The sequence below is a fragment of the Rhinatrema bivittatum genome, chromosome 8 (assembly GCF_901001135.1).
Source record: "Rhinatrema bivittatum chromosome 8, aRhiBiv1.1, whole genome shotgun sequence".
Taxonomy (NCBI): Eukaryota; Metazoa; Chordata; class Amphibia; order Gymnophiona; family Rhinatrematidae; genus Rhinatrema; species Rhinatrema bivittatum.
The window spans coordinates 256,230,146-256,457,885 of record NC_042622.1 but is presented as its reverse complement, the minus strand read 5'-3'; the positions used below and the strand labels follow the sequence as shown (position 1 = coordinate 256,457,885).

The 227,740-nt window shown below is 48.6% G+C and overlaps 1 protein-coding gene across 2 annotated transcripts; it reads right to left on the bottom strand.

The window, feature by feature from the left end:
- Nucleotides 1–50,487: 50,487 nt before the first annotated feature.
- KLC2 (kinesin light chain 2) lies at nucleotides 50,488–227,072 on the bottom strand. 2 transcript variants are annotated; one of them, XM_029614646.1, is made up of 16 exons: nucleotides 226,980–227,072; nucleotides 203,472–203,732; nucleotides 202,722–202,952; nucleotides 179,728–179,800; nucleotides 169,750–169,972; nucleotides 169,481–169,568; nucleotides 169,188–169,289; nucleotides 166,181–166,354; nucleotides 139,443–139,542; nucleotides 121,826–121,875; nucleotides 96,475–96,542; nucleotides 53,528–53,636; nucleotides 53,241–53,399; nucleotides 52,766–52,890; nucleotides 52,145–52,202; nucleotides 50,488–51,679 (listed from the first exon to the last, which is right to left on the bottom strand). In XM_029614646.1, the coding sequence occupies exons 2-16, from the start codon at nucleotides 203,718–203,720 to the stop codon at nucleotides 51,596–51,598; spliced, it is 1,893 nt and encodes a 630-aa protein (XP_029470506.1). In that variant the 5' UTR covers nucleotides 203,721–203,732; nucleotides 226,980–227,072; the 3' UTR covers nucleotides 50,488–51,595. The 2 variants fall into 2 exon arrangements, with proteins under 2 accessions (XP_029470506.1, XP_029470505.1); XM_029614645.1 differs by having other exon boundaries at nucleotides 226,874–227,066.
- Nucleotides 227,073–227,740: the final 668 nt, after the last annotated feature.

Sequence of the window (227,740 nt, the reverse complement as noted above, 5' to 3'; positions counted from 1 at the left end):
AAAAGGTTCTTGCAGTTACTGTGGACAATATGTTGAAATCAACTCAGTGTGCAGGAATGGTTAAAAAAAAAAAAAAAAAAAAAGTACAGGAACAGCCTCATATGTAGGATGATGTCAGCCGACGGCACCAAGTTTTGGGCAGGATTCTTGAGATGCTCAAACATTTCTAGTTCCTTAGAGAATGAGCAGGTGTTCCTGCTCTTTCGTCACCGGGTTCAATTACTTTAGTTCTTTTCCAAGTTTATGTCAGCTTTCCGGGGAGTTGGGCAGCAGTACATGGCTGTTTGCATTACTGTCTACCGAACACAACTTTGCTTTCTCCATGGACAAGCACCCCACTACAGCTACCCAAGTGGCATTCCAAGCTTAGGGTTGCTTTTAGTCAATTTGTTTGATTCTTGCAATCCTTATTTAGTAGAAAGCTGCTCTTTATTTAATACAGTTAGAAACTTCCAAAGTCACTGCCTACTAGGGATGTGAATCGTTTTAGGACGATTAAAATTATCGTCCGATAATTTTAATATCGTCTTAAACCGTTATGGAACACAATACAATAGAGATTCTAACGATTTATCGTTATAAATCGTTAGAATCGTGAGCCGGCACACTAAAACCCCCTAAAACCCACCCCCGACCCTTTAAATTAAATCCCCCACCCTCCCGAACCCCCCCCAAATGACTTAAATAACCTGCGGGTCCAGCGGCGGTCCGGAACGGCAGCGGTCCGGAACGGGCTCCTGCTCCTGAATCTTGTTGTCTTCAGCCGGCGCCATTTTCCAAAATGGCGCCGAAAAATGGCGGCGGCCATAGACGAACACGATTGGACGGCAGGAGGTCCTTCCGGACCCCCGCTGGACTTTTGGCAAGTCTCGTGGGGGTCAGGAGGCCCCCCACAAGCTGGCCAAAAGTTCCTGGAGGTCCAGCGGGGGTCAGGGAGCGATTTCCCGCCGCGAATCGTTTTCGTACGGAAAATGGCGCCGGCAGGAGATCGACTGCAGGAGGTTGTTCAGCGAGGCGCCGGAACCCTCGCTGAACGACCTCCTGCAGTCGATCTCCTGCCGGCGCCATTTTCCGTACGAAAACGATTCGCGGCGGGAAATCGCTCCCTGACCCCCGCTGGACCTCCAGGAACTTTTGGCCAGCTTGTGGGGGGCCTCCTGACCCCCACGAGACTTGCCAAAAGTCCAGCGGGGGTCCGGAAGGACCTCCTGCCGTCCAATCGTGTTTGTCTATGGCCGCCGCCATTTTTCGGCGCCATTTTGGAAAATGGCGCCGGCTGAAGACAACAAGATTCAGGAGCAGGAGCCCGTTCCGGACCGCTGCCGTTCCGGACCGCCGCTGGACCCGCAGGTTATTTAAGTCATTTGGGGGGGGTTCGGGAGGGTGGGGGATTTAATTTAAAGGGTCGGGGGTGGGTTTTAGGGGGTTTTAATGTGCCGGTTTTGCGATTTTTAGATTTTTCACGATTTTTCACGATTTTTCACGATATTTTACCCCCCCAAACGGCAACAATACGATTCCCTCCCCCTCCCAGCCGAAATCGATCGTTAAAACGATCGAGGACACGATTCACATCCCTACTGCCTACCAGCATCCTTCTCAAAGCAATAGTGTTTAATAAATGTATCTCTGGAAATCCAGGTTGCAGCCTTGCAAATTTCCATAATAGGTACTCTATTCTAATGTACACATTAAAAAAGGTGGAAAGAAGGCAAAACGATTATCGGCATGGTTAAAAGGGGAGGTGAAAGAAACTGTTTTAGCCAAAAGATCGTCATTCAAAAATTGGAAGAAGGATCCAACAGAAGAAAATAGGATAATGCATAAGTGTTGGCAAGTTAAATGTACGAGATTGATAAGACAGGCTAAGAGAGAATTTGAAAAGAAGTTAGCCATAGAGGCAAAAACTCACAGTAAAAACTTTTTAAAATATATCCGAAGCAGAAAGCCTGTGAGGGAGGCAGTTGGACCATTTGATGATCGAGGGGTTAAAGGGGCACTTAGAGAAGATAAGGCCATCGTGGAAAGATTAAATTATTTCTTTGCTTCAGTGTTTACTGAAGAAGATGTTGGGGAGGTATCCGTACTGGAGAAGGTTTTCATGTGATTCAGATGGACTGAACCAAATCACGGTGAACGTAGAAGATGTGGTAGGCCTGATTGAAAAACTGAAGAGGAGTAAATCACCTGGACCGGATGGTATAGACCCCAGAGTTCTGAAGGAACTCAAAAATGAAATTTCAGACCTATTAGTAAAAATTTGTAACCTATCATTAAAATCATCCATTGTACCTGAAGAATTAAGGATAGCTAATATAACCCCAATATTTAAAAAGGGCTCCAGGGGCAATCCGGGAAACTACAGTCCAGTTAGCCTGACTTCAGTGCCAGGAAAAATAGTGTAAAGTGTTCTAAACATCAGAATCACAGAACATATAGAAAGACATAGTTTAATGGAACAAAGTCAGCATGGCTTTACCCAAGGCAAGTCTTGCCTCACAAATCTGCTTCACTTTTTTGAAGGAGTTAATAAACATGTGGATACTTGGATTTTCAGAAGGCGTTTGACAAAGTTCCTCATGAGAAGCTTCTAGGAAAAGTAAAAAGTCATGGGATAGGTGGCGATGTCCTTTCGTGGGATAGGTGGCGATGTCCTTTCGTGGATTACAAATTGGCTAAAAGACAGGAAACAGAGAGCAGGATTAAATGGACAATTTTCTCAGTGGAAGGGAGTGGGTAGGGGAGTGCCTCAGGGATCTGTATTGGACCCTTACTTTTCAATATATTTATAAATGATCTGGAAAGAAATAAGATGAGTGAGGTAATTAAATTTGCAGATGATACAAAATTGTTCAGAGTAGTTAAATCACAAGCAGATTGTGATAAATTGCAGGAAGACCTCGTGAGACTGGAAAATTGGGCATTGAAATGGCAGATGAAATTTAATGTGGATAAATGCAAGATGATGCATATAGGGAAAAATAACCCGTGCTAAAGTTACACAATGTTAGGTTCCATATTAGGTGATACCACCCAAGAAAGAGATCTAGGCGTCATTGAAATCGTCGGTCCAGTGTGCTGCAGCAGTCAAAAAAGCAAACAGAATGTTGGGAATTATTAGAAAGGGAATGGTGAATAAAACGGAAAATGTCATTCCCTGTACGTACCAGGATCAGTCCAGGACACCTGGGTTGTGACTCCGCAACAGTAGATGGAGACTGAGCAAGAGCTCTCGGGCTCAGTCATATATGACAATGTGCCAGCCACAGCCCCTCAGTCTTACTCTGTCTCCAGTAGATGGTGCACGTGCAGTCACAGCCTATGCCTGCCCTGGGTTCTGATAGTCAGTCAGGGTGTAGTTTTGTTTGATTTTGCTTGTAGGTCTGGTTAGTTTAAGTGCTAGGCAGCTATTTTTTTGTGTCCTGATTGAGGAAGGTCCAGTCCGCCCTGCCTTCCAGGGGGGTTGGGAGGTTCTGAGGGGACCATCCCCCCCTGGTTGAGGCCGCTGCTAGGGTTGAGGACCCGGCTTGCCAAGTAGCAGTGTCGGGGGTGACACTGGGGAGCCCGGTTCACTCACCCCCGCTGGAACAGGGCCCCAGGACCGTGGACCACGGCAGGTCCAAAAAAAAAAAAGTGTCTTTGTTTTTCTCTGCCGGCCGGCTCTCCGTTTTCTCGCGTCTCCGACTCGGGCCTCTCGGGGGGGGGGGGGAGCCGCTTGCCGGGGGGTGTTTTTTAATTTGATTTCTGCTTTTTCTGGCCGTGATCGCTCCCGATGCCGCGCGGGTCGGCCTGCCGGGTGTGCGGCTCGGCGTGCGTGCGCCTGTCGAGGGAGGGCCTCTGTGTCTCCTGCGTCCCGGACGGTGAGGGTTCGTCCGGGACGCGTCGGGGGGGCCGTTCTCGGCCGGTGCGTTCGCTGCCGCGTGCGACAGCAGTGCCTGACAGGCCGTCGGATCCATTCCTGCTTAGCGCGGGAGTGGCGGCCATTTTAGGGACTGCCCGCGAAATCGCGTGAGAGCCGGCGGAAAATGGCGCCTTCCCCCCCGCTTTCACCGCAGCAGAGGCCGGCGGGGGGGGGGGGGGGGGGGACCGCCCCGGGGGGGGGGGGGGGCAGTGTCCCCCGGATTGGACAGTGAGGGCGACGATTTGTCGGGCTCCGGATCTTCTTTCTCGGCGGATTTTGCTCTCTTGCTGCGCAAGGTCCTTAAATATAAGGGCCGCAGGCGCAGGCATGAGAAAGCTGCCGTTTTGGGGGCCCACAAATCTGGACCTAAGAAGAAAAAGGCCAGTGGGGCCTCTGATTTTTCACAAGGACCACTCAAGAGGAAAGCGGCCCCCGCGGGGGGGTACCGCGGGGTGTCCCACAGGAATCAGAAAGCGAGTCCACTTCATACGATGAGGCAGATTCCCCCGAGGCGCCCCTGCGGGGGGCCGAGGGGGCGACAGGGGACGGTTCCACCCCGCCCGGGATGGGAAAAGGAGCGCAGGCTGTCGAAGGTGATGACCCAAAGGTGGTCCGCCTTTTTCGCAGGGAGGAACTGTCGTCCCTGATTCCAGCTATTCTCCAAGAGCTGGGGATAGAAGCTCCTCCGGTGGTCGCCAGGCAGGAAGCAAATATGGATCCAGTGCTTTTGGGTCTCACTGGCCCAGCAGTGGCTTTCCCGTTCCATTTTTCGTCGACTGGTATCCTGTTTAAGGAATGGGATACACCAGAGTTAGGGCTGAAGGTGACCAAGGCCATGGATAAGCTCTACCCGCTGCCGGAGGACGCACTGGAGCTATTGAGGATTCCGAAGGTGGAGCCATACTGGGTCAGACCAAGGGTCCATCAAGCCCAGCATCCTGTTTCCAACAGTGGCCAATCCAGGCCATAAGAACCTGGCAAGTACCCAAAAACTAAGTCTATTCCATGTAACCATTGCTAATGGCAGTGGCTATTCTCTAAGTGAACTTAATAGCAGGTAATGGACTTCTCCTCCAAGAACTTATCCAATCCTTTTTTAAACACAGCTATACTAACTGCACTAACCACATCCTCTGGCAACAAATTCCAGAGTTTAATTGAGCGTTGAGTAAAAAAGAACTTTCTCCGATTAGTTTTAAATGTGCCCCATGCTAACTTCATGGAGTGCCCCCTAGTCTTTCTACTATCCGAAAGAGTAAATAACCGATTCACATCTACCCGTTCTAGTCCTCTCATGATTTTAAACACTATCATATCCCCCCTCAGTCGTCTCTTCTCCAAGCTGAAAAGTCCTAACCTCTTTAGTCTTTCCTCATAGGGGAGTTGTTCCATTCCCCTTATCATTTTGGTAGCCCTTCTCTGTACCTTCTCCATCGCAATTATATCTTTTTTGAGATGCGGCGACCAGAATTGTATACAGTATTCAAGGTGCGGTCTCACCATGGAGCGTAAACAGAGGCATTATGACATTTTCCGTTTTATTCACCATTCCCTTTCTAATAATTCCCAACATTCTGTTTGCTTTTTTGACTGCCGCAGCACACTGTACCGACGATTTCAAAGTGTTATCCACTATGACACCTAGATCTCTTTCTTGGGTTGTAGCACCTAATATGGAACCCAACATTGTGTAATTATAGCATGGGTTATTTTTCCCTATATGCATCACCTTGCACTTATCCACATTAAATTTCATCTGCCATTTGGATGCCCAATTTTCCAGTCTCACAAGGTCTTCCTGCAATTTATCACAATCTGCTTGTGATTTAACTACTCTGAACAATTTTGTGTCATCTGCAAATTTGATTATCTCACTCGTCGTATTTCTTTCCAGATCATTTATAAATATATTGAAAAGTAAGGGTCCCAATACAGATCCCTGAGGCACTCCACTGTCCACTCCCTTCCACTGAGAAAATTGTCCATTTAATCCTACTCTCTGTTTCCTGTCTTTTAGCCAGTTTGCAATCCATGAAAGGACATCGCCACCTATCCCATGACTTTTTACTTTTCCTAGAAGCCTCTCCTGAGGAACTTTGTCAAATGCCTTCTGAAAATCCAAGTATACTATATCTACCGGTTCACCTTTATCCACATGTTTATTTACTCCTTCAAAAAAGTGAAGCAGATTTGTGAGGCAAGACTTGCCCTGGGTAAAGCCATGCTGACTTTGTTCCATTAAACCAGAGCTTTCCAAACTTTTCATGTTGGTGACACACTTTTTAGACAAACATAATTTCGGGACACAGTAATTCAGTCTACTAGCAAACCAGAGGTTAAAGGTTAAATGAACAAAATGTATTTCGACAATTTATGTATGTTTCCTTAAATATATACATAATAAAATGATTCACGACACAACCTATCTTGTGAAAACCTTTCATTTATATTAAAAATATATAATATTCCAAGATTAATGTTATTGTTATAATTTATGAACAATAATAAAACAAAGTTATTGTGTTATTCAATTTACCTCTTTAATGAGATATATGAGCTTGATGGGATGAACACAGCTTTTGAATATTTGGTGTTAATAAAAAAGTCCAAAGGGTCTTCTGCGTAATTTTAAAAAGCTGGCCAGTTTCACACTATATAATTATTTGATAGCCTCATTCAACTAATTCAATATGGCTATGAGAGTGAAGTCTGGAATTTATAGGAAGGGACAGAATGTCAATATAAATCCTGCACCTCCAGTTCTGTAATTCTGTGCATCCACTGAAATTCCCCCAAACAATGGAGCTTGGATGTTTCCCTTACAGCTCATAATACTAAAAGATATTTTCAAATTCTGGTGTCACCTCACAGTAACAGCAGCACAAACACCTTCCACTGCCAGGCATATTGTGAACTAATACAAAACCTCGCAAAAAAGACACTCAAAATCTAAACTGCAATCCCATTGTAACACAACAGAAATAACACCAAGGACTCAAACAACAATAACCCTACCTGTGAAAAAGCAAGGGTAAATATTACACTGGGTCCTAGAATACCAATATACCACCTACTGAAGAAACAAAACAAACCAGATTGCTATAGATCCCTATGCTAGCAGAATCTCTCATCATGGTCACACACACAAGGAGCAGAGACAGCCCCTCACCAAATACAGAATACAAAATAAAGGAGCACAAATTAGACAAAAACTAACCAGACTCTGTGTATTACCAATGGAAAAACAGAACCACCATTCCTCATAAGATAAATAAAATCAAGAAACATAAAGCATCAGTTATAATAGTAAAACCATACTAATAAAAGAATATTTTAAAACTACTGGTAAATAGAATTTCTATTAATTAAAATCATATACATTTTTTACAATTTCCCAAACACCAATAAAATATTTCAAAACAGCACATATATCAAATAACACCCAATAATTAAAACTAATAAGGATTTTAAGAAGCCCCTGCTGTCCATACGTGGGAGCTCTTGATTTCCAGTCACCCTGATATTGTCGAGGATTAGGAGGTTATCCTCTCTCTCTCACACATACTCACATGTCCATTCTCTCTCACGCATACACTGTCACATACATACACATTCATGCTCTTATACCCACCATAACCTATCGCTCTCACAGACACTGACACACTCTCAGGCTCTAAGACACTCTCTCCCCCTCCACACACACCCCCCACAAACTCTTACTCCCCTGGATTTTCTCATACACACTCATGCTCTCACACTCTCTCGCTCCCTCACATACACACAAACACACACACCCAGGCAAGTTCCCAATCATTCTCACACAAACACACACACCCAGGCAAGCTCCCAGTCATTCGCACACATTGAAACTGACCCCCAGGCAGGCTCCCATTCATTTTCACACCACTCACTCACTATCCCCCAGGCATGCACACATTCATTCTCACACACACAGACCCCAGGCAGGCACCAATTCATTCTCACACACACACATACACCACACACAGGCAGGCAACCTATTCTCACACATACAAACCCCAGGAAGACACCCATACATTCTCATACACAGACACACCCTCAGGCAGGCACCCATGCATTCACACACATACACCCCCAGGCAGACTCATACACACACTAAAGGCAGACCCCCCCCTCTCTTTCTTTTGCCAACAACCTCGGAGCCTCTCTCATTCCTCTGCTGCCACTGTCACTGCTGCCGCGTGGCTATTGGGGAGGCGCTGATTACTGCTATTGGCACTGAAGCCCATTCTGCTGCCTCCTCTGTGCAGGCCCCATGGGTTTCCACTTCCTACATGTTGATCTTGTATATTGTAAGATCCGCATAGAGAAAGTGCTACTCCTGCACATTACCAAAGATTACATGTGCCAATCAGTAAAAAGTACTTTTTTTTTTCTTTTACCTTTGCTGATCTTAGTTTTATAATCGGTTGGTCACAGGCTTTTTTGTTCCACCTCCCCTTTCTTATTTTTTTGCCAATTCCTTTCATATTGTCTTTTTTTTCTATTTCTTTTCTCTCCATCTATCTTCTTCCCTCAAACATACAGTCAGGTTCTCATTCTCACATGCTTTCTCTCTCTCTCTCTCACACACACACACAGGCTCTCACTCGCACATGCTCTCTCTCATACAATCATTCATACAGTCTCTCTCTTGCACATGCTGTCTGACTCTCACACACCCAGGCTCTCTCTCACTCCCACATGCTGTCTTGCTCAAGCACAGGCTCTCACTGTCACATGCTCTCTCTCATAAAATCATTCATACACACAGGCTCTCACTGTCACATGCTGTCTCTCTCACAGACACACAGGCTCTCACATGCTGTCTCTGCAAACATTCAGGTCCTCACTCCCATACACAATCTCTCAACTCATCTCATACACGCCCACAATCTCTCAACTCATCTCATACACGCACAGACACACAATCTCTCAACTCATCTCATACACTCATTCTACGGGCCCTCAGCCTCTCTCTTACCTCTGGGCCTCCTCTTCACGGGTCGCTGCAGGATGGGCTCTGCAGCGGCTCTGATCTTCACGAGCCGATCCGCGGCAGCGGCAGCCCTGATCTTCATGGGTCGATCCGCGGCAGTGGCGGCCCTGATCTTCGCGTGCCAATCCATGGTGGGGACCCTGCTACCGGGCCTCCTCCTCTTCTCAGTCCGCTGCTCCTCTTCTGCACGCGGCAGATGCTCCACCTCCTTCCTGCCCGTGCGGCTCCGGCAACATTTGTCTTCCGGGGCCGCGTGGGCAGGAAGGAGGAGGAGCACCTGCACGTTTAGACGTGACTTTTTCTTCGGGCCGTGGTGACGTGAGCTTCACCAGGCACTTCCGATCTTCCTGCTGTGCGTCCTCGGCACAGCCCAGCCCAGCCGAGCAAAACTTCACTGCTCAGCCGCCAGTGGGATGAGGTCCACCGGCGGCCGCATTGGCTCCCACTTGCCGGTGTGTCACGTGCACCGGGCTTGCGCGGCACACTGCAGGCGACACACTAAAGTGTCGCGACACACACTTTGGAAAGCTCTGCATTAAACCATGTCATGATTTTAATAAGTTACAAATTTTTACTAGTAGGTCTGAAATTTCATTTTTTAGTTCCTTCAGAACTCTGGGGTGTATACCATCCGGTCCGGGTGATTTACTACTCTTCAGTTTGTCAATCAGGCCTACCACATCTTCTAGGTTCACCGTGATTTGATTCAGTCCATCTGAATCATTACCCATGAAAACCTTCTCCATTACGGGTACCTCCCCAACATCCTCTTGAGTAAACACCGAAGCAAAGAAATCATTTAATCTTTCCGCGATGGCCTTATCTTCTCTAAGTGCCCCTTTAACCCCTCGATCATGTAACAGCTCCCCTATGAGGAAAGGCTGAAGAGGTTAGGGCTGTTCAGCTTGGAGAAGAGACGGCTGAGGGGGGATATGATAGAGGTCTTTTTTTTTTTTAATTTATATTTATTGGTTTTTGAAACATAAATCGTAGAAACAGTAAATTATGTTAGCAATATAATTGTTAAAGAGAAATATCAAATACTGGCAGCAACATGACCTATACAAACATTAGGATCAACATTTGAAAATTTACTAAGGAAAATGCCGGCTAAGAGAAAAGGTCCGTGTCTACCCCTCAGACGTGGACCCTCAAACAGTGCAGCGCTTAATTACATCGTACGTACCCAGGAGAGCAATAGTGCAGGGGGAGGAAGCCCCCACTGCGAAGGTCAATGAAGGAGCAGCGACATCACTGGGGGAGATCACCCTAAGTCCCCCAGATCCTCACTTTCCAATGGTGATTACTTCCCCTGACTTCACACTGGCTGCTACGTCGCGGAGCACTGACGTGGCTCCTGCGACGCTGACGGGAGGGGGCCAGAGAGGAGGAGAAACTGCGACACTTGCATTGCCCATGGGAGCCTCGTAACCATTGGAAGGTGCGGACTTGAGATCGTTGCCGCTCATATCAACCCCGGCCAAGGACCTGGAGGCATATGAAAGAGTCACGGATGAATCAGGGTAGGCTTCGCCGGCTGGAACATCAGTGGTGGGGAAAATGGATGAGTCCCTTCAGGTTTCCCATTTTCAGATGCCCTCAAAGCCAGCAATAGTAACATTGGAAGCAATTTGGATAATACTTTAAAATCGTTGGCTCAGTGTGCTGCAGCAGTCAAAAAAGCAAACAGAATATTAGGAATTATTAAGAAGGGAATGGTTAATAAAATGGAAAATGTCATAATGCCTCTATATTGCTCCATGGTGAGACCGCACCTTGAATACTGTGTACAATTCTGGTCGCCGCAGCTCAAAAAAGATATAGTTGCGATGGAGAAGGTACAGAGAAGGGCAACCAAAATGATAAAGGGGATGGAACAGCTCCCCTATGAGGAAAGGCTGAAGAGGTTAGGGCTGTTCAGCTTGGAGAAGAGATGGCTGAGGGGGGATATGATAGAGGTCTTTTTTTTTTTTTTTGTAATTTATATTTATTGGTTTTTGAAACATAAATCGTACAAACAGTAACTTATGTTAGCAATACAATTGTTAAAGAGAAGCATCAAATACTGGCAGCAACATGACCTATACAAACATTAGTATCAACATTTGAAACCAATAATAGTTACTAATATCCTTTACCTTGTGAGTGACATCAATGACTTTGTAAGATCAATTACCTTGTAAGGAACCTTGTAAGAAATCCCCCCCCCCTTCCCTTATCCCTCCCCTTCCCCTACCACCCTCTACCCTTTGTGTGTATCATATTGAAGACTGGTAACCAGTGGCAGCTTATTCACTAGCTAGTCGTAGGATTCAAGTAATCTTTCAGGGGTTTCCAAATTTTGTCCAGAGCCATCCTTCGTGTCTCGGAGGCATCTTGACTGCAGGTATATTCCAACGTGAACAATTTGATCAACAATCTGAACCACCGGTCATGTTGCGGTATCTCTTCCAACACCCAGCAGGCAAGAATAGTTTTTTTCCCTGTCAGGCTCTCTTTTTGTATGAATTTTAAAACATATTTATCCATACCTGCAAGGGGTACTTGAGCTACTCCAAACAGCCACAACATAGGATTGACCAGCAGGTCGGTAGACAGTAAGTGCTTACAGGTGGAAATAAGTTTCTGCCAAAAGATCATGATTTATACACAGGACCCGAAATTGTGCGTAAAAGAGCCCAGACCTTGCTTGCATTTGAGACACGTGGGGGAGTCAGCTTTGTGAGCCTTATATGCTCTATCGGTCACCATATAAAATTGTCTTAAAAATTTGAACTGCAGCTCCCGATATAATACATTTTCCGACCACGCATGTACTTCCCCAATACAATGCAAATACTCTTGTCTAGTCAACGTAACCTCTGGCCATTTTTGCCAGTTCATCAAGATACAGGACATAGTATCTACTTCAATATTGGCTTGCAGTGCTTTACTATATGCAGCAATAGTGGGTTTTTGGAACTTATGGGCTAGCACTATACAATGCAGGGCCCAGAATTAAGGCATGACTTGCAGAGATTGCCCCTGTGTATGGCAAAAATTCCTCAATTGCAAATATGCAAAGTAATCTGTGGTGGGGAGGAGATATATCTGTTAGAGTTCAGAAAATGTACATGGTTGACCAGTATCATTTGAAAAACACTGATACACCCATATCAACCCCTTAGTTTTCTACCTGTGAAACACCGATGAGACAGCCGCTGGGGGAGAGTTGATGGTCACATATGGTTAAAAACGCCGTGAGCCGCAAAGGTAATTTGACTTGTGAACAAAGAAAGGCCCATGCTGCTTGTATCAGTGGTTGGGATGCTACCCTTGTTGGTAGCATAGCTCTAAGGATCTGAAGTAAAGGATTCAGGGTCTGCATCCCCCACCAAAATTTTAAAAGGTTTTGAGGAGTGTAATGAGTGTAACCACCCAGGAGCTCTTTTACATGTTGGAGGAGACAAGCCAGATTATACCTACGAAGGTTAGGGCAACTCAAACCCCGTTTTGCTGGCGGTTGCATCAATATTGGAAGTGCAATACGGGCCCAGCGCCCATTCCAAATAAATTTCCTGAACAGTGTGCCCACTTCTCGACATTCCTTTCTGGTGAGCCACAGAGGCGTCATTTGCAGAATATAGAGCCATCTTGGTAAGATCATCATTTTTTTGAAATTAATACTTTTATTGAACTTTTAATATGACAGTGCTATTACAATAGCAATATGAACACAGAATACAGAATACATCCCCAAAGTCCCCCCTCCCTCCCCCACCTTCGTCGGATTAGTGGAGCTATAGCTCCTCTGCTACAGAATCCAGGAGCATTAATTACACGTAATGGTTGTTCACTTTCATACCACAAAGTTCACATTCCCAATACTTAATAAAAACACATTGAAATACCAAGGAAAAGAGGACACTCTTGCTCAGATTGTTATAGATCGATGCATTTCCCCAAATGGCACCTAATCTCTTAACCCAATATGAGATTACATTTGAAAAACATATTCCATAAACGGTTTCCAAGATTTAATAAACGAAGGCATTCTCCCATATTTGGTGGCTGTTAGAGAGGCCAGCCGGTAGTATGTATGGAGTTTATCTATGACCTCTGACAATTGCGGTACTTGATCTGTTTTCCACTTTGCTGCTATCAAAGTACGAGCAGCAATAAAAGTATGAGAACAAAAGTGCTGCTGGGACTTATGCAGGGCATCTGGGTAAACATGCAGCAGGGCCATAATAGCAGAAGCCTGAATAGGCACATGAAACAGGGCACTTAACCAGGTGAAAAGAGTCTCCCAAAGGGTCTGGATTTTCGAACAGGTCCACCATATATGAAAGTACATTCCCCTGTTTCCACAGTTGCGCCAGCAAGAGTCCGAGGCAGCTGGATATATCCTATGAATTTTATCAGGGGTGAGATACCATCTATATATCATCTTATAGCAGTTTTCAAGTAATCTAGCTGAAATTGAGCATTTCCTGGCAAAATATAGTATGGCCTCCCAAGTCTGAGGACTCAATTGCTCTCCCAGATCCACTGCCCATTGTCTCTCAAACGTGCTGGCCTCCTGCTTATCTGGGAAGAGAGCATGATAAATTTTAGAAATAGGCCCCTTTATTCTGTCACTATATTGCACTAGAGACTCAAACAACGAGCGACTTGGTCGTAACACTTTAGTGCGTTGTAGAGTCTGAATAAAGTGGACTACTTGAGCATACGCCAGGAAATCTTTTGAACTGAAGGGGGAGATATCCATTAGGCCCTGCATTGAAAGGATAGACCCTTGGGACATCATGTGGCCAACTGTGGTAACACCTGCATTCCTCCAAACAGTTGACTGAGGGACGTGCCTAGTATAGAGAAGGGACGTTTGATAGAAGTATTTATAGGCCCCAACTACTTGCCGACTACTCTGCTTCTAGATATTCAAAGTGACCTGTAGTGACCATGTGATGCCCTGGACTAGCCGCCAGGAGTTCCGTGGTTGCCAAAATATGGCCCGTAAAGCCATTGGGCCTAAAATTACTTGTTCAATAGACACCCATTGCTTAATTTCTGTATTACAATGAATATCCATTAAGGCCCGCAACTGGGCTGCCCTATAGTACCAAAGAAGATTGGGAACCCCCAGTCCTCCCTGCGACTTCGGGAGATATACAACCTGACGTGCTAGGCGGGGAGGGCGTCTACGCAAAATGAAATAAAAAATCAGTTTTTGCCAGCGACGTATCACATGAGAGGAAAAGTCCACTTGCAAGGAGGAAAACAAATAAAGGAATTTAGGCAGAATTGTCATTTTGGTAATTGCTATTCTTCCCAGCCATGAAAAAGTGCACCTGTTCCGGCAACTCATATCCAGGGTTAAACTATTTACCAAGGGAGTGTAATTGAGATTGTAAAGGTCAGGTAATCTTGCTGTTAAAAGGACCCCCAGGTACTTTATGTGGGATTTCGCCCATTTATACGGGAATATACTGCAAATATTTTGCACTTCATCCGGGCGCAAAGTCACATTGAGCAATTCTGACTTAGCGAAATTCACCTTAAGACCTGCGACTTTGCCATAGCTATTTAGTTCTCGGGTAACCCCCTCCAGTGACAAGGCCGGGGTTGTTAATGTTACTAGAATATCATCAGCAAATAAGGATGCCTTGTACTCTTCAGACCCCAACTGAATTCCATGTATATCATTGGCCTTGCGGATCCGAGTCACCAAGGGCTCAAGATACAAGGCAAATAGCAAAGGGGACAGTGGGCACCCTTGTCTAGTGCCCCTTCCTATGGGAAAAACAGGGCCATAGCCGCTATTCACTTTGACCCTGGCTGTGGGCTTATCATACAGCTGTTGTAGCCATTGCAAAAAGAAGGGCCCAAAAGCCATATGCCGTAAAGTGGAGAACAGAAAGGGCCAGTGCACTAGGTCAAAAGCCTTTTCGGCATCAAGGGATTGTAAAACCGCTGGGGTCTGAGTTTTACGTGCCCACCATATGAGGTCAATGACCTTTCTTATGTTATCTGCTGCCATGTGCTGTGGGATGAACCCTACCTGATCAGTATGGACAAGCTGTGAGAGAAATTTATTAAGTCTCTGGCTAGGACCTGAGCCAGGATTTTGAGATCCACATTAATAAGCGAATGGGTCTATAAGAGCCACATTGTGCCGGGTCTCGTCCAGGCTTCGGAATGACAGTTATACCGGCTGTATTATTGTGGGGCCCAATTCCTTTGCCCTCTCTGAGATTGTTAAAATACTGAGCTAGGGGCTCCGCTACTATGGATGCACACTTTTTATAGTATACCCCAGAAAGCCCATCTAATCCAGGAGATTTGCAGGATTTCAGGGATTTAATCACCATCTCAATTTCACTGGGGAGGATCGGTGCATCCAGGTTCTGTCGTTGCTCAACTGTCAAACTAGGTAAATCTAAATCCCGCAAATATGCATTTATGTCGATTTGTTGGATGGATTCGTCAGACTTGTACAGGTTCTGAAAAAACTCTGAAAAAACACTGCGTATTCCCGCCGAGGCGGTGAGCATCTCTCTCGCAGAATTTTTTAAATATTATTTTGGGAAGTCCTTGCCCGAAGTTGACATGCTAAAAAGCGGCCTGCCTTATTCCCCCCTTCATAGTATTTCTGCTTTAGAGAATCCAAAGCATGAAGTATACGTTTATTATCAAGTTGCGCTAACTCATCTTTGAGGGCAAGTAACTTCTAGTAGCATTGCTTAGAATGGGTTCTCATATGTACCTGTGATAAGGCCAAAATTTTGCTCATTAAAGCACTACGGGCCTCCTGTTCCTGGCGTTTGCATGCAGTGGCCCGAGAGATTAAAATCCCCCTTGCCACTGCCTTGGAACATTCCCAAAGTGTGCTAGGGGATACCTCCCCTCCAGAAATCAAACGGAAGTAATCCTGCATCTGGTCACTCAGCAGCTGTACAAAATCTGCATCTTGTAGTAGGGATTCATTCAACTTCCAGAACCGACTTCCCTCGTCCTGGTCATTTAGATCAACTTCAAGTGTAATGGGGGCATGATCAGACCAAGTGATAACGTCTATAGCCAACTCCCGGACCTGGTTTCCCAATAATTTATCAATCAAAAAATAATCTATGCGTAAATAACTGTCATAAGGTGCACAGAAAAAAGTGTATGATCTAGATTTGGGACATCGGCTTCTCCATATATCAACCATATTCCAATCGGACATAAGATTTTGCAGTGACTTCCTGCCAGGCCCAGAAAGCTGAGAGTGCGGTTTAGACGTATCTATGTCCGGTCGAAGTGTAACATTGAGGTCACCCCCTAATATAATTGGCCCTTCCGCATGTGATGCCAGTGCCCCCTGTAATTCTTTCCAGAAGGGCCCTGTGTCTCTATTAGGGGCATAAACTGTCACTAACGTGAATTTCTTCGAGCCCATCTGGATATTTAAGATAAGGTACCTCCCATGTGGATCTGCAGCGTAGGAAAGAGACTCAAATACCAAATGCTTTGATATCAAAATCCCTCTTCCTGAATATTTAGCCTCTAACCCTCGGGCAGCCAAGAATACATGTGGGAATTCTCTATACTGTAAGAGATGCTCATGTTTACGCTTCAGGTGGGTTTCCTGAATGAATGCAATATCTGCTTTTTGATGTAGTAACTCTTTTCTGAGGAGGAAGCGCTTTCTAGGAGTGTTGAGGCCTTTAACATTGAGAGAGATTATCTTAACCATTATCAATTAGTAAGGGAATCATCGCTGTAAGTGTATGGAGATTGTTCTGCAAATTTTTTAATGGACCTTGGGTATGGGATGGAGAGTGAAGATGTATCATCGCCCCAATGTTATGAAAAGAAAATGATCTGGGTCTGCCTAAATTGAAAAGGTTAGTCGGGTATTCTAGCTCCACTATCTCCTGCACTTGAACCAAAAAGGATTCGCTCACCATCGTCTGCAAATCCACCCCCTGGGGGGCGCCTGATGGACACCACCGCCTTCCTAGCCTCCGTCGCCCCCCCCTCGCCAGACCCATGTCCTTCAAAAGTTAGCGTAACATTTGCCAGGTACTTAACGCGGCTACCAATAATACTTTCAAACGTGGTAGAATCATCAACAATGAAACAACATCATGTGACACAGAGAACTGTGGGATCTAAACTTAATATAAACTGCTTTTTGTTGAGCACAGTCCCCAAGGCCCTTGAAAAAATCCAGAAGAGCAATCTGTCACCATCAGCCCTTATCGGTAATAGGGCTCCCGGCACCAGCTGGTTGTCTACGAAGCTTTCCACGGCCCGATCCCTGTCGTCTCCATCGCAGATCTACATCCGACGATACATGTGACGCGGGCCTTGGAGCTGGAGTGAAAGCAAAGCTGATACCGGCTTGGGTGAAGCATTCAGCAGCCTTCTCTAGCATTTTAAACATTTATGAGATGCCTTGATGCTGGAAAATCAGAGCAAATGGGAAGGCCCAGCGATAGCGGATTTCTGCGTGACGCAAGACAGTTGTCGCCTCATGCAATAGGAACCTCTTTTGCAGCGTTGAGGGCGCCAAGTCGTTGTAAATGAAAATATCATGGTTGCGCCATTTCCATTGAGGATGGGCCCGTGCCAGCTTAACAATCTTTTCTTTTTGTTTGTAGTGAAGAAATTTAATTATGATGTCCCTGGGTTGGTTGTTTCGTTTGGGCCCTAGGGCTCGATGTGCTCTGTCCAAGTCCACCTGAAAGATGCAATCATGCTCCTCCGACGGGATCCCGAAACAGGTCCAAAGATCTTGACAAATGGTCATCGCCGTCTGCATGCTATCCGCGTATTGCTCCTCCTCAGGAACCCCTCTAATACGTACGTTAGACCTGCGAGATCGGTTTTCAAGATCTTCTACCTTGTCCCCCAAAGCTTCCAATTCCATCGTGAACTGCTTCGTTTGGGCTGTCAAAGTCTTCATCTGAACACTTTGTCCATCCACTCTCCCGTCTAATTCATCCACACGGGATCCCAGGGAAGCAATATCTTCTTTCATATTCTCTATGCATGCAAGTATTTCTGCTTTATGATTCCGCATTTCCGACCGAAGTTCAATAAACCATCCACGCATTTCTTCCCGCGTGGGGAAATCTGGCACTGGGTCCCCCGGGGCAATCTCCGAGCCTCCTATTCCCGCGTCAGCTGTTTCTTCTCCTGTATTCCTTAGACCTTGAGAAGTAGATGGAATTATCGTAGTCTCATGCACAGTTTCTTCCACTAATTTGCTGAAAGCAAATAGCTTTAAGTCTGCCGCTTTTCTGCATGTAGCCATCCTGACCTCAGGATGCTTGAGGCTGCCTCGAATAAGAATTGGTAGATCTAGAATGTATCTTGAAGAAGATTTATCTGTATAGAAGCTGAATGAAAAAGGCTCAGTAAAGAAATTTCATGGAGCCCGATGAAGACAAAGGAGGGCCCAGAAGGGGGAGGAGATATCATCCGACATTCAGGCGATCACTTCATAGTGGCGTCCACCAGCGTCCCCCTCCCAAACTGCTAATAGCTCATGGTAGTTCGGGGCTTGCTAGACAGGCTCTCTGTCTGATCCACTCCGTCACACACTTCCACAGGTTATTGTAGAGAAGTTTGATTGCAGGGCAGTAGATAATGCCATATGAAAATTCTTCTGTCCCACTCAGCCAAGCGTTAGTGAGGTAAGTCAGTGGCCTAAGTGTGGCTGAAGCCCCTGCCACCTCCCGAGAGATTCCAAGAGACAAAAAGCCCTTCTGAGTTGGGACAGGCACAAAGAAAACAGCTTGATTTAGTTAGCTTTAGTCCATGCAGCATACACTGGCTGTAGTAGTTAGTAGAGGGGGACGGAGTGCTATGTATTTAGGCTCCTCAAATAAGTTTGCCTAGCTGCAGAATCAAACCCAGACACACTGTCCCTGCAGCTCCCCTGTTTGTCTGATGGTTGAGCCAATTGGCAGCTGCTGCCTGTATTCAGTCCGTCCTCTCCCTTTTCCCCAGAGCCCACCGCTAGTACTCTGCAATCGGGGAGCACCGTTCTCTTAACAGGCTATAGCAGGTACTGTAATTTCAAAAGTTCTTACCCAGTGACCCTGAGATAACAACAGATCCGGTCTGGGATGGAGAAATAGAAGGGGGAGAGAGGAGCCAGAAACGAGTTCATTCTCCGTTACCAGGCTGCACGTTCGTCCCGTGGTGTTAGCTAGTGTCAACGTACAGATGCCATCGTTTGTTTAGCGCTTTTAGTGATGCGGATACCGGCTGCTAATCGCTCTCTGTCGAGTAAACCTGAGTGCTGACTGCCGCGTTTGCCTAGCTCCGGGAGCTTAACGCCGGTACACTCAGCAAGATGGCGACCGTGAGGGCTCTGACCCGTGAGCTTCCTTCCTCCGTATCTGCGCTATTTCTTCAGGAGCCAAACTCTGTCTCCGGAGATTTTACTCCCCACCAGTAAGTTAAGCTATTGTGACAGAGCGCCGTTAGAGGCTTAAATTGCGGGGAAGATTAGTTGCACTTACTACTATCGGTGCCAAGCCCCAGAGCTAAGCAGCCATCTTCTAGCGCTGCCTCGATGGGATTTATATTTATTAATTTTTTTTACTTTTACGCCGCGGGTAGCTTCTCAATGCCTTCTGTCTCAGCAAATTGAAATCAAGAGGCTGAGTATTTATGTTTTCTGTCTGTTTTTTCTTTGTTTTTTCTGCGGGTTTTACAGCCAAGATGGCGGCCGGGGAAACAAAGCAGCTAGAGTTGTGCCTAACCCTAAAGTTCCCGATCCTGAGCATTTATCTCGCTTGAAAAGAGGCAAATTTTACCCGTGTCTCGTGTCCAGGCCAATGTGGTGTTCAAAGTCCGATTTCGTTGTTTTTTTCGTGGCAAATTGATGGTTTTAAGTAACGCAGGGCTGGAGCCTCAGACGCCAGCAGCCTTCTGTGGTCGCGGCAAACAGCGCCCCCCTTGTAAGATCATCATTTTAATTAACAGTATCCTACCTGACAGAGACAAAGGCAAGCCCTGCCATTTTTTGAGCTTGTGCACCGTGTCCTGCATCAGAGGGCTAATGTTAAGTCTATGAAAATCTGTTACTTCAGAAGAAATTTTGATACCCAAATATTTCATTGCTGTATCCACCCATTTCAATGGGAAGGGGCCCTGCCATGTCGGTTTCACTCTCCCCCCTACATCTAAAGCCTCAGATTTATTTTTAATTCGAAGGCCCGCGAATTTGCCATATGCCTCCTGAATGTCTAACAGAGGACCTAACGATTTCTGGGGATTCGTAAGATATATTAAAATATCATCCGCAAAGGCTGCGATTTTGAACGTATGAGGTCCGGCCCAAAATCCTTTGATTTCAGGAGTTCTAGCTATTTTCCTGAGGAGGGGATCTATGGCCAAAATATATAAAAGTGGCGAGAGAGGACAGCCTTGGCAGACTCCTCTATTGATACGCAAACCTTCCAATTTGAAACCATTTGCTACTCTATGTGACATAGGATAAGAATAGAGTATATGTATGTAATCTAGAAAATTATCCTCAAAACCATATCTTTGCAGAACCAAAATAAGTAAGGCCAGGACACCCGGTCAAACGCCTTTTCCGAATGAAATCCTATCGTTAGTGCAGGGGATTTTTGAAATAGGGAAGAAGACATAGCGGTCAGCAGTTTGATGAGGTGGGCACATGCCGGACGATTCTTAAAGCCAAGTTAATGTTTTGAAATGAGATGAGGGAACAGTATACGGAGTCTATTAGCCAGTATCTTGGCCAATATCTTAAGATCACAATTAAACAGTGATATGGGACGATATGAGGCAGGGGATACAAGATCCTTCCCCGGCTTGGGAAGCACTGTAATATAGGCTGTGTTAAATTGAGCCGGTAATGATTGCGTTTGGACCGCCTCATTAAAAAAATTAGTAAGTGGTGTGGCTAGATGGTGTGATAAGATTTTATAAAAATCAAAAGAAAAGCCATCCGGCCCTGGAGCCTTCCCCGCCTTACTGGTAGAGATGGTATTAAGAACCTCCAAGGGGAGGATAGGCCTATTCAAATATGACAGTTGGGTCGCCAAGAAGGTGGGAAGAGGCAAAAAAAGCATCTTCCCCCGGAGCGCCCCCCCCCCCCCCCCCCCGTAACATCATTCGTATATAATTGTTCGTAAAAGAGACGAAAGACTTCACAGACGTCCTTACGTGAGGTAACTATATGGCCTGCTGCAGTTCTCATGGAGGGAATAAAAGATTTCCCTCGATGTGACCTAACAAGATTGGCCAGATGTTTCCCTGCCTTGTTCCCATAACGGAAAAAATTCGTCTCTGCCGTTTGAAAGGCTTTTTGTGCTCTTTGATGCAGGACACAGTTGAGATCTTTCAAAACATTAAAGTATTCTTTTTGGGAATTTAAAGTCAGATGTAATGTCAGAGTCTGTTTAATGTTCCCCAATCGTGCTTCCAGATTCAAAATTTGTTTGTTGAGTTTCTTCGCACGTGCCGTTACATACGATATGATTTCCCCCATTAATACTGCTGTGGCTGCCTCCCAATACAATTGTGGATCAGAGAAGTGTTGGTCGTTATGAGCATCATATTCCTCCCACTTTTTTCGAAGGAATGCCTTGAAGGCCACATCTGTGCGGAGGAAACCTGGAAAGCACCAAAACCTTTCCCCGGCTTCCCACTTCTGAAAATGTAACTCCACCCAGATCATTGCATGATCGGAAACACCTTGGGGGCCTATCACTGCCTTGGAGAGTGCATGGAATCCGTCCCTGGGAATAAGTATATAATCTATTCGGGACAGTGATACATGTGCCCTGGAGATATGGGTGTATTCTTTCTCTGCTGGGTGTAAAGTACACCAGGCATCCAGGAGGGAGAACTCTGAGCATAAAAAGGGGACACCCTTCCCCTCTCTGCTAGGAATATATTGTCCAGGGGGAGACTTATCCATGCTTGGATCTGCAGAAAAATTAAAATCCCCAGCCACAATTACATAACCCTTGGCATGGGACACCAACTGCGAAAGGACATAGGTATAAAAAGTGTGAGAATACGCGTTAGGGGCATATATACAACAGATAGTGACTTCCTTACCATTAATATGGCCAATTACCATCACCAGCCTGCCATCGGAATCTTGTAGTGTTGGAAACAGTGAAGGAAGCAGATTTATTTACTAAGATTGCCACCCCACCTTTTTTCCCTGAGGCTGGTGTGTAATGACAGGACCCAACCCAATCCCGTTTTAACTTCTGACTTTCCAGAATGGAAAGATGTGTCTCCTGAATACATGCAATCGTGGGTTTACAGGATTTAAGCTGTTTGAGGACCTGATATCTCTTAATCAGAGATCCCAGCCCATTCACATTCCAAGATATAATTCTAGTATTGTCTCCCATTTTGAGATTCAAAGATTACTGATTTGCGTAAAGACATGTTATATACTTGTATATTAAAGCAAGCCCCCACCTGATATGACTCCCTTCTAGAAAAGGAACACCTCCTCGCTTCCCAGACCTCCCATGAGAAATTCCCCCAGACAAAACATATCCCACACATAGCATATCATACATAGACATGACACCCCTACTGTGATTCTTAAAGGCTATCTTATTCCAGAAACACCTTTGAACTTGCATCTGCAACAAACACACATATCTCCCACCCTCCCTGTCCCCCCTCCCTCCCCCTCCCGTCCTTTGCCTCCTGTTCATTCAGTCCCCCAATCCACATCTCCTCAACCTCTCTTCCTTCCCGTTGCTGAGGTTGAGAGTTCTCCACAATATCTAAGTCCCCTGCTATGGGGTAGAGATCATGCTAGTGTGTGGTCAGGTGCCCCACTCCAACACTCCTCTTGCATGTAAGTTCGATGGGTCCTGAACATACTGCGGACCCTCCTCAAGTCCACAAATATTGAGACCCCGAAGACTTATATACTATATTCCCGTGATGAAAAAAAGAGAAAACAAACTTTAGGCGGAATTCTAACAGAACTTGTACTGACAACAGTAGCTATATCAGAAAGAATCTGTGTGCATTAAAGCAAGTCTCCTGTGCATTCTAAATGACCGCATCAATGTTATATTGTCAGAAGGCCAATACAGCGAATACATACCAAGACAGGTCTGATGTCGGCTCGACACTGAAACTAAAATCCTCCAGCTGCTAGACGCCTCAGCGCTGCTCAAATGCATAAATTCCAACTGGAAAAACTGAAGACTATTTAGGGATAATGACTTGTATGTCGAGCTGCACATTTTACCACTTCCATCTCATAACCCAGCAAAGCCTCTTCGCCCAGCTAGACGCGTGCACAAAATGGCTGCCGTCATCCCTCTGGTTCATCATGTAGTCATAAATTTCTGTGCCTCTTCTGGTGATTCAAAGAAAGAGATCTGATTATCATGCCACATTTTTAGGCGGGCCAGGAACTGAAGGGAGAATTGTATGTGCTTCTCAAATAATGCAGAACATATGGGTGAGAAGCTCCTCCTTAACCCAGAGACCTTAGCAGAATAATCTTGGAAGATTCGAACCTTTTTACCATCATAGGTGAGGTCAGGAATTTTTCGGTACGCTTGGAGAGCTTGCTTATGCACAAAATTTAAAACTTTTGCGAACACCAACCTCTGTAGGGTATCTCCCTCCTTGCACTGTCCCAGCCGGTGAGCTCTTTCAACGCGGAAGGCTGAAGCGATCTCTGGTAAGTGGAGAGCATCTGGAAGCCAGCTCTCTAAGAAATTCCCCAGATTGTTTTCAACCAGCGTTTCTGGAAGGCCCATCAGCCGAATATTAGACCTGCGGGCTTGATTTTCCAGGTCATCTATCTTAGTAAAATGAGATTCGACCTGTTTCTCGAGAGCCAGAATTTTGCTTGTAAGTGCGAGGTTGTCATCTTCTATCAGACCGACCCTCCCTTCCAGCCTTTCAAATCGTGGGTTAATTTCATCTAGAGCCATACGAACGTCTGAAATTTGGGTGGATATAGCCACAAGTTTCATATTGAGAGCTTCCATTAAGGTAACTTTAAAATTCTCTGTCATGGCTAGTGTAAGATCTAAAGTCGTAGTCAGGGCCGAGGTCGCCACCATTTTGGGCTCAGCCAATTTTGTTTTTTCTTTTTCTAGGCTTGTACCGGCATTCCAGGGGGGGGGGGGGGGGGGAGCGGTTCATGTAGGAGGTTATGGACATGTACCTTCTTTTTGTCGAATTTTCTGAGGAGTTTTGTGCAGCTACAATGCTGGGATAATTGAAAGAACGGAGCGAAACACCCAGAGCCCTCCTAAACACGACCTCCTTCGCTCACCACATCACGTGTTCCTCATGATAGAGGTCTTGAACGAGTAGATGTGAATCGGTTACTTACACTTTTGAATAATAGAAGGATTAGGGGGCATTCCATGAAGTTAGCAAGTAGCACATTTAAGACTATTTGGAGAAAATTCTTTTTCATTCAATGCACAATAAAGCTCTGGAATTTGTTGCCAGAGGATGTGGATTGTGCAGTTAGTGTAGCTGGGTTCAAAAAAGGTTTGGATAAGTTCTTGGAGGAGAAATCCATTAACGGCTATTAATCAAGTTTACTTAGGGAATAGCCACTGCATTTAATTGCATCAGTAGCATGGGATCTTCTTAGTGTTTGGGTAATTGCCAGGTTCTTGTGGCCTGGTTTGGCTTTTGTTGGAAACAGGATGCTGGGCTTGATGGACCCTTGGTCTGACCCAGCATTGCAATTTCTTGGGATTACAACACTAAACTGGACTATCTTAATTCTAAAATGGAAACACATGAAGATCAACTAAATGAGATAAAACCACGGTTGGACACAATTGAAACAGGGTGGTAGAGGTCCCAGGACTGTAATGCAAAACTGATCAAGGATCTAAAAATGTCTCCCGATGGTTGGAAAGTTTGGAAAATTATTCAAGACATTTAAACCTACGTTTCCTTATTTTCCTAAGATAGTGGGAGAATCTTCTAATATTACATTAAAAAAGTATTTCCTTGAAATTTTAAAATTTGAAGAAGGATTTGACTCTTAAGGTGGTTTTCTTCGTGGATATTTGTTCCGCCTGGAGGATTTCAGAGCTCTAGCCTTTGTCATGCTGAGATCCGTTTCTGCATATTTCGGAGTCAGGGGTGTCGCTGAGCATGGTGCCCTCTTTTCTGCCAAAGGTGATTTTGCCGTTCATTGTTAACCAGATGGTGGAACCTCCGGCTTTTCTAGATTTGGATTCCTCTGCACCTCTTTCAAGAGAGCTTAGGCTCTTGGACGTAAGGTGTGCCTTATTGAGGTACTTGAAGGCTACTAATGATTTTCGTAGATCAGATCACCTTTTTTGTTCTGTGGAATGGTCCAAAAAAGGGGTGTCAAGCTATCTAAGACGATAATTTTGCATTAGGCTTAAGGATGCGATTGGTTTTGCATATATATCTAAGGGTCGACCGATGTTTGCAGGGTTAAGGGCTCACCCGACGCATTCTCAGGTGATCTCTTAACCCGAGGTTCAGCGAGTGTCTCCGCAAGAGATTTGCAGGGCGGCTACTTGGAAGTCACTGCACACTTTTGCTAGATATTATCAATTGGATATCAGGGATCCGGGCCTCCATAGCTTTTTGAGAGAGTGTTCTCCAAGTGGGACTCTCCCGATTCCACCCAGTTTAGGAGTGCTTAGGTACATCCCAGGAAAGAAAATTTGGTACTTTCCTGTTAATTTTCGTTCCTATAGTAGCACAGATCAGTCCAGAGACCCACCCATTAGGAAGGGGAATAAGGAAGAGTGCCGCTCGTACTGCAAAGTTGTCAAAGTTGCAGAGTAGTCAAAGCTTCAAGGCTGAATGCTTATGTTATTTCTTGTTTAGGAATGAGTTTTCCATTATATTGCAATTTTTCTTTCCACCTGCTCATCGAGGGAACAGGCAGTTAAGGGCTATTATTAGCTATTATTGTTATTGGCTATTATGGTTACAGGGACTACAGGTGGCACACTAGGTTATGTATAGTGTCAGTAAAACTTTCTCTATCTCCAACTGCTGGCAGAGATGCAAAACCCAGAAATCTAGACTGATCTGTGGAACAAAAATTAGCATGTAAGAACCAAATTTCCTATTTTGTTGATGTGAAATTCTGATTTGTCTTCCTTCTAGCAGTGGCACAATATGTGGCACAGTATGATGCATATGAAGAGTTTGGCCTGTGGAATGCCTTTCTGGCATTGACATGATTATTTGACTATTTGGGACCCTTATTTACAAAGATTCCCAGATAGGAGCCACAATGACATCCATAACTACTTGTGAGTTGTTGTTACTTTAATCATCATCTTTTGAGATCAATGTTATGGTTTGCAGCTGCTGCAACGTGTCTCGTACCGCCTCTCATTTGGAGCAAGAAGCATTATGAGACACCACATAGGCTTTACTGATCGGGTGTGAAAATTCTAAGGTGTAGCCATCTCTTATCACTTCCAGAACCCATTGATCAAACTTGATCTTGGTCTACTCCTCATAAAAGAGGGCTAGTCTCCCCCAATGGCTTCCAGGGAAAAGTGAACCAACCTGCCTTCATTCAGAGGTCTTACCTCCTCTGGCCCCCTGGCTGGAATTCTCTAGGGAAGGTCTATGTGACCCCCAAAAAGGATTGCTGCCTTCCTGAACCTTGCTTCTGCGCCGACGCAAGAGAATTCCTATGGAAGCGAAACCTCCTCATCTCTTTAAAGTAGCAGAAAGTTCTTCTTGCTGGTCTTATCATCTTTGGGCAGCTTGTTTCCTTTCGACTCCCCTAAATGCTTCATTAGCTGTTCCAAATCTTCTCTGAACAATAGCTTTCCTTTAAAAGAGAGATTACACAGCTGCACTTTAGACCACATATCCGCTGCCCAATTCCACAACCACAGAAGTCTCTATGCTGCCACTGCAGAGACCATATTCCTGGCCAATGTTCAGACCATGTCATGTAGGGCACATCTGCTTCCAATCGAGCTGCCTGATTGGAATCAGTCGAAGATCCTGACGTCTTCTCCTGTGTTTTCTGCATCCAGCACAAACAAGCTCTTTGCGTCAGGCTAGCACAGACTGCAGCTCGAAGGCTCAAAGCTGAGACCTCAAACAGTCTCAACAGGATCTCCAACTTCCGATCCTGGATATCCTTCAGTGCAGCCGAGCCTGCTACTGGAATGGCCATCTTCTTGGTCACTGCAGATACAGCCACATCTACCTCTGGAAGTCTCCAAAGCTCCAAGGTCTCCTCCGGCAAGGGATATAATTTAGCCATAACCCTGACCACCTTCATGCCTGTCTCAGGAGAATCCCACTCCCGGTCAACCAACTTCTTAACTTTCTTCGACAAAGGAAAAGCCTTTGGTGGCCCACACAGCCCATCCAGGACAGGGTATACCCCTTCATTGTCCAAATCCTACTGCATGACCTTGATCCCCAGTTTCTCCAGCACATGGGGAATGAGAGGACACAGTTCTTCCTTTTGGAATAATCTCACCTCGCCTAGGATTGTCCCCCTTCTGTGATAGGAACCTCCATCACTTCAGGTCCACTACCCACCATGGTGCCCACAGGATCAACGCCTGGATCCCCTTGCAAACCCTCCTGTAGACCTTCAACTTCTGAATCCTCAGAAGTCTCATCTTCACCCGATAGGCTAAGCAGGCCCAGGAGCCGAAAAAGCACCCTCTGACCTTGCCTGCGTAGCTGCTCTAGGCATCATTGCCAAGCTCTGAGACTTCTGGGTGGACGAATGCTTACTCACTGCTTCCCTCTTAGTCAAATAGGCCTTATAGAGTAAAAGGACAAAATCTGTGGAAAAATCCTCAGAATCACTGGGTCCCTTATCCACAGCATCCTCATCTGGCTTTCCTCCAAGGGCCTTGCTTCACTGGAGACAGTTGGGGAGAGGAGTCCCTAGTAGCTGCATGCCTCCTGCCATGTGAAGGCAACATGGCCGCCATCTCTTCTGACCCCCCTGGGGCCTCCTGAATGGGGCTTGAAGAACGCATGCAGAGGCGGCTTCCTGACATCTATGCGAGGTCCCTTCCCCTCCATAGGCACAGGTGGCGCACTACAAGGCCCCACTGAGGCGCAATCGCCTCACTCCACAGGCCCGACACACTTTCCCATGCTTCATGGGAGGCGCCATGCTTTTTTTACGGTCAGTGGTAAAAATAACCTCTCAAGTACCGTGATCGCCGAGTTTCTTCTGCCAACGCTAACCAGACCCTTGGTGCTGCAGCAGAGTTGCATGCGTCCCTTCTCACCCTCACTACTGGCCTTATCATTCTGATACAGACACCTGATCAACCAAGAGAAAGAGAAAGATATATTTCCCTGCTTCTGGCTGTTGGCTGAAGGTGTAAGGCCTTAAAAGGAGCGAGGGAACCAGAATCCCTGGCTTTCCCTCCCTCTGGAAGACAAGGGTCGAGCCAAATCAAGGATCTCCAACCCCTTGCTTGCCCTGCTGTACCCAAGGGATGGCCCAAGAAGGAACCTAACACCTTGGGGAGCACCATTCTTCACTAGCTGTTTGTTTTTTGTTTTTTTTTAATTAAACTCCAGACTGCAGGTTTGCACCTCTACCATCTGCTGGAGACAGAAATACTGAGGGACTGCAGGTGGCACTCTCGGTTATGTAGCACCGAGAGTGGCATTCTCTGCCTCCATCTGCTGGTAGGGATGCAAAACCCACAGTTCTGGACTGATTTAACATATGATTAGAATTTTTGTTTTTAAATGCAACTTTACTGGCACAAACACAAGCCCTAGCCAAAAATTAATAAACAGGATACTTCCCTGCTCCTTAGGGCTGCCAATGCAGAGCCACCAGCAGGATCCAAGGTTGGGTCACAAGGGGCAGAGGATGAGGTATCTGGACCACCCAGTTGTCCAAGTTGCAGAATTAGGACCGAGCAAACCACCTCTGATCAGCGAGGATGGCCCCATCAGGACCTGAGAACTCCACGAGCTGACCATAAATCTTCCTTGTCTATCTTTCTTTTTTTAAAATTTTCTCTTATAGACTGCAGGTTTTGCACCATCTACCAACTGTTAAAGACAGAGAAATACCGAGGGACTGCAGGTAGCACACTAGGTTATGTAGCAGTGTCCGTAAAACTTTCTCTGTCTCCATTTGCTGACAGGGATGCAAAATCCAGGAATCTGGACTAATCTGGGTACATACAGGGAATGGGTTATCTCTATCAATGGATTACGTTACTTTTTCACTCCGTGCACAATCGAACTGGAATCTGTTGCCAGTAGACCTATTAGCCAGGTGGACTTGAGGAAAGCCATTGCTATTCCTGGGAGAGAGCAACAAAGAGCTGGCGAGTACTTCTTAATGATTCAGATTAAGAACATAAGAAATTGCCATGCTGGATCAGACCAAGGGTCCATCAAGCCCAGCATCCTGTTTCCAACAGAGGCCAAACCAGGCCACAAGAACCTGGCAATTACACAAACACTAAGAAGATCCCATGCTACTGATACAATTAATAGCAGTGGCTATTCCCTAAGTAAACTTGATCAATAGAAGTTAATGAACTCCTCCAAGAACTTATCCAAACCTTTTTTGAACCCAGCTACACTAACTGCACTAACCACATCCTCTGGCAACAAATTCCAGAGCTTTATTGTGCGTTGAGTGAAAGGAAAATGAGTTTCTTACCTGATAATTTTCGTTCCTGTAGTACCACGGATGTACCAGAGCTTCCTCACCTGGGATGGGATCTGGAGAGGCCCGCTTGAAGCACTCCCTCTCCAAATCCTCCTCAAACTGGAGCCTGGACATCCAGCTTGTAATGTCTTGCAAAAGTATGCAAGGATTTCCAGGTAGCCACCCTGCAAATCTCCTGCGGTGATACCATCTGACACTCTGCCCAAGACGCCGCTTGCGAACGAGTAGAATGGGCACGCAGACCCATAGGAAAGAATCTACCACGAAGGAGATAGGCCGAACTAATAGCCTCTTTTAGCCAATGAGCTATAGTAGTTTTGGACGCCTGCTGTCCTCGTTTAGGACCGCTCCACAGCACAAAAAGATGGTCAGACACACGAAACTCATTGGTAACCTCTAGGTAACACAGCAAAGCTCTGCGAATGTTGAGCTTCCGCAAGTCGCCAGCCAAAGGATCCGAACGGTCTAACTCCGTGAAGGCCGGCAGATCCACTGATTGGTTAATATGAAAGGAAGAAACCACTTTTGGCAAAAAAGATGGAACTGTCCTTAAAGAAACGCCCAAATCCGAAATCCGCAAAAAGGGTTTCCTACAGGAAAGCACCTGGAGTTCCAACACCCTATGAGCTGATGTAATGGCTCATAGGGTGAAAAATCACCTTCAAGGTAAGATCTTTTAGAGTCGATTTCTTCAAAGGCTCAAAAGGCGCCGAGCAAAGGGCAGTGAGGACTAAATTCATAGAAACATAGAAATGATGGCAGAAGAAGACCAAACGGCCCAATCCAGTCTGCCTAGCAAGCTTCACACTTTTTTTTTCCTCATACTTATCTGTTTCTCTTGGCTCTCTGCTTCTACAGCAGGGGAGAAGTAAAAAAAAACCAACAAGAGCTGTACAACATAGTCTAGGTAAAACAAATAAGCATGGGTGTAGCTTGCTTATCGCGGCAGTTACTGCCCCTACTACCCCTAACTAATCAAGCTAGATATTTCACTTGCATGCAGCTCCATCACTGCTCTCTACATTAATGGTGGGGGTGGAAGGGGAATAGAACAAGGAGCTAAGAGTAACAGATAAGAATGAGAGAAAAAATGTGTGAGGCTTGCTGGGCAGACTGGATGGGCCATTCGGTCTTCTTCTGCCGTCATTTCTATGTTTCTATGTTTCTATGTTTCTTAGTAACCTTTTGGTTCTATTTCCCTTCCACCCCCACCATTAATGTAGAGAGCAGTGTTGGAACTGCATCTAAGTGAAATATCTAGCTTAATTAGTTAGGGGTAGTAACCGCCGCAATAAGCAAGCTACACCCATGCTTATTTGTTTACCCAGACTATGTAATTCAGTCCTTGTTGGTTGTTGTCTGTATATAGATCCACTTTTCTTCATTCCCTCTGCGGTTGAAGCAGAGAGCTATGCTGGATATGCGTGAAGTATCGGTCTTCCTCCCCTGCCGTTGAAGCAGAGAGGTATGCCTGATATGCGTGAAGTATTGGTCTTCCTCCCCTGCCATTGAAGCAGAGAGCTATGCTGGATATGCGTGAAGTATCGGTCTTCCTCCCCTGCTGTTGAAGCAGAGCGCTATGCTGGATATGCATTGAAAGTGAAGTATCAGGCTTATTTGGTTTGGGGTACTAACCGCCGTAACAAGCAAGCTACTCCCCGCTTTTTTGTGAATGCAAATCCTTTTTTCCACATTTCCTCTTGCCGTTGAAGCTTAGAGCAATGTTGGAGTCGCATTAACCGTGTGTATGTTTATTAAATAAGGGTATTATCTCCAGGTAGTAGCCATCATTCCTGCGAGCCACCCACTCTTCATTCACGTCCTCTAGACTTTATGGATCCACAGTGTTTATCCCACGCCCCTTTGAAGTCCTTCACAGTTCTGGTCTTCACCACTTCCTCCGGAAGGGCATTCCAGGCATCCACCACCCTCTCCGTGAAGAAATACTTCAGGAATTGGTTCTGAGTCTCCCCCTGGAGCTTCAAATTGTGACCTCTGGTTCTGTTGATTTTTTTCTGACGGAAAAGGTTTGTCGTTGTCTTTGGATCATTAAAACCTTTCAAGTATCTGAAAGTCTGTATCATATCACCTCTGCTCCTCCTTTCCTCCAGGGTGTACATATTTAGATTCTTCAATCTCTCCTCATAAGACTCCACGACGGATAAGGATGCCGAATCGGAGGACGCAAGTGTTTTGCTCCCTTAAGGAAATGAACTACATCCGGATGTGCTACTAACGCTACGCCCTGGACGGAGCCACGCAAACAACCAAGCGCCGCCACCTGCACTCTGAGGGTACTACATGACAAACCCTTGGAAAGACCAGATTGTAGATAACACAGAATAATTGACACCAAGGCCCGAGTAGGCGTGACCTCTCAGTCCAGTCACCAAGTCTCAAAAACTTTCCATACTCTAACATATGTGAGATTAGTAGAAGTCTTACGCGATTGAAGAAGCGTAGCTACTACAGCCGGAGAATAGCCTTTGCCTTTCAAAAGCTATGCCGCTAGACAGAAGCGATCAACTTCTTCCAAACAAACAGGCCCTTGATGCAGCAGGTCTGGGAGAACTGGAAACCGCAACAGCCCCTCCACCGCGAGATTGAGAAGGTCCGCAAACCAGGGACGTCGTGGCCATTCTGGAGCTACCAGGATGATCTCCGTTGAATGGATCTCTATCTGCCTGTGCACTTTGCTGATCAATGGCCAAGGCAGGAAGACGTACAGCAGAACCTCGGTGGGCCAAGGCAGCACTAGGGCATCTACCTCTTCTGCTCCTGTCTCTCTGCAACGAGTGTAGAACCGCGGCACTTTGGCATTCCGAAAAGTTGCCATTAAGTCCATGCTGGGTGTGCCCAATGCATCGCATATGAGTTGAAAGACGGTCTCCGCCAGCGTCTATTCTCTGGGGTCTAGGCGGTGATGACTGAGGAAGTCTGCCTGCACATTGTCCACGCCGGCGATGTGAGATGCTGCTATGCTTACCAAGTTTTGTTCTGCCCAGCTGATCAATTGGCGAGCTTCCATTGCCACCGGTTGACTTCTGGTTCCTCCTTGGCGATTGATGTACACCACTGTGGTCGCATTGTCTGAGAGAATTCTGACAGACTTGCCCTGGAGGAGAGGATGGAACGTTTGCAACATCAACCATACCGCCCTAGTTTCCAGCCAATTGATCGACCAGAGCATTTCCACAGGAACCATAAGCCTTGCACCGATTTCCCCCAGCATACCGCCCCCCACCCAGAGAGGCTGGCATCCGTGGTGACCACTGTCCAGTCGGGCACTTCCAGGGGAACTCCTCGGCTTAAGTTGTCCATCAGCAACCACCAATCGAGACTGGTACGTGCTGCCTCCGTAAGCGGCAAAGGTAGGTGAAAAAGCTCGGAGACTGGGTTCCATCAGGAAAGCAAAGCGGACTGTAAAGGCCTCATATGAGCAAAGGCCCAGGGTACCAGTTCTAATGTTGAAGTCATTGACCCAAGAACCTGCAAATAATCTCGAACCCTGGGAGGATGCTTGAGCAAGAAGCTCCTGACTCGGCTTTGCAATTTGGCGATGCGGTCTGTGGTGAAAAATACTCTGCCCTGCTGGATGTCGAAGACAGCACCCTTCCGTTTTTCCTCCGGCGCAACGGAAACAATGGCCCCCAGTTGCAGAAGCCGGTACAAGGTTCTCTAGGACCACCTGATGCTTGGTGTCGTAACCAAAAGGAGAAATGAGAATCAGTCTTGAGGGCGCCATGCAAAATATAAAGCGTAGCCTTGTTTTATCACAGTAAGCACCCACTGGTCCATCGTTATCTTGGCCTATTCCTCAAAGAACAGGGACAATCTGCCCCCTACCGCAGGCACCGGGGAATGGGCCGGCACCCCTTCATTGTGAAGACTTGGCTCCTGAAGCAGGCTGGGAGATACCAGGTTTGCCGAACCGGCGGCCGCGAAAAGACTGGGACCAGGACTGTTGCTTGTTTGGGGCCTGCCGAAAAGAAGAAGCGGGCGCTCTAGATGGCCGAAATCTTCAATTTCCACGGAATTTGGCCTGGGACGAAAAAGAGCCTCTGGACTTCAGTCTATCCTCCCGTAACCGATGAACCTTATTCTCTTCCAGAGAATGGATCATATCTTCCAGGTCCTTACCAAAAAGTAATTTGTCCTTGAAAGGCAAGGATCCCAACTGTGACTTGGAGGAGACATCCGCCGACCAGTTTCTCAACCAGAGGAGTCAACAAGCAGAGACCGCCGAAACCATGGATCTGGCCAACGTCCGCAATAGGTCATGTAGTGATTCTGCACTGTAGGCCACTGAAGCTTCTAGTCAGCCTGCTTGAGCTGCCTCCTCTGCTGACAAACTGGCGTTGGCTTGTAACGGTTGAACCCAAATATCCTTTTAAGCTGCAACTCCAACTTCCTGTCTTGCAGGTCCTTGAGTGCTGTAACCCGTCACAAGAATTGTGGTCTTCTTGGTAACTGCGGACACTGCCGCATCTACCTTGGGCACTCGTAGCAGCTCTAAAGCATCCTCGGGCAGAGGATATAGCTTATCCATAGCCTTACTCACCTTTAAGCCCAGGTCCGGGGTATCCCATTCCCGGAAAAGCAAGTCCATAGCTGAGAAATGAAAGGGAAAAGAAGAAGCAGGGCCTCTCAGACCCAGCAATACTGGCTCCATAGATCCCAATTTGGATTCCTCTGGGGGACCTTCAATGCCCAGTTCAGCTAAATTAGAAGGAATAAGAGGACCCAACTCCTCCTTCCTAAAGAGGCAGGCCACCTTAGGGTCATCCCCTTCCGCCCCATGTGCGCCTCCTCAATGCACCTTGTGACTGTAAATCAGAGTCTGCATCCACCCTCTGCAGATGCTTGGGCTGGAGATCAGGGTCATCTGGACCAGTATCCTGCCCAGAAGTATCCGTATCAGGCAGAGAAACTCCTGTGCAATGGAGATGCTTAGGCTGAGAGGGTTCCGCACCCCCCTTGGACCTGGGCCACTTTTTAGCAGTGGGCTTAGAACCGGGAGAAGCAAATATTTTACCAGACTGATGCTTTTCTAACTTCCTCTCCTTGTAAGCCTTATGGAGCAGCAATACAAATTGTGAGGAGAAAGAGGAAGAAGAGGAGGAGTCAGAGGCCCCCTCGAGGCTATCCTCCATATCAGGGGAGTCAGATAGCAAAGGTTCCCTGCCCCTTGGAAAAATCTGCTGAGGAGAAAGAGGAGGTGGTAAAACCCCCTCCCCCTGCACTGTAGTAGTCACAACTCTAAATGACTGTAAAATGGCTTCCATTCCCACTCTGAACGGGAACAGATCAGCCTCAGCTTGACCTGCAGCAGCTGTCCTCACCGGGACTCGGACAGACTTAGTTTTCGCTGATTTAACATTTTTTTCACTCGATACGGCTCCCGATAATCCCTGCCCCCCCCCGCCGGGATGCATGCCGAGCAAAGGCCATCCCGAGAGAGATGTGCGCGGGTGGACCTGCCGCGCGGCAAACTGATGAACGCGGCATCGGGATGTGACTGAAAAAATTACCATATGAAGTAGAAATTAAATTAAAGCTGAAAATAAACAGATAATGCCATGCTGAGACAGGGAGTGAGTGAGAGAGAGAGAGAGAGACGGCACAGCTAAGGAAAACAAAAACGAAACCAAAACGTTGTTTTTTTTTTAAAGTTAGAAAACTTGTCTGGCAGTGGTCCAAGGTGCTGATCCCATCTGGTGGAGTGAACCTGGCTCCCCGGTGTTACATCCAAGCTGCTAAGTAGGTAAAGTAGGGCCCTCGACCCTGTGAAGCAGCTACCTCAGATCAGTGGGGGATGGTTCTCTCAGAACCTCACGACCCCCCTGGGAGGCCACCGACCATTGTGCTGCCACAAAGTTCCTCTTCTTATTTCTCTTTCTTTTTTTTTTTTTTTTTTTTTTTTTTTTAAATTAAAGCTGAAATTAGCCAGAAACTAAAAACAAAAAACACCCCTAAGCCTGACTAACTACAAAAAACCAACTAAGCAACACAGCCCAGACTGTAGGTTTTGCACCTCCACCATCTGCTGGAGACAGAGGAATACTGCTGGACTGTAGGTGGCACCAGCCTATTTACAGGCGAAGTTTGTTTTGATAACTGTTCTGTCTCCATCTGCTAGAGGGGTGTAAAACCCAGGAGTCTGGACTGATCCGGGTATGTACAGGGAAAAATAATCTTCTCCGATTAATCTTAAATGTTACTTGCTAACTTCATAGAATGCCCCCTAGTCCTATTATTCAAGTGTAAATAACCGATTCACATCTACTCGTTCAAGACCTCTCATGATCTTAAAGACCTCTATCATATTCCCCCCTCAGCCATCTCTTCTCCAAGCTGAACAGCCCTAACCTCTTCAGCCTTTCCTCATAGGAGAGCTGTTCCATCCCCTTTATCATTTTGGTTGCCCTTCTCTGTACCTTCTCCATCGCAACTATATCTTTTTTGAGATGCGGTGACCAGAATTGTACATAGAATTCAAGGTGCGGTCTCACCATGGAGTGACATTCTGAGCTGACGATTTTAAAGTATTATCCACTATGATGCCTAGATCTTTTTCCTGGGTGGTAGCTCCCAATATGGAACCCAACATCGTGTAACTACAGCAAGGGTTATTTTTCCCTATATGCAACACCTTGCACTTGCCCACATTAAATTAGGCACTGTCTTGTGGCAAGATGCTGGGCTCGACAGACCTTTGATCTCACACAGTATGGTATATCTTATATTTTTATGTACTTGTACTTACATATTTAAATAGTATTGCAAGGTGTATGCAGCCCTGTGCAGACAGGTAGAAGTTCTGTGGTGCTAACAACCTCATCCAGACAGGATGTTGAGGACAGGAGCTATTTTAGCAGAGATGTGGGTATGGGACTGCATGTAGGACCTTTTACTTTTGAAGTTAATTTCACTATTCTAATAACTGGAGTGAGCTGAATATAAACTTAACTTCTGTAGTCAAGATGTTGGCTCATCCAACTCCTCATCCCTTTTTGCTCTTACTCCTGGCTCTCCTCCCCTTATCCTACCTACTTCCTCCATTCCAGCATCCAGCACACAATAACAGCACAGCAGGCAAGAAAAAAAAAACAGCTTTTAATAATTTATATTTACAGAGGTGCACAGGTACATTATTAAGCACTTAAGTGTTCAGCGATGCAAGATTTCTTTTGCATGTTCACATAATCACCACCACCACCCCCAAAAGAAAAATATCATACACTGTTAAGTACCTCTATCTCCTCCTTGGGTTTATAGGTTGATGAAAGGATATGTGCAGGCCAGTTGAGAAGCATGGCAGTGGGTCACCTTTCCCTAGGGAACAGAGAAAGGGTTAGCATGTAGCTCCATGTCAGTTGGGAAAAGCTGAGCCAATCCTGATTTTCCCACCTTTATTGCATGCAGAGATTTGTACAGTGGGTCCTTGGGTTACGACCAACTTGGGTTACGACCAACATTCAAGGTTTTGGGTTACAAACAAATTTTGAGTTACGACCAAAATTCTGGTTTTGAGTTACGAACAGATCTCGAGTTACAACCATAATGAGAGACAGAGACTAACCATAATGCCCTCACAGTAGATAGGTATTTATGTCTAAGGGAGGCCCACCTAGTAACCCGAGGTGAGGTTTAGGTATTAGTGTAGGGGTTAGGGGCCACTTTGACATTCAAAGTGTGGCGTACAAACAGAATAATGCTCTCTTGTGAAGATTTAATGACTTTTGGAGTGAGGAAACTCAACCAAAGATGAGATTTGTGCAGTGTTCTTTCAACCTAGCTTGATTTTACCCAGGTAGAGAGAATCCATATGCAGATATCGTAAAGGAACTGGTGGAGGAGGTGAAATTGTTTCTGGTAGGCTAGGCACATTTTATAATCTTTTGGTGAGTACACTAGGGAAGTATTGGTGTTTCTGGTAATTAATGACTTTATACAACCATTTTTATTATAGAAATGGTTAGGTAAGGGGTGCTTTTGGGAGGTTCGGAACGCATTATTGGTTTTCCCATTATTTCCTATGGAAAAAATAGTCTTGACTTACAACCAACTTGGGTTACAACCAGCCCTCTGGAACCAATTGAGTTCGTAAGTCAAGGGACCACTGTAGTTCCTATTTCTTAACATATCGAAAGCACAAGTTCATGCATGCAGTAGGGGAGGGAGAATCGAAATTGGCTTGGGCTCTCCCTATAGAAGTATATGATAACCCTCGCACTCCCATCCTCACCAAATTACTATGTACATAGGGTTGCCACCTGACCCAGGGCAACCCTAGTGCGTGGATTCCTAACTGATTTTGCTCCATTGTATTTATGACTGTGTAGTTTTCCTGCCTTTCCTAGAGAAATTGGAACTAGGCGGCCACATATGCAATACATGGATCAGCCTGGTGACCGTATTTACAGTACAGATTTGTCAAACCTGGAGGAACCCACTTGATAGCACTGCACTTACAGATCTTTTGCTCCAGATTGCTGCAGTTCGTTGCTTAAAGGAAAATTGGTTCTTACCTGCTAATTTTCGTTCCTGTAGTACCATGGATCAGTCCAGACTGCTGGTTTTGCCTCCCTTCCAGCAAACGGAGACAGAGAAAAACTTGAAGAGCACCCCCTATTAGACTGGTGTGTCACCTGCATCTCCTCCGTATAAACAGTCTCAAAGCTGATAATTAGTAATAACTGCAGACTAACTTGGCAGATCAACAAGTCAAACAGTTAATATAAAATGTGAATATAGAAAAAAGGTAACTTGTCGTCATTTTCTGATACCTTCTGCTACCAACAGAATAGTAGAGCGGACTCTCATGGAAAAGGAAAAAGAAATGAACCCTCTTTCTGGGAGGGCGTCTGGACTGATCCGTGGTACTACAGGAACGAAAATTAGCAGGTAAGAACCAATTTTCCTTTCCCTGTACGTACCCGGATCAGTCTAGACTTCTGGGATGTACCAAAGCTTCCCTATGCAGGATGGGACCCTGAGAGTCCTGCTCGAATGACCCCGCTGCCAAAATTGTTAATGTCCGGAGTCTGGATGTCCAATCTGTAGTGACGAGCAAAAGTATGCAATGTCTTCCATGTCGCCGTCCTACAAATTTCCTGCAGCAAAACTAACTGACACTCAGCCCATGAAGTGGCTTGAGAACGTAGTGAGTGTGCTTTCAGCCCTACCTTGGGAGACCGAAGAACCTCCAAGACCTCCTCAGGCAGGGGATACAATTTGTCCATTGCCCTCCCCACTCTGAGACCCGCCTCCAGAACCTTCCATTCGTGGGTCATCAACTGCTGAAGCATGGGATGAAAAGGAAAGGTTTTGGAAGGACCCCATAATCCTGCCAGGACCGGGTCCACGGAATCCGGAGGGGTTTCTTTTGGAAGATCCACACCGAGCTCTGCCAGAACCCACGGGATAAGTGGGTCTAGTTCCTCTCGATGAAACAGGTGAACCACCTTTGGATCATCTCCCTCTAATGGCATTCTTTTTTCCGTATCTTCCTCTGGGTCACCTCATGGGAGGGCCGGGGGACCTGACAGCATATCCGAAGCACCAGTGGCCGCTACTGTAGGGCCAGAGGCTCCGTCTCCCTGGAGGGAGGAGCCCCGCAACGTCTTGACCCTGAGCGATCCCTGGGACTCCTGATGACAGGGAGCCTTCCGCAGGGGACCCTCCAGTCTCCCCTGCAGGGTGACTCCCGGCTGCTGGCTCTAAGTAGCCAAAAATGCTTTGTGCATTAAAAGCACAAAGTCTAGAGAAAATGCTGAGGGACCACTCCCCTCTCCCTCCGGGGGATCGGGCCCCTCATCAAAATCATCCAGAGAGGGATCCTGGGTGACCCCCGGGCTGCCGGGAACCGGCGACAGTGTGGGAGGGAGCTCTTCTCCCCCAAAGCTCTTTTCTGCGCAGCAGTGAAGGTTTCCAAGATGGCCGCCGTTCCCACACTAAGCAGGAACGAATCGGCCTGAGTTGAGTGATCGGCTGCTCGTTTGCCCGCTCCCCAGGGCTTGTGCAGCTGCTATGATGGACCTTCATCTCCTGGGAGGCAGCGAACGCAGAAAACAGAGCGAAAGAGTCGCAAAGCAGACTCCCTGCAGGCCACACATTTCGACGGCCGCGGCATTCGGTAGGCAGGGGGAGGGGCCGAGGGAAACCACGCGGCCAGGCAGGGAGGTCTACCCGCAGGACAGACACCGCCTCTAGCGCCCCACAGAATGCTCCATTCCCGGGGCCTTCCGAATCACAGACCTGCTACCTGGTCCTCTGTCCAGCGCCGGCTCTCCGTTGTGTTTTTTGTTTTTTTTCAGTTCGGACTGCGTGATAGCGGGGGGAGGAATCGGACCACCGAAATCCCCACCAACGCCATGCCGACTGGAAGCCCCACAGGGTCACCAACCCCAGCTCCTAACACCCTACAACAGGAGGGATGGGCCCACTGGGACCTGCCAACCCTCCTGGGAGGATTTCTCTTCTTGTTCTTTTTTCTTTTTGTCCTGAAGATCTGCTAGTCTGCCTGAATTTCCTATGTCTTTCTGATTTTAAATTATATTTTCCTGTCCACACCTCCAGACAAAAGGTGAAGACTACAGGTTTTGCACCACCTCCATCTGCTGGAGACAGAGAAATACTGAGGAGATGCAGGTGGGGGTGTTCTTCAAGTTTTTCTCTGTCTCCATCTGCTGGAAGGGAGGCAAAACCAGCAGTCTGGACTGATCTGGGTACATACAAGGAACTAGCTAATTATTTCCTTTTTCTATGATAAACAACCCATTTCCAAGACTCATACAGCAACAACACACAGTGCAACACATTTCAAATCTTGCATTTTCAGGCTTCTCTGTAGTCATTGTACTTTTGCTAAATTGCTAACTGTTTTTGCGTAGGATTTGTACATTTTATTTTTTAATTGATGTAGTATGCTTTTTTTTTAATTTGGCTGGGTCCCCAGGATACACACTTGGATAGGATCCAGGCTCTCTGTGCGAGGCAGACAGGAGATAGAGGGGAAAGTGTAACTGTCCTAGGTGTGAGGTCAGAGTACAGAGATAGGATCCAGGCTCTCTGTGCAAGGCAGACAGGAGATAGAGGGGAAAGTGTAACTGTCCTAGGTGTGAGGTCAGAGTACAGAGATATTCTGAAAGAAATGGACTGAAATCACTAATCAGTGACTTTAACAGCGTAGCGTGGTGGGCGATGAAGCCCTATTTCTCTGGCATGAAAATCCAAACCACTTAGCCTGGGAACAAAACCGCAAGTTTCTGGTACCTGTGCCAGGCCTCAGCCTGCAGATGTCACTTAGATCCCAAGAGATAGCTAGTGTTCACAACTGTGCTATGGGTAGGTGGGAGTGCCAGGAAATCTAAGGATCAGGCCCTGGATCATGCACATGTTCACAGGAACAAAGGTTTTGGTGACAGAGTCTCAATGGTAGTAGCATCCATGCTACCTACTCGCTGTCAAAACTTCCAATGAGAAGGGGAAAGACAAGAGCGAGTACAGTAATCATAAGCCTGAAACTCATTAGCACAATGGTACCTAAGCATTTACACCAGCATGTACTTATAGACATCCACCTGAGATAACCATAAAGTCATGTAAAGTGGGAAAAAAAAGCTTGTAACAAATAAACTGGGGGCAGAGGGGAATGCACACAGAGACCTTAAACTCTACCCCCACAGTGATGAGACTAGGATGGTTTTCGCTTCACCTTGCACTGCAGATGTCCCTAAATTGCACGGGCAAGGAAAGCAGAATTCACATTGTGCAGAAATAGGATTCAGCTATTCTATAGTGCTCCTGCAGGGTTCAGTTACCATTTAGAGCCTATGCACTCTATTATTCTGTATAGACTAGTGCTGAATTATAATTCCTACAGAACACCCACTACTACATGTCCCAGATGGACTCAACTTTCTAAAGACCTTGTAGGGCCCAGATGGCCTTGACATCTACGTTATACAGTCCAGACTAGACAACCTACAGAGCCCAGCTACGCTATACAGAACAATCTGCAGATGTCAGTCACTCTATACAGACCAGGCTATGCACCCTAGAGTTTCCATCCATGTTATATGGAACAATTGTTTACACCTTTCAGATCTCAGCTACTCTATATGGTATCATAGTATTGACGGCAGAAAAAGAGCAAATGTCTATCTAGTCTGCCCAGCAAGTTTCCTATGGTGACAACTGCCACTCTGAGCAGGTTACTCACATGTTTTTATTAAGGGTAGTAACTGCCACTCTGTGCAGTTTACCCCCAAGCCTTATATATTAATAAAGCAACATTGCTACTGGGTGAGGAGCCTTCTTGAAAATTCACATAAAGCTGCTTGATGTGCTTTGCTTTGGCCATAGAAGCAGTTCTGTTTTTTTCCCTCTTATGTCTGGATATCAGAACCCCAGACTATAAAAGTCGGAGCCCATGTTGGTTGTCCTCTGAATCCAATTCCCCTTTCCTCCCCCCCCCACCCCAAAGTGGAGAGCTATTGCGTCAAAAGCATCAAGGCTTATTAGTTAAGTATAGTAATCATGCATATTGTTAAGGATAATAACCAACACTGAGCAGGTTACCCCCATGCAATCTTTTCTTCATTTCCGTCCTTCAGCCTTTAAGGATCCACAGTATTTTGAATTCTTTGACTGTTTTTGTGTTAATCACCTCTTGCGGAAGGGCATTCCAGGACATCTTGATATTGGTTCTGAGTCGTCCCCTTTGGAGTTTCATTTCGTGACCACTAGTTCTACTGTTTCCTTTCCAACAGAAAAGGTTTGAAGCACATGCATCATTAGTGGACCAGACCACATTCTTAACTACTGCATGGCTCACTGCAGGCTTCAGTCCATCCCAGCAACTTAATACATACGTTTTCATGTTCTTTATTTTGAAGTGTTGACCTGCATTGCTGCAAAGACAACACAAAAACTAAAAAAAAAAAAATAATAATGAAGTCTAGATATGGTCCACAGAACCCTTGCCTGCATACCCAACAGTACAAGATGCCCATGCTGGCGGCTCACATAGCAAAGACCTTTTCTGGCAGCTTTTTCTCTGTGGGTAGGGGCATAGAGGGGCCCGTTTCAGCCTTTCGATGTAGCTCTTAGTCCCTGGCTCATGCTAGTCCTGCTGTCTCACCAACAACTGCAGATCCTCCCCGTTTCCAGAGGCACAGGCAAGGTTTGCAGTTTTTCTGGCACATCTCAGGACTACTCGAATACTCCCTGCCATACTCAAACTTAAAGCACAGCAGCAGCAGCAGCTCGCCTACTCAGGTAGAAGGTGTGTATATATTCAGTGGTTTACAAAAGTATTCAACCCCCTAAAAAGTCAGCAGATTTGAAGGGATTACAAATGACACACAGATTGTTCCAGACAGTATGCCGAGTACAAACCAGTATGCTCTTAAAGTAAATTTTCTAAGTCACAATTCATTATTTCTCTGCAGTTTTTATAAAATAAAATTAAAAACTAAAAAATGCTGCTTGCATAAGTATTCAACCCCTTCAGACTAGCACTTGGTAGAACCAGCTCTTGCTGCAATAACAGCTTTAAGTCTTTGGGGTAAGTTTCTACCAGCTTTGCTGGGAGTGATCTTTGCCCAGTCTTACTGACAAATGTTTCAGGTTGGTTGGATGACACTTATGGACTGCAATTTTCAAATCGTGTCACAGATTCTCGCTTGGATTGAGATCTGGACTTTGACTTGGCCATTGTAGAATATTTACCTTTATGTTGTTCAATCACTCCAATGTTGCTTTGGCCTTGGGCTCAATGTCCTCTGAAAGGTGAACTTTCTCCCAAGTTTTAGTTTTTAAGCAGATGGAAGCAGGTTGTCTTGCAGTATAGGAAAATTGGTTCTTACCTGCTAATTTTCGTTCCTGGAATACCCCAGCTCAGTCCAGACAAGTGGGTTTTGCATCCCTAGCAGCAGATGGAGTCAGAGAAGAAAACATTTTTGAAACTGCTATATAAGCTAGAGTGCCACCTGCAGTCCCTCTGTATCGGCCTGTACCAAGCCAAAATGTAGACAAATTCAAAAACTAACTTAACTCCCTCCTCTATGTGAGCAGAGGAATACAGGTAGAGCCCTTCCACAAGAGCCCTTATATCCACAGCAGGGATCAAAATCCCTGAAAAGTTAAACAATAACAAGACTTTTCAGTCTTCTCTATGCTACACATAGCTGAGATATCTATCTTTCAACAGGGTGGAGCTCTGGACTGATCTGTGGTAAGAACCAATTTTCCTTTCCTGTTCATACCCCAGATCAGTCCAGACAAGTCCCAGATCAATACCCAAGCTCCTCTAAACTGGGCAGGAAACTGAAAGACCAATTTGCAACATACGTTCCCCAAACAGCACCTTATCAGGCACTTAAACATCTATTCAGTAATGTCTGGTGAAAATGTGAAGCGACAACTAAGTCGCCACATGGCAGATCTCCTGCAGAGAAACCAACTGACATTCCGCCCAGAAAGCTGGGCCCCTTCAGGAAGCACCCTTCCCTTTCAAATATAATCCGAAATTAGGGCCTCTTTCAGCCAATGTGAAATTGTAACTTTCAAAGCTTTGCACCCCATCTTTGCTCCACTGAACAGCACAAAGAGGTGATCAGACCTTTGAAATCCATTGGTAACCTTCAGACACCAAAGTAAACACCAATGGACATCCAACAAATGTAATTCTCTGGATCCACCAAATCCAGATACCAGAACACAGTAAATTCAACCAGCTGACTCAGACAGAATGACAAAAAATGACCTAGGGCAAAAATGATGGAACCATCTGCCACAAAACCCCATTCACTGAAATTTGAAGAAAGAAAGGGGTCCGTACATGACAAGGCCTGAAGTTCTGAAATTCACCTGGCTAAACAGATAGCTACTAGAAACACCACATTCAGAAAGAGATCCTTCATGGATGTTCCCCGTAACGGCTCAAAAGGTGAACTACAAAGAGCCTTAAGCACCAAATAGAGGGTTCAAGAGGGATACACCCAACTAAACGTTTGTAAATGCTTAGCGCCTGTTAGAAAACCACATTTGGATGGACTGCGAAAGAAACTCCATCCACCTTATCTTGACAAAAACAACCTAAGACTGCCAACTGAATACGAAGAGAGTTATATGCCAACTCCTTCACAAGCCCTTTCTTTTGAGGACTGATACTTATGTCGGGTCAAGCTCTTCTTCAACACACCAGACCTTAAATGCCTTTCACACCCTGACATAAGTCCAGGAAGTGAACAGTCGTCTGGCCTGAAGTAAGGCAGTAATAACTGCTTCTGGGTACCCCTTCAATCATAGCCACCTCCTATCAAAGGTCAGACCAAGAGACAAAAAGCAATCCGTCTGATCTGAAAAGATTGGACCCTGCCCAATCAGCCCTTAAAGATGACCTAACTTCAGAGGACTGCCAACTGCGAGATTTATCAAGTCTGCAAACCAGTGTCAACAGGGCCCCTCTGCCCCACTAGTATATAACAGAACTCTCACTGGCCACAGAAGAACCAACACTTTGATGCCTTCCAAGCTGCACTCTAGACTGTTTGCCTTGGCATTCTTCCTTGTCACCATGAAATCCCACTAAGGAACTCCCCCACCTGGCCTGAATTAGCTCCAATTACCATTTTCCCAGGTCCAACTGCTGCTGGCTGAGATAGTCCACTTGCACACTGTCCACCCTGGCTACATGGGATGCTGCCAGTGCCGGCAAGTATGTTTCTGCTCAAGCAAACAGAGGCTGAGTCCACTGTTACCACAGTGTCTGACGAAACTCGAACCACACAAATGATAGACCATAATGCTTGTATGGATGATCACCGACCCTGAACTGTCTGTCCTTGTCAGGCTGGTGTCGGTAGTCATCACTCCCTTATTTGGGATCTCCAACTCCACTCTTTGTTCTAAATTGGCCCAAGAAAGCCAGTGCGAACTGGACCTGGCTATCCCTTGAAGTGATGTCAGGAGCTTAAATTCCTCAGAGGGCAAATTCGGGAAGACTGTATATGTGCGAATGCCCACGGAACTAAATCCAGTGCAGAAGCCATAGCGCCCAGGACTTGCAAAAAACCCCACGCTTTGGGTATCAAAGCTGCAATAGACCATGGACCTGAGCCTGCAACTTCGTCACCCTCTCCACTGCGAGGAACAATTTTCCCAACCTGGTACTGAATTTTGCCCCCAGATACTCCAGGGAGTGGAAGGGAATAAGACTGCTCTATGCTAGGTTCGCCACCCAGCCCAGAGACCACAACTTCTGTATCACATGTGGCACGGAATGATGTCTTCTGACTTTGCCTCAAGGAACCGTACCAAGAACCCTTCTTTTCGCAGGGCCACAGCTACCTTCATGGCTACCACCACCACCACTTTGGTGAAGGTCCGAGGAGCAGTTGCCAATCCAGTCCCTCATGAGAGGCTTCTAAGAAAATTAAAAAGTCATGGGATAGGAGGCAATGTCCTTTCGTGGATTACAAACTGGTTAAAAGACAGGAAACAGAGAGTAGAATTAAATGGTCAATTTTCTCAATGGAAAAGGGTAAACAGTGGAGTGCCTCAGGGATCTGTGCTTGGACCAGTGCTTTTATATATATATATATATATATATATATATATATATATATATATAAATGATCTGGAAAGGAATAAGACGAGTGAGGTTATCAAATTTGCGGATGATACAGAATTATTCAGAGTAGTTAAATCACAAGTGGATTGTGATACATTACAGGAGGACCTTGCAAGACTGGAAGATTGGGCATCCAAATGGCAGATTAAATTTAATGTTGGCAAGTGCAAGTTGTTGCATATAGGGAAAAATAACCCTTGTTGTTAGAGTTACACGATGTTAGGTTCCATATTAGGAGCTACCACCCAGGAAAAAGATCTAGGCATCATAGTGGATAATGCTTTAAAATCATCTGCTCAGTGTGCTGCAGCAGTAAAAAAGCAAACAGAATGTTAGGAATTATTAGGAAGGGAATGGTTAATAAAATGGAAAATATCATAATGCCTCTATATTGCTCCATGGTGAGACCGCACTTTGAATTCTGTGTACAATTCTGGTCGCTGCATCTCAAAAAAGATATAGTTGCGATGGAGAAGGTACAGAGAAGGGAAACCAAAATGATAAAGGGGATGGAACAGCTCCCCTATGAGGAAAGGCTGAAGAGGTTAGGGCTGTTCAGCTTGGAGAAGAGACGGCTGAGGGGAGATATGATAGAGGTCTTTAAGATCATGAGAGGTCTTGAACGAGTACATGTAAATCGGTTATTTACACTTTTGAATAATAGAAGGACTAGTGGGCATTCCATGAAATTAGCAAGTAGCACATTTAAGACTAATCGGAGAAAATTATTTTTCACTCAATGCACAATAAAGCACTAGGATTTGTTGCCAGAGGATGTGGTTAGTGCAGTTAGTGTAGCTGGGTTCAAAAAAGGTTTGGATAAGTTCTTGGAGGAGAAATCCATTAACTGCTATTAATCAAGTTTACTTAGGGAATAGCCACTGCTATTAATTGCATCAGTAGCATGGGATCTTCTTAGTGTTTGGGTAATTGCCAGGTTCTTGTGGCCTGGTTTGGCCTCTGTTGGAAACAGGATGCTGGGCTTGATGGACCCTTGGTCTGACCCAGCATGGCAATTTCTTATATTCTTAACTGTAGAGTTCCTGGAACTACAAAAATGCTCGCCTAGGGCCAACCGCAGCCTCTGTCAGTCTCTGTCTGAGAAGCCTCTGTCAGTCCAATGCTAGAAACCCCCTTTGCAAACTGATGCTCTTACTGATTTCAATGTTTCCATGCAACAACGAGGTACCCGGAACACCACCTGATCTTCTTCATTTCCAGAATGGGCCGTAAAGTGTCTTCTTTCTTTGACACTCCAAAATTGAATGAATATCTGCCTTTCTCCCATTCCTCCAGAGGCACAGTCACCATCGGCTCCAGATGCTGTAAATGCTTCTAGGTGGTGTGCATGGCGTCTCTCTTTACTCACAACGTGCAATGGGAACTCATGAGTCTTCTCGGACCTGACGAGCAAACTCTTAGGTGAAGCCACCTCTTATCATGCCCAGTACCCATTGGTCCAAAACCTTGGTCCACTCCTTGTAACAAAGGGCCAATCTCCCTCTTTTGAGAAGAGTGGACCAGCCTCCCTTCATTGTGCGGCCTTGCTGCCTCCAACCCCTTAACTGGAGTTATCCTGGGTGGAATTACGCAGACCCTGAAATGACTGCTGCCATCCTGATCCTTGCTTCTGAGATGAGAAAGCCCCCTTGTTGGAGTGATATCCTCTCTTCGGCTTATCTTCAGACAACCTTAGCCCTTTGGACTCCCCCAAAAGGTTTACTAGTTGCTCCAGATCCTAGCCACAAACTAACCTCCCCTTAAAGAGGAGATCACTGAGCTGGGACTTGGACCAGCCATCTTTTGATGAATTGTATAACCAAAGAAAACGTCTAGCTGATACCGCTGACACCATAATCTCAGCTGACATCCGAAACAGATCATAGGGCGCATGTGCCACATAAGCCATGGCTGTCTCCAGACGTGCCACTTGCCTAATGGAGGCTGAGAAAACCTGTCCTTTTGCCTACAAACTTTGCACCCACTACAGCCAGTCCCGCATGTCCAAGGTTGAAACCTTGAACATCGTTTTTAGGTGGATTGGCAACTTCCAATTCTGAGCAACCTTCAGTGTGGCCGAATGCTCCACCCAGGTGGTTTTCTTTGTAACCTCACAGACCAAAGTATCAGCCTCCAGCAGGGGATGAAGCTTAGCCATATATCTCCCCACCTTTAGTCCCGCTTGTGGAGTATCCCACTCCAGAAGAATCAATTTCTTTACTGTTCTATGGAATGGAAAGGCTTTGGGGGGTCCCCACAGTCCTTCCCTGATGGGGTCCTCCCCCCTTTCATGGTTGAACCCCAGCTGAGAAATTTCAACTCCGAACTGTTCCAGCACATGCAGGATCAAAAGCCACAGCTCGTCCTTCCTGAATAACCTTAATTTTGGTTGCCCCCGAAGGGCTCTCTCCAGGGCCATCATCTTGACCCCTGAACCCCTCTGAGGGATCTATGTCATCAGCGTCACCCCTCTGATGACCTTTAAAGTCTATCAGATGGAAAAAAGCACTCGACTCTCCCTGAGAGTTTCACCTATTTATTTATTTTTAACTTTTCTATACCGACGTTCCTGTATGGAATACATATCACATCGGTTTACAATGTAACTGCAACATTCGCTCGGGAGCGATACAAAGAACCAGAGGAGTCAAATTAACAGAGGCGAGGGGGACTACTATCTATACATTTAACCATCTATTCATATAACAGCAGATATAAACTAGAACCAACATTGTAGACTACTGATTAGGCAAGGAGAGAACCGAACTGCTAGCTTGCGAGAGAGATACGGTGGGAGGGGAGGGGATAGATTGAGGCAGGGGGATTGTCAAAACTTAGAGTACAGATCAAAACTTTAAATACATGTCTGAGAAGAAGACAGAGGGTCACCTGTCTTCTTCTTCACCTGCTCACCTTAGCCTATCGCTGGGGCCCCAGTGGGCCACACTTTCCTGCTGCTCCCCCTTTTTGGTTAAATAAGCTTTGTGCCTTAAGAAGGCAAAGTCTGAGGAAATTCTTGCCAAACCGCTGGAATCTTCCCTCATGAGCTCCCCAGCCTCATCAACGCCTCTCTGGGTCAGCAGGGAACTCATACTCGACCGGCAATAAAGGGGGTGGGGAATCCCTCCCTTTCCCCGATTCTGCCTGTTGATTGCCACAAGATGACAAAATGGCCACCATTCCGTGTTTGTCAGCTGAGCCCTCTTGCCTGCTGCAGCCGATTGGGTGACAGTTTTATTCTGCGCTGCCTCAGTGGCTGCCCTACGAGCTTCTCCTCCTGAGGCACATTTTAGGCATGTACACCTCTCTCTGCAGGCCCTGTAGCCCTTGCTGCGGCCCGCAGCCACTGCTATTATGTGTGCACCTGCCATATCATATGCTTACATTTAGGTGCATGCTCTTCTCCCCACCAGTCTTGCAGCACTTGCAATGTCCCACTGCCACTGCCATTTTGCACGCACTTTGCACTCTTCGGAGCCAGATGCACCTCACGCTTGATAGGAAGCTGCCTGCCAATAAGCCACACTGAAGCTCCTTCCAACCTGAGTGCCCAGTGGGCCTTGGCCGCTTGCTCTCCTTCTTCTCCCCCGGCTGTCTCACGACTAGCTGGTCAGCGTCCGCATCCTGCCTTGTCTTTTTTTTTTTTTTTTTTTTAAAGAAGACAGGCTTGCGAAAATAAACCCCAGAAAAAATAGAGAATACTTTCCTGATGGTGATTAGAAGCCAGAGGGCCAGCAAGTCCTAGGGGAAGGAGGGTGCCCGAACCACTGGCTTTCATTCCCCTCATTGACTTCAGGCTGAGCTAAACCAGGGATTCCAAGCCCCTGCTCACCCTGCTCCACCTGAGGGATGGCCCATGAAGCTGCCTAACACCTTAGGGAGCCCACACAAGAATCCTGTTCTCTCTTCTTTTTTTTTTGTAAATCTAATTCTCCAGACTGCAGGATTTTCACCTCTACCATCTGCAGGAGTCAGAGAAATACTGAGGGACTGCAGGTGGCACTCTAGCTTATGCACAGTTTCAGAAAAGATTTTGTTCTCTGACTGCATTTGCTGGTAGGGATGCAAAACTCACTTGTCTGGACTGATCTGGGGTATGAACAGTAACTCCCCTATATGTTGCACCATCCATCTGTCAATTTTAACAAGATGCTCAGTCTCTGCTAAGGAAAAGCATCCCCACAACATGATGATGCCACCATACTTCACTGTTGGGATGGTGTTTGCTGAGGAATGGGCAGTGTTAGGTTTGTGCCACACATAGTGTTTTGAATTTTGGCCAAGAAGCTCCATTTTTGTCTCATCTGACCACAAAATCCTATCCCACATTTTAGCTGGGTCACTGAGATGCTTTCTGGCAATCTCCAGATGTGCGCTGATGTGGGTTTTCTTCAGTAATGGCTTCTTTCTAGCCATCCTCCCATGCAGGCCATTTGTATGCAGAGCTCTTGATATGGTTGACTGGTGCACCTCCACTCCAGTCTCAACCACTGAACTCTGTAACTCTTTCAGAGTGTTGGCCTCTCTCTGGCTTTCCTCATGAGTCTCCTTTGTGCTCTGGTGCTGAGTTTTGAGGGACAACCTTGCCTAGCCAGCGTCTGGGTTGTAATATGCAGCTTCTATTTCTTCACAATTAATTCAACAGTGCTCACTGGGATATCCAAGCACTTGGATGATATTTTTGTAGTCTTTTCCTATCTTGTGCATGTCTTTAATTTCCTCAGAATGCTCTTTGGTCTTCATTTTCACAGCTTTCCTTCATATTCAGTCTGACCAATGGTACTGGAATTAGGGGGTATTTTATCCAGAAAAGCTGACCTTTTTTAATGAGTCACATGTAGAGGCCAATTGTTAGGGCAATATCTTTCACTGTGTAAACTTGGAGCTTTCACAGCACAGGGGTTGAATACTTATGCAAGCAGCATTTTTTCAGTTAATTTTATTTTACAAAAAATGAAGAAAAATAATGAATTGTGACATTGCAAATGTATTTTAAGAGCATACTGGTTTGCAAGAAACATACTATCTGGAACCACCTATTCAAGTGTCATTTGTAATCCACACAAATCTGCTGACTTTTTAGGGGGTCAAATACTTTTGCAAACCCACTGTATACACACATGGGTTACAGACTTGCTGCACTGAATGTGACCTTTAATGCACACAAACATACAAACCAACCAACCCTGACCTTCCCTCTAAACTAATCCCCCCCCGCAAAGGCTTAAAATAATTTCATCTATGATGTGTTTCTATTTCAAAGAGATGTCAGACACATGTCAGTTCATAGTATAGAACAGGACCTCTGTCCCTACGCTCCCCCCTCACCACATCCCCCAGCATTAGGATGAGGAGGGGGACCAGACTCCATCAACCAATCAGGGAGCTCCGTCGCGAGAGGTCCAGGTTGCTGGTGCTGAGTCCCTTCCAGTCGGATAAGCCAGTGCCAGAATGCTGGAGAAGGAAAAGGAGAAGATAGGGAAATAAATGATCCTGTCGAAGGGAAGGAAGAAAAGGAAAAAGATGGAGGGAGGGAGGGTTGAGTGCTTCCCCTCACACCCTTTCCTGCCCCCAAAACCAAATTCAAAAAGAAAAGGATGAGGCAATGGAGGAAACAGAAAGGAAAGAAGGAGTGAATTGCCATTTCCCTCCTTCCCCTGTTGCTACATTAATCTAGTGAAGGGTACATTGGTGAGAGCATATAGATGTGAGTCTAGACAGTCCAGCTCCATTCCCTCTGTCTCCCTAACACATCTCCTAACCTCACATGGCTCTGAAACAACATCAGAGGAAAACAGTTTTTAATAAACGAGAACTGGGTAAAGCAATTCCCGCCCCCACCATCTTCTTACTGACATATTTTCTGTACTGCAAGTCCAACTCACTGCCCCTCCCGACCTCTTCCCCCCCTCCTCTCACCTGAGTGCTTTCTTCCCCACTCTTGTTGATGAAGTTGAGGGAACTAGCCCGTTTCATCCTGAAGAGGAAACAAAACCCACACTAAAAATAAAACCAGTGGAAGGAGTGAAACAGTAACCTAAAAGAGAGACTATCCTGGTGGCTTAGAATGCAAGGCAGTCCTCCATCCAGCAGCCAGGGTCCCAACTTGTGTACAGATACAGTCAGCTCATATTACTACCATCATTAACCCATGGGCATTCTAGGTCTGCCCACACCATGGAATTAATGGCAAAAGGCATGGGACTCAGCACCTCTTTCAAGCCAGCAAAAGTGGTGGATATGTTGAAGGCTTTTGCAAGTGGAAAGCTTGAATTCTATAAGAAATTAGTTGAAATCAGTACCCAGCATTAAATCCCCACCCTTGGGTAAAGAATTAACAGCGCCCCCCCCCCCCCCACCCCCCAAATCCAACCCAAGTCTTTAATGTCCACAGAGCAAGAGGAAAGCTTGGTTTAAGACAAGAGGGTTGCCCCGCTGCTGTCTCCGCAGTAGCATCTTCCGATGCAGGTTCCATTGGGTTCCACTGCATAAAGAGGATAGGGGTTAAGGTGAAGGGAGAGGTGTTTATTAAGGACACACCCGGGGTTCCTTGACTCCTGGGGGCCACCCCCCTGCAGCTTCTTCACCAACATCTCACTGCTGCGCCGCAATGCGTCGCGGAGCTTCCCAAAGGAGCCGCTCCTTTTCAGTGCACCGTTGCCATCCTGGGAATAAGAAGGGGATGGGAAGAAAGCAAGAGCAGAAACAGAGTCAGCTCACTTTTCCCCTGCCTTATAAAGATACAGAGAAGAAGAACTTGAGTGTCTCTGCCGTTCAGCTCACAAGCAATATCTAGGAGAGGGTTATACATGGTATCTCTCACACACACACACACACACCCCTCCGGCATTTGCAGCAGGCAATAAAGAGGCAGAACTGCCTAAGCAGGCTGAAGGGAGACTGCTCCCAACTAGAATTTCACAGAGGGAAAAACTGGCCCAATTTTGCAGCAGTGATGTCTGGCAGGACTAGCAGTGGTTGGCTCGTAAGAAGCAGGGTGCTTTTTTTTTTTTACCCCAGCCCACTCTACTGCAGGCCCATCCTGGCCACCCTCTGTGCTGCTCTCATCCTTTGCTGCAGCCCCACTCAGTGCCTCGCGGCTCCGTCTGCTCTCAGAAGAGCCCCCATCCTTCAGCAGTTCCACCACGCGGCTCTGATTAATGGCATCGATCCCCTGCAGGAGTGGGAGAAATGAGAAATGGATCTGAGTGTTCTGAACACTAGTGAAAAAGCAGAGACAAATACAGAGAAAAAAAGGGACAAGAAAGGGGACAAAGGGCAGCCATAAATGCCTTCCTCTACCTGTTTCCGTGTCCTGGTGGCACACTCTTCCAATGTCTCTGCAGCCTCCAACTTTCCCTGCCGGCGGTATAGTGCTCCCAGACTTTTTAGCGTTGTGTTCACGGTGGGGCTGCAGCACCCAAAGCAAAAAAAAGAAATTATATATATATCTATATATTTACATTTACATTCCAATATATATCTTCAATATTCAATGTATATAAATATATATCTTATATGTTCAATGTAAACCGCTAAATGAAGCGATAGTTACGGTTCCTTGTAAACCGGGGTGATATGTATACTATACAGGAACTTCCGGTATATAAATTTAATAAATAAATAAATAAATAAATATCTCTCTCACCCAATACAAAATTATATTATTGCTAATGAGGGAACAAGTAACACACACATACAAAAGAAATCTATAGTATTATTTTTATTATTTATTTTTATATACCGGTGTTTCTGTATGAAATACAAATCACATCGGTTTAGATTAAAACATTGAAACAGATCGCCCGAAGACGGTACATGGAACAGGGGGTACAAAAACTTGGATTACAAAAACTTGGAAAGTGGGAACTATTCTAGCTTAAATTAAAGATTGGGTCATAAAACTAAAGAATAGTAGAGTATTTTTATTTTATTAAAACAAATTTCACATTAATAAACAATATTCACCCACTAAAATATCCATAACAAAAGTCCCTTATTACAAAACCACTCACAAAATTAATGTCCATATAAATCTCAAAGTTACAGAACAGCGACAAGATGTCTTTTCACATATATCAATGAAAGAATGTATTCCCATATGTAATTAGCGACGAATAGTGCTTCCATACACATCAATCTTTTTATTGATTGAAGAAACAGTTAATTTTCATGGAATAAATTTGTGGTAGCAAAAAACTTTCAGAATTATTTTCTAGCTCCAATAAATTTTGTAATAGCAAAGAACCTTCAAATTAATTTCAATGCCCGACACAAAGGCCTCGATGTTTCGCCGCATAGTGGCTTCATCAGGGGGAGAATGACAATGGTTCAAATGTTAATATAAAAAAACATACATTTCAGCAATATAATATCAGATGTATTATATATTAATTTTACAACAGATGTTAATGTCAGATCGGAGTAGTTACATTGTGACTGCACCATTAGTTGTTCAATAGAGAATTTTAATTTCTAATAATATTTATCAAAATTCAAATCAATTCACATTTCTAAAAATGAAAAATATATTTAAAACACCATAAATATGTCATAAACACTTCCATTTTTCTAAATAAAAAGTATTAAATAAGGAAAGAGATCTATATCCATTCAGAGCTTGAAATGGAGGCAAAACGCTGCCGCTGTGCAGTATTTATTTATTTATTTAAAAGTTTTTTACATACCGCACAAGGGATCACTTATGCAGTAAGGTTTAAATGCCCATTGAACATCCAGGTGATTGACAACTGCGCAATCATAAGGCACATAAACTTGTCTCATCTCAGAATAAAACACATTTTTATATAGCAAAAAAAATGATAAATACAAAACGTGGACATAAATCAAAGAGTAGACAAAAATTGTTCTTTCTTATCCAAAGATATAGAAGGTTTTGATTAGAAAAAACCATCCCACTCAATAACTGTATTTAAACCATATGGTTGAATCGTTTGCCAATTGTAAATAAATTCTTGTTTTTTACGCCTGAGCATCAAAGAAACGTCACCACCCCGAGGTGAATTAATCCGTTGAATTACAAAAAAATGACATCATTAACCGTATGGCTTCGAGATAGCCAATGCTTGACTAAAGGAGATTCCCAGCATTTAGTTCAAATACAGCTCTTGTGCTGGATGATTCTAGTCTTGATAACTAATTTAGTGTGTCCAATGTATAATTTAATCAAAGCAATGGTTAAACTGGTATTATTTATAACACACCCAACTGCCATCAAATTTTGTTGGACCCTCAATCCCAGAGTCAGTATTAGAAGCAGACCCTATATCATAAGAGAGTCTGCTTCTAATACTGATTCTGGGATTGAGGGTCCAACAAAATTTGATGGCAGTTGGGTGTGTTATAAATAAAGGAAAATTAGTTTCTTACCTGATAATTTTCGTTCCTGTAGTACCACGGATCAGTCCAGACACCTGGGTTGTGACTCCGCACCAGCAGATGGAGACAGAGCAAGACCTCTAGGGCATCCCTACATATGGTAAGGCGCCCCCCACAGTCCCTCAGTCTTACGAAATGTCAAAGCCATATCATAGCCAAAAACTGACCAAAAAACTGACCAACTATCTAACTAACACGCCCCAACCAGGGCCGGTTCAACATCAAAAAATCCCCCCATCTGTAACAGAACTGCCAGAACCAGGGGCAAAGCAATGAGACCCAATTTACAAGAAAACCAGGAATCCGCCGAGTGGACTCTCCGTTACTTCAGAATAAACCGTATCGACAGACAAACACTACTTGGGTGAGATCCTGGACTGATCTGTGGTACTACAGGAACAAAAATTATCAGGTAAGAAACTAATTTTCCTTTCCTGTACGTACCCGGATCAGTCCAGACACCTGGGATGTACCAGAGCCAAATCACTGAGGGTGGGAACCAGCCGATAATGTCTAGTAAAGGTGTGCAACGACTTCCAGGTCGCCGCCCTACAGATTTCTTGCGGCGACACATGAGAAGATTCCGCCCACGAAGTAGCGTGTGCTCGCGTCGAGTGTGCCCGAAGGCCCACTGGAACCGGCTTCCCTTTCAACATTTTTGTTGAAAGGGAAGTAATGGCCTCCTTGAGCCAACGCACAATCGTGGTTCGAGAAGGCTGGAGGATAGCAAATGTAACCCCAATATTTAAAAAGGGCTCCAGGGGCGATCCGGGAAACTACAGACCGGTTAGCCTGACTTCAGTGCCAGGAAAAATAGTGGAAAGTGTTCTAAACATCAAAATCACAGAACATATAGAAAGAAATGGTTTAATGGAACAAAGTCAGCATGGCTTTACCCAGGGCAAGTCTTGCCTCACAAATCTGCTTCACTTTTTTGAAGGAGTTAATAAACATGTGGATAAAGGTGAACCGGTAGATATAGTATACTTGGATTTTCAGAAGGCATTTGACAAAGTTCCTCATGAGAGGCTTCTAGGAAAAGTAAAAAGTCATGGTACAGGTGGCGATGTCCTTTCGTGGATTGCAAACTGGCTAAAAGACAGGAAACAGAGAGTAGGATTAAATGGGCAATTTTCTCAGTGGAAGGGAGTGGACAGTGGAGTGCCTCAGGGATCTGTATTGGGACCCTTACTTTTTAATATATTTATAAATGATCTGGAAAGAAATACGACGAGTGAGATAATCAAATTTGCAGATGACACAAAATTGTTCAGAGTAGTTAAATCACAAGCAGATTGTGATAAATTGCAGGAAGACCTTGTGAGACTGGAAAATTGGGCATCCAAATGGCAGATGAAATTTAATGTGGATAAGTGCAAGGTGATGCATATAGGGAAAAATAACCCATGCTATAATTACACAATGTTGGGTTCCATATTAGGTGCTACAACCCAAGAAACAGATCTAGGTGTCATAGTGGATAACACATTGAAATCGTCGGTACAGTGTGCTGCGGCAGTCAAAAAAGCAAACAGAATGTTGGGAATTATTAGAAAGGGAATGGTGAATAAAACGGAAAATGTCATAATGCCTCTGTATCGCTCCATGGTGAGACCGTACCTTGAATATTGTGTACAATTCTGGTCGCCGCATCTAAAAAAAGATATAATTGCGATGGAGAAGGTACAGAGAAGGGTTACCAAAATGATAAGGGGAATGGAACAACTCCCCTATGAGGAAAGACTAAAGAGGTTAGGACTTTTCAGCTTGGAGAAGAGACGACTGAGGGGGGATATGATAGATATGTTTAAAATCATGAGAGGTCTAGAACGGGTAGATGTGAATCGGTTATTTACTCTTTCGGATAGTAGAAAGATTAGGGGGCACTCCATGAAGTTAGCATGGGGCACATTTAAAACTAATCGGAGAAAGTTTTTTTTTACTCAATGCTCAATTAAACTCTGGAATTTGTTGCCAGAGGATGTGGTTAGTGCAGTTAGTATAGCTGTGTTTAAAAAAGGATTGGATAAGTTCTTGGAGGAGAAGTCCATTACCTGCTATTAAGTTCACTTAGAGAATAGCCACTGCCATTAGCAATGGTTACATGGAATAGACTTAGTTTTTGGGTACTTGCCAGGTTCTTATGGCCTGGATTGGCCACTGTTGGAAACAGGATGCTGGGCTTGATGGACCCTTGGTCTGACCCAGTATGGCATTTTCTTATGTTCTTATGAGAAGCCGCACCACCCCTCTTTGGTCCAGAGCACAGAACAAAAAGGTGGTTGGACACCCGAAAAGGGTTAGTAACCTCCAAGTACCGTAGAAGAACTCTGCGGAGGTCGTTTCCGTAATTCCTTCGCCTCCGAGGAGTCCCGCTGCTCTACCGGAAAAGCGGGAAGTTCAATCAGCTGATTCAAATGAAACGCCGATACCACCTTGGGCAAAAAAGGAACTGTCCGTAAAGACACCCCAGAATCCGAGATCCGCAAAAACGGCTCCCTACAAGACAGAGCCTGTAACTCAGAAACCCGTCTCGCCGACGCAATCGCGACGAGAAAAACTGCCTTCAGAGTAAGATCCTTTAGAGTTGTCTGCCTGATTGGCTCAAATGGCGCCGAGCACAAAGCGGAAAGAACCCAATTGAGATTCCAGGACGGACAAGGATGCCTCAACGGAGGACGCAAGTGCCTGGCACCCCGAAGAAAACATGCTACATCCGGATGAAGTGCTAGGGACACCCCTTGCACCTTACCCCGGAGACACCCGAGTGCCGCCACCTGGACCCTAAGGGTACTGCAAGCAAGTCCTTTCGAGAGGCCGGCCTGGAGAAAGGCAAGGATATCAGATACAGACGCTGACATAGGATCCCCTGCATGATCCCTACACCAGCTCTCAAACAACGCCCAGACCCGAGCGTAGGCTAAGGACGTAGACTGCTTCCTAGACCTCAGCAAGGTAGCTATAACTGCCTCCGAATATCCCTTCTTTCTCAGACGTGCCCTCTCAAACGCCATGTCGCGAGACAGAAGTGATCTGCCTCCGCCAAACAAATGGGTCCCTGGTGGAGGAGAGCCGCGGCCCCGTGAAGGCGAAGGGGAGGTTCCACCGCCAAGTGGACAAGGTCCGCGAACCAAGGCCGCCTTGGCCATTCCGGCGCTACCAGAATCACCTCCGACGGATGGTGCTCTATCCGCCTCAACACCTTGCCTATCAGGGGCCAGGGAGGAAACACGTACAGCAACACGCCTGTGGGCCATGGAAGAACCAGTGCATCGACGCCCTCGGCCCCTCGCTCCCTCCGGCGGCTGTAAAACCATGGGGACTTCGTATTCTGAGCGGTGGCCATCAGATCCATGCGTGGCGTCCCCCACCTTTTGCAGATGAGTTGATAGGCGACCTCTGCCAGTTCCCATTCTCCTGGATCGAGATGATGACGGCTGTGGAAGTCCGCCTGAACATTGTCGACCCCGGCGATGTGAGATGCCGCAATGTGGCTGAGATGCTGCTCTGCCCAGTCCATGAGGCGAAGTGCCTCCACCGCCAATAGCCGGCTCCTTGTCCCTCCTTGACGATTGATGTATGCCACGGTAGTTGCATTGTCCGAGAGCACTCTGACCGCCTTCCCCCGAACCAAAGGCAGGAAGGATTGCAGGGCAAAAGCTACCGCCCTGGTCTCCAACCGATTGATGGACCACCGTGTCTGAGCCTTGGTCCATTGGCCCTGCACCAAGCGACCTAGGCAAACAGCCCCCCATCCGTAGAAGCTGGCATCCGTCGTAACTACTGTCCAGCTGTGCGTGAGCAAAGAAACTCCGCACATTAGGTGGTCGGTATTGAGCCACCACTGCAGACTGGATCTCGCTTGGTCCGTGAGCGGGAGTGGGAGATGGAACTCCTCCGAGACCGGCTTCCAGCGGGAGAGCAAAGCTGACTGTAATGGACGTAGATGAGCGAAAGCCCAGGGAATCAAAGCCAGTGTTGAGGCCATAGAGCCGAGTACCATCAGGTAATCGCACACCAGTGGCATTTGCAGAGACAATAAGCGTCGCACTTGACCCTGCAGCTTGCACGCCCGTTCCTTGGACAAAAACACCTTCTGCAGGACCCTGTCGACCGCCTGCCGGCATAGAGCTTCTGACTTTGCTCGAATGAGCCAATCGTCCAAGTAAGGGTGTACGAGGAACCCCTCCCTCCGGAGGTGATCAGCCACCACCACCACCACCTTGGTAAAGGTATGGGGAGCAGTGGCGAGTCCGAAGGGAAGAGCTCTGAACTGGTAGTGTCTGCCCAAAATGCAGAACCTGAGGAATCTCTGATAGAACGGCTGGATGCCTATGTGGAGATATGCCTCTGTGAGATCCAACGACGCCAGAAACTCGCCCGGTCGGACCGAGGCTACCACGGAGCAAATCGTCTCCATTTTGAACCTTGGGATGCGAAGACACCTGTTTACCCCTTTTAAGTCTAAAATGGGCCTGAATGTGCCTTCCTTCTTTGGTACGACGAAGTAAATGGAGTACCGTCCGGACCGCTGTTGCCCCGGAGGTACCAGGAGTATGGCGCCGAGGTCTGTGAGCCTCTGAAGAGTGTCCTTCACCGCCTGAATTTTGACTCGTCCTTTGCAGGGTGACACCAGGAACTTGTCTGCCGGAACCCATGCAAAATCTAAAGCGTAATCTTGATCTATCACGCTGAGGACCCACTGGTCCGAGGTTATTCTGGCCCATTCCTCTGTGAAAAAAGTCAACCTGGCTCCTACATTTGGCACCGCCGCCGGTAGCAGCCGCGAGGAATGGACCGCCTGTCTTTCATTGGGATGCCTTGGACCCCGCTCCAGCCGGGGTCCCACCTTGCCTCCCAAACTTCTTCCCTCGAAAGGACTGAGACCACGAGGCTGACTTGGCTGGACCGGAACGGTAAGAGGAACTTGAAGACCTCTGCGGGCGAGACCTCCTGTTCCCCCGGAAACGTGACCGACCGGTGAAAGGCGTCCGAGTCCTCTGCCTGTCCTCAGGCAACTTAAAAGCCTTGTTCTCCCCGAAAGACTTCATCAATTCATCCAGCTCCTGTCCAAACAGCAACTTTCCCTTAAAAGGTAGCGAACCAAGGTGAGCTTTAGAGGACCCATCCGCCGCCCAGTTTCGGAGCCAGAGGAGGCGCCGCGCCGACACCGCGGAGACCATAGCTCTGGCGGAAGTCCTGAGCAAGTCATACAGTGCATCGGAACTGTAAGCGATCACCGCCTCCAGGTGATCCGCCTGTGCAGCCTCCTCCTCAGACAGGTCCGCATTGGCCTGGAGGACCTGGGCCCACCGGAGTCCCGCCCGCAGCGCAAAGTTACTACAAATCGCTGCGCGGACTCCCAAGGCCAAAACCTCGAACACTTTCTTGAGCTGCATCTCCAGCTTTCTGTCCTGGACATCCTTGAGAGCGGTAGCGCCTGTGACTGGAATCGTCAACCTCTTTGTAACTGCCGAGACCGCTGCGTCCACCCTAGGGAGACGAAGGAGCTCCATTGCCGCTTCCGGCAATGGATATACCTTATCCATGGCCTTGCTCACTTTCAGACCCAGTTCTGGAGTATCCCATTCTCTAAACAAGATGTCCGATGCCGAAAAATGGAATGGGAAAGCCACAGCCGGGCCGGTAAGACCCAACAAAACCGGATCCATATTGGCCCCCGGCCGGGACTCCACCTGCGGTGCCTCCACTCCGAGTTCCTGCAGGATGGCCGGAATAAGCAGAGCTAACTCCTCCTTCCGGAACAGTCGGACTACCCTCGGGTCGTCGCCCTCCACCGTTGTACCTTTGCCTGCACTAGGTGGGCCTGACCCCTCTGCCTCCGGCCCCTCAGCCCCCCCCAGGGGCTCCTCAGCCGGGGCCGCCTCCTCCGATGAGGAAGACTCGGATTCCGACTCCTGCGGCCTGCTGCGTACCGGGCGCCTCTGCTTTGGAGGGTCCTTGGACTTCCCAAGTCCTGCCCCCGCTCTCCTCTTTTGGGATACCCCTATTTGTTTCTTGGACCTCTTGCACTTCAGGACCTTGCGCAAGAGCAACGCGAAATCGGCGGAGAAGGAGGCCTCCGAGCCAGAGGAGGCCTCCTCCTCACTAAACTCAACCGGAGAAGCAGCCCCCCCCGGGGGGCCCCCCCTGGGGCTCGGCTACTACGGGGAAAGCTCCGGAGGAAGGCCGCCATTTTCCACTGCCTTCCTCGTGGCCTCCCGGACCGCACTCAAAATGGCCGCCGTTCCCGCACTAATCGGGAACGGCTCAGCACTGCTCTCCCCTGCCTGCCTGCCCATCGCGCGGCTGCACCTTCGCGGGCCGCGAATGGCCCCCCCCCGCGTTGTCTCAGACGGTCCCTCGCCGCCCGAGACACAATTCGAACAAACGCCGTCTCTCGACAACTGCGCCCATGCCGACCCACACGCGTGGCAAAACGATCCTCGCGGCATCCCCGACGCGACCGAGCCCGCACCAATAAAGACAGCAAAAATCCCCCGGACGGAGCCTGAAGCACGGAGAGCCTGCAAGGCGGAGCCGCCTGAAGACAAAAGCAGAAAACTTTTTTTTTTTTTTTACTTGCGATCGCCACCTCCTGGCCGCTGTCCCTGGTCCTGAGCTGCCTGCTCCAGCGAGAGTGAGTGAACCGGGCTCCCCGGTGTCACCCCGGCGCTGCTGCCAGCAAAGGGCTGGGTCCTCGACCCTCAGCAGCGGCCTCTACCAGGGGGGGATGGTCCCCTCAGAACCTTCCAACCCCCCTGGGAGGCTGTCAGGGCGAGGGAGACTCCTTCTGAAAACTGATGGACCTAAAACTATCTTCTTTTCTTGTTCTTTTTTTTAAACAAACTTAGAACCAAAACCAACAATCCTGACTAACTAACGCTACCCAGGATCCCAGAGACTGTGGGTGAACCTGCCGCATCTGCTGGAGACAGAGAAAGACATTTCGTAAGACTGCGGGACTGTGGGTGGCGCCTTACCATATGTAGGGATGCCCTAGAGGTCTTGCTCTGACTCCATCTGCTGGTGCGGAGTCACAACCCAGGTGTCTGGACTGATCCAGGTACGTACAGGAATACCAGTTTAACCATTGCTTTGATTTTGTTTACAAATAAGAATACTGGAATACACAATTTGTGATTGGTGGGTGTGGTTTGTGATTGACAATGTATAATTTAAGACATGGGCATAAAATTGTATATATTACCTGAACTGACTCACAATCATAATGGGCCTTTAATGATTATTTAATATATGGATCCGAATGGTAAATCAACTTGGATCTGCAGCGTGTTATTGCACACTACACAGTGGCCACATGAAAATTGGCCCGGAGTCTCTGATTAAAACTTCTGTTCCAAGGCATAGTTGACATAAGTTTGTCGCATAAATTAGCACCGCGAATGCATGCAAAAGTTGGAGGTGAAGTGAAAACTGTATATATATCTGTAAAATACGCCAGTGATCCCAAATAATACATTGTATTTGAAAGGAAAATTGGTTCTTACCTGCTAATTTCCATTCCTGAGGTACCATGGATCAGTCCTGGGTTTATTCATCCATGCCAGCAGATGGAGACAGAGAAAGTAAAACTGACACTGCTTCAAATGCCACCTGCAGTTCCTCAGTATTGACCTGTACCCAAGCTAAGTGCCATACCAAAATAGGCAATCCAAAACCTTGTATAACAAAACTTGTATAAAACTAGTATTAAAAAACTTGGTAAAGAACTCTTCTGCTATGTCAAAAATACAACAGCTGAGCGGAAGTCTCTCCACCTCTACAAAACAGGCAGGCTCTGGACTGATCCGTGGTACTACAGGAATGGAAATTATCAGGTAAGAACCAAATTTTCCTTTCCCTGTACGTACCCGGATCAGTCCAGACTCCTGGGATGAACCAAAGCTCCCTAACCAGGGTGGGATCTGGAGAGTCCTGCTCGCAAGACACTCTCACCAAAAGATCAAGCTTCTGGATCCCCCACATCTAGCTGATATTGTCTCACAAAAGTATGCAGCGACTTCCAAGTCATCGCTCTACAAATTTCCTGAGGAGAAACCAACTGAGTTTCTGCCCAAGGGGTTGCCTGCGATTGAGTAGAGTGAGCTCTTAAACCTTCCATAACTTGTCAACCCTTGAGAATGTATGCAGAGCCAATGGCTTCCTTAAGCCACCTTGCAATGGAAGTTTTGGAAGCCTGGGTACCATTCTTCGGACCACTCCACAAAATAAAAAAGGTGATCAGACCTCCTAAAATCATTCGTGACCTTGAGATATTGCAACAAGGCTCTACAGACATCTAACTTCTGAAGTTCCCATGCATTAGGCTCAGAACCACTCAAGTCCAGAGAGGCCGGCAGCTCCACCCTCTGATTGAGATGAAAAAAGGAAACCACTTTCGGAAGAAAAGATGGCACCGTCTGCAATGAAACACCTGCTTCCGAAATCTGAAGAAATAGAACGCGACACAATAAAGCTTGCAACTCAGAAATTCTTCTCGCAGAGCAGGAAAACAACCTTCAAAGTCAAATCCTTGAGGGTCACTCTGCGAAGAGGTTCGAAGGGAGTTTCACACGAAACCCTAAGAACAAGATTGAGATTCCAAGGAGGACAAATCCTCCGCAAAAGGACGCAAATTTTTGACTCCTCAAATAAATCTGACCACATCAGGGTGAGAAGATAGCCAGTACCCATCCACCTTCCCTCGTAAGGAAGCCAAAGCCGGCACTTGCACTCTTAGCGAGTTGAAAGCAAGACCCTTGACCAACCCATCCTGGAGGAACGTCAAGACGTGAGACAGTGAAGAATGCAACGCTTGAACTCCCTTAGACACAAAAACCTCCAGACTCGCATATAGGATAAGGAGGTGGACTTCAGTCTTGCTTGGAGAAGGGTAGTAATCACTGCTTCCGGATACCCCCTGCTCCTCAAACGCTTCCTCTCAAAAGCCAAGCTGCTAGACAAAAACCTGGTCAAAAAATATGGGGCCCTGCCACACAAGATGAGGGAGATGACTGAACTGCAACAGGCCCTCGACTGCTAGCTTGATCAGATCCACGAACCACAACTGGCGAGGCCACTCCGGGGCCACTAGTACTACCTCCCCCGGATGCCTCTCTATGCACCGCAAAACCTTGCCTATCAGCGGCCACGGAGGGAAAACATATAAAAGAACTTACTAAAGCATCTACGCCCTTGTCCCTGTGTTCCCTCCATCTGCTGAAAAAGTGGGGCGCTTTCACATTGTGTTGAATCGCCATCAGATCTACGTGTGGATGTCCCCACTTCCTGCAAATGAGCCGAATTGCCACATCCAACAATTCCCATTCGCCGGGATCAAGAAAACTGCAACTGAGAAAATCTGCTTGGACATGTTCGACCCCTGCAATATGTGAAGCAGCTATCTAAACCAGATGTTGTTCTGCCCAGAAGATCAACACTCTCCTGTGCTATTGCATGACTCTTGGTATCACCTTGTCGGTTGATGTAAGCTACGGTCGTCGCATTGTCCAACAGAACCCATACGCTCCGGCCTTGAACCGAAGGCAGAAAGGCAAGTAAAGCTAAACGTACAGCCTGGTCTCGAAGCGATTGACAGACCAAGAAGCCTCCTTCGTCGACCAGGCGCCCTGGGCCACTTGACCCTGACACAGTGCCCCCCAACCAGACAGACTGGCATCGGTAGTAAGTATGACCCAGTTTGGAACCTCCAACGCGACTCCCCACACCAGGTTGGTAGTGTGAAGCCACCAGGATAGGCTGCCCCTGGCAGGAGGAGTGAGAGACACAGGTTGGTGGAATGCCTCTGAAAATGGGCTCCACTATGCTAGAAGAGCATTCTGAAGTGGCCTCATATGAGCGAAGGCTCACGGCACCAGCTCCAAGGTTGAAGTTATTGAGCCGAGGATCTGCAGGAAGTCCCAGGCTCGGGGTGCACAACCTTGACAAGTGCCAAACCTGAGATTGCAACATGATCACGCTCTCCTCAGTCAGGAACACCCTGCGTGTCGAAACGTGCTCCCAAATACTCTAGAGTTTGAGACGGGATTAAGTGACTCTAGGCTAGATTCACTACCCAGCCTAGAGACTGCAGAGTCTGGAGCACTGTTTGAACGGCGGAGCAACAACTGCTTTCCGACTTCGCTCATATGAGCCAATCGTCAAGTTAAGGATGTACCAGGACTCCATAATGCTGTAAGGTCGCTACCACAACCACCATGACCTTGGTGAAGGTACGGGGCACCGTTGTCAGTCCAAAAGGGAGAGCTTGAAATTGGAAATGCTGCCCTAAGACCATAAACCGCCGATAGTGCTGATGATCTCGCCGAATCGGAATGTGCAGGTATGCTTCCGTCAAGTCCAGAGACACCAGGAACTCCTGAGCACGTATGGCTGCAATCACCGACCGCAAAGTTTCCATGCAAAAACGGGGATCTTCAACACCGCATTCAGTCACTTCAAGTCCAGAATGGGGCGAAAGGTCCCTTCCTTCTTTGGAACAACAAAGTAAATGGAATATCGACCCATGCGGATCTCGTCCTGAGGCACTGGGACCACAGCCCCCAAGCACTGCATCCTGTCTATGGTCTCCCGTACCACCTGGCGCTTTTGCAACGAGCCGCAGGTGGAGACAAGATACAGGTCGCACACAGGACAAGCAAATTCTAATGCGTAACCGTCTCTTATTAGATTGAGGACCCACTGATATTGGGTGACTTTGGTCCACTCCTCCTAAAAGCTAGTCAAATGACCCCCTATAAAAGTAATGACGGAGTGGACCAGCCTTGCCTCATTGTGCAGATTTGGACCCCGAGGATCCACCCACGATGGGGGCTCTAAAGGGCCGACAACCTCCACGAAAGGACTGCTCCCAGGCCTGACCTTGAGGAGAAAAGGGTCTCTACGCCGCTTAAGCCCCCCTCGCCTGGTGAGCTCTCCAATTGTCCCGAAAACACAGATGTGAAGGAAAAGCGAGATCACCCTTAGGTCTGTCTTCAGGCAATTTATGCACTTTATTGTCACTTAACTGCTTCACTAGGTGCTCCAGGTCCTCCCCAAATAAGAGGTGACCCTTAAAAGGCAGAGAAGCTGGCTGGGACTTAGATGAAACGTCCGCGGACCAGTTATGGAGCCACAAGAGACACCATGCGGAAACCGTAGCCCCCATAATATGGGAAGAGGTCAGTACCAAATCATACAAGGCATCTGCCACATAGGCTATTGAAGCTTCCAATCAGTCCACCTGCCAACCTTGGGAATCAACAGTCAGCTTTCCATCCTGGAGAGCACAAGCAAGCTCTCTGCACAAAACTGGAGCAAATGGCTGCCCGGACACTCAGAGCTGCAACCTCAAAAACTCGCTTGAGTGGATCTCCGGCTTATGGTCCTGAACATCCTTCAGAGCTGCCTCTTCTGCCACAAGAATAGTCGTCTTTTTTGTGACCGCCGAGACTGCTGCGTCCACCTTGGGGAGATCAAAGAAGTTCAAAGTGTCTTCCAGCAAGGAGTAAAGCTTTGCCATTGCCCTGCCGACATGCTAACCAGCATCTGGGGCATCCCATTCTTGATCCACCATTTTTTTTAATGGAAGCATGATAGGGAAAACTGGAGGGAGGGCTTTGCATACCCTCCAGTACCAGATCCGCCCCATATTTGATAGCTTCTTCCTGAGGGGGCTGGAGTCCCAGCACCTGGGGGATGAGCGGGGCAAGTTCCTCCCTGCGGAACAAATGGAGGATTTTGGGGTCATCCCCCTCCGGCACCGGGACAAGATCCAAATCATCTCCTTGGCGGTGTCCGTAGCCCCTGGGTCCAACCCTGGCTCTCCTGACATTGCACCCAGGTCCGAGCCCTCGTGCCGTGGAGTGGGACAGGCCGAGCGTACCACCCTGGGACCCGAGGAGTCCTGGGAAGTCCCAGGCCCAACCGGTCCCGTGGCCAGCTCAGGGGACAAAATGGGAGGGATCTGTCCCCCCTGCTGAAAAGGAAGGCCTTCCTGCTGTGCCAAAAAAGCTTGGTGCAACAGCAGGATAAATTCCAGAGAAAAAGGCAGAGGGGCCACAGGAAAAACCTGGTGGGAGACCCTGATCCAGGGTACCCTCTGAGTCCCCCTATCCCCCAACAGGACTCTGTTGGCCTGGGGAAAACGGGGAAGGGAAATCCCCATCTGGCCCTGAAAGCGCGGAAATGCCTGCAGGGGATCCCAAAATGGCTGCCGTTCTCGCGGTTAAAGGTTTGGGAGGCTGAACGTGGCCCACGTCTACAGGCTCTAAAATCGGCCAGGCCATGCTTGCACTGACTCTCCTTCTTTTCGCAGGCAGCGGGCCCCTCCCCCCAAGATACACGCCACACACAGACCGCGGCGATTTAGCCTCCCTGGAGCCGCACCACCTGCATGACAAGCTGATCCGTGCACCATTGCACCAGAGGGAAACGAAAGAAAAAAAAAGAGAACCCCAAAGGAAAGGCAAATCAATGCGCGGGGGGGGGGGGGGGGGGGGGAGAAAGAGAGCCGATCTTACTGCTGCCTTCTGCTGACAACCGTCCCCTGCCCTGATTCCTAACTTTAATAAAGTTTACAGCCGGTCCCCTCTTCTAAAACTGAAGAGAGCTGTCCAGTTCAATTCAGCAAATTAAGGAACGAAGAGGGGAAAAAAAGAACTAACAGAGCCAAAAAAACAAAAGTGACCAAAGTGACCTCGTGAGGAGAGGGATCTGGACCACCAGATGTACACCCCACAGCTACTCTGGGACCCGGCATACAAAAGGGTCACCAACCCCCAGCCTGTTCGCCTCAACCAAACAGGGTAGGGATCCCTGATTAGGAACCCCGACCTCTGGGAGAAAGGCTAAAAAGAAAAAAAAAAAGATAGAAAAAATACTGGGCACACAAAGAAACTGCATGTATATTAACCAGCTGCCATCTGCTGGAGACAGAGAAATACTGAGGAACTGCAGGTGGCACTAGGGTATTTGAAGCAGTGTCAGTTTTACTTTCTCTGTCTCCATCTGCTGGCACGGATGAATAAACCCAGGAGTTTGGACTGATCTGGGTACGTATAGGGAACGGAGAGTTTAGAAAAAGGAAGTGTGCAAACAACACATTGAGTTTCCTGTTATGGTTGGTTCACCAAAAGTAAATCACGGTTCGCAAACAGACCTCTTTTAGATGCCCGGCTAATAATTTTACGTGGATACCACGATCAGAACATTTTTTACTCATCTGCTCAGATTTTATTATATAGACCTGTGTAGTACTGCAGATGTGTCTCAGTCGCAGAAATTGGCCAGTTGGTATATTATTCCATAGGTTAACAGAATGTCTGGAGATTTATTATAAATGGTAGTAATAAGTCTCACACCATCTCTTTTTACTAAAAGATCCAAAAAAGTAACTTGTTGAGCATATTTAAAAGAAAATTCTAAGTGCTCATTTTGAGTATTCAGCAATTCCATGAATGACTGTAAGGCAGAAACAGTTCCCTTCCATAAAACATAAGAACATGCCATACTGGGTCAGACCAAGGGTCCGTCAAGCCCAGCATCCTGTCTCCAACAGTGGCCAATCCAGGCCATAAGAACCTGGCAAGTACCCAAAAACTAAGTCTATCCCATGTTACTGTTGCTAGTAATAGAAGTGGCTATTTTCTAAGTCAACTTAATTAATAGCAGGTAATGGACTTCTCCTCCAAGAACTTATCCAATCCTGCACTAACCACATCCCCTGGCAACAAATTCTAGAGTTTAATGGTACGTTGAGTGAAAAAGAACTTTCTCTGATTAGTTTTAAATGTGCCACATGCTAACTTCATGGAGTGCCCCCTAGTCCTTCTACTATCCAAAAGAGTAAATAACCGATTCACATTTACCCATTCTAGACCTCTCATGATTTTAAACACCTCTCTCAGCCGTCTCTTCTCCAAGTTGAACAGCCCTAACCTCTTCAGCCTTTCCTTATAGGGGCGCTGTTCCATCCCCTTTATCAGTTTGGTCACCCTTCTCTGTACCTTCTCCATTGCAACTATATCTTTTTTAAGATGCGGCGACCAGAATTGTACACAGTATTGAAGGTGCAGTCTCACCATGGAGCGATAAAGAGGCATTATGACATTTTCCGTTTTATTCACCATTCCCTTTCTAATAATTCCCAACATTCTGTTTGCTTTTTTTTTCCAGATAAAGAAAATGTCATCAATGAATCGGGTCCACAGCAAAATTTTAGCCAGAAGAGGGAACAATAAATGTGAGATTCCTCAAACTGAGAGACATAAATACATGGTAAAGAAGGTGCCATTTTGGACGCCATGGCTGTACCTTTTATCTGCTGGTAAAAGTGGTCATCAAAACAAAATAAATTTTCTTTCAGAGTAATCGCTGTAAGGTCGGTGACAAAGTCCACAGATTCAACAGTCGAGTTGACAAGTGCTTTTCAAAAAACAATAAGAGCTCAGCGTTTCCGTGACCTGCCATCTTGCCCCACTATTACAAAATTTAATGGAGCTAGAAAATAATTCTGAAAGTTTTTTGCTACCACAAATTTATTCCATGAAAATTAACTATGATTCTAAAAAGATTGATGTGTATGGAAGCATTATTCGTCGCTAATTACATATAGGAATACATTCTTTCATTGATATATGTGAAAAGACATCTTGTTGCTGATTCTATGACTTTGTGAGATTTATATGGACATTAATTTTGTAAGTGGTTTTGTATTAAGGGACTTTTGTATGTTTGTGTTACTTGTTCCCTCATTAGCAATTATATATATATATATATACATACATATACACACACACACACATATATATATATATATATATAAATATATGCAGAGAGAGAGAGAGAGATACATTGGAATATGCACATATAAAATTTAGCATGAAACCCTTGCACTCATTCCACCATAGGGTTCCATTCCTGCCTTGGAACCTACTCTGTTCAGCAGGAGCAAAAATATGGGCAGAAGTATTTCAACATAAAGAGAGAGAAAGGAAAATTGGTTCTTACCTGCTAATTTTCATTCCTGAAGTACTATGGATCAGTCCAGATTCCTGGGTTCATTCCACCCAGCCAGCAGATGGAGACAGAGAAAAACTTTGCTGACACTGTATCATAAACCCCGTGCCCCCTGCAGTTCCTCACTATATATCTGTACCAAAGCAGAAAGTAGTAAAAACAGCAAAGGTCTGAACAAGAAAAACTGATTCCAACAAAACTGAACACATTAGAGAACAATATTATAGCTGAGCCGTCGACTCACCCCTTACACTCCCCTTTCCCAATAGGGCGGGTTCTGGACTGATCCATGGTACTACAGGAACTAAAATTAGCAGTCTTGAGAAAGGTACACCCTGCCCACCAGAGTGTCGAACTGGGCCCCCAAGTACTCCAAGGACTGTGCCGGGGACAACTGACTCTTGGAGATGTTCACCACCCAACCAAGGGACTAGAGAACTTCGAGAACTCTCTGAACCGATTTGTGGCATAGAATCTCTGACTTCGCCCTGACCAGCCAGTCATCCAGATATGGGTGGACTAGAATCCCCCCCTTCTGGAGAGACACTGCCACCACAACCATCACTTTGGCTGAAAGTGCGCAGGGCTGCAGCTAAACCAAATGGAAGGGCCTGAAACTGAAAGTGCTGCCCGAGAATCATGAAACAAAGAAAACGTTGTGAGTCCTGATGAATGAGGATATGTAAATAAGCCTCCATGAGATAAGAAAATTATTCCTTACCTGCTAATTTTCGTTCCTGTAGTACCACGGATCAGTCCAGACAGTGAGTTGTGCCTCCCTTCCAGCAGATGGAGACAGAGAAAAACTCGAAGGGCGTTCACTAATAACCTGGAGCGCCCTCTACATCCCTTCAGTATTAAGTATATCAAAGCAGGAATGAAACTGTGGAATGGATCAAGTAAACCAACCTTCAAACTGTAACTTTATACATACTTTATTGGGTTTTTTTTTTTTATTGAGCAAAAAACTTGCAAATGGAACCATTAGTATGACACGAACGGTCCTAAGCCTCTGCAATATTCTTGCTGAGTGTGTAAAGGTGCGGACTAGACAATCCTAATCCCACAGTAAACCCATATATAATCTTTGGGTGGGCGTCTGGACTGATCCGTGGTACTACAGGAACGAAAATTAGCAGGTAAGGAATAATTTTCTTTTCCCTGGACGTATCCGGATCAGTCCAGACAGTGGGATGTACCAAAGCTTCCCTACATAGGTGGGCCCCGGATAGCCCTGCTCGAATGACTTGAGCGCCAAATGAGCCCAAGCCCGGTGGTTGGAGATTTAAACAATAGTGACGTGCGAAGGCGTGCAATGATCGCCAGGTAGCTGTTCTGCAAATCTCCTGCAGAGAGACCACCTGGTTTTCAGCCCAGGAGGTTGCTTGAGAACGAAGAGAATGTGCTTTTATGCCCACTGGCGGCTGCCGGCCAGCACAGATGTACGCTGAAGAGATCGTGTCCTTCAACCAGCGAGCAATTGTGGTCTTGGAGACCTTGGGACCTTGGTCCCTCTCTTGGGACTGCTCCACAGTACAAACAGATGATCCAATAGTCTGAAATCATTGGTAACCTCCAGATAGCAAATAAAAATGCGCTTGGCATCGAGCAGTCGTGATTCTTTAACATCGTCGTCCTGGAAGGATGGAAGCTCAACTGACTGATTTAAGTGGCAGGCTGAGACCACCTTCGGTAAGAAAGATGGAACCGTGCATAAGGAAACCCCCAAGTCCGTGAAACGGAGGTAGGGCTCTCTGCATGACAAAGCTTGAATTTCAGAGAACCTGCGGGCAGAACAAATAGACATCAGGAAGACTGTCTTAAGAGTGAGATCCTTGAGGGTAGCTCTTCGTAATGGCTCAAAAGGTGGGCCACAGAGAATCCGAAGAACCAAGTTGAGGCTCCAAGAGGGGCACAAGGCTTGGACCCATGGCTTGATGTGCTTTACACCCTTCAAAAACCGGACAATGTCAGGATGTGATGCTAGAGAAGATCCATCCAGGTGACATTAGGGAACCAAGAGCTGCCACTTCTACTCTCAGAGAATTGAAAGCTAAGCCCTTCTCAAGACCCCGCTGTAGGAAAGAAAGTATCTGAGCTACTAAAGCGTGATGTGGAGCCACCCCTACGGTCTCACACCAAGCCTCAATAACCTTCAAGGTAGGGCTTGAAATTGGAAATGCTGACCGAGGATCTTGAAGTGAAGGAAGCGCTGATGCTTCTCGAGGATGGAGATGTGAAGATAAGCCTCTTTAAGGTCCAAGGAGGCTAGGAATTCCCCCTGATGCACTGCCGAACGTAGGAGATAGAGGTGGAAGTTTTTCTAGCTTTAAGGAGAGTGGAGATAACTCCCTCCAGTTAACCTCTTCTTCTCAATCGGCGCCTCTCAAAAGCCAGGCCGCAAGACAGAAGCAATCTGCCAGGGTGAAAAATACTGGACCCTGTCGCAAAAGGTTCGGAAGATGCCCTAGACGGAGTGGACCGTCCACCGCAAGGTTGACTAAATTCTGCAAACCACGGTCTTCGTGGCCATTCCAGCGCCACTAGAATGACTGACCCTTGGTGCATCTCTATTCGCTGTAGTACCTTTCCCACCAGGGGCCATGGTAGGAACACATATAGTAGGATGTCCCGTGGCCATGGGAGAACTAGAGCATCCACTCCTTCCACGCCCTGCTCCCTTCTGTGACTGAAGAAGCGCGGGGCCTTCGCATTCTGCTGAGTGGCCATCAGATCCAGATGGAGGGTCCCCCACCGGTTGAAGAGAAGCTCTACTTCGTCATCGGAGAATTCCCACTCCCCGGGATCTATGCATTGACGGCTTAGGAAATCTGCTTGAACATTGTCCACCCCCGCTATGTGCGACACCACAAGGCAGGAGAGGTGTAGCTCTGCCCATGCCATCAACGTGTCCATCTCCCGAGAGACAAGTTGGCTCTTTGTTCCTCCTTGATGGTTGATGTATGCTACTGTGGTTGCATTTTCGGATGGGATCCGTACAGCCCAACGATGAATTAGGGGGAGAAAACGCTTCAACGCGAGATGGACCGCTCTGGTTTCCAGACAATTGATCGGCCATAATGCCTGCACGGACGTCCACTACCCCTGCGCAGATTGCATTTGACAAACAGCCCCCCAACCGGAGAGGCTGGCATCCATGGTAATGATCACCCAATCTGGGATCTCCAAGTCCACTCCCTGTAGCAAGTGATCCAGGCTCAGCCACCAGGACAGACTGCTCTTGGCAACTTCCGGTAGTGGTAGGAAGGCCTGAAACTCCTGAGACACTTGCTTCCATCTGGAGAGTAACTCTCTCTGCAAAGGTCGCATATGCGCAAAAGTCCAGGGAACTAAGTCTATAGTTGACGCCATGGAGCCCAGGACCTGGAGATAGTCCCATGCTGTGGGAAGTGGAAGGTAGCGGAGGTGCTGTACCTGAGAGATTAGAGTCCGAGTGTGGTCTTGATGAAGAAAAACTTGCCTAGGGTGGTGTTGAATCTTGCTCCCAAAACGTTGAGCATCTGAGAGGGAGTGAGGTTGCTTTTGGCAAAATTGACTACCCATCCCAGAGAGCGGAGGAGATGCAAGACATTGTATACTGCCTGCAGGCAAAGGTCCAAGGACTTTGCTCGAATAAGCCAGTCGTCCAGATAGGGGTGGACTAGGATCCCCTCCCTCCGTAGCGCTGCTGCCACCACCACGACCTTGGTGAAGGTGCGGGGAGTGGTTGCCAGGCCGAAGGGTAGGGCTTGAAATTGGAAATGCTGACCGAGGATCTTGAAGTGAAGGAAGCGCTGATGCTTCTCGAGGATGGAGATGTGAAGATAAGCCTCTTTAAGGTCCAAGGAGGCTAGGAATTCCCCCTGATGCACCACCGCTATAACGGAACGTAATGTTTCCATCCTGAAGTGTGGAACCTTGAGGGCCCTGTTGACCATCTTGAGATCCAAAATTGGATGGAAAGAGCCTTCCTTCTTGGGAACTACGAAGTAGACTGAATAATGGCCTAAACCGTGCTCTGTCCGAGCACGGTTTAGGCCGTGCTTGGACCAAATCTAGGAGCCTGTTGAGCGTCTGACGTATCATCAGTTGCTTCTTCACTGGTCTGCAGGGAGAGAAGAGGAACCTTTCTTTTAGGGGGGGGGGGGGGGGTCGAGCAAATTCTAAAACGTAGCTGTGCTTTAGAATATCCAGAACCCATTGGTCTGATGTGATCTTGACCCACTCCTCGCAGAAGAGGGAGAGACGTCCCCCTATTCTGGGCATCGAGGAGTGGGCTGGCAGTCCTTCATCGAGTAGATATGAAAGGGGCCCTGTGAGAGAGGAATTGGACCAGGACTGCGACCATGAAGAAGGTGGTCTTTGTGGGGATGGCAGTGTCTGCTGAAAATGTCGCTGTCCCTGGAAATGGCTTCTAGTGGAGTTGAACGTCCAGGAGACCCAAGGACGATCCTCCGGCAGTTTATGCACCTTGTTCTCTCCTAGGGATTTGATGATCTGTTCTAGATCCTCACCAAACAATAATATGCCTTTGAAGGGGAGAGACCCCAGCTGAGTCTTGGAAGAAGAATCCGCTGACCAGTTAGAGCCAGAGGAGGCGTCTAGCAGAGACTGCTGATACCATTGATCTGGCCACTACACGGAGGAGATCATAGAGAGCATCCGCTCCATAAGCTTTTTGTCTGAATCCTCTTCCCCTGTGTATTTTAGTACCCTTTTTCCCATTTTACCTTCCTCTAGCTTCCTCGCTCATATTAGTTTCTCCTATTATTCCATTTTACCCCTCCTCACCCCCTTGTTCTTTGGTTCCTCTATTGTTCCCTTGTTTCCCCTACCCTTGTTCTCTGTAATACGTTAAGTTATCTGTAACCGATATGATGTACCCACGAATACCGGTATAGAAAAGTTCTTAAATAAATAAATAAGCTATCACCGCTTCCAGGCGCTCAGCCTGTTGCGCTTCTCCCTGTGGCAGATCTTGAGTACTGAGGAGTTGTTGAACCCATCGAAGACCTGCCCATTGCATGAGGGAGCTACAAACTGCAGCTCTGACTCCTAATGCAGATACCTCAAAGATCCTCTTGAGGTATACTTCAAGCTTCCGGTCCTGTCGGTCTCGCAGGGCGGCACCACCCGTCACCGGAGTGGTAGTCCTCTTTGTAACTGCCGACACTGACGCGTCCCACTTTGGGAACCTTAAGGAGATCCAGGTACTCCTCTGGAAGAGGGTAGAGCTTGTCCATAGCCCTACCTACCCTAAGACTAGCCTCCGTGGAATCCCATTCTTTGGACAACAATTGCAGAAGGCTAGGATGAAAAGGAAAAGTCTTCACTGGTGAGCACAGCCTGGCAAGGACCGGGTCCCCCTTCTTAGTTGCTGCAGTGGTGCTTGGGGGATCCTGTGGAGAATCAATGTCCAACTCCGCTAGGTAATGGGGGATGAGGGGGTCCAACTCATCCCTTTGAAATAGGCATAAGACCCTAGGTCATCTCCTTCCATTTGAGTGTAAGAAGCTGGATCATCTTAGTCCGGATCAAGCAATGTAGGTAAAAGAGGAGCCTGAGGTGAAGGATCCAGGGCAACAGAGGTTGTACTACCCAAACTCGGGAGGACTCCTGAGGGACCCCTGTATTATCCAGGGGGTCTTGCAACCTGGGCACTTTGGGGGGAGGAGGAGGGCCAGGAGCTGGATCCTGCTGCTGAGTTAAACTGGCCAAATAAGCATTGTGCAGCAGAAGCACAAAATCAGCTGAGAAAAACCTGGAGGGAGTGGGTCCCGAGGGAGGAATGTCAGGCAGGCCCCCCGAGTTGCTCCCTGATCCGGGGGTTAATAGGAGTCAGAATTGGTGGGGAGGGAGAAAATCCGGCATCCAAATCTTCATTTGGCTGCGTTGGAGCAACCAACTCTGAAAACAAAATGGCTGCCGTTCCCGACGGGGCCGACCCTTAAGTGGGCAGTCGCAATTGAGAGCGCAAAACAGTACGTCCAGCCTGCCTCGAGGGACCCTCCCCGCTGCATTCACCTTCTTCAAATATAGTATCGGACGGAAAGTGCTTTCCTTCTTGGGGACAAGGAAATAAATGGAATATCTTCCCTGGCGCAGCTCTGTTTGGGGAACCGGGACCACAGCCCCCAGGAGTTGCAGGCAATCTAGCTTCATCTGAACCACCAACATCTTGTCCAGGTAACCACACGGGGAAATTAGGAAGAGCTTGCACATGGGCCGAGCAAATTCTAGAGCATAGCCATCTCTTACCAGGCTGAGAACCCAATGGTCCTGCATAATCTTGGTCCACTTATCGTAAAACTGCCTCAACCGACCACCTATAGTTGGAACGACAGAGTGGACCAGCCTCGCTTCATCGTGAGGACTTAGATCCGGCTGCAGATCCCCAGGCAGTGCCTCAGAAAGATGTTCAAGCACCACGAAAGGACTGCCCCCAAGCTGAAAATTGCCGCTGGGAACTGGCCACACCCCTGGACGGACGTGACCTCCTGTCGAACCGAAAACGAGACCTGGCTTGAAAAAACCTTTTTGCCTTAGGCTTATCTTCGGGCAATCTGAGGTCCTTATTGTCCTCAAGCGACTACATCAACTGCTTGAGGTCTTCCCCAAACAAGAGGCGACCCTTAAAAGGCAGGGAAGCTAACTTCCGGGTGATGACGTCGCCAGCAAGGAAGCCGGGAGACTGAGCTCCGCGGCACCCCCTCCGGGTTTCCCCTGCTAACCCCCTCATAACGCGGCGTTTTTGTAGCAACTCACCATGAGAAGACTTCTGGGGGGTCCAGGCTCCCCACGATGAGCACTGCGACGCTGAGGAGGCCGAATGAAAGCGGCTGGGGTGAAATACAATAAAGCGCTGCGGGATTGGGCCAAGATGGTGGCCGCAGCCGCGCCTTGCTCTCACAACCCGATGTCCCCACTAACTTAACCATATGCTCCGACTGGCGTCTGGCTGTTATTCTGCCTGGGAGAACCTGTGCTGACTGATTGCCTTTGAGGAAAGACTGCTGTAGTGCCGACGGTAACAGGAGACCGTGAGGGGGGGTGAGCGGGGCAGGACAAGCAATAACGTGGCCAAGATGGCAGCCGGCGGAGTGTGCTTCCTCATTCAATAACGCCCTTGGTGATATTCAATACAGTTTTGCCGTGTGGGAGTGTGGACATTCTTCAGGGCGATCCTTCCCTCCCTCACCCGCCTCCATTAAGTCTTTTTGGGGACCAACCTTTATTCTTACCTAGCAGGAAAACATCGGCTTGTGGACTTCCAGGGCTGATGTCACCTGAAGCGGACACCTGATTGCGAGCTCCGCGATCCCCGCTTCCCCTATTTTCTACCAACGCTGCGAAATTGGGCACACAGCTCTCCTTTTTTATTCCGTTGGCATTATTGAAATTAGGTGCGCCGGATCGCGCCGTTTCCCGGGAGTTTTGGGGCCAGGGAGCGTGGTATGCACCCGCTTCGGCCGAGACCCATCACGGAGCACCGCAGCCTGGAACCCAAGATGGCATCCGGGACCAAATGGCCAACACAGCTGGCTTCGGTGTCTGACGCGCTGCTTCAGATCTCCTCGCGGGTATCCGCAGCCCTTGATGATCGTCTGCTCAAGCTGCAATCCGCCATGGATGAGGTAAAAGCGGCTGTGGAAGGTCAGGCACGGCGGTTTGATGGCGTGGAGCAGCGCGTTGGAGACCAGGAGGACCGCCTCGTGGCTACTGAAAGGCAGGTCCAAGTTCTTACTGATCAACATGCGGTACTCCTTGAACGCCTTGAGGACCAGGAGAACAGGAACGGCCGAAATAACCTAAAAATTGTGGGGCTGCCTGAGGCTGTTCTGGACAATGACCTACACAAGTTCTTGGAGGAATGGCTGCCACAGCGCCTGGGACTTTCTACTCTGGTAGGGCAGCTGCATTGTGAACGGGCGCACAGAATGGGACAGCAACGGGAGTCAGGAGGTAGGCCGTGCCCTGTAATGGCGAGAATTCTCAATTGGCTGCACAAAGTCCAGATAATACGGGAATTTCGAAAGCAGTCTGTTTTGGAATATATGGGCTCTCGCATTCTGCTCTTTAACGATTTTTCAGCCACAGTGGTGGTGCAGCGAAAGGCTATGGCCCCGACCTGTAACGAGCTACACAAACGTGGAATAACCTTTGCCCTGCTGTACCCAGCTAAACTATGCGTTCATCATGCAAATAAAACAGGTGTCGCAATTCTTGGCACATCTCCCGCAGGATGAGAACACTTGATAAGTCTGTGGTCCCCCTTTTCTGGAGCAGGGAGTGTGGTTCATGGCTGTGTGTCACTACCCTTAGAGTCTGCTGTTTCAGACTTGGTTGGTTGTGGGCTGTGGCGCTTCCATGGTTTTTCTTTTGTTTTTTTTTACCTTCTTTCTTCTCTGGATGGGGGCGCCCTGGCGCTCTTGGGATTTAGAGCGGTCCACCTGCACACCATCTACTGGCATCTGGCTGTAGGGCCGCTGCACTGTCCATAGCATTGCCTTTTCAGGATCTCGTCACGGTCACGCTGTTTGGAGGTTTTAATCCATGCGTTTTCGTGACCTGGGACCTCCATGCTTATTTGTTTATGTTGTTCACTGTTCATATTCTGTTTATGTGGTTTATAAGCCCTGTACTTACCTTATCGGGATACCGGATATAGGAGGGGGGAAGGGAGAGGGGGATCGGAGGGGGCCTAGGGCACACCCAGCCAGTAGGAGGTGTCAGAGGCCTGTGCCTCCTAGAGCTATTTATATGGAATTTTGGATTGTATGGGTGTGTGTGGGGTATGTCTGTGCATGGCTGTGGGGATTGGGGGGGGGGGGGGGGGGGAGTACTGGTTGGAGATGGAGAGGGTCCGGGAGATAGGTGCACTGCAGAAGCTCTTGTTGAGTTGGAACTGGCTTTGTTCTCTCAAGCTATGGTGCCAATCTCATTTGATCCTGGTGGCTCAGGCTGGGGAGCTACGGGTGACGCAAGTAACATTTTCTTGTTCTGCTCTTGTGGGTAGCTGGGTCCTCCCTAATTTTTCAAAATGACTACAATTAAATTTACTTCACTTAATGTGGACGGGATTCACTCCCCCATTAAGCGGAAAAAGCTGTTGCAATTCTTTCGGCGGTTGGGATCCCAAATAGTGTTTCTGCAGGAGACACACCTAACCGTGGGAGAACATGCTAAGCTACAGAGAGAGTGGGTGGGGCAATGCTTCTCGTCCTCATATTCCTCCCAGAAAAGGGGAGTAGCTATTCTAATTCACAAGCAAGTGCCCTTTTCAGGCGGACAAAGTGTGGCAGGATGTGGAGGGGTGGTACGTTATAGTTCAGGGACAATGCTGCCAGCAACAAGTGGCTCTCTGCAATGTGTACGCACCAAATGTAAATTCACATGATTTCTTCACCCACCTGACGGGGGTCTTGGCCGAGCTCTCCTCCTGCGCGGTGATTATGGGAGGGGATTTTAACATGGTACCGAATAAGGAGGGTGCAAATTTTGGGCGCAAATTTTGTCAGCCAGGAGCTGGGCCTTATGGATGTATGGAGGGCCCTGCACCCAGGAGAGCAACATTACACTTTCTTTTCCCATCCCCATGGCTCTTACTCCCGGACTGGACTATTTTCTGCTCTCCGACTTTTTGTTTCCCAGAGTGACTACAGCCACTATCGGTACTATAGCCGTATCCAATCATGCACCGGTGACGGTTGAAGTCACGCTGGGAACGTTTCCTAAGCCGCCCTTCTCCTGGCGAATGTCCCCTGGGCTTATGTTAGACAAGCAATTTCATCAATATTTACAGAATCACTGGGACGAATATGTGCGCCTTAATACACAGCCAGAGACATCGCCCACAGTCTTATGGGAGGCGGGTAAAGCGGTTATGTGGGGCGCAGTGATAGCTTATGTGTCAACACAAAATAAGAAGCGGAATGCAGCCATTTTGCGCCTGACAGCAGAGCTCAAACGTGCACAACTGCATCACATGCAAACACTGTCAGAATCTGGTAAGAGGGAGGTTGCTCACATACGGGAGACTCTAAATACCCTTTTGTATCAGCGGGCCACCAAGTCCCTCAGATACTGCTAATTGCAACTCTACAAACACGGCAATCGGCCAAATAAACTGCTTGCCAATCTAGTTCGGGCACGGAGACCGAAGTCCCTCATTACTAGCATTAAGGATAGACAGGGGAACCACCAATCTGCGACTGCTGCAATTGCGGCCCGATTTTTAGAATATTATCAGAGTCTTTATGGGGAGAAGCCTAGTCCGCCAGAGGCTGCGGCTGCATTTTTTCAGGGCCTCCCTTGGCTGCGGTTAACTCAGTTGCAGTTGGAGGCGTTGAACGCCCTTGTTAAGGACTGTGAAGTACATGCCATCATCCTTGCCTTGAAAGTTGGGAAGGCAGTGGGGCCCGATGGCCTCGGCCCTGAGTTTTATAAAATCCTGAAGTTCCCGATATTGCCAGTCCTGACCCCCTCCTTTAATGACTTACTTTGGGACCGGTCTTTAAGTGGCCTTGCGAACCAATCTACTATTGTACTTCTCCCTAAGCCAGGGAAGGACCCCCATGATGTAGGCTCTTATCGCCCTATTTCACTGATAAATAGCTATTTAAAAATTTTTGCAGCAGTGCTGGCGGCTCAGCTGGCCCTTATACTTCCAACGTTGATTCATCCAGACCAGACAGGTTTCATCGAGGGCAGACAGGGGGTGAAGAATGTCTGCCGGCTAATCGCAGCACTTAGTTTCCATCGCCAGATGGACGCACTTGTCCTGAGCTTAGATGCTGAGAAAGCCTTTGACTCTCTCTCCTGGGGCTGTCTGTTTTGGAACGTACGTCAATATGGCTTTGTAGGTAACATCATCACATAGCTAGAGGTGTTATACAGTAATCCCAGCGAACGCCTCCTTATTAATGGTGCACTGACCGAGCCTTTCGCCTTACATTGTGGGGTGCACCAGGGTTGCCCCTTGTCCCCCCTGCTGTTTGTGTTGGCCATCAAACCACTTGCCATCAAACTTCGCTTAGACCCTGAGTTTATAGGACTCCGTATAGGGAGGCATCAGTTGAAATTAGCGCTGTTTGCGGATGATATCCTGTTATTTGTGGGAAGGCCCAGGCATAGTGTCCCTGTGATTATTCAGCAGTTCTCCCTCTTTAGGGGGATTGCGGGCCTGACTATTAATTATGCTAAATCTGAAGCCTTGGCGCTCATGCCTAGCACCGCCCAGGCCTGGAGTGATGGGTTTCCCTTTGCTTGGGCCCCGGATAAGTTAAAATACTTGGGGGTGTGGATACCTAGGAACCTGCCAGACCTTTATGCCCTTAATATTAAGACCACACTGTCTGATTTGGGGGCTCAGTTGACTGCTTGGCGCACCCTGCCGCTGTCTCTCTTTGGGCGCTGCGCCCTGATCAAGATGATACTGGTACCAAAATTGTTATACAAGCTCCACATGTTGCCTTGCTGGCTCTCGCGTGCTGATGTCATGTGGCTACAGCGCTCCTTTCAACGATTTCTGTGGGCAGGGAGGAGGGCTCGGCTAAAATACTCTGTGCTGTTACACTCTAAGGAAACTGGGGGACTGGGTATGCCTGATTTCAGTCTGTATAATGCATCTTGTCAGCTTCGCTTTGTGGGGGAGTGGATCTTAGACCAATACTCTTACTGTGAGGATGGTTTACTTATTAGTATGACAGCTCCCTGGTCTCCAGTGTACCTGGTTCAAGCTGACACAGTTACCTATAGCGCTCTGAATATCACTAAAGAACTCCTGCAACCCTGTCGACAGGTGTGGTGTTGGCTTCGTCAGCAGGGGGGTCTCAAGGGTATTACTTCGCTATTTATGCCGCTCCTGGGTAATAAGAAATTTTTGCCTGGCTTGGATTGCTGGGCCATTTTTCAAGATTGGCTTCAAAAAGGACTACCATTTATCTTCCGGATGCTCCGACGGTGCAGGACTTCACTTCCCTGGCTCGGGATCATGCACTTCCATCTAAACACTTCTTCGCCTACCTACAAACTCGTCATATTAACTCCAATCGTTTAAGTGGACAGCGGAGGGCTTTCGCCAGGAGTCCAGTTTCGCCCAGCGTTTCTTCGACACTGCTCTTCTTCAAAACTCTATAAGGGGATGGAGCACCCTAGGGCAGAGATGTAGAGACCCTCGACATCTTCATGCCCTGGCAAGTTACTGGACGGAGACTTGGGGGCGGACTATCTCGCCTACTGACATACTCGCTTGTTTTAAAACTTTGTCTCACTCTGTGCCAGACCTTACCCTGCGGGAACTTCAATTCCGGATTTTACACCATGTCATCTATGATGATGTTCGTCGCTACCGTATGGGCCGCCTATCTTCCCCCCAGTGCGTTAAATGTGGTGGCGCGCTTGGCACACTGGCTCACAGGCTGTTTCAGTGCCCGACTCTTCAGACGTTCTGGGACGGTGTCCTCGCCCATGTGGCCTGCTGCCTCACTTCCACTATCTTGTGGTCGGGCAGACAGCTGTTGTCTGGGCTGCGAGGCAACATGTCCTCCTACACTGCTGCTGCTGATCGATTTGGTCATACTGTAATCCTGTTAGCCTGCCAGACGATACTGGCCTCCTGGATTGAGCCCACGACACAACCCACTTTGCAAGCCTGGTATTATAGACTTGCATCCTCCATGCAACTGGAACGCTTGGATGCTCTTTCGAAGGGACACACTTTGGACTGTGCCCTACTGGGCTGCCTGTTTTGCTCTATTACCTCTGGATATCCAAACTCAACTTTTAAATACTGGATATAGTCCCACGTGGAAATGATCGTGGTATTTCAACTGACTTAGCACCATAGCGTTTGCCTGGACTGGAACATTTCTCTCTTTTGAATACTTGTTCTTTTGAATACTCTGTTCATTCGCTGGTTGCTCTCAATGCACTATCCCCTGGGGGGGGGGGGGGGAACCATTGAGGGGTTGTATGGCTGGATGCTTGTGTGTGCCTGGGGTTGTTTGGCGTGTAGGTTGAGTGATGGGGGATGTATACAATTTGAAAAAGGGGGCGTGCGTGCAGTTGCAGCACTTACATTTTTGTTTGCACAACAGTTTTTGTACCTGCTTTAGGTTTGCACTGTTCACCTCTTTCTGAGGCTGCTGTGGTTGTATTCACGCGTTCCTTTAATAAAAAATGATTTTGAAAAAAAAAAAAAAGGCAGGGAAGCTAACTGCACTTTGGAGGAAACATCCGCTGTTCAATTGCATAGCCAAAGCAATCTCCTGGCAGCTACCGCAGAAGCCATAACTCTCGAAGCGGTATGAAACAGATCATAGAGCGCAGCCGCCCCGTAAGCCTCTGCCCGCTTCCACTCTCTCGGCCTTGTCTGTGTCCTCACCTGACCGCGATAAGTTTTCCTGGAGCTGCAGCATCCAGCGTAGACAAGCACGTTGCAAAAACTGGAACAAACAGCTACACGCAAGCCCAGGGCTGCAACTTCAAATATCCTTTTGAGGTGTACCTCCAGCTTACGGTCCTTGCACATCCTTCAACGCGGCCCAACCAATAACCAGAATCGTGGTTCTCTTAGTCACCGCTGAAACCGCCGCATCTAACTTAGGGAGAGAAAAAAGGGATAGAGCTTTCCCATGGACCTGCCAACTTTTAAGCCAGAATCAGGAGTCCCCCCACTCTGCTTCTACCAGCTTCCTAACTGACTTGTGGAATGGAAAGGCAGATGGGGGACCCCTCAACCCATCCAAAACCGGATCTGCTCCCTCCAAATCCTGGTCCTCTTGGGGCATTTTCACCCCAAGGACCTGAAATGCCAAAGGGAGAAACGCATCCAGCTCTTCCCTTTTAAAAAGGCGCACCACCTTAGGGTCCTCCACCTCGTGGACTGAAACCACTGGGTCATCCTCCTGACCCGCATCCTCAGTTGCCGGATCAACCGGACCCACCGCTGCTCCTTGGTCAGGCCCAGGCAGATCTCTTGCGCCCCCGGGGACCCCACTAGGCTCCTTGAGCTCATCTCCCCCAGAAGAGCCCTCCAGAGGGGGACCCAGCAACCTCTGCACCGAGGGAAATCTCCTCCTGGATGCAGCTGCCGGACTGGAATCCCCCTGAGCCCCCCCCCCCCCCAGTGGGCTGAACTGGTATTGGCTGTGGCTGACCAGCCTCCCAAGGCGCCTGCTGCCTTGCAACACGAGGGACCCTCCCCCATCCCCCCGACGGCATGGGAACTGCTGCCGAGAAATCCAACATGGCCACTGTTCCTGTGCCGATCAGGGGAGGGATCACGGCAGAACTCGAGCCCCTGCCCAGAGCCAGCACAAACGCAACGCTGCTTAGCTGGTGGGGGGGCCGTCGGAGGAGCCCTCCCCACCATCTGCACACCCCACGCATAAACCTAACCAGTTTAAATGCGAGCGAACCGAGCCACGAGCCATCAAGGGCAGGAGCCAAAAAACACTCACCTCACAACACAAGCAGTGAAAACCGCCCCACAAAACTCCCTAACTCTGGGAACAGACCAAAACCTAAGGGGAGGAAGCCGCCCGCACAGCAGAGCTGTGCTCCACTGTAAACAGCTTTGACTGAAAACTTGAGCGGCCTCGTGAAGGGGAGGATCTGGACAACCAGATTTATACTCCACAGGTGCACAGACCGAGCACACACAAGGACACCAACCCCCGGCTCAGCCACCTCAATTGGACAGGGTAGAACCACTAGGATTCCAAAAATCAAAAAGAAGCCCCAAGGAGGAAGGCTCAAAAGGGAAAAATTGCTGAAAAACACAGAAAAAAAACTGCAGAACTGCAGGATTCACACCCTCTCCCATCTGCTGGAGACAGAGAAATACTGAGGAACTGCAGGGGGCACTGGGGTTTATGGTACAGTGTCAGCGAAGTTTTTCTCTGTCTCCATCTGCTGGCTGGGGGGAATGAACCCAGGGAAATTGCAAAATATGCTGACATGTTCAGAGAACGTGTGTCAGCAAAGACCTTTCACTTTACCTTAAAATCATCACTTTGCATCAAGCCAGGGCACTTATAGGAAAATCTGTTCTTACCTGCTAATTTTCGTTCCTGTAGTACCACAGATCAGTCCAGACAGCTGGGTTTTGCCTCCCTTCCAGCAGATGGAGACAGAGAAAGTTTGAAGGGCACCGCCTCTTAACCTGGTGTGCTACCTGCTGCTCCTCAGTATGTACTCTTACCCATGCAGAACAATGGTAATAAATAACCGTGTAACTCGATTAACTTCCCTCTACCCCTTGAATGAGCAGAGGATGAAGAACAGAACTTAGAAATATGAAGGGGAAACCTCCATGAAAAAAATATAATAGCCTATGTCATTCTTCAGAAAAGGCCAAAGATAACAGAACAGATCAAGCGGGCTCTCCTCACGCAACCCTAAAAACCACCCCAGAGGGCGGGCATCTGGACTGATCCGTGGTACTACAGGAACAAAAATTAGCAGGTAAGAGCCAATTTTTCTTTCCCTGTATGTACCCGGATCAGTTCAGCCAGCTGGGATGTACCCAAGTTTTCCTAAGTAGGGCGGGACTGTGAAAGCCCCGCTCGAATGACACTGGCACCGAAATTGCCGGTATCCGAATCCTGGATGTCCAAACAGTAGTGTCTAGAGACTTCCAAGTAGCCTCCCTGCAGATCTCCTGCGGGGAAACCAACTGACATTCCGCCCATGAGGCCGCCTGCGCTCGAGTGGAAAGAGCTTTCAGTCCATCCGGGACTGGTTGACCACGGCATATATATGGAGACTAAATCGCCTCCTTCAACCAGCGAGTGATAGTAGGTTTGGACACCTTCTGACCTCTCTTCGCACCATGCCACAGCACAAACAGGTGATCTAACAATCGGAAACCATTGGTAGCCTCGTGTTAGAGCAACAAGGCCTGGCGACCATCCAGTCATCTCAGCTCCTTCGAATGAGGATCATTCAGTTGTGCATCTGAAAAGGCCGGGAGCTCCATGGACTGGTTCAGGTGAAAAGCTGTGACCATCTTAGGTAAAAATGATGGAACTGTGTGTAGCGAAATTCCAGAATCAGAGATCTGCAGAAAAGGCTCCCTGCAGGATAAGACCTGGAGCTCAGACACCCTCCTGGCGGAGCAAATAGCCACAAAAAAAAACCACCTTCAGTATGAGATTTTTCAAAGTGGCTTCGCACAATCCCTGGAGCACCAAGTTTAAATCCCATAAGGGGCAAAGACAGCGAGTCGGTGGGCACTCCCCCGAGAAAACGCATCACATTAGGATGAGTCGCCAGAGAAGAACCCTGAATAGGGCCCCTCAAACATCCCAGAGCCGAAACCTGAGCCTTCAAGGAACTGTAAGACAGTCCCTTTGTCGAGTCAGTTCTGCAGAAAGGAAAGGACCAGTCACTGAAGCTAGTCAAGGATGTACGTCATGAGGCTGGCACCATGACTCAAAGACCCTCCAGACACAAACATATGCCAGGGACATAGAGGTTTTTCTGGCTCGTAGCAGAGTAGATATAACCGCCTCTGGATAACCTGTTTCCTCTCAAAAGCCAGGCTGCAAGATAAAAGCAATCCGCCTGATCGAAAAATATAGGACCCTGGTGCAGGAGATTTGGCAGATGACCCAAACGCAGGAGCCCATCTAAGGCCAGATTCACGAGATCTGCGAACCACGGCCTGTGCGGCCACTCAGGAGTCACAAGAATCACTCGTCCTGGGTGAAGTTCTATCCTTCTGATTATCTTGCCCACCAGCGGCCAGGGAGGGAACACGTAGAGGAGAACGACGACTGGCCAAGGGACCACTAGAGCATCAACTCCCTCCACGCCATAATCCCTTCTGCGACTGAAGAAGCGTGGAGCCTTGGCATTTGCCCCAATCAACATCAGGTCCACATTAGGTTCTCCCCTCCTGCAACAGATCATTCACATAGCAGGTTCAGACAGCTCCCATTCTCCTGGGTCTAGCTGCTGATGGCTGAGGAAGTCCGCTTGTACGTTGGTCGATCCCGCTATGTGAGATGCTGCTAACGTCTCCAAGTGTTGCTTCGCCCAGGACAACAGCCTCTCCACTTCGAGGGCTACCGGGCGACTCTTGGTTCCTCCCTGCCTGTTGATATAGGCTATAGTCGTCGCATTGTCCGACAAGACTCTGACCGCCTGATTGTGCAGCAGAGGAAGGAAGCTCTCCAGAGCCAGTCGAACAGCCCTGGTCTCGAGGCAATTGATCGACCAAGTCGCCTCCTCTGGCGCCCACCAGCCTTGAACGGCTCAGGACTGACACACTGCCAGACAGGATGGCATCCATCATCACCACCATTCACTGGAGTATCTCCAGATTCACCCCATGCTCTAAGTGGCCAAGGACAAGCCACCATGCAAGGCTGGACCTGGAGGTGTCTGTAAGTGGTAGCAGAAGGAGGAATTGTTCTGATAGCGGGTTCCAACAGGTCAGCAATGCCGCCTGCAGAGGTCTCATTGGCGCAAAGGCCCATGGGACTAGATCTAAGTTAGATGCCATGGAACCAAGAACCTGAAAGTAATCCCAGACCCTGGGTACTGAGGCTTGAAGCAAACTCCGGACTTGGCCTCGCAATTTGCGAATCTTGTCCTCTGAGAAAAAGACCTTTCCCACATGGGTGTCGAAGTGTTCTCCCAAAAGTTCCATGACCTGGGTGGGGACTAAATGGCTCTTGACAAGGTTGACCACCCAGCCCAGGTACCTTAGGTGGCCTAAGACCACATCCACTGCCTACAAGCATAGAGTCTCCGACTTCGCTTGAATGAGCTAATTGTCCAGGTAGGGATGCACCAGAATCCCCTCCCTCCTTAGGGCCGCCGCTACTACCACCATGACCTTGGTGAAAGTCTGTGGGGCCGTGGCCAAGCCAAACGGCAGAGCACAGAACTGGAAGTGTTGTCCCAGGATCTTGAATCTGAGGAATCTCTGATGATCCTGGCGAATCCCGATACGTAGACAGGCTTCTGTCAGGTCCAGGGATGCCAGAAATTCACCCTTTCATCCTGCCGCAATCACAGATTGGAGCGTTTCCATCCAGAAACGGGGGACCTTGAGTGCCACGTTCATCCTCTTTAAATCCAGGATGGGGCAAAAGGTGCCTTACTTCTTTGAGACAACGAAGTAAATGGAGTAACGTCCCTTCCCGTGCTCCGATTGAGGGACGGGAACAATGACCCCCTGGCTTTGGAGCTGGTAGAGGGTCTGGCGAACCACAAATTCTTTTTCTGGAGACCTACAAGAGGACACCAGAAACAGGTTTCTTAGCAGACGAGCAAACTCTAATGCGTAGAAGTGTTTTATCACAGTGAGAACCCACTGATGTGATGTAATCCTAACCCACTTCTCGAAAAAGAGGGTCAGCCAACCCCCGATGATGGGACTCTCGGAGTGGGTCGGCCACAACTCATTGTGCCAACTTGGCCCCTCTGGACCCTTGTCCTGTGCTGTCCCGGGCCGTTCGACGTCCGCGATAGGACTGCGAGCAAAACTGGAACCTCCCTGAGGCTTGTCTCTGGCCCAAGTTCTGCGCCCTGCTCTGAAGAAAACGCCTTTGGCCTCAAAAATGGGAGTGGGAGGAGGAAAAGGATTGCTGTCCTTTTGGTTTATCTTCCGGGAGCTTTTGGACTTTGTTCTCGCCTAGGTGCTGGATGAGCTGCTCCAGGTCTTCCCCAAACAGGAGCTTGCCCTTGAACGGGAGCGCCCCCAGCTGCACTTTGGAGGAAACATCCATTGACCAATTGCAGAGCCACAGCAGTCTACGATGCAGAGAGTGCCGAGACCATGGTACGGAAGGAAGTGTGAAGCAAATCATAGAGGGCATCCACGCCATAAGCCACTGCTGCCTCCAAGTGTTCAGCCTGTTTCGCCTCAGGGGGATCAAGGTCTTTGGCGCTTTGCAACTGTTGCACCCAGCGGAGGCCCGCCCGGAGCATATAACTGCTACATACCACAGTACGAATGCCCAGGGCAGAAACTTCAAATGTCTTCTTGAAATAATCCTCCAATTTGCGATCCTGGAGATCTTTCAGAGCCGCAACACCTGCCACAGGGATGGTCATGCGCTTGGTGACAGCTGTAACAGAAGCATCCACTTTCAGAAGCCGCAGAAGCTCCAAGACCTCCTCAGGCAAGAGGTAAAGCTTGTCTATTGCCCTGCTGACTTTGAGGCCCGTCTCAGAGGTATCCCACTCCCGGAGCATCATCTGTCAGAGCAAGTCATGCAAAGGAAAGGTCATAGCAGGCCCCCGCAAGCCCGCGAGAACAGGGTCCATCGTGCCCGGGCTTGGGTCTCAGGGAGATTCCGCAATTCCTTGCTCCACCAGGATATGAGGAATTAGGGGCGCCAACTCGTCACTTTGAAAAAGGCGCACTACCTTAAGGTCATCCCCCTCCACCTATGGTAGGCGTTCAGGCTCGGCATCAAGGTCCGGGGTGTCCAGGGGCGGCATGGGGTCCGCGGGCCCTTCCCCCAGGTCCGAATCTTCAGCAGCGAGCTCCCGAGTGGCCCCCCGGGACCTGGGGGTCTGAACTCTCTGAATCCTGGTCACCGACAGCATATCCTCGCTCCTGGGGTTCTTAGCCAGCAGACCCATGGGCACCTGGGGGTTGGGGAGACTCTGTTTGCAAGCCCCACTGGCTAAAAAGGTCTGGTGCATTAACAAGATAAACTCAGGAGAAAAGACCGTGGGCCCCCCGAAATTCCCCTCCAGGGACACGGGGTCCTCACCATGGAGCCCTTCCACTGCTCCCCGGGCCACCCTAGGGCTGGCACTGGCCGGAGAAAGCGCTGGGGGAAGATCTCTGCCCCCCACAGCTCTCTTCTCCGTGGCGCGAAAAATGCTCAAAATGGCCGCCGTTCCCGTGCTCAGGGAAAATGGATCAGCCAGGAGCTCCTGAGCAGCCTCCCAACGCTCGACTGCTCCACGACTGCTCCTGCAAATGCACCCGAAAAGCCCTCCCTAATGGGGAGGCAGTGATCGCAGCAGCCGGAGGAAATGCAGCTCGCCAGCTGCTCACCACAACGCAAGCATAGTCTTGTGCGCAGCATGCTGGTGCCGAAGAAGCGCGGGGCAGATGCCAGCAGCCGCAGGAGGGGGCAGGAGGAACCACCAGGAGGGAAGAAAAAACTATAGACCTCGCTTCCAATGTCCCCCCTGGGCCCAAAATCAGCAACCAGCCCCACAGCACAGTCTACTAACACTGCCCGAAGCAAGCTGTAGCTGACAAAAAAAAACAAAAAAAAAAAACACTTTTTTTTTTTTTAAACTCAAAAACTTTAACAGCAAAAAAGAGAAGAAAGGGATACTTCCTTGAAGAGCTGGCAAAGGCTGAAGGAGGCTAGAGCTGAGGGCGGAGGGAGCTGGACCACCAGCTGTCACACCGCCGGCAAAGACCAAATTTAGAGTTCCCAACCCCTGCTCGTCCAATGCCTACAACCAGGTAGGACGGTTCCACCAGGACCTAACAACTCCCTGGGAAGCCAAAGCTGAATTTTTTTTTTTTAAAGGCCTAGCTTGGATCAGAACCGCAGGTTTTGCACCACCTCCATCTGCTGGAGACAGAGAAATACTGAGGAGGTTAAGAGGTGATGCTCTTCAAACTTTCTCTGTCTCCAACTGCTGGAAGGGAGGCAAAACCCAGCTGTCTGGACTGATCCGGGTATGAACCGGGAATACCAGTTAATGTCTCATCAGGATGGCCTTGATGCTACCTTAGTCTTTAAACCTCTAGAAAGAGGACCATTTCTGTCCTGAAAGGGATTATGGACAAATGACCGACAAGCTTCAGTTTTTATTATTGTTCCTCTTTTCCAAGTGGAAAAAATGTTACCCCCCGCCCCCTTCCTCCCCACCAAATTAAAAAAAAAAAAAAAAAAGGATGATTATTTATATTCCACTTTTCAGACATTTCAAAGCAGATTACATGCAGGTACTGTAGATATTTCCCTAACCCCAGATAGCTTATAATCTAAATTTTTATCTGAGGCAATGGAAGGTAAAGGAAAATTGGTTCTTACCTGCTAATTTTCGTTCCTGTAGTACCACGGATCAGTCCAGACAGTGGGTTGAGCCTCCTGTCCAGCAGATGGAGATAGAGAAAAAACTAAAGGGTATCCTATATCAGGACAGTGCTCACCCTGCATCCCTTCGGTATAAATTTTATCAAAGCAAGAAAAGGTAAAGTTAACCAGTGGAAGATCAAGCAAGTAACAACCAACATGTAATGTGAACTATCAACACGTGAAAGAACCGCTCTTACATATATATCCAGTTGAGAAAGTCTCCCGGTGACTTAAAGTTCTGATAGGAAATAACTGGATCCAAAATGCTGTTAAGAACCAAACAAAAAAGGAAAAAAACCTTCGAGCAGACGAATCAAAAAGAAACCACAGCCCGGGCAGGAGTCTGGACTGATTCGTGGTACTACAGGAACAAAAATTAGCAGGTAAGAACCAATTTTCCTTTCCCTGTACGTACCCGGATCAGTCCAGACAGTGGGATGTACCAAAGCTTCCCTGAAGAGGGTGGGATCGAGACAAACCCGCTCGAAGCACCTGCCTGCCAAAGGAGCCAAACACTGGCGCCTGGACGTCGAGGCGATAATGACGAGCAAAAGTATGCAGAGACTTCCAAATAGCTGCCCTGCAGATTTCCTGAGGACAGACTGACTGACTCTCCGCCCAAGAAGTAGATTGCGCACACAAAGAATGGGCCTTCAAACCCTCCGGAACCGACCGGCCACAACAGATATAAGCCGACGCAATGGCCAGCTTCAGCCAGCGAGCAATGGTAGCCTTAGAGGCCTTGTTACCTCTATTTGGGCTGCTCCATAGGACAAAGCTGATCAGAGATGCGAAATTCGTTAGTAACCTGTAAGTATTGGAGTAGGACTCTCTTTACATCAAGACGCCTGAGGTCCCTGCCAGGCGTGCGTGCATGTCTTCAGGAGAAAAGGCAGGAAGCTCCACTGACTTATGTGAAAAGAAGACACGACCTTTGGAAGAAAGGATGGCACCGTCTTGAGGGAAACACCTGAGTCAGAAAAGCGGAGAAAGGGCTCCAGACAAGACAAGGCTTGGAGCTTGGACACTCTCCTGGCCGAGCAAATAGAGACCAAAAATACTGTCTTAAGAGTGAGGTCTTTAAGCGTGGCCCGCCAGAGAGGTTCGAAAGGCACCTCGCAAAGGGCTTGAAGCACCAAATTGAGGCTCCAGGAAGGACAAGTAGGCCAGACAGGTGGGTTTAAATGTTTGGCCCCTTTAAGGAAGCGAATGACATCCGGATGAGTTGCCACCGCGTAACCATCGATACACCCAAGGAGAGAACCGAAGGCCGAAACCTGCACCTACAGAGAATTGAAAGACAAACCTTTGGAGAGATCAGACTGCAGGAAGGAAAGGACCTGAGACACCGGAGCACTGCGCCTGGACTCCGGACTCAGCACATGCATTCTCAAACACTCTCCATACGCGGACGTAAGTGAGAGAGGTAGAGGTCTTCCATACCCGCAAGAGAGTGGAGATAACGTCCTCCTTATACCCTTTCTTTCTCAGGTGCCGTCGCTCAAAAGCCAGGCCGCTAGACAAAAACGATCCGCCTGATCGAAAAATACTGGTCCTTGGCGGAGCAGGTTTGGGAGGTGACAGAGACGAAGAGGACCGTCTGTTGCGAGGTTCATCAGGTCCGAACCACGGTCTCCGAGGCCATTCCAGCGCTACGAGAATGACTGGCCCATTGTGGAGTTCTATCCTTCTGAGTACCTTTCCCACCAGAGGTCAAGGTGGGAACACGTGGAGAAGAACGTCGTGAGGCGAGGGAAGAACCAGGGCATCCACCCCTACCGAGCAGTGCTCCCGTCTGCGGCTGAAGAATCTGGGAGCCTTTGCGTTGTTCAGGGTAGCCATCAGGTCGAGGTGAGAAACTCCCCACTTGCGCACCAGAAGATTCATCACCTCGTCTGACAACTCCCACTCTCCAGGGTCTAGGTATTGTCGGCTGAAGAAGTCTGCTTGCATTTTCTCCGTCCCTGAAATGTGGAAGCTGCCAGACGACTCAGGTGTCTCTTCGCCCAAGAGAGCAGCTTGCTGGCCTCCAGACCCACCAGACGACTCCTGGTGCCACCCTGGAGATTGATGTAAGCTACTGTGGTGGCATTGTCGGAGAGGACCCGCACAGCTTTGTGACAGAGCAAGGGCAGAAACGTCTTGCGTGCCAGACGGACAGTTCAGGCTTCCAGACGATTGATGTGCCATCAGGATTGCACAGGAGACCACTGTCCTTGTATAGACTGGTGCTGACACACTGCTCCCCAGCCGGAGAGGCTGGCATCCATCGTCACAACAATCCACCGGGGTGTCTGCAAAGGTACTCCTTTCAAGAGATGGGCAAGTGAAAGCCACCGCTGCATGCTGGCAATGGTAGAGTCTGAGAGCGGTAGGGGTGTTTGGAACTCCTGCGAGACCGGCTTCCAGCGGGACAGCAATGCTTTCTGTAAAGGAAGCATATGCGCAAAATCCCAAGGAACCAGATCTATGGTGGAAGCCATGGAGCCCAGGACCTGGAGATAGTCCCAGGCCGTGGGTACCGAAAGAGATAAGAGATGTTGTACCTGGTTCATGAGCTTGAGCACCCAGTGCTCGGGCAGCAGGACTTTGTCCATGCGGGTGTCAAAACAGGCTCCTAGAAATTCCAGGACCTGGGAGGGCTTGAGGTGACTCTTGGAGAAGTTGACAATCCACCCGAGGGAGGAGAGAAAAGTCACAACCCTGTCGATCGCTGCAGTGCACAGGTTCTCCGACTTGGCCCGGAAGAGTCAGTCGTCCAGGTAAGGGTGGACCAGGACTCCCTCCCGACGAAGGGAGGCCGCCACCACTATCATGACTTTGGTGAACGTACGCGGCGAGGTGGCCAGGCCAAACGGAAGCGACCGGATCTGGAAGTGGTGTCCCAGAATGGCGAAGCGGAGATACTTCTGATGGTCATGGCGGATTGGGATATGCAGGTATGTCTCATCGCTATGACCGCTCGCAGGGTCTCCATCCGAAAATGGGGCACCCAGAGAGCTCGGTTGACCCTCTTGAGGTCCAGGATTCTTTGGAAGGAGCTGTCCTTTTTGGGCACGATGAAGTAGATGGAATACTGGCTGGATCTCTGTTCCTCCAGGGGTACAGGGACTATGGCCCCGAGTTCCTGTAGCCTGTCCAGAGTCTGGCACACCACTGGACGTTTCCGAGAGCCGCAGGGAGAGATTAGAAAGCAGTCGGGGAGTTCCCGAGCAAAGTCTAACACTTAGCCATTAGCGATCACATCAAGGACCCACTGATCTGACGTGATGTTGGCCCATTCCTTGAAAAAAAGGAACAGACGTCCACCTAAAGCGGGAGCGGAGGAATTGGCCGGCCACATTTCACTGGGAGGACTTTGAGGTGGAACCGGAAGGGTTCATATCCCGGAACGGCTGTCGGCCACGAAAGGAATGAGACCAAGACTGGGATCTAGTGGAGGTGGGTCTTTGGGTTGTACCTGCGCTGACCCCTGAACCAAGAGCGCGAAGGAAAAAAGGATTTGGATTGCCGAGGGCGGTCCTCCGGCAGCTTATGCACCTTATTGTCCCCAAGAGATTTAATAAGCTGCTCCAGGTCCTACCCAAAGAGCAACTTACCCTTGAATGGGAGAGTGCCCAACTGTGATTTAGAAGATGAGTCCACTGCCCAATTACGAAGCCAGAGGAGACGTCTAGCGGACACCGCTGAAACCACAGCTCTGGCCTGCACCCTGAGAAGATCGTAGAGGGCATCCGCCCCATACGCAATGGCGCCTTCTAGCCACTCTGCCTTTTCCGCCTCTGCAGACGGGAGGTCCTGCTGAGTAATTGTTGAATCCACCTAAGGCTTGTCTGCTGCATGAGACTGTTACAGACTGACGCCCGGACCCCGAGCGCTGGGACCTCAAAAATCCTTTTGAGGTAGACCTCCAATTTGCAATCCTGAAGATCTTTCAACGCAGTTGCCCCCACGACTGGGATAGTAGTGTGCTTCGTCACAGCGGAGAAAGAGGCGTCCACCTTAGTTCAGCTACCCGCTCTTTCCCCCGATGGAAGGGTTGGGTTTTTTTTTGTTTTTTTTTAAACTTGTTGGTAAAGTTGAAGAAGCAGAGGAATGAACTTCTCTGCAGCAGACCCGAGGTATGCTTCGTCTCTGGATCTGCGCAGGGGAGGGACTGGACCACCAGTCCCTAGCCAGGCAAGTCACTGGGTAGGGTTCTAGGCTGAGGATCTCAAGAGGCAAAGCCCCCACTAGGCACCCAGTAAGAGCAAGGGGCAAACACTGTTGCTTCCTACAAGAAATGAAAACTAAGAGTTTTTTGTTTTTTTTTGAAAACTGAAATTAGAAATTAAGTACTTGCTTGATCCAAATAAGACAGAAAGAGGGAGAAAGCAATCTACTGTCTAGCTGACTAGAGAGGAGCCGCATGGTCTGCCATCTGCATCTGCTGGAGATAGAGACATACAGAAGGGATGCCGGGTGAGCACTGTCCTGATATAGGATACCCTTTAGTTTTTTCTCTATCTCCATCTGCTGGACAGGAGGCTCAACCCACTGTCTGGACTGATCCGGGTATGTACAGGGAAAGTGACTTGTTTAAGGGCAGTATTGTACTCCCAGGTTCTGAAAGGCAAAACAGCAACTCAGTGACAAAAGAGCTTCTGTTAGGAGACAAAAGGAGATGCTCTCATCTTGGCCACAGCCTTATTGATTTCAGTCCTGATTGGGGCATATCTCTTCTCTGCACCACAGATGCAATGCTGTTACACTCACCTGTCCACCTTGCAGGCCTTGTACCAGCTGCCATATTCTCCATAGGGGGTGCTGTCCTTGTGAAGACCCTAGGAGGAGAGGAGAAAAATATGACCCGGTCAGATCAAGGTTAGATTTTGAAATGTGCGCACACTACCCACACATGGATGCGCCGATTTTTTAACATAAAATACGTGGGCTACGCACACATAACACGCCGGATTTTATAATCCGCGTGCGTATGTGCAGGCAGCACGCACAAGGGGGGGTAAAATTTAGCAAATTTGTGCGGCGACGAGATCGGGGCTCCCCTAGTTCCCTCCCAGTCTGCTCCAATTTAGGAACGGACTGGGAGGGAACTTTCCTACCCCCTACCCTAACCTCCCTTCCCTCCCACACCCTCCCACACCCTCTAAACCCCCACCTTTTTTTTTTTTTTTTTACCCTTTTTTACCTTTTATTCCACAAGTTACTTCAGGGCCCGACCTGAAGTAACTTGCTCGCACCGGCAGCCGCGTGAAGCTCCAGGACAGCAAGGAATGGCACTGGCCCAGCCCAGCCCGCCCCCTGAACTGCCCCGCCCATTTGTCAGGGCCCAGCACGTATGCGTATATCGCCACTTATGTGCTTGGCCGGGCCCTGCGCACACTGCGCACATTTTAAAAAGGGCCTGGCCACATGCGTAATTGGCGATTTCTACGCACGTGGCCAATTTAAAATCCAGCCGTTAGTTTACAGCAAATAGCTACAGAGCACAACAGGAAGCGGATAGTGAGCATCCATAGCTGAATCAATGGCAGATGGAATTTAACAGACAAGGCATGCTAAACTGGTGCAATGATTGTACTGCTGTGACATCCAAGGGATAATTCTCTAACTGCTCACATTGGTGCAAAGTCTATGGGTATTTATTTATTTTATTTAAAAAAGATTTATATACCGCTTTTACAATATAAAAGTTCATCAAAATGGTTTGCAAGAAAATACTCATAATACATATTAAAACAAATATAATACAAATGGAGCACATATTAAAAAAGGTCTTAAACATTGTCTATAAGGAAAAAGAAGTGGGAGGACTTTAAGTGAAAGAGACTATGAGGTAACCTGTAGGAAAATTTGTTTCTTACCTGATAATTTTCGTTCCTGTAGTACCAAGGATCAGTCCAGACTGCTGGGTTATGCCTCCCTTCCAGCATTAAGTCCCCAGCGCCAACGCAATCAAGATTTCTCAGCGATTTTGGACCCCCCCCCCCTTTCTTGACCTGCGGGGAGGGGGGCCTTAAAGAGACCGCAGCCATTTTCCTCCAGATTTGTTCTTTTAATGCATAAGGCCTACTTAGAGGCTGAGGCAGACTGGGAGAAGTCCCCCCCTCTCCCCGCCTAAGCTTTTTAAGCCCACACCGGACCAGCGGAAGGCGGGGGCTCACCTTCTTCGCCCTGCTATGGATCCGGGTGTTCCCAAGGCTGCGGACCCCTCTCCAGACACTTGCACTCAGGATATGGGAGGGGATGTAGACACCCATGTTCCAGTGGAGGGGGATGATCCTCAAATCCTTAAACTGTTCAGCAAGGATGAACTGGATCCCTTAATTCCGCATGTTTTGCAGGAATTGGAGATTCCGGCTCTGCATCCCGAGGTGGATTCCTCTCCCGGGGATGCTGTCTTAGCGGGGCTTAAGGGTCCCCCGCAAACTTTTCCATTTCACCATAAACTTTTTCAGATTGTCTCCAGGGAATGGGATTTCCCTGAGGCATCACTGAGGGTCAGCAGGGCTATGGAAAAACTGTACCCTCTACCGAGGTTCACAAGATAGACTCTGCGGTTACAGCTGTTATTAAGCATACCACTATTCCAGTGACTGGCGGAACGGCGCTGAAGGATCTTCAAGATCTTACTGAAACGCATTTTTGAAGTCTCTGCGCTCGGTGTCCGGGCCGCAGTCTGTAGCAGCCTTATGCAGAGGGCCACTCTCCGATGGGTTCAACAATTACTTACGGCCCAGGAACTTCCCCCTGAGGAGGCAGAGCAGGCTAACTGCTTGTAATCCGCGGTCGTCTACACAGCGGATGCCTTGCATAATCTTCTATGGACTTCTGCGCGCACCATGTCGTCAGCGGTTTCAGCAAGGCGGCTCTTGTGGCTATGACACTGGTCAGCGGATGCCTCCTCCAAATCTCGGTTGGGTTCCTTTCCCTTTAAGGGAAAATTGCTATTTGGGGATGAACTGGAACAACTCATTAAGGATTTGGGGGACAACAAGGTGTATAAGCTTCCTGAGAACAAGCCCAGGCAGTTTCGCTCCTTCAGAGCGTCCAGAGGCCGTTTTCAAGGTCAACGCCGTTTTCGTGCGGGGAGGGGTTCGTCCTTCGCACAGAGACAATTGCCATCCCAGTCGCAGACGTGGTCGCATTCCTTTCGAGGCAGGAGGCTTCAACGTTCGGGGGCCCCCCATTCCTTTACCCCCAATAAGCCTTCACAATGAAGGAGCACCGACCCATTCCTCCATCCCACTGATCGGGGGGCGGTTGTCCCACTTTTAGCAGGAATGGGTCAAGATAACGTCGGACCAATGGGTGCTCGATATTATAAGTCACGGATACGCTTTGGATTTTGCTCGGCTGCTTCACGATCTGTTTTTTGTGTCCCCTTGCGGTCCTCTGGCCAAGCAACAGGTGATGGTTTTAAGTGGTGTACCGCAAGGATCGGTGTTAGGACCGGTCCTGTTCAATATCTTTGTGAGCGACATTGCGGACGGGATAGAAGGTAAGGTTTGTCTTTTTGCGGATGACACTAAGATCTGCAACAGAGTGGACCCGCCGGAAGGAGTGGAGAGAATGAGACGGGATTTAAGGAAACTGGAAGAGTGGTCGAAGATATGGCAGCTGAGATTCAATGCCAAGAAGTGCAAAGTCATGCATATGGGGAGTGGAAATCCGAATGAACTGTATTCGATGGGGGGGGGAAAGGCTGATGTGCACGGAGCAGGAGAGAGACCTTGGGGTGATAGTGTCTAATGATATGAAGTCTGCGAAACAATGCGACAAGGCGATAGCAAAAGCCAGAAGAATGCTGGGCTGCATAGAGAGAGGAATATCGAGTAAGAAAAGGGAAGTGATTATCCCCTTGTACAGGTCCTTGGTGAGGCCTCACCTGGAGTACTGTATCTACAAAGAGACAAGGACAAGATGGAAGCGGTACAGAGAAGGGCGACCAGGAAGGTGGAGGGTCTTCATCGGATGACATACGAGGAGAGATTGAAGAATCTAAATATGTACTCCCTGGAGGAAAGGAGGAGCAGGGGTGATATGATTCAGACTTTCAGATACTTGAAAAACTTTAATGATCCAAAGACAACGACAAACCTTTTCCGTCGGAAACAAATCAGCAGAACCAGAGGGCACGAGCTGAGGCTCCAGGGAGGAAGACTAAGAACCAATGTCAGGAAGTATTTCTTCACGGAAAGGGTGGTGGATGCCTGGAATGCCCTTCCGGAGGAAGTGGTGAAGTCTAAAACTGTGAACGACTTCAAAGTGGCGTGGGATAAACACTGTGGATCCATCAAGTCTAGAGGGCGTGAATAAAGTGGAGGCATTCAAACACTGCACGGAGCGGCAGTAGCCACAGAGGCATTCAAACACTGCACGGAGTGGCAGTAGCCACAGAGGCATTCACGGAGCGGGATGCCAGTGGCCAGTAGTTAGTGTTCCACCTTCACGGAGCGGAAGGATGGAGGGCTGCTATCTCCAAAAAAAAAACAAAACAAAAAACAAACAAAAAAATAAAAACAGGGGTGGGTAAGAGTATGGGGCAAGGGTGTGGCCTGCTTGTTACAGCAGTTGCTACCCCTAATTGAGCTGGATGTCACTTGGATGCAGATACGGCACTGCTCTCTAAGTTGGTGGTGGGGTGGAGGGGAATTAGGGCTGGAGGGTACTGGAAGCCAACAGTAACAGGTGGGAGAGAGAAAAAGGGGGAAAAAAAAGGGATGAGGTGCGTAGCTTGCTGGGCAGACTGGATGGGCCATTTGGTCTTCTTCTGGCGTCATTTCTATGTTTCTATGTTTGCTCAGACTGTCTCGGTTACAGACATTGGGCGCCATGGTTCCAGTCTCGTCAACTGAGAGCAGGACCGGTCGTTACTCTGTCTACTTCATAGTCCCCAAGAAGGAAGGCACATTCAGACCGATTCTGGACCTCAAGCAGGTCAACTGGGCTTTGCGCGTGCTGCGTTTTCAGATGGAGACGCTGAGGTCGGTCATTCCGGCTGTCCACAAGGGCGAGTATTTGGCCTCTTTGGATCTAACGGAGGCTTATCTACACATTGGAATTCAGGCGCTCCATCAACGGTTTCTTCGGTTCATGATCATGGGGAAGCATTACCAGTTCTGTGCCCTGCCTTTCGGTTTGGCGACTGCCCCCAGAGTGTTTACCAAGGTGATGGTGGTAGTTGCAGCTTCCCTCCAACGCTGGGGAATTTTAGTCCATCCTTATCTGGACAATTGGCTCATCCGAGCAAAGTCGGAAGCACTTTGCAAGATAGCGGTACAGTCGGTGCTGGACCTCCTGCAGTCTTTGGGATGGATAGTAAATTTTGCCAAGAGCCATCTGGTACCATCTCAGGAGTTGGAATTTCTAGGAGCCCGGTTCAACACGGTGGCTGGCAAGGTGTTCCTCTCCCCCGTCAGCGCATGGTCAATTTAATGTCTCAAATTCAGCGCCTCCTGGCCCTTCCTTTGCCCACGGCATGAGATTATTTGTAAGTGCTTGGACATATGGCATCTACCCTGGAATTGGTTCCATGGGCTTTTGCTCATATGCGACCATTACAGAGGGCGCTGCTTTCCCGCTGGGACCCCAAGTCGGAGGACTATTCCCTGTCCTTGCCCTTGATGGAACCAGCCCGGTCCAGTCTCAGTTGGTGGTTGGTACCGGGTCATCTTCTTCAGGGGGTGGACCTGGAACCTCCACCTTGGATCATCCTTACAACCGATGCCAGTCTGACAGATTGGGGAGCAGTCTGTCAATCCAAGTCAGCACAGGGGTGGTGGTCCCCCCGACAAGCCAAGTGGTCGATCAATCGGTTGGAGACCAGGGCGGTACGTCTGGCCCTACGGCACTTTCTCCCCTTGGTCCACCGCAGGGCAGTGCAAATTCTTTCCGACAATGCGACGACGGTGGCATACATTTATTTATTTATTTGCAGTTTTTATATACCGACATTTGTTTAGTAACCTCACATCGGTTCACAGATAACAGAAACATTGCAGCTGTGCGAACTAGAACAAACATATGCAACAGTGCTTTACAAAAAACATTTACAATAATCAATAAACTTTACAACAAACTTGTTAACGAAAATATGCAACAGTGTTTTACAATAAACTTATTTAACCGGGGGGGGGGCGGGGGGGGGGAAGAGGGGTAATAGTGGAAACAATGGAAGGGAAAAATCAAATAATGGTACATAGACCGGCAAGGGGGTACAAGAAGTCGTCCGGTGGCATCCGAAGCAGATCTGTTGATGGCCTGGGCGGAACGTCACCTGAGCCGTCTCGCGGCCTCCCACATCACAGGCGTGGACAATGTTCAGGCGGATTTTCTCAGCCGACAGCAACTAGCTCCCGGAGAGTGGGAGCTGTCACCAAGGCGATGAGACTCATTATTCGTCACTGGGGAACCCTGCGCCTGGATTTAATGGCGACTCGGAACAACACCAAAGCGGCTTGTTTCTTCAGTCGAAGGAGAGAACACAGGTCGGAAGGGGTAGATGCTCTGGTGCTTCCGTGGCCTCCAGACATTCTCCTTTATGTGTTCCCCTCCTTGGCCACTGGTGGGGAAAGTTCTGAGGCGCATAGAATCCCACCAGGGACTGGTTATTCTAGTGGCCCCAGAGTGGCCAAGAAGACCGTGGTTTGCGGATCTAGTCACCCTAGCAGTCGACGGTCCATTGTGTCTGAGCCACATATCGACCCTTCTGCATCAAGGCCCCGTATCTTTCGATCAGGTGGATCGCTTTTGTCTAGTGGCTTGGCTTATGAGAGGAGACAACTCAGAAAGAAAGGTTATCCGCTTGCCGTGATTTCCACTCTTCTCAGGGATCGCAAGACCTCCACTTCCCTTGCCTATGTCAGGGTATGGAAGGTTTTTGAATCATGGTGCAGTGGGTTGAAGTGTCCCCACAACGGTCCACTATACTGCATATTCTAGCGTTTTTACAGGAGGGTTTGAAAAAGGGTCTGGCCTATAATTCTTTTCGGGTTCAGGTAGCAGCACTGGGCTGTTTGCCTGGTGAGATTGAAGGTTCTACCCTTACGCAGTATCCAGATGTTACTCGTTTTTTGCGCAGAGTCAAGCATTTACGTCCTCCAGTACGGGCTCTTTGTCCATCCTGGAGCTTGAATTTGGTTCTTCGTGGTCTCTGCGCCCCTTCGTTTGAGCCTATCAAGCGGGCCACCTCGAAGGATTTAACTCTCAAGACGTTTTTTCTCATTGCTATTTGTTCGGCGCGTCGGGTTTCCAAAATACAAGCATTGTCATGCAGGGAACCATTTCTATGGATAACGGAGTCGGGAGTATCGCCGAGGATGGTACCCTCCTTTTTGCCGAAGGTGGTCTCGTCTTTTCACGTCAACCAGTCGGTGGATTTACCCTCCTTTTCTGAGGAGGATACCCGTTCTTCTCACGGTCGCGACTTACGGCCACTGAATGTTCGAAGGATACTGTTATGATATTTGGAAGTGACAAATGATTTTCATACGTCAGATCATCTTTTCGTCTTATGGAATGGTCCGAAGAAGGGATCTAAGGCTTCCAAAACTACCATTGCTCCCTGGCTGAAGGACGCTATTGCTTCCACTTACATAGGTCATGGACATCCTGTTCCGGATGGTCTTAAGGCTCATTCTCTCTGCTCTCAGGCGGCATCATGGGTGGAAAGCCAATGTGTTTCGCCCCAGGAAATTTTTAGAGCAGCTACTTGGAAGTCCTTGCACATGTTTGCTAGACACTATCGGTTGGAGGTCTGGGATCCAACTGCAGATTCCTTTGGCAGCAGTGTGCTTCGAGCGGGACTCTCTGGGTCCCACCCCATTTAAGGCAGCTCGGGTACATCCCAGCAGTCTAGACTGATCTTGGTACATACAGGGAAAGGAAAATTAGTTTCTTACCTGATAATTTTCGTTCCTGTAGTACCAAGGATCAGTCCAGACGCCCACCCATGTAGATATCTATTTCAGAAGAGTCCGCAGGTTATGCCTCTCAATCTGCTGGAGTCAGAGAAATACTGAGGGATCGCAGGTGGCACACCAGTATATCTAGGGGGTGCTTTTCAGCTTTTCTCTGACTCCATCTGCTGGAAGGGAGGCATAACCCAGCAGTCTAGACTGATCCTGGTACGTACAGGGAATAAGGTTTACTGAGGGAACCAAATGCAATTGAGAATAAATAGGTCTTTAAACTGCATTTGAATTCTTTATGAGAGGTCGTTTGTCTTAAATTACTCTGGAATCAAGTTCCAGATATCTAAACATGCAAGCCTTATTGAATAGAATTTTATATAAGGCCCTTAGCTGTCTGCTTGGTTGATTGGTTGGAGAAAGGTGCAAAGCCAGGTTGATGAATCATTATATATTAGGGTTTTGTAAGATAGTGAGGACTTTATATTGAATTTTGTAACGGACTGGGAGCCAGTGTAGAGAGGAGACTTGGCCCAAATTTCAGAGTGAAAATATGCATGTATCCATATGCAAATCAGAAGTACATATATCCCATGAAATCTACCCATACACATTTCCACCTGCTAATTTGTGAAGATTGTTTTCCTGAGAAAAATATGTATATACGTTTGAAAATTCAGAAGTATGCATTTAAGAGCAAAACTCACTCCCAGGAATGGAGAAATTACTTACCTGATTTTGTTTTCCTTAGTGTAGACAGATGGACTCAGGACTAATGAGTTGGGTTCCCCTGCCATTAGATGGAGATGGAGTCAGGTTTCAAAGCTGACATCACCCTAGATACACCCTGTAGAGACCTCATCCCTTCAGTATTCTCTTCAAAAGCCATTGTGGACAATCTATTGACCAAACTTGATTAAAAATGGATAACTGTAGTACTCAACCAAACATAAGTGCTGAATCCCAGCAAGATTATAAATGCCCTGATCTAGGGATTGGGCGATGGCTTACTCATAACCTCTTGGAATAGATATTCATTTTACAGTCGATTCCTTGGTCCCATTCTGGGGCAGCTATGGGCGGGATGCTGAGTCCATCTGTCTACACTAAGGAAAACGAAATTATCAGGTAAGTAATTTCTCCATTTCCTATTGTGTAGCCAGAAGGACTTAGGACCAATGGGATGTACATAAGCTGCTGCCGATTGGGGCGGGAGGCTGCCCGCGGTCCAGTTAGCTGCCTGCCGTCTGATTAGCACTGCCATTGCAAAGGCTGCATCCTCTCGTGCCTGAACATCCAGGCGATAGAACCTGGAGAAGGGAGACAGCAGTCTAGCTTCTGCCCAGGATACTGCCTTAGCCCTAGTGGAATGAGCTTTAACCTGAAGGCAAGGGCTTTTCCTGCCTCTACATAGGCTCCCGTGACCACTTCCTTGATCCAGTAGCTAAGGTAGCTCATGAAGCTGATTCACCTTGTCTCCTTCCACCATGAAGAACAAACAAGTGGTCTGTCTTGCGCACTGGTTCTGAAACTTCCAGATATGTACCAAAAGCCTACAGATGTTTAAATGGTGGAGGAGGCACTATTCTCCCATGTCCTTGATCCTATCTAGGGATAGCAACGAAATAGACTGATTCAAATGAAACTCCGAGACTACCTTGGGCAAGAAGGATGGAACAGTACAAAGTTGTAACGCTCCTGGAGAGATCCAGAGAACGGTTCCCGACACGACAATGCCTATAGTTCAGAGATGTGACGAGCAAGCTTATCAACACAAACACTGTTTTCAGGGATATTAAAGCACAAGGAAAGACTGCACAGCAGCCAAAAGGTGGCCCTGTCAACAACTACAACACTAGATTAAGATTCCACAGGGGAACCGGCTACCATAGAGGTGGCCGGAGGTCCTTCACCCCTTTCAGAAAACGGGCCATGTCATGAAGAGCCAAACAGGCGGGTTCCATTCACCTCATCCCTGAAACAGGAGAGAGTCACTACCTGAACCTTCAAGGAGTTAAAGGTCAGTCTTTTATTCAAGCCGTCCTGTAAAAATTTCAGAACCAGTGGGATTCTGATTGTTCGAGGGACAACACCTCATTCCTCGCACCAGGCCTCAAGTACTTTCCAGACTTGCACATACGCCAACCCGTAAGACAGAATCAAAACAGATCCTCAAGAAGGACCGATCTTTGCTGAACCAGGTCTCTGCATGTCCACATACCATGGACGTCTGGGCCAATCTGGAGCTACTAGTAGGACTAATCCCCTGTGGCACTCAATTCTGCGAATGACCCTGCTCAGCAGGGGTCATGGAGGGAAGGTGTATAGTAGGTCCTCTTCTGGCCAGGCCTGATCAAGAGCGTTGATCCCCAGGGACTGAAGGGGGAACCTTCACATTGTGAGATGCGGCCTTCAGGTTGATGGACAGGAGGCCCCAGCGATCTACCATTAGCTGAAAGGCTTTGGCAGACAACGCCCATTCTCCTGGATCCAGACTCTCCCTGCTTAAAAAGTCTGCTCTGATGCTGTCTTTCCCTGCGATGTGGTAGGCCAAGATCATCTTTAGATGTAATTCCGCCCATTCCATAAGGAGTTCTATCTCCTGTAACACTTGCTGGCCTTGGTTCCCCCCTGGTGGCTAATGTAGGGCACTGCTGTTGCATTGTCCATCATCACATGAACTGCCGGGCCCTGGAGTATGTGGCTGAACTGTAGACACGCCAATTTGACTTCTTGGGCTTCCGATAGGTTTATGCTCCAGAGTGCCTTGGTCCAAGGTCCTTGGGCCGTCAGTTCCCGACAGTGAGCACCCCATCCTTGGAGGCTCATATCTGTCATGAGGACCAGCCAGTTCAGCAGGACCAGGGTTACACCCTTGCCCTGGTGACTTCCTACAGCCACCATGGGAGTCGAGAGCATACTTCCACCAGTAGGTGGGAGCGAATTGAACGTCTTGAGAGAGGGGGTTCCCATATGACAGCAGGGAGCGTTAAAGTGATCGCATGTGAGTCCTTGCTCACAGTACCACCTCTAGGGTTGATGCCATCAAACCAAGGACCTGCAAATAGCTCCACATCATCGGGCAAATCAAGTTCGTCAACTGACTCCCTTGGGACATCAGCTTCCTTATCCGCGTGGGTGGGAGGAAAACATTGCACTGCTTGGTGCCGAACCAGACTCCCAGATATTCCAAGGACTGGGAGGGTTTGAGACTGCTTTGGTCCATGTATAAGACTCAACCAACCTCTTGAAGCAGGGAGGTCACCCTGCTGGTCACCTGGAGACTCTCCTCCACGGGCTTCATCCGAATCATCCATTCATCTAAGTACAGGTGCACCAGGATTCCCTCTTTTCTCAGTACCACCGCTACAACCACCATAATCTTAGAAAATGTTCTGGGGCGGTAGCCAGGCCAAAGGGCAGCGTCCGGAACTGTCAAAGTTTCTAGAAACTTTTGACTGGCACTCTGAGGCCACTGAGCATGCCCAGTATAGCAAATGTTGCTTACCTGATGTAACAGGTGTTCTCACAGGACAGCAGGATGTTAGTCCTCACAAATGGGTGACATCGAGGATGGAGCCCAACCACGGAAAAACTTCTGTCAAAGTTTCTGGAACTTTGACTGGCCCCTACTGGGCATGCCCAGTACAGCACCAACTCTGCAGCCAGCAGGGGTCTCCCTTCAGTCTTGTTTGAAAGCTACAGGCAGTGCCTAAAAACGAAATAAGAAACGAACCCAACATAGCGGGGCGGCGGGCGGGTTTCGTGAGGACTAACATCCTGCTGTCCTGTGAGAACACCTGTTACATCAGGTAAGCAACATTTGCTTTCTCACAGGACAAGCAGGATGGTTGTCCTCACAAATGGGTGAGTACCGAGCTGAGGATGTCCGAACAAGCACCAAATGTACCCAACGGCGTGCAACAGGCACAGCAACTGGGGTGGAATTTGGTAGAGGGCATCCGCACCCCACCGGGAAGGCGGAAGGGTGTTGGTACGTCATGTTGGAAAAAGGTTGCGCAAGACAGATTGGCCGAAGATGGAATCCTGTCTTCCGGCTTTGTCCAAGCAATAGTGGGCTGCAAATGTATGGAGAGAACTCCAGGTAGCAGCCCTGCAGATGTCAAGAAGCGGCACCGATCGAAGGTGTGCTACTGAAGTCGCCATTGCCCTCACAGAGTGTGCTTTAACACGGTCTTGAAAAGGAATGCCAGCTTGCTGATAGCAAAAAGCGATGCAGTCCACCAACCAGGAGGAAAGAGCTTGCTTACCCACAGGTTGCCCTAATTTGTTTGGATGGAAAGAGACGAATAACTGAGTGCTCTTCCTGTGGGCAACTGTACGGTCTAGATAGAATGCTAGAGCCCGCTTACAGTCGAGGGTGTGTAGAGTCTGTTCCCCGGTGTTGGAATGGGGCCCGGGAAAGAAAATAGGTAGTATGATGGATTGATTAATATGAAACTCCGAAACTACCTTAGGTAAGAATTTTGGGTCAGTGCGGAGTACCGCCCAGTCCTGCAGGAGTTTAGTGTAAGGCGGATAGGTAACTAGGGCCTGCAACTCACTAACCCTGCGAGCTGAAGTGATAGCCAAAAGGAAAATCACTTTCCATGTGAGATATTTAAGGTCACAGGAGTGAAGAGGTTCGAAGGGTGGTTTCATAAGGCGACCAAGAACCAGATTAAGGTCCCAAGATGGAGCCGGAGGACGTAAAAGGTGGCTTCAAATGGAGCAAGCCTTTAAGAAAGCTTGCTCCATTTGTTACAAGGGGTTGTACTGAAATAGGGTCACCCCCAATACCTTTATGGAAGGCGGCTACTGCACTGACATGCATTCTAATGGAAGAGGTCTTTAGACCTGATTCTGATAAATGCCAAAGATAGTCCAAAAATTTAGAAATTGGACAGGAAAGGGGATCAAGGGACTGAGAAGTGCACCATGATTTGTACCTTTTCCATTTATAAGAATAAGACTTTCTTGTGGAAGGTTTTCGCGAAGTGATCAGGACACGAGAAACTGAATCCGAAAGGTTGAGTGGTTGAAGGACTAACCTTTCAACATACATGCCGTCAGAGACAAGGCTTGGAGGTTGGGATGGAGGAGGCATCCGTCGTTCTGAGTGATCAGATGCGGGTCCTTTCCCAGGGGAATGTGTCTCCGGATGGAGAGATCCTGGAGTATAGGAAACCACACTTGGTGTGGCCAGTGTGGTGCTATCAGGATCATGGTTCCCTTGTCTTGACGTAGCTTCACGAGAGTCTTCGACAGAAGAGGAAGTGGAGGGAATGCATAAAGCAGACCAGTTGTCCACGTGAGGGAGAATGCATCCCTGTGCCGAGATTGCTGACTCCGAATGAGAGAGCAGTAATTGTCCACTTTGTGGTTCAGAGGGGACGCAAAGAGGTCTATGTGGGGATAACCCCATTGCTGGAAAAGAGAGGTCGCTACCAAGGGATTGAGTGACCACTCGTGTGGTTGGAAGACACGGCTCAGTTTGTCTGCCAAGACATTGTCCACCCCCGGCAAGTAGGTGGCCCTGAGGTACATCGAACGGGAGAGGGCTTCTGCCCAAATCTGCGCAGTTTCCTGACAGAGAAGGAAGGAGCCTGTGCCTCCCTGCTTGTTGATGTACCACATGACCACCTGGTTGTCCATCTGAATCAAGATTATGTGATTTGATAGGCAATCTTGAAAAGCCCTGAGAGCGTATCGGATTGCTCGAAGCTCCAGGAAATTTATCTGGTGTTTGGCTTCCTCTAAAGACCAGAATCCTTGGGTCTGTAAACTGTTTACATGGGCTCCCCAGCCGACGTAGGAAGTGTCGGTGGTGAGAATTATTTGAGGATCTGGTGGATGAAAGGGTAAGCCTTGTAGGAGGTTTGATTGATTTTTCCACCAGGCAAGGGACAGACGGAGTGCATTGGTGATGCGAACAATGGTTGACAGAGGCTGAGTGGCTTGGATCCATTGTGATTTCAGAGTCCATTGCATGATTCTCATGGCCAGACGGGCCATTGGAGTCACGAAAACTGAGGAGGCCATGTGTCCCCGCAGAATGAGAAATTGGCGAGCCGTTGCTGTGCGTTGAGACTGCAATTGGCAAGCTAGGGACACAAGGGTTTGGACACGTTGATGAGAAAGGAAGGCTTTTTCCTGTAAGGCGTCCAAGTCTGCTCCAATGAAGGATAAGGTTTGAGATGGGACTAAGTAGGATTTCTCGTAGTTGACAAGAAACCCTAGAGAAATTAGAGTTTGAATTGTCAGGGTCAGGGAAGACCGAGCATTTGCTGGGTTGGGGCCCTGATTAACCAATCGTCCAAGTAGGGGTAGACATGGACACCTTCCTTCCTGAGGAATGCTGCAACCACTACGAGACATTTGGTGAAAACTCGTGGTGCGGATGCTAGGCCAAATAGGAGCACTCGGTATTGATAGTTGTTTTGGCCTACTAGAAAACGGAGGTATTTGCGATGAGCCTGAGTTATCGCAATGTGGGTATAAGCGTCTTTCAGGTCTAGAGAGCAGAGCTAGTCCCCTCTTTGCAGCAGAGGGAAAAGCGAGCCCAGGGTTACCATCTTGAACTTCTCTCTGTGAAGGTACTTGTTGAGGGCCCGTAGGTCTAGGATTGGTCGAAGTCCTCCTGACTTTTCTGGGATCAGAAAGTACCTGGAATAAAACCCTAGTCCTTGTTGTAAGAGAGGAACGGGTTCTATAGCGTTTGACTGGAGGAGAAGGGAAACTTCCTGCTCTAGAAGAACAGAGTGGTCGGTAAGTCTCCACGTTTGCAGAGGAGGAGAGTCCGAAGGCAGAGTTAGGAAGTTTAGATGGTAACCCTTTGCAATTATCACTAGCACCCATTGATCTGTGGTGATGTGATGTCATTTTTCTGTAAAATGGCTTAATCGACCTCCTACTGGTATGAACATAAGAACATAAGAAATTGCCATGCTGGGACAGACCAAGGGTCCATCAAGCCCAGCATCCTGTTTCCAACAGAGGCCAAAACCCAGGCCACAAGAACCTGGCAATTACCCAAACACTAAGAAGAACCCATGCTACTGATGCAATTAATAGCAGTGGCTATTCCCTAAGTATAATTGATTAATAGCCATTAATGGACTTCTCCTCCAAGAACTTATCCAAACCTTTTTTGAACCCTGCACTAACTACCTTCTCTGGCAACAAATTCCAGAGCTTTATTGTGCGTTGAGTGAAAAAGAATTTTCTTGGTAGAGGGATTAGACATCTGCTCTCCAAGTGAAAGTCAAAACCCTGACACAGGTCCTGGTTGCGGAGCTGCTGTGGGCTTTTGCTTTCGAAGTTGGCGAGGCTGAGGTTTTTGATACGGCCTCGTTGACCTAGACTTGGTGTGTGGAGGGATAGTACTTCCGTGGACAGAAGAATTACTTTTTAGGTTCCTTCTTAAATGGCTGTTTAGAAGGGAAGTCAGAAGGAATCGATGAGAGCTGTTTAAGGGTCTCATGATGATCCTTTAATTCAGCAACTATTTGTTGAATTTGCTCACCAAACAAATTATCCCCTAAACAGGGCAGGTCGGAGAATCTGTCCTGAACCTCCGGGCGAAGGTCAGAGGACTTAAGCCAAGCCCAGCGTCTTGCTGAGATGGCCGTAGCAGACAGTCTAGTGGAAGCATCGAAGATGTCATAAGATGTTCTTATCTCATGCTTCCCGGCTTCAAATCCCTTAGTTACGAGGGTTTGAAGGTGTTGTTGGAATTGTTCTGGTAAGGTATCTGAAAATTCTTGTATCTGCTTGAAAATGACCCTGTTGTATTGGGTCATGTACAGCTGATAAGAAGCTATCCTGGAAATGAGCATGGCCCCTTGATATACTCTTCTGCCTATACTATCTAGGAACTTGTTTTCCTTAGTAGGAGGTATGGATGAGTATGGCTTCATTCTTTTAGCTTTCTTTTGAGCTGACTCTACCACAACAGAGTAGTGGTCTAGCTGAGGTTTTTGAAAGCCAGGTGCTGACTGTACCAGATAAGTAGAGTCAGCTTTTTTGTTTACTGGAGAACAGATCCAGGAGTTTCCCAATTCTTTTTTAGAAGGTCCAGAAAAACCTGATGAATTGGAATGGAAGTGATTACTTTGGGGGCATCCAGAAATTGGAGTAATTCCATCATTTGGTGCCTGTCATCTTGCTCCGATTGAAGCTGAAAAGGGACCAATTCCGACATTTTCTTCACGAAATTGATGAAAGAGAGGTCCTCAGGGGGAGAACGCTTTCTGCTTTCAGCAGTAGAGGGTGGTGAAGGTAAATCATCGGTGTCTGTGGAAGTATCATCACCCCAGGTGTCATAAGGATCAGGTTGCTGAGCTGTATGACCACGAGGGGGTTGGATACCCGAAGGTCCCGGTTGAGGCTCCGAGAAACCTGAAGGAATCACCGGGGGCATCAAAAATACCTTCGGAGGCATCGGTGCCGGCATCGAAGGCATCGGTGGAGCCGATGTGCTTATCACCCTGGAGGAATGAATCTGTGGCGAGGGACGACACGGCATCGATGGAACCACTCCCGAAGGAGAAATTTGGTACGGTGTTTCTCCACCAGATGAAATTGCCATTGGGGAGCGCACCGGTGCTGTCGGTGACCCAGGTATCACCGGTGGAAGGGTAGTCATGAGTGCTTCCATCTGGGCGAGCAGCGGTGCCAGTGCTGCTGGAATCGGGTCGGTGACCGGTTCTACTCTCGGTGCCGGAGTCGGTGCCGAAGGAATCTGGAACCATTGCATTGCCTTGTCGATGGCCTCCTGGACCAGCCGGTCCAGTTCTTCCCGGAGACCTGGGGTAACGAGACCCGGCTCCGCGGAAGAGGGAGGCTGAGCTGGAGGGACCACCGTCACCGGTGCCGCTTCTGATCGAGACTTCTTTGGTGGAGGCTCGGACGGTACCGAGGTCGATGACTTCGATTCCTCGACGGTCCGAGACTTGTGATGCCGATGGCGATGCTTCACCCTCCGATCCCCTCGATCCTCGGGGGAAGGGACGGGAGTTGATGGCCGTGGAGACGTCGATGGCAGACGGTCACTGGGAGGTTGCCGACGATGGTGTGACTTCGACGGTGCCGGTTCCGAGGACGTCAATGCGATGGACGGCATCAGAGTGTGAGCATGGAAAAGGAGCCCCATCTTCTCCATCCTGGCTTTGCGACCTTTTGGTGTCATAAGGGCACATTTGGTGCAAGTCAGGACATCATGCTCACTCCCTAAGCATAATACACAGACTCTATGTCTGTGATACACATGGTGCGCATACAGTCTGGGCACCGACGGAACCCCGATGCCATGGCCACTGACCAAAACATTTAGCCGCGGGACGGTCGACAGCCAGCAGGCTGCAAGGGCCAAAGTCGACGGTAATCGATGGAAAAAAACGCAAAAACTTACCGGGCACCGCAGGCTAAACTTAAATAGAGGAGGGACCCCTGTGGGGCGAATTTTACTTCAAAGAAGTCCGTGAAGAAATTCCTGTCAGGAATGTGGTAAGAGCTCCTTCACCGCGTGGCTACTGCTGTGCGGAAAAAGGAAGACTGAAGGGGGACCCCTGCTGGCTGCAGGGTTGGTGCCGTGCTGGGCATGCCCAGTAGGGGCCAGTCAAAGTTCCAGAAACTTTGACAGAAGTTTTTCCGTGGTTGGGCTCCATCCTCTATGTCATCCATTTGTGAGGACAACCATCCTGCTTGTCCTGTGAGAAGCCATGATATTCTCTGCCACAGGGGTCTCACTCTAGTCTCGTATGTAGCAATAAGCTTTAGCAAAAATAAAATAATAAAAGGTATGAGACCCAACTCCGCGGGGTGGCGGGTGGGTTTCGTGAGGACTACATCCTGCTGTCCTGGGATAACACCTATTACAAGGTAAGCAATTTTGCTTTATCCCAGGACAAGCAGGATGCTAGTCCTCACATATGGGTGATTAGCAAGCTAGAGGCTGAGTCATTTTGTAGTGAAGCAACGGTGAAGTATGATTGTTGAAAATGAATCAGCCGAAGATTACAGCAGGTTGGATGTAGGAGGAGTTGGGATTAAACTGGAAACAAGTTCTTTAAGACAGATTGTCCATAGGCTGAATCTTGTCGTCCTTCTTTGTCCAAACAGTAATGAGCTGCAAAGGTATGAAGAGAACTCCATGTTGCTGCTTTACATATGTCAAGGATTGGCACTGAACGATAGTGTGCTACTGAAGTTGACATTGCTCTTACTGAATGTGCCTTTACTCGCCCTTGGAGAGGAAGGCCTGCCTTTTCATAACAAAACTGTATGCAATCTGCTAGCCAATTGGATAGAGTATGTTTACCCACTGCTTTACCCAGTTTGTTTGGATCATAGGAAACAAAAAGCTGACTGGATTTCCTGTGGACTGCAGTGCGATTTAAATAGAAAGATAGTGCACGCTTACAGTCCAAAGTATGTAAGGCTCGTTCTTCTTGGTGAGAATGAGGCCATGGAAAGAATGTGGGTAAAACTATGGATTGGTTCAAGTGGAATTCCATAACTACCTTAGGAAGGAATTTTGGATGTGTACGGAGAACCACTCTGTCATGTAGGAACTTCGTATAGGGTGAGTACGTGACAAGTGCTTGTAACTCACTAACCCTTCTAGCTGATGTAATGGCTATGAGGAAGATAGTCTTCCATGTGAGAAATTTAAGATCACAGGAATCTATGGTTTCAAAAAGAGAATGCATGAGTCTTGTTAAAACCAGATTCAGGTCCCATTCTGTGACAGGTGGCCGAATTGGCGGTTTAAGTTGAGTTAAACCTCTCATAAACCTAGTAACAAGAGGTTGTGAGGATATAGGTGCATCTCCCATCTTATTATGGTAAGCTGAGATTGCACTTAAATGTACTCTTACAGATGAAATCTGGAGACCAGATTCTGAAAGATGGTATAAGTAGTCTAGTAGAAAAGCAGTGGGGCAAGTGAAAGGATCAATATTCTTTTGTCTGCACCACAAAGTGAATCTCTTCCATTTGGAAGAGTAATTCTTTCGTGTGGAAGGTTTACGTGAAGCTATAAGCACTTGAGATACATTGGTTGAAAGATTACGTGGTTGTAAAATCAAGCTTTCAACATCCATGCTGTCAGGGATAGGGATTGAAGGTTAGGATGGCGCAACTAACCATGATCCTGAGTTATGAGAGTGGGAGCTATTCCCAGACGAATTGGATCCCTGACTGAGAGGTCTAGGAGTGTTGGAAACCATACTTTTCGAGGTCAATACGGGGCTATGAGTATCATGGTCCCCCTGTCCTGTTGTATCTTCACTAGAGTTTTGGTTATGAGCGGTATTGGAGGATATGCGTATAGTAGGCCTGAGTTCCAAGGGCGAGCAAATGCATCCTTGGCTGGCTGTTTTTTCTGTTTGTGAAGAGAACAGAATCTGTCCACTTTGTGATTCAGAAGTGACGCAAAGAGGTCTATTGTCTGTTGTCCCCAATGTTGGAATATCCTGGTCGCTACTGAGGGATCCAGGGACCACTTGTGTGGTTGGAACTGACAAATGAGTCGATCTGCCACTACATTGTGTATGCCTGGCAGATAAGTGGCCCGGAGGAACATTGAGTGGTTCACGGCCCAGCCCCAAATCTGTGCAGCTTCTTGACAAAGGAGATACAAGCCCGTACCTCCTTGTTTGATGATGTACCACATGGCTACTGTGTTGTCCGTTTGGATCAGAACAGTCTTGTGTGAAAGGCAGTCCTTGAACGCATGCAGTGCATAACGTATAGCTCGAAGCTCCAGGAAATTGATTTGAAATGTTGCTTCGAGTTTTGTCCAAGTCTCCTGAGTTTGGAGAGTGCCTATGTGAGCTCCCCAACCCAAGGTGGATGCATCTGTAGTTAATGTTATCTGTGGGACTGGTTGTTGGAAGGGTAGGCCCTTGCGCAAATTGTCCTTGTTCACCCACCAAAGTAGAGAAGAACATAGCTTGTGGGTTATTTGAATTGGAGAATGCAGCAGTTGAATGGCTTGGATCCATTGAGATCGTAAAGTCCATTGAGTTACCTGCATGGCTAATCTTGCCATAGGAGTGACATGAACTGTGGTGGCCATGTGGCCTAGTAAGGTTAGAAACTGATGAGCTGTTGCTTGTTTCCTTGAGTGAATAGAGTTTGCCAACAGGGATAATGTTTCTGCTCGATCCTCGGGTAGAAAGGCTCTTGATAGGATAGTGTTCAAGTCTGCACCTATGAATTGAAGTAGGTGAGATGGAGTAAGGTGGGATTTTTGATAATTGATGAGAAAACCCATGGAGTGAAGTAGGGAAATTGTTCGACTGAGAGAGGTGAGAGCTCCCTCTTGAGAGTGACTTCTGATGAGCCAGTCGTCTAGATATGGAAAGACATGGACACTTTGCTTGTGCAAGTGTGCTGCTATTACTGCCAGACATTTGGTGAACACCCTGGGAGCAGAGGCAAGGCCGAATAGCAGGACTCTGTATTGGAAATGTTGATGACCCACCATGAAGCGCAGGTACTTGCGATGAGGAGGGAAAATTGGAATGTGAACGTAAGCGTCTTGAAGATCCAGAAAACAAAGCCAGTCTCCTGTATGAAGAAGTGGAAGCATGGTGCCTAGAGAAACCATCCTGAACTTTTCTTTCTTTAGAAATTTGTTGAGATTTCTGAGGTCTAGGATGGGACGTAGGCCTCCGGTTTTCTTTGGAATGATGAAATAACATGAATAGAATCCTCTTCCTTTCTGAGACCTGGGCACTGGCTCTACTGCCCTGGCTGTCAGAAGGGTGAATAATTCTATTTGTAGTTGAAGCATGTGATTTTCGCTGAGATGAGATTGACTCGGTGGAAAATCTTGAGGAATTGAGATGAAATTGAGTTGATATCCTCGATCTATTATTGATAGGACCCATTGATCCGAAATTATTGATATCCAATTGTTGTAAAACTTGGATATCTGGCCTCCCACTGGCAGTCCTGGCTGAGGATTTGAGTAAAGGCTCAGTTCTCTGGATGCAATTTCAAAAACCAGCAGCAGGTCCTGTTTGTGGAGCATGTTGGGACCTAGCTGCTCTCTGTTGCCGTGGTTGTGGTCTTTGCTGGGTTCTGGAGGGCCTGGGTCTAGATGCAGGAGGGTAATATCTCCGTTGTCGGTAGAAAGGCCGTCTGGTGTCTTTCAGTGGAGGTCTGCGGCTAGTATGTGTGGAGGGATCCTGTGGGAGGGAAGATAGCTGTCATAATGTTTCGGTGTGCTCTTTTAATTGAGACACAGCATCCTTACCTTGGATCCGAATAAGTTGTCTCCTAGGCAGGGGAGATCTACTAGCTTATCCTGCACCTCTGGCCTAAGGTCTGAGGCTTTGAGCCAGGCCCACCTCCTGGCACTGATGCCTGACGCAGCCACTCTTGAAGCCGTCTCAAAGCCATCGTAGGCAGCTCAGACTTCATGCTTACCGGCTTCTAAACCTTTGTTTATGATAGCCTGTGCAGCCTCTTGGTATTGTGTAGGAAGAGATGGAACAAACTCCTCTATTTGTTTCCATAGATTTCTCTGGTACTGGGTCATATAGAGGTGATATGATGAGATCCTGGAATTCAACATTGCACCTTGAAAAACCTTACAGCCCAGGGAATCCAGGAACCTATGATCTTTACCTGGGGGATTAGATGAGTGGACCCTTGTTCTTCTAGACCTCTTCTGCGACCACCGAGTGGTGGGGAAGTTGTGGCTTTTGATATCCAGGCGTGGATTGTACAAGATAGGTACTATCCACTCTTTTATTTACTGCAGGAACAGAGCAGGGATGTTCCCAGAGGCGTTGTTGTAGTTGCAATAGAACATCATGGATAGGAATTGCAACAATTTGCTTTGGAGGGTCGACAAACTGGAGTACCTCCAAAGTCTGTTGTCTGGTGTCCTGCTCTGCTTGTAACTTGAAGGGGATGGAGTCTGCCATCTCCTGTACAAAGGTGGTAAAAGAGAAATCCTCCGGAGGGGATTGTTTCCTGGCATGAGGTGGTGATGGGTCAGACATAAATGCCTCTGAGGAGGTATCCGAGGCTGTATCAGACCAAGTGTCGTAGTCTGGAGTCTGATGATGAGTAGTTGTAGTCCTATGAGGAGGAGGAACACCAGAAGGTCCTGGCAAAGGGTCCTCAAGTGGAGTGTCTTCTACATCCTCTTCTATAGGATTAGAAGGCAAGGAGGCTAACAAATCCTGGTATCGCTTGGTAAGGATACCATGCAGCGTTGCTTCGGCAGAACCTGAAGTCTCAGGAAGATATGGCGCTGTTGGTGGAAGTTTTGGCATCGAAGCTTTTGGTTTAGTCGATGTCTTTTTTGCAGATACCGATGCTTTTTTACTAAAATGTAGGGTGGGTGCCGTAGTGTAGATGGATATCGGCTGTGGAATCGATGAAATCGTCGACATCGATGTGGATAAAAAGGAGAACATCGATGTGGGGATAGTCATCGAGGACATTGATGGTATCGATGTTACTGGCATCGGGGTTCTCTCCAGCATCGAGAGAACTCCGGATGATGTCACCGGCATCAAAAGTGGCATCGGTATGAATGTTACTGGCATCGGTGACGTAAGTGTAGAAAACGTCACCGGCATCTGGGTGCTTGCCGGCATCATCACCGGCATTGGCGCGGTCGCTGGCATCGGCATGGGCGCCGGAACTTGTGCCTGCAAAGCTTCCATCACTACTTGCCTGATAAGCACAGTTAAGTCTTGCATAGTCGGTGGAAGTATCGATCCCGATGAAGGCGTCGATATCGGTGACTTCGAAGGCGGTACTGGGTTAGGCACGATTGTTAGCGGTGTATCCTCATCTTCACGCTCGGTTCCCCCGGGGAGGAAAGCAACGGTGACGCCAAGGATAGACGATGTCGATGTTTGTGTTTAGGCCTTGGTTCTGTGGCTGACCTCGTCGATGATGTCGACGGGGCTGGCGATGCTGCATCTCCGGATCCTTCCAATCGACGTTTTTTAAGGAGGAGTTTCTTTGTAACTCCTGTTGGAGATGATTTGGTCGAAGTAGAAGGTGAGGGAACTAGTTGGAGATGGAAAAGATGTGTCATCTTTTCTTGCCGAAGTTTCCTACCTTTCGGGGTCATCTCCTGACATTGTTGGCATGATGAAATATCATGCTTCTCACCCAAACAGACTACACATTCTAGATGTGGGTCTGTTACTGACATGGTCCGATTACAAATCAGGCATTTTTTGAAACCCGAAGCCATGTCAGTATCGACAGCAGTCGATGAAAAAAGTTTGTGAGAAAAAACTCAGTGTTATAGCACAAAAACGCTATCAATTTTGTCACCGTCTGGTGACAAAAGGGAAGTGAGACCCAAATGGGAAAATATATGTGAGAAAGAATTGACTTTTCAGTCAGAATTGTGAGTAAACTCACAGGGCTCCTATCTCCGCGATGCTTACAGCTGTGCGGAAAAACAAAGACTAGAGTGAGACCCCTGTGGCAGAGAATATCATGGCATGCTGGGCATGCTCAGTGGCCTCAGAGTGCCAGTCAAAAGTTTCTAGAAACTTTGACCGAAGTTTTTCCCGCAATAGGGCTTCATCAGTGACGTCACCCATATGTGAGGACTAGCATCCTGCTTGTCCTGGGATAAGGACATTTCCTTCTTGGGTACGATGAGATAAATGGAATAACGCCCCGTATCTTCCTGTGGCGCAGGTACTGGAATTATAACCCTCAACATGAGGATCCTTACCAAGGTAGAGCCCACTGTCTGCTTCTTGTACTGGGAGTGGCAAGGAGACATCATGGGCATGTCCTGAGGAGAGTAGTGAAACTCCAGCTCATATTCTTCTCTTATTACACCAATATGTATCTGTCTGAAGCGATCTCGACCCATCACTGGTAAAAGAGGGACAGCAGAACTTCAATTGGGGGGGGGGGGGGGATTTGGGGCGAACTTGAACCCAAGCTTGCCCCTCTCTTGGACTGCAACCTCTCGAAGGACAGAGGCCTCTGAAATGTCAAGTTTCTGTAGGGCCGAAAGTGTTGGGAGCCCCCGGGCTGACTCCTCATGGGCGAGGGGCATTGTAACTGCTTTCTCTTATCTTCTGGTAGCCCAGATGATTCACCCCATTTACTGTCCAGCTTTTCCAATTCGCTTCTGATGAGAAGTGATCCTTTAAAGGACATCTTTGTGGGGTTTGCCTTAGAGGTCATGTCAGCTGACCAATTTCGTGGCCATAGCTGTCTTCTTGCCACTACCACTGAGGCCACTCCTCTGGCCTAGGTTACAGTGCACGTCAGATAAAAGCACTATGAGGGCACAACAAGACGCAATCTGTAAGGTCATTGTTGTCGAATCAAAGGCTTGTTTAAGGATGGACCCCCATACAAATATTATGCACATCCTTCAAGGCTGCTCCTCTCTCCACTGGGATAGTTGTTTGCTTCGAGATGGCACAGACCAGCGCATCCACCAAACGCTCTCTCACTGCTGGATCCAGTGAGTATAGAGCTCTAATGCTCTCCCCCTTTTTGAAACTTGCTTCTGGGGTGCCCCCAATCCAGGTCAATCAGCTCCTGGATGGCTCCCAATACTGGAAAGTAGTAAAAGGCTTTCCATAGGGAAATCAGACTGGACCAAGATTTCTGGATTTTCCTCCATGTCATCTGGGACCCTGCCAGGGATACCCTTGCAGAGGCGAGGTGAGGCATGCCTCGAGGCCTGTCAATAGTTCCTACCAGTTGAGGTTCCTTTGGACAGGGGCAAGTGAGGAAGCAGACTGCACCTGTACGAAGGTTTGAAGATCCTGGAAAAATAATTCCATCCAAGAGAAGGCGGCAGGGCCCATGCCTAGCCCAAAAGTACTGGGGTAGTGCCACTGACTTTCCCTCTCCCACAGATGGCCCAGTCCTGGAGCACTAAGATCCAGGGTACTTCCAGTTAAGGATGTGGCTAACCCATCATCTGAATGGGAGGAGATGAGCTTGGCAAAATCCGAGGAAGCCAACTCTCCTTGGGCTTCCTTACAGTGCTGACACAGGCTGGAATTCAGGTCAGGCCAAGAAGCCTTAATACGACAAGCAGCACAGAGAGCAAGGCGCTTCGTTTTCTTGGTTGCCGGCGCCATTGATGCACAAATTTAGATGGGGCATGGTGAGGCACACGCTCGGTCCTTGCGCTCAGCTTTTCCTGTGTGCGCTTATGATGCTGTGCGCTTAAGTACGCGCTGATGTTATGTGCACAGCGCAAGCACTTTCAGAGATGTGCGCGTAAATACATGCTGACGTTATGCACACAGCCGACGCACTGTGAGGACCAACGTTCTATGTAGGGCCGTACAACACACACACAAAATGGCGCCGATGAGGCCAACCACGTGGTGTGTCTAATATGGGGCCTAGCCTACCGAGGGCTGCTCAACCCACTCAGAGGCCCAATTCCCCTTACCCCCCACAGGAGCGGGAACAACGTCGGTACAGTGTGCCGAGCATGGAGACCGGAGGAAACCTACTGGAAGTCCCTCCAATCGTCTCTGGATCGGTAAATCTTTTTTTTTTTCTTTTACTTACCTGGGCTCAGCGCTTACCAACTGAGTACAGATACAATCTCTGGCTGCGGGGGGGGAACGGGCTTTGGCCGTCACCGCCGTGCTCGGCTTCCTGCACCCACTGCCTTTCAGCTGCTTCAGCAGCAAAGTCCATGCCGGGAACCGGCTACCGGACCAAGGCACACCTCTGAGGGATCTCGGAAATCACCTCAGGAATTTGACTTTTAGGTATCACCGCAGGAGAGCGGGGCTCAATCTTTCTCCAATTTAAAAGTAGAAATTTCTTCTTCAACAGGGTACAGCGATCCCGATAGGGAAAGCATGTCACATCTGCTAGAAGATGGAGAGATACTGCAGGGGTGTATCTAAGGTGACATCAGCTTTGAAACCTGTCTCCGACTCCATCTGCTAGCAGGGGAGCATATAACCTATTGGTCCTGAGTCCATCTGGCTACATGCTAGGAACACTTCTTTTCAGCGTGGGTAAAATTCTGCATGTTGTGGCAATATGCGCACAAGTTTACCTGTGCAAAGGCTGGGCAAATTTTAAAAAAGAACTTTTCTGTAGATAAACCATTGCTTTACATAAAGACATGGCTTTCAAAAATATCCTCTGACTGACTGAATTGGTGTTACAAGTTAGGCTGAAGACTTCTAACCCCTCACCTTGCTCTCCTCCCGCTCTTCTGCGTGCATCCAGATTGGCTTGTTATTGCCTGTAAGGAGATCAAGATGCAGGAGGATTAAGTTAAGCCTGAATATAAGATTACAAAATTCTCCTTCCTATCCCCTTCCTCAGGCTGGGAGCTGGGCTCCATTCCCAGCTCGGGCACCTTGTAGGGCATAAGCCAGCCACCCTAAAAGGATATGTACAGCTGAACCAAACTGCGCGCTTAGAGCAACACAAAATGGAGTCTTCAAGATGACTTTTACAGTTTCACTTTTAAAGATTGTGAGAAACTACACACAGAAAGCAAAATTGGTTCTTACCTTCTAATTTTCTTCCTGTAGTACCACAGATCAGTCCAAACTCCTGGGTTTTGCCTCCCTGCCAGCAGATGAAGACAGAGAAAGTTTTACTGACACTGCAACATAACCCCGTGCACCACCTGCAGCTCCTCAGTATTGACATGTACCCAAGCCTAACAAACCAACTAGTAAACCAAAAATCTTTTTTTTTTTATTTTTTAAAAGTCTACCTTTACCAAACCAAGAAAAAATAGAATGAGCAGACGACTCTCCCCTTCTACAGATCGTGCGGTTTCTGGACTGATCTGGGGTAATACAGGAACGAAAATTAGCAGGCAAGAACCAATTTTCTTTTCCCTGTATGTACCCAGATTAGTCCAGTTTCCTGGGATGTACCAAAGCTCCCTATTCTGGGTGGGACCTGGAGAGTCCTGCTCGCAAAACACTCTTGCCAAAGGATTGGGACCCTGCATCTCCCACATCTAGACAATAGTGCCTTGCAAAGGTATGCAGTGACTTCCAAGTCGCCGCCCTACATATCTTTTTTGTGGAGAAACTAGCTGAGCCTCAGTCCATAGGGTTGCCTGGGAATATGTAGAATGAGCACGCAAACCCTCAGGAACTGGACGATCCTTAGATACGTAAATCGAACCAATGGCCTCCTTGAGCCACTGTGCAATAGTAGCCTTAGATGCCTGAAAACCTTTTCTCGGCCCTCTCCACAGAACAAAGTGATGATCCGACCTTCTAAAGGCATTAGTAACCTTGAGATATCATAACAATGCCCTGCAGAAATCCAATAACTTAAGCTCCCTTGCGTGAGGAATGGAAGCATCCGATTCTGGAAAGGCTGGGAGCTCCACCGTCTGATTTATGTGAAATGTGGAAACCACCTTTGGTAAAAAGGAAGGAACCATATGCAAGGAAACTCCGGAATCAGAAATCTGAAGGAATGGATCATGACAAGAAAGCCTGCAACTCGGAGACTCTCCAAGTTGAACATATTGCCACCAGGAAAATGACCTTAACGGTCAAATCCTTAGGTGCTGCTCTTCTGATCGGTTCAAAGGGAGCCTCACACAATACTTTGAGAACCAAATTAAGATTCCAAGATGGATAAACTCTCCTCACTGAGGGACACAAATTCTTAGCCCCTCGGAGAAACCGAACCACATCTAGATGGATGGAGGAACTCTCAACCTTGCCTCAAAGACAACTGAGAGCTGCCAACTGGACCTTCAGAGAATTTAAAGCCAAACTTTGACCAAACCTTCCTGCAGAAAGGATAGAATATCCGACAAGGAAGATTTCAGAACCTGGACCCTGTGCGAGGCAAACCAGGACTCGACAACCTTCCAGACCCTCACATACGAAAGACAGGTCAACTTTCTTCTAGCCTTCAAAAGAGTAGAAATCACCACCTTGGGATAGCCCTGGTCTCAAACGCAGACTCTCAAAAACCATGCCGTTAGACAAAAGTGAGCAGCCTGGTCTGAAAATATGAGCCCCTGACGAAGCAAGACCGCTAGATGTCTGAAACGTATTGGCCCATCCACGGCCAAGTTGACCAGATCCGTGAACCACTGCCGGCATGGCCAATCCGGAGCCACCAACACTACCTTGCTTGGATGTCTCTCTATCCGTCGCAATATCTTGCCCACTAGTGGCCACAGAGGGAAGACCTAAAGCAGAATCTCCTGAGGCCAAGGTACCACTACAACATCGACTCCCTTGGCCCCATACTCCCTTCTTTGACTGAAAAACCAAAATGCCTTGGCATTCTGGTGAGTCGCCATTAGATCCATGTGAGGGGAACCTCATCTCTCATGGATGAGCTGCATCGCTGCATCTGACAGTTCCCACTCCTCTGGATTTAACACCTTGCGACAAAAAAATCTGCTTGGACGTTTTTGATGTGCGACACTGCTATCCGCTCCAGGTGATGCTCCACCCAACAAATCACCTCTTGAGCCTCCTGGGCTACTGCTCGACTCTTGGTTCCACCTTGTCAATTGATATAAGCTACCGACCTTTGACCAATGGGAGAAAAGCTTGTAAGGCTAAGTGCACTGCTCTAATCTCTAACAGACTTATCAACCAGGAAGCCTTTTTCCTGGACCGGCAGCCCTGAGCAGATTGCTGCTGACAATCCGCTCCCCAACCAGAAAGACTGGCATCAGTAGTAAGCACCACCTAATCCGGCATCTCGAGGTCCACACCACGCTCTAAATTGGAACTTAGAAGCCACCACAACAGGCTGTCCCGCGTGCTGCCCTTGAGCAGCAAAGGAAGATGAAACTCTTCCGAGAGTGGAATCCACCAAGCCAAGAGAGCCTGCTGCATTGGTCTTATATGAGCAAATGCCCATGGTACCAACTACAGAGTTGACGCCATTGAGCCCAATACCTGCAAATAATCCCAAACCTTGGATATCGGCAACTCCAACAAGCGCCAAATCTGTCCCTGTAGTCTTTGTGATAAAAAAAAACTTTGCCCTTCTGTGTGTCGAAACAGGCCCCAAGATACTCCAGAGACCACAAAGGAATCAAGTGACTTTTTGCCAATTTTACTACCCAGCCGAGCGACTCGAGTAACCTGACACTTTCTGAACCGACCAACAACAAAGATCCTCCAACTTTGCCCTGATAAACCTATCGTCCAGATAAAAATGTACTAGAACTCTTTCCCCGATGCAAAGCCGCTGCCACAACCACCATAACCTTGGTAAAGTTTTGTGGTGCCAAGGCCAACCCGAAGGGCAGGGCCTGAAACTGAAAATGCTGACTTAGAACCATGAACCGCAGAAACCACTGATGCTCTTGCCGAATGGTTATATGCAGATACTCTTCTATCAGATCCAGGTAAGACAGAACTTGCCCTTGTGAACTGTTGCTATAACCGACCTCAGAGCCTTCATGCAGAAATATGGTACCTTGAGCACTGTGTTCACCTTTTTCAACTACAAAATTGATCGAAAGGTGCCCTCCTTTTTCGGGATGACAAAGTAAATGGAATACCTTCCCGTACCCTGCTCATAGCAAGGAACCGGAATCATCGCTCCTAACTGTTGCAACTGGTGTGTCCCGCACCGCTAGTTGCTTGCCTAACGACCCACAAGGGGAAACCAGAAACAAATCTCAGATGGGGCATGAAAATTCTAATGCATAGCCATCTCTGACTACACTAAAAACCCACTGAGCCTGAGTAATTTTGGTTCACTTCCTGTAAAACTGCATTAAGCAACCTCCTCTACAAGGAATGAGAGTGGACCAGCCTTGCTTCATTGCGAGGACTTTGTTCCCGCAGCACCACTACCTGCGGTGTCACGGAAAGGTCTTTGACCCCTCGAAAGGACTGACCCCGGAATGAGAATTGTTTCTGCAGCCCTGAAGCTCCTCTAGCTGGACGAGACTTTCTGCTATTCCTAAAATGAGAACGAACCTGAAAAAACCTCTTGCCCTTAGGCTTATCCTCAGACAATCTGTGAACTTTATTCTCATCCAGGTTTTTCATCAACTGCTCCAGGTCCTCTCTAAACAAGAGCCTGCCTTTAAACGGCAGAGACCCCAACTAAAGCTTGGAGGACACATCTGTGGACCAATTATGCAATTACAACAACCTCCTGGCCGAGACCGCAGACACCATAATCCTAGATGACGTCCTCACCAAGTTGGTCAAGGCATCTGCCCCATAAGCAACTGCTGCCTCTTCATGCTCAGCCCTGCTCGCCTCCTCACCAGAGCTCGGCTGATTTTCCTGTAGCTGCTCAACCCAGAGCAAATAAGACTGCTGCATAAACTAGTACAATTAGCCACCCGCAGGCTTAGCACTAACACCTCAAAAATCCTCTTAAGGAGCACCTCCAACTTTCAATGATGCAGATCCTGCCACAAGAATAGTTGTCTTCTTCGTAACTGCTGAGACCACAGCATAGACCTTGGGGAGGGCAAAAGGCTTCGCCATAGCCCTTCCCACCTTCTGGCCTGCATCAGGAGACCCCCCCACTCAACCAACTTCTTCATGGATTTGTGGTATGGGGAGGCTCTTGCTGGACCCCTCAGCCCCCCTCCAAATCTTCCTGAGGCACTTTGACCCCAAGCTCTTGCAGGGCCTGAGGAATTAAGGGCTCCAACTCTTCCTTCCAAAAAAGGCAGACCATTTTAGGGTCATTACCCTTAGAGACCGGAACCTCCATTTCACCGGATCATCCACCTGCTCATCACCGCAGGTCCTGGATCTCCTGGCAAATCATGCCCTGAAGGACCCCCTGCCTCAGTCAGGGAATCCACCAAATTCTCAGACTCAATCCTGCCACATCCAGCCTTGAGAGGAAGGACCTGCCAACCCCTGGACAGGGGAAACTCGATTGTTAGCAAAATGAGCCAGTTTGGAGCCCTTACCATGTGCCCCGGCAGTCGAACCCACTCCAGAGGAGGATGACACCGCCTACTGCTTAGCCAAATAGGCTTCATGCAACAACAAAACAAAATCGGCAGAAAAAGGCTTCGAAGTAGCAGACAAGAAGAAAGTATGAATTTCTTCCCCCTCCAAACCCTCCTGCTCCCCTCCGGAGCCAGAACAAGCCGGAGACAAACACAGAGTAACATCCCTCTCCCCCCCGACAGCACAGGAACTGCTGACAAGGAATCCAAGGGGATTCCTTGTCAGCAGACTGCAAGCCCCAACGTGCTGAGGGCAATGAAGGGGAAGTCAGCTGCTGCCGTTTTGCGCTCGACCGTTGGACGGGCCCTCCCTGCCCGACACACAGCCCCTTTCCATTCAGCCATGATCGTGCCAAGCCGCATACGAGGCAGAGCAACCCGCGTCCCATCGCAGTCACAGACACACTCTTACCTCAGCGCAGCACAAAGTAAGCCAACAGCAAACTTTTGTATTTCAACCCCCCCAGCCACCAAAACTAGCAAGATGGGAATCGTCAGCAAAAGGAAACTAACTTTTTTTTTTTTTTAATATAACTTTATGAAACGCCTTCGTTCCCTGGCTGTAAAATAGAACTGCCAGAGGAATCGATTGCCTCCAAGAAAAAACCCCTCTGAGCCTGCAGCCGTCTTACAGGCCTCTTGAAGGGAAGGGATCTGGACCACCAGATTTACACTCCACTGATGAAAGGACTGAGTATACAAAAGGGTCACCAACCCCCAGCTCGTCCACCTCAACCAGACAGGGAAGGACCCACTAGGACCCAAAAAACCCCTGGGAGGAAGGCTCCAAACTCAAAAACCATATCTTCATTGAAGAACCATCTACCATCTGCTGGAGACAGAGAAATACTGAGGAGCTGCAGGTGGCACACGAGGTTATGTTGCAGGGTCAGTAAAACTTTCTCTGTCTCCATCTGTTGGCAGGGAGGCAAAACCCAGGAGTCTGGACTGATCTGGGTACGTACAGGGAAACTGTCATTGTTCTTCTATCAGATATCTGCCTGCACCTCATAATTTGCTGATTCAATGAACCTAGGACTTGCTGAGCCTGTGGCCTTGATAAACTTTGTAACTAGGAGGTAAGCAAGCATTGTGTGAGAGAAACCTCCAGAATATGCCAGTATGCACATATGTCCCGGCCAAGATGAAGTCACCTCAGGGGCCCACCAATCACCTGTCTATAGATGGTAGTAACATCCATTTTAAAATCAACTATTGCTACTGCTTTACTTACAGCTTTACTTACAGACTGAGAACTTTTCTCTATTCCACTGCTGCTGTTCATATGAACTCCAAGCCTGTGATCTAATCAGAATTGAAGACTGGGTTCGAAGCTTGATTCAGCTCCTACTGTGGAATGCTTGCTGGTCTTGTGCTGCCTAAACTCCTGGCAAACAAGATACTTTCAACCCATTCCTGTCTTTATTGCTGCAGAAGTTCTGTAAGCATTCTGGATTTTGCTGCCCTGAGACTTTGGCATTACGGTAGAATTCTCTCTTACCTGCTAATTTTTGTTCCTGGAATACCACAGATCAGTCCATACAAGTGGGTTTTGCATCCCTATCTGCAGATGGAGGCACAAAATAAAAAACTTTTCAGGCACTGCGATATATCTGAAAGTGCTACCTACAGTGCCCTCAGTATTGTGCTGTATCCAAGCCAAAACAGACAGAAAACTCTCAAATAAAACTTCCCCTTCCTAGGGTGAACAGAGAACCCAGGGTTGCACCCCCCCCCCGAACTGGAGCCCCCACATCGAACAAAGGAACTGAAAAAAACCTTTCAATCCTAGTTCTGGATATGTACACACAGTAATTTCAGTCTGAGTCATAATGGTCTTTCAAACATACAGGGATGGGCTTCTGGGCTGATCTGTGGTATTCCAGGAACGAAAATTAGCAGGAAAGAACCAATTTTCCTTTCCTGTACATATCCCAGATCAGTCCAGACAAGTGGGATGTACCCAAGCTCTCCCCCAAAAGACCCACTCTCAATACACTCGCACCAAATATCACCTTCTCTGGTGCACGAACATCCACAAGTGATAAGACCCAATAAATCCAACTGGTAATGCCAAGTAAAAGTGTGAACTGAAGACTACGTTGCCACTCTACATATCTCCTGTGGTGACAGCAACTGACAATGCCCAGGAGACTACCTGCACGCTAGTAGAACGTGCCTGCAACCTCTCTGGAATGTTTTGGCCCTTTCAAATAAAGGCTGATAAAATAGTTTCTTCAACCAACAGGAAATTGTGGCTTTAGATGGCTTAGTTCCTTTCTTTGCTCTACCAAACAAGACAAACAGATGAGCCGACCGCTGAAAACTGTTCTCAACCTTCAGATATCACAACAGAATCCAACAAACATCCAATAAGTGAAGCTCCCTACCATGTGGAGTTTCCAAAGACCAGCTCAGAAACACCAGAAGCTCCACAGTCTGGTTAAGGTGAACAAGGAAACGATCTTTGGTAAAAATTAGGGCACTGCTCGCAAGATACCCCATCATCAGTAATTCGCAGGAAAGGCTCCCAACAGGACAAGGCTTGCAGCTCTGAACTCTGCCTAGCTGAACAAATTGCCACCAGAAACACTGCCTTCAAAGTGAGGTCCTTTAGGGACGCTCTCCTCATCAGTTCAAATGGAGAATCACAGAGCACTCGCAGAATCAAGTTCAAACTCCACACCGGACACATCCTGCGCACTGGTGGTCTCAAATGCTTGGCCCTCTTCAGAAAATGCACTACATCCGGGTGGGACACCAATGGTTTCCCTTGCAGCTTACCTCTGAGACAACCTAAGGCCGCTACTTGCACTCACAGCGAATTGTAGGCCAGTCCCTTTGTCAAGCCCTGTTTTTAAAAAGCCAAAATGTGAGGAATATCCCCCTGCAACAATTCCAGACCTTCCTCCATATACCAGGACTCAAACACGCTCCACACCCTGACATAAGCCATAGACATGGACAGTCTCTTGGCCTGAAGCAAAGTGATTATAACTGGCTCCAAGTACCCTTTCAACCTTAAACATCGCCTATCATAAGCCAAGCCGTGAAACAAAAGCAATCCGCCCAATCCAAGATAAGTCCTTGGCGAAGCAAACCTGGTAGGTGAGCAAGTCAGATACGTCTGTCCACTGCGAGTCGAACCAGATCCGCAACCATGGGCGATGTGGCCACTCTGTGCCAACAGCACTACCCTTCCTGGATGCCTCCCTATGTGCCACAACACACAGCCTACTAGGGGCCATGGAGAAAAAACGTACAGCAGAATCCCCATTGGCCAAGAAAGAACTAGAGCAACTATTTCCTCGGCTCTGACCTCTCGCCTGCGACTGAAGAAACAAGCTTCTTTGGCATTGGCCTGCAATGCCCTCAGATCCAACTGGGGGTTGCCCCACCTGGCCCATATGAGGTCAAATGCCTCTCCTGACAACTCCCATTCTCCTGAGTCTAACTGTTATCTGCTGAGAAAGCCCACCTGCACATTGTCCACTCTGGCTATGTGCAAGGCCGCTATCCCCTCCAGAAACTGCTCCTGCCCAGACAAAGAGTTCCTGGGCCTTCAGAGCGACCCCGTGGCCTTTCATCCCACCCTGACGACTGATATATGCCACCATCGTTGCATTGTCCAAGACAACTCTCACTTCTCGTCCCTGGACCCGCAGGAGGAAGCACAGCAACGTCCTGTGAACCGCTGGGATTGTTCACTGAATGAAAGAGACATACTTGCAATTAGGTCCCAAAGGGATTCTAAAGTGATCACCATTTTTAAATCTCCAACAAGGGCTGAAAAACTTCAATTCCCGGACCAGCCACGCAGCTGCTCCCCTCCGATGAAACCTGGGGGCTGACTCCTCTCTCCTTGGGAGCCTCTGGCTGTACATTAGTGAGGGGAATCTGTGCCCTGTCTGAGTGAACGCCAGCAAATCCATCCGACTGAGGCTGCTCAGTGAGGTCATCACCTGGCGTCTCAGCTGTGTCGGCGACGCTCAGAGGAGAAGTCAGCGGCAGTGGTCGTGGGTCCGGTGGGCTCCATGACACCTCCCCAGGCGAAAACGAAGCTCCTCTCCCCGCCACGCCAGCGGGACTTGAAGCCCTCAAATCCAGGGTAGGGACAGCATATTCAGAGATGAATCGCTGGTCCGAGGGAATGTAGGGTTCAGATGGAAAAACCCAAACTTTCCCTTTCCTTTTATGAAGCATAATGCAGGTCAAGTGAAATAATAGGAAATCTGGAAACGAAGTAGCAGAAAAGACGTAGCAGAAAAGACGTTACCGAAATGCCGAATTCAGCCAATGCAGTTATTATTGAATTCTGCGGCTAGGTTGGTATCCAACCTAAAACGTCGCGATAGGATATCGCCAGTTCTATGCAAACTCAATTGGCTACCAGTTCTTGACAGGATTCGGTTTAAAATAGGGTTAACTGTCTTCAAACTTCGTATGAGTAATTCTCCTTTTTGGTTTAATGCTCTGTTAAGAATCAACAAACCAGCTAGATCTCTGAGATCATCTCAGTTGAGCTTCCTCGAAGTTCCCTCCATCCGTCATGCTCGTTTGTCTAGTACTAGAGAGACTTCCTTCTCGGTTGCAGCACCCTCACTATGGAATTTGATTCCTTTTGACTTAAGATCTGTAGATGATCTTAAGAAATTTAAAACAGCTTATAAAGATTTTCTCCTTACCCGTGCTTTTGAGATCTAGCCATGAAGCGATTACCATCTAACTGATTTAGATTTTTTCTCATCTGTATTCTTGAGACATAAGTAGTGAAGTTAATAACATCTAACTGATTGAGTACTATTTACCAGATTTAAGATGTATTGTAATGAAGTATTGCCATCTTACTTCATATATAAATTGTGACAATGTTTTATTTGATGTTAATTTAAATTTAAATTGTTTATTTTAGTCTTTGTTAAATGTTTATTGTAATTTTGTGTATGTTATTATGTACATCGCTTAGGCCAGTTGTGTTAAGCGATTAATAAATTTTTTAAAAACAAACAAACGTCCGCTCAGGCAGCCATCTTGTTCCTCCCCCAAAATCCTCTTTTTTCTGTGGCTCCTTCTCTGGCACATCCTCCTCAGGCTCCCCTCCACAAGTAAAGTCCTCTGATACACTCTAGACCATGAGAGAAAGCAGAGGAGAGGAATCTCTGGGTTCCCCAGCATCAACGTGCCTCCTGTCATGTGCCTCAGTAAAAGCCCCCCTGGAGGCTCTGCAGTCGGCCCCTCCGAGCGACTGTCCTTGTGCCTGCTGTGTCCCCAGAGGTTCCTTCCCCTCCTGCAGCACATCCTGTACACAGCACAGTCGTGCTGAGGTGAACTCAACACGAGCTGTAGGCCCAATAGGCTCTCCCGCACTGTGATGCCGGTGTCATCAGTTAACCACTGCCACACTGCTCAGACGGAGTATAAACACTCACTGGAATCACTACCTCCGATCAGCCCTGGGTCCCCGACACTATCGAGCATTCGGCGATCCTACTCCCCACCATGATTGCACACTCGACTGGCCTTTTAACTTCTATTTTAACTTTTTTTTTTTTTTTTAAGGAGTAGCTGACGGAGGAGGGGGAGAAGCCTTCAGAGGAAGTGAGGGGGGCCAGGCCCTTGGCTTTCAGTCTCTCTGGATATCACGGGCTGAGCCAAGCCTTACCCACAGGTCAATACAGTAAAGTGCAGCTGCGGTTACCCCGCTCCTAACCCGCTTTCTACTCACTTTCCGGCCGCGTTAGCCCTTCCTGCGATACACAATCCCCTTTAACCGATTCTTACCACCTCTTTAAATCACCGGGTAACCCCTTCCGCCCATGGCATGTATATTAGATGTAAACGATCGAATTAGCTATTCCCTCCCATAAAGTAACGCGCGCCCCGACTATCGCTTTTTTACCCTGCCGTTTTGCCGCGCATTTAACCTGCTAACTTACCGCCTACCCTAACCCCTGCGTTAGAGGCAGGGGTAAGGGTAGGCGGCAAACTTTACCCCAGCCCTCGCTCACCTGCCCTGGCCGCGTCAATGGGTGCTGGTCTCTGGGGCAGCCCCAGTCCTCTCCTCCCTCCTCCCAAAGCAATGAAAGCGGAAAAAAATCTGAAAAAGCAAAAAAAAAAAAAAGTAGCAACAAAGTGGATGGTTCTCCTACGCTCGGGATTACCAGTCCTCTCTCCCCTCCTCCCGAAGCAAGGCGCATAAAGCAGCCTTGCTTCGGGAGGAGGGGAGAGAGGACTGGCAGTGTAAAGCAACGACTTACTTTTTTCGCAGCCCTCCTCCGGAGACGGACATCGGCGGAGACAGACCGCGGCTCCCCTGCCTCCCGGAGGCGAAGATGGATGCCTGCACGGGCGAAAGCGGCCCCTGTGCGTGCAATTGGGCCGCTCAAGGCGTGACGTCACGATGTTTGGCGTCACGACATGTGATGTCACGTCTTGAGCGGCCCAATTGCACACACAGGGGCCGCTTTCGCCCGTGCAGGCATCCATCTTCACCGGGAGGCAGGGGAGCCGCGGTCTGTCTCCGCCGATGTCCGTCTCCGGAGAGGGCTGCGAAAAAAGTAAGTCGTTGCTTTACACTGCCAGTCCTCTCCCCCCTCCTCCCAAAGCAAGGCTGCTTTTCACGCCTTGCTTCGGGAGGAGGGGAGAGAGGACTGGCAATCTCGAGCGTAGGAGAACCGTCCACTTCCTGGTACCTGTCATTTCAAATGTCATTTGAAATAAAATGATTAAATAAAAGGTAAAACAGTAAAGAAAATAAGTTGCATGGTCTTGTGTCAGTCGTGTTCTTGAGAGGCTTTGCCAAATAACCAGGTTTTTAGGTCTTTTAAAAATGTTTTTATATTTGGTTGTAGCCTTAAGTCAGTGGCAGGCCGATACAGTAAGGAGCGGTAGGAAGAGCTGCGTTAGTGCCGAGCGCACCCGCGGTTGCCGCACGCACAGTCCGGCTCACCTACCGCTCGATACTGTATTTAAATTGCTTGCAAATGCAAGCCGCGTCCAAGAAGTGTCCATGAAGCGTTAGGCCCGCGCAACCCATTTTACTGTATAGAGCGCTATACAGTATCCTGGGTGCGCTGGCCTAACGCTTCACGGACACGCTGGTATCTGTCATTAGGATGTAAGGAGTTTTTTGTTTGATCTTACAGGTTTTTAGTTTATTTATAATTTTATCTATCATTTCATTTTATTCAATTGGATTGAATTCTTAGATTCTATAGTTTTATTGTTTTCTCATTGTATTTCTATTTCAATTGTGTAAACCGTTGTGATGCTATGCCTGAACGACGGAATAGAAAAACAATAAATAAATCACCAAACCCCTGCTTGCCCGACTCTACCTGAGGAATGACCCACAAAGGTACCTAACACCTCAGGGAGCTCTTGCGATCTCATCTTCTTATTCTAATTGTAAACATTTTATTTTATTTTTTTTAAAGTAATCTCTCTCAGACTACAGGTTTGCACCTCTCCCATCTCCCGGAGACAGAGAAATACCAAGGGATTGCAGGTGGCATTCCCAGTTATGTAGCAGTGCCTGAAAAGTTTTTATTCTCTGCCTCCATCTGCTGGTAGGGACGCAAAACCCACTTGTCTGGATTGAACTAGGGTATGTACAGGAACTGTCATTTGCCTGCACGGAGGTTAAGATAGTGAGCTGCTCTCCAGCTGAGACATGATACCAAACTTGTCAGAAAGATCGACCACAATGGTGGAGGGTAAGATACTCTGGCTTAATTAATTTTTTAGCTGGGGATAATTAGTTGGCAAGTGCAAGAAAATTGGTTCTTACCTGCTAATTTTCGTTCTTGTAGTACCACGGATCAGTCCAGACTCCTGGGTTATTCATCCCTGCCAGCAGATGGAGACAGAGAAAGTTTTACTGACACTGCCTCATAAAACCCAGTGCCACCTGCAGTTCCTCAGTATAGATCTGTACCCAAGCATAAAGTAGAAAATTCAATGCCCTAAACAATGAGGCAAAAATTATTGAAAAAACTATGAAAAACTTTGAAAACCACTTCAAACAAATCTGTAATCATCTGTATTCATAAGACAACATTAGAGCTGAACAGGCGACTCTCCACCTCTAGATAAAAACGGGCGGGTTCTGGACTGATCTGTGGTACTACAGGAACAAAAATTAGCAGGTAAGAACCAATTTTCTTGTCCCTGTATGTACCCAGATCAGTCCAGACTCCTGGGATGTACCAAAGCCTCCTATTTAGGGTGGGACCTGGAGAGTACCGCTTGCAGAACACTCTCGCCAAAGGAAGAAGAACCTGAAGCTCCCACATCCAAAACGATAGTGTCAAGCAACAGTATGCAGCGACTTCCAAGTCGCTGCCCTGCAAATCTCTTGAGAAGACACTAGCTGCGCCTCCGTCCAGGAGGTCGCCTGTGACCATGTAGAATGAGCACGCAAGCCCTCCAGTATCTCTCAACCGGCAGTAATGTAGGTGGAACCAATGGCCTCTTTCGACCAATACGCAATAGTAGTCTTAGAAGCCTTGAAACCTTGCTTTGCGCCACTCCACAAAACAACAAGATGGTTGGACCTTCTGAAATCATTCGTCACCTCGAGAGCCTGCTAAACATCTAATCGCTTGAGCTCTTTCGCTTGCGGAATGGATGCATCCACCATTGGGAAAGCATCCACCGTCTGGGTCGACATGAAAAGCAGAAACCACTTTAGGCAGAAAGGAAGGCACCGTCCTCAACGAAACCCCCGAATCCGAAATTTGTAGGAAGGGATTGCAACTCCGAAATACGCCTAGCAGAGCATATCACTACTAGAAAAACTACCTTGAGAGTCAAGTTTTTCAGCGGCGCTCTCCAGAGAGGCTCAAAAGGTGCCGCATACAAATCGCAGAGGTCTAGATTAAGGTTCCAGGAGGGACAAACTCTCCTAACCGGAGGCTGCAAATTCCTAGTTCCTCTGAGGAACCTGATAACATCCGGATGAGCTGAAATAACAGAATCCCCAATCTTGCCCCGAAGGCAGCCCAAGGCCACCACTTGAACTCTAAGAGAGCTGGAAGATAAGCCTTTAGCAAACCCAGTTTGCAGAAAGGACAAAATATCGGGAATGGAGGACTGGAGGGCGCAAATTCCATGAGTGGCACACCAGGACTCGAACACTTTCCATACTCTAACATGTGCCAGATTAGTAGAATTTCTCCTGACTTGTAATAAGGTAGTGACAACAGACTCCAGATAACCTTTACGCCTTAATCTCCGCCTCTCAAAAGCCAAGCCGCTAGACAAACGTGATTGGCCTGGTCTGAAAATATAGGACCCTGACGAAGAAGGCCCTTTAGATGATTGAAACGAAGCGGGCCATCCACCGCCATATTGATGAGATTCGCGAACCAAGGACACCTCGGCCACTCTAGAGCTACCAAAATCACTTCCCCGCGATATTTCTCTATGCGACACAACACCTTGCCCACCAACAGCCAAGGAGGGAACACAAAGCAGAACCCCCCTGAGGCCAAGGCAGGACTAGAGCATCAACGCCTTCGGCCCCGTACTGTCGCCTTCAACTGAAGAAGCGAAATGCTTTGGCATTCTGGCAAGTTGCCATCAGATCCACGTGAGGAGACCCCCCAATGATCTCTGATGAGTTGCATTGTGGCTTCAGACAATTACCACTTGCCTGCATCTAACTGAGTCCGACTTAGTAAATTCGCTTGAACATTTTCGACCCCAGCTATGTGAGATGCAGCTATTCCCTCTAGGTGAGACTCTGCCCAATGAATTAAGGCTTGTGCTTCCTGAGCTACCGGCTGACTCTTGGTATCACCCTGCTGATTGAGGTTCACCACTGTTGTCGCATTGTCGGAAAGAATCCGCACAGAGCACCGTTTTATCAACGGTAAGAACTCCTTCAAGGCTAACCGGACCACCCTGGTCTCCAAACGATTGATAGACCATGCAGATTCTCTCGCAGACCAAATACCCTGGACAGAATGATGTTGACAAACCACTCCCCAGCCAGAGAGACTGGCATCGGTAATAACTGTCACCCAGTCTGGCACTTCGAGGTCTATTCCGCGAAGAAGATTGGGGGTCTGAAGCCACCACGACAGACTTTCTCTGGCCACACCTTCGAACAAGCGAAACTCCTTCGGATCCTCTAACCTGGGAGGAGAGATCCCCAGGTCGTCCCCCATACTTGTATCACTGGTCGCCAGATCAACCTGACCTGCCGGTTCTCCATGGACAGGCTCTTCCCCTGTATCCCTGGGAGCTTGTTCAGATCCAGCAGAGCCAGACCCTGGGGGATCAAGTAGCCTGCGAACTAGGAACATAGCAGACCTGTTCAGCTGGGCAGAACCAGAACCAGCTGAATAGAAGGAGCCCCAGCTGCCCCCCCACCGGATTGTGCCTGAACATGCCTGACCAAATTCTGAACACTAGAGGGCTGCTGACTGGCCAAAAATGTATCATGGAGCAGCAGCTCGAATTCTGGAGAAAACACTATCCCTGTCTTAGCTCCCTCAGGGGAAACGGCAGGAACGGGCAAAATTGCGGCTTCCTCCCCCCCCCAGCCCCGACTAATAGCAAAGTAGGATCTGGCTGGGGACAAACATGGTGCCCCCTCCCCCACTCTCCCCAATGGTGCGGGAACAGCTGCTGAAAAATCCAAGATGGCCACCATTCCCGTGTCGTCTGAGGAAGAACTAGCACAGAGGACAGAGCCACCGCCAAGAGTAGGACCGCAATCGGCCAAGCCGCGATGGCGCTTTGCGGGCAGAGAAGCTCTGGAGGAGCCTTCACCGCCCTCTGAACAAGCCATGCAGAGACTTGCACGGTTCAGCCGCGATCATGCCGAGCTGCAGGCTCCGCACGCGGCACCACAGGCCATGCTGGGGAAAGGAGCCGAAGAGGGGAAACCTGAAAGAAAAAAATTCCCAAAGACCAGTCCCCCCCCCCCCCTCCCCTAAAACGGGCCGATCTTGCTGGCAAGCTGAAGAGGAAATTGCCCGCACAGCTGTGCTGCTGCCTGTTTTCTTTTTTCTTACTTTCTCAAAAAGAGACACAGACTTAGAGCCTGAACTAAAAAGGAACAGGCCGGCTCAGGAAACAGGGGGAACTTAAAACAAAAACCCGCCTTGAAGCCTGCAGGCGCCAGAGTGGCCTCGCGAAGGGAGGGATCTGGACAAGGCGAGCGCACAGACGGACACACAAAAGGGTGACAACCCCCGGCCCGTCCGCCTCAACCGGACGGGGTAGGTACCACAAGAAATCCTGAAGTAACCAAAAGAAACCCTTGGGAGGAAGGCTCAGAAGTATACAGTCCTAGAAAAAAAAAGCGCAGAACTGCAGGTTTTACAGCCTCTGCCATCTGCTGGAGACAGAGAAATACTGAGGAACTGTAGGTGGCACTGGGGTTTATGAGGCAGTGTCAGTAAAACTTTCTCTGTCTCCATCTGCTGGCAGGAATGAATAAGAACATAAGAAATTGCCATGCTGGGTCAGACCAAGGGTCCATCAAGCCCAGCATCCTGTTTCCAACAGAGGCCAAACCAGGCCACAAGAACCTGGCAATTACCCAAACACCAAGAAGATCCCATACTACTGATGCAATTAATAGAAGTGGCTATTCCCTAAGTAAACTTGATTAATAGCAGTTAATGGACTTCTCCTCCAAGAACTTATCCAAACCTTTTTTGAACCCAGCTACACTTACTGCACTAACCACGCCATCTGGCAACAAATTCCAGAGCTTTATTGTGCTTTGAGTGAAAAAGAACTTTCTCCGATTAGTCTTAAATGTGCTACTTGCTAACTTCATGGATAGCTTTGATTTATTTAAAGACTAGCCGTTAAGCCCGTAACAACGGGCTCGGTCCGTTTCCTTCCCCACTCCCTCCCCCTCATTCTCCCTCTTCCTTCATTCTCTCCCCCCTCCTCCTCCCTCCCCCCCTCTCACCTCCCTCACCCTCCCTCCCCCTCCCTCCCCCCCTCCCCTCACCCCCCCCTCTCACCTCCCTCACCCTCTCTCTCACCTCCCTCACCCTCTCTCTCACCTCCCTCTCTCTCACCTTCCCTCCCTCCCTCTCTCTCACCTCCCTCTGTCACCTCCCTCCCTCTCTCTCTCTCACCTTCCCTCTCACCACCTTCTCCTCCCGCTCCTGCCGGCAGATCTCGGGGGGGGGGGTGTCACTCGCGCACCGCGGCGCTGCTTCTCCTGCCGCTCCTGCCGGCAGATCTCGGGGGGGGGGGGGGGGTGTCACTCGCGCGCGGCGCCTCTGCTCCTCCTCCCGCTCCTGCTTCGCGGCCGCCGCCGCTCCTGCGGCCCCACCACCATGTTTTTTGTTTCGGGCACGCACGGCTCTGACCAACGTGCTGGCCCGCACATGCGCGGTAGAGCTGCTCTCTACTGCGCATTTGCGGGCTGTCGGTCAGAGCCCATTTATAAGGTAGATAGGTACAACTTCAATCACCTGTACCAGGAGACGGAGAGAAGAGGAGAAGAGACAGACAGGAGTCTGGACTGATCTAGGTTTGTTTGCATAACTTGTGCCACAAGAAGGCTTTGCTCTGTAAACCAGAAATTTAAAACAAATTACATCTATTGTATAAAACATTTGTATACTATTAGATAAATAAGCTCATTAACTACCTAAAGAAAGGTGCAGACATTCTGCTTCCTTAAAATGAACTAGAGACCTTATTTTATCTGATTAAATGTCAGATAAACCATGTAAGACTAAAATCCTTCACAACCTGGGGCTAGGAACATGGCACAGGTTTCATTCCTGATGCTGGCTTCTGCTCCTCAAGCTGAGAGCATGCCGAAAGTCCCTCTTCGCCCTGCTGTAAATTATCCACGTACCTGCCTTGGAATAGTAGACAGCCGCACTCACCATCCACAGAGCCAAACTCCTTCTCATGAGCCTGGGTCAGGATCTCTTTGTACAGAGCCTCTGCATTCTTGTACTTGCCTTGCTTCAGGTAGCAGGAGGCCTGGACAACAAGAGAAGAGATCGAAAAATACAAAAGCATCACTTTATGTTCCCTGTACGTACCAGGATCAGTCCAGACCGTGGGTTATGTCCCCCTTCCAGCAGATGGAGTCAGAGCAAAAACTGAGAGGGCGGTGCCTCATAACTGGTGCGCCCTCTGTAAACCTTCAGTATTTCTCTGACTCCAGCAGATCCTTCCCATTTGTCTCTCAATATGGAACCTTCCCTGGGATAAGTTTCTCTTTGGCTCTCCTTTATAAATCTTCTTTTGCCCTCCCCTCCCTCCTGCAGGGCTTTTCTCCCACACCCTGCAATCTGACTCTTTTACATGGGGAGGAAATAGAGACACAAGCAGAAAATGGGAGAGAAGTGAGGAAGACTAACACAGGGAGGAAGCAGAGGATGAATAGGGAAGAGGGTGAGGAAGGCTCTCTCACACAGGAAAGAAGCAAACAATGTGGTGAGGTGAGTAAAAAAAAATGCACGCTGAACTTCAGCACACATTTTCTTTGTCCATGCACTAAAAAAAAAAAAAGTAACATCTGACACAATAAGCTCTTAGTATGCTAAAGCATCGGGCGTTATAAAAAATGTAAACACACTAACTACAAAATGTCCACACAAGAATATGCTTAGCATGTACAAATTATGATTTATGTGAACAAAAACAATTTTTTGTGCACAGTGTTTTACATGCATAATCCTGAGTACAGGAGCCCTGCACCATGAAAGGAAAATTGGATCTTACCTGCTAATTTTTGTTCCTGTAGTACCATGGATCAGTCCAGACTCCTGGGTTTTGCCTCCCCACCAGCAAATGGAGACAGAGAAGTTTTGACTGACTCTGCCCTATACCCTGAGGTGCCACCTACAGTCCATCAGTATTACACTGTGAAAGCAGAACATTTTAAAAATCAATAAATTACTTTAATTTGAATTTCATCCCCTCAAGGACTGGGGAAAGAAAACCCTGCAACTCACACGTCCCACTCACTAACCTCCAGTGGGAACAGAACCCCTGAAACAAACTTGGAAAACTTTTGAACTAGTCTGCAGAGAATATAAGGAAGTATTGAATGAGCGGACTCTCATACCAAAAGGGCGGGACTCTGGACTGGTCCGTGGTACTACAGGAATAAAAATTAGCAGGTAAGAACCAAATTTTCCTTTCCCTGTCGTACCCGGATCAGTCCAGACTCCTGGGATGTACCAGAGCTCCACTACGCAGGGATCACACCTTCACCAAACACCCCCTATCCTGGGGCCTGAACGTCCAACCGGTAATGTCTAGCAAAGGTGTGCAAAGACTTCCAAGTGGCCGCCCGACAAATCTCTTGCAGCAAAATTTGCTGACATTCTGCCCACGAGGCTGCCTGCGAACAGGTAGAATGTGCTCAAAGACAGACTGGAAATGGCCAGCCATGAAGCAGGTACACCGAACCAATAGCCTCTTTCAACCAACGAGTGATCGTCGCCCTAGACGTCTTATGCCCTCTTTTGGGGCCACTCCAGAGCACAAAGAGATGGTCCGACATACAAAAGCCATTGGTAACCTCCAGATAACGCAACAGTACCCAGCGCACATCAAGCTTCCTCAGATCACTAATGGAGATAATGTCTCTGATGTCCAGGTGGGCGCCCACCTCAGCACCAGTGATCATCAAACAGTATAGTTTAATATCACAAAAAGGATATGGAAAAGAAGCACAAAAACCCAAGTTTTGCAGTTCAAAAACACGGACTTTGATAAAATGGGGAAGTACCTGGAGGAAGAACTAAAAGGCTGGGAGAACGAGAGAGATGTGGATCAACAGTGGACCAATCTAAAAGAAGCAATTACCAAGGCAACTAATCTATATGTTAGAAAAGTAAAGAAAAGCAAAAGAAAAATGAAACCTATCTGGTTCTCAAAGGAGGTGGCTGACAAAATAAAGGCTAAAAGAACAGCGTTCAAGAAATATAAAAGATCCCAAAGGGAGGAGCACAAAGAAGAATATCTGGTAGAACTGAGGGAGACGAAGAAATTAATCAAGACGGCAAAAAGTCAAGCAAAAGAGAGGATTGCCAAGGAGGTAAAGAGAGGTGACAAAACATTTTTCAGATACATCAGTGAAAAGAGAAAAGTTCAAAGTGGTATAGTGAAATTGAAAGGTGGAAAGGATCAATGTGTGGAGAGAGACAAAGAAATGGCAGAAATATTAAAGGAAAATTAGTTTCTTACCTGATAATTTTCGTTCCTGTACTACCAAGGATCAGTCCAGGACACCTGGGTTGTGACCCCGCACCAGTAGATGGAGACAGATTAAAACTTGTGGGCGGAGCCATATATGCTCCTGTGCCAGTCACAGCCCCTCAGTCATACGTAATGTCAAAGTAGACAAAAAACAGAACAACCAAACTAAATAACTAACCTTAACAGGGAGCCATTCAAGGACCCCCAACCGGAACAGAACCCCAAAACGAGGGAGCGAAGCAATAACCGGAATAATTAACAAAAGAAATGAGCGGACTCTCCGATTCTTCACAACAGCACGGGCGGGATCCTGGACTGATCCTTGGTACTACAGGAACGAAAATTATCAGGTAAGAAACTAATTTTCCTTTCCCTGTACGTACCAGGATCAGTCCAGGACACCTGGGATGTACCAGAGCTAAATTACCGAGGGTGGGAAGCAGAGAGTCCCGCTCGGAGTACCCTCTCTCCAAAACCCCCGGAATCCGCAGCCTGAACATCCAACCGATAGTGTCTAATGAAGGTATGTAAGGACTTCCAGGTAGCTGCCCTACAAATCTCTTGAGGCGACACCTGAGAAGATTCCGCCCAAGACGCAGCATGAGCTCTTGTGGAATGAGCCCTGAGACCGTTTGGGATAGGCTTCCCTCGTAACACATACGCTGAGCCGATGGCTTCCTTAAGCCACCGTGCGATTGTCGTCCTGGAAGCCGGACCCCCTTTCTTTGGACCAGAGAAAAGGACAAAAAGATGATCAGACACCCGGAAAGGGTTAGTGACTTCTAAATAACGGAGGAGGACCCTCCGCACATCCAACTTCCGCAGATCCTTCCATTGCGGGTCCGAGTATTCGGCACCTGCGAAAGCAGGAAGCTCAATAGACTGGTTCAAATGAAACGGTGACACCACTTTTGGCAAAAAAGACGGAACCGCACGCAGGGAAACTCCCGCATCAGAAATCCGCAAGAATGGCTCCCGACAAGACAAAGCCTGTAATTCCGAGACTCTCCGAGCCGATGTAATCGCAACTAGGAAAACAGTTTTCAAAGTAAGATCCTTAAGAGTAGACCGTTTTAAGGGTTCGAACGGAGCCGCAGACAAAGTAGAAAGGACCCAATTAAGATTCCAGGAGGGACACGGATGTTGTAGTGGCGGGCGAAGATGCTTAGCCCCTCGAAGAAAATGAGAGACATCCGGATGCAAGGCCAAAGAGGAACCGCGAACCTTACCCCGCAAACAACCAATCGCTGCCACCTGTACACGAAGGGTACTACATGAAAGCCCTTTGGCTAGGCCGGCCTGAAGGAAAGCCAGAACATCCGAGACGGAAGCTGAAATGGGATCTAGCACTCGGCTGACACACCATTCCTCAAAAACTACCCAGACACGTACGTAAGCCAAGGACGTAGACTGCTTTCTGGACCGCAGTAACGTGGCTACCACCGCATCTGAATAGCCTTTTCTCTTTAGGCGTTGCCTCTCAAAAGCCATGCCGCGAGACAGAAGTGATCCGCATCCTCCAAACAAACGGGGCCTTGAAGGAGGAGCCCCGGAAACCCCTGTAGCCGAAGGGGAGCATCCACCGACAGCTGAACGAGATCCGCGAACCAAGGGCGCCGTGGCCACTCCGGTGCTACCATGATCACGTTGAATGGGTGCAACTCTATGTGCCTTAAGATCTTGCCTATCATTGGCCACGGAGGAAATACGTACAGCAACACATTCGGTGGCCAAGGAAGAACCAACGCATCGACGCCCTCGGCTCCTCGCTCTCGACGTCGACTGTAAAACCGAGGAGCCTTCGCGTTGTGCCACGTGGCCATCAGGTCCATGTGGGGCAGCCCCCACCGTTCGCAAATGAGACGAAACGCATCGTCCGTTAGCTCCCATTCCCCGGGGTCGAGGTGGTGTCGACTGAGGAAGTCCGCCTGAACATTGTCGACCCCGGCAATGTGAGACGCTGCTATGGAGTTGAGATGGCATTCTGCCCAGCTCATCAGAATCTTTGCCTCTTCCGCCACAAGTGGACTTCTTGTCCCCCCTTGGCGATTGATATACGATACTGTTGTTGCATTGTCCGACAACACACGGACCGCTTTCCCCTGGACCAACGGGAGGAAGGCTTGCAGAGCCAGGCGCACCGCTCTGGTTTCCAGAAGGTTGATGGACCACTGCGACTGGACGGAGGACCATCGGCCCTGTACCGACTTGTCTAGGCAAACCGCTCCCCAACCGGAGAGACTGGCATCCGTCGTCACCACTGTCCAGTCGGGGACCAACAGAGACACTCCGCAAGTAAGATGGCCCGAATCGAGCCACCAGTGAAGACTCTCCCGCGCCTGTGCCGTGAGTGGAAGTGGTAGGTGGAACTCTTCTGACACCGGCTTCCAACGGGAGAGCAATGCAAATTGTAATGGTCGTAGATGAGCAAAAGCCCAAGGAACCAACGCCAGTGTGGACGCCATAGACCCCAGAACCGTCAGATAATCGCAAACCAGCAGCAGTTGAAGACTTAATAACCGACGCACTTGAGACTGAAGCTTGCGTGCACGATCCGTGGACAGAAAAACCTTGCCCTGCTTCGTGTCGAATAGAGCTCCCAGGTATTCCAAGGACTGGGTAGGAACAAGCTGACTCTTGTTGAGATTGACAACCCAACCTAAGGTCTGCAACAACTGGAGGACTCTGGCCACCGCCTGACGGCAACGGGTTTCAGACTTGGCCCGAATCAGCCAATCGTCCAAGTAGGGGTGCACCAGGAACCCCTCTCGTCGAAGGTGAGCCGCCACTACTACCATTACCTTTGTAAATGTTCGCGGAGCCGTGGCGAGGCCGAAGGGAAGAGCCCGAAATTGGTAGTGTCTGCCCAAGATGCAAAATCTGAGGAACCTCTGGAAAAACGGCTGAATTCCGACGTGGAGGTACGCCTCCGTGAGATCTAAAGAGGCCATGAATTCGCCTGGACGAACTGAGGCAATCACTGACCGAATTGTTTCCATCTTGAAGTGTGGAATGCGCAGACATTTGTTTACCCCTTTGAGATCCAAAATTGGCCGGAACGTGCCGTCCTTCTTTGGCACGATGAAGTAGATGGAATAACGACCTGCGCCTTGCTGATTGGGAGGTACGGGGACGATTGCTCCTAAGTCCTCCAGGCGCCTGAGAGTGCTTAGCACTGCCATCGTCTTTTTTGGGCACTTGCAGGGCGACATCAGGAACTTGTCCGTTGGAGTCCGTACAAAATCTAACGCGTAACCGTGCCTTATTACATTGAGGACCCACTGATCGGACGTTATGTTGGTCCATTCCTCGAAAAACAAAGTCAACCTCGCCCCTACGTTTGGAACGGAGGTCCTTGGTTGCCGTAAGGAATGGACCCGCCGTATCTCATTGAGAGGCTTTGGGACCCGTGCCGGACGGGGTGCCTCCCTGTCTGCCGTAACGTTTCCCACGAAAGGACTGTGGCCACGAAGAGGCCCGGGAAGAAGTTGAGCGATAAGAAGGAGCCGAGGACCTCTGTGGACGAGATCTCTTGTTACCTCGGAACCGGGACCTGGACGAATAGGAGGATCGGGCTCTGGACCTGTCTTCTGGGAGTTTAAAAGCTCTGTTCTCTCCAAGAGAAAGCATGAGATCATCCAACTCTTTGCCGAATAACAACTTCCCCTTGAAGGGCAGGGCTCCAAGGTGAGCCTTGGAGGATCCATCCGCCGACCAATTGCGAAGCCAAAGCAAGCGACGCGCCGAGACTGCAGAAACCATGGATCTTGCTGAAGTACGTAGTAGGTCATAGAGAGCATCCGCACTATAAGCAATGGCAGCCTCTAGGCGATCCGCCTGCGTGGCCTCTTCAGGAGAAAGACCTGCATTCGCCTGTAGAACTTGGGCCCAGCGCAAACTAGCCCGCATGGCATAGTTGCTACAAATGGCAGCCCGGACCCCCAACGCTGAGACCTCGAAGATCTTTTTGAGCTGCACCTCTAGCTTCCTGTCCTGTATGTCTCTAAGGGCTGTGGCCCCAGTGACCGGAATCGTGGAACGTTTAGTTACCGCCGACACCGCTGAATCCACCTTTGGAAGCCGAAGAAGCCAAAGGGTAGAGCTTATCCATTGCCTTAGATACCTTCAGTCCTAGCTCAGGAGTATCCCACTCCCGAAACAAAATGTCAGACGCCGAGAAATGGAATGGGAAGGCTACCGCTGGACCAGTGAGTCCTAGCAGGACCGGGTCCATAGTTGCTCCGGGGCGCGAGACTGTCGGTGGGGCTTCAACCCCTAACTCACTAAGGATTGCCGGGATAAGCGGGGACAGCTCGTCCCTTCGGAAAAGGCGTACCACCTTCGGGTCGTCCCCATCACCGGTTTGCGAAGGTTTGCCCAGCCCCGTCTGGGCAGAACTGTCCCCTGACGCGCCATCGGCCCCCATCAGGGGCTCGTCGGGCGGATCTACCTCATCTTGTGAGGTGGACTCGGATTCTGTATCCTGCGGGATACCTCTTGGTGTCCGATTTCCTGTCGCAGGGTCATCCCGAGATTTTTTCTTCCTTGGAGTATCCCTTTTAGAGTGGCCATGAAGCTCCTTGCGCCTGCGGCCCTTATATTTTAAAACTTTTCGCAGCAGGAGGGCAAAATCCGCCGAAAACGAAGACCCCGAATCTGAGGAGTCCGTTTCCTCGCCAGCCTCATCCGGGGACTCAGCCCCCCCAGCGGAAGCCCCCCCCGAAGGCCGTTGTTGAGGAGATAACGCGGGAGGCGCGGCAGAAACCCCTGCAGGTTCCTGCACAACTTCGTGAACTGATGCCAAGATGGCCGCCGCTCCTGCACTGAGCGGGAAGGAGTCAGCTGGCGTGATAGAAGCGGTGGGAGTGCGCGACGGCGACCGTACCGACCGGGAACGGACCCCCTTACCTGACGTAGACGGTCCCTCCCCGCCCGGGACGCATGCAGAACAAATTCCCTTACGAGAGAGCCGCGCGCGCGCGCCGAGCCGCAAGCGCGGCAAGTTGTGCCCCTAGGCATTCTCGCGGCCGCGGCGGGAAAACGTGAAGAAAAATGAAAAATAAAAATAAAGATTTGAATGCCGAAAAACTCCCCTCCCCTTGCCGAACCGAGGACCTTTTCCCCCCCCCACGGCGAAGAAGAAACGGAGAGCCAGCACAAACAAAAGAAATTAAAAACACACTTTTTTTTTTTTTTTTTAAATCAAACCTGCCGCTGTCCAGGGTCCTGGGGTTCCTGCTCCTGTTGGGGGTGAGTGAACCGGGCTCCCCGGTGTCACCCCTGACGCTGCTGCTTTAGTAGTTCGGGTCCTCGACCCTCAGCAGCGGCCTCAACCAGGGGGGGATGGTCCTCTCAGAACTTTCCCACCCCCCTGGGAGGCAGGACGGACAGCTTCTTTTAACTACTCTAACCAGAATTAGAATCAAAAAATACAAACTGAGCTTAAAATAACCAAAATAAGTAAAATAACCCTGACTAAACTAAGTATCAGTCCTCAGGGCACCCAGAGGCTGTGACTACACCTGCACCACCTACTGGAGACAGAGTAAGACTGAGGGGCTGAGACTGACACAGGAGCATATATGGCTCCGCCCACAAGTTTTAATCTGTCTCCATCTACTGGTGCGGGGTCACAACCCAGGTGTCCTGGACTGATCCTGGTACGTACAGGGAAACGAATACTTCCGTTCGGTGTTCACTAAAGAGGACCCTGGAGAAGGACTGTCGCTAGTTAACAAGAAACTGGAGGGGAGTGGAGTAGATGTAACTCCATTTACAGTAGAAAATGTATGGGAACAGCTGGAGAAACTGAAAGTGGACAAAGCCATGGGGCCTGATGAAGTTCATCCAGGATACTGAGGGAGCTCAGAGATGTGCTGGCGGGTCCGCTGTGTGACCTGTTCAATAGATCCCTAGAAACAGGAGTGGTGCCGAGTGATTGGAGAAGACCAGTGGTGGTCCCTCTTCACAAGAGTGGGAACAGAGAAGAGGCAGGTAACAACAGGCCGGTTAGCCTCACTTCGGTGGTGGGAAAAGTAATGGAGTCACTGTTAAAAGAGAGAATAGTGAACTCTCTACAGTCGGGAGAATAGCTGGACCAGAGGCAGCATGGATTCACCAGGGGAAGATCCTGTCAGACAAATCTGATTGACTTTTTTGACTGGGTAACCAAGGAATTGGATCAAGGAAGAGCACTCAATGTCATCTACTTGGATTTCAGCAAAGCTTTTGACACGGTCCCGCACAGGAGACTGGTGAATAAAATGAGAAGCTTAGAAGTGAGTGCTGAGGTGGTGGCCTGGATTGCAAACTGGTTGATAGACAGAAGACAATGTGTGATGGTAAATGGAACTTTCTCTGAAGAGAGAGCGGTTTTAAGCGGTGTACCGCAAGGATCGGTATTGGGACCGGTCCTGTTCAATATCTTTGTGAGCGACATTGCGGACGGGATAGAAGGTAAAATTTGTCTTTTTGCGGATGACACTAAGATCTGCAACAGAGTGGACACGCCGGAAGGAGTGGAGAGAATGAACCGGGATTTAAGGAAGCTGGAAGAGTGGTCGAAGATATGACAGCTGAGATTCAATGCCAAGAAGTGCAGAGTCATGCATATGGGGAGTGGAAATCCGAATGAACTGTATTCGATGGGGGGGAGAAAGGCTGATGTGCACGGAGCAGGAGAGAGACCTCGGGATGATAGTGTCTAATGATCTGAAGTCGGCGAAACAATGTGACAAGGCGATAGCTAAAGCCAGAAGAATGCTGGGATGCATAGAGAGAGCAATATCGAGTAAGAAAAGGGAAGTGATTATCCCCTTGTACAGGTCCTTGGTAAGGCCTCACCTGGAGCACTGTGTTCAGTTCTGGAGACCGTATCTCCGAAGAGATAGAGACAGGATGGAGGCGATCCAGAGAAGGGCGACCAAAAAGGTGGAAGGTCTTCAACGAATGACTTATGAGGAGAGATTGAAGAATCTCAATATGTACACCCTGGAGGAAAGGAGGAGCAGAGGTGATATGATACAGACTTTCAGATACTTGAAAGGTTTTAATGATCCAAAGACAACAAGAAACCTTTTCCGTCGGGGAAAAAAATCAGCAGAACCAGGGGTCACGATTTGAAGCTCCAGGGAGGAAGACTCAGAACCAATGTCAGGAAGTATTTCTTCACGGAGAGGGTGGTGGATACCTGGAATGCCCTTCCGGAGGAAGTGGTGAAGACCAGAACTGTGAAGGACTTCAAAGGGGCGTGGGATAAACACTGTGGATCCATAAAGTCAAGAGGACGTGAATGAAGAGTGGGTGGCTCGCGGGAATGACGGCTACTACCTGGAGATAATACCCTTATTCAATAAACATACACACGGTTAATGCGACTCCAACACTGCTCTAAGCTTCAACGGCAAGAGGAAATGTGGAAAAAAGGATTTGCATTCACAAAAAAGTGGGGAGTAGCTTGCTTGTTACGGCTGTTACTACCCCAAACCAAATAAGCCTGATACTTCACTTTCAATGCATATCCAGCATAGCTCTCTGCTTCAACGGCAGAGGGAATGAGGAACAACCAACAAGGACTGAATTACATAGTCTGGGTAAACAAATAAGCATGGGTGTAGCTTGCTTATTGCGGCGGTTACTAATTAAGCTTGATATTTCATTTAGATGCAGCTCCATCACTGCTCTCTACATTAATGGTGGGGGTGGAAGGGAAATAGAACCAAAAGGTTACTAAGAGCCAAGAGTAACAGGTAAGTATTTATTTATTTATTTATTTATTTATTATACCGAGTTTCATGATAGGCATCACATCAACCCGGTTTACAAATAACAAGGAGTGTAAAGCATAACATAACGTAAAAAACAATATTTTCAATAAGAACCTTGAACTTTAAATACAGTGAATCAGAAAAAGTATGAGAAAAAGTATGAGAAAAAGTATGAGAAAAAAAAAGTGCGAAACTTGCTGAGCAGACTGGATGGGCTGTTTGGTCTTCTTCTGCCGTCATTTCTATGTTTCTATCTCTAGATTGGGGATGAGAGTGGTCCAAACCTATAAAGGATGGGAGTTCCACCGACTGATTCAAATGAAAGTAGGAAACCACCTTCGGGAGAAAGGAAGGAACTGTCCACAATGAGACTCCCATGTCTGTAATCCTTAAAAAGGGCACCCTGCATGATAACGCCTGAAGCTCTGACACCCGGCGAGCTGAGAAAATAGCCAATAGAAACACCACCTTTAATGTAAGGTCTTTCAGCGTCACCCTCTTCAGAGGCTCAAATGGCACCACACACAAAGCTTTGAGAACCAAATTTAGGCTCCACGAAGTACAAGGATTCCTGACCGGTGGACGCAAATGTTTTGCCCCCCGGAGAAAATGCGCCACGTCCAGATGCGTGGCTATGGCTACGCCTCGTATCTTACCCCGGAAACAGAGGGCTGCCACCTGCACCTTTAAAGAGCTGCACGATAAGCCTTTACCCAGGCCGGCCTGTAAGAAGGACAAGATATCCGACACCAAAGCCAGAGTAGGGTTCACTTCGTGCTCGATGCACCACGACTCAAAAATCCCCCACACCCTGACGTAGGCTAGGGAGGTAGAGGTTTTCCGTGACCGCAAAAGAGTAGCCACAACCGCGTCCAAATAACCTTTATTCTTCAGACGTTGCCTCTCAAAAGCTAGACAAAAGCGATCTGCCTCTTCCAAACAAACGGGGCCTTGACGTAAAAGGTTTGGGAGGTCCCAAAGCCTGAGGGGACCTTCCACAGTTAGGTTGACCAGATCCGCAAACCATGGACGTCTCGGCCATTCTGGAACTACCAGGATCACCTTCTGATGGGTGAGCTTCTATGTGTCGTAGCACCTTGCTGATCAGAGGCCAAGGCGGAAACACATACAGCAGGACGTTTCTCGGCCAGGCAAGAACCAAGGCATCTACTCCCTCCGCTCCTGTCTCCCTGCATCGACTGAAGAAGCAGGGGGCTTTGGCATTCCAGAACTTTGCCATCAAGCCTTCGCTTGGCCTGGACCACCTGTGGCATATGAGATTGAACGCTTCTTTGGAGAGCTCCCACTCCCCGGGATCTAGACGGTGGCGACTGAGAAAATCGGCTTGCACATTGTCGGTTCCAGCGATGTGAGAGGCCGCATGCTGACTAGATGTTGTTCTGTCCAGCTTATCAACTGCTGAGCCTCGTCTGCCACCGGGTTGCGCCTGTTCCTCCTTGACGATTGATATAAGCCACTGCAGTCGCATTGTCGGACAGTACCCTGATCGACTTCCCCTGCAGAAGCGGTAGAAAGGCTCATAACGCCAACCGAATCGTTCTGGTCTCCAAATGATTGATCGACCATTGGGATTCCTCCGCTGATCATTGTCCCTGCACCGACCTCCCTTGACAAACCACTCCCCAACTGAAGAGACTGGCATCCGTGGTGACTACCATCCAATCGGGAATTTCCAGGATCACACCACGGTGCAAACTGTCGAAGAGGAGCCACCAGTCAAGACTGGAGCTTGCATTGTCCGTAAGAGGCAGTAGCAGATGAAATTGTTCAGACACCGGGTTCCAACAGGACAGTAATGCAGATTGAAGAGGCATCATATATGGAAAGGCCCATGGAATCATCTCCAAGGTGGAAGCCATCGAGCCCAGGACCTGCAAGTAATCCCAGACCCTGGGAGTATGTTTGGACAGCAATTCCTGAACTTGTCCCTGCAGCTTGATGATTCGCTTTTCAATAAGGAACACTTTCCCCATTCTCATATCGAACTAGGCTCCCAGGAACTCCAAGGACTGGGAGGGAACCAGGTGGCTCTTGGCGAGATTGATTATCCAACCGAGCGACCTCAATAGCTGAAGAATCCGGAGAATCACAGAGTGACAGAGAGCCTCAGACTTCGCCCGGATCAGCCAGTCATCCAGGTACGGATGAACGAAGAACCCTTCCTTCCGGAGTTCCACTGCCACCACAATCATCACATTGGTAAAGGTTCTGGGCGCCGTGGCAAGGCCGAAAAACAGAGCGCTGAACTGAAAATGCTCCCCCAGGATGGAAAACCTCAGAAATTTCTGATGATCTGCACGTATTCCTATGTGCAAGTATGCTTTGGTGAGATCCAGAGATGATAGGAATTCCTCCTTGCGCACTGAAGCTATGGCCGACCTTAGGGTCTCCATGCAAAACCGTGGAACTCGAAGGCATTGTTGACTCTCTTTAAATCAAGGATGGACCGGAAAGTGCCCTCTTTTTTTGGCACCACAAAGTAAATGGAGTAGTGCCCCTTCTGCCGGAGGAACCTGAACGATGGCTTTGGCTTTGAGTGCGAGAAGACGCTGTAATGTGTCTTGCACCGCCCAATGCTTCTCTTTGTACACGCATGGGGAGACAAGAAAGCGGTCTCGAAGGTGCAGAGCAAAATCTAAAGCGTAACTGTGCTTTATCACACTGAGGACCCACTGGTCTGACGTCAATTTGGTCCATTCCTCGTAAAACAGAGGCAACCTGCCCCCTATCGCTGGTATAGAGGAATGGACCGGCCTCATTTCATTGGGAGGATTTAGCTCCTCCAGCAGACTGTGGGGTCCCCATTCTGCCAAAGCCATGCCCCCGAAAGGACTGGGACCAGGACTGTTGTCTGCCCAGGTTCTGCCTAAATGAAGAGCCTGAAGACCAGGAAGACCGAAATCTCCAATTCCCACGGAAACGTGACCGAGGAGGAAAAGAAGCCCTCGCCTCGGGGCCTATCCTACAGTAAGTGATGGACTTTGTTCTCACCCAAGGATTGAATCATGTCCTCCAGGTCCTTTCCAAAGAGTGACTTCCTTTGAAAGGCAGAGAGCCCAGCTGAGCTTTGGAGTAAACATCCACAGACCATAGATCTGGCTGACATATATAGTAAATCATAAAGGGCATCCGCACTATAAGCCACCACAGCTTCCAAACGCCCAGTTTGAATAGCTTCCGCCTCAGACAGAGATGTGCTACTCTGCAACTGTTGCATCCAGCTCTTAAGGAGAAACTGCTGCACATGGCAGCCCTGACTCCAAGTACCAATACTTCAAAAATCTTTCTAAGCTGAACCTCCAGCTTACGATCCTGAAGATCCTTGAGGGCCGTCGCCCCAACACCGGGATAGTGGTCTTCTTGGTGACACCAAAATCGCCACATCTACCTTGGGAATACAAAGGAGGTCCACAGCTTCTTCTGGCAAGGGGGTACAGCTTGTCCATCATCTTGCTGACTTTCAAACCTAAATCAGGAGTGTCCCACTCCCGGAACAAATCTGTAACCAAAAGATGGAAAGGGAAGGACCTGGTTGGACCATGGACACCCACCATGACCGGATCAATAGATCCCATCCGAGAGTTCTCCTGAGGGGTATCAATGTCCAATTCCTCCAGGATTATGGGAATATGTGGGCTCAGCTCATCTTTCCTGAAGAGGCGGACCACTTTAGGGTCATCTCCGTCGAGCACGTGGGCACTGTGTTTGGAAGGAAGGTCCTGATCACCTTCAATGTCTGAGCCCTGAGGAGGCTTGCCCCTCGGCTCCTGATTGTCCTGCTCCGAATCCTCAGAGGAGGAATCGTCCACCGAGCAGAATGATGTGGTCCAGAGGGGGCGCTTAAGCTTTGGAGCCCCCTTCTCCTCTGAGGACCTGGCCCTTTTGGGAGCCTGGGCCCCTGACTTGTTCAAAGTGGGGAAGCTCGCAAGTGAGAGCTCTCTCCAGAATGCCTCCTAGCTGACTTCCTGGCCTTGAAGGCCTTGTGAAGCAGCAAGATAAAGTCAAAAGAAAAGGAAGAGGAGTCGTCTGAAGCCCCCCACCCCCGGGACTCTCCTCAGTCGCCCCAGCAATATTATCCGTCGGACCGCCCCCCTCGGACGCTACCTGCTGCAGAGTTAGAGGAGAAAGGGAAATCCCTCCCCCATCCGCTGCTCGTGATGCCATGCGAAAGGAGGCCAAAATGGTGTCTGTTCCCGCGCTGAGCGGGAACAGATCAGAAGAAGCGAGCCGTGGGCACCTGGGCCCCCGGCGGCTCCCGAGGTGCCTTCCCCCTTGGGGAGGCAGGAGGAACATAGGCCATCACGCATTGTGAAGGGACTCAGGGGGCCAGCTGAAAGGAAGAGAAAAAAGCGGCGGCTTTCAACGCAATGATGGGCGGGGACAGGCCTGGTAAGAGGCTAACAAAAAAGGAACTTCCTCAGCTTTTTTTTTTCCCAACCTGAGTCGTGCAGCGCGGGTCCTGTCCCTCCTGGGGTGAGTGAACCGGGCTCCCTGGTATCACCCTGTGGTAACCTGGGCAGCAGGGTCCTCAACCCCTCTCCTCCAAGAGCCTCTAATACCTGGGGGATGGTCCCCTCAGGAACTGTCGACCCCCTGGGAGGCTGACAAATCTTTCTATTTTTTTTTTTTTCCTTAAAAAGAGACACTAAGCCTAACTATAGGAAAATTGGTTCTTACCTGCTAATTTTCGTTCCTGTAGTACCACATATCAGTCCAGACTGTTGGGCTTGGCCTCCCTTCCAGCAGATGGAGACAGAGAAAAACTTCGAGAGCACCCTCTCTTAATCTGGTGATCCACCTTCTGCTCCTCAGTATTTATCCATACCCAAGCAGAAATGATGCAGTAAACACACACTTTGAATTAACCGAACTGTTATCCCCCCAAAAGAGCAGAGGGTGAAAACACAGAACTTTTGAAAACAACCAGACCAAAAATCAGCCTTAAACATATAGGACAAACGTTTACCTCTTCTTCAGGAAAGATCAGAAAAACCTAAATCAGTTTGAGCGGACTCTTCTTCCTCACCCCTCAACCGGCGGGCGTCTGGACTGATGCGTGATACTACAGGAATGAAAATTAGCAGGTAAGAACCAATGTAGAGATTACTTACCTGATAAACTCGTTTTCCTTAGTGTATGCAGATGGACTCAAAACAAGTGGGATATAGTGTGCTCGTGCTAGCAGTTGGAGACGGATCTGACGTCAGCACGAGTACACAGGAAGTGCAGCAACTCAGTAATCTTCCTTGCAAAAGCTTTATGGATATATGTGTGACTGACCGATCAATGAGATGAACAGGATTACCCTGACCGATTGATAGTAGCTGGAGACCGCCAGTGTTCTCAACCAGAAGGCGTCGACACCCGGCAGGGTGGATGCCTTATATAAGAAATCATGGGTTTCCGTGAATCGGTGAATCCCCATGTATACCGGCAGCCGGGCGGTATGCTGAGTCCATCTGCATACACTAAGGAAAAGGAGATTATCAGGTAAGTAATCTCTACATTTCCTAGCATGTAGCAGATGGACTCAAAACAAGTGGGATGTACAAAAGCTACTCCCGGACATGGCGGGAGGCTGCCCGAGGTCCATTCAGGACTGCCCTCGCGAATGCTGTGTCCTCCCTGGCCTGGACGTCCAGAGGGTAGAATCTGGAGAAGGTATGGAGGGAGGACCACGTCGCCGCTTTACATATCTCTGCCGGCGACAACATCCTAGTTTCTGCCCAGGAGGCCGCCTGCGCTCTGGTAGAGTGAGCCTTGACCTGTAGAGGTGGCAGTTTTCCCGCTTCTACGTAGGCCGCCTTGATAACTTCTTTGATCCAGCGGGCGATGGTTGCCCGTGAGGCCGCTTCCCCTTGCTTCTTCCCACTATGAAGGATGAACAGGTGGTCCCGTCTTTCGTACTGCTTCTGACATTTCCAGGTATCTGGACAGCAGCCTGCCGATGTCCAGGTGGCGCAGTAGCCGACCTTCTTCTGACTTCTTCAAACCTTCCGTGGTCGGCAAGGATATGGTTTGGTTGAGGTGGAAGTGTGAGACTACTTTGGTCTCTGGAGCGATTCTGAGAAACGGATCACGGCAGGACAGTGCCTGTAGCTCTGAGATCCGGCGTGCTGAGCATACGGCCAGCAGGAACACCATCTTCAAGGTTAACAAACGGAGGGACAGGCCTCGAAGGGGTCTGAAGGCGGGTCCCGCTAGAAATTCCAAAACTAGGTTGAGGTTCCACAGGGGCACTGGCCACTTCAGTGGCGGGCGAATGTGTTTGACTCCTTTCAGGAAACGTGAAACGTCTGGGTGTGTGGCAATGCTGTTGCCGTCACTCCTGGGACCGTAGCAGGATAGCGCTGCCACCTGAACCTTGATGGAACTGAGGGACAGACCCTTCTGAAGTCCATCTTGCAAGAAATCCAAAATGATAGGGATTTTAGCGGCATGTGGATTGGTGCTGTGAGTGTCGCACCAGGCTTCAAATACTTTCCAGATCCTTATATATGTTAGTGATGTGGAAAACTTGCGTGCTCGGAGGAGTGTATCTATCACCGGCCCCGAGTATCCCCTCTTCTTCAGTCTAGCCCTCTCAATGGCCAGACCGTAAGAGAGAATTGAGCTGGATCCTCGTGGAGGATGGGACCTTGCCGCAGCAGGTCCCTGTGTGGAGGCAGGGGTAGTGGATTCCCTGCCAGCAGTCTTCTCATGTCTGCGTACCAGGGTCTTCTTAGCCAGTCCGGGGCCACTAGAAGAACTAGGCCTCTGTGCCTCCATGGCCCAGCAGGGGCCATGGAGGAAAAGCATATAGCAGGATCCCCTGCGGCCACGGCTGTACTAGAGCGTCGATCCCGTGGGAGAGAGGATCTCGTCTGCGACTGACGTATCTGGGTACTTGAGCGTTGGACCTGTCCGCTAGTAGGTCCATGCCCGGGGTCCCCCACTGATCCACAATCATCTGAAAAGCTGTGGGCGACAGCTGCCATTCCCCTGGGTTTAGGCTTTCTCTGCTGAGGAAGTCTGCCGTGATGTTGTCCTTTCCAGCGATGTGGACGGCGGAGATGTCCTGGAGATTCGCCTCCGCCCAAGCCATCAGGGGGGTTATTTCTAAGGATACCTGTCGGCTTCTGGTTCCGCCCTGTCGGTTGATGTATGCCACCGTGGTGGCGTTGTCCGACATCACTCTGATCGCCCTGGTTGGAGTCTGTGGGCAAATCGCTGGCAGGCTAGCCTGACTGCCCGTGCTTCTAGTCGGTTGATGTTCCACCCCGACTCTTCTCTGTTCCACCGCCCTTGAGCGTGTAGGTCTTCGCAGTGTGCTCCCCATCCGTTCAGGCTGGCATCTGTAGTGAGCAGGGTCCAGGTTGGGGAGGACATTTTCGACCCCCGGTTCATGTGGCCGGGCTGCAACCACCATCGTAGCTGATTCCACACTCTGGCTGGTAGAGGTAGGTGTATGGTATAGTTCTGAGATCGTGGGCTCCACCGGGATAGGAAGGCACGTTGTAATGGTCTAATATGAGCCCGCGCCCATGGTACCACCTCCAGAGTGGATGCCATGAGGCCGAGGACCTGTAGGTAATCCCGAGCTGTGGGCCGGTCGGCGCTCAGCAGGGCCTGCAGACGATTCTGGAGCTTTGATCTCCTCTTGGAGGTCAGGATGACCTTGTCTTCCTGGGTGTCGAATCGGACCCCTAGGTATTCCAGCGACTGGGAAGGCTGTAGGGAACTCTTGTTTGTATTGACTACCCATCCTAGGCTTTCCAGAAGAGATATAACTCTGTTGGTTGCCTGGTGGCTCTCCTCCGGTGACTTTGCCCTGATCAGCCAATCGTCCAGGTAGGGATGGACGAGAATTCCTTCCTTCCTGAGTGACGCCGCCACTACTATTATGACCTTGGAAAAGGTCCATGGCGCGGTGGCTAACCCGAAGAGTAACGCTCGGAACTGGAAGTGTTGGCCCAGGACTTTGAAGTGTAAGTAGCGCTGATGATCCCGATGGATTGGGATATGCAAGTAGGCTTCTGACAGATCCAGGGATGTGAGAAACTCCCCTGGTTGTATAGCACTTTTGACTGACCGCAGAGTTTCCATGCGAAAGCTGGGGACCCGTAGGTGTCTGTTGACTGACTTGAGGTCCAGGACGGGCCTGAAAGTGCCCTCTTACTTGGGTACTATGAAATAAATGGAACAATGCCCAGAATTTATCTCCCATGCAAGCACTGGGATTATGGCGTTCAAGGACAGGAGCCTCTGCAAGGTAACTTCCAGTGCCACCCTCTTGAGGGTTGAACAAGGAGATTCCACAAACTTGTCCGGAGGGAGATGAAGGAAGTCCAGATAGTACCCCTCTCGAATGATGGCGAGGACCTACTGGTCCGAAGTAATCTCGACCCATCTGCGGTAGAATAGGGTTAGCCTGCCCCCTATGGCTACGTCCCCCAGATGGGTCGGCTGATTCTCATTGTGGGGTGCGGCCGGGACCCGAACCCGAGCCGGTTCCCCTCTTGTTGTGTCTGGTCCGAAAGGACTGGTTCCTGGTCTGAGAACGAGGGTGCTTGATAGCGAGTCCTGTAGGGGTTGAAGCGTTGAGAGCCTCCACATCTGGATGACCTAGGCAGAGGGCGCTGGGTCCTTCTTGACCTGTCTTCTGGCAGACGGGGTAATGGAGAGGCGCCCCACTTATTAGCCCAGTTCTCGAGGTCGCTGCCGAACAGAAGAGATCCCTTAAAAGGCATTCTGGTAAGGCGTGCCTTAGAGGAGTCGGCCGACCAATTTCGTAACCAGAGCTGCCTCCTGGCTGCCACTGATGAGAATTCTCCCTTGGCTGCCGTATGAACTAAGTCGGAGGCAGCATCAGTGAGGAATGAGAGAGCTGATTCCATTTCTTCCCCCGGAGGTGTTGTTCCTGGCTTTTGACAAACAGGAACGCGTCACTACGGTGCAGCAGGTCGCGATTCGTAGGGACATAGCTGCCACCTCAAAAGCTTGTCTCAGGATGGCGTCCAGGCGCCGGTCGTGCGCATCCTTGAGGGCCGCCCCTCCCTCTACTGGAATGGTAGTGCACTTCACAATTGCGCAGACTATGGTGTCTACCTTAGGGCATGCCAGCAGTTCCTTGGTTGCCGGATCCAGGGGGTACATGCTGGATAAGGCCCGACCCCCTTTGAATGAGGCCTCTGGCGCATTCCACTCCAGATCGAATAACTGCTGTGCTGCTTGGAGGAGGGGAAAATGGTGAGCCGTTTGACGAAGGCCCTCTAGCAGGGGGTTCATTCTAGGTTCCCCTGGGGTGCCCTGGCCCGGGATAGCCAACTCCGACAGGCATTGAGAAACCAGGTCTAGGAGATCCTCCTTAAGGAAGAAGCGTCTCATGGTTCGATACGGCTCGGTCCCTGAGGGAGGTTCACCGTGCTCGGGAAGCTCACCTTCTTCCTCAGAGCAATCTGAATCCCTATAAATGGGGCTCCCGGGTGGCGAGTGGCTGTGCCTAGGCCTCGAAGGTCCAGGGGCAGGATCAGCAGGTACATATGGGTCCGGTCGAGGAGCAGCCTGCATTTGGACAAAGGCATGAATCCCCTTGAATAATTCCACCCAGGAGAGGGAAGCAGAGTCTGGTCTCAGGGGCACCAGGTCTCTAGGATTCCCCGGCTGCTCACTTCGGTCTGCTAGGTCCGGGGTGTTCCCTGAGGAACTGGCACCTAATATGGGCTGGGGATCAGCCCTGCCCTGGAACTCCCAGGGCCTCCTCACATTGGGCACATAGGGAGTCTGCTTCCTCGCTCTGTGTGGCTCTGAGATGGCATGCTGAGCAGAGGCCTAGAGCTCTAATGCCTGATTCTGGAGGCACCAACTCCGTGGACGCCTGGGCTCTCATACGCTCCATTGCGTATCTTATCGCTATGAGCGAAAGCTGTGCGCCTATCAATGTGCGACTTATCAGTGAGCGCCTATACTAGCGGCGTGCGCATAGTAACGTGCGCGTAACAACGTGCGCGTAACAAAGTGCGCTCTACGGCATGCGCCTAACAAAATGTTGCGCATAACAGCGTGCGCGTAGCACGGAAGTGAACAGGCAGGCAAAATGGCGGGCCGCCACGGAGGCCGACCCCGCTAATCCTCGTACTCCGGAGACCAAATAAAGATGTACGCCTTACCTGATCTTCGGCGCTTCCCGGTTGTGACCCGGGCGGTCTCCGGCTGCGGGGGGAGAGGGTAAGTACCTTCACCACCGCGCTCGAGGAAGTGCACCCGCTGCCTCTAAGCCGCGCCTGAGCCCTTCTCACTCGGGGGCTAAGTCCTCACCACGCACGGATCGGGACCGAGGCTGCCTCTACGCCGCGCCCGAGCCCTTCTCACTCGGGGCTAGATCCCTGCCGCGATTCGACCACCGGACAGAGGCTCTCACCTCGAGGGACCACGGAAATCACCTCGGGAAACTCAACTGGGGGAGGGACCCGAGGTATCACCGCAGGAGTGCGGGGCTCGATCTTCAGGTAGGAGTCTTCAAGAATTTAGTTGATTAGAATTTGGAGGAACGCTCAGCGAGCGTTAGGGAGCTCCAAACTGCTTTGGAGACGGAAATTACTGAGTTGCTGCACTTCCTGTGGGGGTATATGTACCCGTGCTGACGTCAGATCCGTCTCCAACTGCTAGCACGAGCACACTATATCCCACTTGTTTTGAGTCCATCTGCTACACGCTAGGAAATTTTCCTTTCCCTGTACGTACCCAGATCAGTCCAGACTGCTGGGATGTACCCAAGCTTCCTCTAAACAGGGTGGGACTGTGAGAGTCCTGCATGAACAACACTGGCCCCAAAATGGCAAGCTTCTGCCTGTTGGACATCCAAACGGTAGTGTCGAGCAAAAGTGTGCAAAGACTGCCAGGTAGCTGCCCTGCAGATTTCCTGTGGGGAGATCAGCTGGCATTCCGCCCAGGAAGCTGCCTGTGCATGAGTAGAATGATCTTTCAGTCCTTCTGGGACCGAACGACCATGACAAATATATGCTGATGCAATCGTCTCTTTTAACCAACGAGCAATAAATAATGGCTTTAAACGCCTTCTGCCCTTTCTTAGCTCCTTGCCATAAGAGAAAAAGATGATCCGATACATGGAATCCATTAGTAGCCTCCAAGTAGTGTAACCAAGTTCGTCTGACATTACAAACGCCTCAGCTCTCTAGAGTGAGAATCTGTCAACTCCACATCCATGAAAGCTGGAAGCTCCACAGACTGATTCAAATGAAAGGCAGAGACCACTTTTGGCAAATAAGATGGAACCGCTTGCAGCGAAATACCGGCATCTGAGATACGCAGGAAAGTTCTCTACAGGACAGGGCCTGAAGCTCCTGGCCAAACAGATTGCCACCAGAAAAACCACTTTCAACATAAGTTCCTTCAAGGTAGCTCGTCTCATAGGCTCGAAGGGTGCTTCACACAAAGTCCGGAGAACCAAATTCAAATTCCAGGAAGGACATATCGGCTGAGTCGGCAGCCGCAGATGCTTTACCTCGTGAAGAAACCGCGTTACATCCGGATGAGCTGCTAGAGAAGAGCCCTAGACCTGGCCCCGCAGGCAACCTAAGGCGGAGATCTGAGCCTTGAGGGAATTAAAAAATAACCCTTTCTGAAGCCCGTCTTGTGAAAAGGAGAGGATGAAGGAAACCGATGTCCTTCGAGGATCCACCCCCAGAGACTCACACCAAGACTCAAAGACCTTCCAAACCCGAGCATAGGCTAGAGAGGTAGAAGTCTTCCAAGCCCTCAGGAGAGTAGAGATCACCTCATCCCGATATCCCTTCTTTCTCAGCCGACGCCGCTCAAAAGCCAGGCCACAAGACAAAAGTGAGCTGCCTGATCAAAAAATATGGGACCTTTGCGTGAACCTTTGCATGAACAAAGGACTGCGTGGCCACTCCAGAGCTACGAGAATGACTCGGCCCGGATGAATCTCGATCATTCTTATTACTTTTCCCACCAGTGGCCACGGTGGAAACACATACAGGAGCACATTGCAAGCCAGAGAATCACCGGAGCATAGACTCCTTCCATGCCGTAATCCCTTCTGCGACTGAAGAAGCGAGGCACCTTGGCATTTGTGTGGGTCATCATAAGATCCACGTGAGGCTTGCCCTACCGGCGGGATATCAGCTGCATGGCCTCGTCGGACAACTCCCATTCTCCCGGGTCTACCTGGTGGCGACTGAGGAAGTCCGCCTGTGTGTTTGACGCCCCCACAATGTGCGACACTGCCAACATTTGTAGATGGCGGTCTGCCCAGTACATAAATAGATTCACTTCGAGGGCCACGGGCCGACTCCTTGTTATGCCTTGCCGGTTGATATATGCCACCGTCATCGCATTGTCCGACAATACTCACACTGCCTGATGACTCAGGATGGGGAGAATACTCTCCAGAGCCAAGCGAACAGCCCAAGTCTCGAGACGATTGATCGTCCATGATGACTCTTCCTGAGACTACTGGCCCTGCACTGCCTGGTCTTGACACACTGCACCCCAGCCAGAGAAGCTGGCATCGGTTGTCACCATGATCCACCGGAGTATTTCCAGGTCCACGCTACGCTCCAAATGCAGCTGTACCAGCCACCGGGAGACAGAACTCTTCTGAGAGAAGGTTCCAACGGGTCAACAAAGCTGCTTGCAGAGGCCTCATATGCGCGAAGGCCCATGGAACCAACTCCAAAGTTGGAACCAAGGTCCTGCAAGTAATCCCAGACTCTGGGCACAGAGACTCGCAGCAGGGACTGCACCTGTCCACGCAACTTGATGATTCTGTCCCCAGAAAGAAAATCCTTGCTGATTTGAGTGTCAAAACGGGCTCTCAAAATCTCCAGGACCTGGGTGTTGCGACCGTCGCTGCCCGACATCGCCTCCCCGCCCTCCTTACCTCTTTGGCGACTCCCTCTTGCTCAAGTGGAAGGTTGGCTGCTGCGGCGTCTCTCTGCTGTCTTCCTCTGGTGTCCCCGGAGCGGCTCGACGCTGCACGCCGCCATGATTCACGAGGGCCTAAGGGCGCGGCGCAGCCCCGACTGATGTACCAGCAGTGGCGCGAACCTCAGGGGCGTCCCCCTGAGATGACATCATCCGCTCCAGATATTTAAGGTCTCAGTATCGAGTACAGCCCAGCTATCCACGATCACTGTTCCAAACTCTGAGGGACTACAGCCCAGCCGGGCACTTCCAGTATATTGAACCACCTCTGGTGGTTCAATATACTGTTTAATAAAAGAACTAGTGTGTGTCTGTCTCCAAACTCTGAGCCTGACCGGTGGTCCCTCTTGGGATCTTCCTCGGGGGGCGTGGTCATCTGCCCAAGAATCTGGCCCAAGGATCCACCCACAACTACCTCGAACACTAGCAGATTGCTAACACTGGGAGGGCACAAGATGGTTCTTGTCGAGGTTGACCACCCAACGCAGTGAGCGAAGACGGGCCAAAACTATCTCCACAGCTTGTGAGCATAGGGCCGCCGATTTCGCTCGAATGAGCCAGTCGCCAGCACTCCCTCCTTCCTCAGGGCCGCCGCCGCCACCACCACCACCATCACCATCACCTTGAACGTCCACAGGGCTGTGGCAAGGCCAAATGGTAGGGCGCAAAACTGGAAGTGCTGCCCCAGGATCATAAATCTGAGGAACTTCTGGTGACCCCGGCGAATGCCGAAGTGAAGATAGGCTTATGTCAGGTCTAGGTACACCAGGAACTCGCCCTTTCGCACTGCCGCGATGACAGACCATAGCGTCTCCATGCAGAAACAGGGTACCTTGAGGGCAACATTGACCTTCTTTAAATCCAATATAGGCCGAAAAGTTCCCTCTTTCTTGGGGATGACGAAATAAATGGAGTTACCAATTAACAATAAGCACCAAAAAATATTTTTTTGGGGAAATTATATTATCCGTAATCAATTCACATACCAATTCCCCCTTGAGAAATTCTTTTTACATCAAATCTATCAATTTTTTAATGCTCACAAATCGTGAATCATTTCAATTCGATGCAATACTTTACTGGGAGACAGTCAAGCCTATGTACTGACCCGAACTGGCTTCCCATCTAACTAAAGAAAACCGAAAATTTTTAAAGGAATGGAGGAAGGGTTTCATATATCTGAGTTTAAAACCCCCACCAGGGTGAACTCAATCCATGTGTGTATAATCATGAACCAAACCTCCTCCGTCCCTTGTTTTTTGTCTGTTTGTTTAATTTGTGTGCAACAAGCCTACACCCCTGTGTGTTTCATTTAATAAAAAATCATTTTCAAGTCTGAATGTATCATTCTTCTTTTTTTGAAATTATCAAAGACGGATAAACTTCATAGAATGGTTTAAAAAGTCCCGACTTATCTGCGAAGGTCATAGAGGGCATCCAACCCATAGGCTACCACAGCCTCCAACCACCCTGCTTGCTTCGCTTCCGCCAGCTCAAGATCGTTGGCACTCTGCAACTGCTGAACCCAGCGCAGGCTTGCTCAAAGCATGTAGCTGTTGCAAACCGCAGCATGGATGCCCAGGGCAGACACCTCAAAATCCTTTTGAGGTGTCCCTCCAGTTTGCGATCCTGCAGATCCTTTAATGCCATCACACTCGCTACAGGAATGGTAGTTCTCTTGGTAACCGCGGAAACTGAGGAATCCACTTTAGGACTCCGAAGTAACTCCAACACATCCTCCAGCAGGGGGTACAACTTGTCCATGGCCCGGCTAACCTTAAGTCCCGTTTCCGGGAAATCTCACTCCTGGATAATCATCTGCCGTAACATACTGTACAGAGGAAAAGTACGCACCGGACCCCGTAATCCTGCTAAGACAGTATCCACCGTAACAGGACCGGGATCCGCAGGAGGGTCCGCGATACCCAATTCGGCCAAAACATGAGGAATCAAGGGCGCCAGCTCATCCTTCTGAAACAGGCGGACCACCTTAGGGTCATCACCCTCCACCGGAGGGGCCTGATCTGCCATGGTGCTCCCATCTGGGTCGTCTGAGGGATGGATAGGGGCCACCAGCTCATCCCCCTGGTCCGTATCATCATCGGAGTGCTCCCGATTCGCGTCCTGATCGGCCTGAACCCGAAGAATACGCATCGCCACTGGAGTGTCGTCCCTTCGGGCAACTTTGCATGGAGGACCAGAGGGCTCCTGAGGGGGAAAAGGACCCTGCTTGTCACCCACACTGGCCAGGAAGGCCTGATGCATTAACAAAATAAATTGTGGGGAAAAAAACTGCGGGGCACGTCGAACCACCCTCCAAAGGATCAGACAAATCCTTAGGGAAGCCCCCACTTGCTCCATGGGCCACCCCAGGGCTCGAATTGGCCGGGGAGAGGGCCGGGGGGAAATCCCCTCTTCCCAGCGCCCTGCTCTCAGTGGCGCGAAAAAATACTCAAACTGGCCGCCGTTCCCGCGCTGAGCGGAAACGGGTCAGCCGGGGCCTCCTGAGCAGCAAGCAGCCTCCAGGCGCTGCGCTGCTGCAATTCCCCTATCGCTGTACCTCCGGGCGCTGTCTTCCCCACCAGAAAGGCACCGGCAACAAATGTGAGGCGCAGCTCGTCCACAGTATGACCAGTAAGAAAAAAGAAAACACCACTGCGAGGGAGCTGTCGACCGGCCCAGGGAACGCAACAATACTAAAATGAAAAGTCCCAGCCAGGTACTCCCCACACTGCTCTCTCTTTTTTTTTTTTTTAGGAAACAAAAACTTTAGCAACAAATAAATAGACTTTCCTTGAAAAATCCGGTATGAGCAGCCATAGGGGAGCCAAAGTAAGAGGGAGGGGAGAAAGCTGGACCACCAGTTATCACCCCGCCGGCCGAAAAGGATGAGAAAGCTCGGGGCTCCCACCCCCTGCTAGTCCAAAGATGCCTACAACCAGGGGGGATGGTCCCACCAGGACCTCACAACCCCCTGGGAGACTCCTAGGCAAATTTCAACCCTAACCCTTTTTTTTTTTTTTTTTTGCTTGGATCAGGACCGCAGGTTTTGCACCACCTCCATTTCTGGAGACAGTGAAATACTGAGGAGCAGCAGGTGTCTCCATATGCTGGAAGGGAGGCAAAACCCAGCAGTCTGGACTGATCCGGGTACGTACAGGGAACCTCAATTAAATTCCCTCCCACAGACTGTAGGATTTTGTACCTCCACCATCTGCTGGGTATAGCGCACAGTCAGTCAAAACATCTCTGTCTCCATCTGGAAGGGAAGCAAAACCCAGGAGGGTCTGGACTGATCCGGGAACTACAGGCTCAGCACTACAGACTAATACTAGCTCCAGAAACATTTCTCCACCTCTCACTTGGAGTTACATTTACAGCATTAAAAAAACAGGAGTTAAGTCTATGCACCTCTTTGTAATGCCTTGATTAAGAAAGCATTTCTCCATGCAAATCCTATGTACACAGTTTTACTCACATTTGCACTTTTTTGTGCACTAAACTCCTTCTTAAATTGAAGGTAAAGCTGTATGCACAAATGTTGAGTAAACTTATGTGCACCGTCAAGTGTGCCTCCTTACATTGCAGCTAGAGAGAAGGAAGGGAAAGAAAGGCTCTTTTATACAGGGAGGAATCAGAAGATGAAGGGTGGAGGAGGAGGAAGACTCTCTTACCAGGTTATTCTTGGTCTTGACTACATTAGGGTCATCAGGCCCTAGCCGGGACTCGTAGATCTCCAGGGCTCGCTGATAGTAATATTCCACCTCCTCGTACTTACCCTGGTTCTGACAAAGCAGTGCCAGGTTATTAAGCTGCTTTGCCACATCAGGATGGTATTTTCCCAGCACCTGAGAGGAGAGAAAAGGCAGAGGGAAGCACTCATAAGCAACATATGTAGTCCTTTCCACTGGCTCCAGATTCTCAAGACAGGTTGATCCAATCCTGGTTTCACCCCATTGCATGCAGGGACTTGTAGTTCTGACTTCCTATTGCATTCGCTAAGTCAGAGCTTTCCAAACTTTTCATGTTGGTGACACCTTTTAGACAAACAATTTCACGACACAGTAATTCAGTCTACTAGCAAACCAGAGGTTAAAGGTTAAGCGAACGAAACGTATTTTGACAATTTATGTATGTTTCCTTAAATATATACATAAATAAAATGTTTCACGACACAACCTATCTCATGAAAACCTTTCATTTATATAAAAAATATATAATATTCCAAGATTAATGTTATTGTTATAATTTATGAGTAACAATAATAAAACAAAATGTCTGTCTCCCACACACTCATCTCTCTCCCCGCCCCCCCCAAGCACGTCTGTTCCCCACACACTCATCTCTCCCCGCCCCCTGCACATGTCTGTTCCCCACACACTCATCTCTCTCCCCCCCAAGTATGTCTGTCCCCCACACACTCATCTCTCTCCCCGCCCCCCCAAGCACATGTCTGTTCCCCACACACTCATCTCTCCCCGCCCCCTGCACATGTCTGTTCCCCACACACTCATCTCTCTCCCCCCCAAGCACGTCTGGCCCCCACACTCATGTACCTCTTCTTTTTGATTGTTGCCAGTGTTTCATGAAAAAACAAGCGCTATTTTCCAAAAAAACAAGCCCAAGCACGTCTGACCCACACACACTCATCTCTCTCCCCCCCCCCCCCCCCCCCAGCATATGTTTGGCCCCCACACTCATGTACCTCTTCTTTTTGATTGTTGCCAGTTATGTGCTTCACTCCCTTCAGGGTTCATGCCTGCCCTGCTGCATAACACCTTCCATGATCACCAGATATTGTTGCTTGCAGTCAGAGCTCCTCGTGGCTAGGCCTCATCGGCAGCAGCAGCCAATAACAGGGACAGCTGAGCTCAAGTCCCACCCACCAAGCCCAAAAAAGCCGCGACTGACAGCAAAAATTGCCCAATAATAAGCAGCATCAGAAATCGGAGCAGGCAAAATGGCCGCCGCTCCGGAGCTGTGCGGGGAGGAGGCAGGCCTCTGCCTGCGAGCTTCCGAATCGGCCTCCGAGTTGCGCGATCGCAGCAGGGAGCCCCCCCGGCTCCGAAATTGGCCTCCGCGAAGGTCCCTCGCCACCGGGAATACACCGGGAGCACAAACCTTTGCGGGAGAGCCAAGACACCAGCTCCCCACAAGCCCCGCAGCACGACCCACACGGTATTCAGAGCACGCGAAAAAAGGGAAGGCAGCTGGGTGAAGGTTTCCACCCCTTTGGAGGCCGGGGAGACACAGCAGGCTAGGGCTGAAGAACGGATGGTAAAAGCTGATTTATTTATCTTTCTTTCTTTTTTTTTTTTTGTTTGAGTCAGCCAGCAAACAGGGGCAAAAACTTCCCTGTATGAAATCAGCACCCACCAGAGGAAAAAGTATCGTCTCTGGACCGGTGACCGGCCCACCGATAAATACTGCCCCCCAGCTCACCGGGCAGTGACACAATCTTTGGGAAAGAATGGCATTAGGGCACTGCCCTGCCTTGCCTGCCCTTCAGGACGCTCACAATTTGCTGACAGGATTTATTTTAATTTATTTATTTATTTATTTATTTTATTTAGAGGTTTCTTATATACCGAGGCACGTTTGCAAAACATCACCTCGGTTCACAATGTAACATAAATTAGCAACAGGCTTTACAATAATAACATTAACAGGTAGGGATTAACAAGGGCAGGGGAGAATAATACGAGAAATATATACAAATGTACAAGTTGATATTAACAAGTAGGTTAAATAAGCAATAAGGATGATTGGGGGGGAAGAAGAGGAGGGAACCTAGAGTAAAGAGGGGGGGAAGGAGAGGGTGGGGGGGTGTAGAATGGGCGAGGGTCAGAAGGGTGGGGAGATTGATCTAGCCAGAGGAATATCCCCAAAAGCCAAACCAAGGTAGCGAATAATCACTGAATTTGACAAGGATCAGGACCGCAGGTTATGCTCTCTTTCATCAGCTGGAGTCAGAGATATACTGAAGGATTGCAGGTAGCACGCCAGGTTATCTAGGGGGTGCTTTTCAGCTTTTCTCTGACTCCATTTGCTGGAAGGGAGGCATAACCCAGCAGTCTGGACTGAAAAAAAAAAAAAGTTAATCGCTAGAAAAAAAAAGCCCAAACTCATGTCAGAGTTGACCAGGCTTGAGCGACACACCTACACACTGCAGGCGACACACTAACGTGTCGTGACACACAGTTTGGAAAGTTCTGCTAAAGAAAGACTACAAGCCCCTTATGCAACCAGATCAGCCTGTCCTGAAAATTTGGAGCCAGTTGGCAACCCTATCCCTACTTCCCTGAAAGTCAAAACCCATAGCTCAGCACAAAAAGAGACTACATCCAGTCTGAATCCCATCTACATAAACACATACAATCTGCAGTCCAGCCACAACCAAGACTGACACTATACATACCTACACACAACTCGTTTAGCCTCCACAAAGCCCTTCCCCACATACGAACAATCCACCTCTCCCTTCCCCCCCCCCCCCATTTCCCCACAAACCATCCAACCCTCAAAAATATCCAAATAAATACAGTCCACCCACAAAGGCTGAAGACTATAAGCACATAGATCTCTTCCCTGCAAAAATTCTCTCCTTATACTGATACACTCCTTCTTGCATGACATCACAGTGCCTCACTGGCACCAGTGGAGGGCACCGGGGGCAAGTACCTTCTCCCGAATCTCCAGAGCTCGTTTGCACAGTGGCTCCGCCTCCTTGTATTTTCCTCTCTTCCCATACAGTACTGCCAGGTTGTTCAGGGTCGCTGCTACCTGCAACAAACAAATAATTCAATTGGAATAACAGACTAGAAACATTACATGAAAAGACTCCTATAGAGGCAGGAGAATATCACTCCAGAAGAGGAATGGGGTGCTGCAGGACAGAAGAGAGGTGCATTGGCAGAATTGTGTGTTTGTAGAGTGGGCAAGGGAGGAAATGATCCTCCACTGCAGAGACTTACAGCTGGATGGTCTTTCCCCAGGGTCTTCTCCCGAATCGCCAGCGCATCATTCAACAGATGTGCTGCCTCCTTGTACTTGTTCTGGTCCCTGTGAGCACAGAAGCAGTGGAATTTATTTTACCATTTAAAACTATTAATCCCAGAGGGTTCCACTTCACTTTGCCTGCTCCAAACTATCCTCCTGTGTGTTCCATTAATTCCACTGACTCTCTACACTTTACAGACAGCAGAGGCTACCTTGGGCTCCCCTCATCCATCTCCAGACCCACCTGTACACCAGGGCCAGGATATTCAGCATAGTGGCCACATCTGGGTGGTCATGGCCAGAGGTCTTCTCCAAGTCTTCCAGTGCCTGCTTGCAGAGAGGTACCGCCACCTCATAGCGACCCTGGGAGGCATACTGGATCACCAGGTTATGGAGCGTGCGCAGGCGGGCCGGGATCTCATAGCCTCCGTGCTGGGCTGCTGCCTCTCCTGGAGTGGATTGCTGGGCTGAAAAAGACAAGGCATATGTGGGAAGTTTGCGGAGGTGGTTGACATGCGACAGTACAGCCTGATTATTAAGGGTGGCTTGTCACTCCATCATCTCTGCTCATTTCTACATGTGTGGTATGAATGAGAAATTATTACTTGTATAATTTCCTTTTTTTTTTAAGGATAGTCAGATGAATCCGGAACAAGTGGGTTATGCACCTCTACCAGCAGATGAAGACAGAGCAAGCTGATGTCACAGTACATATACCCCTCCAGTGACATCAGCCTGCCAGTATTTTATTCAAAAACAACTGTGGACAGACTAGCAAAAAACTTGATTAATAACAGATAACCATTTCAATACTCTGCCAACAGGCAACACTGAGCTCAAACAAGAATGTAATAATACTAGCTAGGGACTGGAGTAACACTTACCAGTAATCCCTGTAACATGTAAGCACACAATAGGATCAATACACAATCATTCGGCAGCTGAGGGAGGGAAGCTGGATTCATCTGAATGTCCTAAAGAAAAGGAAATTATCAGGTAAGTAGTAACTTCTCATTTCTTATTGTCCAGTCAATGAGTCCAGAATAAGTGGGATGTACCCAAGCTACTCCCGAATAGGGCGGGAGGCTGCCCACGGTCCAGTCAAAACCGCACGCGCAAACGCCACGTCCTCCCGGGTCTGAACATCCAGACAATAATACCTGGAAAAGGTGGGCAAGGAGGACCACGTTGCAGCTCGGCAAATGTAGACGGGAGACCACAATTTCACTTCTGTCCATGACACTGCCTGAGCCCTAATGGAATGAGCCCTGACCTGATTAGGTAACAGCTTCCCAGCATCAAAGTATGCAGCCGTGACTACTTCCTTAATCCAGCAAGCTATAGTAACCCACAAGGCCAGCTCTCCCTGCTTAGTACTCCGTGAAGGACAAACAGGCGATTTGACTTCCGCAAAGGCTCAGTAACCTCTAGATACCTGACAATACGTCTCTTGACATCCAAGGGTCACAAAAGATGATACTCCTCTACCTCTCTCTCTATCCAGAGATGGCAGGGAGATGGACTGATTCAAGTGAAACTCAGTGACCACCTTCAATAAATATTTATTTTATTTATTTTAAAAGTTTTTAGATACATATATGTCACCTCCACTTCGCCACAAGTAAGAGACCTGGGTGTACTTCTAGACAACAGACTCAGCCTCAACAAGTTCGTAAATAACACCACGAAAGAATGCTTATTTAAATTGCAAGAACTAAAGAAACTAAAACCACTACTACACCACAGAGACTTCCGCCTGGTTCTACAATCCATCATACTCCCGAAACTGGACTACTGCAATTCTCTCCTTCTGGGCCTGCCCGCCTGCACCACCAAACCACTTCAGATGGTCCTGAACGTCACGGCCAGAATTCTCACAAACACCAAAAAAAGGGATCATATCACCCCCATCCTCAAGCACCTTCATTGGCTACCGATTAAATACAGGATTCACTTTAAAACCATTATGATGATACACAAAGCCCTACATAACATCTCTCCGCTCAACTTAACTTTTCAACTCCAGCTACACACCTCCAAGAAACCAACTAGAAGTGCGTATAAGAACATGCTAATCACCCAGCCGGCAAAAACCTCCCTGAGGAAACGCGCACTATCCACAGCGGGCCCCACACTCTGGAATTCACTCCCTCCAGACCTTCGCCTTGAACCTTGCCATAGTACACTCAAAAAGAAACTAAAGACTTGGTTTTTCACACAAGCATTCCCGGAGAACTAAGAACAAGCATTCCCGGAGAACTAATAACAGGAAGAATTACAATATCAGTGTAGTCTTTGACCCCCATCGCCTCTGTACATAAGTTCCTGAAAAGTTCGTTACTGAAACTTAATTAGTCATGATTGTTCGCTGTAAACTCCTCTAAGCTCCTTTATGCTCCTTAAAGTTTCTCTGTTAATTGTTACAATGTAAGCCGCCCACGAGGCGACAGTTTTACTTCCTTGTACACTGGTGTGATATGTATATTATACAGGAACATCGGTATATAAAAACTAAAAATAAATAAATAAATAAATATAATGTGGTAAAAATTAATTATTAGTACCCGAACAAAATAAATTTCTAACATTTAGGATCTTCATGACATGGAAGATTTATTTTTTTTTTTTTTAATTAAAATTTTTATTGAAATTTTCAAAAATAAATTACAATGTCAAATTCAAATATTAACACATTTCACAATGAGTTAACAGTTATACATTAGTAACAGTCATAGCAATATCGTGAAGAAAAACAGCTTAAAGACAACAATGACATCTCAGTTTACACAATAGCATATTGTAATTCCAACACGTAAATGAGCCCGTTAGTCATTCCCCCTCCCTTCCCCCCTCCCCCCCTCAGGAACTGACATCCATGCTATTCATAATACCTATCCACAAGGTGTCATTCTGTTGAATCAGGTGTTTAAAGCTATGCTTTAAGGAACTTAAGAAGGAATATCATATTCATAAATCAATCAGTCAGGAAGCATTCCGTAAAAGAGCAACAAGTGTGTATACATTCGACTCGACATAATGAAGCGTTTGGGGTATCCTCGTGCATCTTCAGATCTTATGGTTACATTGAGGGTTCTCTGTAGACTGGAATGGGAACATAGCATGAATTAATGAGTCTCAGGTGAAACATATCACCAAGTTAGACAGTGACAAAGGGAAGGTCTATGAAATCGGGACCCCTGAGGGTACCCAGTCAAGTGAAGGTTGCCATACTTTATGGTACTTAGTTAGGCGATTATACTTGACTGCCGTTAAATGGTCCAGCCGTCGATACACCTGCACTTTGGCTAGGACCTCAGATAAAGCTGGAAGTTTGGTAGTCTTCCAATGTTGGGCAAGGGACATACAAGTCGCTATCAACAGAAAAATGCACAATTTTTGCTGAAACTGATCTAGCCCGTCGACTGCTGCATTTAATAAGGCAGCCGCAGCTCCCATGTAATGTGCAGGTTCAGTAATTGACCCAGCCAGCTAGCCAAGGCATTCCAAAAGGGAATGATCTTCGGGCATGTTCACCATATATGGAGATAAGAACCTAATCCTCCGCATTCCCGCCAGCAATCAGAGGAAATGGAAGGGTATATCCTATTGTGATGCAGTACAACCTGGCCCGGGGCAGAAAGGGCTAGGACATAGGAAAACAGTCACAGCTAATGCCAAACCTAGACACCAGAGGGCGAGCAGGAGGGTGGCACGAACTACAGTTCCCAGGTTCCCTGAACCGGCACCTGATCCCTGGCTGGAGAGTGAGCAGGAACAGGTGGAGGAAATAGGGACTGATGCCTATGACTCAGCAGAGTCCATGGAAGCAGAGGAAGAGGGCATGCCAGCGTGGTGGAACTGGCCACAAAAGCCCAGCTACTCAGAGTCAGGGGAGGAGGAGATGGAGGTAAGCTGGGGAGAGGAAAGCTCCAGCTGTTCCTCTATGGAGGTGGAATAACCAGGAGGTTGGGGGATGGGCAAACACTTTGTTTGTACAAGGAGGGTTGAGAAAGGTTGGAAAGGAATTGTTGTTTTAAATGCTGTTTAATTCTGGCTGGTTTAGGCGAACCTAAGCGTTTAGGCTTGGGCAGGCTAAGACAACCAGGCATTTATATGGGCTGCAGCCGGTGAGGCTACAGGACCACATTAAACTCTTTTGTGATAAAGGAAAATTAGTTTCTTACCTGATAATTTTCATTCCTGTAGTACCAAGGATCAGTCCAGCACACCTGGGTTGTGACTCCGCACCAGTAGATGGAGACAGAGCAAGATCTGTTGGACTTAGCCATATATAGCCACGTGCCTCACACAGCCCCTCAGTCTTACGTAATGTCAAAGTAGAAAGGGACAGGAAACTATCTAGATAACCTATCCTCAACAGGGCCCAATCCAAAAACCCCCAACTGGAACAGAACTCCCCAACCGGAGGAGCGAAACAAGTAATCAGATTAGATAAACAAAACAAGGAGCGGACTCTCCGTTACTTCCGAACAGCAAACCCGGGCGGGATCCTGGACTGATCCTTGGTACTACAGGAACGAAAATTATCAGGTAAGAAACTAATTTTCCTTTCCCTGTACGTACCAGGATCAGTCCAGGACACCTGGGATGTACCAGAGCTAACTTACCGAGGGTGGGAAGCAGAGAGTCCCGCTCGGAGTACCCTCTCTCCAAATCCCCCAGCATCAGTAGCCTGAACATCCAACCGGTAATGTTTAATGAAGGTATGCAACGATTTCCAGGTAGCCGCCCTGCAAATCTCTTGAGGCAACACCTGAGAAGATTCCGCCCAAGACGCAGCATGAGATCGCGTCGAATGAGCCCGAAGACCCACCGGCGGTGATTTACCCCGCAGAATGTACGCGGAACCAATGGCCTCCTTAAGCCAACGGGCGATCGTAGTGCGGGACGCCGCAGAACCTTTCTTCGGACCCGACGTCAACACAAACAGATGATCCGTCAACCGAAAAGAATTAGTGACCTCTAGATAGCGAAGAAGGGACCTCCGCACATCGAGCTCTCTCAAGTCTCTCGATTTCGGGTCTGAAGACTCCCCAACCGCGAAAGCGGGAAGCTCAATCGATTGATTCAAATGAAAAGCCGACACGACCTTAGGCAGGAAGGAGGGAACCGTCCGCAAGGAAACCCCTGAATCGGAAATGTGCAAGAAGGGCTCCCTACAGGACAGGGCCTGCAACTCGGACACCCGGCGAGCCGACGCAATCGCTACCAGGAACACAGTCTTCAACGTGAGATCTTTGATCTTAGAACGCTTCAGGGGCTCAAACGGAGCTGAGCATAAGGCCGAGAGCACCCAGTTGAGGTTCCAAGACAGACAAGGGAGCCGCAAAGGAGGACGGAGGTGTTTCGCTCCCTGAAGAAAACGGGAGATATCCGGGTGGAGAGCCAGGGAGACTCCCCGGACCTTACCACGCAAACAACCAAGCACCGCCACTTGGACCCGTAGGGAACTGCACGCTAAGCCTTTGGCCAGCCCAGCCTGGAGGAAAGCCAAAATATCGGAAATAGCAGCGGAAGTGGGATTCAGACCCCGCTCCACGCACCATTCCTCAAAAACTACCCAGACTCGAACATAAGCCAGAGACGTAGACTGCTTCCTGGATCTCAGCAACGTGGCAACTACCGCGTCCGAGTAGCCTTTTTGCTTCAATCGATACCTCTCAAAAGCCATGCCGCGAGACAGAAGTGATCCGCATCCTCCAAACAGACGGGGCCCTGATGAAGGAGCCCTGGAAACCCCTATAGACGAAGGGGTGCTGCCACCGACAACTGGACCAGGTCCGCAAACCACGGACGGCACGGCCACTCCGGCGCTATCATGATCACGTTGGACGGGTGCAATTCTATGCGCCTTAGGATCTTGCCGATCATGGGCCACGGTGGGAACACATACAGAAGCACCTCCGCCGGCCAGGGAAGCGCCAACACGTCGACTCCCTCTGCTCCCCTTTCTCGGCGTCGACTGTAAAATCTCGGAGCCTTTGCGTTGTGCCTCGTGGCCATCAGATCCATGTGGGGCGTTCCCCAATTCCTGCAAATGAAAAGAAATGCCTCGTCCGCCAGCTCCCACTCTCCGGGATCCAGGTGGTGCCGGCTGAGGAATCCGCCTGGACATTGTCGACTCCTGCTATGTGAGAAGCAGCGAGATCGCTGAGATGCCGCTCTGCCCAGACCATCAAAGACCGCGCTTCCTCCGCCACTTGAGGGCTTCTCGTTCCGCCCTGGCGATTGATGTAAGCCATGGTGGTAGCGTTGTCCGACAATACCCGGACCGCCTTTCCCCGTACGAGGGGCAGAAAAACTTGCAATGCCAGACGGACCGCTCTGGTCTCCAGGCGGTTGATGGACCACCGAGTCTGCGACTCTGACCACAGACCCTGAACCGACTTCCCTTGGCAAACTGCACCCCAGCCGGAAAGACTGGCATCCGTGGTCACCACCGTCCAGCTGGGCACCAGAAGAGAGACACACCACAGGAGAGATGTTTGGAATCCAGCCACCAGCTCAGGCTGGATCGCGCCTGACTCTCGAGAGGCAGTGGTAGATAGAACTCCTCGGAAACTGGCTTCCAGCGGGAAAGCAATGAAGACTGCAGCGGCCGCAGGTGAGCGAACGCCCAAGGGACTAACGCCAGCGTGGAGGCCATAGACCCCAGAACCGTCAGGTAATCGCAGACTCGCGGACGGTGTAGAGAGAGAAGACGCCGCACCTGAGACTGCAGCTTGCATATCCGATCCTGAGAAAGAACCACCCTGCCCCGTTTCGTGTCGAAAACGGCTCCAAGATACTCCAAGGACTGAGTGGGTTCCAGATGACTCTTGTTGTAGTTGACCACCCAGCCCAGGGACTGCAAGAGCTGTAGCACCCTGGCCACCGCCTGCCGACACAGCCTCTCTGACTTCGCCCGAATCAGCCAATCGTCGAGGTAAGGGTGAACCAGAAAGCCTTCGCGACGCAATTGCGCCGCCACCACCACCATCACTTTCGTGAACGTCCGAGGCGCTGACGCCAGGCCGAACGGGAGAGCCCGGAACTGGAAGTGCCTTCCCAGAATGCAAAACCACAGGAACCGCTGGAACGCTGGATGGATGCCCACATGAAGGTATGCTTCTGTGAGATCTAGGGACGCTAGGAATTCTCCTGGCCGCACTGACGCGATCACCGACCGAATGGTCTCCATCTTGAAGTGAGGGACTCGAAGGCATCTGTTGACTCCCTTCAGATCCAGTATTGGACGGAAAGTGCCATCTTTCTTGGGGACTATGAAGTAAATGGAGTAACGTCCCTTGCCGTACTGACCGGCGGGAACCGGAGAAATGGCTCCCAAGCTTTCCAGTCTTCGGATGGTGTCTAGCACCGCCGCCTTCTTCTTGGGATCCTTGCAAGGTGAGACCAGGAACTTGTCCGCTGGGATGCGAGCAAAATCTAACTCGTAGCCGTGTCTTATCACGTCGAGGACCCACTGATCTGACGTCATGATGGCCCATTCCTCGAGGAATAAGGATAGACGCGCCCCCACGTTGGGAACAACGAGCCGAGGACGCGACGAGGGATGGGCCGGCCGAACTTCATTGTGAAGGCTTGGACCCCGCACCCGACGGGGCCCCTCCTTGCTGGCCAAAGCGTTTGCCCCGAAAGGACTGCTGCCACTGAGTGTTTCGCGAGGAGGACGGCCTATACGAGGGCCCGGTGGATCTTTGCGGCCTTGACTTCCTGGGCCCCTGGAACCGGGCTCTGCCGGAGAAGGAAGACCGCGACCGGGCCCTATCCTCTGGCAGCTTAAACGCTCGGTTCTCACCCAGGGAAACCATCAAGTCGTCCAACTCCTTGCCAAACAGCAATTTCCCCTTAAAGGGCAATGCTCCGAGGTGAGCCTTGGAAGAGCCATCCGCTGCCCCGTTGCGCAGCCAAAGGAGACGGCGTGCCGACACCGCTGCCACCATGGCTCTAGCTGAGGTGTGCAAAAGATCATGGAGTGCATCAGCCCCATATGCTATAGCCGCCTCCAACCTGTCTGCTTGGGAAGCCTCCTCCGAAGAGAGACCCGCATTCGCCTGAAGGACCTGAGCCCAGCGCAGACTAGCTCGCATAGCAAAGTTCGTGCAAATGGCGGCTCGCACCCCTAGGGCGGAAACCTCAAAAATCTTTTTGAGTTGTACCTCCAACTTCCGGTCTTGAATATCCCGGAGGGCCGTCGCTCCCGTGACCGGGATGGTAGACCTCTTCGTGACCGTGGACACCGCCGAATCCACCTTGGGGAGCCTGAGGAGCTCCAGCGCATCCTCCGGTAAAGGGTAAAGTTTGTCCATGGCCTTGCTGACCTTCAAACCTAACTCCGGAGTATCCCATTCCCGGAAGAGGATATCCTTGGACGAAAAATGAAAAGGGAACGTGACCGCCGGCCCTGTAAGACCGAGCAGGACAGGATCCATGTTGGCCTCTTGGCGGACCACCACCGGAGGAGCCTCAATCTCCAGCTCCTGGAGAATGGCCGGGATGAGTGGTGACAGTTCCTCCCTGCGGAACAGCCGCGCCACCTTGGGGTCATCACCTTCGACGGCCTGTGCTCCTTTTCCTGCACTGGGCTGTGCAGAGCCATCTGCTGCTGCCTTCCCGGCCCCTGGCAGGGGCTCCTCGGAGGCCTCCGTATCCGCCCCGGACGAATCCTCGGAATCCGATTCCTGCGGCACCCCTCGGGGAAGCCGCGTCCCCCGGGACGCACCCTGGGTGATCTTCGCCACCCTCCTGGCCGTCTTCTTCTGTGGCGGGGACTGGTGAACCCTTGCGCGCAAGACATTCCCTCGTCTGCGCTTGCCTCGCTTGCATCTGAGGACTTTGCGCAGCAAAAGCGCAAAATCCTCAGAAAACTCACCAAATCCGTTGAGTCGCTCCCAGAATTCCCTCGGGACTGAGGCCCCTCCGAGGGGACCTCCCCCGCCGTGCCCCGCTGCGGGGAAAGCGCAGGAGGCAAGGCCGAAGCCCCCACCGTTTCCCGCGAAATCACCCGGCCGGTGGACAAAATGGCCGCCACTCCCGCGCTAATCGGGAACGGGTCTGGAGGACTGTCAGGAGGGGCCCCCCCTTGCGACGGCGATCGCGCGACCCGGGAACGGGCCCCCCGAGGCGCCGCAGACGATCCCTCGTCTCCTGGGACGCAGGCCGAGCAAAGGCCGTCCCGGGAGAGACGTGCGCGCGCCGAGCCGCAGGCCCTGCACTGCGAGCCACGCGGTATGCCGACAACGGCGGGGAAACAAAGACGCGCCGAAAAGAAACCTAAGAAACTGAAGAAAACTCAAAACTGAAAAAAAAATTACCACGGGCACAATTCGGCGACCTCCCCCCTGCCGACGGCACCCCCCCCCCCCCAAGCGGAACGGAGCGCAACGCCAGGCAACGGAGAGCCGACAGAAAAAAAACAGTAAAACACTTTTTTTTTTTTTTTTTTTTACAAAAAAACAAACGCTGTCCCTGGTACTGAAAAGCCCTATTTCCTGCAGGGGTGAGTGAACCGGGCTCCCCGGTGTCACCCCCGACGCTGCCACTAGACCAGCCGGGTCCTCGACCCTAGCAGCGGCCTCAACCTGGGGAGGGTAGTCCCCTCAGGACCTCTCAACTCCCCAGGGAAGCAGGGCAACTGGGACTAAAATTGAACAAAACCCAATTTGGAGAAAAAAACCAAGTAGGCCTAATAAAAAAATTAACCCAAAAAGCGAACCTGACTAACCACACAGAATCAGGCCAGACAGGGCTGTGACCGGACCTGCACCATCTACTGGAGACAGAGTAAGATTGAGGGGCTGTGACTGGCACAGGGGCATATATGGCTCCGCCCACAAGTTTTAGTCTGTCTCCATCTACTGGTGCGGAGTCACAACCCAGGTGTCCTGGACTGATCCTGGTACGTACAGGGAATAAGCAATTCTCAGTGGGGAGATGCACGTCCACCATCTGGTGGAGACGGAGAATACTGGCAGGCTGTCACTGCAGGGGTGTATATACTGTGACATCAGTTTGCTCCGTCTCCATCTGCTGGTAGAGGTGCATAACCCACTTGTTCTGGATTCATGTGACAGGACGCTAAGAAAGCTCCTGCTGTTTTCTTCTTTCACTTTCTCTCTCAGACACCTTCTGGGAATGAGACTATTTAGTCCTGCTGCATGTTGGAGTTAAGGGGAGAAGTGCAGATGCACAGGCTCCTCACCTTGACTATGCTCATCATCATTGGGGAAGAGATCATCCAGGGTGTCCTTGGCAGTCTCACCACTCTTCTCTTCCTGAGGGATACAGAAGATGGGGGAAGAAGGGTGTTAAATATGTCACAGGATGCACTTGCTCACAGGATCAAAGTTTTGATCTTTATAATTTGTCTTTCAAGTCTCCATTCCAGCTCAGTAAAAAGAAAAATTGGTTCTTACCTGCTAATTTCCGTTCCTGTAGTACCACGGATCAGTCCAGACAGATGGGTTTTGCCTCCCATCCAGCACATGGAGACAAAGAAATTTTTACTGACTCTGCAACTTAACCAGAGGTGCCACCTGCAGTCTGCCAGTATGGAACTTTACCCAAGCCAGATACAAACAAAACCTTGAAGAACCAATTGAACTATCTTGCAAGAAAAACGAACAGTGCCTGCAGCAACCCCTGTGCAGGATTATCGAGAACCTGAGTCATTCTTCATAGGAACAGAAGTGATTAAGCAGGCTCTGCTGAGAAAACAGGCAACCGAGCGGACTCTCCAATACCTCCTTCCCAAACCAGGTGGGCATCTGGATTGATCCATGATACTACAGGAACGAAAATTAGCAGGTAAGAACCAATTTTCCTTTCCCTGTACATACCTGGATCAGACCGGACAGCTGGGATGTCCCGTTCGGAGTGCACTTTCACCAAAACCACCAGATTCTAGAACCCGGACATCCAAATGGTAATGCCTGGCAAAGGCGTGCAAAGACTTCCAAGTAGCTGCCCTACATATTTCTCGCGGCGATACTTGCTGACATTCGGCCCAGGAGGCCGCTTGTGATAGGTAGAATGCTCCCAAAGACCACTGGCACCAGACAACCCTGAGTAATGTATGCCGAGTTAATGGCCTCCTTCAACCACCGCGCAATAGTAGTCCTGGAAGCTTTCTGCCCCCTTCTGGGGCCACTCCATGGAACAAAAAGATGATCAGACAATCGGAAACTATTCGTCACTTCTAAGTAATGCAAGAGAGCCCTCCTCGCATCCAACTTCCGCAACTCTTTGGACTGAGAGTGGAAGGGACAGAGTCCGGAAAGGAAGGCAATTCCACAGACTGATTTACATGAAAGGACGATACCACCTTAGGCAAGAAAGAGGGGACCGTTCTCAAGGACACTCCCGAGTCCAAAATCCACAAAAAGGGCTCCCTGCAAGACAAGGCCTGAAGCTCCGACACCCGCCTGGCAGACAATATCACCACCAGAAAGATCACCTTTGAAGTAAGATCTTTCAACGTTGCCTGCTTCAAAGGCTCAAACGGGGAGGAACACACAGCTTTCAGGACGACATTCAAACTCCAGGAAGGCAGGGATTCCAAACCGGAGATCTCAGATGTTTCGCTCCCCCGGTGAAAACTGACTACAGCCGGATGGGCCGACAAAGCAACTCCCCGTACTTTGCCACGAAAACAACCTAGGGCCACCACCTGAACCCTCAGGGAATTAAAAGATGACCCCTTAATGAGGCCATCCTGTAAAAAAGACAATACATCCCCCACAGAGCCCCAAGAGGATCCACGACTCGAAAAACCCCCATACTCTGATGTACGCCAAAGAAATGGAGGTTTTTTTAGACTGGAGCAGGATAGCGATCACCCGCATCAGAATAACCCTTATTCCTCAAACACTCCCTCTCAAAAGCCAAGCCGCTAGACAAAAGCGATCTGCCTGATCAAAACAAACAGGGCCTTGATGCAGAAGATTCGGCAGGTGTCCCAACCTCAGGGGCCCTTCCACCGCCAGGTTGATCAGATCCGTGAACCACGGACGTCTCGGCCACTCCGGATCCTCGCCTGGGTGGATTTCGATGCGGCGCACGACCTTGCCTATTAATGGCCTTGGCAGGAAGACATACAGGTTGCCCATCGAATACAGGATAAATTACAAGGCCTTATGTACCATACACAAACTAATATATGATAAAGAAGCAGACTGGCTAAACACAGCCTTACGAGTACACGTTCCACAAAGAAACCTCCGCTCAGCAAACAAAGCACTACTAACAATCCCTTCAGTAAAGTCAGCAAAATTAACCCAAGTGAGAGAAAGGGCTTTATCATTGGCTGGGCCCATACTATGGAACACGATGCCTCCTGTACTCAGATTACAGAGTAATCTCAAAACTTTTAAGAAAAATTTAAAAACATGGCTCTTTAAAAAAGCCTTCACTAAAGAGTCTGGAGGGTAGAGAATGAAAGTACAGGGTAATGCAGATGAGAATGAATTTACTCAATCCTACATTTAAGAAACATAGAAATGACGGCAGAAGAAGACCAAACGGCCCATCCAGTCTGTCCAGCAAGCTTCACATATTTTTTTCTCATACTTATCTGTTTCTCTTAGCTCTTTGGTTCTATTTCCCTTCCAACCCCACCATTAATGTAGAGAGCAGTGATGGAGCTGCATCCAAGTGAAATATCAAGCTTGATTAGTTAGGGGTAGTAGGGGAAGTAACCGCCGCAATAAGCAAGCTACACCCATGCTTATTTGTTTTACCCAGACTATGTTATTCAGCCCTTATTGGTTGTTTTTCTTCTCCCCTGCCGTTGAAGCAGGGAGCTATGCTGTATATGCGTGAAGTATCAGTTTTTCTTCTCCCCTGCCGTTGAAGCAGAGAGCTATGCTGGATATGCATTGAAAGTGAAGTATCAGGCTTATTTGGTTTGGGGTAGTAACCGCCGTAACAAGCCAGCTACTCCCCGCTTTGTGAGTGTGAATCCTTTTTTCTTCTCCCCTGCCGTTGAAGCAGAGAGCTATGCTGGATATGCGTGAAGTATCAGTTTTTCTTCTCCCCTGCCGTTGAAGCAGGGAGCTATGCTGGATATGCGTGAAGTATCAGTTTTTCTTCTCCCCTGCCGTTGAAGCAGAGAGCTATGCTGGATATACTTGAAGTATCAGTTTTTCTTCTCCCCTGCCGTTGAAGCAGAGAGCTATGCTTGATATGCATGAAGTATCAGTTTTTCTTCTCCCCTGCCGTTGAAGCAGAGAGCTATGCTGGATATGCGTGAAGTATCAGTTTTTCTTCTCCCCTGCCGTTGAAGCAGAGAGCTATGCTGGATATGCGTGAAGTATCAGTTTTTCTTCTCCCCTGCTATTGAAGCAGAGAGATATGCTGGATATGCGTAAAGTATCAGTTTTTCTTCTCCCCTACCGTTGAAGCAGAGAGCTATGCTGAATATGCATTGAAAGTGAAGTATCAGGCTTATTTGGTTTGGGGTAATATCTCAAAGAGATAGTAACTCAATAATATACCTGGACTTGACCAACAATACTCAAACAATGATTTTATTTATGAAATTGTAACCGAACTTTATTGGCACCTGTTAGAATGTACGATAGACTAAGGTAATTAAATGTAGGTTATGTGCCTATTTGTAAACCGTTGCGATGGTATATAAAACTTAGCGACTGTATAGAAAAGTTTTTAAATAAATAAAAATAAATAAATACAGGAGAACATGCACTGGCCAGGGCAGGACCAGGGCGTCCACTCCTTCCGCGCCCATCTCCCTCCGCCTGCTGAAGAACCGAAGAGCCTTGGCATTGCGCAGCATCGCCATCAGATCCACACGAGGAATGGATCACCTGAGACAAAATGAGTCGACATGCTTTGTCCGACAACTCCCACTCCCCCAGGATGGCTCAGAAAATCTGCTTTCGACTTATTGACGCCTGCAATGATGCTGCCAATCTCTCCAGATTGAGCTCGGCCCAGGCGACCAACTCCTGGGCCTCTGCACGGCTCTTTGTTCCACCTTGCCGATTGATGTATGCCACTGTGGTTGCATTGTCCGACAACACCCTCACTGATCTTCCCCTGACTAGGGGTAGGAGGGGCTTGGAGAGCCAGCCACACTGCCCTGGTTTCCACCTGGTTGATCGACCATGAGGCCTCCTCCGAAGGTCACCGGCCCTGCACGGATCTCTTCTGACAGACCACTCCCCAACCAGAGAGGCTGGCATCTGTGGTAACAACTGTCCAAGATGTGATATCCAGGTCCACTCTCCTTCGCAATGTGTCCGGCTGAAGCCACCACTGCAGACTGGATCTTGACAAGACCAGGAGGGGGAGAGGCAGATGAAAAAGCTCGGACATCGGATCCCAACGGGATAGTAAGGCCGATTGTAGAGGCCTCATATGAGTAAATGTAGATCATAATGTATCTCCTCTCATTGAATGCCTAACGTTAGTAATGAATACGGATAAGCCTTCGTTAATTTTAGGTGATTTTAATGTACATGCTGATGATATCATCTCTGATTCAACTGCCTCTATTCTTTGTGATTCCCTAGAAGCACTCGGGTACAATCTTGTATCACGGGCCCCAACGCATAAGGCCGGCCATGCATTAGATTTAATATTTGTTAACTCTAAACTATGTTCCAGCATTAGTTCAAACATTTCGCAAGTCCCTTGGTCCGACCATTTTTAATACATTCCGAAGCTAGTTTTGACTATCCTATTCGTCCTATACAGAACAATCCTATCCATATTACCTACCAATCTAAACCCAGTTGCGATGATTTGAACCTTGAATTTCAAAAGCTCAAAGATAATCTTTTTGCCAATAATGTCACTAATCTAACCTCAGCTTGGCTTGTAAATTGCAAAGAAATTATGCCCCTTAATAAATAGAGAAATCAAACCCAAACAATCTTCAAACCCTTGGTTTAATAAAGATTTAAAAATAAAAAAACATATCTTAAAAAAACTTGAATTGACATGGAGAAGAGATAAAACCACTGAAACCTTAGCCACATACAGAATGGCCTTACATCAATATAAAAAAAGTATAGAGTGCAAAAAAGGAGTTCTTCAGAACAAAACTAGAAAAATCACTGCATAATCCCCGAGAGCTTTTTAGGATTGTTAATAACTTAACTAAATTCCCATCAAATGTGGTAGGACTGTCAGAAGACAGATGCAATGAAGCCGCCATCTTTTTTAAAGAAAAAATAGACTTACTTATTTCTAGTCAGAACAGTTGCCCAGACCAAGAAGTTAGGTTACCTTTAAAACCATTTGATACCGCCTCATCACTAGAGATTGAATCGCTTATAAAAAAACTTAATCTGGCTAAACATCCGATTGATCCGATTCAAGTTTGCCATCTCAAGACAATCGCTAACACCATAGCACCATTTATTGCTGATATTGTCAATGCATCACTATCAGAGGGAATCGTCCCAGAAATTTTAAAGAACGCAATAATCAAATCTATCTTGAAAAAACCCACTCTGGATAACACTCAATTGAAAAACTACAGACCCATCTCTAATTTGTTATTTTTAGCGAAAATAATGGAAAAAGTAAGCCAAAAACAACTTGATGATTATTTGGAAGCCAACAACATTCTATTTCCTAACCAGTACGGTTTTAGAAAGAATTTTAATACAGAAACTCTTTTAAATGCTCTCATGGACACAGTTTTAAGGGGTTTTGACAATGGTAAAAGTTATTTTTTGGTCCTTTTGGATTTGTCTTCTGCCTTTGATACTGTGGATCATGGGGTTTTATTGAAACGGCTTACTGAAATTGGCATAGGAGGTACAGTATTTCACTGGTTTGCATCTTTTCTTAATAATAGGTCTTTTTGTGTAAAAATTAATAATGCTACTTCTGAAAAATTCGTTTTTCAGACTGGTGTTCCGCAGGGTTCTACATTATCAGCCACACTTTTTAATATTTATGTATTACCTATATGTCATTTTTTAAATGGACTTGGTTTATCATTTTATTTGTATGCTGACGATATTCAGTTTTTATTACCTATTGAAAATTCATTAGAGGCCACGTTAGAAATCGTTAAAATGTATATTTTATCTTTAAAACAGTTACTTCAACACTTGCGTTTAGTTCTGAATATGGACAAAACCGAAATTGTGCTTCTTGAATGCAAGTGTCATGTTAATAATATTCCAGATTTGATGTTAAATGCTAATACTAAAATAAGTCCTGTTTTTTACACCCGTGACTTAGGAATTATTATAGACACAGAATTCTCTTTTAAAAAGCATATTGCTACCAAATTGAAAGACGGTTATTTCAAACTATTAACTTTAAGAAAGTTAAAGCCGTTCTTAGATTTTAAAGATTTTAGATCTGTTTTACAGACCTTGATTTTTGCGAACCTTGACTATTGTAACTCTATTACTTGGCTTACCTGTTTCAAATATTAGACCACTACAGGTCTTGCAGAACGCAGCAGCACGCGTTCTGTCTGATAAACGGAAATGTGACCATATTACCCCCACTCTGATCAAGTTTCATTGGCTTCCAATCCAATATCGTGTACAATATAAAATGGCCTGTTTAATTCAAAATGTTGTACACGGGGAGCGAACGGAATGGCTGAATACATCTCTACGCCTGCATATACCTCAGAGAGACCTGAGATCGGCTAATAAGGGCTTGTTATCAATTCCCAATATTAAATCGGCAAGGCTTACCCAGGTGAGGGAATGCGTATTGTCTGTCGCTGGAGCAAAACTGTGGAACTCCTTACCAATGTCTTTGAGGTTATGTACTGAAAAAAAAACAATTTAAAACTGACCTCAAGACTTGGCTATTTAAATGTGCTTTTACCGAATATGAGCTTTTAACATCGAACACCAAATAATGAAGACTGTAGTAAGATACGAATAAGAAACACCAGCTATACCAGCACTGTTGAATTACCGTATTTCCACGACAATAACCCGCCCACGTATATAACCCGCCCACACACATAACCCGCAGGTTTTCAAGATTTATGAAAAAAAGTTTTAATATACCCCGCCTCCTCATATAACCCGCAATTCAAAAAAAAAATAAATTTTTAAATACCTGTCGGAGGGCCGCGTGGGTCCAGGCGGGCGGCGGGAGCCGGGTGGTCGCGTGTTAAATCTAGGCCGCGGGCGGGTGGGCGCTTGTTCCAGGCGGGGGCGGGTGGACGCGCGTTAGTTCGAGACGGCCGGCGGGTGGTCGCGTGTTAAATCTAGGCCGGGTCGCACAGGCGCGCATTCATTCACTGCCGGTGGGGGCAGCCCCCACCGGCAGTGAATGAATGCGCGCCGAAAGCAGCTTGTTCCAGGCGGCGGTGGCGGGTGGACGCGCGTTAGTTCGAGGCGGGTGGTCGCGTGTTAAATCTAGGCCGGGTCGCTCAAGGCAATCTAGGCCGGGTCGCTCAAGGCAGTCACATGCCGTGACGTCACGGCATGTGACTGCCTTGAGCATCGAATCGCAGGGGTCGCATTCATTCATCCAGGCGGAGGAGCCGGCTGCTTTCGCCGCTACTGCCTTGAGCGCCGAAAGCAGCCGGCAGCGGCAGCTGAAAGCAGCCGGCTCCTCCGCCTGGATGAATGAATTCATTCACTGCCGGTGGGGGCTGCCCCAGCCCCCACCGGCAGTGAATGAATGCGACCCCTGCGATTCGATGCTCAAGGCAGTCACATGCCGTGACGTCACGGCATGTGACTGCCTTGAGCGACCCGGCCTAGATTGCCTTGAGCGACCCGGCCTAGATTTAACACGCGACCACCCGCCTCGAACTAACGCGCGTCCACCCGCCACCGCCGCCTGGAACAAGCTGCTTTCGGCGCGCATTCATTCACTGCCGGTGGGGGCTGCCCCCACCGGCAGTGAATGAATGCGCGCCTGTGCGACCCGGCCTAGATTTAACACGCGACCACCCGCCGGCCGTCTCGAACTAACGCGCGTCCACCCGCCCCCGCCGCCGCCTGGAACAAGCGCCCACCCGCCTGCGGCCTAGATTTAACACGCGACCAATCAGGAAGCGGCCGGGCGCAGGGATAGGACGGACTCCTCTCAGCTGCAGCCTATTCAGAGTCGGGAAACTTTATTGGTTGTAAAATTTTTTCTGGATAACCCGCCCACGTTTATACCCCGCGGGGGGCATGCGGGGTAGGTAAAAACGCACATTACCCGCGGGTTATATGCGTGGAAATACGGTAATTGGGCTCAGTCTTTTATAGTTTGTCTGCTGTTTTTGTGATTTTGATTATTTGTTTTAATTTTATATTTTAATTGACCTACTTTACTTTTACTGCTTTAAATAACTAACTTATTTCATACTTTTTAACAGAGTTAGTTATTACTATTTTATAAATGTATTGTATTTATTATATGTTTTAAACCTTGTAAACCGTTGTGAAGGCACGTCTGATGTGACGGTATAGAAATACAATAAACTACACTAAACTAAACTAAATGCCCATGGTACCAAGTCCAAGGTGGATGCCATAGATCTGAGCACCTGCAAGTAGTCCTATACTCGGGGCAACGATTTGCCTAACAGCGACTGAACCTGAGCTTGCAACTTGACAATCTTTTCCTCAGTGAGAAAAACCTTTCCCATGCTCGTTTCAAACCGTGCCCCCAGGAACTCCAACCTCTGGGACGGAACCAAGTGATTCTTGGCCAGATTGACAATCCATCCCAATGCCGCCAAGTGCTGGTGAACTCGATCCACTGCTGCTTGACACAAGGACTCAGACTTCGCTTGAATCAGCCAGTCATCCAAGTAGGGGTGGACCAGTACCCCCTCCTTGTGGAGAGCTGCCACCACCACGACCATGGTAAAGGTCCTGCGAGCTGTCGCCAGTCCGAAAGGCAGAGCGCAAAACTGGTAATGCTTCCCCAGAACCATGAACCTCAGAAATCTGATGATCCCGCCGTATCCCTATGTGCAGATATGCTTCCGCCAGGTCCAAAGAGGCAAGATACTCCCCACTGTGGACTGACGCAATGATGGACCGCAGTCTCCATATGGAAGCAGGGAATTCTCAGAGACCTGTTCACCTTCTTCGAATCCAGAATGGGACAAAAGGTAACTTCCTTTTTTGGTACCACCAAATAGATGGAGTAACGACCCCGTCTTCGCTGTGCCGGATGCACCGGCACGATGGATCCCATCTCTCGGAGGCGGAGGACAGTGTTCTGAATCGCCAGTCTCTTCTGCTCATAAGAACATGGGGAAACCAGAAAACAATCTGAGAGGTTGAGCAAATTCTAAAGCGTAGCCTTTTTCTATGACGCTTAAGACCCAGTGGTCAGACGTGATCTTGACCCAATCCTCGTAGAACAGAGCCAACCTGCCCCCTATTGCAGGCACCGAGGAGTGAGCCGGCCTTGCCTCATAGTGACTTAACATCGCCCTGCCCCTGGGAAGAGCAATCTCGTCCAAGTTGGTGGCCATGAAAGGACTGCTTCCACGACTGCTGCCTACCGGCACCTTGCCGTGCAGATCATCCAGTCTCGAACCCTCCGAGGAGGTATCCGCCATTGGCGCAAGCACAGGAGACCTCATCCGTTGCGGCTTCAGGACCCCGCTCTTGGCAGGAGCCCCTGCCCTTTTAGCAGGCTTGCCACAATGCTGCTTGGCTGACTTGCCAGCTTTGAAGACCTTCTGCATGAAACGCATGAAGTCCTAGGCAAAGGAAGAGGAGGAGGAAGAATCAGAGACCTCCTCAGGCTCTCCGACCCCTGGCTCAGAGCCCACATGGGCCGCCCAGTCATCTTGCGGTGATAACGAAGGCGGGAAATACCCCTCCCCCCCGCAGCAGTCCTGAATGAAAACAAAATGGCGTCTGTTCCCATGTCCATTCCCATCCGGGAGCTGCAGCGAAAGCGCAGCTTTCTTGAGCTCTCCCCCTTAGCTGCGCTTAACGAACCCTCTCCTCCGGGGAGGGAGCGAGAATACACACCATCAAGCGACAACCTCGTGCGCACATCCCCGCAGGCCCTGCACACTGACCCAAGTGGCATCACAGCAGCCGGGAAAGCGATCACAGTCCCAAAGTAAGAAAGAAAAAAATTGCCTGCCGAGGGCAGGGAGGGGGGAGGGATTGGAGAGCCACCACAGCATGGGGAAATCAGAGCTGCGCCGAGAAACAAAGGAAAATTGGTTCTTACCTGCTAATTTTCATTCCTGTAGTACCATGGATCAGTCCAGACCCTGGGTTATGTCACCAATCAGCAGAGGGAGGCAGAGAAAACATTCTAATGACTCTGACATATACCCTGGAGCACCACCTGCAGTCAATCAGTATTGAGCAGTATCAAAGCAGAAATTTAACTACTAACATATTAACTAGCTATCTAAATAGGAGAACGAATTTCCAACTCACAAGTCCTAAATGGAAGCAGAATCCCAAAAAAAAATCTTGGGAATAAACAAGAAAATATTAAGAAAAATAGACAGCATGAAAGGCGGTTTAATCACCCAAACAGTGAACGAGCGGACTCTCCGAAAAGACAAATATAATACACAGACATAAAGGGTGGGCATCTGGACTGATCCATGGTACTACAGGAACGAAAATTAGCAGGTAAGAACCAAATTTTCCTTTCCCTGTACGTACCTGGATCAGTCCAGACCCTGGGATGTACCAGAGCTGATTCAATTAGGGTGGGACCCAGAGAGTCCTGCTCGGAGAACATTCTCTCCGAAGGCTGCCGAACTTGGAGCATGAACATCCAAGCGGTAATGACGAGCAAAAGTATGCAACGACTTCCAAGTCGCTGCTTTACAAATCTCCTGAGGAGAAAACTAACTGACATTCTGCCCAAGAGGTAGCCTGTGACCTAGTAGAATGAGCTCCCAACCCTTCAGGAAGGTCACGACGAGCTAGAAAATAAGCTGAATGAATTGTCTCTTTTAACCAAATGAGCAATCGTAGCCTTCGAAACCTTATGACCTTTGCGAGGGCCACTCCACAAAACAAACAAATGATCAGATAATCGAAAATTGTTTGTAACTTCAAGATAACGCAACAGAGCTCGTACATCCAATTTTTTAAGATCCCTAGAGGAAGGATCCAAACGATCTAAACACGGAAAAGCCGGAAGCTCTATGGACTGATTTAAATGGAAAGAAGATACTACCTTAGGTAAAAAAGATGGTACAGTCCGTAATGAAATTCCTGTATCAGAAATTCTAAGAAAAGGCTCTCTGCAAGACAAGGCCTGCAACTCTGAAATTCTACGAGCTGAAGAAATGGCCACAAGAAACACCACCTTCAATGTGAGATCCTTCAAAGTCGCATGATTAAGGGGTTCAAAGGGAGTCGAACACAGAGCCCTAAGAACCAAACTCAAACTCCAAGCAGGACAAGGATTCCGAAATGGAGGACATGAATGTTGCGCACCTTTGAGAAAACGTGCTACATCCGGATGCGCAACCAAGTATAATCCCTGAACCTTACCACGAAAGCATCCAAGCGCTGCTACTTGTACCCGTAAGGAACTACAGGACAAACCCTTGGCTGAATCATCTTGCAAAAAAGATAAAATATTGGATACCGAAGAGTGAACTGGATCTACTTGATGCTCATTACACCAAGATTCAAAAACCTTCCACACCCTTGCATAAGCCAAAGATGTAGAAGGTTTTCTATAAGGCAATAAAGTAGTCACTACAGCATCTGAATAACCTTTATTCTTTAACAGACACCTCTCAAAAGCAATGCCGCTAGAGAGAAGCGTTTGACCTCTTCCAAACAAACCGGACCCTGAGACAGAAGGCAAGGAAGATCTCGAAATCGAAGGGGACCGTCCAGTGCTAGTCTGACCAGGTCCACGAACCACGAACGGCGTGGCCACTCCGGAGCCACGAAGACAACGTCGACTTGTTGAACTACTATCCGACGCAGAAACTTGCCAATTAGAGGCCAGGGAGGGAATACGTAGAGAAGAACATCCCTTGGCCAAGGAAGTACCAGAGCATCTACTCCTTCCGCTCCTCTTTCCCTCCTGCGGCTGAAGAACCGAGGGGCTTTGGCATTCTGAAATATGGCCATGAGATCCATTGCTGGAGGGGACCATCTGTTGCATATCTTTTGATAGGCTTCCTCGCACAGTTCCCACTCGCCTGAGTCGAGATGATGCCGACTGAGAAAGTCGGCTTGAATGTTGTCCACCCCGGCAATGTGTGAGGTTGCGATGCTGAGCAGATGTTGCTCCGCCCAGCTGTTGTGCTTCCTGAGCTACCAGGAAGCTTCGGGTTCCTCCCTGACGGTTGATGTACACTACCGTGGTCGCATTGTCGGAAAGAACCCGAACCGACTTCCCACAAAGGAGAGGTTGAAGAGTGATTAAGGCTAAACGAACCGCTCTGGTCTCTAAAAGATTGATAGACCACTGTGCTTCCACTTCGGACCACTGACCCTGAACAGATGTATTCTGACATACTGCTCTCCAGCCTGAAAGACTGGCATCTGTAGTGACCACAGTCCATTCCGGAATCTCTAGTGGTACACCTCGTTGCAGATTCGCTGTCTGTAACCACCAATCTAGGCTGGAAGGAGCCGTCTCTGTAAGAGGAAGGGGAAGGTGGTATAGTTCCGAAACCGGATTCCAGTGTAAAAGCAATGCAGACTGAAGTGGTCTCATGTGCGCAAAGGCCCAGGGAACCAACTCCAGAGTATTTATTTATTTATTTATTTTTGGTTTTTATATACCGATCTTCCTGCATTAAATACAAATCAAACCGGTTTACAAGGAACAAGAAACTGCCTGAACGGCGATACATAGAACTAAGAACAAATGGTAAACATGGCAAACATAGTTAAACTTTAAAATTTAACTGAACAGAGAGAAAAATAATTACAATGCATAGTAATAAATGTCCTAAAGCATTCCAAGAGAAATAAGTGATTAGTTAAATGCAGAATCTGGAAATGAAGTCATTTTAGGTCATTGAACCTAAAACTATCAAGTAATCCCGCACACAAGGAATAGGAATAGACTGTAAATTTCGAATTTGTGATTGAATCTTGAGAAGGCGATGCTCCGGAAGGAATACTATCCCTTGACAAGTGTCGAACCGTGCACCCAAAAACTCCAGAGATTGGGAAGGTAATAGGTGACTCTTGTCTTCGTTGATCACCCAACCTAGAGACTGCAAAAGGCTGATTACCCCGTTGATTGTATAACAAAGAGTTTCTGACTTCGCTTGAATCAACCAGTCGTCCAGGTACGGATGTACCAACAGGCCCTCCTTTCTGAGTTGAGCTGCCACCACAACCATTATTTTGGTAAATGTTCTGGGAGCTGTGGCTAATCCGAACGGGAGAGCCCTGAATTGATAACGTTGCCCTAGAATGCAAAACCTGAGAAACTTCTGATGATCGGATCAAATGCCGATATGAAGATAAGCTTTGGTGAGGTCGAGAGATAGTTTATAGTTTATTAGATTTTTTATACCGCCGTATTGGCGTTAGCCTTCACAGCGGTTTACAATATACAAATTAGAAATAATACAATAAAACAGTTCAATAAAAGGTAACAGCTAAAATTAATTAAAAGCACATAAAAGTATTTTAGCTGTACAAGTAGAAATGAAATTATAGATTGCTATTCCTCAGTGTAGTATTCAAGGGTAAAGTTAGAACAAATTAAAATAAAATAATAAAAACAACATACAAAAAATATCACACTCATAAAACATAAGTTAGTTCTGCCTTTAAAATTGAAGTTTTAGAGCGTTTAATACCTGTAACTAGCTATGTGGAGTTTGATTATTTTCCAAATCTGCGCATTTAAAAAGCCAAGTTTTTAGATCAGCCTTAAATTTTTTTTTTTTATCAATCGTTAGTCTCAGATCTGTTGGTAACTCGTTCCACAGTTTGGATCCTGTAATGGACAATGCGCACTCTCTCACCTGGCTTAATCTTGCCGAACGAATCGTTGGTATAGATAGCAAAGCCTTGTTTGCCGATCTTAAATTGTTTTGCGGTACATGCAGTTTTAAAGATAGATTCAACCATTCAGTTTGTTCTCCATATAATAGATTATGTATGAGGCAGGCGGCTTTATATTTTATTCTGTAGCTGATGGGTAACCAGTGGAGAGAAATCAACACTGGCGTAATATGATCACACTTCCTTTTTCCCGTCAGCACTCTAGCCGCCGCATTCTGCAACACCTGAAGTGCCAGTGGCCAGTAGTTGGTGTTCCACCTTCAGGCAGCAAAACACTGCACGGAGCGGCAGTAGCCACAGAGGCATTCACGGAGCGGGATGCCAGTGGCCAGTAGTTGGTGTTCCACCTTCAGGCAGCAAAACACTGCTCGGAGCGGCAGTAGCCACAGAGGCATTCATGGAGCGGGATGCCAGTGGCCAGTGGTTTGTGTTCCACCTTCACGGAGCGGAAGGATGGAGGGCTGCCATCTCCAAAAAAACAAAACAAAAAAAAAAACAAAAAACAAACAAACAAACAAAACAGAGGTGGGTAAGAGTATGGGGCAGGGGTGTGGCCACTTGTTGCGGCGGTTGCTACCCCTGATTGAGCTGGATGTTCATTGGGATGCGGATACGGCGCTGCTCTCTGCATTGGTGGAGGGGTGGAAGGGAATTGGGGCCGGAGGGTGCTGGAAGCCAATAGTGACGGGTGGGAGGGAGAAAAAAGGGGGGGGGGGAAGATTAAAAAAAAAAATGGATAAACTGCGTAGCTTGCTGGACAGACTGGATGGGCCGTTTGGTCTTCTTCTGCCGTCATTTCTATGTTTCTATAAGTGGTCTAATGGTTGATAAAGGCAAACCTAGGAACAGGGCATTACAGTAGTCTATGTTCGTAAATATAAGAGATTGCAATACCGTTCTAAAGTTTTGTTGATCCAAAAGTGTTTTTAATCTTCTCAATGTTAGTAATTTGCAGTATCCATCCCTCAATTTCAAAGCAATATGTTTCTTCATATTCAGTTCGGTGTCAATAATTACTCCCAAATCACGAGCAAAGTATAATGGAGATATACAGATGTTGTTTTCAAGGTTTAAAACTGGAATTTCTTTATAACTACATTTTCTATTAAAATAATTTCTTTTTTATCCATGTTTAATATCAGTTTCAGTTGTTGTAAAACTTGTTTTAAGGTGGATAAATAAACTTTAATAATTTCATATGTCTGTTCAATCGATTCTTCTATAGGAACTAAAAACTGAATATCATCAGCATACATATAAAATTTTAAACCCAGTCCTGCTAATACATGACATATAGGCAGAACATAAATATTAAAAAGAGTGGCCGATAAAGTAGAGCCCTGTGGTACTCCGGTCTGAATTGGCAATTTATCTGAAAATGAGTTATTAATTTTAACCTGAAAGGACTTATTCGACAAAAAAGATTCAAGCCACTTAAGGGTTTGTCCCTAAGATCCCTATCTCTCTTAAACGGTTTATTAAAATTGTATGATCAACGGTATCAAATGCCAGAGACAGATCTAAGAGAATTAAAAAATAGCTCTGTCCTGTATCGAAGCCCCTTAAAATCATATCTGTAAGGGCGATTAAAAGAGTTACCGTATTAAAATTTTTTCTAAAACCAAATTGATTTGGGAATAAAATATTATTGTCCTCTAAAAAACTGTCAAGTTGCTTTTGTACGACTTTTTCAATAATTTTGGCTAAAAATGATAAATTAGAAATTGGCCTAAAATTATTAAATTGAGAGGGATCAAGTTTAGGTTTTTTTAATATCGGTTTAATAATGGCATTCTTTAAGATTTCTGGCATCACACCTTCAGATAAAGATAAATTAACTATTTTCATCACAGCAGGAACAATAGTTTCGACAATGGTTTTAAGAATATTTACTGAAATACAATCAATGGGATGTTTAGCCGGGCTAAGGTTTTTTATTAAACTTTCTAATTCAGGAGAGGATGGCAATTCAAAATAGTTCCACACTAAATCTGTTTTTTTAGGCATTGTTACTTCATAAAATGTAACTGGCTTAATATTAGAGTTCAGTAAATCAATTTTATTTTTAAAGAATAAAGCAATAGCATTGCATTTGTCATCTGATAAGAACACATTTTTTTCATTTTGACTTTTTGTTAAATTTTTAACTATCGTAAATAGTGCTCTCGGATTATGAAAATAATTTTTTTTTTTTGTAATATTCTTTAGCATTATCAATATCTTTTTTATAGCAATTTAATGCTGCTCGATAAATTCCTAAATTCTGAGGTGTTTTTACTTTTCTCCATTTAATTTCTAATTTCCTTAGTTCTCTTTTTGAATTATCTAAGCTTTTATTATACCAAGGGTTACAGGTAGCTTTAGGATTAAACCTTTTAGTTAAAGTTGTAGTTAATTTTTTTTATTGTGTTGGCTGTTTCTTGCATCCATATATGAGTGGCTTCATTGATAGAAGTAGATTTAAGGCTAATCTTTTCAGTTATGGACTTAAATTCATGTATTGAATCGTCTGTTTTAGGTTGAGTTTGAATAGTTATCAATTTGGGAGAATCTTTAAAAGAGGCTATAGATTGAGCAAATTCAGCTTCTGAATACAATAGAAAGTGGTCAGAGCAAATTCGGCTTCTGAATACAATAGAAAGTGGTCAGACCACGGGACCGAAGTTACATTGGTAGTGATATTTTTACAATAGTCAATATTAGTATAAATTAAATCAAGTGCGTGGCCTGCCTTATGTGTGGATATATTAGTTGATAATTATAGCCTAATGCTAACATACGATTCCTGTAGTAAAAAACAGGTATTATCTAATGGAGAGTCATCCATATGCAGATTTAAAATCGCCTAGAACGATAGAAGGTTTTCAGGATTAATATTTGTTGTTAAAAATTCTAACAAAGGTGAAATATTATGCTCCAGGAGACCTGGGGGACAGTATAATAAACAAATCTGTAATTGGTCAGATTCAATTAGCATTACTTCATATGAACTAGGAAGATTAGAGGGAATTATCTTAGCTCTAAACTGCTTTTTTATAATTAAGAACACCCCTCCCCCTTTGCGTTGAACTCTTGGAGAAGAAAAGATATCATAATCCGTATTTGACAATTGATTTACAAGAACATGGTCAGTAGGTTTTAACCAGGTTTCCGTTACCACAAAAAAATATGGTTTTTTTTCATATAATAAGTCAGCAATCAGCACAGATTTTTTTGTTAATGATTGGATATTAATAAAAAAAAAAGTCAGAAATAAACAGCTTTTTAAGGTATCAATCTGGTTACATTGTATATTTACTAGTGAGCGTCTAATTGGGTGTTTTTTTACTTTATAATTCTTATTTTTTTCCCTACACGATTTTCTATAGTTTCCATTATTCATACATACTGCGAGTTGTTGCGGTGCAACTGGTGAGTCAGAGGAAGCCTTTTTTTTTTTTTTTTTAATATATTATTAACTTACGAATATTGATATCTACTGATATAGAATGGCGTTTGAAGGGTTGCACGAAGGGGTGCACAAAGGGGTGAGCCCCTTTGTTGCGCGACGCCGGGACTCTGCCCGTGCTTTATGGCCCCCCCGCGGCTCTGATGGAAACGCCCCGTGGGCGGAGCAATGGGTGCGGGGGGGGGGGAACGAGCACGGCAGGAGCGGAGTACCTGGCGGAGCTGGAAAGGTCTTTGTACTTCCTCGGGTCCCTTTAGAGCCTCAGCTGGATCAGAGGCAGGCAGAACAGGCAGCAAAACACAACAAACCTTTCCCTCGGAGGTAAGCTTCTACGCCGGGACTCTGCCCGTGCTTTATGGCTCCCCCCCCCCCCCCCGCGGCTCTGATGGAAACGCCGCTATAAATTCTCCTCTGTGAACCGAAGCTATGACAGATTGAAGAGTCTCCATCCGGAACTTTGGAATCCTTAGACAACGGTTGACCCTCTTGAGATCGAGAATGGGACGAAAGGTTCCTTCCTTTTTGGGAACGACGAAGAAAACTGAATAACGACCTTTCCGATGTTGGAACTGGAACTATAGCTCCTAGGTTGCTTAAACGCTGTAGCGAGTCTTGGATTATGAGATGCTTTTGTAGGGAAGAACATGGTGAAATTAGGAACAGGTGGTGAAGTCGCCGAACAAAATCTAAAGCATAACCTTGATTTATCACTGATAGAACCCATTGATCCGACGTACATCTGGCCCATTCTCCGTAAAACAGAGACGGGAACCGGAGAAAGGACCGCCTTATCTCATTGGACAGACTTTGTGCCTCCTGAGACTTGGGAAGTTCCAGGTCTACCAAAGCAGCGGCCACGAAAGGACTGAGAGCAATTCTGTTGTCTACCTGAAGACTGTTTAGCTGGAGGAGCCGACGGATGAGAAGAACGAAATCTTCTGTTAGACCGAAAACGAGAGCGAGATGAAAAAGAGCTTCTAGGTCTAGGACGGTCCTCTGGCAATTTGTGAATCTTATTTTCCCCTAGGGACAAAATAAAATCTTCCAATTCCTTACCAAATAATCATTTTCCCTTAAAGGGTAAAGCCCCTAGTTGAGCTTTGGAGGATGCGTCTGCAGACCAATTCCTCAACCAGAGAAGTCTGCGAGCCGATACAGAAGCAAAGATAGAGCGAGCCTAGGTTCTAATGAGATCATATAAAGCATCTGCACTATAAGCAACTGTAGCTTCCAGTCTACCAGCCTGAGCAACTTCTTCAGAGAGGGAAGAATTGTTTTGTAAAGCCTGGACCCATCTTAGTCCAGCTTGCAAAGCCAAGCTACTACACATGGCCGCCCGCACACCAAGAGCAGAAACCTCAAAAATTTGCTTAAGCTGAACCTCCAGCTTACAATCTTGGAGATCTTTAAGAGCCGTAGCCCCAGTTACTGGAATAGTTGTTTTGTTAGTGACAGCTGAAACAGCGGCATCCACCTTAGGAAATTTTAAAATTTCCAAAGCTTCCTCAGGTAATGGATACAAGTTTTCCATGGCTCGTGCTACCTTAAGCCCCAACTCAGGAGTATCCCACTCCCAGTACATAAGTGAGAGAAAGATGAAAAGGAAATGATGTCGTGGGACCTCTAAGGCCAAGCAACACTGGGTCAACGTCACCCATCCGAGAATCCTTTACTAGAACCTCGAGACCCAATTCCAGTAAAATAGCTGGAATTAAGGGACGAAGTTCCTCTCTTCTAAACAGGCGGACTACTTTGGGGTCATCCCCATCCGCAACATGAGGGTCTGAACTAATAGTCAAAGCAGGGTCTTCATTTAAATCCCCCTCCGGCAAGGACTTGTCCGGGATAGGTAAAGAGCCTTGCTCAGAATCATCTGAAAAAGAAAAAATTGTCTGATCCAGACCCTGACGAAAGGGACGCTTCGGAGCTGACCCCACTCCCAAATCCGTGGGACTAGCCCTTTTTGAGGAACGTGGCCTTAACCTCTGTTCAGATGAGAGACTCTTATGTCTCTTATGAAATTTCTTAGATTTGTAAGCTTTGCGAAGAAAACGAAGAAAATCCCCTGAAAAGGCGGAAGAAGAATCTGAAATCTCCTCCAGGCTTTCAGCCGATAAATATGGCCCTGTTTCGCACGGCTTGTCCTCCCCCAGGGACCACCAGCTGCGGCGACAGCGGAGGCGGGTCAGAAGCAGCCTGAAGAGCTTGTTGTGTCGCCACCCTCAGAGTAGACAGGAGTGCCTCAGTTCCCGCACTGCAGCTAAAAGAGTCCGGGGCAGGAGAGCAGCTGGGCCGAGGTTTTGGGGCCGCGCGAAGTGGCTGAGTCCCTTTTTTTTTTTTTTTTTTTTTTAAAATCGGCAAACTTGATGAGCCTTCCCCCCCCGGGGAGACAGGATGAACAGAGACTCTCCCTGGAGAGACGGGCGCGCATCTCCACAAGCGTGGCAGGCCGCACCTCGCGGCATTATAAAGAAAAAAATGGCGCGAAATAAAAAGTATGAAATAAACTAAAAAACTAAAAGAAACCCCGGCGAAAAACAAAGGCACGGGCCCACCGAACACCAAAAGGTAAGTAAAACAACAATTCAGCTGTCAAGAATTATTTTTATTTATTTATTTATTTAGAATGTTTGTATACCGACATTCTCGATACACATATCGAATCAGGTCGGTTTCCATTGAACAAAACAGTCGCGGTTAAGGCGTTACATTAAACGGAGTTTCTAAACATGAGAACGTAAAAATATTAAACAGTTTCTGAACATTAGAACGTAAATATTAAATAGACATCAATAACACGTCAAACAGCGTTCAAAAGACGTAACAAACAAAAATAGAAATATCTATAATAGATGGTAAAATAAATTGAGTGTATCAAGTAACCGTGTACAATGTTAAAGGGCATGACTTGAGCATAATGAGAGCTAATGAGCTAGTGCATCTACAGTGGTGACTTTCATAATCTGTGGACTGTCCGGGTAAGGTGTAAGCGGGCCCAGCGGGGTTTGGGGGTGTTCGATAGATTTGTTATGTTTTATTTTGCCCTTTGACCGGTGTCTGAGTGTTCCTGCGATTCCGGGAAGGCTTGCCAGAAGAGCCATGTTTTTAGTTGTTTCTTAAAAGTTTGATGGCATGTTTCTAGGCGAAGTTCCGGAGGTAATGAGTTCCAGAGGGTGGGCCCGGCTGTAGAGAGTGCTCGTTTTCTTAATAAGGATTTGACCGGAGGAGCATATAATGATCCTTTGTAATTGTATCTGATTGGTCTTTGTGATGTGTGAGGGCGGAGTTGCGAGTTTAGATGTAGGTGGGCGATGCCCATAATGTCCTTATGGATCATCATTAATGTCTTGAAGGTGATCCTGGATTTTATAGGAAGCCAGTGAAGGCCGTGTAGAATTGGTGTGATGTGGGCTTTTTTTATTTGAGTTGGTGAGTAACCTCGCCGCAGCATTCTGCACCATTTGTAGCGGTTTCGTGGAAATGGCAGGGAGACCTAGTAGAAGGGAGTTGCAGTAGTCCAACTTTGACAGAATTATAGACTGAATTACTAATCGGAAGTCGCTGAAATGAAGGAGCGGTTTCAGATTTCTGAGCACTTGAAGTTTGAAAAAACATTCTTTAGTGGTGTTGTGGACGAAGGATTTGAGGTTAAATTGATAGTCGAGTCGCACCCCTAAATCCCTGACAGAGGGGGAGTGGTTAATGTATGATTTTGCGAATTGAGTTGCGCTTTGGGAGTTTGTGAGACTATGGTTTTCATCCGGCGAGATGATGAGGATTTCAGTTTTGTTTTGATTGAGTATGAGGTTCAAGCTGGATAGCAGAGTATTGATAGATTGTAAGCATTTGTTCCAATGTGCCCAAGTTTTTTGCAGGGATTCTGTGATAGGAAGAAGTATCTGAATGTCGTCAGCGAAAATGTAATGCTTTAGATTAAGGCTGGAGAGTAGGTGGCAGAGTGGTAGAAGATAAATGTTAAAAAGTGTTGGGGAGAGAGATGATCCTTGCGGAACTCCTCGGATTGATTTGATGGGAAGTAATTCTTCGTTATTGATCTTGACCTTATAGAATCTATTCTCCAAGAATGATTGGAACCAGCTGTGAGCTTCTCCTTGAATTCCTATATCAGATAGCCGCTCGAGAAGGATGGAATGACTAACTGTATCAAAGGCGGCAGATAGGTCGAGAAGGGCGAGGAGGTACGGTTGTTTTTTTTTCAAGATTGAGGAGGATAGTGTCAGATAATGATGCGAGTAGCGCTTCTGTGTTTTGCAATTTCCTAAAACCGAACTGGAAAGGGGAGAGTATGTTGTTCTCCTCCAGGTACTCAGACAGTTGTTTGTTAACAAATCTTTCCATCACTCTTGAGATCAAGGGGAGGTTAGCGATTGGACGGAAGTTTGCAGGGTCAGCCGTTGAGAGGTTAGGTTTTTTTAGTAAGGGTTTCAGTATGGCTATTTTAAGTTGTTCTGGGATCTTTCCTTGAGTTAAAGAGCAGTTTATGATGTCTGCTAATGCTTTGGAAATGGTGTTAGGAATAGCTAGCAGAAGCTTGGAGGGTATGGCATCCAATGGATGAGAGGAGGGTTTAAGCTTTTTGAGAATGATTTCAATTTCCATTGATGATGGGGTCTCGAACGATGTAAAGCTGAATTTCTTGGTGGGTGTTGTTTTTATTTGGTGGTATTTATTGTTTTTTATTTATTGTATTTATTGTTTTTTACCTGACCGAAACGCCGCGGCCCCCAGGAGCTGCTCCTGGTAGGGTGAGTGAGTCGGGCCCCCCAGTATCACCCCTGCCAGGAGTGGTTGCTGGTTACAAAACCTCCCCAACTCCGGCAGCCTCAAAAACCAGGAGGGATAGTCCTCCCAGGACTTGGCAACCTCCCGGGAGGCAGTGAAATGGCTGTTAAGAAAAATAAAACCTGACTAAAAAGTAACAAACTACCGCAGACTGCAGGGGTTAGGGACGTCCACCTCTGCTGGGAGACAGAGAAATACTGATTGACTGCAGGTGGTGCTCCAGGGTATACGTCAGAGTCATTAGAATGTTTTCTCTGCCTCCCTCTGCTGGATTGATGACATAACCCAGGGTCTGGACTGATCCAGGTACGTACAGGGAACAGTGCTTTGTTTTTTGGGGGGTTTTTTTCTTCACAACTTTAAAAAACTTTAACAACTTGGGCTCACGTGAATCCTCATAGGGTGAGTGAACTGGGACCCCCGGTGTCACCCTGAATGGCGGCTGTCAAAGGATCTTCCGACCAACAGCTCCCCTGCCTCGAATACCAGGGGGGACGGTCCCACCAGAACCTCGCTACCCCCTGGGAGGCTAACTGAAGAAGTTATCTGTCCCTTTCCTTTTAAATCTCGGACTGCAGGATTATGAACCTCCACCATCTGCTGGAGACAGAGAAATACTGGCAGACTGCAGGTGGCACCTCGGGTTAAGTGACAGAGTCAGTCAAAATTTCTCTGTCTCCATCTGCTGGATGGGAGGCAAAACCCAGCTGTCTAGACTGATCCGGGTACATACAGGGAACTCGCCTTCCTTTCACTGTCTATATTACCTGCCCGCAGACTGGAACAGCCCTCGGGATAGCACTTTATAATTCAGCTCTTAGAAAGGGACAGGATAAAAGCAGAAAAGAGACACTATATTAAGGTATGTCACTATAGACCCAATCTACTGCACTCAGGTACTGGCACCAGTGCCCAGGTATGATTCTGCCATGTAAGGGGAGGAGGAGAGGGGCAGGATGGCGAGACGCCGCCCCTTGGAGAAGGGGGAATGTTAGGACTCACAGATGGAGAGACATCCTCATCAAACTTCTTGATCTGATTCATAAACTCCAAGTGTTCCTTCTCCTCCTCCAGCTGGGCTACAGTCTGCTCGCTACGCTGTAGCTTCTGCTGGGTGCTAGCCAGCTCATCGCGCAGCCACTGGTTTTCCTGTACTAGGCGCCTCACTTGCGCCCGCAGCTTCTGTTTCTCTGACTCTACTGCGCTCAGGTGACCGGAGAGAGCAATGATCACCTATGGCATGAAGGAAAAAAAAAAACGGTCATTTGGGTTCAACACTCGGACCTTCCTCCCACAAGTCTGCTCTCAACTGAGAGGTAGGAACGTGTTTCCCTGCTCTTCTCCACCTGGCACTCATCAAGGAACCATCATGCACAGGCTGTTTCCCTAAATGTCCCCATCTGGTTTTCATCAGGGAATCATCTTCCATAGTCTATCGCTGTATTGCTCTCCACTTGGCTTTCATCAAGCAATCTTGATGCACAGACCTCTCCACTTACCATTCTTTCACCCGGAAATCATCAACAGCTTCTTTCTTCACTGGGGAATTATTGATCTCTTCTGTTACTCCTTCTCATTTGGCTCTCATCTATCTCCCTGCCCTCCCACTGTGCGTGCTTGCTGCCCTTTGACTTGGTGCCATCAACAGATCAGTGCTTTGCTCTCCTAATCCCCACTCCCACATAGAAAGAGCCTTAATTGCCACTTTATCAGCATGCCTCAGACTGAGGTGAGCCTGGGATTTGCACTTACCTGCGCCTCTCCCAGGCCCAGCTCAATGGCCTCCAAGGATTTGCGGAGCAGGCTGGACTTTTCCTGAACCACATTGGCCTCTTGCTCCTTGTCCAGGCACCTCATGGTCTCCAGTAGTGTGGACAGGATGGAGTTATGCTCATTCTTCAAGGTCTCAAGTCCCTGAATGACAGCCTTGGTGCTCAGCACAAGCTCATCCTGGCTCAGCTTCTCCAGTTTCTCCTCCCTGGAGTACACCATGGTTGCCATGATAGCCTCAACCTGAGCCAGAGAGGAGTTAGAAAGGCAGGTGAATGATGAGCCATAAATGGGGCAAAGCTAACACTGGTTGTGCACAACACATCTACCTGTGTCCCTGTGCAGTCCCTCATCCCTATGCCTCCAGCGTCCCACACCTTCCCTCAACCCAGCTGCCTCCCACATAGTAAAACTGGTTCTTACCTGCTTATTTTCGTTCCTGGAATACCACAGATCAGTCCAGACAAGTGGGTTTTGCATCCCTACGAGCAGATGGAGCAGAGAAAAACAAGTTTGAGAGACACTGCTACATAACTGAGAGTAGCACCTGCAATCCTCAGTGTTGAACTATTCCCAAGCCAAGATGAACACCTGACAACAATAATTTAACTCCCCGTTCTAAGGCGAGCAGAAACCAGGTTGGCCTCCCTGAAAAGGAGCTGTTACATCCAAACAAGGAACTTGAAAACCTTCAATCAAAAAAGTGAACCTCCCATAATCAATCTGTACTATGTACATCACCTTTGTGAACGTCCGAAGTGCCGTTGCCAAGTCGAAGGGCAAAGCTCAAAACTGATAATGCTCTCTTAGCACCATAAACCACATTCTGATCGGAAGAGTGGGGATGTGCAGGAATGCTTCCGTCAAATCTGATGATGCTAGATACTCCCCTTTGTGAACAGCCGCTGTGACCATCTGCAACGTCTCAATGCAAATATGCGGCACCTGCAATGCCGCATTGACCTTTTTCAGATCCAGAATAGGCCGGAAGGTACCCTCTTTCTTTGGAACCACGAAACAGACCAAGTACATTCTGAGTCCCTGCTCCTGTAGAGGAACCGATATTATGGCATCTAGACTTCACAATTGCTGCAATGTTTTGCGCACCGCCTCCCGCTGACTGGATGCGCAATGTGAAACTACGAACGCCTTTCTGACTGACCGTGTGTTATGGTCCCGGGCCGTGCTCCGGTCCCTTCACCTACCTTGGGGCCAGCCCGGGCCGCTGCAACGCCTCCTCGGCCAGCAAGGCCCGTCCCAGCCTCTGCCGCGGCGCTCCCCCTCCTCGAGGGAGAAGCTGTCATTCCGCCACACCTGGCCCCGTCCCCGTCCCCTAGGCGCGCGCGCAGGGGCTCTGGATTTAAAGGGGCCAGCGCGGGAAGATGGGGAACAGCCCACAGATGACATCAGACACTGCAGGGGTATTTAAACCCTGCAGCTAGGCCTATGCCTTGCAACAAGGTTCACTCGTCCTGAGTTGCGGATTCTGACTTCGGCTTGTTCCTGGCCTCTGACTCCGGCTTTCGTCCACTGGTTCCTGACTCCGGCTTTCATCCAGGAGGCCTCGTCTAAGTCCAAGCGGCTCGGGTCCTCACGAGCTCTACTCTTATTTAACAGTTTTTCTATACAGACGTTAGTGGGCACATCATATCTGTTTACATTAAACACTAGATGGAAAATACAAAGAACAGGGAGCGGGGAGGGGACAACAAAATGCAACAACAGTGCTGCAATTAGAGTAGACTATAGTGGGGAGCCTGACAAGGAGAACTGGAAAGGTAACATGTTAACGTAATAACTTAGAGAGCATGAAGTTAACGGTAAGGTGATGAGGTGTCGTGATGAAATACGTGAATCTAGTTTGGATATGCCTGGTGGAAAAGTCAGGTCTTTAGCATTTTCTTTAATTTGAAGGGGCAGGGTTCAAGGCGGAGATTTGTAGGTAGGGCATTACAACGAGTGGGGCCAGCAATTGATAGGGTGCGATCCCTTGTTGAGGTGAGGTGGGCATTCTTGAGGGGTAGGATGTGCAGGGTACCTTTGAGGTTTGCTCTGGTTGGGCGGGAGGAGTGAGTGAATCGGAAAGGTTCATTGAGCCAGGTGGAGTTGTTTTTGTATATGGATTTGTGAATAATGGTGAGGGTCTTAAATAAGATGCGTGATGGGATAGGGAGCCAGTGGAGGTCTTTTAGGAGGGGGGTTATGTGGTCGGATTTACATGCATTCATGATGGCTCTAGCGGTGGCGTTCTGTAGCATTTGGAGAGGTTTGATTGTGGAGAAGGGGAGGCCTAAGTACAAGGAGTTGCAGTAGTTCAGTTTGGACGAAAGGGTTGCTTGAATGACTGTTCTGAGATCATGGGTATGGAGTAAGGGTTTGAGTTTTTTTTATAATATTGAGCTTGTAGAAGCCTTCTTTTAAAACAGAGTTGATGTGTTTTTTTTAGGTTTAGGTGTCGATCAATTAGAACACCCAGGTTTCGTACTGGAGGCTGTGAGGCAAAGGAGCTGGAAGCTGGGTCATCAGTTGGTGAGAGCTTGAGTGTTTGGTGGTTGTGGATGAGGAGCAGTTCAGTCTTAGAGGAGTTGAGGGCGAGGTGGAGGTTAGTGAGTAGGGAATTAATGGAGGAGAGGCATTTCTCCCAAACTTTTAGGGTTGTGATGGATTCTTGTATACGTATAATGATTTGTACATCATCTGCGTAGATGTAGAATTTGAGGCCGAGTTTAGAGAGTAACTGGCATAGGGGCAGGAGGTAAATATTAAATAGAGTGGAGGAGAGGGAGGAACCTTGGGGGACTCCTTGGGTGAGGGAGAGGTGTGTGGATTCTGAGTTTCCTAGTTTTACAGAGAATTTTCTATTAGCCAGGTAGGATTTGAACCAAAGGAGGGCTGCCCCAGATATGCCAATGTCAGTTAGGCGGGAAAGGAGAAGATTGTGGCTTATGTCAAAGGCTGAGGAAATGTCAAGGAAGGCAATGATGAAGCTATGACCTCGGTGTAGGCCAGTGAGGAGGGCATCAGTGAGGGAGAGTAAGAGTGTTTCGGTGCTCAAGTTTTTACGAAAGCCAAATTGAGAGGGGTGGAGGATGTTGTCTTCGAGGTAGTCCATAAGTTGGGAGTTTACCAACTTTTCCATAATTTTAGTGATGAAGGGAAGGTTTGAGATGGGACGGTAGTTGGCTGGGTCTTTGGAGTCTAGGGAAGGTTTTTTGAGCAGGGGTTTGACAACTGCGTGCTTCAAGGAGTCAGGGACTGCGCCGATGGAGAGGGAACAGTTAATGATGTCTGCTAGGGGTTTGGCAATAGGAGGGTTTTGGTGGGGATGGTGTCAGAGGGGTGGGTGGCGGGTTTAATCTTTTTGAGAATGGACTCGACTTCCTTGGAGGATGTGAGGTCGATAGTCTAGTTTGGCATTGGGGATGGTGGGGGACGTGACAGGGAAGCGGAGGAGGAGCTTTGTTATTTTATTATGGAAGAAGAGGGCGAGTTCCTCACATTTACTGCTGGCTTCGTTGTCAGCGATGGGAGGAGAGGCAGACTTGGTGAGGGTAGCAAAATATGAGAACAGGGCTTTGGGATTAACATGTATTCATGTATCTTGGTGGCGCAGTAGTCATTTTAGTTTTTAAAATGGAGAGTCGGTAAACGTGTAGGGTCGATTTGTATGAGGCAGTGTGTTGCTGGGTAGGGTCTTTACGCCAGATTCTCTTTCTCAGTCTGAGGTTGTTTTTCATTTGATGTAGTTCTGGGGTGTACCATGGTTTGTTATTTTTATGAGCAGGGTGTTGGTTGCAGGTAGTGGGGGGACATAGTTTATTGGCTATGTCATGGGTGAGGTTATTCCATGAGCTAAGGGCAGCTTCAGGAGTGAGCAGTCTAGTTTGGTCAGGGATTCAGTTAGTGCGGATGTGAGATCATCAGTGGAGCAAGGTTTTCTAAAGGAGAAGGAGTTACTGTGAGGAAGGTTACAGGTAGTGGGAGTGTTTATGGTGAGGGGAACCTCTATAAGTGAGTGGTCTGACCAGGGTACTGGAGTACATGAGGCGGGGAAAGGTGAGTGGATGCAGGAGTTAATGAAAATGAGATCTAGGGTGTGCCCAGCTTTGTGTGTGGGGGCGGAGATAATCTGGGTGAAGCCTATGGCCTGAAATGAGTCAAGGATGGATTGGCATGAGGAGGAGAGGGGTGAGGAGTCTACATGGATATTGAAGTCTCCTAGTAGGATAGCAGGTTTTTCAATGTTGATGTTGTTGGCTATAAATTCTATAAGAGGGGACGGATTGTGTTCTAGAAGCCCAGAGGGGGGGTATCAGAAAAGGCAGATTTGGAGTTCAGGGGATTTGAACAGGCCAATTTCGTATTTGGGTGGTGCGCTAATGTTCAGTAGTTTGAATTTGAGGTTCTTTTTAGCGGCAAGAAGAATGCCTTCACCTCTTTTTTAAGTCTAGGAATGGAGAATATATCATAGGATAGGGTAGGGAGTTGGTTTAGGATTACAGTGTCCGTGTCTTTGAGCCAGGTTTCAGTGACTGCTCAGATTTCAGGCTTGCAGTCTAGGAGGAGGTCGTCTAGGATATGGGTTTTTTTGGAGAGGGATTGGGCATTGAAAAGGACTAGGGATAAGGTAGTGAGTCTTAGTAGTTGTGTTAAAGGAGAGATTAGGATAGGGAGGAGGGATTTGCGCTGGGCTGGAGGGTTTATAAGGTGGAGGCGAGGGATTCTGTGTGAGGAGTGGTGTATGCGGGGGATGGGAAAGGTTGAAATGTTGGTGCAGGAGTAGGGGGTCATGGCTGATAGGATGCGAGCAGGGGGTGGAAATCGGGAGGGAAAGGTAGAATGTAATAGAGAGAAGAGTCGGGAGGAGCAAGTTGCAATAGTAAGCAATAGTTAGCAGTGTGTTACAATACAATGGGAGACAAAAGCACAGATTACCAATGATTAAGTAAATGCATAGCATACCAGGACAGTACTGGCAGGTGGGAGTCGTCTAAGGAGCAAACGTCCATAAGATCAATGTTCTGTCCAGCAGTTCTGGGGCAGGCTAGGGGGGCACACTAAGGGGCACACCAAGGGGCAGGCCCCTTAGGTCGCGCTCCTTCGTGCGCGCGACGCCCAGTGCGCAGCGCCGCTGAGAAAAACCCCGATTTAAGGAGCTAAGGCTGTTTCCAAGGCACTGACATCAGCGCAGCTCTTACCCTGTGATTGGGCTGAAGAGCTCAGGGAGGGCAAGTCCAGGGATGGTCACGTGGTCTCCGGGCCGGCGAAGGTCGATGGATTCGTTGGGCTCTTGCCCCGAGGAGGAGGCGACGTTGATCGCGCGAGCCGGGCTGGGTAAGCAGGCAGAAAGGATCTTCTCGATCCTCTGGAACTCCTCTTCAGACACCAGCCCACAGGAGACTGCACGTAAGTCCAAGCAGCTCGGGTCCTCATGGGCTCCTCCTGGGGGGACCTTGGGCTTCCAGTGGTGAAGATTCCTCCGGTCTCCTGCCCAGTGCCGCCTCCCGGCTTTGACATCCATTGTGGGTCTTCATCTGTCCCAGCCGGCTCAAGGGTCCCCGAATCCAACAGTTTGCAAGGCCATGGACCTGGCAGGCTTAAAGGCCATCCCTGGAATTGCCCAACGTTTGCAGCAAGAGCAAGTTTGCCTTGATGCTCTGATAGTGATGGTAGACAGACTGGTCAATCGTATTGATAGAACACCTGCACTTGTACCTCCAGCGCCAGTTGCCGCGGCCGATACTGGACCGGCAACGCCCACACAGCTGCCGGCACCCTCACGGTATTCGGGGGAAGCGAAGTACTGTAGCGGATTCCTCAATCAGTGTTTCATCTGATTCAATCTGCTGCCTTCCCAGTTTTCTACTGATCAGATCAAGACCAGTTATATTATTTCTTTGTTGGATGGGAAGCCCCTGGCCTGGGCCTCTCCGCTATGGGAGCGTAAAGATCCCCTTCTGGGGAACCTGGAACATTTTGTCTCAGCCTTTCGAAATATCTTCGACGAGCCGTCTCACAGACCCACTGCCGCCTCTGAGCTACTCCAGCTACACCAAGGCAATCTGTCTCTTGCCGAGTATGCAGTGGAATTCCATATCCTGGCACTCGAGCTAGACTGGAGGGATGACAGCCTCCACGGCATATTCCTGAAAGGGATCTCTTCAAGACTCCAAGATGAACTAGCGGCGAGGGACCTCCCCGAGGACCTGAATAGCCTGATCTGGCTGGACGGGTGGACCGCCGAATCCAACGCCATTTTCGGGAAGGGAGATCCGGTCGTAAACCCAGTAACTCTGGGTCTACATTTCTCTGACCGGTACCCTCCTCCTCTGCTTCTCCCGGAGACCAAGGTGTAGAGCCTATGCAGTTGGGTCGAGGCCCAATCTCGCAGGAAGAGAGAAGACGGCACCGCACTCAAGATCTGTGCCTATATTGCAGCAGCAAGGGGCACTTCCTAGCCCGTTGTGGTGAGCGGCCGGGAAACACCAGAACCTAAGGATCATTGAGGAGCTGACCCTAGGTAATAAAAGTTCCGCCTCCTCATCCACTGTATCTGTTACCCTCGGCTACCCCGGGGGTACCTTTGATACGTTGGCTTTGATCGACTCCGAAGCAGGAGGGAATTTCATCCTCGCAGACCTCGCTCAACAGTTGCAGATTGGGGTCCAACCCTGAATTCCTCCGATCCGGGTATCTTCGATTCACGGTACTCTCCTCCCGGGGAGCATTTCTACCTGCACCAAGCCCTTGATTCTTTGCACTAGTCTCTTACACGTGGAAGAAATCTTGTTTCTTATACTGGAGAGGTCCATTCACCCTATCATCTTGGGCATGGCCTGGCTGCAGAAGCATTCCCCAGTTATACACTGGGATACTCTGCAGATTGTATCCTGGGGTCTGCCTTGTTTTGACTCCTGCCTGACAGGTATCCCTCGTCCCAGCGTGCCTCTCCTGACCACGCCCATGGCACTCCCACCACAGTACCAAGATTACGAAGAGGTCTTCTCTAAGGAGAAAGCTGAACTCCTTCCGGAACACTGGCCCTTTGACTGTGCCATAAACCTGATCCCGGGCACTACGCCTCCCAGGGGACGGGTCTACCCCTTGTCTCTCCCAGAAACTCGGGCCATGTTGGCATACATTCAGAAGAATTTGGACAGAGGCTTCATTTGGCCCTCTAATTCCCCCGCCAGGGCCGGGTTCTTCTTTGTGGCGAAGAAGGATGGGTCACTCCAAACCTGCATCGACTACTGCGGCCTCAACGCCATCACACGAAGGGACAGGTACCGTTTGCCTCTGATTCCTGAATTACTAGACAGGCTTCAAGGAGCTAATGTCTTTACCAAGCTGGACCTCCGGGGCGCGTATAATTTGGTATGCATACGACCCGGCGATGAATGGAAGACCGCATTCAATACTAGAGACGGGCACTACGAAAATTTAGTCATGCCCTTCGGCTTATGCAATGTCCCTGTGGTCTTTCAGAACATGTTGCACACCTCTGTCATAGTATACCTCGACGATGTATTGGTGTATTCGAAAGACTTGTCTACGCACTGCGTACAAGTGCTGCAGAAACTCCGGGACAATCGTCTCTTTGCCAAGTTAGAGAAGTGCCAGTTCGAGCAGGAATCCTTGCCGTTCCTCGGATATATAATCTCATCCATGGGCTTCCACATGGATGCTGATAAGGTGGCGGCCATTTGGAATTGGCCACAGCTGGTAGGGGTCAAGGGCCTACAACGCTTCCTAGGCTTCGCTAATGGATGGTGGCACCACTTACGGCTCTTACCAGGAAGGGTGCCGATGCGAAGAATTGGTCCCCGACGGCAAAAAAGGCTTTCCAGAGGTTGAAGGAAGCCTTGATGTCTTTCTCCACCATCCAAATCCGCAGCGTCAGTTCATTGTGGAGGTAGACAATTGAGGTGTGCCGCGGGGACACCTTCAACCCGCTACATCAGGAATCGAAAACCTTCCAGACTTGAACATAGGTGAGAGAGGTAGACATGTTTTGCGCTTGCAAAAGGGTGGAAATAACGGAATCCATATAACCTTTCTTCCTCAACTGCCGCCTCTCATAAGCCAAGCCGCTAGACAAAAATGATCCACTTGATCAAAAAATACTGGACCTTGCCAAAGGAGATTCGGTAGATGACGGAGCCAAAGAGGACCGTCCACCCCAGCTTCCAGAGGCCCCGCACGGTTTGCAGTAGAGGAGGACCGGAAGGCTCATCTGCATACTGCTCCCAGCATCCCCCAGGAGAGGAGTCCAGAGGTCACCGCACGCGATCCAGGGATTGACTTCAACACCCCAGCTTCCAGAGACCCCGCACAGTTTGCAGTAGAGGAGGACCGGAAGCGCGGCCGTCTCAAATCCTTCCTTTGACTGAGTGAAGATTAATTTAACCGTGGTTTAAGAGGATTGGTAAGTATAGTTTTCAGAAATTTTTGAGCTTATAAAAGTTTGGTGAAAGGTGAAATTAAGGGATATATTCTTTAGAGTTTGTGTGTGTCTGAAGTAATAAGCAAGTCAGAGATAGTTAATTCTAGTGTCTGTCTTTCCCACCCACTCAACCCCTGATTTTTAGGCACAAGACACTTTCTCATTAAAAATCAATCAGGGTCTTATCTAAAACATAATATTGTACCAGCCCTTATTGAAAGTTTAATCATCCCCTTGTAGGACACTAGCTGATTAATTACTAAATTCACCTGTAAATTTAAAGTACTCTCATTCCAACTCCCTTAGTATCCTAAACTTAACTAAGCACTCAATATTACTAAGATGAAGGCAGCAGTCCAGCAGCAACAGGGGGGCTTTCCAGTCTTTTGCATTGAGTGTCACATGTATGATTTTTTACCCACCGGTGAGAGACTGTATGTGTGCACTTGGTGCAAAGAGCTCCTGGCTCTCAGGGAACAAGTCTGATCTCTGGAGGCTAGAGTAGCAGACTTGGAGAAGCTGAGGGAGACAGAGAGGTACATTGACAAGACCTTCAGGGACATAGTAGCCAAGTCCCAAATCCATTCTGGCAGCCCCAGTGCTGCCTTGGATCAGAAAGGTCTCCCAGTAGGAGAACATCACCCTGGTGTAGCAGGAAGTGATCCTGTAGCAAGGATCTGTTCTCCAGGTGATGTCCTCGCGCACTGAGGACAAATCTCCCAGGGCTACTGCCCAGAAGGGAAGGGTTAGGCCGGCCATCATAACTGGTGATTCGATTATTAGAAATGTAGATAGCAGGGTGGCTGGTGGACGTGAGGACTGCCTGGTAACTTGCCTGCCTGGTGCAAAGGTGGCAGACCTCACGCGTCACCTAGATAGGATTATAGACAGTGCTGGGGAGGAGCCTGCTGTCGTGGTATATGTGGGCACCAACGACATAGGAAAATGTGGGAGAGAGGTTCTGGAAGCCAAATTTAGGATTTTAGGTAGGAAGCTGAAATCCAGAACCTCCAGGGTGGCATTCTCTGAAATGCTTCCTGTTCCACGTGCAGGTCCCCAGAGGCAGGCAGAGCTCCAGAGTTTCAATGCGTGGATGAGACGATGGTGCAGGGAAGAGGGATTCAGCTTTGTAAGGAACTGGGGAAACTTTTGGGGAAAGGGGAGACTTTTCCGAAAGGATGGGCTCCACCTTAACCAGAGTGGAACCAAGCTGCTGGCACTAACTTTCAAAAACGAGATAGAGCAGTTTTTAAACTAGAACAAGGGGGAAAGCTGACAGTCACTCAGCAGTGCATGGTTCGGAAAAATGTATCCTTGAAGGATACTAATGAGAGGTTCCATTAAAAGCAAACATAGTTCATATGCCTATATGTAAAAAATCACCAAAGCTAATGCTTTCCGAATTATCCCAAACAACTGAAAAGCAGGTTGTTAAAACAAGCAAAAAACACACTTTGAAATGTCTGTATGCCAATGCCAGAAGTCTAAGAAGTAAGATGGGAGAGTTAGAGTGTATAGCAGCAAATGATGAGATTGACATAACTGGCATCACAGAGACTTGGTGGAAGGAGGATAACCAATGGGACAGTGCTATATCAGGGTACAAATTATATCGCAATGATAGGGAGAATCAACTTGGTGGGGGTGTGGCACTTTATGTCCGGGAGGGTATAGAGTCCAACAGGATAAAGATCATATAAGAGAGTAAATGCTCAGTAGAATCTATATGGATAGAACTCCCATGTGTGTTGGGTAAGAGTATAGTGATAGGAGTATACTACCGTCCACCTGGACAAAATGGTCAGAGAGATGATGAAATGCTAAGAGAAATCAGGGAAGGAAACCAATTTGGCGTGCAATAATAATGGGAGATTTCAATTACCCCAATATTGACTGGGTAAATGTAACATCAGGACTTGCTAGAGACATAAAGTTCCTGGATGTAATAAATGATTGCTCCATGAAGCAATCGGTTCAGGAACCAACAAGAGAGGGAGGTATTTTAGATTTAATTCTTAGTGGAACGCAAGATTTGGTGAGAGACGTAACCGTGGTGGGGCCACTTGGCAACAGTGATCATAACATGATCAAATTTAAACTAATAACTGGAAGGGGGACAATAAGTAAATCTGCAGCTCTAACACTAAATTTTAAAAAGGGAAACTTTGATAAAATGAGGAAAATAGTTAGAAAAAAACTGAAAGGTGCAGCTGCAAAGGTTAAAAGTGTTCAACAGGCTTGGACATTGTATTTTTAAACAATCTTAGAGGCACAGTCCATATGTATTCCGCGCATTAAGAAAGGTGGAAGGAAAGCAAAACGATTACCGTCATGGTTAAAAGGTGAGGTGAAAGAGGCTATTTTAGCCAAAAAAACATCCTTCAAAAATTGGAAGAAGGATCCATCTGAAGAAAATAGGATAAAACATAAGCATTGTCAAGGTAAGTGTAAAACATTGATAAGACAGGCGAAGAGAGAATTTGAAATAAAGTTGACCATAGAAGCAAAAACTCATAATAAAAACTTTTAAAAATATATCAAAAGCAAGAAACCTGTGAGGGAGTCGGTTGGACCATTAGATGACAGAGGGGTTAAAGGGGCTCTTAGGGAAGATAAGGCCATTGCAGAAAGACTAATGAATTCTTTGCCTCCGTGTTTACTAATGAGGATGTTGGGGAGATACCAGTTCCAGAAATGGTTTTCAGGGGTGATGAGTCAGACGAACTGAACGAAATCACTGTGAACCTGGAAGATGTAGTAGGCCAGATTGACAAACTAAAGAGTAGCAAATCACCTGGACCGGATGGTATGCATCCTAGGGTTTTGAAGGAACTCAAAAATGAAATTTCTGATCTATTAGTTAAAATTTGTAACCTATCATTAAAATGGTGAGATTACTTACCTGATAATCTCGTTTTCCTTAGTGTAGACAGATGGACTCAGAACAAGTGGGTATAGTGTGCTCGTGCTAGCAGTTGGAGACGGATCTGACGTCAGCACGGGTACATATACCCCCACAGGAAGTGAAGCTCTTGAGTAATCTGCCTTGCAAAAGCTGTTATGGATATATGTGTACTGACGATCAATGAAATAGTGAAAACAGGATTCCCCTGACCGATTGATAGTAGCTGGAGACCGCCAGCATTCCCAACCGGAAGGCGTCGACACCTGGCAGAGTGGACGCACTCATGTAAGAAGTGATAAGGCTTACCTTGAATCGGTGAAACCAATGTAGACAGGCAGCTGGGCGGGATGCTGAGTCCATCTGTCTACACTAAGGAAAACGAGATTATCAGGTAAGTAATCTCACCATTTCCTGTCGTGTAGCCAGATGGACTCAGAACAAGTGGGATGTACAAAAGCTTTACTCCCGGACTGGGCGGGAGGCTGCCTGAGGACCGTGTAAGACTGCCCTCGCAAATGCTGTGTCCTCCCTGGCCTGGACATCTAGACGGTAGAACCTGGAGAAGGTATGGAGGGAGGACCACGTCGCCGTTTTACATATTTCTGCAGGTGACAGCATCCTAGATTCCGCCCAAGATGCTGCTTGGGCTCTGGTAGAATGAGCCTTGACTTGAAGAGGCGGTGACTTCCCGGCCTCTACGTAGGCCGCTCTGATAACTTCTTTAATCCAGCGGGCGATGGTGGGCCGAGAGGCCGCTTTTCCTTATTTCTTCCCGCTGGGCAGGACGAACAGAAGGTCAGGCTTTCGTACTGTTTCTGTCATTTCCAGATATCTGGGCAGCAATCTGCCGATGTCGAGATGGCGTAACAAACGCCCTTCTTCAGATTTCTTCAAACCTGCTGTGGTTGGCAAGGATATGGTCTGGTTGAGGTGAAATTGTGAGACTACCTTAGGCAAGAAGGATGGAACCGTGCGAAGATGGATAGCCTCAGTAGTGATTCTGAGAAAAGGATCACGGCAAGACAGTGCTTGTAGCTCTGAGATGCGGCGTGCTGAACACACAGCCAGCAAGAACACCATCTTCAAAGTGAGAGAACGGAGAGACAGGCCCCGAAGGGATCTGAAGGTGGATCCCGCGAGGAAATCCAAAACTATATTGAGGTTCCACAAAGGCACTGGCCACTTCAGTGGCGGAAGAATGTGCTTGACTCCTTTGAGGAAGCGAGAAACATCTGGATGCGTGGCAATGGTCTTGCCATCCCTCCTGGGACCATAGCAAGACAGCGCAGCCACCTGAACCTTGATGGAGCTTAGGGAGAGACCCTTCTGAAGACCATCCTGCAGGAAATCCAAAACAATAGGGATTGTGGCCGCATGCGGATTGGTGCCGTGAGTGTCGCAACAGTCTTCAAATACTCTCCAGATCCGTACGTAGGTGAGGGATGTGGAAAACTTGCGCGCTCGGAGGAGTGTATCTATCACTGGCTCCGAGTAACCTCTTTTCTTCAGTCTAGCCCTCTCAATGGCCAGACCGTAAGAGAGAATTGAGCTGGATCCTCGTGGAGGATGGGACCTTGACGTAGCAGGTCCCTGAGCGGAGGCAGGGGAAGGGGCTCCCCTGCCAGTAGTCTTCTCATGTCCGCGTACAAGGGTCTTCTTGGCCACTCTGGTGCCACTAGAAGAACTAGGCCCCGGTACTTCTGAATCTTGTGGATAAGGGTGCCCAGCAGGGGCCACAGAGGAAAGGCATATAGCAGGGCCCCTGGAGGCCACGGCTGAACCAGGGCGTCGATCCCGTGAGAGAACGGATCTCGCTTGCGGCTGAAGTATCTGGGTACTTGAGCATTGGACCTGTCCGCTAATAAGTCCATGTCCGGAATCCCCCAGTGATCCACAATCATCTGGAAGGCTGTGGGCGACAGCTGCCATTCCCCCGGATTTAGGCTTTCTCTGCTGATGAAGTCTGCCGTGGTGTTGTCCCTTCCGGCAATGTGGATGGTGGAGATGTCCTGAAGATTCGCCTCTGCCCAAGTCATCAGCGGGGCTATCTCGAGGGACACCTATTGGCTTCTGGTTCCGCCCTGTCGGTTGATGTATGCCACCATGGTGGCGCTGTCCGACATCACTCTGACTGCTCTGTTCCTCAGTCTGTGAGCAAATTGCAGGCAGGCTAACCGGACTGCCCATGCTTCGAGGCGATTGATGTTCCACCCCGCTTCTTCTCTGTTCCACTGCCCTTGGGTGGTGAGTTCTTCGCAGTGTGCTCCCCATCCGCTCAGGCTGGCATCTGTGGTGAGCAGAATCCACACGGGGGAGGACATCTTCGATCCCCTGCTCATGTGGTTGGGCTGCAACCACCACCGTAACTGGGTCCGCACTCTGGCTGGTAGAGGTAGATGCACGGAGTAGTTCCGGAAGCGGGGACTCCAGCGAGAGAGCAGGGAGTTTTGTAGAGGTCTCATATGGGCCCTTGCCCAGGGTACCACTTCCAGGGTGGATGCCATGAGGCCGAGAACCTGCAGGTAATCCCAAGCTATGGGCCAGCTGGCCGCCATCAAGGACCGGAGACGCGTCTGCAGTTTTAACCTTCTCTTGGTGGTGAGACTGACTGTGTCTGCCTGGGTGTCGAACTGGACTCCCAGATATTCCAGAGATTGGGAAGGCTGAAGGCAACTCTTGTTTAGGTTGACTACCCATCCCAGGCTTTCCAGAAGGGCGATCACTCTGTTGGTAGCCCGATGGCTCTCCTCTTGCGATTTCGCCCTGATCAGCCAATCGTCTAGGTAGGGATGGACAAGGATTCCTTCCCGTCTGAGCGCCGCTGCTACCACTACGATCACCTTGGTGAAGGTCCGCGGCGACGTGGCCAGCCCGAAGGGCAAAGCCCGGAACTGGAAGTGGCGTCCCAGCACCTTGAAGCGTAGGTAGCGCTGATGATCCTGGTGAATTGGGATATGCAGGTAGGCTTCTGATAAATCTAAGGCCTTGAGGAATTCTCCTGGCTGTACTGCGTTCTTGACTGAGCGCAGCGTTTCCATGCGAAACCTCGGGACCCGTAAGTATCGATTGACTGACTTGAGGTCCAATACGGGCCGGAAAGTGCCCTCTTTCTTGGGTACCATGAAATAAATGGAATAATGCCCAGAATTCATTTCCCATGCAGGTACCGGGATTATGGCTTTCAAGGACAGGAGCCTCGCCAAGGTAGCTTCCAATGCTGCCTTCTTGTGGATCGGACACGAAGATTCCACAAACCTGTCCGGAGGTAGATGATGGAAGTCCAGAAAATAACCCTCTCGGATGATGGCGAGGACCCACTGGTCCGACGTAATCTCGACCCATCTGGGGTAGAAGAGGGTTAACCTTCCCCCTATGGCCCCGTCCCCCAGATGGATCGGCTGAATCTCATTGGGAGGTGCGGCCGGGCCCTGAACCCGAGCCAGCTCCCCTCTTCTGCTGCTTGGGCCGAAAGGACTGGTTCCTGGCCTGAGGTCGGGGTGCCTGATAGCGACCCCTATAGGGAATGAAGCATTGGGAGCTTCTGCCTCTGGAAGGCCTTGGAAAGGCGCGCTGGTTCCTTTTGAACCTGTCTTCCGGCAGTCGAGGTATAGGAGAGGCACCCCATGTGCTGGCCAGATTATCAAGGTCGCTTCCGAACAGGAAAGAACCCCTAAAGGGCATTCTGGTGAGGCGTGTCTTCGAAGGAGCATCGGCTGACCAGTTCCGTATCCAGAGCTGCCTCCTGGCAGCTACAGAAGAGGAGATCCCCTTGGCTGTTGTATGGACTAGGTCGGATGCAGCATCCGTGAGGAACGAGAGAGCGCACTCCATGTCTGCCGCCGGAGCATTGTTCCTGACCTGTGACAAACAGGAACGTGTCACCACTGTGCAGCAGGTTACGATTCGCAAAGACAGAGCTGCCACCTCAAATGTCTGTTTCAGGATGGCGTCCAGTCGCCGGTCGTGAGGTTCCTTGAGGGCCGCCCCCCCCCTCAACTGGAATGGTAGTGCGCTTGACCACCGCGCTAACCAAGGCGTCCACCTGAGGGCACGCCAGCATCTCCTTGATTGCCGGATCCAAGGGGTACATGCCTATCAGGCCCCGACCCCCTTTGAATGAGGCCGCTGGTGCAGCCCATTCCAGATCTATCAGTTGCTGTGCGGCTTGCAAGAAGGGAAAATGGCGGGCTGTAGGACGAAGACCTTCCAGCAGAGGGTTCTGTGTAGATGGCACCGTAGTGCTGGGGCCTGTAATATCCAACTCCGCCAGGCACTGAGATACTAGGTCGGAGAGATCTTCCTTGGGAAAGAACCGCCTCATGGTTCGATATGGCTCCATCCCCGAGGGAAGTTCCCTCTCTTCGGAGGGTTCTGATTCAGTCTCCGAGACATCAGGGTCCGCCTGAACCGGACTGCCCGGAGGCGGGTGTGCTTGCCCACGATAAGGGCGCGAAGGTCGAGGGGCAGGATCCGCTGGAGCAGCAACAGGAGCAGCAGCAACAGCAGGGCCTGGACGGGAAGCTGATTGCATCTGTACAAAGGGCATGGATCCCCTTAAAGAGATCCACCCAGGAAATGGAGGTGGTCTCAAGTCGTCGGGGTACCAGGTCCCCCGGGATTCCAGGTTGTTCGAGACTGCCTGCGAGATCCGGGGTGGCCCCTGGGGAACTGTCAACAAACCTCGGTTGAGACTGGTCCTGGCCAGAGGCTCCCACTGCCTCCTCACATTGGGCACAAAGGGAGTCTGGCTCCTCGCTGTGCGTGGCTCTGAGCTGGCATGCAGAGCAGAGGCCGAGAGCTTTCACGCCGGAATCAGGAGGCGCCGCCGCCAGGGACACCGGGGCATTCGATTGTTCCATTGCGCGCTGAAGAATATGCGCTGAATAATATGCGGCAGCAATATGCGCTCAATACAATATGTGCTCAATACAATATGCGCTCAATATAATATGCGCTCAACAATAAGCGACAGCTATATACGCTTAATACAATATGAGCTCAATAGTAAGCGGCAGCTATATACGCTTAATACAATATGTGCTCAATAATAAGAGGCAGCTATATACGCTTAATACAATATGCGCTCAATAATATGCGGACAGCAATATACGCTAAATACAATATGCGCTCAATAATATGCGGTCAGCAATATACGCTCAATACAATATATGCTCAACAATATGCAATATACGCTCAAATAAGAAGCACTTAATACAATACAGGCGCCTATCATGGGCACTCAATACCTGAACAGGGCCGACAAAATGGCGACCTCCGCGGCATGCCGCATACAGGCAACGCCGCCGATCCTCGAACTTCGGAGACCAAAAGTAAAAGTTGTGCGCCTTACCTGATCCTCGGCGCTTCCCGGCTGAAACCCGGGCGGTCTCCGGCTGCGGGGGGAGAGGGGAATACCTTCACCGCCACGCTTGAGGAATGCACCCCCTGCCTCCCAAGTCCACGCCGGGACCGAGGCACCTCTTAGCCCGACCCAAGCCCTTCCTGCTCGGGGGCTTGGTCCCTGCCGCGATTCGGCCACCGGACCGAGGCCTAAACCTCCGAGGGATCACAGAAATCACCTCGGGAAACTCAACTGGGGGAGGGACCGAATGGTATCACCATAGGAGTGTGGGGCTCGATGTTCCTGTAGAAATTTAGTAAGTAGAAAGTAGAAAATAGAAAGTAGATTGGAAACATGCTCAGCGAGCATGCAGGCTCTCCAAACTGCTTTGGAGACGGAAATTACTGAAGAGCTTCACTTCCTGTGGGGGTATATGTACCCGTGCTGACGTCAGATCCGTCTCCAACTGCTAGCACGAGCACACTATACCCACTTGTTCTGAGTCCATCTGGCTACACGACAGGAAATCATCCATTGTACCTGAAGACTGGAGGGTGGCCGATGTAACCCCAATATTTAAAAAAGGCTCCAGGGGCGATCCGGGTAACTATAGACCAGTGAGCCAGACTTCAGTGCCGGGAAAAATAGTGGAAATATTCTCAAGATCAAAATCGTAGCGCATATAGAAAGACATAAGAACATAAGAACATAAGAAAATGCCATACTGGGTCAAGCCCAGCATCCTGTTTCCAACAGTGGCCAGTCCAGGCCATAAGAACCTGGCAAGTACCCAAAAACATGATTTAATGGGACACAGTCAACATGGATTTACCCAAGGGAAGTCTTGCCTAACAAATCTGCTTCATTTTTTGAAGGGGTTAATAAACATGTGGATAAAGGTGAACCGGTAGATGTAGTGTATTTGGATTTTCAGAAGGCGTTTGACAAAAGTCCCTCATGAGAGGCTTCTACAAAAACTAAAAAGTCATGGGATAGGAGGCGATGTCCTTTCGTGGATTACAAACTGGTTAAAAGACAGGAAACAGAGAGTAGGATTAAATGGTCAATTTTCCCAGTGCAAAAGGGTAAACAGTGGAGTGCCTCAGGGATCTGTACTTGGATGATCTGGAAAGGATGATCTGGAAAGGAATACGACGAGTGAGGTTATCAAATTTGCGGATGACACAAAATTATTCAGAGTAGTTAAATCACAAGCAGACTGTGATACATTACAAGAGGATCTTGCAAGACTGGAAGATTGGGCATCCAAATGGCAGATGAAATTTAATGTGGACAAGTGCAAGGTGTTGCATATGGGGAAAAATAACCCTTGCTGTAGTTCCACGATGTTAGGTTCCATATTAGGAACTACCACCCAGGAAAAAGATCTAGGCATCATAGTGGATCATACTTTAAAATCGTCGGCTCAGTGTGCTGCAGCAGTCAAAAAAGCAAATAGAATGTTAGGAATTATTAGGAAGGGAATGGTTAATAGAATGGAAAAAGTCATAATGCCTCTGTATCGCTCCATGGTGAGACCGCAACTTGAATACTGTGTACAATTCTGGTCGCCGCATCTCAAAAAAGATATAGCTGCGATGGAGAAGGTACAGAGAAGGGCAACCAAAATGATAAAGGAGATGGAACAGCTCCCCTATGAGGAAAGGCTGAAGAGGTTAGGGCTGTTCAGCTTGGAGAAGAGATGGCTGAGGGGGGAAATGATAGAGGTCTTTAAGATCATGAGAGGTCTTGAACGAGTAGATGTGACTCGGTTATTTACACTTTCGAATAATAGAAGGACTAGGGGCATTCCATGAAGCACATTTAAGACTAGTCGGAGAAAATTCTTTTCACTCAACGCACAATAAAGCTCTGGAATTTGTTGCCAGAGGATGTGGTTAGTGCAGTTAGTGTAGCTGGGTTCAAAAAAGGTTTGGATAAGTTCTTGGAGGAGAAGTCCATTAATGGCTATTAATCAAGTAGACTTAAGGAATAGCCACTGCTATTAATTGCATCAGTAGCATGGGTTCTTCTTAGAGTTTTGGTAATTGCCAGGTTCTAGTGGCCTGGTTTTGGCCTCTGTTGGAAACAGGATGCTGTGCTTGATGGACCCTTGGTCTGACCCAGCATGGCAATTTCTTATGTTCTTATCTGCAAACCACGGCCGCTGTGGCCACTCCGGAGCCATGAGAACGACTGATCCTGTGTGAGCCTCTATCCTTCGCAAGACCTTGCCCACCAACAGCCAGGGAGGAAAGATGTACAGCAGAATGTCGCAAGGCCACGGCAGGACCAAAGCATCAACACCTTCCGCCCCATGTTCCCTCCTGCAAATGACGAACCGAGCCGCCTTTGCATTTCTCTGAGTCACCATCAGGTCCAGGCGAGGAACACCCCGTCGACGAGTCACGAGATGCATTGCCTCCTCAGAAAGTTCCCACTTTCCGGGATCGAGATGCTGGTGACTGAGAAAATCCGCCTGAACGTTGTTGACCCTGGCTATGTGGGAAGCTGCCAGCCGAACCAGATGGCACGCCTTCCACAGCATTGGCCGATCGGCTTCCAATGCCACTGGACATCCTCTGGTTCCCCCGTCAATCAGTGCGAGTATTGTCGGACAATACTCGCACTGATTGACGGGGGAACCAGGGGAAGGAAACTGCGCAACACAGACGTACTGCCCTGGTTTCCAAGCGATTTCTGGACCATTTCGCCTGCTGCCCTGTCCAATGGCCCTGTGCTGCCCTCGATTGGCAAACCGCACCCCAGCTGGAAAGGCTGGCGTCTGTCATCACGACTACCCACTGGGGCTCCCCCAAGTCCATTCCGCACTGCATGTGGGCCGGAATCAACCACAAACTGAGACTGGACCTGGCAGGTCCAAGAGCGGCAATCGGATTTGGAACTCTTCCGACTTCGGGTCCCAACGAGAAATTAACGCCCTCTGCAAGGGTCTCATATGAGCAAAGGCCCAAGGGACTAATTCTAGAGTAGACGCCATAGAACCAAGCATCTGCAAGTAATCCCAAACCCGGGGTAGCGGTAGAGACAACAGCCGCCGGATCTGCACCGTTAACGTGTCGATTCGCTCCTGCGTGAGAAAGACCTTGCCGACCGATGTGTCGAATCGAGCACCCAAGAAGTTCAGCACCTGGGATGGGACTAACTGGCTCTTGGCAAAATTGATGACCCAACCAAGGGACTGGAGCCGGGCTACTACTGATTGAACCGCTGCCCTGCAAAGCTCCTCCGACTTTGCGTGGATGAGCCAATCGTCCAAATACGGATGAACCAAAATCCCCTCTCGCCTGAGGGCCACAGCTACTATCACCATTACTTTGGTGAAGACGCGGGGAGCTGTCGCCAACCCAAACAGAAGTGCCTAAAACTGATAATGCTCGCCCAAAATCATGAACCGGAGAAACCGCCGATACTGTTAGCGGATCCCTATGTGACGATACGCTTCCGTCAGGTCTAAAGAAGTCAAATATTCGCCGGAGTGGACAACCGCAATGACTGAGCGGAGAGTTTCCATGCAAAAACGGGGTACCTGAAGCGCTTTGTTCACCTTCTTCAGATCCAAGATCGGGCGGAAGGAGCCTTCTTTCTTGGGAACCACAAAATCTATGGAGTATCTGCCGGTCCTGCATTCCTCCGGCAGGACCGGGACAATGGCTCCCAGTGCTTTCAACCGGCCCAGGGTGTGAAGCACCGCTGTCAGTTTCGCGTGGGCCCCATAGGGTGGCATCAAGAACAGGTCCTGCAAGGGGCGTGCAAAATCCAAAGCATAGCCATGTTCGATGATGCTTAGAACCCAATGGTCTGACGTAATCTTGACCCACTCCTCGAAGAATAAAAAGACAGGCATCCGCCTATCACCGGAACAGAGGAGTGGGCCAAGACACCTTCATTGGGAGGACTTGCCCTCGGAAGATCCCTGCGGCCACGAAAGGAATGAGACCAAGCCTAAGACCTCATCGACAGCTGACGTGGAGTGAAGACCGAAGCTCTGGTCTGCCGAAACTTGCGCTGTCCCCGATACAGAGGGCGTGTCAACCCAAAGGACCTGGAGGTTCTAGGCTTGTCCTCCGGTAACTTGTACACCTTATTGTCCCCAAGGGATTTGATAAGGGCTTCTAGATCATCCCCAAACAAGAATTTCCCTTTAAAGGGAAGATTGCCTAGCGGGGCCTTGCAGGAAACATTGGCTGACCAGTTGCGGAGCCACAGAAGCTGTCTAGCAGAGACTGCCGACGCCATAGTGTGTGAAGACACCCAAAGAAGATAGTACAAGGTATCCGCGGTGTAAGCCACAGTCGTCTCCATGAGATCTGCCTGTTCCGCTTCAGGCAACTCCTGCGTGGTGAGCAACTGCTGCACCCAACGAAGAGTTGCCCTTTGCATGAGGCTGCTGCAGACCGCCGCCCAAACGCAAAGCACAGAGACCTCAAAAATCCGGTTGAGAAGGACCTCCAGCTTCCTATCCTGAAAATCCTTAAGAGCAGCATCCCCTGCTACCGGAATGGCTTAGTCCGCTTAGTGATGGCTGAAATGGCTGCATCCACTTTAGGGGACCTTAAGGATGGCCAAGGACTCGTCTGGCAGCGGGTAGAGCTTCTCCATGGCTCACCCCACCCGAAGGCTGGCCTCGGGAGCCTCCCATTCTTGGGTCACTAGTTCCAGTAGCATCGGATGAAAAGGAAAAGCTTTAGGAGGGGCCCAAAGCCCCAAGAGAACAGGGTCCCCCCTTAGTAGCCTCCGAGCTCGGCTGCGGCGCCTCAATACCGAGCTCGGTCAGAACATGAGGGACTAAATTATCAAGCTCCTCCCTCCAAAACAACCTGAGGACCCTTGGGTCATCCCCCTCAACTGGGGTGGGCTCATCAACAACATCCCTGCCAATATCCACGAGAAGAGGGTCCAGCGAAGTGGGATAAGGTGGATCGAAACCCGGGGTCCCAGAGGGATCCAAAACCGCACGGTCTGAACTCCCTCTGGAGGAATCGGAACCCCCAGAAAGCCTAGCCAACTTCGCAGGCGGAGGATCCTCAGCCTGCAACTCAGCCTCGGCCGCCAAAAAGGCCTTGTGCATTAAGAGCACACATCTGGAAGGGACGCCGCCCCTTTAAAGCCCCCCCCCCCCCACCATGGGAGGGTCAGAGCTCGGAGAAGAGGCAGGCACTGGGAGCCGCTGTCTAACAGGGCTCAAATTCGGCGGGGAGAGAGGCAGAGGGATCTCCCCTCCCCCTGCATCCAGCCCTCCCCACTGGAACATGGTGGAGGCAAAATGGCCACCGTTCCCACGCTAGACGGGGACGGGGCAGGCCGAGGACGGCAGAGACGCAAATTCCTCCCTGTGCCCCGGGAGCACGCTGAAAATGACCCGCTGCTGCTCCCCGACGATCCCTCCCCTCCCGGAAGGCACCGTGTACAAAGGCCATCGCGGGAGAGCCGCTCCACCGGCTCCCTGCATGCTGAACACGACGAACCCAAGGCATGTCCGCGGAGAGGGAGCAAGCACGAGGCCGAAAAAAAGAGGCAAAAATCGCCCTTCTGGAGCCCCGGGAAACCTGTGGTCAATGTAGCAAAACAAGTTTTGGGGGTTTTTTTTCAAAATGCTGACATGCAGCCTCCCACGGGAAAAAACGCCCCTGGGACCTCAATTGTGGAACAGGCAGCCCCCCTCCCCCTCGAGAAATTATACCGTCTCAGGGAGCAAGGGGGAGGGACCGCCCCCACCAGTTAATCCCCCTACTCACAGCACAAGAAGCGGCTCTGGGAAAACAGCTAACAGCAGGGTATCTAACTCCAGTCGTGCCTCAACCAAGGCAGCAGACTTGGGAGGACTGACTCTGTCACATCCAGAAAGAAAAACTAACTACTTTTTTTTTTTTTTTTTTTTTTTTTTTAAATAGCTTGATTTAGCCACTGGTAGAAAGCAAACCCCTCTAGTCTTACTATTCCTGGCTTGCTTTGCTTTCCTTGCTTTTTTTTTTTTTTTTTAATGGATCAGGACCACAGGTTCTGTCACCCTCATCTGCTGGAGTCAGAGAAATACTTAAGGATTGCAGGTGGCACACCAGGGTAAGAGGGGATGCCTTTCAGTTTTTTCTATGACTCCATCTGCTGGAAGGGAGACACAACCCAGCGGTCTGGACTAATCCTGGGTCCTACAGGGAAACCCATTTGTCTGGACTGATCTGGGGTATGCACAGGAACCCTGTATGTAACCTCTCTTTATACTTTCCTATTCAGCTTTCATCAAGGAGCCATCATATGTGGCCTCTCTCCTTCTTCCAACAGTCATACATGCATTATAATAAATTTCCTTCCTACAGTCCCTAACACCTGTCCCTCCACCCTTCCTCCCCGAAGATATAAAGTCAGGATTAACCCAGTTCAAGGGAAATAACACAATAATCAGAATTCTAATCTTAACATACTACGCAAGAGAAAAACCTTGCTGAGATATAAGGGGCTGGCACACCTGTATCCCCCTGCAATACCACCCCTTCCTCGCCAGGGGGCGACCCACTCAATACTGATCATGGCGACGCAATGCGGTGCGGCACAGAAACAGATCAGAGGTAAAAACTGGAATGGAAAATAAGACTCTCGCCCCGCAAAATAAGATCATATTCACCCCGCCCCCAACATATCGAGAGAGGAACCATAAACTGCAAACGCCTCCTTACCCCAGCCATACAGTTCTGTGAATGCACCGAAAGCCTCCAAACCCCAGGAAAGGCGTGTGAAAACTGCTCGCCCGCTAACAAAGCAAGATAGTATTATATACCCTACCCCATTCCAGGTATAAGGCTCCGTTATGGAAGTAGGAGAGGGATTATACTCCCTTGCCCTGCCATGGTGTATACAGAAATCCCCAACCTTGCATCGCTTCTCACCTAGAGTCCCATTAATAGAGCCGCTACTCACTCAGCAAAGCCTGACCCTGCCGCCAGGAGAAGGGGAGGAGCTGAAGGAGGGGCTAGGGAGGAGATGAAGAAGAGCGGGGACCAAAGAAGAGAAGAGAGTGAGATGGGAGCAGGGGACAGAGAGGTAGGATAGAGAGACGGGTTAGGATTTTGGTATTGCCAAAAAAAAAAAAAAAAAAGCAGGTAGAAAGGCCTTAAAGTTTTAATCTCCCATCTTCTCTGTTTCGATAGGAAGGAAGGAGGGCAGCAGGACTTAAGAGTATAGGGAAGAGAAGGATGTACTGGGGGTCGGGTTGTGAGGGGGAGAAAGGATATACATTTTCGGATTACTGCAGCCTGACTCCTAAAAACATTAAGGCCATCAAATGAGTCCAATTTGCTTCCTGGTGCAATAAGACAGACCTCAGTTGATCTCTGGCTTTCCCCTCATGTCTTCACAATTAAAGATCCTCCGTGCTTATCCCCTCGCCACTGAGAATCCTCTGTACCTGTCCCAGGCTTTACCCCTCACTCCCCACTGAGGACGTTCTATGCTTATCTCTGGCTTTTTTGAATACTTGTCAGGTTTTGCCGCCACCCTTTCTACTAGCGAGGGTATTTATCTGCACCACTCTTGAGGAATGGTTT

What these genes read in the sequence shown, in the direction of transcription:
- KLC2 (XM_029614645.1), bottom strand. An exon ending in ATCCTGGCCCTGGTGTACAG is followed by an intron (nt 169,569 to 169,749) that starts GTGGGTCTGGAG and finishes CTGTGCTCACAG; the next exon opens with GGACCAGAACAAGTACAAGG. An exon ending in CTCTGGAGATTCGGGAGAAG is followed by an intron (nt 166,355 to 169,187) that starts GTACTTGCCCCC and finishes CTCTCCTCTCAG; the next exon opens with GTGCTGGGAAAATACCATCC.